The following is a 278,473-nucleotide window of genomic DNA, read 5'->3' on the forward strand; positions in this document are numbered from 1 at the left end:
AGAGTGTGTGTGTGAGTGGGAGAGGAGCAGAGAGAAAGTCCCAAGCAGGCTCTGCGTTCTCAGTGCAGAACCTGACGCAGGGCTCAATCTCACAAACATTGAGATCATGACCTGAGCCGAAATCAAGAGTCAGACACTCAACCAACTGAGCCACCCAGGTACCCCAAGCACTGACTTTTAGAATTAGATTCTGCAGCAAGTATAATAGGACCCTGAGCAACTTACAGCTTCACTGGGCTTCTGTTCCTTTATCTGAAATTTCAGTGGGTTTGCACCTATGAAACCTATTCCTCAAACACCCATTGTCTGCAAAATGTTGTACTTATGAGTGTGATGCTACAGTGATGACCATGGGGTGAATCCTCGTCTCGGGAAGTTTACAGACTAAAACAGAACACAGCCCAAGTTTGATGTGTTAGAGGAGGAGGCAGATAGCCAGCTACCAAGGAAAGCAGAGTATGGCTGAGTTCTGGCTCTGGCTCTGCCAGTTATGACCTGGTTTTCACCAGTCATTCAACTTCTCTGAGCCCCAGGTTCTTCATTTTGTTTGTTTGTTTGTTTTTGTTTTTTTGCTTTTGTTCTTTTTTACCTCCATTAGCTGAAGTCTTTTTTTTTTAATTTTATTTTTTATTTTTTAAAATTTACATCCAAATAAGTTAGCATAGAGTGAAACAATGATTTCAGGAGTAGATTTCTTAATGCCCCTTCCCCATTTAGCCCATCCCCCTTCCCACAACCCCTCCAGTAACCCTCAGTTTGCTCTCCATATTTATGAGTCTCTTCTGTTTTGTCGCCCTCCCTGTTTTTATATTATTTTTGTTTCCATTCCCTTATGTTCATCTGTTTTGTCTCTTAAAGGCCTCACATGAGTGAAGTCATATGGTTTTTGTCTTTCTCTGACTGACTAATTTCACTTAGCATAATATCCTCCAGTTCCATGCATGTAGTTGCAAATGGCAAGATTCATTCTTTTTGATTGCTGAGTAATACTCCATTTTATATATATATATACACACACACATACACATACACACACACACACACACACACACACACACACCACATTTTCTTTCTCCATTCATCCATTGATAGACATTTGGGCTCTTTCCATACTTTGGCTATTGTTGGTAGTGCTGCTATAAACATACGGGTGCATGTGTCCCTTCGAAACAGCACACCTGTATCTTGTGGATAAATGCCTAATAGTGCAATTGCTGGGCCATAGGGTAGTTCTATTTTTAGTTTTTTGAGGAACCTCCATCCTGTTTTCCAGAGTGGCTGCACCAGCTTGCATTCCCACCAACAATGCAAAAGAGATCCTCTTTCTCCACATCCTCGCCAACATCTGTTGTTGCCTGAGTTGTTAATGTTAGCCATTCTGACAGGTGTGAGGTGGTATCTCATTGTGGTTTTGATTTGTATTTCCCTGATGATGAGTGATGTTGAGCATTTTTTCATGTGTCGGTTGGCCATCTGGATGTCTTCCTTGGAGAAGTGTCTATTCATGTCTTTAGCCCATTTCTTCACTGGACCCAGGTTCTTCGTTTTTAAACCAATGGCCCTCCTACCCCTGCTCTGTCAGAGGTTTACTTTTCCCTGGGGAGGAGGAGCATCTTTCAGTAAAAGGTGTAGGTCTGGCTGCCCCAACCTGTTGGCTTGGAGGTCTCTGGACACCTCTGAAGCCGATCACCAAAGGTTGTCCCCAGAGCCATTGATGGACCCTGTAAATGCAGTATTCCAAACTGGAGCAGAAGGTACCTTTTCCTTTTGTCGAAATCCTTTAGTCCTTTAAAACAATGTGAATTTCTGGGACCTTGGAGAAGCATGCTTTCTCCTCTGTGTCCTATTCTGACTACTGGATCACTCCCTTGTGACATGTTATGCTGTATTACAACATATTGCATCGTGTGTGTGTGTGTGTGTGTGTGTGTGTGTGTGTGTGTAAAGCCTCACACTGGCCTATGAACTTCCAGAACCCAGGGACCAGGTCTGTACTCTTTCTGTCTCTCTAGCATATAACTCCGTATCTGTCACATAGTAGGCAATACCCAGCTCTTATGTGAATGTGTGCACATGTGTGCATGTGTGTGTGTGTGTGCATGTGCATGAATGTGTTGGTGGTAAAAAACAGTCATAAAATTTGGAAGATAGTTGAATAAAGAAGCTTTTTTAAATCAACTTTTTATAGAACAGCCTAAGGACAAGTACACAAAACCAAAATAACAACTCAATAAATGATCACAAAGTGAAGTCATGTAAATACCCCTCAGATCTAGAGCTAGAACATTGTGTGCTCTGCCGGCCTTCCTTTTCTCAATCTTGTCCAAGTGTAACTGCTTTCTTCACTCGTCTTTCTTCTAGTTTTTTTTTTCCTGTGAATTTTTATTTGGAAAAACTTCAAATCTACAGATGAGTTTCAAGAACAATGTAACAAACACGGACGCTTTTACCTTGAGAGGGTAATTAACACTTTGCCATCTTTGGCATATCTTTCTCCATATCTTTGTTTTTTGATTGTTGTTGTTTTTGCCTTTTTTCCCCTGGAAACATTTGGGAGTGAGTCATAGACATCATGATACATAACCATCAAGTATTTGATCATCATCATGTCCCAAGATCAAAGGTATTCTCTTAACTAACATACAACCACTACACTCAGGAAATTGATACAGTACTACTGATATTATGGCTATAATACTATTGTCCAACATGGTACCAGTTCAGATTTCTCCAGTTGTTCCAAAAGTGCCCTTTAAAACCCTTGAAAGCATTGGTTGGGGGACCCAGAATCCAGACAGGGAGTCTCACACATTGTACTTAGTCATGTTTCCAGGCTCCTTTAATATAGGGTGGTTTCCTGACCTTTTGGTTTTGTCTTATGAAATTGATGTTCCTAAAGACCCATTATTTTGCATACTTTTCTCAACTTATACGTGTTTGATTACTTCTTCATGATCAGATGCAGGCTGAACTTTCTTTTTTCAGAGGAGCAAACAGATAATGTGCCCTCACTGCATTACTAGGGAAGGCACGTGATATCCACTGACTCATTATTGTTGGTAAGTGCGATTATTTGGTTAAGTGGTGTCCACCAGATTCTTCCCAACAGCCTTTCATCCAATGGTTTTAGCTCCATGGAGATTCTTACCTAATTAATGATTGCTGTAGGGATTGCAAAACGGTGATTTACGATCTTTTTTTTCTATTATTACCTTTATGTGTAAAAAGAAATTTCTCACCTGCTTTTCTCTTGTAACCCCCTCCCCCTCTTTAGCATCAGTATGAGTTTAGGGGTTATTTATTTAATGAATCATAATCCATTCCTGTGTTATTTACTTTGATATTCAAATTGCCCCATATTTTGCCAGAGGGAGCCCCTTCACGTCGGCTCCTGTGTCCTTTTTACACGTCCCCATGAGCATTTGAGCACTTTCTTCCTTTCTGGCATAGTAATTTGTTCCAGGTTTATCATAAGAGAGAAACTGAGGGGCTCCTGGGTGGCTCAGTCGGTTGAGCGTCTGACTTCAGCTCAGGTCATGATCTCACTGTCCGTGGGTTTGAGCCCCGCATAGGGCTCTGTGCTGACAGCTCAGGGCCTGGAACCTGTTTCAGGTTCTGTGTCTCCCTCTCGCTCTGCCCCTCCCCCACTCATGCTCTGTCTCTCTCTCTCTCTCTCTCTCTCTGTAAAAAATAAATAAACATTAAAAAAATAATAAAATAATAAAAAGAGCAATTGAACTGCCTATTTAACCTCTTATGATTAAAATGTTAGAAAAAACAGGAAGGTGAAAATCAATGCCCAGCTTCCTCACTGGCGAATACAGCCCTGAGCTTTGACAAAACACAGCAGGTTCTAGAGTGGTCTTCCTAATCATTGAAGCCCCAGAAATGGGTTGTGGCAAAGTCACTTGTCTGTGAGAGGCTGCTGGGTACAGACCCTGCTGGTGATGGGCAGGCCCATGGGCTCAGCCGAATGTAATCTCATGAATGCCTGGTCAGCACTGCTCAAGTGTTTCCATGGTAATGGATGACCCAAAGCACATGGTAATTAAAACCACAAGTAGTTTTCAGTCTTACTTCATGAACAATATGAGAGCATGAAACCAGTTATGAAATTATGTTTGCTTTGCATCCATTTAAATTTCATCTGCCCTCTCATCCGTAGAGACGAGGATGCTCAGAAAAGGGGCCGATACAAGGAAAATGGAGAAGATGATGAGGTTAAAAATCTCCCAAACTGGTTGATGCAAGGAAAAAAAAAAGTCAAATGTGAAAATGATCCTCCAAAGCAGAGACACTTAGGGTCAGGGACTTCTAGATAGTTTGCATTTCACTTGGCAGATGTCTCTCAAACAACTGTGCAATGCCAGATGAGTATGTGAAAAGAAATAAATATACTTGTGATTTAGGAGGGGAAAGAAAGTAACCTCTTGGTCAGAGGTGGCCATTGGCCATGTCACCAGAAACCTGATATCGCAATAGGAAAAGTGCTATTATGGGATGTCCCCAATAAACTGTCCACATGCTTTAAAATTGCTCTGCACCTGCCCAGTTGTTGTAAGCACAGAACCCCAGAAAATAGCCCACACTTCTTACAGGGCAAGTTCAATGAGAAGGCCAGATCCTGGGGAAGATATGAAGAGCAGCTGATTTCTATCCCACAGTGCGTTGCCCTACTTTTTTACCAGAGATTTTCCAGGTCCTTCAGTATTATTTACTGAGTTAATTAAGATGTTTGCCCTCCCCGTTTGGAAAGTGCATTGATATTTTTATTTATTTATTTTTTTTTGATATTTTTAGATAAAAGATGGTTGCAGGCTGACCTTTTAAATAAACAGCAGTGAATTTTCTAAGGCAAAATAAGAGTACTGGGACCTCTCATTCACTTGGACCCAACCACCCAGCATTTTCTGGTCTTCTGTTTGTTAAGAGAAGAGGGTGACCATTAATAAAACAGATATGTAGAATTCAAGCTTTAAAAAGTCAACTTCCGGAGGATGTTCAGCAGTTGAGCCGTTAAACACACAACACTCTTCTCTACCTCCTTGCCTGTTACAGACATGGGTAATCTGCCACAGCTTTAAAACCTTCTGGACCACTTCTGCAGGGAGCCATTGACAACTGATGGGGGCTTATGTTTACTGCAACCCAGGTCAAGTTAGCTCCAACTCACTCTCTTACCTTTTCTTATATCTGCCTGTTGCTGGTTGAAATAATGGCCCCGATGCAAGATTCCTAACTACCAAAGAACATTCGATAATGTTCACTCTATCCTAATTGACTGAACCAAGAAATAATCTAGTCCAAATGTCATTTCAAAAAAAACCCCAAAAACAACACCACTATTTCATTCAAGAAGAAAGGCCACATGCTAAGGCAGAAGGAGTGCTAGATGATTGACAGGCAGAGATCTTGGGTTCCACTCCGAGTTTGACCCATGTTTGACCTGTGTGCCGGGGGTGCTGATCTGGCCCTCAGCTTTCCTGCAGAGGGAAGGTGTTGGGCTGAATCGTTAAGTTTTCTCCCGTGTACATTCTGCATTTAAAATTTTTGTGAGTGCATGTGCGCTGTATATTATTAATTGGATACACACACTGGACAGGATGCTGAGGGCAAGAAAAGTGAACTGTATCCTGTCTCCATCTCCAGGAGCTTTCTGTCACTTGGTCGTGATGATAATTGCTTGGGGGTCCTCCCTCAGTCTATCCACATGGAATCGAAATCACCCACTTCTTACTGTGTGCAGCAATAGTGGCATGAAGATGCCCTGTTTCTCCTGGATCTTTCAGAAGATGATAGTACTTTCCAGAAAGAAACCCTTCCCTTAGCCACTTTTGGTGATGATTCCCCTGTGCGTTTTGGTGTTAAGTATGATTTGGGCTCTTTGAGACTGCACAGAACAAAATAACATGCAGGTTACCCCCAGTAAGGGAAGCTTGTTCTACGGATACATTGAATATGGGCGAATAAAACAAGGAAGTGTAGAAGTTAAGGGCAAAGGCGTCAGAGGCACGTCTTGGCTCCACCACCCGTAGGGTGGGGGATTCTGGGCAAATCACTTGGCTTCTCTGTATCTGTTTCCTTGTCTGTAAAATAGGGATAATAGTAGCGACCTTACAGAGTTGTTCTGAGGATGAAATGAAACAAGAACATAAAAGTGCTACAGCTCCTGGCATACCATTCACGCTCAAGTATTAACTTGAGTATTAACATAATTGCCATTATGATTATGATTATTTATTGTTACAAGCAGAATGGATTCCAGCAGGCAGCCTCGTGGAGGAGCGGAAAGCTTGGTACAGGCCCCCTCTTAGGGATGGGAGCACCGCTCAGGAACCGGCAGGCCATTCAGGGCTCACATTGGCTGGGGAGGTCTGATTATCCCGAAGTCCCCCCCCCCCCCCCCCGCCGCCCCGCCCCCGGGCACCAGCCTTCCTTTGATTCTTTCTTGTGTGATCACATGTAGATTTCGAGACTCTGTCTCTGTTTTGACTGCTGCTATCACCACCAATTAATTTCTTTCTACCCCTTCCCTAAATTGTGACTTCTGTCGACTCATAGCTTTTGAAGCCCTGTTGCTCCTCCCTCCTAGTGGCCTCAGCAGGCTGTCTTTCCCTGTGTGAGTTTGGGCTTCTGCCTTCTGGCCCTGCTCCCAGCATCTCAGCTCTGTCTGACTTGAATTTAAATCTTTTCAGCCATCACTTTTATGACAGGTCACCTCCCAGACTGCTGAGTGACCAGTGATTGACGTCACATGGTTCCAGAATGGCCTGGCCCCTGAGATGGGGCCTATGCGGGTCACAGGCAAGCTCAGCCCAGTCTTTCCAATCCTGTGGACACAAGGGTGAACAGAGACCACCTAAGCTCACAGTGCCCTTCACACCCAAGTTGGGAAAAGGATAGGAAGGAGTTACAATCTAGTATAATAATTATAATATTACATATATAGTATTATGTACATATATATAACGTAGCTTTGTTAATGCCTTTCATTTTCCCTTCTAGAATATTAGCAACTTTAGGAAAGGAATTATTTCTGGTCTTTTGTGTATGCTTGTGGCCTAATACGGACAACTGGTCAGTAATACAAGGCTAATATATTTGCCCTTTATTTATTATTATTATTATTATTTTTTTTTTTTTTGAGAGAGAGGGCACAAGTGAGCAAGGGGCAGAGGGTGGGGGGAGAGAGAAGTGGGGCTAACCCAAAGCAGAGCTCATGTTTTGTTTTTTTTTTTTTTTTTTACCTGAAGCCAGGCATGGGCTCACCTGAAGGGAGGCTTGAGCTCACCTGAGGTGGGACTTGAACTCATGAACCGTGAGATCATGACCTGAGCTGAAGTTGGATGCTTAGTGACTGAGCCACCCAGGCGCCCTTATCTGCCCTTTCAACAAATGTTTAGTAAATTTGCTTCACTTTTCCTTTTTAGAAAATGTTTTTCTACTATCAAAGTAATTTAAGGGTCTCGTTGAAAAGTTGCAATACACAGAGAAGTACGGGAGAGAGGAAAAGAACCAAGAGATTACAGATGACAGAATCAGACATAATTCTAAGGGGTGTTAAGAAAGGTCACTTGCAATCTCTACCATCTTGTGCCAGTAGCTTTCCTTCTCGAATCCTCTGTTTCTTCATCTAAAAAGAAATGGGGCTCATGGTCCTACTTACCTCCTAGATTATGAGGGCTGACTGACACATTTGTAAGGTGCCTGCTATGGTATTTGCCTATTACCTAATGGGCAACAAAAAGAGCGATCGGTTCCCCCATTCCATCTTACCAAGAACGTCTTTTCATGACTGGGCTTCTCAAGGAAGGAGAAAAAGGAAAACCTGTGAAGTGTAAGAAGACTGAACCCCATATAGACTCATTTTTAGGCCTCTTGCCCCTGAAATGACCCTAGATTCCTCTTTCAGGTGCATCTCCCCTGTTTACACAAGGAACGCCTCCTTGGTACACAGAAAGGCATTTGATTTTCCCACCGAGCTTTGAACATGCTGAGCTTTTGCACGGCCAGGAATTTTACAGAAAAGCTGTAGAAGAATTTGTGTCACGGATTGTTTCCTTTTCATTCAAGTGTTGAATCATGAAGAGGAGTTGAGGTCCAATCACTGGTTTTTGACACTGAGTGGGGCCATTTTAATGTTAATTCGCTGAGAAATGCCTACAATAATAATAGGGTTCAATATTCAAACCTGCAGACAATTTAGAATTCATGGCTTATGGTTGAAAGCTTTTCGGTTTACCCATCTCTTGAAGATGAACCTGTTCTAAATCATCAAAATCAAACCATTTTCTAAAAATAGGAATAAAGCTTTAAGGTAAAGGATAATTAAGTTCCTGTTCTTCCAGGGAAGATTACATTGTTGGAGGGTTGCTTGGGTTACTTGCTTTTTCTGCCCATTTTTTCACCATAGTATGGCACATACATTTGAGCATAGCAAAAGAAGAAAATATCAAATCATCATTTTGAGGCTCTTTGAGCAATGCCAAGGAAAGAATAGGTGTTTCTTTGTTGGAGAGTGGGGCTTAACAGCATTTCCCAAATTGTGGTCTGTGAAAAACCAATGTTTCAGTCTCCAATTTGGAAGAACTGAATAAAAGTTGTTGTTGTCAAATCAATCTGGGAACTAGATTCTGTGGTACTTTTGTACTTTGGAGGAGTCAATTACACATTAGCATCTTGTTGAATCTAGGAAGTCCTATGAAACTGGGTTTACCCCAGAATTTTCCAAATGTATTTTGAAATGGAATCTCTTTATTGGTGGAATCCGTTTGTGAATGACAAGGTCTGGATTAGAGTTCTTTAGGGTGAGTCCTCCAGAAACCAGATTCCAAGATGGCATTGGCCTGCTCAAGATTTATTGGAGAAACAGCTGGGAAGGATCAAAAGGTAGGAGCAGGAGGAGGTGAGGAGAGTCTTTAGACCGTGATACAGGTCTGACATCTGTGACAGAGGGCAGAAAGGAAAGGGAACTTGGGAAGGGAGAATCTTCTAAGAAAGTGTCCTCCAGGTTGCTAGGGATTCTTGTGGCCCAAGTCACCCACTGGAGGAGTTCTAGTCTTGCAGGAAGGGCCTGAATTAGTTCACTCACTGTGCTTAGTCATTAGCTGGGAGTAGTCCACGGGCAGCATGGCCTCAGTGTGGCATAGTAGTGGATTAAAAGGTGTGGCAGCTGGGGCTGTCAGTTAACTGAGTTTCCTGCAGCTGGAGATCTGTGTGGCGCTTTTTCATGACTGCCACATTTTCCAGTTGTGCCCCTTGTTAGCCCTGCAACCTTGAGTAAGTCAGTCGAGGCTTCTGGAACCTAAACAGTCAATCTACTAAATGGGGGCGGGGGTGCGGGTCTGTCCTTCCTGTCTCACATAGCTGCTGTGACACACAGCCACATATGAAAGCTGTTTGTATTCTATGAAGCATTCTAGAAATGGAGAAGATTGTTATTATGGTATTATGGGGAGGTGATAGCCTTTTTCAAGTGCTTTAGTTGCTAGAATCCCCTTGTAATGCCATCACAGTGCTGAATCTCCCAAGCCTTCTACAGTGCTGGGCATCCAGTAGATACTGAGTAAATGTTTGTTGAATCATGATAATAAGTGTTGTGAGTTCTCCAAGGAAACAGTCCATGACTATGGCTGTACGTGGGATAATGATTGCAGACATTGCAATGTATGTGCCTGGCAGGAGACCACATGGTGAAGGCAAAGCATGCGGGAGGGTGGGGGGTGATGCCCGTCGATTCGATCTATACTTGTATCTGTAACCAATATAGCAGCTTCATGGGAAGGGCGCTATTCTTCCCAGAGCGGGGAGGGCTGGAGGAGCGTTGCTCAGCCTTCTTACTTGGCAACATATTCTCTCTTTTGCTTTTCTAAAATAATTCTGAAGCTAATTGAATTGCAAAGACAATTCCCAAACTTCATTCTAGATAATTGTATGGCATCGCTCCCCTGAAGTTCATTTTCCAGAGTTGTTTACCAGTTACATTATTGACTGCTTTGAGTTTTTTCAAGTCCTCCTTTGGGGATGAGTCAGAGCTAAATGGTTAAGAGGCAAGCACAGGAAAGAGGGTAAGTGAAGCAGCAGAGGTGATTTCTGACCCGGTCATTTCGTAGCTCATCTATTTGACTCTGCTGTCCTGAGGGGTGGTAGCTTTGTCTATTCCTTCAGCAGCTCAGCATTTTGTTCAATAAATATTTGTGGAATAAACCAATGAATGAATTACATGTGCGTACTATGTGCTGGGTGCTGGGGAGACAACGGTGAATCAGCTAGACAGAGTTCCTGCCCTAATGGAACTTTTTGTCTGATCGTGGTGAACACAAGTGAAAAGGAGTCATACAAAAATAAAACTTCGAATTAGGGTAAGCAATGAAAAGAAACAGCACCTGCTGGACCTGGGGAAAAGGCCTCTGACAAAGGACGTCGTGACCCCCGGAGGCTGGGACCGCGTGAAACTGGCAAAGAGGTGTGCGAAGCTGTGTGGCTTCCAGGCACAGTGAGGAGCATGCGCAGAGACCCGGAGGGCGGGGCAGATTCTTGTTACCTTGCCGAAGGAAGTGGGTGTGGCCGGGGAGGACCGCAGGCAGCAGGAGATGCAGCAGAGAAATGAGGCTTCGAGCGAGCCAGCAGGTTTGTTCATCCGGCATTTCCCTGCAGTGAGCAGTCAACAAACATTTGCTGTAGGGGGACTGCTGTACAGCCAGATGGTGTGTCCGCCGTTACGATGCGGGCTGGTATCTGAATCGGACGCAGCAGCCACGTCGGCCACGTCGGCGGGGCAGGTATCACTCCGCAGACAAAGCGCTAAGTCCAAATTTTAGCAGGAGGGAAGTGAACTTTAGCAGGAAGATGTTTTGGGCTCAGGGCTGCTGAGCTCTAAGGGTCGCCACGACACTCTTCCTTTGAGAAGAACAGATCCGATGGGGGGAGGAGGTTTGGTTCCTTTGCAAGAATTGGGGGTCTCGAGACAGGTTCCCTTCTGACCGTGCGTGATTCTGCTGTGCCACTTGAGCTTTGTGGTCATTGCTTTCCCTGTCTGGGACACGTGAGGCTGGGACTCCCTGACTTCCGACGACCTTTACTTCTGATTGGGATCAACTGTACCATGATTCAAAAACGGGAGGAGGGTTGCACAGGAGACCCGCTCTCTTGTGTGTGAACCCCTGGGCCAAGGCCGATTTCTTTGGGGACAATGAGCAGTCGGCTGGGGATTTTGAATGAGGCCTCCTTGTGGATTACTATTCAACCTGCTCGGTCCTCACCTGCAGAACCTGCTTCCCAGCCTCCTGGCCCACGCTGGGGACCGCCTTCCTCCCTTGGTGTCTGCACCTTGGAGGCTCTTATGTCACTGCCTGGCCCACAGGAGCTGACCTCGCAGCCTTCTGCATGAGGCGCTCAGTGCAGCGATGCCGACGTTCTCTCCTTTTCTGTGGTGCTGAGAAGTGCAAGACAGCAGGGTACCAGTTTCCTAGGGCTGCCATAACAAATTACCACAGACTTGGGGGCTGAAAACCCCAGAAATTTACCCTCTTATGGTTCTGGAGGCCAGAGGTCTAAAATCAAGCGGGGGGGGGGGGGAGGGGGCACCTGGGTGGCCCAGTCGGTTAAGCCTCGGACTTCAGCTCAGGTCATGACCTTGCGGTTCCTGAGTTCGAGCCCCTGCATCGGGCTCTATGCTGACAGCTCTGAGCCTGGAGCCTGCTTCAGATTCTCTCTCTCTCTCTTTCTCTCCCTCCCTTTCCCCCTCCCCTGCTCATGCTCTCTCTCCCTCTCTCAAAGAATAAACATTTTTAAAAATTTAAAAAAATAAATAAAATCAAGGTGCTGACTGGACCGTGCTCCGTCTGAAGGCTCTAGGGAAGGATCCTTCCTTGCTTCTCCCAGCTTCTGGTGGCTCCAGTGTTCCTTGACCTGTGTCCATATCGTTCCAATCTCTGCCTCTGTTTCCACATGGCCTCCTCCGGCTGTCTTCTCCTTTTCTGCTTCTCCTAAGGGCACTCATTGAATTTAGGGACCACTCAGATAATCCAAAATGATCTCCTCTTGAGATCTTTAACTTAATTTGCATCTGTAAAGGTTCTTTTTTTTTTTTTCCAAGTAAGGGCATATTCACATTTTCTAGAACATGGATATATCTTTTGGGGTGCCACCATTCAACACACTATAGGCAGAGTTTCTGCGGCGTTTGACATGAAAATTTCTTCTTTTTGTTTTCTTCATTTTTATAAACTTGCCCTCTTTGAAATAGGATCAGGACACAAGTCCCAATGAAATGCCACAGAGCAGAGACCGCAGGCCAGAGGGCCTGAGGACACAGGCTGTGAAGTCAGGTGGCTTCAGTTCAACCCCCAACTCTGTGGCTGAGTTTTGCCATCCACACATTGAGCACAATAACAGTTTCTACCTCTGAGAGCTGTCGTGGGACTTGAATAGGTGAAAGCCCTAAGTTAAGTGCTTAATAAATGTTAATTATTAAATGAACAATGGGATGTATTATAAGTGAGCAGGGGATGGTGTGAAGGATGGCTGGATGGTGGCTGGAAAGCATCCAGGGGTTTGATATCATCTGGAGCCAGGGTTCTTCTGAGCCCTGATCTACATGGGGCTACCTGACTTGGAATGAAACACATCGGTAGCCCCTCCTCTCCAGACCTGCTCTGAGCTGCTGTGTTTGCTGACCGAAATCTTGGGATCTGGCACTACGCCACGTGGAGAAGTTCAGAGATAGGGAACTGCCGGCAGCCACACACACAGGTGGAAAGGCATTTCCTGGGAGGCACCTGCCCCTTGCAATGGGGCAGCCTTGTGCCTGATACCCATTCCCCTGGGCTGCTGCGTTCCAGAGAGAAGCTTCTCTCTTCCCAAGACTGGCTGGACGCTGTACCTCCTGCCCTGCTGACCTGACGCGGGTCCAAGAAGTTAGTGAGCGCGAGTGCTTCTGGGCACTGTTAGGAGCCCTCGCTGGTCAAGGTGAGCTTCGGGTTCTAATTGCTGAGCCTCACCCGCACCCTGTGCTGCAGTCTGGGCCGCTGGAAGCCCACAGGGATCCGCTGCTGCTCCTCTGCTTGTTCCTAGAGAGCCGGGCCACCACGGTGAGGCTCCAGAGTGCAGAGCCTGGGCTTCGGTGACAGATGGCTGTGTGTCTGTAGGCAAGTTAGCAGACCTCTCTGAGCTGTGGTGTGCGGCATCTGGGAAGTGAGGATTGCACAATACTTGGCTCTAGTTAGGTGCTTGCAAAGCTGCCGTTTGGGAGGTAGCAAAGAGTGGAGTCTGCCAGGCCAGAGTGCGGTTGCAGTTTATGGCTGTGGCATCTTAGGCAGGTTCTTTGACCTTCCAGGCTTCGATTTCCATATCCGTAAGGGGGATTGAACACTTCTATCAGACGGTTGTTGGGATGCCTAAGTGAAAAAAACGTCTTCAGAACCTTAACCCAATGCCTGGCTTATCCTACATGCCTAAGGGACGGTAGCTATTATGACTGTTCCAGAACACTCGGAATAACGATAATAAAATGAATTGAATAAATTGTACATCGTACAACGGATACCTAAATATTGGCTCAATCCCAGTGTGGTCTGGGAAGAAAAGCATTCAGCTAGCTGTGAGGAAACAGTCTTGGAATGGCCTGAACTCCTTTCTTCCAGTATGATACATTTTTGAAGGCAGCCAAAGGACTTCCAATGAATTCTTGTGGAGCTTTCTGTATGTGTGCTCTATCTGTCCATCTGTCCATCCATGTGTCCAACAGCCATTGAGCCCTGCTCTGTGCCAAGCGTTGTGCCAGATCCTGAAGGTACAGACATAAACCAGACACGGTAGCTGGCTTCGAAAGCTCGGCATGTGGTAAAAGAGAAGGATCTTTTTCTAATTTTTTTTTTTCAACGTTTTTTATTTATTTTTGGGACAGAGAGAGACAGAGCATGAACGGGGGAGGGGCAGAGAGAGAGGGAGACACAGAATCGGAAACAGGCTCCAGGCTCCGAGCCATCAGCCCAGAGCCTGAGAGAAGGATCTTTTTCAAGTAATTATTATGAGCCATGTGATTAATGTTCTAATAAGGATAAAAGCAAAGTGCTAGGAATTCAGAAGACCGAGTGACTTGTTCCTCCTTGCCAAACTGGAGAGCCCATTGTATAAGAGGAGGTAGCTAGTCTGGGCCTGGAAAAATGGTGTTGGCAGGTAGACGTGGGAGAAGTAACCTTCAATGGGGGGCCTGGAGGGAGAAAAGTTTCATGGGCAGGAGTGTGATGAATTCAGGAAGAGCTGCCATTTGGGCTAATCACAGACTTTGGGGGTGTCAAGTGCTGAATTGGTGAGCTAAGGGACATTCACAGAATGTTGCATTAAATTAAATTTAATTAGCATGTGTAGGGTACAGCACATTAGTGTTTACCAACAGAGTGTTGCATCTTTTACCTCATTTGATCACGGCAGCTGTAAGACAGACATAACTTACTTTATTTATAAGAGACATTTTACAGATGAAGGAAATGAGGGCAGAAAGGTTAAGGATTTGCTCAAGATCACATAATTAGTAAGTGACTGAGTTGATATTCAAAGCCAGGGTTTGGGATCCCTGCATCAATGCTTTTTTTTTTTTTTTTTTAAGTTCATTTACTTATTTGGAGAGACAGAGAGAGAGAGAGAGAGAGCGAGCACAGGGGAGAGGCAGAGAGAGAGGGGGAGAGAGAGAGAATCCCAAGCAGGCTCCACGTTGTCAGCACGGAGCCTGATGCAGGGCTCAGTCTCACAAACTGTGAGATCACGACCAGAGCCAAAATCAAGAGTTGGACACTCAACCACTGAGCCACCCAGGCACCCCTCAATATTACTATTGATATGAACTCTAAGGGTTTTTGTAGATATCCTTTGTCATCTTAGGAAAGCTCTCTGCTCTTCTATTTTGTGAAGGTGGCTATGGAATGGAGACTAGTTTGCAGGAAGGAGAGAGAATGGAAGCAGGAAAACCAGTTAGGTGTTGCTCCAGAATAGGAGCAGTGTAGATGCAGAGAAGGGATGTCCTGGGCTATTTCCTCAGTGGTTGTCAGTTTTTCTAATTTTTATTTAAATTCTAGTTAACATACAGTGTAATATTGGTTTCAGGAGTAGAATTTAGTGACTCATCACTTACATACAACACACAGTGCTCATCCCAACATGTGCCCCCCTTAATGCTCATCACCCCTCTGTGGTTCATACTTAATCACTGCTCACCTCATAAAGGTTTCAAAAGAGAAAAGAGCACTAAAGATTGCCAGGGCTCTCTTTCTCTGGGCATTCCACGTAGTGTTCTTTAAGATATTATCAGATGTTTTATGATAAAGGTGTGGTCACGTTAATGTAGAAAAATCTGAATGCTGTGTTATCCCCTTGGAGAGTCACCACAAACATCAGCATTATTAAAGGGTTTGAGACCCTACAGCAAAGGTAGTTACTTAGTTAAGAAAAAAGTTTTTAATGTATATTTATTTTTGAGAGAAAGAGAGAGAGAGTGAGTACAAGAGAGAGAGTGAATGAGAAAGTACAAGTAGGGGAGGGGCAGAGAGAAAGGGAGACACCTAATCTGAAACAGGCTCCAGGCTCTGAGCTGTCAGCACAAAGCTCAACGTGGGGCTTGAACTTGGGAATGGTGAGATCATGACCTGAGCTGAAGTCGGACACTTAACTGACTGAGCCACCCAGGTGCCTCCTTTTAAAAAAAAAATGTTAAAGTAGTTATTTAATTTAATATAGCACCATCCTTCTGTCTTCAATGTCCATGGCACCAAAAAATGAGGTTCAGAAGGCATTTCCTGTGTCCTTTCCTTACCCATCATGGAGTTAATGACTCTCACTTGTACGTCAGTGTATTGGCATCCCCGAGGTTATAACCAAGCCCTTCTCTCTCACTGTTATGTTCAGAACCTATTGAGACATAGGCCTACACATCAAATAGGGATCAAAATATCATGTCTATTGATGGTAAAGCTAGATTGGAGATTGGAGGAAGGTGTATGGATTGGAGTCCAGGTTAGTTTTCAAATAGGTTACTGAGAATCAGATGAAGTGGTCCGCCCAGGTGCAGAGGGAAGAAGCCCTGCCTCAGCGACTTACTTCCACTTGACGTTAGGGGCAGAAAGTAGAATACAGATGCGACAAGGTGGACCCACAGAAGGGAAAACCACACGGGAATAGGAACCTTGGACCTTAACACAACCCAAGAGAGGAAAATCACATGATGGATGCCATCTTCTTGCCATTCTGCCAAGATGAAATCAAAGAATATATGATGAGAGGGGCGCCTGGGTGGCGCAGTCGGTTAAGCGTCCAACTTCAGCCAGGTCACGATCTCGCGGTCCATGAGTTCGAGCCCCGCGTCAGGCTCTGGGCTGATGGCTCAGAGCCTGGAGCCTGTTTCCGATTCTGTGTCTGCCTCTCTCTCTGCCCCTCCTCAGTTCATGCTCTGTCTCTCTCTGTCCCAAAAATAAGTAAAAACGTTGAAAAAAAAATTAAAAAAAAAAAGAATATATGATGAGAAGAGGAAGGTTCTGGAAGTAAAGGAAAGGAGAAAGCCTGGAAAGGGAGGGAGTTCGAAGACTCCTTTATGTGGAGACACAGGGAGAGAGAACTGCTTGTTTCAAGTGTTGGGAAGCTGCCTGTAGTCTATTTTTGAATTAGAGGTTGATTCTTTTGTCTTTAAGACAACAGAGATCAGGGCTCTAATTAGCCTGGATATAAAGAGGATGGAATAAGAAAAATGAATATTTTCATAGGGGCCTAAGCAAGAGAAAGTTTGGGGCTGGAAAGAATTCAGCAGCCCTATTTATACTGCCTGCCAATATTTATTTCTGTGGTTTCCTTGTGTTCTGACCAACCCGGTCATGTGCCAGTCTTAGCTATAGAGGAGAAGGAATAGGAATCAGCGGTCACAGGTTGAAAAAGGCTCCCCCAACCCTTGGAAGATGGCATCAATAGTGGGCCCTGTTGGCATCCTGTGGGATGGGCAAGATGCATGCGAGGGAAAAGTCCCCATTTCCCTGAGGCAGTCCTACAGCAGCACCCTTCTACCTTGCCCTTGAACATTTGGCAAAGCTCTCTGAAGGGCTGTCAGAGGCTGGCTTAACCAGGCTGGCTCTACACAAGGTGGCTCTGAATTATTCCTGAGTCATCCTTGGTTCAGAGAAGCCACAGGAGGAGGGATTCAGTAGCATCCTTGGAGGTGCATTTCCTAGACTCAGCTGACTCTTGCAGGTGACATATCAAGGTTCTCGGTGATTGTGGAGTTGGTGACATTTGAATCTCCTTATGATGGCCTCTGAGGCTGGAATGTACAAAATGGGGGCCTAACAGAGAAACATTCATTTACCGCAATGAGGTAGGAGATTGCGAATCACAGTAGAGAAAACTGGTTCCCATGAGATTGGGAGTCAGGGCCCAATCTCTTTAGGCCATTGTCTGGGACACTTTGGACCCAAATAGAGGACTGATCCTTCTCTGTCTTAAACTGAAGGACTCAGTTCCTCCAAGGATGGGTTGATCCTGTGCAGAGTAGAGAAGGCAACAAAATTGTGGACCAGTTGCCAGGATGGGGGTTGAGTGGAAGACGAGCTGGGGTAGGATGATAAAGTCCAGCCCACCAAACAGATCCACCAAGTGCTCTGAACTTCCTACATTTCACTGCCCCCCTTTGATTAAAAATTTGCCTTTGAACTTCCTTGAAAAAACGTGCACTTTCTCTTTGTGAGGAGAGTTCACTGGCACTAATTACTTAAGTACAGGGATTTGCAACCCTACTTCACATTAGAATGACCTTGGGAACCTAAAAACTACCAAGCCATTGGCCTCGCTGCTGACCAGGGAAATCAGATTCTCCGGGATGGGATCTGGCCGCAGTGTGGGAGACAGTTTTAGAAAGCACCCCATATGAGTCCGATATACAGCCAAAGTTAACCATCATTGCCTAAAGAAATAAGATATAGAGCAGGCAAGTTGCTATAGGAAGATTATGGGGAGAGAGGAAGAAACATTTCTGTCTTGGCAAGGCAGGAAGACACATGGATTTATATTTTAACAATCTTCAGTCAAAAGCCAACATAGTGGCTATTTCTATATTTGGTGATTTGCCTTTAATGAAGATATCCCAGGCTTAAAAGTAAGATGAGTACACAGATCAGATATTCCCAAGAAGGTATTTCTCCGTAGGCAACTGGGAATTTATCCAAGGCTCTCTGGATGACCTCAGAATGGTGGTAAGGCTTGATTTTGCTTTATTTTTAAGGTAGTCCTGATTCCATACAAAGCCATTCTTTTAATAAGGAATTTTAAAGTTTAGGGGCGCCTGGGTGGCACAGTCGGTTAAGCGTCCGACTTCAGCCAGGTCACAATCTCGCGGTCCGTGAGTTCGAGCCCCGCGTCAGGCTCTGGGCTGATGGCTCGGAGCCTGGAGCCTGTTTCCGATTCTGTGTCTCCCTCTCTCTCTGCCCCTCCCCCGTTCATGCTCTGTCTCTCTCTGTCCCAAAAATAAATAAACGTTGAAAAAAAAATTAAAGTTTATAAGAGTTTGCCATATAAATCAATTCATAAATCAAAGTTGTTTTTTCCACACTGGATGTTATGACTCTGTGTTTGGAGGGTGAGGTGCACAGATGACCTGTATCCTGTGACCTTAGGTGGGAGGAGAGCAGGAGGGGCTAGTAATGGACACATCGGTTGACTCAGCTTCGTGTTTGGTTGCTGGGCCTGAGCTGCTTCTGTTCCACACTGAAGGTAGAAAAGGTGACTCCGGAAGGGGAATTTTGTGATGCAAGTGGAAAACCACATGGAGACCCTCATTGTGAGCCATTTCCTAATCTGTGTCCAGTGAGCCACGGACATGAGATTAAATTAGTTATTTGTAGAGCTCCTAACCGTTCAGCATGAGCACTGAATGGGGTCATAATACATAACATCCTACAAGAAAAGCAGAGTTAATAACTTTATTGCCACTTCCTGCAGAAGAAGAGCCTGAAGCTCAGAGAAGTCCCGTGGCCGGCCCCACTGGCGTAGTTAGAAAATGGTAGACGTGAGACCCAAACTCTAGTTGTCCAGCCCCTCTTTCTGTGTGCCAGGCCGGCTGCCTCCCCGCGGTGCCGGCCCTGTGGTTCAACATGGAGTGATGCCCACCTGGAACAGATGTGCTGAAGCCAAAGCCTAACACGTGCACTGTTTAACGCTCTTATTGTTTGGATACAGATATCGGAGTCATGGTAGCTTTCACCCCGAGGAGACCAGGTTGGTACGGGGGTTTCTGTGTGTCTTGACTTACCTTGGGGTGGCCCCGGGAGGAGATTCAATAGTTCTGATACGAGAGCCCCATCGCTTTTGTAAAGTGGGAGAGTTCCCTTGCTAGAGTCCTCAGCAAGCCGAGAAGGAGAAGGGCGGTTTGATGGCCGTTGCCCTGGGGACTTATTTCCTCATTTACTGGCCGATCCCAACATACTGGCTAGAAACCCCTGACAACCTCTTGTTTGTAAAGATGGATAATAATAGCATCCGTCTCGCGGTCTGTTGTGAGAACCCTAGGAGATGGTGTGTGTAAACTGGTGCTCCTGGCACATAGTGTTAATACATGTTTAAAAAATATTGAACTCAGGGGAATAGTGCAGCACATTTCCATGTCATCAATGTTGTAATGCAGCATTTTGCAGTGAGTTTTACACTTTCCAAGCCTTGTTTCCTATTTTAACGCCACCCTATGAATTGGGTAAGAAATGTCCTTGGGTCATGTGGGAATGAACCATGCTCATCTGGGTTAAGTGGCTGGTCCTAAATTCAAGAGGTAACAGGCGATTCAAGCAGGCCCGTGGGCCGTCTTCTGTCGCCAGTTCACTCTCTGCTGCCCAATCTGCCCATGGCCGATTATTCTGGGCTGCTGAGCCATGCCTTCTCTCTACTGCAGATGTCACGGGGCTGAGGAGGAAAAATCAATTTTCATCAAGAAGCCTTCCATGCTGGGAGTCATGCTGGGAGTGCCCTTGATGACTGACTCAGGGTTTCAGGCAAACAACCTTGTGCGTTTGTGAAACAAACATCAAGCCATCCAGGGGAGCTGAGCTGATTGTAAATCCATTGGGCATTCCTGAAAGGCTCTGCGGCTTCCTTGGTGGCTGGGTCTGAGCTGTGCCTAGAAAAGAGCTTCTCAGCATTGGGTCTTCTACAAAGCAATTACAAATTTCTGAAAGTGGCTCCAGACATTGGTATGTTTTAAACTTCCTGAGGTGCCCCTAATGGTCAGCTGGGCCAAGAGATCTTGGTTTCAGAGGGGGCAGAGGTATCTGTCTTTCTCTCTTTTTCTGCCCTCGCTAGCAACCTCGGGCATGCTTCAGTGCCTCCGTCACAAGCTGCCTGATGGGAGATGCAGAATGCCAAGGCCATCTGTGATGAGGATGTCAGCTTCCTAAAGGAACATCAAGTCTCCCTGTGGTAGATACTGTCATTTATGAGTAGTGACTTCCTGTTTGCTGATGGAAGAAATTCAGCCTTTTCAAATATGCCTCCATGAAATGACCATGGCATTGAGCCGCTGGGGACCACAATGGCAAGTCAGGGTTTGGAAGGTGCTGGCCTGGGCCCTCCGTTTGGTAACTCTCTTTTGAAAACAGGAAAGTTAGGGGCGCCTGGGTGGCGCAGTCGGTTGAGCGTCCGACTTCAGCCAGGTCACGATCTCGCACTCCGGGAGTTCGAGCCCCGCGTCAGGCTCTGGGCTGATGGCTCAGAGCCTGGAGCCTGTTTCCGATTCTGTGTCTCCCTCTCTCTCTGCCCCTCCCCCGTTCATGCTCTGTCTCTCTCTGTCCCAAAAATAAATAAACGTTGAAAAAAAAATTAAAAAAAAAAAGAAAACAGGAAAGTTATTGGAAGTTGCCTTTAAGAAATTTCAGAAGAGGGAAATCCTCCTTGTGTATGTTCCTCTGAGATTCTTGGGATACTTAGAATGATTTGCATCACAGATGATGGCAAACCAAAGAGAGGGAAATGCTACCTGCAAAAAGGGCACATTCTAGCACTTTCTATATACCGGGCACTGCCTTCAGTGCTTTGATGACTTCACCTCATTTTTAGTCTCACAGGTCTGTGAAGCAGGTACGTTATTATTCCTTTCCATAAATTTGTACCCGTGGGGAAACTGAGGCAAAGAGAAGTATCGTGACTTGCCCAATCCATCGATGTCTTGCAGGGTTCCAGAGCCTGTTCTTTCCATTCTACTGTATCTCAGGGTCTTAAAGGACCCCCAAGATCCCATAGACCAGTCCCCCTCTTCTGATGTTTGTTCTCTCTACAACATCCTTTTCTGGTGGTCACCAGGCCTTTGCTTGCCCACCTCCAGGAACAGGGAACTCACAGCTACCCAATGCAGTCCATTTCACTGTTCAGACAACACCAATGTGGGGGGCTCCTTAATTTCTCAGTTGAATTAAGGCAGAACATAAAAAGAATAAATAAATAAGTAAATTAATAAATAAATAGAACGAACATCTGTCACCTAGTAGCTTCCATTCATTGGTCTTAATCCTATCCTTTATGAGAAGAACAAGAATACTAACATTTATTGAGCAACCTGTATGTTCCATGTACTGTGCTAAATGCTTTGCTTTTCTTTTTTTTCCAACGTTTTTTTATTTTTTTTTATTTTTGGGACAGAGAGAGACAGAGCATGAACGGGGGAGGGGCAGAGAGAGAGGGAGACACAGAATCAGAAACAGGCTCCAGGCTCCGAGCCATCAGCCCAGAGCCCGACGCGGGGCTCGAACTCACGGACCGCGAGATCGTGACCTGGCTGAAGTCGGACGCTTAACCGACTGCGCCACCCAGGCGCCCCAATGCTTTGCTTTTCTTATCTTGTCTCACACGTGAGGGCCCTAAAGTGCAGAGAGGGTCAGCCTGCACAGATAGCACCGGCACTAGAACCCAGACAGTCTGATGTGGAATCCCTGCTCTGAGCTCCTCGCGAGTCCTACCCACACAAGCAGCACACTGGACGTCATTGATGACCCTCCACTCTCTTCACATGCAGGACTGCAGGATGTTCCCTGGGAGGCTTTGCTGCTCTCCCCTCCCTTCTCCTTTCTGCCCTTTTTCTTCCTTCTCCGTCCTCTGGGGGGCCAGCTCACCAGCCTGCCTGACTCAGGGCCAGGACTTCCCTCTGAACTGGGTCCATCATTGTACTGTCCTGTGTTCGGTCCCCCTCAACTCCAGAAAGGGCTCTCTCAGGAGGAGTGTCCAGAATGCTTCTATTGTCTGTTAAGATGGAGAAGCAGGGCTCTTTCCTGGGATAGAGGGAGGCCCCAAGTAGCTTCCGCTCACAGCTAATAATGACAGTAATAATAGAAGCTAATATTCCAGGCACACACCATCAGTGTCAGCTGAGCTGTGCACTTGTGGTGGGACCTCACAGGGTCTCGACCTTGGAAATAGTATGGGAGCGTGTCTCTGGAGAATGTGTTCACTCTGCTCAGGGAAACCTGTTCAGGCTGCCCACTGGCTCTAGTCTGGGTTCTTTAATTTTTTTTTTTTTTCCAACGTTTATTTATTTTTGGGACAGAGAGAGACAGAGCATGAACGGGGGAGGGGCAGAGAGAGAGGGAGACACAGAATCTGAAACAGGCTCCAGGCTCCGAGCCATCAGCCCAGAGCCTGACGCGGGGCCCGAACTCACGGACCGCGAGATCGTGACCTGGCTGAAGTCGGACGCTTAACCGACTGCGCCACCCAGGCGCCCCATCTAGTCTGGGTTCTGAAATCAGACAGACCTGGGTTCTGGGTAGCTTTGATGCTCAGAGCTGTGTGACCTTAGAAATACTACCTACCCTCTCTGGGCCTTGGCTCTTCATCTGTAAGATGGGTGAGAGGGGGGTTGCTGTGTTGGCTAAGTGATGTCATTCATTTTGAGTGCCTGGTACAGGGAAGTGAGGAGAAATGGTGAAATACCAGCCGGTGGTGTTAGTATTCATATTCTGCGTCATTTAAGTTCTAGGTGGACCTCATGATTTCTGGTGAGGTTTCATGGTTTCTGCAAATGTAGAGCTGTCTGAAGAGCTTGTTGGTTCTTCCTGACTTGTCTTTTGATCCTCATCCACCAGGGTGAAAGAGGAGGCTGGTCAGCTTCCAGGAAAACCCTGTGTGTGTGTGTGTGTGTGTGTGTGTGTGTGTGTGTTTTCTCCTAATATGTCTGAATGACTTGAAGTTACTGTTACAATGTTGTTTAGTTTTTCTTCTTCTTTTCAGAAAGGGGATGTTTGGGCTCAAGCTGAAGAAGAAGAAGAAGAAAGCAGAGAAGGGGTTAACACTAGCCAATAAGGCTGCTCAAGGTGAGGCTTTTGGGGGTGGGGGGAAATGCACTACCCTGGCATTGGGAGCCTACAGGTCTCATAGAGTTGACACCTCCTTGGCTGTGAATGGAGCTGTCCCTCCGTGGAAGCGTGGAAGCCAGGTGGGGGGTGTGCTACCTGCTGGGTCTTCAGGCCCTGCTGGTCACAGGTGCAATCCACCCCAGTGCTGCTGGTCACCTGGTCATTGGGCCCAACAGGGGTGGGGCGGACACCTGCTGGGCCATGGAAGGGGACCCCAAGGAGAGGCAGTGACAAGGTCCAAGCTCCTGTTTCTCTTCTCATTTGCTCTGTAGCCCAGGATAAGCCACTGCACAGCTCTGATTCTGTTTCTTCCTTTGTCAAGCGGGCACGATGTGGGTTGCTGGGCTGACCTCACACACCATGGGGAGGATCCAGTGAGATTTTAAAAATAAGAGTGAGGACAGCAGCTGCTACGGGGGAGGCTCTGCATTTATTGTCTCATTTGACCCTGCCATCATCTTACCAGTGGGTGTTGTTATCCCAGGTTTACAAATGAGGTTGCAGAGATGCAGAGAGAGTAAGTAAAGTATGGGAAGGACAGCGGCAGAATTTGCAGGGCCTAGTGGAAAATAAGAACGCAAAGCCCTTGCTAAGAAATTATTAAGAGTTTGTGGATGGCAATAGCAGAGTGTTGAGCTCAGTGTGACAAGGTCCTTCGGATCACAGGACCCTGTGTGGAGGCACAGACCCCGCAAGCCTCTCAGGCTGGGAGCCCAGAACCAGGAAGCGGTGGCATTGGGATGCACGTCCTGGCTGTCGGACTTTTCGCCCTCAGAATGGGCGGCTTGCTTCTTCGAAAGAACAAATAAATCCCCAAGTTACAGTGTGAACCGTACGTACCGATGGGGCCAGGCCTGGCATCAGGTAGACACACGTTTGTTGAGTCAAATAGGATTAACTGCTTCCGATGGACAGGTCTGCGGTGGTCTTCCGGAGACTTCTGCTGAGTGGCCCTGACAACACCCAGCGTGAGGCTGGCTTTCTGGAACATTTACGAGCCCAAATGGTGCAGTGGGTCTGCTGTGTCTTCACCCCTCTCGTCTCCTTGGAGGGACCCATTGGGATGGGATGGGAGAGGCATTTTAAGTGGGGACAGGACTTAAAGCTTAAAGAAATACTTGTCTGTTCAGTCAAATTGAAGGTATCAGGGAGTAGGTAGAAAAGGCTTTTGGGTCTTTCCTGGTGTCTTTGAAATTGTGACCCTACAGTAGGTCCTGGGGCACAAGGTTGAATGAGACAGTCCCTTACTTTCACGATGTTACGAAAAATAATATTTGTGACACATTTAACAAGTCCCTGCTGCTTTTTATTTGACATGCATCATTCATGACTCTGAAATGTAGGTTCTTTTGCCCCTATTTTACAATAGAGGTTCAGAGAGGGTGAGTGCTTGCCCAAAGTCACACAGCCAATAAGTGGAGAAGCCAGCTCCTGAGCCTAGGTCAATCTTATACATGGGCCTGGGTTTTCCTATTCCATGGGTCAGCCTCCAGTTAGGAGCCTATAATGACCACATAGGGAAGGAAAGAACAAGGTGGTGGAGGTTTAGGGCAGTCAACCTCAGGCATTTCAGAGAAGCTGGCTCCTATGGCTCATTCTAATTAGAGTTGTCAGCCCAGAAAGCAAACAAGGCAGAGAGGAATCAGACCCTTCCTAGAAAGTAAATAGCATTCATCCTGCTGACTAGGGGCTTGCCCTGTGGGAGACTGACAAAACAAAGTCCATAGAAGTGAGTACACTTTGGTCTTTCCTTTTGGGCCTATCTTGGAAAGTTAGGCTCTTCTGGGTGTAGCATTTGGAGATTCTCAGAGTCAGTGGGTCTCACGTCTGTGTATTTGAGACATAGTGGCTATATCTTAATTTCATAAAATTCCAGTGATCCTTACCCATCCTTTAACTAGTTATCCGACAGAGTTTTTGAGTACCTCCCATGATCTTCCATTCATGCATTTACTCAAGAAAGACTAATGGAAGTTCCACTGAGTGTTGGGTCCTGTGCTAGATTCTATTCTATATGATGGTGAACATCGGATAGATTAGAGACGGGCTAGCCCTGTGTAGGACTCTTCCGTTTGTCTTTCCAAATCAATTCTCCACCTGTCCTCAGTCCCAGGAGGCTGACCTGTATTGATGCACAGCCCAGGTCCCTTTCCCGATGGGGCGCCCCAGCAGGAAGTTTGAAGGACGGAGGAGTGTGACCTCAGGATTCATGGTTGGATGTGCCCCTCAACGAAGGGGATGGTTACTGCTCTTTATAGGGAAGCCAGCTGGACCTGACTTCCTCTCCTTCCAGGTTCTGGTAACTGCTCTCCTCATTTTGGGGTCTTCCAAACAGATACAGTGTGGCTGCTCTGAGCCTCAGGTAGCTGCACAACCCTTTGTGATTTTCCTGTACCCACACCCGTGTAAATTACCAAGTCCTCAGATCATTCTGTTCTGGGGGCGCCCTCTGTTACCTATTGGGACCTGAGGAGGTACCTGAATTACAAGTTGAGAAAAGTGCTATAAAGAAAATAGAAAAAAAAGCATCTCTGTGGGGTGGGTAACATTGGCCTTGCCTCGCTTTATAGATGAGGACAGCAGGGCTGAGAAGATCCTCAAGTTAGGGTGTGGCAGGGCTGGGATTTCCACCCAACCTTTGGGGCCAGGGTTTTGAACTACACCATGCAGAGTCTCTTAGTGCATGAGAGTATTCCACACTGTTTTTTACCAAAAACCTGGCTGAGAGGTGGTTCCTCAGCTTTGCTACACCTTAGAATCACCTGGGGTCCGTGTGGGGCGGTGCACCTGGGTGGCTCAGCTCAGGTCATGATCTCGTTTGTGAGTTTGAGCCCTGCTGCAGGCTCCGAAGTGGCAGTGTGGAGCCTGCTTGGGATTCTCTCTCTCTCTCTCTCTCTCTCTCTCTCTCTCTCTCTCAAAATAAATAAACAAACTTTAAAAAGAAAAGGAATCACCTGGGGATTTAAAACATCTTGACATCCAGGTGATATCCCAGATAAATTAAATCAGAATCCCACAGTGGGGGAAGAGATCTCAAGAATATGTTTACTATCTATTCATTTAAATTTTCTAGACACTTGTGCATTCCTTTCCTGTGGCTGCTATAACAAATTACCACAAACTGGGTGGGTTAAAATAACCCACATTAATTTTCTCATAGTAATGGAGGCTGGAAATCAGTATCACTGGGTGGAAATAAAAATATTGGCAGGGCCCCATCCCCTGGGGAGTATCTGATTCCTTCCTCTAGTGTTCTTCTGATGGTTATGATGGGCATCTGTCCCACCTCTGCCTGTGATTACATCGCATTCTTCTGTTCCCTGCCTCCCTCTTATAAGGATCTATATTATTGCAATTAGGACCCACCTGTATAATCTAGGCTAATCTCCTCATCTCAAAATCCTTCATTTAATCACATCTGCAAAGACCCTTTTTCCAAGTAACATTTACAGGTTCTGGAGACTAGGACTCGATATCTTTGGGGACTATGATTCAACCTAGGGCACCTTTCTACTCAAAATTGGCCCTCAGACAGCAGGAACAGATCTACATGGGACATTGCTATTGGAAATGCAGAATCTTGGGCTCCATCCCAGACCTACTGAATCAGAATCTGCATTTTAACAGCTTCCCAGGTGATTCTTATGCACATTAAGTTTTACTGATGAGGTTCAGAGGGAATAAATTACTTGTCTGAAATTCCACTGTGGCAAGGTCATGACTTGAAAGCATGTCTTTGAATTCATACCAGTTTTCTTTCCATAATACCATGCATATAAATCTACTCTTTTTTGGCAATAGAAGACGAATTTACTGTTTAGAAAAGTTAAGGTATGTGCCTGTCTTTTCTGCCAATAAAATGTTAAGTTGCACGCTGGCAGGGACTGTCTGAATGTCTTCACGTACCCCTTATGGTGATTAGCATAGTGCTGGACGGTTGAGGCTCAGATCACCACTGTGGATCGTATTTGACAGAGTTTTCTTCCTTGTTTGCTTCTCTAGATGGCCAGGATGAAGCAGAAGCGTCACAGGAGGGGCCTTCACACCAGGAAGGACTGGGAGGAGATTTAATTTATGGTCATGCATCTGTGACCCCTGTCCCTGCAGCTCCTCCAAAGAGAAGGTACAGTGCTGGTGCAGGCAGTCAGCACACATTTACTGGGCACCTCCATGTGCAGGAACCCCTGCAGGCTCTGGGACACAGAGAATAATAACTGATCACTGGTCACAAGGCGCCAAAGGTCTAAGGCAGGAAGACAAGAGGTCTGTATGTATTCAGTTTCCTCCATGGCAGTGCTGGCATCCTGATACTGGTCAGCCTTCAGCAAGCCAGGGTCCCACCTTGACCAACTTCTGCCCTTAAATCCCCTGAGTTAAGGTCTCATAATTCAGCAATGACAGCAACAACAGGAGGCAGACTCAGGAGCTGTCCCTCACCTGCTCTTTAATTCATGAAGGTGCCAGGTGTCTTAGCTCTGTGTTTGTCCCAAATGTTTGTACTACCCAACAAAAAGTCAGGACAAACTGGCCTTCGTGCCTGTGATTTGCTCTATCAGTTAGCAATTGATGTGTAACACTCCCAAACTCAGAGGCTTAGTAAAAAATTTGTTGCTCCTTAGGAGTCTGTGGGCTTCTTGGTTAGTTTTACTGGTTCTAGACTGATACACATCCACACTCATGTGTGTGCGTGTGGTCATTTGGTAGCTCTGCTGATTTTAGTTTGAGTGTTGGCTGGTAATAAGCTGGTCTAAGATTGCTTCACCTGGGACCACCGAGCTCCCCTCGATATGGCATTAGATCCTCCAGCAGGCTAGTCTGATCTTGTTCTAATGGTGGTGATGGCAGAGTTCCGGGAGAAGGAGTATGAGTACATAAGGTCTTTTGAGCCCAGGCTTGGAATTAGCATGAGTCATTTCTGCTGCATTCTATTAGCCAGTGCAAGTCTCGAGTCCAGCCCATGTCAGAATGAGGGACAAGTCATAAGGCAAAGAGCATTGTTCCAAGGAAGCTAATACCTGGGGCTATCAATGCCTTCAGTCTACCATATTTGTTTATGTCTATTTCCTACTCATGGTAATTCCTCATGCCATCCCTTCTTTGTCCACTCAGAATTCTTATTGTCAATAAAGCAAATTAGTGCTTCCCTGTATGGCAGACTGAGTTGTTATTACTGGGCCCTACAGGATGGCACACAGTAGATATGTGGGTAGAGGGGGTTGGGAAACAGCTGGAAATCAGAGATGGTGATAGCTGAGAGGTTGACTCTTTAAAGGAGACATGAAGTTTGTATGCACATACTCACTGCGGTATCTCCTTCCCCCTTTACTACACCATGACGACCATGGCCCCCTAAGCTCCCTGACTCAGGATTTCAATTACTTTGAAATATCCTTGAAGGGATCCCTTGCCATTTATTTCACCAGAATAACAGCACCGCATGGAGGAGGGCAGGAGAAAAAGAAATAGGGAGTAGACTTTTTCTTTTTCCCTGGTCATTGCATTCTCCATCAGTTGAAATTCTACCCACCAGATAATGCTCATTGACATCCGACCTCTGCAGTGAATTCTTCGTTGCTTACCTGGGCTCTCGGGAACTTCTCTCTTCTCTGAACTCCTATCACTTTTTTTTTTTTTCTACAACACATTTTACACTTAAGAGTTTTTTCTTGCCATGCTTTGGTCCTCTCTCCCTTGGATAGATTGCTAGCTCTGTAACGGCCAGGATGACGGCTCATTCATCTGTTTTTTTCTCTGAGACCAGCACAGAGCTTTCGCACAGTAAATGATTAATGCGAATTTGCCATTTTATTAATGAACATATATACCTTTGGCTATGTACTCTTCCCTACATACATTATCTCCTTTCAGCCTCAGAACAACGCTACATGGTAGGAATTATTATGTCCATTTTCAGATGAGGAAATTAAGGGTAACGTCACAAAATTGGGAAAAATAAATATGTTAATTCAGATCAGTCTGAGTCTAAAGCTTTGGGATTTTTACTAGCCTTCTTTGTTCTCTACTGGACTCAGTTGTAATTGGCGGAAATGGAACGAAGTCAAATGCATGATGGTATTGTTGGAAAGCAGGAGAATAAAATCCAATAGGAACTCAAGCTCAGTTCATTTCCCACCCGTTGCTGCCTTGGTGACAACAGGGATCCGTCACCTCTTTCTACTGTTATCCGATTTCTAAATGCCCAGGTGTTGTGCATCTGTTTCTAATTCCTTACGACAGTCCAGATAAATGAAATCCCTTGGAATGTGAAATCTCACTGGCTTGGCATCTGGGTTGCTCCTTCCGATTTTCTCTTTTACCAATTCTTTCAAAAGCAATCACAAAACTCAGGATTGTTTTACCTACTATAAATGGCAAAGGGGTCCTGTGGTTAGGATCGGACAGGAGATAAGGGAGATCTTTATGCAGACCCAGCTGTGCTACTGACTTGCTGAGGCATCTGAGTTTCTCATTTTGTAAAACCAAAAATAAATGATACTGATGATCATACGCACAATAAGAGTTGACACTTATTCTCACCAAGCACTGGGTTAAACCTTTACATGCATTATATCATTTAATTGTAGCCATTATCTCATGCGGTAAGTGCTATTATTAGCTTCATTTTTAAGATGGAGTAACTGAGTCATAGAGAGGTTGAGTCACTTGTTCATTTACATTTTATCTCTTCCAGAGATGGAGAGAGAATATGTGATACAGTATAAATAAAAGCACTTAGAAGTACCTGGGAAAATATTATCAAGGCTTATGGATCCCAAGTATGTTCTTATTTAATGAAACAAATACGTTAAACTTTCTTTTAATAGATCAAAACTGTCGACTAAGATCCATGATGGGGAGATCAGATCCCAAAACTATCAAGTAAGTGACAGTCTGTCCTGTGTCTTCTTGTGTGAATGAACAGCAAGGTCCAGAGTGCATATCTGCTACTTTGTGTTGTAGATTGCCATCACCATCATTGAGGCCCGCCAGCTGGTGGGTGAGAACATTGATCCAGTTGTGATCATTGAGGTTGGGGATGAGAAGAAGCAGAGCACCGTGAAGGAAGGAACCAACAGCCCATTTTACAATGAAGTAAGTCACGGAGGTCACCAGTATCCTCTCCACCAACATTCCCTGCACTGCCATCTGGGGTATTCTTTAGCCAAATAGAAAAACTGTGTCCCTCCTCACTGCTTCCCACCACTCATCTAAGCCCTGGAAAATTCTCTGAGCTCCTTGCAGACAGCCCCATAGAGTTTCACAAAAAGATAATGGAAAGGAGAGATGAGGAATTCCCACTGATTTAAAATTCATTGCTGTGTTTTCGAAATACCCCATTTTCTTGTCTCTTTTTTTAAAATTTATTCTTATATCTTATATGATGATCTTCATTCACTATAAGGTCTGGTTTTACATTCAGTAAATGTATTGAGTGTTGGTTGTAAAGAAGATAAACATTCTTTTTCATGAAAGAGACCCTAGAAATTTAATTATTAATTTTGAAATAGACATGTTGCATCGGAAAGTAAAATAGTCATATTTTTCCAAGCAGTGCAGAAATTGTGGACATCAAAGAGCGGAAAGCATCAAAGAGAGACAGGAGGCTTCTAAGTATTATACACACTGAATTATTTTTTTTTAATAAAAAGATTACACAGTAAAAAAAGTGATAAAATATACAGAGTATAAAATGATATATGATGAAGAATATGCATCCCTCTGATCTTTTTTTTTTTTTTTATTAAAAAAAAATTTTTTTTTCAACGTTTATTTATTTTTGGGACAGAGAGAGACAGAGCATGAACGGGGGAGGGGCAGAGAGAGAGAGGGAGACACAGAATCGGAAACAGGCTCCAGGCTCCGAGCCATCAGCCCAGAGCCTGACGCGGGGCTCGAACTCACGGACCGCGAGATCGTGACCTGGCTGAAGTCGGACGCTTAACCGACTGCGCCACCCAGGCGCCCCTGATCTTTGATCCCTTAACCCCCTTCCTCTTGCCCTAGAGGCAACCATCCTCACCAGGCATTTGTGTACCCTTCCAGAGATATCCCAGGCATGTATGCGAGTACAAATAAATATCATAACCAAATGGTAGCATTCTGTCCACACTGTCCTGGACCTTGAACTTTTCACAAAACAATGTATTTTAGATGATATTAGAGGTAATATCAAGACATATAGTTCAGTCTCATTTTCCCCTCATTGGTGTAGTTTCCCATTGCATTGATACACCATAATTTTCTAAACCAGTCTATCTCTCATTGATGGATATTAATTTTTTTCATCTTTCAGCTACTACTTATACTCACATTAATATGGCATAACTGGGGCAAAGAATATGCGTATTAAGAATTTTGAGGGGCGCCTGGGTGGCTCAGTCGGTTAAGCGTCCGACTTCGGCTCAGGTCATGATCTCATGGTCTGTGAGTTCGAGCCCCGCGTCGGGCTCTGTGCTGACAGCTCAGAGCCTGGAGCCTGTTTCAGATTCTGTATCTCTCTCTCTCTCTGCCCCTCCCCTATTCATGCTCTGTCTCTCTCTGTCTCAAAAATAAATAAACGTTAAAAAAAATTAAAAAAAAAAGAATTTTGATATCACAAAATTGCCCTCAAAGAGGTAATAATTTATACTCCAACTAACAGTGCACAAGAGTGCCTATTTCCCCATAGTCACTTTGACACCACGAATTACGAAAAAAATGCAGCGAACTCTTAATTATTTCCCTAATGGGAATAGTAATTGAAAAGGGAGACCGTTGGTAATGAAATCAACAGAAAATGGGCAAATCGGATTTGAGCTGTTAACTGCTTTCCTTGTCATCCATCACTCCTGTCTCTAAGCCTTTTACCATGAATTGTTTCCTTCCTGTTCTACCCCCAACTCCATAACAACTTTTAGCATGGATGGGACATGAAATAATGTGTATGAAATGCTTTAAAACTGCAAAGCTCTACAGGTTTGTTAAATGCTGTAATTAGTATTTTCTTTATGCATACAAGTCCTGGATCTAAATTACATTAAGTTGGGACCAAGTGCAATCAGTAGACACTCAAGTAAAAATATAGAAGTTGAAGTAAAAACTTTTGGTACAGTTGAACTAAAAACCTTTGTTACAGCTTTTGCCTCTAATTTTCAAGCCAAAGGCCATCAGATATTGAAGGAACCAGTTAATAGTGGCTAGGGAATATTTTCCAGCTATAAAAATGTGTGTGGCTCAAAGGTCTAGGGAACCTGTGTGAGGCAATTGAGTTTGAAATGTGAAATGCAGCAGAAAGCAATAAACATTGGAACTAATTTATTGGTCCAAGGAACCCACAGCCTCTCATACATCAAAATAAGAAATTTCATCTGGGTTTTCCACATAAAAGAAATTCTGAACAATAAAACTCTTTAAAAGTTTGATACATATATCTATATATCTATATATATCTATATACATCTTTAAAAGTTTCATATATATATATATATATATATATATATATATATATATATATATGAAAAACTTCCTGAAATGTCATATGTATTTTCCCATTTTCTTAAACAGAAGACATGGAATGTAATGTGACCTGTCATTGATATCTAAGGACCGCCATTTTGAAGGTCTCTTATTATGGCATGTGATGGCATTTTTCACTTTCCACATTTTGGTTTTTCTGTTTTGCCCTGTAAAAGCAGGCTGTGAGCAGAGAGCTCTCCCATTCCTACTACTGTCCTGTTCATCTCTAAGGCCCTTGTGTTATTTCTCCACAGCGAAGCTCAAAAACATATAAAAAGCAACTTTCTGGCCCTGCCTCCCTCACCCCAACTAGTCCCCCAAAAGACACAACCCACAATGAGACACCATCCCAGTGTTCTAAATCTTAGGAGAATACAACTTCACATTTGGGAGGTGCTCAGTAAAGTTCAAACAGTGAAATATCTAGTACTTGAACCCCTTGTGTGATAACTTCTGGAGAAATAAGCCGAGCTCTCAGGTCCATCAATAACCAGCTGTCTGAATCTAGGCATGTCTTTTAAATCCTTTGGGCTTCAGTCTTCCTTTGTCTGTAGAATATAGAGACTGGTCTAATTTCTTCGACTCTGAAATTTAACCACTTTTTTGGGACGCCTGGGTGGCTCAGTCGGTTAAGCGTCTGACTCTCGATTTTGGCTCAGGTCATGGTCTCACAGTTCGTGAGTTCAAGCCCTGCGTCGAGCTCTGCACTGATATGTCTGTCTCCCTCTCTTTCTGCCCCTCTCCTGCTTTCTCCCTCTCTCTCAAATAAATAAACATTAGAAAAAATAAAATTCAAACACTTTCTTAAAATTAGAAGTCTTCCTTGTCCATAATTTCTTTTCATACTCTTCCTGGTCCATCTTGGGAATATCACAGCAATGTTTGAAACTGCAAAATCCTGAGGGTTTAGATTTTAATCAAGTTCACCCCAAATTAAAACCACATTGAGATATGATTTTTTATCCATCATTATTAATAGGCAAAAAATTTAAGAGAATTGATGATATAAAGGGTTTACAGGGTTCTGGAGAAATGGCATTTTTGTATGCTGGCAGTGAGAATATAAAATGGCTTGGCCCCTTTGGAAAGAAATTTCATACTATCTATTAGAAATTCACATGCACATAAGCTATGACCCAACAATTCCACTTTTCATGTCCATTTTAGAGGAAAAATCACCTATATCCTGGGCAAGTATGGGGTGAGAGCATTTTTTTTTTTTGCATTTGAAAACAAATTAAAAAGAATTTAGGTGACCTTAAATAGGAGATGACCAATCTACTGATGGTATATTCATACCACTGAGGACCATGCAGCAATTGGTTAGAATGATAGAAATCTACAACTACTCCAGTAATAAGGGTTTTAGATGCAAGTCTGGAATTTATGGTCAAAATGAATTTTATGTTTTATAGTACTTTGTCTTCGACTTCATTGGACCCCAAGTGCATCTTTTTGACAAGATCATCAAAATCTCAGTAAGTGTATCATTGGTGATGGAGGGGCGGGGTGATGGAAAAGATTGTAGGCATTGGGAACTCTCTAGAACAGCTCAGCCTGTGTAGGGGTGAATAGGTTTGGGAGGGGTGAGTGTGGGTTGGCGAGTTCAAAACCAACAGGATAGAACATGAAATAACTAGTGTGGAGGAATTTGGGAAGGAAAACCTCTTCAAGGAAATCTGTGCTTCCTGGAAACAAGCTATAAGCTACTCTCAAGCCATCATGAATTGAATTGTGGAGTTAACTAACGTGGGAATGTGAAATACATGCTTCAACGGCCATCTTTACGATTGCCATTTTGAGTTGATTTCTTTCTTTTTATGAAATGAAATGTGAGTGTCTCTCTCCTGGGATGATATCCACACTAATGATAATTAATCACAGCACTCCCCACTTGTAGTTGGTAATAAATAGGGAAGTAGGAAAAAGCATCAGGAAGGAACCACATATATCAGTGATGCTGGATCAGAAATGTGATTTGGAGCAAGTGGTTGCCATTAGGCTTCTTCATAGCTGCCTGAGAGTAGACTTTAGGACCTGCTCATGTGGGGTAGTGTCTGCTGCATAGACCCTTCCTCAGCCCTGCGGAGTGAAGCCCTGAGGCAGAATGACCTGCCTCCACGGATCATGTCTAACCAGCAGAGATAGAGAAGGTTCTTGGTCTAGCCAACGATGCCTTACGAAGGTGGTCCACCACACGGAGGGCATGAATGGGAAGGGAAGGTGCCCGTGCTGAAGCCGTACTCGCCCAAATGAGAGAGCATGGGGGCCAGACGGAACTCACGCCAACCTCATGCCACTCACTGAAGAGACAGAGAGACCAGCGGGTGACAGACTGCATCTATCTCCCCCCTCTGAGAAATCACTACTTCTCCCAAGAAGAGGGTAGCATGGTTATGCATCCCTGAGAGAGGCGGGGTGGGTGGGACAAAGGTTAGTGCTCTCCTCCTAGTGGTTCTAAAAGGACAGACCCCGTACTTTATGTGACAATGCAAGAAGCATGGAGAATGGGGAAATGTTTTCCTCCACAGTGACACCAACTCTAACCAGAATTTTAAGATGGCAAAAATTGTCTCAGAGACTTCCTTGCCTGTCCTTGTCACCCACATATTCTATTCTATTCTATTCTATTCTATTCTATTCTATTCTATTCTATTCGTATCACATCATATATTTGATATTATATATATGCACAGTATTATATGTATAACATATGTAAATACTGCATTAAGTCTTAGGTAATAGTGGAATTATTATATTCTCTTTCTCAGGGGCACTTGAAGAATGTGACTCTTGAAGAATGAAAAGTTGTCAAGAGCCAAACATTCTTAATGTGAATTTCAGGCATGAGGACAAGTGTTGCAGAAGATATTTCAGGACCTGGGGCACGGCCTAAGACTTTGTTACATTGCATAGCTCAGGCGACCATCTGTTTGTGAGATGGGCAGTGTAGGTGGGTCCTAAGGAACTGTCTACATTTCAGACAAACAGTGACTAGCTAGATTTTTATACCGTAGCATAGATAAGGGTCATGACTGTCTGTAGGACAGTGGATTTTTAGACCGAGGACCAAAGCTAGTATTGCCTATCTTTGTTCCTCTAGCTTGAAAGAAGAGAATACTTTGGGCTCCCTTAGGGACAGAAACCAAAGATTTTACAGGGAAAAGTCCCTTGGAGGGGAGTGTTTAATACAAGTTTTTGGCTAGTCCATGAACTAAAAGTCAATGTGCCCCAACAAAATTGAACACGGGGGACGAAGGAGGGAGTGCAGTAAGCAGGGGCTATTGGGATGGCCAGGCTGTGACAGACCTTGGTGGTGCTAAAGACCATCTTCCCTTGACAAGCGGCCCCTGGCATGCAAGGCCCCAGCAGTCTGTGTGTGCCACTCCCTGAAGTCCTGGTAATCCAATGCTTGACCACACCAGGCTTCCCTGGCCCTAAGCCTGGGTGGATGGATGATTTGAAGAGGCCTCCTGTGTTATTTAAAGACCCTTTAAACAGGCTCATCCCATCAAGCCCACAGGGACCCAGATGCTTGTGACCTGACAAGAGAGCCTGAGTCAGGCTTGTGTTCTTGCTTGGGCCTTTGGGAAGCCACATTAGCAACTGTAAGCATAGGAGGTTTGGAGTGAGCTTTGTATGCGTGGCCTTAAATAACTCCTCCCCTGGAGCCAAGCTGTCTTCGCTTCCCCTCAGTTATCTTAACTCGCTTGTAAAGTTTGGGCAAGGGAGCAAGGGTGGAAAGGGAGATGGGAAGGGCTGTCATTTCTTCATTTCCTGAAGTCCATTGAATTGATTTATTCTTATTGCCTCTGCCAAAGGGAGCTTAGAAAGCACAAAAGTCTCCTATTCATATACATCATTCAGTCAGTGAATCATTCATTAATTCACCGAATGTTTATTGAACATGTATGATGAACAAGGCCATGCATGTGGTGGGTAGGAGGAAGTAGGAAACTGTCTTTGATTCAAGGAACTCAGAATGTCATAGAAGGAAGCCCAGAGGCCATCTAGTCTAACTAGTAGGAATCCCTCTCACCACCTCCATGACATGGGGTTTTGGTGCACCTCGTGGTTATAGCCAGTGATGGGAGGTCACTATCTCCAGAAAAACCTATTCATTGCCAGAAAGTTCTGTTATAGAAGCCGTCCTTATAGTGAGCTGAGTCTCTCCTTCTGTGACTTGGAAACCACATGGGGAACTTACTCCCTATTATAGATGGCAGGATTTCCAAGATGGGAAAACGTTTAAGTTACTATTACCCCTTCTCCACACCCCCAGTTTTCCCTTTTCTGAGTTGAAGGTTCAATTGCTCCTGCTTCTTCAGTGGTTTCCCATTCAGTGTGCCTCCTGGACCCGGTACCAGCTCTGCTGCTTTCCTTTAGAACTTCTGCATCTTTTTTTTTTTTTTTTAACATTTATTTATTTTTGGGACAGAGAGAGACAGAGCATGAACGGGGGAGGGGCAGAGAGAGAGGGAGACACAGAATCGGAAACAGGCTCCAGGCTCCGAGCCATCAGCCCAGAGCCCGACGCGGGGCTCGAACTCCCGGACCGCGAGATCGTGACCTGGCTGAAGTCGGACGCTTAACCGACTGCGCCACCCAGGCGCCCCGTAGAACTTCTGCATCTTGATAGCACTGCATTACAGTGTGTTGCTGTAACCAGCCAGGTACCCTGCTGATTTCTGATCAGATAAAATATTGAGGATGACCACCTCCCTTGTTCTGACTATTGTACTTCTCAAAGCAATATGTGATGAGTTCTCCGAGCAAGCTGTGAGCAGAGTGTTATGGAAGTTTAGGGGAGAAAGAGGACTTTCAGCTGAGGGGGATCAGGGAGGGCTGCTTGGAGGAGGTAATATTTGCTCTAGACATTGAAGGATGAGTAGAGTTTCAATAGGCAGAGATGGGTTGTATTAGAGCTTACTTTGGCTTAAAAAATACTTTTCAAGACTGTGAGATTTGTTAGATGACCTTTGCTAGCTGAAAACCTGCCAGGAGGAACAGGTACAGGTGAGATAACTTCTGGCTGCCCTTTTCACTTGATGACCAAATGTCATTGTGCTCCAGATGAGTGAAGGCCAGACAAGCGTCAAGGTCTAGAATCCTCGCTGAGGTATCACGAACCCATTTCACAGATTTATCCTCAAAGAGAAATCTAGTGCGGCCGGACTCACTGCTCCATCTCTCCTCAGGTCTTTCACCACAAGCTGATAGGAAGCATACTGATCGGTTCCTTCAAAGTAGACCTGGGGACTGTGTACAACCAACCTGGTAAGAAAGCGTCGCTTCCCCATCTCTCCCTTACTCATCTCCAGTTTACCACACCTGGAGGTCAACTCATTCATTTGCCCGTCCACTGACCCATTCATTGAACAGTATGACACTGACCCATTCATTCAACAGTATCAACACCAATTACACAATCGGAGCAACACCTGGCCCTTTTCCTCAAAGTTCACAGTCTAATTGCAAAATTGTCTTTTATGTCCATATTTCTGAACAGTTCTCCCGCCAACAAATTCGATCTCATTTACTGCTGTGTGGCAGACACAGGAAAGGTGACACACAGAGGTTCCACATTTGGACTCTGGAGCCAGATGGCATAGCTTCAACTTTTTTTTTTAATGTTTATTCATTTTTGGGAGACAGAGAAGGAGCGTGAGCAGGGGAGGGACAGAGAGAGAGAAAGAGAGGGAGACACAGTATCTGAAGCAGGCTTCAGGCTCTGAGCTGTCAGCACAGAGCCTGATGCGGGGCTCAAACCCACGAACTGCGAGATCATGATCTGAGCCAAAGTCGGACGCTTAAATGACTGAGCCACGTAGGCACCCCTATGGAGCCAGATGGCTTGGCTTCAAATTCCACCCTGCTGTTTCTGGTTGTGCAACCTTGGGCAAATGACTTGACTTCTCTGCACCTCAGTTTTCTCAACTGAGGAAATGAAGATAAAAATAGTGCCTCCTTTCTGGGGTTGTTGCATGCCATATAAGGATTTGCTATGATAATCCTTATCCCTGATTTATAGAAAGTGAAACTCAGAGAAGGCAGGTAATTTGTCCAAGGTCGGGAGTGGGTAAGTAACTGGGCCATCAACAAATACAGATCTTTTCTTACCAGGCCCCTTCTCTTCAAAAGTAGTTGCAACTCACATGAGCCCAGGGGGCCAGGCCTTGGGAGAGCAGTGGGTTAATTGCTGCAGGCTGTGGGGAACAGGAGGGCTCACAACCCACAGTGGCTACTCAGTTTCCTTACCACCTGCTGACATGTGGAAATGTGCATTCTGTATTGGCAGATCTAACGGTTTTTTTCAGATAAGCCAGAAGTCTAGATTTTGTAAGAGATTTTAAAGTTTGGATTGACAGTGTAGGCCAAACAAAAAGATCCACGAGTCACATTTACAGCCTGTGAAATAGTACTGACTTCTCTACTCCATTCATGTCCTGTCATAGCTGTTCATAGCCTGTCAAAGCTAGGAACCTGTCCAGGCAATTAGCACTGGGTTAGAGGCTTTCCAAATACCTGTGGCAGGTTGGAGAGAAAGACAGAGAAGAAGGTGAGAACAAAAGGAGAGGAGGGAAGGAGGGGAGGAGCGGAAGGAGGCAGCACGAGGCTGGGGAATACCCTGATGAGCTGCCCCCACCAGGGAACAGAGCTTGGGAGGCCTTGCGTGTGGGATGGAACTGGCTGCACCTGCTGGGTCCAGCCGTGCAGGGTATCTGAGCTGTCAGGACGCTTTTGCAGGTCATCAGTTCTGTGACAAGTGGGCCCTGCTCACAGACCCTGGCGACATCAGGACGGGCATGAAGGGGTACCTGAAGTGTGACATCAGCGTGACTGGGAGAGGCGACATCTTAAAGACCAACCCCAAAACCTCCGATGCCGAGGAGCAAATAGAAAAGTGAGGCGGGTCCATCCAGGGCCACTCAAGACAAATGAATGATATGCCCGAAGTTGATCTGTCTTTCCCCTCCCTCCCTCCCTTTCCTGGTGGGTACATGAGAATTGCCAAATTCGTGCCTTGTCCACCTGGGATTCTACTCTCTCAGAGGCACCAAGATGTGTCTTATCAGCAGTGTCACTAGCCTTTGGGAGATCAGCTTCTAGGACAAGGACAGCCTGTCTCCCCATAGAGATAAACTGTTCTTGAGTTCATCCTATTTATCTGGATTTGGTTGATTTTTCTTTGAAGGAATTATACTTTCAACCACTGGTTTATGAAATGGGAAGACTTAATGCACTTCTTTTAAGGTGCGGTGTGGAAGATGGCGTTCACTCTATAATTCGAGGACTGGAATGAGTTTGCATTCACTGTTTTCATATCCTTTGCTGCCACTTACACCACAAAGAAAACTCATTTTAGCGATGAATCCTGATCTTTTCAGTATTTTCTCCTATATCAGGATCCTTCTTTCTACGTCCAGATTGCTTCCACTTTTTCTGTTCTTTCAAGGGAGAGAGCTTTTTCTTTTTTGTTTTTGTTCCCCCTCAAGGAACCTCTTGATCCCTCAAGGGTTTCCATCAGAGAGACCCTGGGCCAGATTCTATGTGAGACTCTACAAAGCAGAGGGGTTGCCTAAGATGAACTCCAGCATCATGGCGAACGTCACCAAAGCATTTGTGGGTGACAATAAGGACCTTGTGGACCCCTTCGTGGAGGTCTCCTTTGCTGGGCAGATGGTAAGGAAACCTCGTCACCAACAACGGCAAACCCAGGCCAGAACTCCACTCTTTCCCCAGGACATTTCTAGTCAAATGAAATTAAGTTAAAATAAAAATTAGGAAGTGCCCTGCGAGAGAAAGCTTGTCACAAAAGGCATTGAATCATGTGGCAGGTAAGTGGGAGGGTGACCCACTTACTCTCTATTTGAGATCATAGAGAGGAACTATGGGGTATTATGGTTTAGGGCCTAGGCAGACAGACCTCCTTCCTCACCTCTGGCTACTTCTTCGAGCTGTTACCCAGGCTCTGTAGCATTGCCATCTGCCTCCCAACCTGCTCCCCGGGCTTCCCGAGTAGTCCTTGTCCTCTGTAAGCCTGGACATCTCTGTTCTCTGTTGTTCCCTACTCAAGAGCCATTGGAAGTACCAGGGCCTAAGCACATGGTCACAGCTTAATCCTTGTTGGCTGGACGTTGAAGCTTCAGCTGGCACATATGGTGTCTCTGTCCTTACAATATATGCTACCCTAACCCTCCTCTTGGCAGGGTGAACACTGGAGTATTTTTTACCTGAACCCCTTGACAGTCCTATAGAACGTCACCTCCATTTTTATGACGAGGAAACTGAGGTCCAGATGGGGGAAGTGCACAAAGCCCTTATAAAAGCCTTTTTATAAGACTCAAACTCAGGGTCTAACTATATGTGCCGCATTCCTAGAGATGCATGGAACAAGTTATGTTCATAACATGCATGTTGGCTTGATCTTGTAATCTTGTGATTACAAGGACTTCCAGAGGGCAGGACCCACCATTACTCCCTTTGTCCCTGATGCCTGGCATGGTGTCTGGTGCGGGGTAGGATGTCAGCACAGTATTCCTCCCTTATCTGTGGTTTTGCTTTCTGTGGTTTCAGTTACCCATGGTCTACCATGGCCTGAAATTATTAAATGGAAAATTCCAGAAATAAATGATCAATGAGTTTTAAATTGCACACTGTTCCAAATAGCGTGTTGAAATTTCACGCTATCCTGCCTCATCCTACCCTGATGTCAATCATCCCTTTGTCCGGTATATCCACACTGTCTATTGTTGGTCACTTAGTAGCTGGCCACGTTATCAGGTCCACTGTGGTGTTATGGCAGTACTTGAGGTCAAATAGCCTTATATTACTTAATAAGGGCCCTTGGATGCAGGAACAGTGATCCTGGCAATTCGGATACACCAAAGAGAAGCTATAAAGTGTTTAAGCGAAAGTTGAAAGTTCTTGACTTAATACTAAAAGGAAAGAAATCGTACGCTGAAGTTGCTAAGATCTATGTTAACTTTTATTAGGGTATATTGTTTTAATTGTTCTATTTTATTACCAGTTATTGTTGGTAATCCCTTACCGTGCCTTATTTATAAATTAAACTTTATCATAGGTATGTACATAAAGGAAAAAGAGTGCATCTCAGGTTCTGTCTGTGGGTTCAGGCATCCACCGGTGTCTTGGAATCCATTCCCTTGTGGGTAAGGGGAGGCTACTATAATGTTCCTGGGTACAACATATTTCCATGGGTATTGGGTGGAAGCAGGTTCATTATGTCTGGCAACTTGGTTTGCCAGTTGGCTTAAAGTCAGGTCAGGTCAGTGACATCTATCATTTCCTTCAACAGCTCACATCCTGCTCGCTTTGTTTTTAGGGGCGAACTACAGTGCAGAAGAACTGTGCTGATCCTGTGTGGCATGAACAGGTGGTCTTCAAGGAAATGTTCCCTCCTTTGTGTCGGAGGGTAAAACTCCAGGTGTGGGATGAAGGCAGCGTGAATGATGTCGCACTGGCCACCCATTTCATCGACCTGAAGAAAATCTCCAGTGAACAGGACGGAGATAGAGGTAAAGCCTCATCTGTCTGACTTGGAAATGAGGCCACAAAATAATTGGTTTGAAGCCCTCGTCCTTAAAACAAGAGGATTGGAGCAGGCAGTGTGGTAGGCACTTGTAAGCTCTGTGTGGTTTGTGGTGTGGGTTTAGGGCAGTAGGTCGAGCCGGGCTGTGGGAGCCAGGAGGTTTGGTCCTGGTCCCAGGTCTTCCACGAACATTGCTGTGTGGCCTTGAGGAGTCACTCCCTCTCTTTGGGCCTTAGGTATCTTAAATGAAAAATGAAGGGTTTAGATTAGATCAGATGTTGACAGGCTATGGTCCACGGGCCACATCCAGCCTGCCAAATATCTTTGTATGGCTCACAAGCTAAGAATGGTTTTAACGTGTTTAAATGGTCCAAAAATACCGTCCCCCCAGCTCAGTGATAGGAGCGCATGGTCAGGAGTATTGCAGGAAGGTGCTGCTGACTGTGCATTGAGAAAGCCAGGGAGGGAATAGAGAGTCCCAGCTAATCCATCAGTCAGGAGAAGGGACTTCTACTCTTTATTTGCAAAACCTAAATGAGCCGGTGATAACTTTCTAAATATCTCCCCAAACCCCTCCATACTTAAAATCCCAAGGCAATCTTTCTCTGCATTACATATCTGTGTTAATTGATAAATATACTTATACACATATATGTCTGTGTATGTGTATATATGCACGTATATACGGAAGGCTTAACTTAAGCAGAAGACAAGGTTTACATGGTTTTTTTTTTTTGGCCAGTCACAGTGTGACACCATAGAAGAGCCTCAATAAATACCCATTGTTTAAGTCTCCATATCCTGGAAGGGTTTGCCACGGGATTGTTTTATGCAGAACACACACCCCGCCCACCTTCAGAATTTCTCAACTCGACGTTAACATGTTTTACTCCAACTTTCCAGGAACATCTTGATGGTATTCAAAGACAGGTATAAAAGTGTTTTCAAAATTAGACATCAGGGGCCATAAAATCTTTTTATCCCTTTTAACACAATATCTCTGCTTCTTAAAATTGACCCTCCTTTGGGATAAAATCTCTCTCTCTCTCTGCCTGATTCCTCTCCATGCCTCATCAGCCTGTTTTATTTGTTCTTGAAACGCAAGGTAAATCTCTTTCTTAGCACTTACAGATATTTACCGTTTAATACTCCTTTCTGCTCTGTTCTCCGCTGGGCTCTGTGTTTAGCACCCACACAGTGCCCGGCACATGTTAGGAGTCAATAAATATTAGATGAGTGAATGAACCGACAGCGATGCATGTGGGCATTCATAGCATCATTACAGCTGTGAACAGGTTTAAACATGTGCATGCAAGGACTAGAAAGAAATACAGCAAATATAGCAAAATGGCAATTGTGGCTCTTTGGGGGATGGGATATTCTATAAATATTTTCTCTTGCCTTTTCTGTATATTTTACATTCTACACAGGCATGCACGATGTTCATAAAGCAAGAAATAATCAACTTGCTTTACCGGGCAACTAAAGCTTGGTTTTTGTAGGCTTTCTACCGACCTTTGGACCTGCCTGGATTAACCTGTATGGCTCACCCAGGAACCACAGTCTGATGGATGACTACCAGGAACTGAATGAAGGCTTTGGAGAAGGTGTGTCGTTCAGGGGCAGAATCTTGGTGGAAATTGCTGTGGAGATCCTCTCAGGAGGGGCACAGGAATCTAAGTTTTCCAAGGCATTCAAGGAGCTCAAGTCGTCTTCTAAGGACAAAGACTCCAAGTCTTCCAAAGGCTCCAGTAAAGACAAGGATGATAAGACCGATGGTGGAAAATCCCAGCAGGCTTCAGACAAGACCAACTCAACAGAGGTCGAGGTGGAAACTTTCGATGCACCCCCTGAGGTAGGTCTGAGCACTGCCCTTGTGAGGTGGAGCCCAGAGTGGAAGCATCACCGGCCAACTGTTCCCATGGGCTCCCAAAGGCATGCGCAGGTCTCCCTCCGCAATCCGCTGCCTCTTCCTGACACGTCCCAGTCATCTGCTCGTGATAAGTTCCTCCAGTGTCCCCCCAACACACAGATTCCAATGGGAACCAAAGGAAAGGGAAATAAAAGTGTTCTAGGAGACCTGGTGGAAGTAGGTGGTGGGGGGATGGACTGAACTCCACACATGACCTCATTTTGTTTAGTTTGTTAGAATAGCATATGCTCTGGTTGTGAGGCATTGTGGGACAAGGAATGAAGAAGAGGAAGAGTGGGTGACAAGTTGGGATACAAGAACTTGAGAAACCTATTGCCCTGCCCAAGCCTGAGGGGGGGGGCGGGAATCACAATTCAAAGGAATGCCTATTTCTGTGTATTACTCAATATTAAGCATGTTAGTATTTTTTCCAGCCTGCTTCTGTATGATGCGAAAGAGATCTGGGTCACCAAGATGAATACTAACTGTGAATATCCCCTCAACTGTTTAGATTAGTAAGAGTAATTTTTGGTTAAGCAAATGAAGGAACTTATGTTTTGTTAGTAGCAGAAGTGAGTAGATTCCAGCTCTCAACTTGGATGATCTATCTCTGGGGGTGTATCTCTCAGGACAACCAGACACTCACTTTGGGTGGGGAAGCGAGGTGATGGCTGGTCTGGGTCGGCTTAGCCCTGGTAGAGCCGATTATTTTTACTGCTGGGATCCAATACATCTTAAGATACAGTGTGGGGGAGAGGTTGGAGCCCAGAGTTGGAAATCTTGGAGATTGGTTCTATTCATGGCTCTGATAGTAGCACCTCTCAATGTTTTCAGTTTTCTTATCACCACAATGCGGTAGTAATAGTCTCTCTGTGATAGTCATCTCCTGGGGGTAAATGAGGGAATGCCTGTAAAATGGTCAGCAGGGTTCTTTGCGCATACATGGTAGGCAGGCAATACATTTGCTGTTGCTGTGACCAGTGTTTCTATGGTTTGTTCCCACTACAAGCGGGCAGCTATTTAGAGCTCTCTACCCTGTTGTTTGGACTTACTTTGGGTATTTCGTGGACCTCTCCTGCTCTCCCTTATGAACTTGTATATTGGGAAATATTCTTTGTAAATGTGTACTGTCAGTTTGTTGTGTTTAAGATTGACATTGCCTTGATGTGATTGTATTATGTGTATTTTTTCAGAATATATGGCAACTTTGGAAATGACATTTTTTGGACTTGGCCAGAAACTGTGGGTACCTTAAGTAGCCACCCATGCCAATATCCCCTGTATCTGACTCCGTGGCAATCTTTCCTACTGTTGAGAGACTGGCCATTCTTTTCTAAACAGAAATTGCCAAGTAGGAAGGGCCTAATAGAAGATTTTCTCAACCCAAGTCAATATCTTGAAGATATTTTGCTAATACCATCTGAAAAAAAATTCTAGCTGAAAGCAAGGGCATCTGGGAATTCTCATAGAGTGTACATTTTCTACAAGGCCAAGGGCCCATCTTGGCTGTTGTGTAGAAGGAGGTAGGGAAGAGAAATTCAGGTCTCATTCAAATCCTTACTTTTCCTTCTCTTTTCATCTTTGCTTCTTGTTTGTGGTCAGTTTCTTGCTGGGTTTATTAGTTATCTTTCACTATCTAACAATCACCCCCAAATTTAGCAACTTAAAACAAACATTTATTTTCTCTGCGGATGAGGAATTTGGGAATACCTTAACTTGGTGGTTCTGGCTCCGAATTTTTCATGAGGTTTCAATCAAGATGTTGGCAGGGGCTGCAGTCATCTGACAGCTTGACTGGAGCTGCAGGACCTACTTCCAAGATGGCACACTCACGTGGCTGTTGGCAGGAGGCCTCAGTTCCTCACCGCATGGACCCTTCATTAAGTGCTTAGTGTCTTCATGGCAGCTGGCTTCCCCTTGAGTGGAGCAGGTGATCCAAGAGACAGCAAGGCAGAAACTTCGATGTCTTTTATGACAAAATCCATAGAAGCCACACACTGATATGTATGACACATTCTAATTGTTAGAAATGAGTCACTTAAGCCCCGCCCACAGGGGAATTAGGGAGGTGAATTGGGCTCCATCTTTTGAGGGGAGGATTTTCCAAGAATTTGTGGACATATTTTAAAACTACAATATTGGGTTTCTACCTTCCCCAGAGCCTCAATAGCCCAGAGCTCACCTTACCAACATGGTGAGGTCACCTTCTTATATCATCTTCTTGTTTAGCTCACCAGGGTCCTGAGCTCTTCTCTCCCTTGCTGCAGCCACGCTCTCATTGCATACCTGGACAAATGAGATCCCATGATTCTGGTTTTTCCAACTTACCCTCATCACTGTCATCAAAGCTTATCTCCCTATGCCAAGCTTTCACAGAGCATAGCTAATCTAACAGATGATGTGCTCATTTTTTTAAATTGTGTAAACACGTACTGAGTAGCTTCTTGTTTAAACATCATCCTCAATATTGGTAGGAATACATGTAGAGTCTGACTCCATGGAAATTATGATACAGAAGGGGAGGTAAGATATACAAAATAAATGTACAGGAAATAAAAAGTGATATGTGCAATAATGAGCTACAGGTAAAGTGCTGTTATTTCCTGGAGTGAGTGAAGTATAATAATTAAAATGCCGGGTTCCCAAGCAAGACAGCTGGATTTTAGATGTGGCCGAGTGGCGCAGCCTCTGGAGAAACATTGCCTCTGAATCTTCGGGCAAGTGACTTGAGCTCCTTCTGCTTATTTCCGATAATAACCTCTACTTCATAGGCTCATAGTGAGGATTTAATGATTTAACATATGCAAAGTTCTAAGAACACAGCTTGGCACGTAGTAAGTGCTCAATAAATATTAGGCATATTTGGTAACTTTGAGCAGGTATTTTAACCTTTCAGACTGCATTGTCCTCCTATTTACACAAGTAGAATAAAAGCATCTCCCTCTTAGGGTGGTTATGAGAATTACATGAGATAGTAGGTAAAAGTCTTAATACCACATTTGACACGTATTAAGAGCTTAGTAAACATGACCGTCATCATTTTTTCCAGCTCAGGAATCAAGGTATGCTTCCAAAAGAAAGGACCGTTTGAGTTAGACCTGGAAGGATGGTTGGATTAAGAGATGAATTCTGTCTGTCGACGTACCATGAGTACCATTTTTGTGGCGTTTGCGTGTATAGGCTTTATACAAGGTGCTCCATGTGGATGGTCTCATTTCTGCCTCTGTAGGTCCTATGACAAAGTTGGTTTCACAGACAGGGAAAATGACACCCAGGCAGTGGACATGACTTGCCTGAAGTCAACCAGCTAGGAAGTAGCAGGGTTGGGATTTGAAGAAGGGTTTATCTGGCTAAGGAGGCTGCCATCCCTTTTCCAGTCTACATGGCTTTCGTTCCCACCGGGTCTCCAAATCCTTTTTAACCTCCTCCCAGAGGGTAAACTTGGCCCCAGGAAGGTGAGATATGTGGCTCTATTATAACCAGTGGATACAATGGCAGCAGGTGGGAGGGGTGTGTGCTTTGTGACTAAGATCCAACATGGGGCCCCCACCCTGTCCAACATTTTCTGGTCAGTAGAAACATTTCCTCCTAAGCCCAACAGCAAGGAGGCTCCTGTGTGAAGGAAGGATCACCCTTTGAGACCTGTTGGCTCTCTGTGGGACAGGGTTCAGGGCTCTTGACTGAATGGGGCTCTTCAGCTCTAAAGCCACAACTGCTTCTTTTCCTTGGATGAACCTTATTGGTTTTTCCATGGAACGTAACAAATCCAGCTGCGAAACCAGGAAGCCCAGACTGTACGGCACTACATCCAGGCTCTTTACTCAGAAACGTGATGCTGTGTCTGAGCTACATCTGCTCCCTGAACCGTCAACTTGTTCCGCATCAACAGGGGTCCTCTCCAGACTGTGTGGTTACCTTGGCATGGCTCCTGGCTTGTGACCTGTCATGGTCCTCTCTTCCACAATGTAGGCTCCTTGAGGGCAGTCTTGGTGGAGACCAGACCTCAAATCTTGGCTGGCTTTAACTTGCTGTGTGACCTGGGGAAGCCCCTTAGTCTCTCTGAGCTTTAGTTTATTTGGATGGAAGGCAGTTGGATCAGATGAACTCTAAAGCCCTTTTCAGTGGAAAAGCAGCTGTGATCCCGGGACTGAGCACCCTCATGCCAGGAATTGCAGTGCTGATAGCTCGTTCTGGATGCACTGGATTGGCTGATGCTCACGCGAGTACCTGGCCCTCCCGTCTCTTTCGTTTGGGCTTGTGTTGTTTGGGGAGTAAGGTCTGTCTTTGAGCAGCACCAAGGCGTTGGGTTAGCACATGTCAGAGCCCCAAGCGCACTGGGTCTGTGATCGGAATACTTGGGAAAGTCACTAAACCTAACCTTAAGTTTAGTTTCCTCAGTTTCCTTACCTATAAAATGGGAATGATCCAGATTTTGACCTCTCGAGGTTCTGAAGAGGAAAAAACATAATGTATCTTGTCATCCTGTATAATCCATAAAAAGATGCTCCAACGTGAAGGTCTGATCCTGTGACTCTGTTTTCTAAACGGCTGTTCGCCTGAAGGCGATTTCAGACCTGTGTTTTAACAATAGCACCACAGAAAGATGCACATACCAACTTTTGCCTTTAAAATAAAAAAAAAAAAAAGACTTTAATCACAAGGTAGGAGCTCAGAAGGTTGACATTACATCATTCTAGATAAATGGCTGGATTTGGACGTGTGATTTGTAGGTCCTGGTTCCTGCCTGTCTGATTAGTAGGGAAATGATGTGCCATTTCAGGCTAACACTGACATTCAGAAAATGCCTGAAATGCCTACAAATCACCCTGGACCAGTTAACATCACTAATTCAGCTTATTGGTAATAAAAAAAATAGATCCAGGCCTGTATAATATTTTTTTCTTTCTATAGATTATACCAGAAAAATATGAGGAATTTTTACTCTTTGGAGCATTTTTTGAAGCTACCATGATTGACCGGAGGATTGGAGATAAACCCATTAGCTTTGAAGTTTCTATTGGTAAGTACAAATACATGCAGTGCTTGGCACATGGCATTGACTTTATACCTATTTCTTGAATAAATGAGCTAGTGTCTTACATGGAGATGATAGAATTCTGGTGGAAGTTTGCATCTCAGAAAGAAATGAATAATTCTTCATTTAGCGTCAATATGTAAGGGATAGATTTATTTTCATTCTTTAATAAAAAGGACTAAGAGTATAGTTTGGATTCAGACAGACTTGGATTACTAATCTTGGTTCCATTACGCCTAGGCCCACTTAATTTCTCTGAGTCTCAGTTTCTTCATCTATAGAATGGGAATAATAATTCCTCATAGAGCTATTGCAAGAGTATAGTGAGTTAATACATGCCAAGTCCTGTGCATATTGTAGTTGCTTTTTTTAAAAAAATTTTTTTTTCAACGTTTTTATTTATTTTGGGGACAGAGAGAGACAGAGCATGAACGGGGGAGGGGCAGAGAGAGAGGGAGACACAGAATCGGAAACAGGCTCCAGGCTCCGAGCCATCAGCCCAGAGCCTGACGTGGGGCTCGAACTCACGGACCGCGAGATCGTGACCTGGCTGAAGTCGGACGCTTAACCGACTGCGTCACCCAGGCGCCCCTGTAGTTGCTTTTATTGTAACTCTCAAAGATCTTCCTGGATTGATGCACATCTGGGAAAACCTTTCCAAGAAAGAGCATTCTATTAGAGAATGGCTTGATTCATATTGGGAGCATCTCCTTTACAGGAGCAGAAGGAAGTGGAGATGGAATCCAGGTAACTTGTGACTTGAGTAGTTTTTGCAAAAGAGAACATAAGATGGGTGAAGGTGATGGCTCGTCGTCATTGTCAATCTCATTTGTTTGGTCTGACTGTCATTCTTCCCACCTTCATACTGAGATCTTACTTCTCTGCCCTGCAAGGATATGACCGTGGACCCCCTAGGCCAAGTAGCCTGATTCTGCTTGTTGATACCTGGCCTCTCTCCCCTTGCTGCTGCCTCTATAGGTAATTTTGGGAACCTGCTTGATGGAGGGTCCCATCATGGGAGTAAGAAGAAGTCAGCAGAATCAGCTCAAGAAGACATCCTCCCATTGCTGCATGAAGGAGAAGGGGGCGCAACCCATAATGGTGCCATCCCTATGGTCTCCACCACTCACCCAGAGAAGCCACTTGTGACAGAAGGGAACAGGTAGGGGACACAGCAGGGCAGAGCATCCAGGGTTCTGACAGTGGGAGTCCGACCTGTTTCTGGGACTGTTTGATTCAGTTCTTCCCTAAGATCAGAAACATCATGATTATTTTTTTTAAATCTCAGTTATGGGAGCAAGGCACAGGCAAGGGCAACATGGTCAGTGTCACTGTACTGAATCTTTCGTGACATGTTGACAACTCTCCAAATGCCACATCCAGGTAATTCATCTAAGGGCAGGACGATGATGATGATTGTCATATCTATAACTGTGAAGCATAACCAGGTAGGAAGGTCAGAATTTAGCATTTCAATCCAAATCCTGTTAACAGTTACTATACTCATCTGAACTCTGTGCTATTACGTATATTTATTTTTGACAGAGAGAGAGAGAGAGAGAGAGAGAGAGAGAGAGAGACAGAGCATGAACAGGGGAGGGTCAGAGAGAGAGGGAGACACAGAATCTGAAACAGGCTCCAGGCTCTGAGCTGTCAGCACAGAGCCGGACACGGGGCTTGAACTCACAGACCGCGAGATCATGACCTGAGCCGAAGTGAGACGCTCAATCGACTGAGTCATCCAGGTGCCCCCATGAGCTCTGTGTTATTATGTAAACTCAACTCAGTGGGATTATTGGATACATCATTTCTTATCTTGTTTCTGCCACAGTCAGACTGAAGAACTCAAAAAACAACTGTCAGCCACCAAAAAAAAAAAAAAGACCATTTCAGAAAGCAGCTGGGGCATCTCCATGCACACTCACTGATCTTTAACCCACATAAACTTTCAGCATGCAAAGAGAAGTAAAATTCTAGAATTCTGTTGGAAGAAAGTGGTGTCGAGCACCCACCAAGTGATTTGTGAGAGGAAGGGGAAGTCACACACAGCGAGAGTCTTCTGTGTTCTGAGCCTTGGGCCATGAGGAAGAGCTTTAGGATCTCATCGGGTTCTCCTGAGAGAACATAGTACCCCCCCCCTTTGCCCGTGAGGAGATTGGAACATTGCTAGCGCTCGTCACTCTCTCTGCTCTTCCCGACCTAGACACGGCTTTCCGAGCACTGTCAGCATCACAAGGACTCCGTGTGCATTTCCCCAGACGGCCCTCTTCCCTGAGCAGCAGATCCAGACAGCCTCCACTTGGGTGTCCCAGAGTTGTTCACCAGGCTCATGGCCTTCAGAGACAACTTGGCTGCTCTTCCTATCTTTCCCATCTCATGGACTGGTCGTCCCGCTCTCTGAGTCCTCTGAACCACCAATCAGAGAGTTATCAGCTGTCCTCTTCCCCTTCCTTCCCGCATCTAGTCAGCAATGAAGTCTGGTAAAGTTTGGCTCTCAAGTATTTCTCGTATCGATTGTCATCTCTTTAATTTTGGCCATTGGCATCTTTGACCCGGATTATCCTATAAATCTCCAACCTGGCTTGGATCTTCAAGAAATTCACCAGACTCTCTGTCAGAGCCAGTTACTCCCTGAACTGACATCATTCATCGCTGCCTGTGGCTTTCAGGGTTATTTTCAGAGGCCACAGCTTGTTGCCTCAATCCCCATCGACTTCTCTACCACCGTCTCCAGTCACGTCCCAAACTCCGCCTTTCCTCCGGCCACACTATGTCTCTGGTGGTTCTCCAAATGTGTCCTGCTGTTTGCTGCTTCTGGGCCTGTGAGGATGGTCTTCCCTCTGCCAGGCAATAAGCCCTCTCCTCAGAACTGTTGGCTCCCGTTACCCTTCAAGGCGAAGCCCATATTCCCTTCCCTGAATCCCAAGTCTGATTTGGATTTCTAGACTCCCCTCCACCAAGCACCAATCACATTGCATTAAGATGTTTTTACTTGTCTGTCTCCCTATTAGACTGTGGGCACTCTGAGGGCAGGGACCATGTCTTATTTACCTGTGTATCTGCTCCTTTCTAAAGCCTAGAACACAGTAAATCTTCATAAATGTTTTGGAATGAGTTAAGGAATTACTATAGCTGGGTTTGCTACAAGGTACTATGGAGGCAGAGAGAGGAGGCAGGTAACTTACTTTCCCTTGGGAGGAGGTGAGGAGTTGAAAAAGGGCACAGAAAAGGTGACATCCTAAAAGGTGAGAAGGGGTTTAAGCAGTGAAAAGAGAGTATTTGGGACAAAAGTAAAAAAAAATCTTAATTATTCATCCCCTCATTTTTAAGTGTGCCCTATATTTTCTAAATCCTGTCCCTCCCATGGACCACCTTCTTTGGGATGTTTTTTTGCTCTCTGGCAGGCATAGTTAGTTGTAAACCCTCCTTTCCACACACCAACAAGGATCCCAAACTTGGGATGGCCTTTGATGGCTTCTCTGTCTATTCTCAGAACTGAGGAGATCAATGAGTGGGTCCTATAACTGGATCTGCAACCTAGGGAAACGTTTCTGGAATACTCAGAGGCACTCTGCATCCTTTCACTGGAACCAGGCAGTAAAAACCTCCCCACCTTGTTGAACTAGACCATTGGTGACTATGGGTGAGAATGTCAGGAGATCTACTGTGAGAATGGTTTGGGAGGAGATGAGAAGTCTCAAGGCACCCTTGGATGGACTTTATATTAGTGCTGGCCAGCGGGATCAAGGAGACCCAAATGAATCTGCTGATGTTTCCTGGGCTTTCTGTCTCTGAGAAATATTCCTCAGTCACTATATTGAGGCTCTGCCTACCTAGTGGCAAACCAGGGTGGCAGTAGCTAAACTGAAAGATCTTGTGTCTATACCACACCCATATGTGCGTGCACACACACATGCTTGCACATGCACACGGTCACGCAATTGATTTGTGTGTTGCCTTCATTAAAATAAATTAAACTCCTTGTGTTTGGTCTGGGCTTTCCAGTTTTAGAAAGCACATGCATTCACCTACAATTTATGTATTAGGCTGGAGTTCAGGAATGAGCCGAGAGCACAGGACATCCCGTGGCAGTTCGTCATCTCCTTCTCAGGGCTCTAGGGCTACCCTTGCCCAAAGTCACAAGCCTGGTCTGGTGTCAGAGCAGCCATTCAAACTGGCAGCCTTCTCTTTCCACTGGCAGCACGGTGCCCTCATGGTGCCCTCCCATCTGCTGTGCTCCATCTGTACTGTTTGCCAGAGACCACAGCATCACAGTCCCAGACCCAGTAAGACTAGGAGGACTCTGGGAATCAAAGAGGAGAAGGCCCTGAGCATCATTAGCACAAAATAATCTGAACCACAGAAACCTTGGAACAAAGGACAAAGTCTGGGTGAGAATGTATTTCGTAGGATTCTTGGTGCAGTAATTTTAAAGGAGATGAAAGCATTTTAATTTCTAACTTTTTAATTTATTTTTTTTTTGTTCTCCTGCTGTAATAACAACCCCAGTCTCAGCCGAGAACTAATTTGGCTTCTCTTCTAAATGGACACCTGCTGGTTTATCTTCTACAGAACAGACAACGGACACCTCTGCTACTTTTATGGTCTCCAGAAGAAATTTGGGTTGGAGAGCTAAAAAGAACAACCATCCATTCTTTCAGGCTGAAGTCCTCTTCAGCTTTTTGGAATGGAAACAGCTTTCTCTCCCTTGGTCTCTCCTCTGTCTGCCTCTATGGGTGTGTGACTCCAAACTCTGTCCATGTTTATCAAACTCTGTCCATGTTTATCACCCTGCCCATTTTGAGAACTTTGCCTTGGCCTTCCTGTCACATTTCTCTTTTTGCGGTCCCAGATGTTTCTGGGAAAATTAGAGGGGCTTGGGGAAAACCTAGTCAAGAATATAGCTGCCGTGGGGCGCCTGGGTGGCTCGGTCGTTTGAGGGTCTGACTTCGGCTCAGGTCATGATCTTGCAGACTCTGGGTTTGGGCTCTGCGTCAGGCTATGTGCTGACAGCTCGGAGCCTGGAGCCTGCTTCGGATTCTGTGTGTTCTTCTCTCTCTTCCCCTCCCCCACTAATGCTCTCTCTGTCTCAAAAGTAAATAAACATTAAAAAAAAAAAAAAAGAATATAGCTGCCCTTAGGGAATATCAACTTTTTGCCACACTTCTCCCACCTTACCTGCCTTACCCCATCCCTTTCCTCCCTGGGAGCCAAAACTGACAAATTAGTTCCTTCTTTTGTGTCTTCAATCTCTCACTGTTAGCTGTCTTATTCTCATCAGCATTTAAGCATATCCAACTGCCACCCTTAAATACTTCCTTTGGCTCCACATCTCCCCATCTGGCTACTTGCTATCCCTCTTATCCCTTCTTAGCCAAGTAGGTAACCTGCATTATCAGCACCATGGCCTGGAAATAGTACATATTTGATTCATGGATGGATGGATGGATGACGGGTGGATGGATGCATGAATGCATAGATGCATGCATGGGTGGATGGGTGGATGCATGGGTAGATGAATGCATGAATGCATGCATGCACGGATGGATGGACAGATGGATGCATGGATGGATGGATGGATGGCCATATGGTTGCTGCAGTTTAGATTCTTCATCCTAATTAATAATATATTATGCTCTTACAGTTTTATAGCAATTTCATTCACATCTGTTATCTCAATTTATTTTCACACAGTGGATAGCTTACAGACATTAAAATGAAAATGTTGGTTTTTCTCTCTCCTCTCCTCTCCTCTCCTCTCCTCTCCTCTCCTCTCCTCCCCTCCCCTCCCCTCCCCTCCCCTCTCCTCCCCTCCTCTCCTCTCCTCTAAACTGGAAAGAGAAGTTCCTCCTTGAAGAAGCCTTGCTTGATAAACCCTGCCCCCTGGTGCTCAGCTCTAGGCTTTGTCCTGCATCTGATGGCGGTAGCTGTTAGTACCTTTCCATTGTAGCCATATATCTGTTCATTGTTTATTATTCATGGGTCCCCAATTAGAACACAGTGAATAATTTGATTGGTTTGTCACCACCCTTCCCCACCCCACAAAGACCATACAAAACATGAACATGTGGCTGGAATTGCCTGAAAAATACCAATTGCCAACTAACTTCAAGACCTAACCTGTTTTCACAGGAATTACAACTATTTGCCTTTTGAGGCCAAGAAGCCCTGTGTCTACTTTATCAGCTCTTGGGGAGACCAGACGTTTAGGCTGCATTGGTCCAACATGCTGGAGAAAATGGCGGACCTGCTGGTAGGTGACTCTCACAGGTGATGGATTTGAACATTGGGCAGCTGGAGGCCAAAGGGACCTTTTCATTCACACAGCAGAGGGTCTTGACCTTAATTTAAATGCAAATAAATTGTGGCTGCTACATGAGGGCACATAGTTTCTACCTTCTGGACCTAAGGGAATGAGAATATGTTTTGACTTTAAGTAAAACTGTCCGGATTAGAATCTCTGTTCTGCTTCTTAACATTATAGGACCTAAGGATAGACTGTTTTCCTAATCAGGATATTAGGGCAGGAGATAGACAACTTTCTCACAGAACTGCTGGAGCCCGGCTTCAACTGATAGAAAATCCTACACCCTTCCCATGGCAGAGAATTGCCTATACGGTGAAGTCCTGCCACTTCTCCAGTCCGGCCTCTCACATACTTTCTCCCTTGTTCCAAGCGCACTGGACTTTTTGTTTCTCGAAGAAACCAAATTCCTTTATGCCTCATAGCCACCTCCATGATGTTCTGTCTGCCTGAGCTACTTTTCCCTCCACGCTTTGCCTATGTAACCCCTTAACCTCCACAGCACAGTTTCAACTACTTCCTCAGAGAGGCCTTCTGACTTCTCCCCCTTACTCTCTCCTGTAATACCCTGTGCTGTACTTTCAGGCCTCTCCGGATTTTACAATTGATTGGTGTGTTTATTTGGTCAATACCATTTCCTACTGTTCTGTGGCATCTGGCATAGTACCCGGCACCTGAAAGGGGCCAATAGTTATTTGAGGGATTGAAGGGAAGTATTTATAACAGGGCCAACATACAACGGCTGCCAGATTGTTCCACCCAACCCCAGGGAGGAAGGCACCCCTGGGAACTCTGCTTCTCTGGGCTCTTGAGCCTGCCCTTTGTGGTTTCTTTGTGCCTGCTCTCATTATTTCTCTTCTCACACCACACAGCTCATTGGGGCGCCCTCTACTTTCTGTCCTGCCATGCCTCACCAGGTGACCCTCTCATTCCATGAAAGCCTATGCTAAGGAAAGAACAAATTTCTCTCTCTCTTTTGCTTTATAATTCTGTCTCTAGTTGTGTGAAACAAAGCATTGCCTCTGGTCTTGGGGATTCCAGGCATCATGGAGATAAGAATCTGAGGGCGATTTGGTGTCACATTATGTGGAGGCCATAGACTTGCTTTGGAAGGCTGGTTTTGCTTCTCCTTCAGGCAAAATATCTTAGACAGTTTATTTATAGAATTAATCCAAGCAATGCAGCAGCGCTGGCCTGGAGGAGGGGTCCCTCTGGTTCTACAGGGTCTATCCCACTCCAGTAGGTAAACGCAGTTACCCGGCGCGGAGGGGCGTGGTTTGCTGTAGGCTGGTCCCGCCTCCACCGTGGGCCCAGCGGACCAATCCTCGAGGCCCCACCTTGGTGGTGGTGGGGAGAAAAATGGCATCCCACCCCAGTCTCTTCTCCACCACCCGGTGTCCCAAAGCACTCCTTTGGAGCCATCCTCATTGTGTCACGGTCGCAGACGAGACTCCTGTGTCCCGCCGCTTGACAAACCAAAGCAGAATGCCTCCCTAGAGGCCATAGCTGCCTTTACCATTCATTTCCAATTCCTTTCTCAGTGCCAGGATCCCTGCCATGGTTGGTGTATCATGCCTAACGTGACTGAATGTTTGTTTACTAAGCACTAGGCACCGTCTGAAGAAGTCCACACCTCTCTCCGGTGGTGCTATAGGTGGGCACTCTTATCACCTGACTTTGCAGAAAAATGGGCATGCGGGGGTTAGTTCAGTCATAAGGATAGAGTCTGGATTTGAACAGACGTTGCTTGACCCTACACCTATATTTTTAACCACTCCACAATTTGCCTGTTCTTATAGTGAGGGGGAAAGAGGGAAACATATGTCCCCAGACATCAGACTTTGATGTGTAATACAATTTTTATAGATTCTGGCAAAGCAGTGATAACATGCCTTTTGAGTGCCGTATCCCTCCATTGAGTGCCACTGAATGGAATACTAGAATTTAGGCCTAAAAAGAAAAGTATGATTATTAAATACGCAAGCATAAAGCCACTGTCATATGCAACCTGTCCTCTTCTCCTATACCACCTCACCCGCTGCCCCAAACTCCTATAATCAGAAGAATTGATCCCCTTTATATCAGGATTATTCAGTATTACTATATTCCCATATAATCAATTGACTTGAACGTTGCTTTTGAAGTGTTTTATGTCATATCTAGTTTGATCTCCTTTGTTAGGTATTTCCTGACATGAGTTTCCCCCCACGGTAGACGCCAAATAAAGGATTCCCTGTTAGGAAATGATCCGGAATAGGAATGATGAGTTTGAGCAAGGCAGGAGAAGTCTTGTATTTGGACAGATTCCAATGAAGAAAAGGAAGTTTCAAAGTTAGAATGCAGCAGCATTTCCCAGTTTAGACACGAGAAAATGAGGGAAATCTTCCTTCATTTCTAAAACACAAAATCAGCAAAATATGTCTGAGATACTTCAATCAGGGTCTCCACTACAGTGTCTCCTTCTGCCCCTCAGCCCTCTACCCCTATGGTTTGTTTCCAGGAAGAAAGTATAGAAGAAGTGAGAGAATTGATCAAGATTTCAGAGAAAGCATCAGAAGATAAAATGAAGATGGTGCTCAGTGACTTCATCAGTCAAAGCAGGTACCGGGAGAACAGCTGGCATGTGGGTTGCTGAGCTTATATGAAATCAGCTTTTAATTACCTTAGAAAATAGTTGATTTCACATGCATTCAGATAGGCATTTGATAGTGTTCTATCCATCTTTATTTCGTTCAGTAATTTAGCCGGCACTTGTGGGCTCACGGTTGCTTCCTGACACTTAACTAAAGCATAAAACAAAGGAAAAAAAAAAAAAAAGAAGAAGAGGGATAAAAGAAAGACTCGCTGCAGAGACTTTTTAATGAAGCAAGAAAAATGCTAGTAATGTTATGCCAAGCATGCGTCTACATCTGGTAGATACTCAGCAACTATTTGACAATTAGATTGGATAATAAATCAAATACTGTTTAGTAGAATTTTTTCAGATAACATAGCAAACACCAATTAAGGACTCTGATTCCAGGTGGCAATCAATAATAATAAAAGATTTAAAAATAGAGTGTTTAGTTACCTATTATGGAGTAACAACTCCCAAATTTAGTGACTAAACAGTATGTATGATCTCTGTTTCTGTGGAGTCCAGCTGTGGCTTAGCCACAGTTTAGAGCCTCTCAGAGACGCCAATCAAGGCATGGGCTGGGGCTGCAGTTACTGAAGGCCCGGTGGGCGGGCTTCACCGCCAAGCACACTCACATGGTTATTTGCGAATTCGGTTCTTCACGGGCTGGTGGATCGAGGACTTCAGTTCCCTGACTGCTTGTTGGCAGTCAGCCTCAGTTCCTCACCACGTGGGCTACTCCAGGCTCCTCACGACATGGCGGCTGACTTCATCAGAATGAACAAGCAAGAAGAGTCAGAGCATGCCAGCAAGATGGAAGTCATGGTCTTTTGTAACCTAATCTTGGAAGTGACCCCCATCACTCTTGACATACTCTACTATGAGCAAGTCACTAGGTCCAGTGCACGTTCAAAGGGAGGGAATTACACAACGGCAAGAAAAGCAGGAGAAGGTCACTGGGGGGGCCATTGTAGAGGCTTGTCTACTATAGAAGGAAACAACCTGGATTAACTCTTGAAATTAATTAGGTGAAGAGTTGGGCAAAAATGAGAATTTATCATAATGACGGGCACCTGGGTGGCTCAGTCATTTAAGCATTGCTTGATTTCGGCTCAGGTCATGATCTCAGTGTGGTGAGATTGAGCCCTGTGTTGGGCCCCACACTGGGCATGGAGTCTGCTTAAGATTCTCTCTCCCTTTTTCCCTCTCTCTCTCTCTCTCCCCCTCCTCCCTTGCTCATGCTGTCTCTAAATAAAAAAATGAAAGAAAGAAAAGAAAAGAAAAAAAGAGTTAGTCGTAATGGAAGCAATGCGAAGGGGTGGAGATTCATTTGATGGAAGGCAAAATCTAATGGATAGGGGGTAGCTAAATAGCTAAATTCTGGTGTTTTGCTTTATAAGTTCTGTCTTTGCTAATCTCTCAGTTACCCATCATTTTTGCTTTATAAAAGGAAAGCAAACAAATATATAGATTTCTTTCTATCTTTATTTCTTTCTCATTTCTCATTATAGAAGCAATATCTATCAGTGTTGCTCCTGCTGTGAGCTAAGTGTGACCTGCAATTCTCTTTGAGCATCTTTAAAAAGCTTCATGATCTCATATTTCTAGAAACTGTGTGTGGGCAAATTATAGCTCAATAATTTTCTATATTAGGGGGCTACTTGGGGTGATGATCATTCCCCTTTCCCTTCAAGTTTACAAGCAGCTGAAAACATATTTATGAGGGTCAGAGATCAAAATGTTAGTTTTGTACTTGGTAAACTTGGATTTGAGAAAGCGGCTTGGACCTGAGGTCAAAGTGGGCTTCCTGTTTCCTCCCCGCTGCGACCCCTTCATGGTGAGGCAGCTGGACTTCTGGGGCTTCTCCCCAGGAAGGGACAGATCACTTGCCACAAGAAGGTGAGGAGGCCGTCCACAGGTCACAGCAGGCTGGGTATGAAAGATGAAGCATGAACACAAACAGGTGCGGTGGTCATTTACTCCAATTTGATTGAGGGAATCAATGATTTTTCCCCCTGTGAGAAAGGGAGAGAGAGATCAGAAGTCAGAAGTGTCCACCATGTCTCATTAAGCTGGTCCGTTCGGGAGTAGAATGGAGTTTCTTGTGTGTCTCAGAAGGTAGACGTGTGGCAACAAGATGCCTTCTTCAAAATATAATTTTTTATATTCTTTTTAAAAATTAAGAGAAAATGGGGCACCTGGGTGGCTCAGTCAGTTAACCATCCAACTTCGGCTCACGTCATGATGTGGTTCGTGGGCTGGGGCCCCCTGTCGCGTTCTGTGCTAACATCTCAGAGCCAGGAGCCTGCTTCGGATTCTGTGTCTGCCTCTCTCTCTGCCCCTCCCCTGCTTGCACTCTCTCTCTCTCTCTCTCTCTCAAAAATAAACATTAAAATTTTTTTTGTTTTAATTAAAAAATAAATAAATAAAAATTAAGAGAAAATGTCACTTGACTAGTATGTCCAAAGAGAATTGCTAGTGAGGTTTCCGACGGTGACGTAGGACCGGGGAGTGTGGTGTTTTCCCCTTTTGTTTCCTTTGTCGTTAATTTTTTTTCTTCACAGTATTACATGCTCATCTTACCAAAAGAAAAAAAAAAAGGTAGGAATGTATGAAGAAACAGTGTTCTCAATTCTCTCTCCAATCCCATTTTGCAGAGAAAAGTTGATTTGTCCTCCTGGATTTTTTTTCCTGTGCATTTGCAGACCCACACATTCATGAAAACACTATATTTTTCCACAAATGTCACACATTTTGTTCAGCAGGTTGCTTTTTCACTCCACAAACTAGCACTGGAATCTTTCTACAGTTGTATGTGATGGTCCTCAGTATTTAATTGTGTGATATGTGTCACTTACTTAACTGGTCTCTGATATATTAGTTGCTTCTAATTATTTTCCTACTATAAACGATGCTACAATAAGCATTACTGTGTAAACATATTCTTGCAAAATTTTTCAGTTGTTTTTGAAGGACAGAATTCTAACCTAATTTTTGGATCAAATTATATAGACGTTTAATTTTTGGCAAGTGCTGTCAAATCGTCTCTTAAACAATTGGTGGAGGAGAGTGACTATTTCCCCACCAACCTTAACTATTATCCAATAGGTGAAAATGGTATTGATTTTAATTTGCATTTAACTTTTCACTAATGAGGGCAGTATCTTATTTCCCCATGTTTTAAAGCCACTTATATTTCTTCTTCAATTACATGCATAACCTCTACCATTTTCTTATTGACCACATTTTTAACATCACCCCTCCAAGTGTTACTACTCGTCATTGGTAGAGTTTTTAACATGGGAGGACGTACTGCAGTATGGAGTCTAAAATATTTTTTACATACAACTTTTCAGGAAACTCTTGGTGTGTGTTAAATGTGTAAGATGATGGAAAACTGCATTATTTTACGTTTGGTGTTATGACCTTGGGTAGCAATCACAATAGATATGTATAGGAAACGAAGTAGGAAAACAAACCTCTATTCCCCAAAATTAATGTGGGGTCTGGGGATCATTTCCAATCCTCACTTTGTCTCTTAGAAAAGTTAGTGCACCATTGCTTAATTCTTTGTTGTTGTTTTTTTTAATGTTTATTTGATTTGGAGCTAGAAAGAGAGCGAGTAGGGGAGGGGCAGAGAGAGAGAGAGAGAGATCTGAAGCACTGACAGCAGAGAGCCAGGCCTGATGCGGGGCTCACACTCACCAACAGTGAGATCATGACCTGAACCAAAGTCCCACACTTAACTGACTGAGCCACCCAGGTGCCCCCACCACTGCTTAATTCTAAATGAGAAATCTTGGTTCCGTGGCTCCATCAACTTTCCCATTGTATTGCAGGAAGTGTATGTGCAAATCTCTGGAAGTACATAAATGGATTTTCACTAAGCAGGTTTCCAAATTGTTATTCTTCTCTTATAGTGCCTTTATCTCTGAAGCAGAAAAGAAGCCCAAGATGTTGAACCAAACCACTTTAGATAAGAAACGACTTACGCTCTGTTGGCAGGAGCTGGTATGTGAAAATCTATTTATACTTTGAACAGAATTAAAACATGTGCTTTAAAAATAAACCTCATGGATGAGGCGTAGGTCATAGACCAGATGAGGATAATGTTCTAAAGGTTCTACATCTGCGTGATGTAGAAGCATGAGTGAGAAGGGAATATATGGGTAAGTTGGAAAGGAATGAGCATTTATTGAATGTTTATAAAATGATCTAGAAGCCCACCAGTCCTATATCCTCTTCTGATGGATTTCCTCTTTGACCATTTTCTCGACATTTATATTTTGTCAAAGGCATAGACTTCTTTGCCTCACAAATGGAGAGACCAAAAAATAACTCTTGTTCCCCTGCTCAGTTTTCTTCCATTAAAAATTGTGAAGAGGTGTAAGCTTTCTTGACATCGGGGCAGGAGCTGATACCTCTCTGTGCCCTGGAGAACCCGCACAGCTCTGCATGCCTCACAGATCCTCAGTCCCTGTCGAATGAGTGATGGTTGAGAAATGCCAGACCAGGTTAGACCCTGGCTTATCTCACCTCGAAAATTCAGCTCCAACAGTGGCACCAAGGGACATTTTGTAGGAGGCCGTGATAATTCTGCAAAGAAAAATGACTCGGTGTTTGACTGGTCAGGGGCATTTTGAAGATGCAAGCGGGGCTCAGCGAGATTAAAGGATTTTTTTAAAGGTCACAGTTAATTAATCATCGTCTAGACACTAAGACCCAACTGTCGAAACTGGTTCACCTTTCTTTCCAGGATAATAAACAAGGGTTTATGTACTCCTCCTCTGTACTCCAAGGGAGGCCAGATTTTCACTGTATAGATCTTCCTCCTACCCCATTTCTTCTTTAGCCCCTCCGGCTGCCTTTCCCTGTCTCTGCAACATCCATCCACTACATATTGCCCACAGAGCTCTGTATTGAGAAATACAGGGTTTTCTCGACATCCAACGGTCCTTGACCCACACGAGTCCACGCATTCAATATCTTGTAGTGGCCCAGCAGTCCCTCCTCATCTCTGGACCTGTATTTCCACCCTCCCAGTGGACACAGCACTGCTTGTCTCACAGCGCCTCCAACTCAACCCATCCTATTAAACCCATCGGCTTCCAATCTGACTTTGTTCCACGTCCTCTGTTAGCACGACCAGCTGCATTTGTTGCTCCAACCAGAAGCCTAGACTCAACTTTAAATCTTTACTCCTAACCCTCCATAGTCGATCTGACCACAGGCCCTGTTGCTTCCTCCCCTTAAAGACTCTGGAACTTGTTCCACTTCATCCTCAGCGTTGCTGCCTGAACTGAGTTCCTTAGCACCCACTAGGCCCAGACCGTGGCTTCCTCCAACCCAGACCACAACCAGAATGGTCTTCCTAAAACACAAACCTGATTAGATCGCCATTGCTTCAAAAATCACTGGCATTTGTCAGTCCTACATACCTTCTGTCTGTAATTGGTTCCTCTGTCTGGACTTTCCTTTCTCTTCTTATCACCTGATGAATTCCATTCCTTTTTAAAGACCCAGTGTAAATGTCATGGCATCTATAAAACTGAGCTCTGCCTTTCCCTGGTCCCCTGATGTTTCGCACATATATTGCTTTTAGCTCACCAAACTGTCACGTCTCAGGGAAGGAAGCCAGTGTCTTCCCCTGTCCTAGGCCTTGGCTCCTAGGACAGTACCTGATACAAAGCAAGTATTTAGTCCTCCTGGCCAGCATGTACCTAAGGCTTCCTATGTGCCAGGCCCTGTGCTAGGTGCTGGGAACACAGCGCTGTAAGTACTTGGCACTCGCCCCTGAAGAATTGATTGATTGATTGACTTAGTCATTCTGCAAACATGTATTTAACACCTGCTATGTGTCAGGAACTCTGCCAGACACTGAGAATAAGTAAGAACAAGGTAAGAACAAACCAGAGGAGGTCCCTGCCCTAGTGAAGTTTACATTTTAGGGGAGTAGACGGAAGATAGAAAGGTAAGCAACAACTAAACAAAATGATTACAGGTTATGGTTATGAAGGAAATTTTGTAAGGCCATGGTGATCAGGAAAATGTGGGGGACGGGACGCAGTGGTGACATTGAGGCTGAGGCTTGGGAAGGAACGAGCCGTGCAGAGTCCAGGAGGAGCATCTGAACAAGAGGAAAGCCCACGCACACCGGTCTTGAGGTCGGACTGAGCTTGATGTGTTCTGAGCCTTCTTGAGGACCAGTGTGCCTGGGGCCCAGTGTATGAAGCGATACAAGATGAAGCAAAGAGTAGGCAAGGCCCACTCACGCAGGGTCTCAGAAATCACTATGAATGTTTGGGATTTCCTCTGTACAAAAACACGGCTGATGGGGCGCCTGGGTGGCGCAGTCGGTTAAGCGTCCGACTTCAGCCAGGTCACGATCTCGTGGTCCGTGAGTTCGAGCCCCGCGTCGGGCTCTGGGCTGATGGCTCAGAGCCTGGAGCCTGTTTCCGATTCTGTGTCTCCCTCTCTCTGCCCCTCCCCCGTTCATGCTCTGTCTCTCTCTGTCCCCAAAATAAATAAACGTTGAAAAAAAAAATTAAAAAAAAAAACACGGCTGAATGGATGTTCCAAACTCTCAGACGGCTGTGAGGAGCAATGAGGATTAATTCAGCAGGTAGGGCTTTGTCTGGCACAGGGTAAGAACTCAATACGTTTTAGTTACTGGATTTGGGTCCTGGCTAACAGAGCCATGGGACCTTGACAAACCTTTGACTTTTCCAGGCCCTGGCTTCTCATCTATCAAACAAAGGTGAGATGATATTCACTGCCTCCGTATGTCTATGACATTTCTATTAAATGGGCGGTGTGCACACTGGCAAGACCCTGAAACAGCCCCATGAATGGCTTGGTGTGGAACTTGACAAGCGCCTTCAGGATTCTCCAGCGACAGGACAGTACTTATGTCCAGATATCTAGAAAAACCCACATGGACTCCTGTCTTGTTTCAGGAAACAATGGCCAAGGAAGCCAAGGCAATCATTCAGCAGCAGAAGAAAAAATTATCTCTTGATGAAATGATCCATGAAGCCGAAATCTTTGTGGAAAAAATCCGCTTCCTTGTTGATGAGGTAATCAACTCTAAAGGCAAACTTCCTTTGGGAGATTAGAACAAATATATTCCTAGTGAAGTTTGAATGTTTGATAAGGATAAAAGGTGGAGAGCAATGCTTTCTTCCAAGCCCTGCAGAGCTGAGCAGTCACTATTAGTTTAGGCGTGAGAATGGAGATTTTTAAATTAAGCCAAACGTGTACAGCTTTATTGATTTTTTAATGAAGCCTGAGTATTCAGCAGAAATAAAAAGCTTGTTCCTTAATGGAATCAAGAAAAGTCAAAATAAGTATGGGACCTTTGATTAGTTTTCAACTGTAAGTGGACTTAAACTCTATCCAGTAAAAGAACAGCTTCTCCTTTAAAGTTAGTTGTAAACAGTATCTTTTGTGACTTCTAGAATGTTCTAAAAAGGTCCACATATTTGCTTCTGTCAGATGCTGGGTTTTTTATGGGAAGGTTTCAAGGAGAGGTACAGAACATTACTGCTTCTGTCAATCTCAAAAGTTGTATATCTTGTTGCAAATCCATCATTCCCTGGGGACGTAATAAACAGTGAGACAGGAAGTCATTTTAACAGATTCAGGAATTTTAATAAGCACCCAGAAGGTTCAAACCAAGCATCAGGACTTCAGGTCTGTGACTGACCAACCCTCTGGCTAGGGAAACCTCCTCACTGATGTTTCTGTTTCCATATAAGGAGAGAAGGGATGCCTCTTGGAGAACAAATTGTGCCAGACGATTATGGGGTTAGAGAGGCAGAGCACCCAGTTCGAGCCCAGGAAAATAAAAGCGTACTTTGTGACAACGTACCTCCCTTTTGATTGGGTAGCTATGTTGGCTCAGAAATATGCATTTCAAACACAACATAATGGGCCTCTTGGCAGGGAATTCTGTAATTCCTATCTTGATTAGCTCGATTTTAAAGTAGAATTTAATGTGCAAGTTAGTCAAATTTCTCCTGAATAACAACCTAAAATAGAGCTAAAATACTTGGCAACCATATTTTAGGTCTAAAGTCCCTTGTAGAATTGTTTTTCCTTCCTTAAGAGCAAATAGAGGGGTGCCTAGATAGCTCAGTCAGTGAAGCATCCGACTTTGGCTCAGATCATGGTCTCGCGGTCCGTGAGTTTGAGCCCCGCGTCAGGCTCTGTACTGACAGCTCAGAGCCTGGAGCCTGCTTCAGATTCTGTCTCCCTCTCTCTCTGTCCTTCCCCCACTCTCACTGTCTCTCTCTCTCTCTCAAAAGTAAATAAACATTAAAAAAAAAAAAGAGCAAATAGAAAGACATTCATGGATTTTTGTTTTTGCTTTTTTTTTTTTTTTTTGAATATTCTGGAAAGCTACCTGGCTCTTAGGAGGACCAATGTTTGAGGCTAAATCATTACATGATTACAAAAAAACAACAACAAAGGGGAAGATGTTTGTTCCATAGATGGAGAAAAGTAGGTCACCAAAGATGCCAAATCATGGGTCCAACTTGCGTATCCTCAAAGCACAATAGCCAAGTTGGACATACGGGGTTTGTATGTACTTACAAGTCATGACATAAGGCTTTCTCAAAGAAGCTACACTTAACTTGCTTGACTGCATAGAGGTCTAAGTGCCTTGATGGTTTAAGTCCCAGAATGTATTTTTCAGACAGGGACTATTTCCGGGCGGAGAGTTCCGGAAGGGTACTTGTTAAGCACCAACCCATCAAATCCATTCCCCTCTGTTGCCACAGCCACAGCACACCATCCCCGATGTCTTCATCTGGCTGCTCAGCAACAACAAGAAGGTGGCATATGCCCGCATCGCCTCCAAAGATGTGCTCTATTCCCCTGTCGGTGAGCAGATGGGCAGACACTGTGGGAAGATCAAAACTCATTTCCTCAAAGTAAGTCTGCACTATTTTTGACTCAACGATAGGAAATCTCTGCTTTTCCTGAGTCTCTCAGCATTCTTCATGTGTGTCCATGTCCCTGACTTTTCCCCCAAACTTTCAAAGGTCTGAGGACAGACAGCTGAAACACCTTGTCTCCTCTTGATTCAAATTGTGATTTAGTAGACCGTCTTGAGGCTGAGTATTCCCCAGTTTTCCAATTACCATGTCAACAGACATAAAGTTGTTGTTGTTGTTTTTTTTTTAATGTAGCAGATGTACCTCAAGGTTGCTTTAATTTTTATTTCTTTGGTCACTCGGAAAACCAACCATTTTTCTATTAGTTTTCTCTCTACCTTTTCTCTTGTGTGATTTGTCCATGGCATCTCTTCACGTGAGTTCATCTATGTTTAAAAAAAGAAAAATTTCAAGGAAAATGACAAGAGAAAAGGTTTGTATTTCACAGAACTGGCAGTTCAGGATTCCTGGTGGCTTCCAATTGTGAAATTTCATCTAGGTTCCCTGTACCCTTCGTGAAGACCGGGTCACCTGATGCCTCCCCTGAGGCCTCACAAGTGGACAATCATAGGTAGAATCTCTGGATGGATCCTACTGTTTCTTAGTCAAAATTGGAACCTTTCTTGGAGACCCTGGGTATTCTACCTATACTATAAATTTCTATCCCAGAAACAGACTTGAGAAAATATGGAGAAAGAGTGGTCCAGGGGCTTGACACACACCAGTGACTGACAAGAATGTATAATTTGACTCACTAACTCTTCCCAACTTAGAGTAGATTTTCCTGGAAATTGTAGTTCTGATTTCTTCCTACAACATAATTATCTTCCACTGCCTGAGGGGGAGGGTGAGAAGGCTTATTAACCATGCCGTACGAAGAACGGTGAAGAGATAACAGTGTTTAACTGAGAAGAGAAGATTTGATGTCTTGATAGAGATTTTTAGTGTTTGTAGGGCTACCACATGGATGATGAATTGAGTGTGTGTGCGCGCGTGTGTGTGTGTATGTGTTTCCAGAGGACATAACCGGGCCACATGATAGCTGTTACAGGGAAATAGTTTCCTATATGGAGGTCCATATTTGGTCTTAGTCCCTTTGATATAAATATGGCAATGGGAAGCTAGACTGGGTAGCCTCTAAGTGCCATCCAAATGTTAGAGTCTCCCTTAGATGTGATTATCAAATGTTGCAGACAGAAGAGGCAGCAGGGGATAATGGCTTAATGCTTGGGCTCTGAAATGAGGTGAATCCGGGTTGGAGTTTGTACCAGTTTATCAGGGCGGCTGTAACGAAGTACCACTAAGCGGCTTAAACAACAGAGACGTATTATCTCACAATTCTGAGGGTTGGAAATCTTAGATAAAGGTATTGGCGGAGCCATGCTCCCTCTGAAAACACTGTTCTAACTCCTGGCAGTTCTTGGCTCGTAGGAGCATAACTCCAGTCTCTACACTGTGCTCTCCCTGTGGGTGTCTCTCTTCACGCGATGTCCTTTTTGTAAGAATCACACTCCAGTTTAGGTTCGTGTTAACTGTATCTTCCATGACCCTATTTCCAAATAAGGTCTTATTCTAAGCTACTGGGTGTGAGGACTTCAACGTCTGAAGTTTAGGGGAATACAGTTTTTAACCCACTACAGAATTCTGGGGCTAATATTTACGAGCTGCATGACCTTGGGCAAGTTACTTAACATCTCTGTGTCTCCTATTCCTCATCCGTCAAATGGAGGTGATGCTGAGGGTTAAGTGGATAATTGCCCATGAAGAACACAGAGTGTGTATCATTCAGAGTAATCGCTCAATCAGTGTTGGTGTTCAAACAAATGGGCATCCAACATCTAGAGGATGTTTCTGGAATTGTATGCCCCTTCATATCTGGTGAAGTATTTGTGGCTCGTCATGTGTGTTACTTTCTGTCATGTGGATAACATGACTTTTAAACCGATCCCTGTGGGGCGCCTGGGTGGCGCAGTCGGTTAAGCGTCCGACTTCAGCCAGGTCACGATCTCGCGGTCCGTGAATTCGAGCCCCGCGTCGGGCTCTGGGCTGATGGCTCGGAGCCTGGAGCCTGTTTCCGATTCTGTGTCTCCCTCTCTCTCTGCCCCTCGCCCGTTCATGCTCTGTCTCTCTCTGTCCCAAAAATAAATAAACGTTGAAAAAAAAATTTTTTTTAAAAATAAATAAACCGATCCCTGTGAAACTGTAACCGAAAAAAAATGTTCACTCTAGTTATTTACCGCAAATGTCAGGGCTTCTCTTCAACTTTCTCCATCTAAGGGATTCTGGGGTCACGAGAAACATTTGTCCTAAAAAAAGCAAATTGTTTCAGAAAATGCTAGAAAATCAGTGTAAAGTTATTTCCTCCCAAATATTTTGATATATGCCGGATTTATTTAAAATTAGAACAAAGAACAACTGTCAAATAAAACCAGAGGATGGACACAACTGAGAGTTCAGAACCTTCACCCTGTGGCCCTGGCTGACGTCTTTGTCTGTTATTTTCTTTCTGCCGTTGGGATTACTTTGGGGGATAGCTTTTTAAATGTCGTTGAATTCACTTGCACCGACTTGATGAAACATCTTGATAAGATGATTCAGCAAAACTGTTTCCATTCCTGATTTGATTGTCACCGTTGCTATTCATTCCCTTTCTCCACCTCTCTTTATGCCCTTTTCTCTTCACCCAAATGGTAAATCTGAAGAAAGAAAGAGCAGCATCAGGGAGGCAAAGTGTTTACCCTCCTGCCACTCACTCTGGTTTCTTAGCTGAGAATTAAAAGTGCAGGAAGACAGAGCATAGAATGCAAACATCCAAAATCTCTAGGCCAGAGTTTCCTCAGAGTTTATGCTGTGGAACAGCCCTCAGCTCCGTGAACTTCCATGTTCAGACCCATTTGGGGGGTTGCAGGTGCACCCTCTCGTGGGGTCTCACGGTGCCCATTAGCTGGTAGAAGGCTTCCAGAAGTTCTGCAGTCAGGAAACATCTTTATCTTTTACAGCCCACGCTTGCCAACCTTATTCATCTAGAATAGTTATTTACAAATGTTGGGAAACTACTTTTACTAGGGGTCCAGTTCAGAGAATGTTAATCTAGAGGAAACTAAAATGCGTTATCTTAAGTCACGTAGCCAAATAAATAGTAAATAGTAATAGTAAATCATAGTTCCTGGTTCCATGATCTTTCTCTTTAAAAAAAATTTTTTTTAAATGTTTATTAATTTTGAGAGAGAGAGACAGAGACAGAGCACGAGCAGCGGAGGGGCAGAGAGAGAGAGAGGGAAACACAGAATCTGAAGCAGGCTCCAGGCTCTGAACTGTCAGCACGGAGCCTGACACGGGGCTCGAACCCACCACGAGATCATGACCTGAGCGAAAGTCAGAGGCTTAACTGAGCCACCCAGGCGCCCTATCTTTCTTTTTTTCTAACTTAAATATATTCATAATGCTATAGTGGACAGGGTGGAGTCACTGGAACAAAATTTGCTAAGCTCAGCTCAATCCACCATCCAAAAGAGCAGAGCTCTCCCACTTCGGTCTCATCCGCACCTTACCCGTAGTGGCCATCGGGTGGAAAAGCACATCCGTGTCCAAAAGCAAACTCCCTGTGGGAGGAGCTGGGTGTGCTCAGAGTCCAACAAGAGGGTGACGTTCCACTTTCCTTTTCTCTTTGCCTGGAATCATGGCTCCATGTGAGTCCTGCCAGCTGGACTCCAGAGAGCCCCTCCTTGGTCTTGCCTCCACCTTTATCCTGTCTCTCCTGAGTCCAGTCACTTCTCAGGACTCCCGCTTTCAATCCACCTTTCCCTAGGATGCAGCACAAAGTGATGACTGGGTCCTGCCACACACAAACGTCAACAAAGCAAGCAAACCCTCTCTTTCTGATACTGGTTGACCAACTTCAGTACAATGTGTGTGAATTCCCATCTCTTGCTCCATTTTCTGACTTGCCAAGACTTCCCGTTTTTAAAAGCCAGCCGGCATTCACCAGGACCTCTGGAGGAGGTGGGTGGGGCTTGGGAGGGGCTAAGACTGTAGCATTCTGTCTCATGCGGTTTGTATACATTGGTGATCATGGTTTTTCAACGCACGTTTGCTTTCTTTAATTATTTTGTTTTCTCTCCCCGCCTCCCCCCCCCACCCCCAACCTTACCATGCTATTCTCAAAAGGAAAGACACTGCAGTGGTTGGTCAGGCTTTGGGAGCACACAAGAGAGAAAAGCAACTGGGGAAGTGAGGGAGCCAGGGGAAGACACCCCAGGCTAAACAGGCACATGCAGTTAAACAGGAGATACTCTTTCTGAAAGCACTTAGGAGCATGCTCAGTCATGTTACGGAGGTTCCAGCTGGGATTCCCACGTGAGACATCCTGCAACGTCTTGCAAGCAATTTCAGTTTGTGTATTTTTTAAACGACGGGTAAACTGCAAACTCTAGGAGTCCATTAGTGGTCCTTACGTAACATTTCCCAAGATGTTAGCTGAGTTATCGGTCCTAATCGCGAATTCACACACCCGTGTTGTTTTCACAGCAGCAGGAATGAATGATGCTTTTGCTGTTGTTTTACTTTAAGAGTAAAGCAAAGGATATCAGACCTGCTTGGGGCCACGCAGATAGGAAGTTAAGTCTTGTTCAAGTATTACCACTGTGGTCATTGACCAGCAGGATCAGCACCATCAGGGAGAAATGCAGAATCACAAGACCTACTGAATCGGAATTTACATTTTAGCCAGATGCCCAGGCAGTTCACGCAGATAGATCAGTGTGTGAGGAGCCCTGGCTAAGAGTATGGGCTCTGGAGCCGGGTAGAGCAGGGTTGAGTCTTGGGTCATTCTTGCCTCGCTCTGTGATGGTAGACACTCATCTTAACCTCTCTGAACCTCCATTTCTACATCTTCAAAGTACACATAATAAAGATATTTACTCTTCATTCACCATGAAGATGAATGATAACCTGTGGCTTGTTAACAGTACGTAAGTACTAAGACACGGTGCGTGCAGGGAGAAACATGAGAGAGACCTAGGACTGTGTAAGCGCTCAACATGCGTGAAGCAGGATTGTTATTAGGAAAATAAATTAATGAGTTGACAAATATTTATTGAGTACTTCATGAATGCCAAGCAGTCTTTTGGGGACGTCGCTGCGAACTGACAGATAAAAATCCCTGCCTTTGTGAATCGATATCCTAGTGATATCTACAAATGGCAAAGGGATTACTTTTTATTACAATAGAATAACCGTAGGCTCTCATAAATGGTTGTTTTATTGAACAAATGCTCAATGCATTTTAGCTATTATTATTGTTATGGTTATTACAGAAGTGATGAGTTGAGGATTATTTCTTATAATTTTTAAAATTATGAGTTGCAGAGCAGTTATCTTTACCAACAACAAAATGACCTTTTTTTTTTTTTTTAAGCTGAGTAAATAATGGCATCCCACTCCCTAAAGAATAAAATCTGAACTCATCCACATAACGAGCAGGATTCCTCATCCTCGTCTGTGTCATTCTTTGCCCCAAGTCTTTCTTTTCTAAAAACTTTTAGCAAATCCCCTCCTGGCACAGAGTGAGCACTCACTAAACATTAGCCTGTATCACCACTGTTAGTTCCCACCCCTGTGTCTTTGTTCTTGCCTTCCCTCTTCCCGGGATGCTTTCTCTACTGGTCCAGCTCCTGAAGTACCCACTAAAGCCCAGTAAAATGTTTGACTCCTAAAGAAAAATAGAAACACCTGCTCCTACTTTTCTGTTCCCTTTGTTTCTCTCTTACCCTTGACCTTCCATTTGAATAAAGGAATGCAAGTCGGTTTCCTTGTGAGCCAATGAAGGGAGGCCCGGGGTGGGGGGAGTGTCTTGATCATTCTGATGCCTTCCTGACCCCACTGCTTTAGTGAGGCCTAATGGCCCTTCAGGTAGTTGCTGAATTGAGTTGCTGAAAATCCATTTAAGGGACCTGCAGAGCGAGAGAGAGAAAGGTAAACAGCCATGCTCAATTTTGGATTCAGATGCTCTCCACGGGTGCCTTGGAAATTGTCAGAGCACGCTGTGGCCTCTCATGTAGGATTTTGTGATTCCTTCTGGAGAAAAAGTGGTGCCGAAGAAAGTGGACAATATTGATAGGAAATCCTAAGAAACGCTAAGTGACACTTGGAAGAGTCAACAAAATCTGGAGAGGTAGCTACTCTAAGAATGAAGATCTAGGCAGCAGTTCTGAACACAGCCAAGTCTGGGGTTGGGAACCCCTTCAGTGGGGAAGGAACCCCCTAATCCTGGTGACTGAGGAATAAAGAAGCCACGCTACACTGAGTTGTATCCTCCACATGTTGAGAACACATTCACCCACACACATTCATCTGTATGTGCACAGACTCAAACCGCCTACACGAATACACGCGTGAACACACAGATGCAAACAAACATAAACATAAATCCAGATCTGAGTACAGTCAAAGGGGAGCATGCAGGGTGGAAAAGGAATTTGAAACCACGCTGCATGAGGTGGGGGGATGAAGGGACTAGAGATGGTTAGCCAGGAAGAAGGATATGGTAGGACGGGTAGGTCCCTTCAAGCACATGGGGGCCTGGCCTATGGAAGAAGCAGCACATGAGTCCCTCTGAACGAAGCAAAGACGTAGATGCTGTGGTTGGGATTCGAGGTCCTTGGAAGTTCTGGGAAGGGATATTTCTTTCCTTTTTTTTGGGGGGGGGGAAAGGATATTTCAGCTCAGTGTGGGAAGAGGCAAGCTTTGGGGGTAGAGTCCGGCATCTAGATATGGAATTATCTCCTCTGGGTTTTGGTTCTGGTTCTGTCACTTGAAAGCTGAGTGATCTAAGGGAACTTCTTTAACCTCCCTGAGCCCGAGTTTCCTCATATATACAAACAGGAGCAATAATCATACCTTCCTGGTAGATTTAAATGATCCAAGGCTCAGAAGTGCCTGTTTTAGCTTCAGGCCCACTAGACCTGGATCCTCCTCTGAGACTGTGCATGGTGGCAACTGGGGTCATCAGTCTCATTTTGATATGAGATTACGGGGTGCCTGGGTGGCTCAGTCGGTTAAGCGTCTGACTTCAACTCAGGTCATGATCTCGCAATTTGTGAGTTCGAGCCCCGCATCCAACTGTCTGCTGTCATTGTAGAGTCTGCTTGGGATCCTCTGTCCCCTTCTCTCTGCCCTCCCCAGCTGTGCCCTTTTTTCACAAATAAATAAACATTGAAAGAAAAAAAAAAAAGATTATGTCCTGAGAACTGCTCTCTGAATACCTGCCCTGGGTGTGTCCCCAGATCCACAGGACCTCTTTTCTCAAAGAGTGAGCCTCCTCCTAACAAAGTGGTCTTCCTCGTAACCTTTCCCCAGCTTCCTGGAAAACGGCCGGCTGGTTGGTCAGTGCAAGCAAAGGTCGACCTGTACCTGTGGCTGGGCTCCACCAGACATTCCGGTGCCATTTTGGACAACTTGCCAGCAGGCTATGAAGCAGAGATGTCCTCCAAAGTGGCTGGCACCCATCAACCCCCGGCCAGCCTGCTCTACCCAGGTATGATGCCCACCTGACAAAGAGGGTCATTAGGTGTCTCCAGTGGGCTTCTCAGAAAACAATGAGAAGGACGGCATGCATGGGCTGTTTGCACATTATTTTAGGATCAACTCATTTCCCTTTTAAAATATAGTTTCTAAATTTTCTTCCTTACCTTCCAATTGTCCCATCTCAAAAGAATAAAGTGAAATCGTTAAATACATCTGGAGTAAAAGTTATAGTTTTCTGCTAATGGAGGGCATTGCAATTTGAGTTTCTTGGTAGGCAGATCATGTGGACTGAGTTTGCATTTGAAGCAGAAGATGCCTTTTAAAACACATCAGTAAGTTCTTAGGCTGATATGACCTGTGCAATTCCTTTTACATGGCACTAGGGTTTTGACCTGTAAACAGCGGGCATTTGCGTTTGCCAGTAATGACCCAATGGGAACTGGTATCACTGGGGTCCCTTGTGTTTCTTCAGCTTGGTTCCTGATGTGGTCACTTTGAGAAATTCAGCGTGCTTTATATAATCCTTTCTTCTATGCAGATAGTTTCTATGAATGCCATTATGTTTACATTTTCATATCATTTTGGATTTTGTTATAAGTATTAATGTCTTACAGTAGCAATTTGCTTTCTCTTTCCAAATTGCTTCAATTTACAGGATCTTTGCTGCTGAATTCAGACAGAATAGATGACAGTTTTGCCTTAACTTCAACTGAAGTTAAGTTTTGAACTGAGCCATTGTTGGAAGCACCGGAGAATTGTCCACAAATCCAGGCTTTCTTTGTTACCCAAGACTCGTTTGATGTCGGTTGACCTTAACTGCCAATGGAATCCAAGTGGTTCCGTAGTTAGAAGGCTCTGGAGATATTTATCCAGAGGTTCAGCTCATGATTTCTGTGCCCGGTGTCAATGTACAAGAATGAGGAAAGCTCAGCCCTATTTGGAAAATGCATGGCCCATACAATGTACCAAGCATTGTTCCATCTACTTTATGAATTATATTGAATTTACTTGTCACATAAACCCTGGGCAGTTTCTTCATTTTACAGAGGGAGAAAGGATGTATCAGAAATGCTTGGAATTGTCCAAGATCCCACAGCTAGTAAATGACGAAGTCAGCTTCTCCAAACTCTGCTTTATTTCCATTGCTTTCCATCCTGTCTTTAAAGAGGTCTCATCTTGGGGCATCTGGGTGGCTTAGCTGGTTAAGCATCTGACTTCAGCTCAGATCATGATCTCGCAGTTCACGAGTTCAAGCCCCATGTTGGGCTCTGTGCTGACAGCTCAGAGCCTGGAGCCTGCTTTGGATTCTGTGTCTTCCTCTCTACCCCTCCCCACCTCTCTCTCTCTCTCTCTCTCTCTCAAAAATAAATAAACCTTTAAAAAAATAAAAAAAAAGAGGTTTTATCTTTGGGTGAAAGACACTCATATCAAATTACCTTCTTATTTCTATAGATTCTATCTCTGGAGATCGAAAGTACCCAGACATATTGCTGTCCCAGCTGCTAACAATTCAAAGGAGAAGAAAGACTTTTTCAAGAGCTTTCTGATCCTCTGCAGTGTGTTATTTTCATGGAGTGACCTAATAAACTTTCTCCGCTGTGCACTGACATTGATGGCTTTGGCTGCCTTCCAAACCCACTGGAGAATTTTGTTTCTTCACTCACTTGGTGCTTCAGAAAATATCCATCCAGCCAATAATTAGCTTGTACCTACATATGGCAGGCATGGTGGGAAAATTAGTGGGGGATGTAGAGATGAGAGAGGGGTCATCTGGCCCTCGAGTGGGGGCAATCAGACACATCTCTCCCAACCGCAAGTAGAAAATGAACTACCACACAAACGACGGATCACCAAATTGTGAGAGCGAAGAGGAAACTGACTTTATCAGTCTGAGGGACAGAGCTGATAAGAGGTTTCAGAAAAACAAAAACTTTGACCAAATAAATGGTTCCCCCTAGCGTTGTGCAGCATACTGCCTACGTGGCTGCAGCTGGGGGCTCTGAGGGACACCCAGGTGGCCCCAGCTGCCACCATCACAGGTCACATTACAATAGTAACAGCCACACCAGCATCTTTATACAGTTTTAAAGTTCTTCCCATGTGTCAGGCACCTAGTCCTTTGATGTCCTACATTAACCCTCTGAAGAACTATTATTACCCCCATTTTATAGGTGGGAAACAAAGGCACAGAGAGGGTTAGTAACTTCGTGTGAGTCCATGTACAGACTTGTGTGACATAAGCCTAGGAGTGGCATGGGAGGGAAGAAGAGGGGGCATCTGCACCCTTAATTTAACAAAGTAATGCTAGTCAAACTGGTATGGAAGAGTTCCTGCATCCCAGTCCCACATCAATGCAAAACACTGATATCCTGAACACAGTATAGTATTGCCTTTGGGGGAGACAGGGAACAGGAGTGGGTAAGGGGGTAAAAAGGAGCAAGTGAACATAAAATACAAGAGGGGCTTTACAAAGCCCCATGAACCCAGGAATATGACAGGTTCACTCTTACTTGGGACGCCCCCACTGAACCCTCATCTGCCCTCACCTGCAGCCCCCTCTTTGCTCCCATCCTCTCATCAGATGCGCTCACTCCTGCCTTTAATTAACCTCCATGCCCTCTGCCTGTATCTCTCACAGGACGCTAGTTCCTGGCCTCCTGTCACTGGGATGTAGATGCTGGTCTTATATTCTGCCCTCTTCCTGGAGCTCCCCGAGGGCAGAGAGCAAGGGCTGTCTTAGCCACCTCACAATCCTTAGACCAGACTGTACCTGGTACACAGTAGGCGCTCAAGATGACATTGGCTGGCTGAATGGAAGAATGGATGAGTGGTTGACTCAAGAGTTTATGGAAGCGCAAGCTATTAGTGGAGCAGCCCCTTTCTCACACACACGTGCACATGCGGGCCAGTGGAAGCAGGGGAATTACTAAAACACAAAACGTGGTCTTTTAGAGGGGCGCCCGGGTGGCTCAGTTGGTTAAGCGTCCAACTTTGGCTCAAGTCATGAACTCACCATCCGTGAGTTCGAACCCTGCGTTGGGCTCTGTGCCAACAGCTCAGAGCCTGGAACCTGCTTTGGATTCTGTGTGTGTGTGTCTGTGTGTCTGTGTGTGTGTCTGTGTCTCTCGCCGCCCCTTCCCTGCTTGCACTCTGTCTCTCTCTCAAAAATAAATAATAAACAGAAGAAAAAAATGTGGTCTTTTAGAAAGAGAAGGTGAATTTGGAATCTGACAGAAATGAAATCCAGGCTCTGGCATTTGATAGCTCTGCAAACCTGGAAAACGTGTGTCGCGTATTTTGTGAGCCATTTCCCTTATACATGTACGGGGATGATTATGATGATTATCTATGTAATCACAGGGCTCTTATGAAGATCAAAACCCATGATGTGGTGAGGGGGCCAAGGAGAATGCCTGGCTCCAAAGTTCCCCATAGATACCCCCTCTCCCCCTTTCTTCACTGCTTCTGTTTCAGTCTAGAGGCGGGTGGTGCTCCCGGTCTTGGCCTCTGGACACACTCACAGACGCACACGGCGCACAGACACCTGTTCGTACTCGCTGTTGGGGAGCGCCCACTGATGCCTGCCCGTTTCCATTTGTCCACAGCCCGGCATGTCTTTCAGCTGAGAGCGCACATGTATCAAGCCCGGGGCCTCATCGCAGCGGACAGCAGTGGACTCTCGGACCCCTTTGCCAAGGTCACATTCCTTTCCCACTGCCAGACCACAAAGGTAACCAGGGAAGCCCGCCTGCCTTCTCGTGGCCCACAGCTGATCCGCAGCAGAGCCCAGCAAAGAAAACAGCAGGGGCATGTTGCAAATACCCGTGTCTCTGGGTATGTTGATTTCAGACGCCAAAGCACACGTGCAAGGAAGGATTGCCGTGCAGAAGGTCTCTTGTTCCAGTGTGACCCATTGTCCTGCAGCCGAGATAGCATGCACCCGTAGTGAAGGAAGGGGGCTGGGGAAGAGGGATGAGGAGGAGAAGGGCACATCTAGCCCACCTGCCCAAGTGCTGGGCACAAGGCCAAGTTCAGTGGGGGAACAAACACGTGAGAAAACAGCACACAGACATGGCTGCATGAGGCTTATGAACCAACGTTTATTGAGGGTTCTTGGTGGGGAGGAGCGTTTTCCAGTTTTGTAGTCAGGAATCCCTAGACTTTGCACTGTTTTCTTTCTACTCACCAGCTGGGGGATTTGGGACACTTTCAAATTGTGCAATGTGGTGTCTCCCTCTGGAAAACACTACTTCCTAATGGATGGTGTGAGAATTAAAGGAAGTGGGTCTACACTGCTTTGCTCTGGGCTCTCTCCCTTTCCTATACACTGAGTGCTGAAAAGTGAAAGTGTTCCTAATCAGTGGACATCCAATTGGACGCTTTTCCCATTAGATCGTATTCTCCAAGGACTGACTCTGTTCTTTGAGGATTCCGTGTTCTGAGAGAGGAGAGTTCACAAAGGATTTGCTCATCTCTGGGAGTTAAGACAAACACCAAGGGCCCAAAGAGACCTGAGGTTATGTTCTAGGTCATCTACTCTCTGGCCACATTTACTCACTAAACCTCCATCTGTCGTCTTAAAATATGACTGTTGTCAAGAAACCCAAAGTTAAGTGTATAAAGTGATTGATGAATGGAGGCCGTTATATTGGCTAATGTTACACGGGCTGACATTTCTCTCCAAAGTGAGGCCTGTAACCTGAGAGATTGCATTTGATTTGTGACCTGCAGACTGAGAGCATCTTGTCCATTTCTCCATCAGCTGCGGAGTTTTTGCTCTGTGACAGGTCCTTGCTGGGCTCGGGGGCTGCACCATGAAATATGCCATAACGTGGGGCCATAGAAAGACTTCCAAGAGCCACGGGAGAGGGATTAGTTCTGTGGGGGTGGGAATCGAGAGAGACCCCAGAAGGAAGGTGACCCCATCCTCACTTAGTGAAGGAGCATGAGAACACATGAAGCATGAGGGCTCCAGACTGCTTTCTCTTCTCTGTGTTTTCAGGGGTAGTGCATAGCTCAGTGATGACAGTATAGACTCTGGAGCCACATTGTTTGGGTTCAGGTCTAAGCTCTTTCATTTGCTTGTTGTGTGACCTTAAGCAAAGCTCTCACGATGATGACATTGTATCTATTTCCCAGAGGGTAAACCACCCAGGACAATGCCTTGCTTGTAATCTTTATGTGACTCCTTGTTATTGTCACTGAGGCTTCCCACCAGAAGCAAGGAGGATTCTCAAAGGGTGGACCCCTGGGGCCTTCCTCCATCTGCCACAAAACTGTGGGGTTCCAGGCCCTGGTGATCTCGGGGCCCTGGACGGGGAGGGGGTTTGAGTGAGCTCATTGGGCTGCTATGTGATTAATTTCCTATTTTGCCTCTCTATACAGTAGCTTTATTTGATTCAGACTTATATCTCAAAGGAACAAATGGCATTTATCAAATGATCGTGTGAAAGGGAAAACAGCTTCTGTTGAGGCCTGGACTTTGCCTCTATACTTTTGAACCAAGTACCTAATTTTTGTCGGTAATAATAGCTGCCATTTATCAAGAGCTCCCTACATGCCAGGCATAATGCCAAGCATCTTATATGCATAGTTTGCTACATCTCATGGCAGCCTAAAGGTGGGTGTTCTTAGTGTCCCCATTCTGCAGGTGAGAAGGGAAGGCTTAGGGACTATATAGGTGGAAGGTGGTAAAGCCAAGATAGAAACCCACGTTGGTCCAGTTCCAAAGCCACTTTGCTTTCCATTTGGGTAAGTAAGGGCTCTGGATTCCCTCTGCTGTTTCAGTGCCATGCTGCCTCGGAGCCTGTGTGTGACATGCCCCACTCTCCTACCCTTCATGATGGAGAAAGCTGACCCTGTGGTCCTAGCTGTGCTCCACCGTTCACCTGGTAGCCCGTGCCTGAACTGACCACACAGAGCTCAGGGGGAGCAGTCTCGGCAGGCCTGGTCCCACAACCAGTCCTCTCTAAAATGACGTAACGATCTGAAATGTTTCAGAAGGGACACCCAGTTATTCCAGAGGTCACTGAGGATGTGGGATTTAGAAATCTCGTGGCAACCAAAGTATAAAGGGAAAAGGAGACAGCTCCCCAAAGAGAAAGGCTTCGGAGCCAGAAGGGGAGAGGGACTAAGTGGCTTGAGAGGAGCCTCAGAGGACAGGAGAGGACATGGCAGAGGGTGGGGAGTGTGGAGCCTGAGATTTCAAGCGATCAGAGTCCTGAGGACACAGACAGTCTCTTGTTAGACATGAGTACCCAGTGCACCAAGACCGGCATGTGGCAGGTGTTCAGTAACTGCTTACTCATTCATAAATACTGTGGTGGGGTCGAGTCGGGTGGGGAACAAGCACTTAGTGAGCACCTACTGTGTGCCAGGCATTTAATACACTTTACCTCAGACAGTGGTCATAACAACTCTACAAGGTAGGCGCTAACCATTTACATGAGGGAAACTATGGTTCACGGGGGTGAAATCGCCTGCCCAGTTGGACAGAGGCAGATGATGAAACTAGGGTTCCATTCCAAAGGTATCTGATTCTAGAGCCATGCTACATCTGTAGTTTCTCACTCCTTCTTCAAAGTGTTAGCTAATTGCTACCAAAGTCTCCCAAACGTCATCAAATATGGTCACAATGCAGAGCTCCTTAAGGAAGATCTGAAGAGGTGGAGCTTAGTCACGGGCACCTTGGCAGAGAAGTGGGACAATGTACTTTTGTTTGGGTGAGCTTTTGGGGGACCTTTGGAAGGTGGCCACATTGTCCTTGTACTCATGGGAACAACTCTGAGGATAGGCCAATATCCATGCATTTATTCATGCGAAGAGCTCTTGAGCACCTGTTATACGCAGGATGCCATATTGGTGCCCAGTACTGTGCCTAGCACATTGTATGTTGAATGTATTAATAGATACATGTTGAATGAATGAATGCTGGCCTCTGTAATCTTATCAGGTGGTATTTATAGCCCCAAGTGCCAAGGAAGCCGTCAAAATATTTCTACAGGAAAGATGCTGTGAGGATCATAAATTGCTTTGGTATTACATTTTTGTATGCGTACTGCGGAAGAGTTTGCATTTCTATTTTTAAAAGCAACATAAAAACCCAGGTTTCTTTGTGATGTCAGATAGCCATACAGGATAACCTTGCATCGCAACTATGTAACTCCTGTTCATAGGTTAGACGAAGCCGTTTTTCTCCTGTCCAAAAAAGTTAAGGTTTTCTCTGAGATGTTATGTCAAAAACATCACTGTGTCTGAGGCATAGACGCAAAAAGCGAGCAAGGAAGGAAATTGTGGAATGCATATTTTTATGACTCACGTAAAGAAGACGAATAAACAATTCTCTCCTGACCACAGTGCCAATGGTTTAATGTCTTGGCTAGAGATGACTCCTGATGTAAAAGTCTGAGATGACAGATTTATTCTTTGGAGTCCAGGAAGTTAGCTGGGGCTAGATCTCTCTCTCTCTGGCCCGCCTGGCATGCGCAGTGAGAAGTAAGGGTGTAGTTCAGAGGGAGTGTGGAAATTCCCCAGGACCCAGCAGCCATTGTGCTGTGTTCACCTGTGAAATGACCCGTTTGTCTGCACATCCTGGGAAAGGGGGAAATGTTCCAAGACTAGCCTCACACATTAACAGCCTAGTTTCTGCCCAGATGCAGAATCTACCCATACTGCAGACAGCCCTGGTCTTCGGCTTTGTGATACTGGCAGGTGTACAAGTATCCACGTAACTGGAGTAGAGGATACAAGACCAATGACACCCCTCTGAGGGTAGCAGTTGAATGGCCTGGCATGGGGGGCTGTGAACCACCTTTGGGTGAGGCACTCACAGTTCCCAGCCAATAATTCAGACTGTTGTCCTCTGTCCTTTGGTATCTCCATCCGTATGATGGACACAGCCAATTACCAATGTCACAGTTTGCCATCTTAGAAAAAAAGATGCCATGCAAAATGGTGAAGGTTATTTTGAAGACGCTGGTTCGTTCAATGCAAATGTCCACAAAACAGTACAATTCCATGCAAGGAATGTTAGAGTTAACCCCCACTTTGAGTATTTGATGACAAAATTTTATTTGCTCGTAAGTGAAGCATCACTAGATCTCCTTCATCCTCAATTTGCCCTCCCATAAAACGGAGATAATATTAGCATCTACTTGGTGAGGGTGGATGAGGCTAGCAGCCTGGGCTTTGGTACCAGATGAGTCGGGTCGAATCCCAGTTCTGCCACTTCCTGGCTCCAGACAAGTGAGCCTTGGTTTCCTGATCTGTAAAATGTGAGTAGGTAACTGTTTCCACCTCCCAGGACAGTTGTGAAGTTTGAACGAGGCTGTGCATGTGAAGTGCAACAGTTGGTACCCAGTACTCAACACAGGGGAGCTGGTGTCGCCAGCACAGCGCTACTGGGAAGATTGAGTTGAAGTTATGTATGCAAATAAGGTGTTAATCATTGCAGGGGCTGTACTCATGAACTTCTGTAAGCTCTCTGGGGCAGGGAATCTGCATTCCCTAGCATCTAGTACCCAGTGGTAGTACGTCGGTTTGTGTCATCACTTGGATGTTAAAGGACTGAGCGAGGATGACAAGGTTCTCTTTGCCCTCCACAAGTAACTGTTGAAGGAATGCACCTCGCCCCCTACAACCCTATCGAGTGAGCTTTTGCTTTTCTTTCGGCCCCACCTTCCAGGTCATTTCCCAAACCCTCTCCCCAACCTGGAACCAGATGCTGCTGTTCAATGACTTGGTGCTGCACGGAGACCAGAAGGAGCTGGCGGAATCGCCGCCTTTGGTGGTGGTGGAGCTGTATGACAGCGACGCGGTGGTGAGTGTCCCGGGCAGTGCCGACTGGGCACTTTATCTAACCAGCCTGCGACTGCTCAGGGCTCTAGAGGTGCCCGGAGGCCATTCTGGGAAAATGATGATTTATAGAACCAGGAATGTTGGTGATGATCATTTGCCGTGTTAAAGGGCTTTTCACTTAGGTTTCCCATTAGTTTGCAAGCAGAATAGGATCCGGGTCACAAAACTTTAGTGGACACACGCTTCTTCAGGAATAAGATACTTGTATAGACTTACCTGCACGTGTACCCAGCCCCCAGGTGTCCTATTGCTACTCAATAGAAACGCTGAGTAAAAACGTCCAGGCATCTTGAAAACCAGAGGTGCTTACTGACCTTGCTTGGCTGGGGGGACCTGGGTGGGTATTGTCACCAAGTCAGCTTTTGTAGCTGGGTCATCTTTCTCTTGGTTTTGCTTCCAAGCCCTGCAACAACACATTCATCCCTATCCCATTTCCGTTACGATGTTAACCAGACTTCTTCCTCTCCAAAGATGTCTGTGTTCCCCACTGAGTAGATTCAAAAGCTTACTGGAGGATTTTTTTTTAATTACTATGACAAAACTTCTTTATTTTATCATTTTTTCTTCTTTTTTAAATTAAAAAGTCTAAAGGCTAAGGCTTATTTATTTTTTTCGATGTCTTTACCTCCTTGGGAAGTTGCAGAAGCACAATATATTAAGTACAACAGTCGTTCCAAGAAGCCTTCCTAAAGCCCCCTCACGTCCTCAAGCATGCTGGCAGCTCTGACCTTGATTCAAGGTCAGAAGAGATTAGGATGGGAGAATTATAGAAGGTGAGCGGGGATTTCGGAGAGCACGAACCCCCTCTTAATTCCTGGAGAAGGAAACAGAGACCCAGGAAGGTCAAAGGCCTTGTTCAAGGTCACAGGTAGCTGGAGGTAGAGTCAGAACTTGAACCTAGCCTCCTGTGTCCAAACTTTCTTGCATATGTGGGAGTATCTGTAGCTGTATCCCTTCAAGACACACATATTCTGCTTTTCCAGAATCACTCTCTCTGTACCCGATTCCTCCAGCTATAAATTGGAGCTGTCAATTGTATATATTTAGGGAGTATGAGTTCCACTGTTGTGCATATAGTATAAATTTTCTGTGGAGATAGTCACAAGATAAATACCTTTTAAATTTTGTTGCTAACGACATGGTTCCATTCCTAACTACTTTTTATTTGAAAACCAGGAACAATAATCAAGCATCTTTGCAAACTCTTAAACCAACCCGTGTGGCTACATGGATTTCCCTTTGCTTTTCAGACCTCTTCCAGAGCCCCGTTCTACAATTACCTTCCTGAGCCCCACCCAAGCCAGTCCCTTCGTAGAAACACAAGCCTACATTCTCACATTGAAATGAAAAGGAAAAGTAGGAGAGAAAAAAGATATGAAAACTTTGCCTCTTCTTCCTGGAGAGATACATGTAGGTGCCCAGAAGGTTCTGTTTACACCTGCAGCTATGCCGAGCCCCCGGCCCTATGGTGATGATCAGATGATTACATTCTGACTCTGCCAATCTGGAGCTTTCTCTCACTCTCCAGTGGCTTGTGCCCTCATTAGGGCCTGCTGCCTCTCTAAGCAATGCGTTTATATTTGGCAAATTAGTTACTTGGGTTTAGCTTTGCTGCTTTGTTTCCAGGGCAGTTGTACTTAATTATTCCCAGCTAGGATCATGACAAAACAGTTCGACAGCAGACGGCTTGTGTCTTGACCTGTGTCATGCCATAGCTCCACCATGAACTGTCCACGAGGGACAGTTCTGACCCCACCTGTGAACACCAGCAGGCAGCTTTGTTTGTTTTAAAGTCAAAAATAATCACAAAATCATCAAATAATCATTAGTTTAAACTAAACACCATTTCCGCCTCAGCCAAGGCTCTCTCTACAGCCGGGAATGCAGGTGCTGGTTTATGAGTCCAAAGGCAGCAGAGCAGGGCAGCTGCTAAACCCAGCCTCAGCCAGAAGAGAATGTGGGCGCTGGCCTTGTACTTTGGAAGTCATTAATCCGACAGCTTTCACTCAATAAATAGGTAACGAGTGCCTGCCCTGTGCTGGGGGTCACAGCAGTATGTAAAACGGGCAATGCCGCCACATGGAGTTTACATTCCAGCCATTCCTGAGATAAATGGGGAAGCAGCCCCAACCTCCAGCCCCATGCTGCTCCTGGGGGAAGGCCAGCCCCAGGTTCTTGGGAGCAGGTATGGGAAGAGACAGGAGATGGTGCTATCTCATAGTGTTTTTTCGTTTTGTTTTGTTCTTTGTTTTTTGTGGTTTTTTTGGTGCTCGTAGTTCTTAAAGAAACTTGCGGTCCGTATATATACATACATACAAAACTATCTTAGTGGCCTCTTTTATTACCAAGAAAAATAGAGCAGAACTGCTCTATCACCTGAATATACTGACCTTCATCATTATCATCATCATCATCATCATGGCCATAGTCATCATATTACCATGTATTGAGCGCTTGATGTATACCAGTCACTGTGCAAAGCACCTACATCATTAAGTCAAACCTCATGGCCCCATTAACAAGTAGCATTTTTAATTCCTTTTAAGGCATGAGGCTCAAAATTGACTAAATGGCCCAAGGCCATAGAGCTGGAAAGTAGCAGATTTGGGAACACAGACTCAGGTGTGCCTGGACTTCAAAGCTCACGTTCCTGACCACAATGGTGTCCTGCCCTGGAGAGCTTTGGGAATGCTTGCTGCCACCTTATTTCTTCTTTTCCCTTTCAAGTCTACCCTAGATGATCATTTTAACTTTCTTCCACTGAGCTCTATATGCTGAGAAGAGAGAACCCATAACAGCCCTGGGCCCAGAAGTTTTCCCTGGGAGCCCACATGGAATTTCCTGACCCCCAAGCCTTGGTAAGGGGTAAGAGGCATTTGGCAGAAGAAGAGAGTGAGTTAGTAGCAAGAGGGAGACACTGAGGCTAATGGCTTTGTCAAGATTATTTTTTAAAGTGCACTGATGCAGGTCAGATCCAGGTAGGTAACCATCGGGGACAAATTCCTTTCTTTTCTTTCTGCCTTAGGGGAAGCCAGAATATTTGGGGGCCACAGTGGCTGCTCCTGTTGTGAAGCTAGCTGACGAGGACTATGAGCCACCCAGGCTGTGCTATCACCCTATCTTTTGTGGGAGCCTCTCTGGAGGGGACCTCCTTGCTGTATTTGAACTGCTGCAGGTAAGTGAACCAGAGGTCATTGGCCCCAGACATCTACCTCATCTTCCCGGCCAGAGCATTTCCATGAAGCTGTGCTTGGCCACTCTCTGCTGTCCTGTGTCTAGAGGGGTCTCCTTCTCAGGATCTGGGAGCCGCCACTCAAGAATTCAGGTGACACGGGCTATTTCTAGAGCCCTTGTGCTGTATGGGTCAGAGTCCCAGGATGAAAACTCCTTCTGGGTTTGGCCAGCAATGCTTGAGCAGCCCTATATGCAAATCATGGAGTTCATGCAGACTGTGGGAGGATATGAGGCAGGAAGGGAGCAAACTCGTGGGCACTTACCACGTGGGATGTTCAGTGCCTCATGTAACTTTCATCACATAGACCTCCCTCAAGCCTTTTGAGATAGGTGTTAGGATTCCCATTTTCCACATTGTAAACCGAGAATTAGTGCAATTGTTTGCCCTACTTCATCATTCAGCTAAGACCTGAAATGAGACCTTTTTTTTAAGAGAGAGAGAGAGAGAGGCAGGCAGAGAGAGAGGGAAAGAGAATCCCAAGCAGGCTCCACGCTCAGTGCAGAGTCTGACATGGGGCTCAATCTCACAACCCTGAGATCATGACCTGAGCTGAAATCAAGAGTCAGATGCTTCACTGACTGAGCCACCCAGCAGCGCCTGAGCTGAGACCTTTCAAACCTTTTGCTCCTTACACTGCATCACATAGTTTCCTGAAGACAGGGAGCTCTTAATCAGTCCCACTAAGGCATAGGGGAATTTATGAATATGTGCCTCAGAAGCCTTTTCCAGAAAGTAGAGGCAGGATACTGGGGCGGGAAGCTGAGACTCTCAGGTCTGACTGTCCAGTGGAAAACCAAATGGGACATGGAGAAGACCTGGAGAAGAAGTGATGGGGCCCGGGGGCTGTTTTAGAGACCACTGCATTCACCGAGGCAGGTGGCACTATCCCTTTGGGTCAGACCAGTTCCTCTATAGGTAAGCCTATTTTTCAGAAATCCCATTTTAAAAAGTTCACCTGGTAGAGAACCTAGAAGGCCAGCACTCCTAACACAGAGAGATAAGGGAGAAGGAAGGGTAAGAGAGTCGGATCCCATGGGTGTGGATCTCATTTCCACCACTTAGGTAGTACGTGACCTTGGGTAAGCTACTTCATCTCTCTGTTTCGCTTGCAAAATGAGGATGATGATCAGTGTCCTGAAAGTGCCTGGCATGGAATAAACACTCAACTAAAACCACGTATTTTATTAGTAGTAGTAATATGTCATGTAATATTGAAGCAAAATGTCTAGTCCCACCTGCTTATTTCAGGGGAAGAAATTGAGCTGGGTAGAGAGGTAACAACTTGCTCAACACGGCAGGTCAGGGCCTAGAATCTAGGTATACTGATTGATCCCCCTGATTGCTGGGGAGCCTGGAAAGCATGATGGAGCAGGGACAGCCGAGAGGCTAGGCACCCTTGCATTCAAATCCAAAGTGCCCGCACCTGCAGCTGGGGCTTGAGTATGGCTACAGGGGTGAGTTCAAAGAATCACCCCACTTTGTGGTCTGGTTTTTGCTTCAGTTAAGGCAGAATTTTTTATTTTTTTCCATTATTTTTTTTAGGGAGAGAGGGAGAGAGAGAAGGAGAGAGAATCCTAAGCAGGCTCCATGCTCAGCACTGAGCCCAATGTGGGGCTCAATCCCATGACCCTGGGATCCTGACCTGAGCAGAAATCAAGAGTCAGATGCTCAACCAACTGAGCCCCTCACGTACCCCAGAGAAGCACTTTTTAAGGATAGAATGGTTGCCTTAGAGAAAGAGTGAGCTCTCTGTCGGGGGAACTGAAGCTAAGTGAACCCTAGGAGGACAGAGTGGTAGGAATTCAGGCATTGGCTCCAGCCCTACAATGACTGCAGCCTCGGAAGGTAGGAGTGAGGACTAGAAACATGTTTGTCTTACAAGTCGTAGGTTCTAGGATTCCAGGATGACAAACCAAGAGAGATTCTAATAAAACCAGCTCCCACCAGATGGATGCGTGTTACACAGAAACATTTGCTGTTAGAACTGAAAATGACCTTCGAAACCAGCTGGTCCCATCTTTCCTCAAGTGAAAGTCCTGGCAATTGTAGGCTTTCAACGACTGATTTTAGGTTGAAAGCAGGTAGAGCATGATAAATAATACTGTCAAATCAGTATGGAGGGAGTTTTGCCCTCCTCCTCACCCCCAGGTTTACTGAGATATAGTTGACATGTAACGTTGTATACGTGTAAGGTGTACAACATGATTATGTCATATAGCACATATTATGAAATGATGACCACGATGGAAGTTAGTTATCAAATCCATCTCACATAGCTATCGAACCTCATGTAATTACCTTTTCGTGTGTGTCTTAGCAACTTTCAAGTATCCAAGTTAACTGTAATCACCATGCTGTGCACTGGATCCCCAGAACTTACTCATCTTATAATTGGAAGTCTGTACCCTCCGACCAGCAGCTCCCAATTTCCCCCACCCCATCTCCCACCCCCTGTCCGTGACAACCACCAGCCTACATGCTGTTTCTGGGATTTCAGCTTTGTTAGATCCCACATGAAAGTGAAATCATACAGCATTTGTCTTTCTCTGTTGACTTATCTCAACCTGATGCCCTCAAGGTCCATCCATATCGTGGCAAATGGAGTTTTGATCCTTGTATCTACTTCCAGCAGAAATTCCAGTTTGATGCCTGTCCATCTAGAAGATCTCTCTTCACTTGCAACCTTCCTTTTTAAGAAAGAGCACAGGCTTCAGGCTCAGAGCCTTTAAAAAAGATCGATGTTACCAATAGGAACATTTCCCACAGTCTGCTTCTTGGGACACCAGTCCAAATATAGAGAAAGGAAAGTGTACGAGATGTTTCACGGGACATATTCCAATAACCTGTTTGGTTTTCATTGGTTTTATCTTTAAAGTTGCTTTTCATTTACAGCAAGTGGTACTTTTTTACTTAGCATCAGAAAGTTCCCTTTTTAAGAACAAAATATGCCTAACAAAAATGTTCACTGGATGAAAGTACAGGCGATAAAAGCGGTAGAGGAATGGCCGGCTTGGGAAAACCAGGTCTAGCGCAAGACTCCCGTTTTATACGTCAGGAGGCCGAGGCTCAGGGTTAACGGACTGGGATTCAGTCAGCTGCTCTTTTCAGGACAGGAAGCTGCCTGACAGGCTCTGAGACTGAGTCCCCTAGTCCCTCAGTGAAGGGCTGGGTGACTGATCCCTACAGGCCCCCTGAGGGCTTAGCACCCTGGGTTTCATGGTCCTCCCTCCCTCCCTCCCTCCCTCCATGCTGAGGGCCCCCCTCGCCCTTCCTCCCTCCCTCCCTCCCTTCATGCTGAGGGCCCACTCCCCACCTTCCTCCCCCCTTCCCTTCATGCTGAAGGTCCCCCCTCAAAGATGAGGGCCCCCCTTCCCCCTCCTTCCTTCCCTCCCTTCATGCTGAGGGTCCCACTTCCCCCTTCCTCCCTCCCTCCCTTCATGCTGAGGGCCCAACTTCCCACCTTCCTCCCCCCTTCCCTTCATGCTGAAGGTCCCCCCTCAAAGATGAGGGCCCCCCTTCCCCCTCCTTCCTTCCCTCCCTTCATGCTGAGGGTCCTCCTTCCCCCTTCCTCCCTCTCTTCCTTCATGCTGAGGGCCCAACTTCCCACCTTCCTCCCCCCTTCCCTTCATGCTGAAGGTCCCCCCTCAAAGATGAGGGCCCCCTTTCCCCCTCCCTCCTTTCCTCCCTTCATGCTGAGAGCGCAACTTCCCACCTTCCTCCCCCCTTCCCTTCATGCTGAGGGCCCCCCTTCCTCCCTCCCTCCCTTTATACTGAGGGCCCACTCCCCACCTTCCTCCCCCCTCCCCTTCATGATGAAGGTCCCCCCTCAAAGATGAGGGCCCCCCTCTCCCTTCATCCCTTCCTACCGCCCTTCATGCTGAGGGTCCCCATTCAAAGATGGGGGTCTCCCCCCTACCCCCTTCCTTCCCTTCATGCTGAGGGCCCCCTTCCCCTCCCTCCCTCCCTCTCTTCATGTTGAGGGTCCCCACTCAAAGATGAGGGTCTACCCCCTTCCCCTTCCCTCCCTCCACTGCTGAGGGTGCCAGGGAAGATCCTGCTGCTTCCTGACAGCTGCATTAATTGTCAGAGGTGAGCAGCCTGGGAGATACAATTCATTAAGGTTTCATTAGGACTTCTCATTTCATTGCTCGTTCAAAAAGTAATTTGATCAGCGCGACTGTCTTAGTACGTGGGTCCGGTACGTGCTGAGAAGGAAGAGCTGGAAATGCCTTCATTTGTCACCAGCTGCTCTCAGTTTTCATCTGTGGGTGGTTTGCTTCAGCCTCTCCACCTCCATTACCGAAACACTTCCCTGTCTCAGAAGGATTTGGTAACCTGGCTCTTCCATGTCCAGACTGAATTAAGTGTTTCCATTTCCTTCCCCTACCCAAGCCCGCAGCCCCCTGTCCGTCCGTCCAGTGCTGGCTCATTGACCCCACTGTTCGCCACTGTTCTCTGCCTGGAAAACTCAGACTCCGCTTTCATTCTTCCCTTTGTGTGTGCACCCTTAGCCAGGCCAAGCCCGTCCTCGAATGGTTTCCATCTTCCCTGCTGCCATATTCCTCATCAGGAACGTTGCATTGGCCTCTTTCCTGGTCTTCTAGCTTCTTACCCCTTTCTTGTTCATTTCATCCTCCACATTCCTTCCAGAAGACAAGTTAACCCATTTCACTGTTGTCTTCAGAAATCGTCAGTGGCTCCCTGCTTCTTACCTCCAGAAACATTTCTTAAAGTCTATTTTGTGGAATACCAAATACAGTCCCTCTACACACAGTGAGGAGACACTTAGGGAAATGCTTCATGTTATATCCCTCTTGGGGATTTGGAATATTTGGAATACCTATTACCATGGTAAACACTCAGAAGATCCAAACGTTTCTAAATTTTGTGACTATGAAACTCTGTGTGTGTGTGTGTGTGTGTGTGTGATAAGTCTTCATATCTCATGGAAAGGAAGGAGAATAGGAGAATGTCAGATCTCTGTAGCTTGGCATTCAAGCTCTCCCAAAACTTGTCTTCAAACTGCTTCTTCAGCCTCACACTTCCTCATATTACTCTGCATACCTATGGCCTCTTGACGCCAGGCCACTCCGAGTTCCCTGGCCTCACCTCACAGGTGCGTTCCTCTGTTTGTGGCCCTGCTGTTAGCCCATCCAGAAAGGTCTTCCCTCCGCCCACACCGGCTTCTGCACTGCGCTCTTCCATTTAAGGTAATGGTCATCACCAAAGTTCAGAACAAGAGACGCCTCCTCCGGGAAGCTCTCCCCATCCTCACCTCAGTCAAATCAAATGTTTTCTACCATCCTACAGCACATTGCCTCTTTTTAAAATTCAGGCCATGGTAAGGCCAATTGTTTACAGGCTTATGTCCGCTAATCTGTAAGTGTTTTGAAGGCAGGACTATTTCAATCATTCATTCATGCAAACACATGTTATTGAGTGTTCGTTATGTGTCAGGCATGTTCTTAAGAATAGGGGTACCTGGGTGGCTCAGTCAGTTTAGTGTCCGGCTCTTTATTTCGGCTCAGGTCATGATCTCACGGTTCGTGAGGTGGAGCCTGTGTTGGGCTCTGTGCGGACAGCGTGAAGCCTGCTTGGGATTCCCTCTCTCCCTCACTCTCTGCCCGCCCCCCACTCATGCTCACGCACGCCCTCTCTCTCTCTCAAAAATAAACATTAAAAAAAAATGCATCAGTGAATAAAACAGAAAACTCCCGCCCTCATGGGACATATATTCTAGTGAGGGGAAGATAATAGAGGATACTATGTAAATTGTAAGGTAACAACAGTGTGATAAATGCTAAGAAGAGAAGGTAATGCACTGTGAGATGTGGAAGGGAATGTGTGTTGGGGGAGAGGGCAGGGTCAACGTTTTAGGCATCCAGGGAAGCCTCACTGAGAAAGTGGTATTTAAGTCAAGACCTGGAAGGTCCTGGTGAGTAGGCCATGCAGGTGTATGGGCAAAGAGCGTTAGATGCAGAGGGAACAGCAAATGCCAGCCCCTGAAGCCTGAGTACACCTGGCATCTTCAAGGCCCAGCAAGAACATCAGTGTGGCTGCAGTGGAGTGTAGACGAAATCAGAGGAGGAAGATCACATGGAGTGCTGTAAGGAGTTTGGCTTTTATTCCATAAAAGATGGGAAAATCCCAAGAGAGGATTTTGAGCATCTGACTTATGCTGAAAACTATGGATGCTGGATTGAGTATATGTTGAAGGGGCCCAGGGGAAACAAGGAGGGCGACTGGGAGGCTCTTCAGGTAATCCATACTGGAGGACTGAAGAACTTGGATCAAGAGTGTAGCCACGAGGGGCACCTGGGTGGCTCAGTCGGTTAGCGTCCAGCTTTGGCCCAGGTCATGATCTCGTGGTCTGTGAGTTCGAGCCCCGCATCGGGCTCTGTGCTGACAGCTCAGAGCCTGGAGCCTGCTTCACGTTCTGTGTCTCCCTCTCTCTACCTCTCCCCCACTCATGCTCTGTCTCTTTCTCTCTCTCGAGAAATGAATAAGCATTAAAAAAAATTAAAAATCGTTTTTAAAAAGTGTAGCCCTGAGAAAAGAGGATTCTGTGCGGTCCACAGGATTGACTGATGAATTGGCAGTAGAATGGATGAGAGTCATCTCCACATCACACATGGAAGCCAACACTAATGTTTCTCTCATAGGAGACTCTCGATACAATATTTTCAGACATGTTTCACTTGCCCACAAAAATATGTAGAGAAAATTGGAGCCTAGGACGATAATTGTTTTCCTTGCACAAGGATTGAAATTCACCTTTGAGGTCGTTTGGGGCACTAGGAATCCGAAATCGCCTGAATCCAGCTGAAGCGTAAGATGGTGTGCATTTGAGCTTCCGCCTTTGCCGTTTCCGGTTGATGCTTGCTTCTAGGGAACTTGCATGTGCCTGAGTGTGCTAAGTGCCCTGCGTGCTGTCCCCGACGTTCTTCACAGCAACCCACGAATTAGATATCATGATCTTCGCTTCACAAAGATGACGGAACTCAGAGACACTGAGCAACTTTGCCAAGTTCACACAGCTAGCAAGCAATGGAGGTCTAGACCGTACTGCCCACGGCACCAAAGGAGAGGGCTAATGCAAGTATAAATGATGGGCTGAGGGACCCGGAGGATGCAGAAGGGCTTCTGAGCAGCAGTGACTTTTCAGTCACTGATGAGCAGGGCTGGGACTAGGGCCCTGAGAGTGGCACCTCCCTAAATTTTGCTACCCTAGGTCTTTGTCCTGGCCCTGCATCTGGGCCTCCTTTGAGGTCCTGAGATTTTTGTCTCCACTGGGAAATTAGAGCTGGGATATCAGCTTTTGGACCAGCCTATTCAACCCACCTCCAATGCTTACATCTTGCCTTCGTAAGGGTTCTTTTCCTTTTTTTAAGTTTATTTATTTATTTTGAGAGTGTGTGTGTGTGAACAGGGGACGAGCAAAGAGAGAGTCCCAATCCCAATCCCAGTGCAGGGCTCGAACTCACAAACTGCTAGATCATGACCTCAGCTGAAACCGAGCGTCAGACGCTTGACCTACTGAGCCACCCAAGTGCCCCGTAACGATTCTTTCTCTCCCTCTGGGCCCAATTATAAGCCAGCAGCTGACCCATTTCCCTGTGAAAATGTCTAATCTTGGCTGGGAGCAGAGTCATTCAGTCTACACCACAGCGTGGAGCCCTTCAAGGTCCGTGTTGAGCTCAAGGGCATCTGTCAGGCACCGTGGGACAGACCTTCTTCAGGACATTTTCCAGGGGCCCCGGATGAGGAAACATGTGGTACTTTGACAAAAGCCCAGCCAGGGGCCCCATCGATGCCACCACCACAGCTGTTTTGGGGCTTTCCCCCCACAGCTAGAGGAGCAGTTAGCTCTCTCGGGGAGGCCAGGTTTTGCAGGCTGAGTCGCTCACGGCCGGGCAGTACCGGGCGCGCGTCCTCGTGGCTTCCAGCACCTGTATGTCGTCTGGTTTCACAGCTTCATTGTCCTCGGCCTGTGTGGCCTCCACGGTGTCTTCTGTCATCTTTGTCAGAGCTTTCTTGTAATTACCTCAACCACATCTGCCGTTGCCAACTACACTATGTCTGTGAAGAAATGGTGATACATTGTGCTTTGCAGGTTTTGATGAGCAGTTAAGCTTTTCCAAGCATATGGAGCCAATAAACATTTATCAGGAACCCACTGGATGTGGAGCTCTGCTCCAGGGGCTTAGAGATGAAATGAAGTAAACAGAGGCTTCCTTTTGACCAGGTCAGATAAGCATGCCCCATGCGTCTGACTGTCAGGGGGCCTGAAGGGTCATCTGGCCTGATATCTGAGGCCCAGAGAAGGGAAGGGACTCACACAGGGTCACACAGCAGGGCCCGGTGTCCAGGCTCAGTCCACTGCTTTCGGCACTAAGCTTCCACCGAAGACACACTGTATTCCAGGGACTGAAGGGTAGGTAGGAGAATGGCCACAGAGACCGGGGTCAAATCAGGGACGGATTTGGGGAAGATGTAGACGTTAGGCCAGGTCTTAAGGGCAGTGTGGCATGCTCACAGGAGACTTTCCAAACCCTTTGTGTGAGATTTCAGTGAGACACAGCAATGATCCTTCCTGTAGTTTCCTTTTTTTAAAGTTTATGTATTTATTTTGAGGGAGACACAGAGTGCGCGTGGGGAGGAGCAGAGAGAGAGAGGGAGTCAGAGAATCCCAAGTAGGCTCCACACTATCAGCGCAGAGCCTGACGCGGGGTTTGAACTCACGAACTGTGAGATCGTGACCTGAGCAGAAACCAAGAGTTGGACACTCAGTCCAGCTCAGCCAGTCAGGGGACCCCCTCCTGTGGTTTCTGTATGGCCAAGTGCATACCAAATAGCACCTTTCCCTCCTGGAGGTCTGTCTTCAGAAGACTTTGTTTCTGTTTCACTGATGAAGACGTAGTCTCTCCTTGACTAACTGTGAATCTCTTTTGTAGTAGTGCGTTGTGGGGGTGTGCTTAAGTCTCAGAGCTCAGAACCGGATCAGAGTCCTTTTCGGCCCCCAACCCCTGTCATTCGGTGACATGCCATCCTCTTGTGAGGACCTCCTCTATATTGTGGGCTTATCGAACGCTAAGCCTGTTAACTTTGTGGCACGTCATAAGTGCTCACTAAGTGTTGGTCACCCTGGTGAAGGTATCGATGAATAAATACTGGTTAATGAATAAATAATCAAGTGTGGTAAAATGCCCTGTCTTGTCTCTACTTGACCCTGGAATCACTACTTTTGCCAAGTGAGTGTCGTGTGGGTGAGGCGGTGGTGTAGCGGCTGGTGTTCCTTGCCTCTCCCCGACCTTCTGACCAGCCCTTTGCTCTGTGTGATAGGTCCCGTCATCCGGGCTGCAAGGACTTCCTCCCGTGGACCCGCCAGATGTCACCCACATCTACCCAGTTCCTGCCAGCATTCGGCCAGTGCTGAGTAAATACCGAGTGGAGGTATGGTGCAGGGGGAGACTGACTCGTTCTTTGGGGCTAAGGAGGGCAGTGGTGCAGTCTACACGCCTGCGTTGTCTGAGGGGAGTGCGGGGTGGAAATGAGGCGTGGGTGATGGGACAGGGCCTTCAGGGAGCTGCCCAGCCCGTCCCAGAACATACCGTAGTTCCCGGGGCAGCGGGTCTGACTTCCCACAGGCCGGTGCCGCGAGCTGGCTCCTCCCTGGGTCCCCGAGTGACAGCTCTGTGGGTCCTCCCGCCAGGTTCTCTTCTGGGGAGTCCGAGAAATGAAGAAGGTGCAGCTGCTCTCGGTGGATCGCCCTCAGGTCCTCATCGAATGTGGGGGCCGGGGAGTCAAGTCCTGTGTGATCCAGAGCTACAAGAACAACCCGAACTTCAGCATCCAGGCAGACGCTTTCGAAGTGGTACAGCCTCCCCTTCTCCTGCCCGCTCGTTTCCTTCATTTCCACGGAGGGAACCCCCGCTCCTTCACTTGCTTGGCTTGGGGAGATGCTTTGCAGTTTGGGGGTGTCCACTACCTACGAGGCACAATGGTCTAATTTAGTGAAAAGCGGGACTCTCGGGGTGGGATGAGACACACTTTTATTACTGCTGCTGTGTTGTTTTGTTTTTAAAGGTTCGGTAGATCAAGGCAGGTGACGGTGGTTCCCGGAGTGTGGCCCCCAATTCCTCAGTATCAGCATCCCCTGGGAACTTTTTAGAAATGCAGATTCCCAGGCCCCACCCCAAAACTGCTGAATCAAAACTGCGGGGGGCTGCGGCCCAGAGCCCCCTGGCTTAACGAGTTCTCCGGGTGATTCTGATGCGTGCTAAAGTTGGCGAACCACTGGCCTAGAAGCTTCCTTAATGAGACTTATTTTAGTGGTTGGATTTTTAAAAAATCATTTGTACGTAGCGTATCAGTGGCTTACATGCAAACTTCTGTTTCTAAAGTGACGTTTTCTGACCCCTGCGCTTCTGTTTATGTCAATATTTCAACACACATTTTTGGGCTCTGATCTGGAACTAACTGTGAAGGTTTGCTTTGTGCGACCCAGTCAGCTCCAACGGATGCATCTTCTAAATTAGTGGAGACTGGATTTGGGGAATGTGCACGGTGTTCACAAACCTTTCACTGTCAGGCCTCTGGGACCCCCGGGGGGGACACAAGAGGGAGGGTGCTGGCCCGTCACCCTCAGCTCCATTTGTCATGCATCCACTTCTGTCTGTTTTCTTGGGCCTGGGTCAGTGTTCATTTGAGTTGAGAGTTCTGCTGGTAAATAATGACCAAACAGGCTTGAAAACTATTGCCATAAAGAGTTTGGCAGCCTGTGAATTTTGTAATTTACATCTGGAATGACTTGTTAGTGCCACATGCCTCTTATTATGGGTAATGATTCCCTGGCTTGGAAGGCAATGCTCTAGACTTCTGACTAGCTGCAGGGGTGACCTAGGGGGACAGAATGACAAGGCAGGGACAGAGGGAAGATGGGTGCCTGGCTTGCTTTGGTTCCGTCCCTAAACAGGTCAGCAGGGTACCAGCCGCTGGGCTCAGCCCAAGCAGTGTTCCCACTTCACCCTGGCCTCTCCTCCCAGGAGCTGCCTGAGAATGAACTTCTGCACCCGCCCCTCAGCATCTGCGTGGTGGACTGGAGGGCTTTCGGGAGGAGCACCCTGGTGGGCACCTACACCATCAACTGCTTGAAGCAGTTTTTGTGTAAATCCAAGGAGCCCCTGGCCCTCACCTCACAGGTGGACGGAACCCAAGCTGAGCAAGGTAGGAAGTGCCTTCTAGATTTTCTGGAGCTTCACACTCCAAAGCCGTAGTGCCTGCAGGGTTCTGCTATGGGACCCCGCACGAAGAGGATGCCCCACGGTCAAGTCAAGCGGAGCTTTCTGAAGACTTTGCTCCCACAGTGCCCTCAGCTCCTTTAGCTGCCAGATTCCGACTCTAAGAATGACACCAGGGTCAGCTCCTCTAAGAGGGCTTCCACGAATATTACTCCAGCTCCCTCCCGCCTCTGCTCCCTGACATTTTTCTTTGCTTGCTGTTACTTTGATTTGTTCCATTTTGGATCTCAGGGGCAGAGTTGAGTTAACTGCACTTCTCTGTTCATGCTGTGCAGTCATCATTGGTCTGGTCCAAGCTTCTGTTTCTCTGTTTCATACCACTGCCCCCCTGTGCCTTATTCCACATCCCTTCTCCCAACCCCCTGCCCACCACAGGCCCCACACTGCCCCTCTTTGTAAAATTCCAGTCCATTTAATCGACGTATATAATATGATGCTATAATCTTCATTTGGTTTCGTACTCTTTTTGCTCAAAGCTGTGCTTTAAAACCTATTCATGTTGCTGCGTGTACGTTAGCTTGTTACCCCCACCTGCTGGTCTCCCCCACACTGCTTTTCCTTTCCCCTGAGATTGGACCCCTAGGCTACCTCCACCTCCCAAATTCCACAAATGATGCTGTTGTGAATAGTGAGTGCTGCCCAAGGGAGGATCCTACGGGGGATTTTCTTTGGAATATACATCCAGGAGTGAGATTACAGACTCACAGGGAATGTGCCGATGTAATTCCACCAAGTACTGCTAGAGGGCGCTCTAGAGAGCTGTGCTGGTCTACACCAGTCTACACCAGTCTGCATAGCTACCATTCTGCATCTGGAGTACCATTTTCTTCTTCCCCAATACCACCTGCCGTTATCCAAATTTCTGAGTTTTTGTTCTGGTTTGGTTTGGTTTTTGCCCCTCTGCTGGGTATAAAGTAGTATCTCATTTTTATTTTAGCCCGATTGCCTCTGATTACTACTGAATTTTACTCGTCTCTCCACATGCTTTTGCCGTCTTGATCTCCCTCCTGTGACTTGCGTGCTCACATCCCTGGCTCATGTTTTATGTGTTTTAAAAAACATTTGATTTTTTTGTATATTCTAGATGTTAATATCCTGTCGATTATATCTTCTCCTAGTCTGATAACTGCTAACCTGCCTGTGGTCTCCATCTTTGAACAGAAATTCTTAATTTTAATGTAATCCTATCCGTCTGAATTTTTAACTTTATGTCTGGCTCTTTCAGAATTTTGTTAGAAAATGCTTTCTTAATTCTTGGTCACAAAAATGTTGTTTTGTATTCTCTTCTATTAGTGTTATGTTTTTAACTTTCACATTAGATCTTCAGTTATTTGTGTTTGTATATGGTTTAAGATAGGGATCCTGCTACATTTCCCTCCATAGGAACATCATCCCCCCACCCCACCCCCAAGAGTATCCTGACTTTCCCCATTGTTTTGTGCTGTCAGCTTTTTCACGAATCAAGTAGCCATACATCCCTAGTCTATTTTTGAGCTCTCTGTTCTGTCCCACTGATCTTTCCAACTCTGTGCCCAGCACAGAGTAGATGCCCATTAAGTGTTTGTGGACTTGCATCTGCATTGAAAAGTTAGCAACCGGGGAAGAGAAACTCTGAAGGCCACGCGGCCATGGAGGATCCCAGCTGGGAAATATTTCTAAGTACTGGATTCTGCGGCACAAAATGGAGACAAGAGGACCCTTGGCAAGAAAGGACAGTGTTACGACCTTTGTATTGGATTGACAGTCCAGTTAAAAATCTCACAAAGTCCAGGAACCTACCCCTATGTCTTGACAAGCACATGTTCTCATGTGCCCAGAGTCAAGCTTGCAGTTAGGAGTTCACAGACCTCTGGAGCATCCAAAGTTTCTTGGAGTTAACTGGCACTGGGAAAAAACAATCCGTACAGAGGGTCTGTGTCCTAAACCTTGATATGTATTTTCCTTATGACCACAGTTATTTAAAATTAGTCTAAAGGATCAATAGTAAGTACAGCCATAATTGATTCCTGATGCCTTACATCATGATCTCACTTATCCCCCAGTGAGATGGGTTGGGTTTTTTTTCATCTTTTCTTTTTCATTTTTATTTATTTTTGAGAGAGAGAGAGAGAGAGAGAGAGAGAGAGAGTAGGGGAGGGGCAGAGAGAGAGGGAAGCACAGAATCGGAAGCAGGCTCCAGGCTCTGCGTTGTTAGCACAGAGCCTGATGTGGGACTTGAACTCACAAACCCGTGAGATCATGACCTGAGCCGAAGTCAGATGCTTAACTGACTGAGCCACCTAGGTGCCCTGGGTTGTTTTTTTTTTTTTTTTTTGTCTTTTGTTTTTTGTTTTACTGTCATTCTATAAATAAGGAAAATGAGATTCAGAGATGTTACGAACTTGCCATATTTGAATCTAGATCTGTTTGATTCCCAGGAATGGGTCTCTGAAATGGCCACCCTGTTTAGCAGCCCAGTTTCCTGACCTGATGTATTTCCATTTCAGCTGCTTCAGATTCGCTAGTAGCCGCTGAGCCCTCTGGATCCCTCAGCTCCTCCCAGGAGCCGCCAGCAGATCAGATCTATGTGGATGTTGAGCCTCCTCCCACCGTGGTACCTGACTCTGCCCAGATTCAACCAACCAGCCTGGTTGACATCCCTGACTCATCTCCTATGCTTGAGCCTGAACCCAAACCTGCAGACGAGGAGCCACCAAAAGATGGCAAAGCTAAGGTCAGAATATAACCCCTCTTCGTATTTACAAGGCTTTGCACCGGAGGCTTGATACGAATCCTCCCACCTGCCAGCTGTGTGACCAGGAGCAAGTAACTTCGTGTTTCTGAGCCTCAGTTTCCTCGTCCGCAAAATGAGTATACTGATACCTACTTCCCAGCATTGCTGTAGAGTCAGAGAAGTCAGTGTATATGAAATTCAAGTGCTAGTCAACTGTGGCAGTCACATTTAATTGAACAGAAACTGCTCTCAATTCATTAGCATGGAAAGACCATAGTTTCCTTCCTTATCTAGGCCTATTCCGCAAATATTTAGAACCTACTTTGTACAAGGACAAGTAAGACCAGAAAAAAAAAAAGCTAAAGTCTCTGGAATCTAAAGAGAAATGAGACTCCTCATCCTCAGCTGAGTTTCTGGAAAGCAAGATTAAGAAATACACAAAGAGCCATAAAACAAGAATGTGATGAATCTTTCTAAGTCCTAAGTTTGAGTGCAAAATCCAGTTGCATCAACCAAATGAAGAAGGCAATGGTTTTTTTTTTTTTAAGTTTTTAGCATTTATTTAATTTTTGAGAGAGAGAGACAGACAGAGTGTGAGTAGGGGAGGGACTCAGAGAGAGAGGGAGACACAGAATCCAAAGCAGGCTCCAGGCTCTGAGCTGTCAGCACAGAGCCTGATGCGGGGCTCAAACCCATGAACCTTGAGATCATGACCTGAGCTAACGTCAGACACTTAACTGACTAAGTCACCCAGGATCCCCAAGAAGGAGGCAGTTTTAAGAAAGCTGAGGGATTGCCTGCCCAGCAAATGGTAAAGGCTGAAATGAAAAGCAGAGTAAGACAGATTCATGGATATTTGCTCAGGCTGTTCCTATCTTACCTATGTTCGTTGTGACCCTCCAGGGCACCTCAAGGGGTTCTCTGTACCCCACCAGCATTGCACCTGCCACTTTATGTTGGAATCCCCAGTTTAAGTGTGCATTGCCACCATAAAAGTGTGGGCCCTGCCAGGTCACAGATAATTTTTTAAGAAATCCTTGTGCCTCCTGTACTCGATAAAGTGCCTGGCACATTGAAGGTACTCAAGAGATGTCTGAGAGCAAACAGATGATGAGTATGTGATGAGTCTGTCGTAGGACCGCTGTCTTCTCCCCAAATGCCTCCTTTCTGCTGTTTACGTAGCGTTGTCTCTCCTACACTGCCTTACTTATGTTGTTGGTATCACTGATTTGCACCCATTCGAATTAGAAATCATGCTAAAGGGAAATTGTCTACATGATGTCACTTAATCCTCACAACAGTGAAGGAAGCAGGTATGAATGTCCCCTCGTTGAGGACACTGAGAATCTGAAAATTTATATTAACTGCTTGGCAGCTAATGCCTTTTCTGCCATAGCACACTATTAAGATCCCCAAATGTGGGGATAGTTTCTCACTCCCCTTGTGTCCCCAGAGCCAAGCACAATATCTCACATTTCTGTGTTTAAGTAATAATAAATGTTTGCCGAATAAATGAGTGAATGGAGGGGTGGGTGATGAAAGGGTCATTTACTGAAGTGGTACAGAGAGCTTCAGCCACAAAATCCGCCCATGCCTCCATCTGTTCTGTTCTTCAGGAAACCAGCCAGCCAGCCACCAGGCCTAACTAATAATCCATCCCTCATTCCTTGCCAGAATGTCAGGAAACCTACCCGAAGGTCAACCAAAAGGAGAAGGAGGACCATAGCGGATGAATCTGCTGAAAACGTCATTGACTGGTGGTCCAAATATTATGCCTCCCTGAAGAAAGCACAGAAGGTAGGGTCTCCCCTGGCTGTGACAGTCAAGGGATTTGATAAGAAAACACAGCACCCTCCACCCCCCTCAATTCCACATTATCCCCTTTTAGATTCCGCTATAGGTAGGGCCTTCTCAGGTGTGATTCTGTTCATTGAGGAAAGCTTCAAAGCCTGGAAGGACCAGGGATCCCGAATTGCAAAGTCTTCACCCTCTGGCCGGGGCTGACCTTCGGATGCAGGCTCTGTTGTCAATGCTGGAAGGATGTTCAGTCTGGCATAGCATCTGGAGATCTTCCCCCACGTGAGACTCATAAAGATCCAGCCACAAGCAAGGGGGTCTCTAGATAGATGGGCATAGCGATGGGGGCTTCAGGTGCATCTGGAGATACCCAGATCAGAGGGCCCCCCAGTCTCCAGCAGGATTCTAACGTCATATGGGAAGCTATCAAGAAGAGGCAGAGGACCTGGCCTTAGCGAATGGGAATAATCCGCAGGTGGCCAAAGCAGGGCCTCGTGCACATGGAACAAGAAAGGGATCGAGTTATAAAGCAGGAGAACCACTGGAAAGTGGGTCAAGAGATTCAAGGGAAAGCCCAGTGGCCGAATTTGGTAAAACTTCTCATCCTCGAGTCAACAAGGAAAGGAAAATTAGTCATATGTATCATCACACTCAATTGAATAGAAACTCTTCTGATTCTTGCATTTGGAAAGCCCGTAGTGCCTTCACCTAGGACCTCCCATGAATACTGATGTATAGTTAAATAAACAAACCAAATGGTGGTCCCTGCCTCCCAAATCCCTCCTGCTGCTGCAGGGCACGCGACCACCTCTAGGGAGGGCTCAGCCCTCTCCCCTTGCTCTGCTAACCTCCCCGACCCCTGGGACAACCCCACGGCCTGGCGTGACAGCAGGTAAGATCCATGGTGCAGACTGGGTGATATTCCAGAGAGGTAGAAAAATAGGGGGAGAGAGGTAGTAGCTGAGAAGGGGCTGGGCACAGAAGACAAGGAAGTGTGCAGCCTGCTGGCTGTTTTCTTGGACCCGGGGGCACCTCTTCCGTAGGGCCGGCCATCTCGCTGCAGTCAGGTTCCAGGTCTGTCAGCGAGACTTCACTTGGGGACAGTTCGCATAGTCTTTTAGGATGGCGTCTCTGAGAATGCAGAGGGGCTGTTGGCAGTCAGGATCCACACATGAGGCATGGCAGTGTCATAATCTTATCTCCTTCTTCTCTCTAAGGAGAAGGAGAGCAATCCCACGGAGAAAAGAGGCAATGCAGGTAAGGTGCTGTCCTACAGGTATGTGAGTGTGGAATCTCCCACTGGGGAGAGAAAATTTCTAAAAGGAAGCAGTGAGAAGCATGGTAGGTCTCTGCTCCCTCGTTTCCCAAGTGAGTAACAATCTCTGTATAAAGAACAATACCGTATAAAGGTCACGTAGCTAATTTGAGCTGGACTGGGACCAGGTCCCAGGGCTCCTGAACTCAGTTCAGTGCTGGAACCGCCCCTCTGGCTCCTGTCTTGATGTAGAAACAGCAGGGCAAAAGCAGGAGGAAGCTGGCGTGACGGGCCAGCACCGGTGTGGTGAGCTTTCATAGAGGCGACCTGGATTTTAGGTTCCCAACCCAGTTTATGAGGATCGGTAGATCTGGCTTGGTAGAAGTTCGGATGAAAGAGGCCGGGATTTGAAATGGCCTACAAGGGTAGGCCTTGGCCTAAAATCAGTAGTGACAGCAAGTGGCCGGTGCTGTTTCAGGTGAGCTTGAGAGAAATAGGAAAACCAGAACCAGGCTCACTCGGTTCCTTGGGCCACTCCTAATTGGCAGATTTAATCCCAAGACCAGCCTCATGACATTAGCAATAGTATCTTCACTTTGCAGATGATGAACCAGAGGTTCAAAGAGGTTGAGGAGCCCGCTCAAGTTTACATGGCTGGAAAATAGCAGAGCCAGGGGTCTGCTTCAGGCAGTCTTTTCCTTAGAGACTGCTCCTGGAAGATTCCTGAGTAATCTCTCTAACTGCATTTGTGACTAGCTGCAAGACCCTTAGCATATCGAGCCTCAGGTTGCTGAACTAGTTGAATCTCAAGTCCCTAAGCAGATCTAAGAGCAAATACAACTAAAAGCTTTGGAGTCTGTCCAACTTGGGTCTGTTCTTAGCTAGTTGGATGACTGGGCAGCTTACTTACTTCCCTCTCTGTGCCTAGTTTAATGAATTCCTACATATACCAGGACAGGCCAGCACATTGCCTGGCCCCGGGGGGGATCTGATGTCATTGCATTGCTATGTGAGTGACATCTCCTCCCAATCCTGCAGCGAAATGTTGCTATTTCTTTTTGGAAACAAAAGTCATGACATACATGCCAGAACAAAGGGAAAGAGGGAGTTTGACTTTGTTCCTTCTCGACAGCCCTGAGAAGCCTAACAATTTCCATTAAATACCCACAGGGGTGAAACCAGACGAGGTGGTGGTAAATATAGAAGATGGGCCAAAGAAGAAGAAAGACAAAATGCTCAAGAAGAAACTCAAAGAAGAAATCCCCAACCTGGCAGTCTTGCAAGTGTGTGGACACAGCCCTCTTGGCCATGGATGGGGTGGGAGGCTCTGGAGGCGGGTTCTGTTATTGCGTCAGTCAACCCTAGTAATGCCTTTGTCTGAACTAACTTCCTTTGTCTTCATTACAATCACGGATGCAGAGAAATGAACCTTAACAAGCATGCAAGCCCAAACAATGGAGCTTGCTGATTTTCTGTTTTCTATGTCCTCATATTAAGAAGGGGCATAACTTATATTGGTTAACTTGGATCCAGCAAGGTAATTTGCAGTGGATGAGTTCCCCTCGGCTCAGCTCTCAGAGATGGACATTATCATGCTCAAAATATGATCAAAATAGCAGGACTTTTAACTCTCCCTACAGTCAGCTCTGTCAGACCAATCTTAACATTAGTCAGAGGCTATTAGCTAGAGGCATATTTATGGATATGAAAATTGGGAGTATTGAGGCTCCTGGTTGGCTCAGTCAGTTAAGCATCCAACTCTTGATTTTGGCTCAGGTCATGATCTCATGGTTCTTGGGGTCGAGCCCTGAATTGGACTCTGCACTGACAGCATGGAGCCTGCTTGGGATTTTCTGTCTCTCCCTCTTTCTCTGCTTTTCCCCTACTCATGTGCGTGTACACTCTCTCCCTCTTTATCTCAAAATACATAAGTAAACTTTAAAAAAAAAAAAAGAAAAAAATTGGGAGTATGAAAATTACATGTAACAAATTTGGATAAGTAATTTTGATAGGAAATTTGACTATGTGATTCAATTATATTACCAAACCTAAAACTCAACTTGATTTTGCATTTCTAAAGTGTATATACATAACTTCACACTTGAAAAATCCATGACTGTATGTATGGTAACAAAAACAAATATTCTGTCACCTTATGTGTAAAGAATTAGGTGCTTAATGAACGTTTGCTGATTTGAATGTCTTCAGAATATTAGTCTATGTCCAACAACCAAATGACATCAATTCACTATAAAAAAGTTCCTCATATTTATAGCCATATAAATTTTTTTTAATTTTGGTGTAGCCACACTTGTTGGAACTTCAAAGTTTATCCAAAAGGTTTTATAAATTTCAGAGTGGTAGCTAGTTCTAAGAGTGCTGACTCAATCATAATCCTTATCTTGCTAACAATAAATTAACAGTGGCTTCTTAGATTTTTCCAGTGGGTGTATATCAAGGCTGGTTTTGGAGAATCTTGGCATTTCTCATTTAATCAGTCCTGGGCCTTGCTTCCTCTGATCTCACTCTTCTCCCTTCTCCCTAAAGATATATGATGGTGACCTTGAGAGTGAATTCAACCATTTTGAAGACTGGGTGAAAACCTTTGAACTCTTCAGAGGCAAATCTACAGAGGATGACCATGGCCTCGATGGGGACCGGGTCATAGGGAAGTTTAAGGCAAGTTCCAAAGTGAACTCTTTTATTTGGGTCTCCTGTCTGTAAAATGTCAGATACGACTCAGTTCTGTTAATGAGACTGCGGTGTGGGAAGTGTGTAAGATCCCTTAGTCTGTACACAAGACCCTTTCTAGAACTCAATAAGGCTTAGCCCTGTCTTTTGAGATATTTGGTTTGTGGCCAGGGAAGTGAGTTGGAACTCAGTCTGATGGGATATAAGGAGATAGAGTTGTTACCTAAAAGGATCACTGAATTTTATTTTGCTTCTTCCACCCCTGGCCTACCCAATATATGATCTATACAGATCTACCAATTGGGTAATTAAACCATCAAACAACACTAGCCCTTCATTCTGGCAGACTCCTGGTGGCAGTACCACAAAACAGGGGTCGGCACTTACTCTGAACCGCGGTGTGCTGGGCCATGTGACACAGGGCAGCACGTTGGAAATAGTGTAGGTACCGCAGTTCACCACTTCTCAATCTCATAATCCTAGCTAGTTTCATGATCTTGTACTTGACCTCCCTGAGCCTCAGTGGCGGCATCTGGAAATAGGAAATACTGCAGTCAGGCTTGAAGGAGGTGGTGGGAGAAAGTACCAGCTCAGCGCCCCTTTGTATAAGGTACTCAGCATCCTATCTGATGCTCCTGTTCATGTTCCTCACCTGATAATGTGAGGGGGGTGTCACTGCACCAATACCGATTCCCTGATGTCCCGTGAAGAAGCTCAGATACCAGCAGGTTACGTGAGCTGCCTGAGGACACCCAGAGGCAAGGGTAATGCCAGCCCAGGTCAGGCTGGGTCCCAGGCGATGCTCATTTCCCCAGCACTATGCCCTCGATGGCTTTTGATGGCCACATGACCGTCTTGTTTCACTGAGTCATGCTTTGCGGTTCCAGGGCTCCTTCTGCATCTACAAGAGCCCCACGGATTCCAGCATTGAGGACTGTGGGCAGCTGAGAATCCAGCAAGGGGTTCCTCCCAACCACCCGGTCAAAGTCCTGATCAGGGTGTACATTGTCGCGGTAAGCCACCCTTGTTTACTCTGAGGGACTGTCTTAATCTGCTCCACCTCCCGTAACAAAATAGCACAGACTGGGTAACTTAAACAACAGACATTTATTTCCTCATCTGGAGGCTGGAAGTCCATGATCAAGGTTGTCCATGATCAAGCCATAAGAGTTGGTTTCTGGTAAGGTGTCCCTTCCTGGCTCGTAAATGGCCACCTCCTTACTGTGTCCTCACATGGCCTTTCTTCTATGCATGTGTACACACACACACACACACACACGTGCACACACAGCGAGGGTGAGTGAGTGAGCAAGAGAGTGAGAGAGAGACAGACAGACAGGGAAGGGGAGACCTGGTATCTCTTCCTCTTCTTATAAGGGCACTAGTCCTGTTGGATTTGGGCACCACCCTTATGACCTCATAGATCCTTAATTAGCTCCCTAAAGGCCCCCTATCTCCAAATACAGTCACGTTAAGGGTTAGGGCTTCAACACAGCATTTTGAGAACACACACTGCAAACCATAACAGGGGTATGAAGTTTGGTTGGTAACATGCACATTTGCTGGCTTTTCACTTACGGAAGATACTTCCCGGGCAGGTAAGACAGCTCTGGGTGGCTTCATTTGCTCTCTGTGGTTGCCTGATAGCTGGAGAGAAAACCAAATTAAGGCTGGAACAGGAAGCTCACAGGCAAGAGAGCAGAACCAGGGCTGACCAGGGCAGCCGTCACTGCGAAGTCCTCCCCTGTGGCGATGCCTCTCCACTGTTGCAGTGAGAAATTTCATTTCAAGTGTACTTCCAAGAAAAATATTACTTCTGCTCTAGGCTTCTTGCTTTCTGATAATGAGAGCACTACACTTTTTTTTCCTTTTTGTAAGTTTTTGTTTAAAGTCCAGTTAGTTAACATACAGTGTAATACTGTTTCAGGTGTACAATTTGGTGATTCAACACTTCCATACATCACGCGGTGCTCATCAGGACAAGTGCCCTCCTTAATCCCCATCCCCTGTTTCCCCCGTCCCCCCACCCGCCTCCCCTCTGGCAACCAGCAGTTTCGTCTCTGCAGTTAAGAGTCTGTTTCTTGGTGGAGAGCACTACACTTTGATTATGAAACTTTTTGACCTGATTGCCTGGAAGCTTGGGGCCAGATCTAATGTTCAATCAAAGCAAATCTCTGCTGAGCCTTTGTGGCTCATGTATTTGTTTTCATCTCCTGCCCTTGGAGTTGATTTTCATAATCTTATTTGATTGCAGTAGTCTTACTTTATACCAAGTCCTTGCTTAAATTGCCTACACCCTTTTTTAGAAACATAAATGAAGCATAAAACAAAGATAAATTATTTGCTAATACTCAGGGAAAATGAAAATGTTGCCTTTCCATGATGCGGTCTCCATGTGTCCTCTGCAGCACCCTGTGTCTGGCATGTTCTAATCATCAAGGATGTGGTGATCAAAACAAAACAAAACAAAACAGGGTCTCTGCCCTCAAGGAAGTGACAATCTAGTTGGAAAGATTAGAAGTACTTACAAAGAATCATTGGCAGTTCTGGGTCATCTATATTAAACACCCACCCATAGGATAGTTTAGACTACCTTTTCAACATTTTGTTCAGGAGGTCACTCATGGCATGGGAGAGATCATTAATATGCATTCCTCAGGAAACAGACCCTGTGTTCAAATAACTTTGAGAAATAGTGCACATAATAATTTTTCCCTTTCCCAACCCCTGAGATGCACAAAGCCCATTAGCACATTCAAGGTATGAGAGAATTCCAGAAGGAAAGAAGCCTATTTATGGAATATTTAGCAGCATTTCCTAAACTTCTTGCCCCACACCTTTATTCCCCCCTCTGCAGAAAATCCCACAGAACTATGGTTCTTTGGAACGTATTTTGGGGAATCCAGAAAAGGAGGGTAGGAACAGTAGGAAGGAGAGGGAGAAATATCTTGGACCACAGAGATTGGAGAGGATTATTATTTATTTGCTCATTCGGCAAATATCCACAGCACGCATTTCATGTGTCTGGTATCCTATAGACAAAGGCCGGGAGTACGGATGAGGCTCCTCCTCAGGAAGCAGCATGGGGGTAGGAGGGTGTGGGCTGGAACTGGAGGATGGGCGGGGCTTGGACAAATGGAGAGTAAGTCGGTGGTGGCCCTGGTTGCAGAAAAGATAGATTCCCTGCAATTAGGGACAGTCAGTGAGTTTCACTGGCAGTGCTAGTAACAGTGATTGTGTGATTTGCTCTCTCACGCTAAGATTTAATCAACGAACTAAATAAGTTAATTTCGTTTAATAAAACATCCAAAAATGTAAAAAATAATACGACTTAAAAGTTACATCGAAAAAGAAATCAAATCTCCTCACCTCTGCAATTCTATGCCCAGAAATAACTTACTTTTCTTATGAATATGTAAACACATCCAGATCCATAGTTGACCCTTGAACAACATAGTGGTGAGGGGTGTCAAGCCCTCTTAGTGGAAAATCTATGTATAACTTTTGAGCCCCCCCAAACTTACCTCCTAATAGCCCACTGTTGACCGGAAGCCTTCCTGATTACATAGACAGTCAATTAAATGTGTATATCATTTGTATTATTGTATTGTGTATATCATTTGTATTATATACTGTATTTTTACAGTAAAGTAGGTTAAGTGTCTCACTCTTGATTTCAGCTCAGGTCGTGGTCTCACAGTTCGTGAGTTCGAGCCCCGCGTCAGGCTCTGTGCTGACAGTGTGGAGCCTGCTTGGGATTCTCTCACTCCCTCTCTCTCTGCCCTCCCCCACTCGTGCTGTCTCTCTCTCTCTCTCAAATAAATAAACATTTAAAAAAATCATAAGGAATAGAAAATACATTTACAGTATTATGCTCTATTTATTGAAAGAAAACCTATGTGTAAGTGGACCTGCACAGTTTAAACCCATGTTTTTAAGAATCAACTGTATTTATACTAGTCTATAGCTACATCCAAGTATTTACTTAACAGAGTCTTGCTTCATGCATTACATAGTAATCTCTCTCTTTTTTTTTAAGTATCACCTGGATATTTTCCAGATCAGTACATACAGGTGTTCCTCTTTTTTGTAGTAGCCGCGTAGTGTTTTCTTGAATTAATGTAGTATCCATTTATTCATCCTTTCAACAAATCCTAAGACCCTGTTCTAGGTCCTGGAGATAATATAATGAATGTGATAGACCGTGCTCTTGCTCTGATGGAGATTACATACCAGCCAGGGGTGGTGTGGGGATGAAGACAGCATAAAAAATCAACAGAGGAACAGATAAATGAGATGCATGTTGGAGATAACTGCTACGTAAAGAATTAAAATTCGGTGATGTGACGAGAGCAAATGAGGAAAGGGGTGTTTTGGATTGAGTTTCTCCCTAAGTAATTGACACACAGGTTGTTTACAAATGTGGCTCTTAAACAGTGTCCAAATGAACATCCTGGAAAATAGAGCTTTGTGTGCTTATACATTCCATCTGTAGGCCAGAGTCCTAAAAATAGGATCGTTTCTCAGTCAGCTCTCATCTCTGCAGAATTTCTCCATTTTATCACTCCTCTCCAGCCCCCTCGCCGGGTCTTCCCTTACAAAGCATTTCCCTGTGGTGAATTTAGGCCCAGCTTGTCTGGAAGCAGACCTCACTCTGAGAAACAGACCATTACTCACCTGGCCAGTGCTAAATGCAGGCCTGATGGAGTCATGGATTCAGAGCCCATCAGTTGTGGGGTGAGCCTTTAGGTGCCCCCTTCCCCATGATTTTACGGATAGATGCCCAAGATCACGTAAGACATGGGATCAGAACTCAAAGTCATGCCTTCTGGCTCCTGTCCAGCATGGTGCTCGTTACTCTGTCAAGTGCTACTTTCCACTGGGGAGATGACTCTAGGGAAAGTTCGACTTGAGAAAACCTGATAAGTTTTCTTTCAGTGGCAGAATGGAGAGGCTAAAGCGTGGTTCTTAACCTTGGCTGCACACTAGAATCATCTAGAGAGCTTCTATTTTTAATTTTTTTTTCAATGTTTATTTATTTTTGGGACAGAGAGAGACAGAGCATGAACAGGGGAGGGGCAGAGAGAGAGGGAGATACAGAATCGGAAGCAGGCTCCAGGCTCTGAGCCATCAGCCCAGAGCCTGACGCGGGGCTCAAACTCACGGACCGCGAGATCGTGACCTGGCTGAAGTCGGACGCTTAACCGACTGCGCCACCCAGGCGCCCCTAGAGAGCTTCTAAAAGTCCCAAAGCTCAAGGCCGATTAAATTAGAATCTGCGGATGGAACGCGGGCATCCATATTTTTTAAAACTCCCAGGTGATCTGAGTGTGTAGGCAATGTTGAGAACCACTGAGCCACAAGGGTTCTCTTTCTCCTCTCCAGGCATTTAATCTCAGCCCAGCTGATCCGGACGGCAAAGCAGATCCCTACATTGTGATCAAGCTTGGCCAAACAGAAATCAAAGACCGGGACAAATACATCCCCAAACAACTGAACCCAGTATTTGGAAGGTCAGTGGCTATCTGGGTTGTGATGTGCCGTCCTGTGTGCATATGCTCCTGCTGTGTTTCTGTGGGGGGACTGGTGTGTATCTTGTGTGTCTGAGTGAATGTGGCAAGAGGTTGAGAGCTGACCTCTACCTTTGGTAACAGCCAATCAAACCTAACCGTAGTGGAGAAGGGCCAGATTCTTTCCTTGGTCCCTTTAGGAATTTGGTTATGCCCATAGTTTTCCAAGAATGGTTTTCCTAGATCTCAAATTTAAGAGGCACCTTGAATGGTCATCAGATTCAGCCTCCTTCCTTTGGACAGAGAGATTTCCTTTTTACAAAAGGCAAGTGCAGCCCAGAAAGGTTTAGAAACTTATTCAAGTTCACACAGCTCATGAGTAGGGGAGAAGGGGCCACACCTTTGGTCTTTTGTCTCCTATCAAAGGGATTTTCCATCCTATAATTTTGCAGCTCGTTTGAGGTGACCCCTGAAGTAAACCAACTGAACTGTGTCCTCTGCTTGTGTTTTGCTTTCCTGCGAAGTGTTACAACAGGCGTTGCATTTGTGCACGTTCAGGTGGATGAGGTGTTCTCCGGTTCACACAACCCTACTGCCCCTGTTTGTCTTCTAACAGGAGGCGGCACATGTTTGTGTTCTCTCCTTGGGTTTGTGGACCTGCTACCTATGGAGTCAGGTAGATGTGGGTTACGTTCTGCCACGTATAGGCTGTGTAACTTTATGCAGGAGACTTAACCTCTCTGATCCCACTTTTTCGATCAAACACTAATAATGACACTTGACTCCCAGTGACCTTTAAATGATTAAACATACAGCACGTTGTCCCCACTAGCACATAGTTGATACTCAGAACACATTTGCTTCCTTCCTCTCCCCCGTGATAATCATTTTAGCAATGGATTCGTCCTAACTTTATTCAATTTCTCTTTTTCTTGCATAACAAGGAGCGTGAGATGAACTCTTCATCAGCCTCATTTAGGTTCATTTACACTTTGGTGATCACAGTGGGCCCTCTGACATTTGATCAGAACCAACCTCTTAACACTTTATTGCTCTGGAGGAAATGAAGCAATAAATGATCTTGCCTGTTCCCATTAATGAGAATGAGTAAACCAGTGGTGCCAGGGAAACTTGCCCTTGCTTCCCTGATGCAGAGATGACCTTTATTATTGCCTTCCTTTTCTGTAACTAGCACTTCATTTCCCAGGTCCTTTGTAGTCACTTTTTATTAGCTACCTCAGTGCCGTGAATTAGACTGGTTTCATGACCCTCATTTATGGCTGTGGTAAACAAAAGAAGAGGATGATGGAATATTCCCTCCAGCCTCTGGCACGGTGGTACCTCTTCTGGAAGCCCTCCATGCATAGATGTTTTGTTGGACGCGTTTCTCATTGTTACTCAGGGACAGAATTTGCTGGCTCAGTCCTGCGTGTTCCAGCAGGCAAAGTAGAGGGCCCCTGTGCCTCACCTGGGGTCTGGGGGATCCGTCTTTGCGACCTCACTGAATGAGGATGTCACAGGCTCCACCCCGTGATGCCCCCGGCACCTTGCCTGCTTTCCTTTCCTTCATAGTCTCTGACATACCTTGATATGCTTCTGTGTTTTTTGGCTGTCGCTCATCTCCCCCCAAGAGGGTAAGCTCCATGTGAGCAGGGACTTGGTCTAGTCTGTTCAGTGCTGCATCCCTAGGACCTACAATAGAGCAGATAAATGCTCAGCAAGTATTTGTAGGAAGAATGCATGAATGAACAGACGGATGGACGAACCTTCAGTTTCCAGCCAGATTTAATGGGCCCTGCCACTCTGCATCATCCTGAGGTGGTGCATGTCCAGACTTTGGCATTTCCTCATTTTCTTAACTCACAGTGCCTGGCACACAGTGAGTGCATAATAAACATCAAGTGAACAAATGAATACATAAAAGAATGGATGAATGGGACATCTTTCCTCTGAAGCTTAGAGGTACTGAAATGTTTCAATAAGGCCCCATTTTTACCCATTTCATGATGCTTTCCCTCTCTCTTTCTTTTTTTTTTAAGTCATTTCTATACCCAACGTGGGTCTCAAACTCACAACCCTGAGATCAAGAGTCGCATGCTCCTCTGACTGAGCCAGCCAGGTGTCCCAAGGCCTCCTCATTTCTCAACCACCGTTATATTTAGAGGTAGTATCTCATTGGCACACAAGTTGATATCAGCCTAGCTTTTCCCCCAGTGACTGGAAGTCCAACCATGGTGAGCTATTTTGGGTAGCTCTTTTAATGACACTCCAGTGAAAGTCAGGAGAGGTTAATCTATGAACACTCCACTTGGGAAGACGGACCAAAGCAACTGGGTCTTCTGTCATGGTTGCCAGGGTAGTTAAGCACTTAACAAGTCTTCCTTGCTGGTAGCAGCTGTGTGACAGCCAGCCCCAGAGATAGTGGCTGGAGACTTCCTTGTGAGACACATCCAGAATATCAAGTATAGTTGGGAATCGGCATCTTGGAGCCCCAGGCAGTGCTGCGCCTTCCAGTGGAAGACACGTGGGTTTCTTCCCAGCACAGCCCTATCTCTAGACCTGCCGAGTCTGTGCCAGTCAGTGGAGCTGTGGTGTTTTTGCTTCTTTCTCTCGGGAGAGGGTTAACTGGCTCAGGGCTGTGCTGGGATTGCAGTGGCTGCCACAGTGGAGGGTGAAAGCCAGGGCTAAGTGGGTCTGACCACAAGGCAGCAGCCCAGACAGGCCTGCGGACGTGGAAGGAAGTAACGGGGCCTTCCGTTCTCCCTTCCTCCCCTTCTCCTCTTGGCCCCTCGCTCACAGACCAGCCCACCCCACCTGTCCCAGGGCAGCCAGAGTTAGAAACAGCTGGAGAACACTGGTGCGTCCTTGACTGTGCTTTCGAGAAGACACTTCGCCAAATCCACTCAAAACATATTTCTTTTTTAAAATTTTTTTTTCTTTCCACGTTTTTATTTATTTTTGGGACAGAGAGAGACAGAGCATGAACGGGGGAGGGGCAGAGAGAGAGGGAGACACAGAATCGGAAACAGGCTCCGGGCTCTGAGCCATCAGCCCAGAGCCCGACGCGGGGCTCGAACTCCCGGACCGCGAGATCGTGACCTGGCTGAAGTCGGACGCTTAACCGACTGCGCCACCCAGGCGCCCCAAAACGTATTTCTTAATTATCTCCTCTAATGCTCAGCAGCATGGATAACACATTGTCCCAGGAAACCCCACAGCACTGTTTTTCCTTTCAGCACCTTGCATTGGTGTGGCATCAGGGAATGAGCTCAGAGCTAGGGGGTCAGGGAGCTGGCACTGCTCCTAGTTTGACCTGATTAATGGTCAGGTGCAGGCAAGTCACTTATGTTCTCTGGGTTTCGATTTCCTTATCTGTAAAGTGAAGAGGTTGGATATGCTGATCCCTGAGATCCCTTCCAGTTCAGAAGAACATTCAATTGTGTGCTCTCTGCAGGAAAATCAAGGGCTTCAGCAGTGCAGCTGAAGGAGGCAGGTCTCTGTTGTCGAGGGGCTCAGAATTTTCCAGAGATGGCTTTGTAGTCCTGCAATTCTGTTTTTGGGATTTTCCATCTTCCAAGGGGTTTTCATTTAAAACAAACTCAGCTGACATTCCCTGACAAAGGAACAATGAAGGGGAAAGGGAATGGCAATGATTGGGGACCAGTTGAATACCTGGACGCTAAATGTGTGGTTTGTGTGAACAATATCACATGTAACGACCATGCTATATTGCAAAGAAGACATATTGATCCCCACTTACACATAAGGAGGCTGAGAGGGATGAAATAACTTTCCCAAAGTTTTAAACCTGGGAAGTTACAGATTCAAATCCAGAATTAGAAGTTAGGGGACACCTGGGTGACTCAGTCGTTTGAACTTCTAATTCTTGATCTCCATTCGGGTCTTGATCTCAGGTTTGTGAGTTCAAGCCCCACGATGGGCTCCCCGCTGGGCATGGAGCCTACTTTAAAAAAAAGAAAAAGAAAAAGAAAACATTGGAAGCCAGTTCTGTTCAAGAGCAAACCCTCCAGATTTTTCACACCCATCTTGCCGTCACCCTGGATGATTGCAGGGTACAGCCCATGGAAGGGGAGACTATGGGCTACTGGAAACTGACCACAGAATTGGAAATTGATCGAATCTCAATGAAACGCTAAACCAAATAAATACCTGCTAAGTATTCGTTGAGTTGCTGAGTGTTGAGCGAGTTCGTGAGAACCACAGGCTAGCTAAAAGCAGAGCTGGCAGACGCTCCCTGTGTTGCCAGATGCTGTTGACTCCTAATGCCTTTACTTGGACCACAGGTCATTTGAGATCCAGGCCACGTTCCCGAAGGAGTCCCTGCTCTCCATCCTCATCTACGACCATGACATGATCGGGACAGACGACCTCATTGGCGAGACCCGGATCGACCTGGAGAACCGCTTCTACAGCAGACACCGAGCCATCTGTGGCTTGCAGAGCCAGTACGAGATGTAGGTTCTTCCTGCGGGGAGCTGGGAGGTGGGGGCATGGGGGGGGGCACTGCTGGTGTTCAGCAGCCGTGCCTCACACCGGCCTGCTCTGGGAAGGCCAGCTGGAATGTGCCAGAGGGGTTCCATGTCAGCAGGGCTGGTTGGGGAAATCGTTCACTGAACTCCAGGGTTGGGGCTGGGGAGGCAGTGCTGATTCAGAACCCAGGGCAGGGTCTTCAAGAGTCAAGAGCTGAATGATACACGTTCACTCAATTGGCCGGGCCCAGTGGGCAGACTTCCCTGGCGAAGACTGACGTTAGGAGAATTATTAGCAGAATACAAATACCCAATCCCAGTTAATTATAATGAACTCTCCTGAGTGCTTGGGACATGGCAGACACTACACCTCATTCAGTTCTCTCAAGCCCATGAGGTGCTATCCCTGCCTTACAAAGAGGGAGGAGTGGACCCAGCTCTCACTCTTTACAATGATTTTGAATTCTGCTTCATTTCAAAGTATAGACTATCAGCTCTATATTTCTTTAAGTGTGTTTATCTGATATCTCCAGAAAAAATAAAAATCTTACGAATGTCAGCCAGGAAAATATAAAAACATTCATTGGATGTCCGTGGTGTAATTTTAGAAATAGTTTTCTTGAATGTAAAATAACATGTACTCATTGCAGAAAATCGAGGAAATACAGAAAAGTACAAAGTTATGCTCAGACTATTCCGCCCAGACATAACTTATATAAAAAAAAGGCTGCAATATTTCCTTTCAGGATTTTTCCTATGCCATTTTCCCCCAAAGTTGGCCTCATACTATCTATCCATGTCATTTTGTAAGCTGCTTGTTGTCACCTACTCTTGTGAGCATTAGTGACACTAATTTAGTGTCATTAAGTATTTTTTGAAATCATTATTTCGATAGCCTAGAAATCCAGGTCAGTTTTGGGGACTCTGGTGAATGTATAACACACACACCCCCGCCCCCGCCCCCGCCCCGGGGTGTTTACACATCCAAAGTACCTGAGAAGGTGCCGTTCAGAGAATGGTTGGCTCTTCTCGCTCTGAAGTCAGGGGAGGAAGCCACAGGCCAGTGTGGTGTCTCTTCTGTTCAGAAGAATTTCCTGATGGCAGAACTAACAGAGAGCAGGGTAGTTTAGTCAAGGGAGTTACAACCTTCGTTCGGTACATTTTTAAAAATAGGGGCGCCTGGGTGGCTCAGTCAGTTGAGCATCTGACTCTTGATTTCGGCTCAGGTCGTGAGCTCACGATTTGTGGGTTGGAGCTCCACATGGGGCTCTGTGCTAGCAGCATGGAGCCTGCTTAGGATTCTTTCTCTCCCTCTCTCTGCCCCTTTCCCACTCATGCCTGTGCTCTCTTTCTCGGAAGAAATAAACTTAACACAAATAGATGAGAGCCCCCCCCCTAAGAGCACCCCCAAACAAAACCAAACAAGAGCATCTGTTTCTGGGGAGGCCTGTGTATGTATGGCTCTGGGCATGGCTTGGATGAAGTTTTCAGGATCCTCATGCCTCTGGCACAATGTAGGAAAACCGCTTTATAGTTAAGTTTTGATTGATTTAAATACTTAAGTTTCATTCTGATGGATCCTGTGTCCCAATGAGCAGAGAAGTCAAGCTCGTCTTGGTCGTGGCTCATAGGGAGCATTTCATTGCGAGTTAATATTTTTTAACCAAACAGCTGGTGTTTAAGGGAAGAAGGGGTTGGGAAGATTGAGAAACTAACCACCAGGAAAATCCCTGATTAGAGAAACAGCACATCTAGACTCGCTACCTGTGACATGAGCCTCCACTAGGATTTTGGTGGGGGAAGAGGGGGAGAAAGGAGCAAAGAAATTGAAGGGATGAGCTAGGCTTTCCTCTTAGAAGAAGTAGTCAAATGGCACTTCCGCAAGGGACAGGACAAAAGCAGAACTGCATGCCAAGAAACCCATAGGGACAGAGAGCAGATGGCTGGCTGCCAATGGCTGAGGAGAGGCAGGGATTAAGGAACGACCACTTAGTGGGTACAGGTGTTCTTTTGGGGTGATGAAAAGTTTTTGAAACTGGACAGTGGTTGCACAACATTATGAACGTACTGATGCCACTGAGTTGCTCAATTTTATGTTATGTGAATTTCCCCTCAATTTTTTTAAGGTACATTGCTAAAACAAAAACAAAACCAAAACCAAAACCAAGAACTACCTTAGTGGACTTTTATGTCAGACTACTCAGAAGTCCTGCCTTTCATACGAGCATGCAGATGCTGAGGTATTGACCACCAAAGAGAGAAAACAAAACAAAACACATTAGCCCCAAGTGTATGGAGCGGCAAGAAATCGGAAGGAAACCACGGATCCCACTTCGGTGGTCCTTTTACTGGATACCTTGAGGGTATCCTCCCAGGGGAAGGCAGGCCTCACCCTATCCATCCTTCCTCCTCTTTTCAGAGAAGGATACAATGCCTGGAGAGACACCTCCAAACCCACCGAGATCCTCACGAAGCTCTGCAAAGACAATAAACTGGATGGACCCTACTTTCGCCCTGGGAAAATACAGATAGGAAACCAGGTCTTTTCTGGAAAAACAGTCTTCACGGAGGAGGACACTGGTAACTCCCACAGTGTAGCCTGCTGATGTTGCTTTTCTTTTAAAAAGCATGCTCCGGTGGTATTTCTGGCTGGGGACTGCAGTCACCTATTGTAAAGTAATTCATGCTCGTGGTAGAAAATCACTCCTAATCCTCAGATTCAGAAATAAGCATGCTGCATGCTGGTGTTATGACAATTCTCCTTTGTTCCTTGAACTATTATTTATAATATTCCCTTTTAAGGTTGTGTCCTTTATTTACATTGTGTCCATTTTTTTTTTTTTGGACAATGCTACCATGAACTTCCTCATACATATTTTTGCACACTTCTGATATTTTTATAGCACGTATCACCTAAATAGGAGTGTTGTGTTGGAAGGTTAGGCAGTAACCTCAAAATAAATATTATAGGGGCGCCTGGGTGGCGCAGTCGGTTAAGCGTCCGACTTCAGCCAGGTCACGATCTCGTGGTCCGTGAGTTCGAGCCCTGCGTCGGGCTCTGGGCTGATGGCTCAGAGCCTGGAGCCTGTTTCCCATTCTGTGTCTCCCTCTCTCTCTGGCCCTCCCCCGTTCATGCTCTGTCTCTCTCTCTGTCCCAAAAATAAATAAACGTTGAAAAAAAAAATTAAAAAAAAAAAAAAATAAATAAATATTATATAAGGTAAGTCATTGGACACGATCCAAATTGCTCTCACACATATTATACCAGCAACTCTCTTATTTCACTACCAAGAAGCAGATTTTCTGTATAACATAGTGGGACATACCAGGAAGATCCCAGGGAGGCTTTCTTAAATTTTGGATGAGAAAAGAAAAGCCACCTTTACTTTAACGACGCAGAACAATTCTTGTAATGCCGTTCCAGTCCATTTGATGCAAATCCATAGGTGCCAGGCTACATACCTGCAAAACCTAGGTTCAGAGCGTCCGATGCAGAGAACCCAATTAAGGACGTATTTCCGGATCTTTTCACACTGTTATGTTGATCCCACCACTTTGATGCCAACATTTTTTTTCACCTTGTTATTTTGACTTCAGAAACCTCTTGAAGGTTTTTGCAGGCAGAGTACTTGACATTTGAATAGTGTGTTAATAACATATTAATGAATTTTTGTTGAGAAAAATATTTTTTCACAATATACTCTATTAAAGCCAATTTCGTTCCTTGGTCCATATTCTACATTTCACGATGAAACCATGTTTTTGCCTGCCAGAAATCTGAAAGGATGTTCATCAAATCTGTACTCGGCTGATTAAACTTTATGACAAAAGATTTAGTTCATTGATTTTGTGTTCATTCCCATCAACTTTTACTGATTGTAATTATTGCTGTTATGAGATCTGCCTGTGTGTGTGGCCTTTTTCTAAAACCAAGCTCAACTTCCAGATGTCAAGTTAGGCCATTCTGAACTTTATCAAAACAATTTGATTTTTTTCCAACAATTTTTGTGTTATTTTTGTAAGTACTTTTTCTACCAGTAGTTTTTATTACATATTGCCTTCTTTGATAAGATGACAGATCAGAGAACCTTTCCTATGAGCAGGTGTGTTGCTAGAAAGGAGCAACAATGAGGAAAGACAAGACCTCCATGAACACATATTGTGTGATTTCACCACCTTGTACAGGGTCACCCTGATTCACCAGGCCCTCTCACACTATGGCATTAGCAAACAATCTTAAATCTCCAGGAAATATACCCTTTCCAGTGTCTTGAAGCCAAGCTTGTAGTTCATAGACTCTAGAGAAATCTGATTCAAGGGGCAAATGGAGCCCCGGACTCTGAGACCTTGACTGCTCTCTGGTCTTCTTCTCAACCCATCTCACTTCCCATTCTCTAAACCTCCTGTCTCTTTCCCTTCCCTTCCCTTCACTCCACCCCTACCTCTTTCCGTTCTCTTTTTGTCCTTGTTCTCTTTTGCTCTTTTGCTCTCTCCCTGTGCCTCAATATATTTATTTAACCTTTAAGGAAGAGTTTAAAAGTGCACCCGACAGCCCATCACTGTTCCATTACAAGCACTTATAGCTGACAACTGTCTTTATTTCTTTTTCTTCCATGCAGATGAGACGGTGGAGTCTTACGAGCACCTGGCCCTCAGGGTTTTACATTCTTGGGAGGATATACCAGAGGTTGGGTGTAGGCTGGTTCCTGAGCACATAGAAACTCGGCCGCTGTACCACAAGGATAAGCCAGGAATGGAGCAGGTAGTGGCCAAGGCAGTTCTGGCCCCAACTGGAGTGTTCACCCCCAAGGAATAGGGCTTCATCCCTAAAAGTTAATCTTATGTGCCCTAGAATAATGGTTCTCAACCAGGGACAGTTTTGCCTCCCTGTCCTAAACATTTAGCAATGTCTGGAAATATTTTTGGTTGTCTCATGTGGGTGGGGGTACTATTGGCATCTAGTGGGTAGAGGTCAGAGATGCAACTAGACATCCCATGCTGCACGGACGGCCTTCTGCAACAAAGAATTATTCAGCCCAAAATGTCAATAATGTTGGGGGTGAGAAGTTCTGCCCTAAAGCCAGAGTTGGATTTAGTGCTTTTTGCTTTTTTAATGGATTTGAGTTATCAAACTCTGGAAAGAATGCTGATATTTGAGAGGCCAAAAGACCTTGTCCAGAATCTATCAGTAACTTCACAGTTCACTAGTTTTCCCAGAGAAGCAATAGCTGGTGACTTATTTTGAAGAACTGGCAAGAGGAAGTGTGTGGAAAAAATAACCAGAGATCTGGGTTATGAGCGAGAAGGGAAGAGAAGATCAACTTTATTAAGAGCCTTCTTAATATGTACTTATTAATCATAGGTACATAATTAATATGTACTTATGTACTAAGCCCTTTACATAAAATCTCACCTAATTAGGGTGACCATAGAATTGTTTGTCCAAATGATGACCATTTTCAGACTGAAAGAGGCCACCAGGGACACCACCAGGATTTTCCTAGACAAGTAGGGGCATGTGGACCACCTTACTCTTACTCCTTAATGCAGCCTCATGATGTACTTATTATGATCCTTACTTTTAAGATGAAGACGTTGAGGTTCAGAGAGTTTAAGTAACTTGCTCAAAGTTAATCGGCAGCTAAGTAGTAGAGCTGGGGTTTTACCCAGGCAGTTTGAGTTATAGTCCTGTCCCAGCCCTGGACTCACTCACCGTGTCACTTGGTCAAAACATACAAGCTTGACTCTAATGGAGCAGGAACACCCACACTGCTATTTCAGTGGTGTTGGGGTGTAGCACTAGTGACAGCACGTGTGGGAGAGTGCCTTGAAAAGATAAGCTCTTATCACATGTAGAAGCCTATGATTGTTTCCTGAAATTTACTACCAGATATTTAAAATCTTTTGGTTACTGGTATCTTTCATTTTACTATGTGGCTTTTTGGTTACAAGTGAACGTTGATATCTCTTTAGGATTGTAATCCTTCGTTAATTGGTCCTTCTCTTCCCAAATGCTCTTTGCTGACATTGTCCCTTCCCCAGGAAAGCTCTTGTCTTTTCTAGCCAAAGCCTCTCCTTCACCTAAATCCTACAAATCCTCCCTGCTCTGTTGGAAGCCAGCCTGCCTGCCTGCCTTCCTTCCTTCCTTCCTTCCTTCCTTCCTTCCTTCCTTCTTCTTTCCTTTCCTTCCTTCCTTCCTTCCTTCCTTCCTTCCTTCCTTCCTTCCTTTCCTTCCTTCCTTCCTTCCTTCCTTCCTTCCTTCCTTCCTTCCTTCCTTCCTAACTTCCCTTCCTTCCTTCCCTTCTTTCCCTTCCCTTTTTCTTATAAAATCTCCCCTGACCATCCCAGTCCTTATTGGTCACTCACCTTCTTGCCTGAGCTGATGGGGTACTTAGAATGTATACAACAGAGCTGAGCATTGAATCCACTGCACCTTCTCACCTTCTCCTGTGGAGAGCCACCTCCACATGGGCTCTCGATCCCTTACAACAGGGTAAATTCTGATGCATGGAGTCCAAAGCAAGGGATGGGAGGCCTTATTCTGCCACTAGTTAGCCACAGGATTCATATCATTTGACTTCCCTGAGTCTTAGTTGTTTTGTTTTAATGTGTAACACAGGCATGTGGCAGGGTAAGCAGTAATGGAGATAATGATGTTAAGGCACATTGGAAACAATGAAGCGTGATCCTTCTGACAGATAGTATTATCTTTTTAGTCCTTAGGAGTTTATAGAAAAAGCAGGGTCTCTGGAGTCAACAGACAAAGGTTGAATCCAGACTCTGCTACATATTGTCTGTGTACATATGGGCAAGATGTTTTCTCATCTGCCAAGTAGGGATAATAACATCTACCCACTGAGGATATTGGGAGAATTGATGTAATGTTTATCAAGTACACAATGTTTATCAAGTACACTGTGTCTACCACATTGTAGGTGCTCAATAAGGGTTAGCTTATTCTTTACCTTCTTCTTAACATATGCTCTAATTCTTAATAGAAATTTAAGTCCTGTCTTTGTCAACAAATATTCTAAACGTGTATAATATGAATAATATCCATATGACATGAAAAGATATGATATGATATATAGCTAATATCCATTTCTAGTAAAGGGATATGTTAAAACCATGAAGTCAGTTGCCCATGCAATACCCCCACCAGAGTTAAAGGAGATCTTTTCTTAAAAAGGGCCACCTGCAGATGTGGGTGGACATGTTTCCCAAAGATATGCCTCAACCTGGACCTCCAGTTGACATTTCGCCAAGGCAACCGAAAGGGTAAGTCATCTGCAGCCCTACATTTAGGGGAAGAGACCATGGTAGCAGACCAAAAGACCATGACATTTGATCAATTACATTGATTCTTGCATTGTAACATCAGTTACATTGATCAGTTGGCACCTGATAATCACATCTCATTCCCATCTGGCCATTTACAGCAGGGGCAAGTGATAGTAATGGTAACAGTGGTGATGATTGAAATGGTGGCCCCTGTTTTATGTAGGGGCTACGGAGCTTCAATATTCTGCAACATTCTGAAAAACATCAGCTAATGGAAGGAATTTCTGCTCAGAGAACTTCATGTCCTTGGTGATTCAAGCTGGGACACTTGGTTTTGATGGAACCAAGACCTTAAGTGTTGATATTTTTGAACTTGGTAATGTTGAGGAAGCCTATAGACTCACAGGAATTCCAGAATCCCATAGACACCAGCTGGTTCAGCTTTCAAGGTCTTCAGCCTAATGCTGCCTTCCCTTATCCCAGGTATGAATTGAGGGTAATCATCTGGAACACTGAAGATGTCATTTTAGAGGATGAGAATATCTTCACAGGACAAAAGTCAAGTGATATTTATGTTAAAGGGTAAGGTCATCAACAAACTCCATGCCCCCTTTTCTTCCCCTCCTTCCTCCTTTAACCCCTAACTGAACCTATGCCTCCTGGAAGATACTCCTCCCACCTCCCATAGAAGGAGTTCATCTTACTCACCTTCTTAGATAAGGTCACTTCCTTTGTCAAATATTCTTTGGTCACTTTGCTAAGAATTATTATCTTATAAAAATATTTTTGTGAGGAAATATTATATAAACATCTCTTTTCAGTGAAATGTTGGATACCTAAGCTTTTTGAGTGACATTCAAAATACCTTTACACCTGAAACAAGTAGAGAGATGTGGCACAAATGATGAGCGATTCAGTGTTAAGGACATTGTAAGACTAATACAGAAGCTAAAAGTCACACCTTACTCTTCACTAGTTCTACCAAAAGGAAAGATGCCAACCTAGAACTCAGGAAACCACATTTTCCCCCTCTCCCTCCCTCCCTCCCTCTCTCTCACTCTCTCTCATATTGGCTATGACACAAACACCTTGGTAGGCTTCCTTTGAGCCCTTAATCATGGAGGGAAATGAGATGGTAAAGTGATTCAAACATGTCCCCTTAGATAAAACCCATCTCAGAAGTAGTGAACTCATCTCACCTCGTTTTGGTATCTCTTTGCCTTCTCCAAACAAGAAACGTTTTTCTTTGTTGACTCCATTTCTAGTATGCCATTGAATCTTGTCCATTTTGCTTTCCAAATAGTCACCAGCACTGTCCATTCTCCCCATCTTCACCACACCACAACCATTTCCCTCCATCATTTCTTGCTGGGGCCACCGAAGTACCAATACCATGTGGCTTGGTCTCTCCGTATTCACTCTTGACTCTGATAATGTGTTCTCTATGTTGAACCATGGGTTATCTTTTCAAAGCATAATCTGATCAAGTCAACCCTATACTTGAGGCTCTTTAATGATGTTCTATTTTCTCTGGATAAAGATTTAGATCCCTAATATGTCCTAAAGTATCCTGTATGACTAGCCCCTCCTATCTCTACAGCCCCATCTTGTTTTCTGCTCTTTAGTGATGCTGAGCTCCTTTCCCTTGTTATATGCACATCTCTCAGTGGTGACTTCTGCCACCCCCTCCATCCCTCCGTCCCCTTCCCTCTATGGCTACAGCTCTATGAAGGCAAAGGCCATCTCTGTGTGCTCCCATCACTCCTCTAACAGCTAGCGCACTCCTTGGCTCATAATGGACACCACATGTAGATTGGCTGAGGGAGCACAATCTTTACCTAAATAATTGCATCCATACTCTGAGTGGTACCACTCCTCTGGGATGTGGAAGTTCTTTATCTTTCCCTGACTTGTGGGGAAGGGATGTCTGCTTTCAGAAAGCAAATGGTTTGGAATTATCAATTAGTTTGAATTAAAAGCACCTATTTGCCCAGTAATTCACCATGGATAAAGCACTAGGGGAAAATGTATTAATCGCAGCTTACTCTAAACTGAGGAGGGAGAGCAGATGACACTAAGAGGAAATAACATTATATATAATTTGGAGGACACAAAGCACTTTACGGCTATTACCTCATATAATTCTTCAGAGCAACCCTATGAACTAGGTGCTGTCATTGCTTCTACTTTCCAAATGAAATAGAGGCACAGAAGGGTTAGATAACTTATCCATGGCTTTCCGGGTAATAATGGCAGAGCCAGGATTAGAATTCAGGTGGGTGCAGACAGGCTTCTACCCTCTGTGCCACAATGATCCAGACCTCTGGGTTTTTGAGGCCCAGAACCAGAGAGGAGGGGGCCAATCATAGGCCTGATACCAGGGGTCTAAACCAGACCAATTAGAGAGGCCCCAGGGCAATGCGTGCAGAGGTGGTACCCTCACTAAGAGTGCCCAGAGGGAGAGGAAACTCAGATTACACTTTCCCTTCACATTTCCTGAGTTTTCCCTCTTTTTTTAAAAAAAATTTTTTTAACGTTTATTTATTTTTGAGACAGAGAGACAGAGCATGAACGGGGGAGGGTCTGAGAGAGAGGGAGACACAGAGTCTGAAACAGGCTCCAGGCTCTGAGCTGTCAGCACAGAGCCCGACACGGGGCTCGAACTCACGGACTGTGAGATCATGACCTGAGCCGAAGTCGGACGCTTAACCGACTGAGCCACCCAGGTGCCCCTTCACTCTTTTTTTTAAATGTTTATTTATTTGTTTTGAGAGAGAGAGAGAGGGAGGGGCAGAGAGAGAGAGAGAGAGAGAGAGAGAGAGAGAGAATCTCAAGCAGACTCCACCCTGTCAGCACAGAGCCCAATGTGGGGCTTGAACTCATGAACCATGAGATCATGACCTGAGCTGAAACCAAGAGTCAGCTTAACTGGCTGAGCCACCCAGGTGCCCCTGAGTTTTCCTTCTTTATTGCATGGGGCTTCAGGGCTATTCCAGAGCAATTGAAGACATTTCCCAAATCTAGCTTAGAATGAGAATCTTGTTTCTGTTTCAGACCCTTTGACTCCTATTTGTCTCTTTCACATTCGATGGAAACTTCCATCTGAATCTAACTGTATCATAATTTGAAAACTATGAGCTGTGGCCACATTAAACTAGCTAAATCACTCTTGATTATACTGATGCCTGAATAATGGACTCAGAGTGTGTAATTCTTTTTCTGTGTTCGCTCAGGTGGATAAAGGGTTTGGAAGATGACAAGCAGGAGACAGACGTGCATTACAACTCCTTGACTGGCGAGGGAAACTTCAACTGGCGCTTCCTGTTTCCATTTCAGTACCTCCCAGCTGAGAAGCAAATGGTCATTACGAAGAGGGAGAACATCTTTTCCTTAGAGAAGATGGAGTGTAAGACACCAGCCGTGTTGGTGCTTCAGGTTTGGGATTTTGAAACACTGTCCTCAGATGACTTTCTGGGTAAGCCGGTGACTTCGTAAAGCTCGGATTAATGTTAAGGGTTTTGTCCCAGTTTGGGGAGAGTTCGGTCTGATTTAGCTACAAGGATAATTTCGGTGCAATTTATGATAGCAAAAAATTTAGAAACACTCCAAATAGCCATTCGTAGGGGATTGGCTGAATAAGTTACAGGACATCCTTATGGTGGAAGATTATTTATTTATTTATTTATTTAGTGCAAGTGGAGGAGGGGGAGCGAGAGAGGGAGACACAGCATCTGAGGCAGGTTCCAGGCTCTGAGCTGTCAGCACAGAGCCCGATGTGGGGCTTGAACTCACAAACCGTGAGATCATGACCTGAGCCGAAGTCGGACGTTTAACTGCCTGAGCCACCCAGGTGTCCCAGAAGATACATTTCAATCAGACTTAAAATCATCTTTGCTCTACCACTAAGAAGCCTGTTAAATTTTGAGCTAGTTACTAGTCCCCTCTGTACCTCAGTTTTCTCCAGTTGTAAAATGGAGATAGTAATATTACATACCTCAGAGTGTGTTTGGAGCTGTACATGTGATAATATAATTTAAAAACTCATACATAATAAGCACCCAAAAAGTGATAATCCTGCAGCCATTAAAAATATTCATTTAGTGAGTTGGAAGTTATACAGGATGCACTAAGTGAACAAAGAGTGTAGAAAAAAATTCCCTTTCTGTAAAATATATGTTTATATGTATCAGAGACAGAGGTAATCAGGGACAGGCAAAGAAACAATGACTGTCATAGGATAAGAACTAACGAGAGCAGTGGTCAGCTTTGGGGGGATGGCATTTTATGGAAAATTTTTCTATTAATTTTTTGCTTACGTGTATGCTCTAAATGCTTATAATTAACAAATATTATTTCTGTACTAGGGAAAGGTTATTTAAGAGAGAGAGGGAAAATACTCTCATGTCATTATCTTCCCCTCTGTAATATTCACTCATCGCAAATACTTTGCGGGAGCCCACTAAGTCTTGGAGAGTAGCTACAGAGATGATAAGACTTGGTCCCCCACCTGGAGGGGGTTAGTGGACTCAGAGGAAAGTGAGCTGGGGGAGGAGGTTCTTATAGGTGGATCCACATTAAGGCAGAGGAGAGCTCAGAGGATAGGCACGTAATCCCCACACACTCGGAGTAGATAAGACGCCCAGCAGCGATGACACCTGAAACTGAGGCTTGAAAGTTACATATTGTAGCTCTGCCCCTGTCTACTACCTGCTACATTTGGTACATGTCTTGGTCATATTTGTATCCCCAAAACCTAGCACATGCTAGTGACCCCATGTGTACTGGTTGAATGACCAGTGAGTGAAGGGATGGATGAATGAATGAATGAACGAACGGGTGGGTGAATAATTGGTGGTGATGGATTCTAAAGCCCTTCCGTAACTGTTAAGGGCATCTCTTCACAGGCTCCCTGGAAATGAACCTCAATAGCTTCCCCCGAGCCGCCAAGACTGCCAAAGCCTGCGATCTCGCCAAGTTTGAAAATGCAAGCGAGGAGAGCAAGATCTCCATATTCCAGCAAAAGCGTGTGCGGGGCTGGTGGCCTTTTGCTAAAAGCAAAGAACTCACAGTAAGTGGCAGCTGTAGGAGAGGGGGTTGGGAGGCAGACAGGGGACACCATGCCCTTTAAGTGAGTCATTTTGTAAACTTCAATTGGAGTGCCTTGAAGTGGCACAGAGTGCTTTAGGGCAAAGGTTCCGCTGAGAAGCAAGAATTTTGAAGTTTTTATAAATGCATTAAGCTTCTGTGTTTCAGCATACTTGATTTAATAGCCATGTCAGGGTGGTTTTCTAACTTCTTGGCTTGAATGTATGCCCCTGGCATTATTTTTTTTCCCCAACGTTTCTTGAAATTATGCATGAAGTCTTGACTAATGTACAATTTTAATGGAATGACCTCATCCCTTCACCCTTAAATGCAGAGACTCCATTTTAAGAGTGATCCAGACTTTTAAAATTACCTTGAGAGGGTAGCAGCAGGGAGAGCCATTTCCCCTTTCCCTGCGTTGCCAGCCCAGTCTGGACTGTACATGGTGCAGGGGCTCAGCCCATTCACAAATATTGTGAAGGAAGTTCTTGCAGCCTTCTTGGTCTTCCGAAAGGGAGAGTGGATGACCCACTTGAGAAAAGGGACTGCATTGGTGGCCCCTTTCTGTGCTGCCTTCTCCTCCTGGAGACAACACGTTCTCCCCTCCTCTCCTGTACCTAGTGGCAAAAGCACACCTGGGTTGTATCCCTTGTGGCCACACTTGTTTTTCTCTCACTGCTCTAGGGGCCCAGTGAGGATGAGGCAAGGATTCCCTTTGCACCTGACTCAGTAAATGGCTGGTGCTGGCCTTACTCTGTGGCATCTAGTCTTATTGTGTTTTGGAGGAGGTTTTCTCTTCCTGCCATTCTCAGTTGAACCGCCTCTGATTGGTGAGGTTGGGTCAAGAGAATGAGGCTGTAGGCAGGCTCATTCTTCCCCCTCTGGCCAAGTACACATTGAGGGTTTATTGCATGGCCGCTTCTGTACTCTGTTCCAGGCCTCATGGCTTAGCGCATTACAGATGTTCAGTCAATGAATTGATTAATGAATGGGTGAATTCAGAAATAGAGGAAGCATGGCCACTATGTTCAACCAGCTCAGAGTCTAGCGAGAGGGACGGATGCGTTAACAACCCCATCGTGCATGAAGTAGTCAGAGTGTGTATGACCCAGGGAAGGAAAAGAGAGGAGGAAGGGAACCTGATTCTCTTTGAGGATGTCGAGGGTCAAGCAGAGCATCAGTTTTTCAAGAACAAAGGATGACGACAAGGTACTTTCTTGATGAAGAAGAGGGTAGATAACTACTTCAAGTAGAGGAACCATGAGGGGTGCAGCATGGAGGCACCAAGTCTCCCCACATGGAAGGCTACCTGCCCACCAGTTAGAGTTGCCAGAGTGCGGTATGAGTTTGGGAAATGCCAAGTCCCCAAATATAAATTCGTGTGTTTTGACATAATTGCTGCTTCTATAAAATAATTGACAGTAATTATGTATGCATGATTACATAATGGCAGTCATTTATTCCATTTTTATAGCCCTTTAGAGTTTGCCAAGTACGTTCAGATCCCTTCTGTTATTTCATTTGACCCTAGTTGACTCTCTTTTAGTTTCTGTGTCACTTACTTCTTTCATTTCATGCAACACATATTTATTGAGCATCTATTAAGTGATAGGCCCTGGGAATAAAATATGAGTAATAACAGACACAGTCTCTGCCAGCATGGAGCTTACAGTCCAGCATCAAAGACTGACACACACAAATGCAATCACTCACAGGCACACCAAGAAATCAGATACTTAACAAGGACCGGGGAGGAAACAACATGCTGAATTAAAGCATATCCACTGCAGGTATTCGCACTCTGTATGGTGGTTGGAGGCCTTTCTGTGACTGTGAAACTTTTAGGTTGAAGTCTGAAGAAGGAAAAGTAGTAGTTTTCCGTCAGAAAAAACACAGAAGGAAATGTGTTACCAAGTAGACACCACAGGCAGAGGCCCTGAGGTGAGAATAAGTTTGGTGAGAGGGAGAAGCTCAAATAAAACCAACCAACCCTCCTCCCTCCCCTGACCCCGCCATGAGCAGAGCATGGGGAGGAGTGAGGGTGCAGCAGAGGGGAGACCAGAGCCGGATCATGCAGACCACGACGCCATATTGAAAAGTTTGGGTTTTATTCTCAGAGCAATGGGAAGCCACTGAATGGTCAGGGAGGTGAGAGGATCTGAATGGCACAGGAAACACAAGTCCTCGCTGTTTATATGGACAGTGAGTGGGAGAAGGTCACAATTGGAGAAGGAGAAGAAGTAGGCAGAAATGTAGGAAGACAATGATAAAAATGTACCTGAAACATAAACCCGGAGAAGAGACTCTTTGGAGAAGGACAGTTGGGTTACTGTGTCAGATGCCCTTGAGTGGTCATATAAAAAGCAGAGAGTTGTCCATTGGATTTAGCAACCTGGAGGTCATGGCGACCTTTTGAAAGGGAGTGTTGTAAAGGCTCATAGCAGCACTATTCACAATAGCCCAAGAGTGGAAATGTCCAAAGGTCCCTCAACTCATAAATGGATAAACAAAAGGTGATACAGCCATACAATGGAACATAATTCAGCCATAAAAAGAAAGAAAGTGCTGATACAGCCTCCAACATGGATGGACCTGGAAAACATGCTCAGTGAAAGAAGGCAGTCCCGAAAAACCACATACAACATGATTCTATTTATGGGAAATGTCCAGAATAGGTAACCCATAGAAAGTAGATTGGTGGTTGCCAGGGGCTGAAGGGAAGGGGAATGCAGAGTGGCTGCTAACTGGCACAGATTTCTTTTGGGGGGTGATAAAAATGTTCTGGAATTAGTGCTGATGGCTGTACAGCTTTGTGATTATACTAAGATCTACTTTATTGTGCACTGCAAAAGGGTGAACTGTATGGTATGGGAATCATATCTCAATATTTAAAAAGCAAGACCCGGGTCGCCTGGGTGGCTTAGTTGGTTGAGTGTCTGACTTTGGCTCAGGTCATGATCTCAGGGTTCATGAGTTTGAGCCCCGCATTGGGCTTGCTGCTGTCCTTGCAGAGCCTGCTTCAGATCCTCTGTCCCCCCCCCTCCCCCCCGTCCCACCTTTCCCTTGCTTGCTCTCTCTCTCTCAAATAAATAAACAAAAGGTGGTGTTGGCAGAATGGTGAGGACTGACACAGGTTAGCACGCAGTGTGGAGCGAGTGGGGATAAGCTAGTGGAGACAGCATGTGTAGACTCTGGAAGCCTTCATAATTCCACCTTCACTCCTACCCTCAAACTGCGCCAGCCACCCTCAGCGACTCTCGTTCCCCAGCCGCTCCCTGTTCGGTCCCATACCCTTGCTCTTGTGTCAGCTGGTGCTTCTGCCTCCAATGCCTTGGCTCCCTTCTTCTCGGGGAAAACTCCTCCTCCTTACATATTTTGAGACTCCATTGAGCAGTCACCTCCCTCTGGGAAGCCTCCCCGATACCCTGGCTGGGAACAGGCTTGCCCGCCTTCATGCTTCCAGAGCTCTGGTCACACAGATTTGCAATTGTCTGTATGTGTCACGGTTCCTCTGCTGGGAGCAACCTGAGCCCAGAGACTGTGCTTTCTCTTTTTGTTCCTTTTCAGAAGTTTTAGGGTCTAACGTGGTTTCTGGCGCATAGTACATGCTCAGTAAATTTTTGCTGAACGAATCAATCAATTCAGAAACAATTACAACACTGACCCAACAATCAAAGAGATTATATGACTTCCTTCTCTTTTTATTCAGCGTACTGAGCACATAGAAAGTGTTCAACAAATCCTCTTTGAGAATAAATACATCAGCACACATTACTTGTAAGGCTAAGTGTCACTGTAGAGACCAGAGGATAATGTGCCAAAGAAGAGAAAAGAGAGGAAGGCTTTAATGGTGGGAGGTTCAGAGGATACAGATAGGTTGTTTGAGGACATATGGAGAATGGATGTAGGGGTGTTGAGGTTGTGCGAGTCTGTTTTTCTAGACTGCATTAAGTATTATGCAGTGGTTAAGACCAAAGATTGTAAAAACAGCTTAGGTTTGAATCCTGTCCTCTCCTAACTAGCTGTGTGACATGAGGCAACTTACTTAATCTCTCTGTGCCTCAGCTTCCATATCTCCAAAGTGGGGATTCATAATATATACGTATCTCATGGGGTTTTAGCAGATAAATGAGTCCATATACATCAAGTGTTTAGAACCGTGAAAAGAAACGAAGACCTACTGAATGAGAACAGGCTCTTTATTTAGAGCTTTGCTATGACAAGAGTCAGCTACCATCATCCAGGTTTGATGGAGATTCTGAGACAGGGGAGTAGGGAAGCTTTCTGATGGAAAAAAGAGAAGGGTTCAGGTTTGCTCTGTTTGGAGGTGGTTGGCAGGCGGAGTAGCTAGAAGTGGGGCATCCTGTGTGACCAGATAAGGGAGAATATTGAGGGGGGGCCCAAAACTAGGGAATCAGCCTCAAACAGGCAACTTGGAGACGGGCACCCACAGAAACTGGGTGGGAGGGGTGCTGTCCCCCTTGATGTGTAATTTTCAAAGAGATGGCTCCCAGGTCTTCGGGAAAGGCAGTTCCTGGGTGTTAAAGACAAAGAGCCTATCTAGTATTTAAGAGGATTTATACCCACCTCAAAGAGAGGTGAAAGGGCTTACAATTACAGTTTCTACAGTGATGCTCTTAGAAAAAGGAGAGGGAAATCTTTTCCTTTACTTTCCACAGGGAATGGTAAGCCTCTTATTTTTAATTTTTAATTTGGTTTTGTCCTTACACATCCTAAAAGGAAAATGAGAATTGACTTCAACCCCACCCACCCGGAAGCCCACAATCCCGGGTATAACCCAGCTGCCCCTCGTCCTCTCTCTCCCTAAAGGAACCAGTAACTTCCTAAAGGAACCAGTAACCACACCGAGGAAGCTAAACCAGTAGCCCCCTCCCTGTGTGGCAGGGAGCTGGACCAGCTGGGAGTAAAGTGGCGAAATGGAAAACCTCTGTTGGGGTCCACCACGTCCTGAGGTCCTTCCGTCTCTGAGTCTCAGTTCCCACGTCTGTAAAAGGAGTGGGTTGAACTGGGTGCCTGCAAGGTGCCTTTCTAGCATGGACACCCTCTGCTTCTGAACTTCCCCACCCCCCCCTCCTGAAGGCAGCAGTCAGGAGGTCACCGTTCCATTCCAGTCACCAGCTGCCCAGCAGGGATTTGCTTACAGCCCCTGCCACCTGCCAGGCTTATTTTTAAAGCTGCTTATCTGTACACTCAGGCAGTGTAATTTAGACATTTGGATCACAAAGCTCCTAGTGTGGAATTTGGCTGTCCTTATAGTAAGAAGAACATCTCCAGGTGGGATTTCCAAAGAAGGGGTGCCCTTGGGACGAGGGGAATGTGTATTGAACAGGTGCTTCATGAGACACATTGTACTGTTGCATTGTATGTGTTATCCTACTAAAAGCAACCTTTGAAGAAATCACTTCTTTAGAAGATGAAGATCAAGAAGTTTCTTTTACAGGTTAATCCTGTAAATTGACTGCTAAATAGCCCAGCTAAGTCTCAAGAACACGAACAACTAAAGCTAAAAGGATCCACATAAAGACAGATACCATATGTTTTCACTCTTATGTGGATCCTGAGAAACTTAACAGAAACCCATGGGGGAGGGGAAGGAAAAAAAGAAAAAAGAGGTTAGAGAGGGAGGGAGCCAAAACATAAGAGACTCTTAAAAACTGAGAACAAACTGAGGGTTGATGGGGGGTGGGAGGCAGGGGAGGGTGGGTGATGGGCGTTGAGGAGGGCACCTGTTGGGATGAGCACTGGGTGTTGTATGGAAACCAATTTGACAATAGATTTCATATTTAAAAAAAATTAAAAGGGAGGTTTCTGTGTTTCTAGTTTAGCGTGAAAACAATTGTCAGTAGCTACGATAGCCACATGCTCATTCACTAGACGGTAAAGGTTCAACAATGAATAAGACAAATTCCTGGCATCCAGAAGTTCACAGCTTAGCCGAGGAGGTGGTAGACACACAGATCATCTAAATAGTATGTAACCAATTCAGATTCTCTAGGAGCAGAGTGGGTATTTTCATGTGAAGATTATTTTAAGACAGAGTAGGTAATATGCATTTATAGGAAATTTAAAAGACACAAGAATGTAGAAGGGAAGAAATAGTACCCACATGCACACAACCCAAAGAAAGCTATTGCCAATGTCTTGGTTATTCCCAATTTGTGTGGATTTTGGTCAATTTTACATAGTAGTGATCATTCCATATGAAAAATAGTGTCTTTGTGGGGGGGCTTGATGTCCTATTGAGCATTCCCCTACATTGTATTATCAGTGTTATTATCAACTGTGTATTCTCAAAAGAGAAGTGCTCAATATAGTTTAATCTTTGTGTTTTTCTTCAACATTTATTCATTTAAAAAAGTGAAGCATGTGGAAACGTTGAAAGAATAGGACAGTGATCGACCACATATCCACCACCTAGATTCAACACTTGTTAATACTTCGCTGTACCGATTTTGTCTATATATGTGAGTATATAGTCTCACCTTCTCTCCTCTCCACACACGCATGTACTTATTGGCTGAACCATTTGAGAGTAAATTGTAGACATTCCAACACTATACCTTGTTAAAAAAGATATTCAAACAGATACATATAACGATCTAATTGGCTTTATTAAACAATTCATGAATAGGTTCGTGTCCATCTAACAAGTAGGGGAACTCCCCCAACTTAAACAAAAGGAAGGTTTTTAAAGGCAAAGAGAGGGCATAAAGAAAGGAATTTGTTAGCAGGAAATGCATTATTTGGGCAAGGTGCCCTCCTAAGAGGAACCAAAGGGGGTCTATCAATAAATTTCCAGATTGAAATTCCATATTAGCTGATTGAAGGTTAAATTCCTGGGTTGGGGAGGGGACTATAGTGAGGGACATATTAAGTCTTGACTTGTTGACATGGGTCTTAACCTATGGGCCTGTGGTTTTCTTTTTAACAATTCCTGAATACTTCAGCATGCATCGCCTAAGGATATGGTCATTCTTGTCCATAACCACAGTGCCATCATCACATATAAGAAATTAATAATTATTACCTAATCTGAAATCTATACCGTATTCATTTTTCCAGCTATAAGGAGGATACCCTATTACCCTCAAAATGTATTTTATAGTTCTTTCTTTTTTCAAAACAGATCCAGTCATAATTCATGTGTTGCTTTGGTCTATTTTGTCTTAGAACAGTCTCCCACCATTTTTGTCCCCGTGACATTACCTATTTGATGAAAATAGGCCTGTCTTGCCCCATTGTTTTCTCATGATGAAGCTTATCTTATTCTCTGACCCTACATTTCTTATGAACTAGAAGTTAGGTATAATGGCATTATCAGGTTCAGGTTAAACATTTTTGGTAATACTTAAGACCTGATACTGTTTATTTCATATTGAATCATGCCAGGAGGCACATGCCCTCAGATGGCCTCACTAGTGGTGATGCTGCGTTTGCTCACTTGGTCACGTTGGTAACCATGAGATCTCTTCATTGTAAAGGTACATTTTCCTCTTTGCAATTAGCAAGTAACCAATGGGTGACACTTTAGTACTGTGGGAAATTACTGTCCTGCCACCACCTTTCACCCAATGGTGATCTTGATTATTTCATTAGTGTTGCAAAATGATTTTTCTAATCCTTTCTTCCTTCTTTACCCATTCCTTCTTTCTTTCCTTCCTTCCTTTCATCCATCCATCCATCCATCTCTATTTACCTGTCTGTCTATCATCTAGCTATCTAGGTATCCACCCACCCAGCCAGCCATCTATCAATATATCCCTATCATCTTTCTATGTGTCTAATTCTATCATTCTTTTTCCATTTATTAGTAAGAATTCTGAGGAGAGCACTTGTTGGGATGAGCGCTGGGCGTTGTATGTAAGCCAATTTGACAATAAATTATATTCATAAAAAAGAATTCATCTGTTAAGAAGAGCTTTCTCTCAACAAATGGAAATAAATTATAGTCACCACCTCTTCGAGAAAAAAAAAAAGACAGGATAAATGTTTAATTCTCTTCATCAATTACCACATTTTAGAATCAAGGATCGGTTCAAGAGAAACCAAAAAATGAGATTATTTTTCCCCCTTGCATCTTTTTCCCCTGGTATCACTATGGACTTACGTATTTAAAAATATTTTTTCTAGTTCTGCAAAGGACCTAGAAATGAAATCACCGAGTAGTAAGAAGACTTCTAGCAATTGGATCCTGGTTTCTAAATACCCGTCTCTACTGACAGAACCAGGTATCTTTGGCTGACTCCAGGTCTAGGACAGATAGAACACAAGATGAGCCTGGGACGTATCCTTGTGACAAATAGGACAGTTTGAACATCCAACAGAATAATGACTGTGCTTTGCATGTTAAGCTTTTTCTGAGTTTTGAATTATTTTCTTAATTTACCTGCCCACAAATGGCATTTCTAGAGTATGATTATTTGAGGTAATATACACACACTTACATGGACATTACATGTATGCATGCATATATGTGTGCATATACATGTATGTATACATGTGTGTGTTCCTCTCCCTAAAGGACTTTGCCACACACATCCCCACCATTAACGTATGAAAATGCTTTAGCTCATACCAGTGAAAGTCGTGGTTTTAAAAAAATGTTTATTTATTTTGAGAAAAAGAGTGCAAGTGGGGTGGGGGAGGGACAGAGAAAGTGGGAGGGAGGGAATCCCAAACAAGCTCCAGGCTCGGCACAGAGCCTGACGTGGGGCTCGATCTCACGACCATGAGATCATGACCTGAACTGAAATCAAGAGTCTGACCATTAACCCACTGAGCCACCCAGGTGCCCCAAGAGCTGTGCTTTAATAAGCAATCATTATTGGTGAAGAAGGCATGTCTGACCTAAAGGACCCCACCCCTCCCAGGGCATCCACTCTCTGAGCTCAGTGAAGTTTGAAGTCCATAAATAACACACTCAGTACAACCAATCCAGTCTTTTCAGGACCTTTCCTTATCATTTTCTTCCATCCATAGATGTCATTAGGTTAACAGATAGTCTCTCAAGCTGTCCATTTTTTTTTCTAGCTCTGATTGAAAATTACATTTGGAGGCTATTATTAGCTTAAGACCTCTCCTTGGTGCTTGGTTGAATGTCAATAATTAAAATAAAACTGGGAACCCTGTGTGTGGAGAGATATGGAATGAGGAGTGGCATTTAGCAGAATATGTCAGTAAACACTTTCTTCCTGCTGCCTGTGTGATATCAGAAAAAATGCTCTGTGACCACTCGAGCAGGGTGGGTAAGTGGGGGCAAGGCTCTTCGTGATAATAACCAATGACTTCTGTGCCTAGGGCAGAATTAATTTCATATTCTCTGCTTCAATTTTCTTTGCATCTTTCCCTCTGTGGGAATCTGGATTTTCTCTGGGTGTTTTCTATGGGGGAGAAGATGTTTCCTATCAAATTATGTGTTTCCATCCATGAAATAGTGTTGAAGGTAGCAACTATAATTTTTTAAGAGTTTACTATTTACCAGACACCAGGTTGAACACTCTATATGTGTTATTTCATTCATTTTTCAAAGCAAGTCTGTGGGTAACATCTCAGGACAGTGAGTTGGAAGCCCGTAACTCACCCAAGGGAGCACAGCTAGCAAATGACAGAGCCGAGCGTCAAATGCCGATCTGTCTGTCCCAAATCCTATTTCACTCAGCTTTTACACTATGCTATGCTATGCTACACTGTAATAATCCTTATGCTACCCAAGGTCATCCCTTAGATGGAAGCCAAAAACATGTTATAATGCCTGGGCCACGGCAGTGACGATGGAGCTTCTCTTGAACATTTCAAAAAAAAGACACATTTATTCAGTGTTATAAATAGCTTGTTTCTTTTCTTCCACAAAAAAAGGGACTCTTGGACACATTAAATAGCAGAGGATACGATTTGGTGTCATAGCACCTTGGTGCACATCCTGGCTTTGTAACACAAGTTAGCAAACATCATCTTGGTTTCCTCAGGTATAGAATGGGAATAAAAATGTTGTCTACTTTGCCAGTTGTCAGAAGGTTTAAATGGAATAATGTACTTGTGAAGCACCATGCAAGTTATACAGCACAGTGGCTGGCCTGATTATTAAACAGTGCACAACGAAGAGGCAGCTGTGACCCTCTTACCCTCTTACTCTGGTCCTAACTTATCCACGGTTGACTTTTGTCCTCTCTACCAAAATTCTGGAGCCCAGCAATTGGCTAGCAACTCTTAAGCTGACTCTCAAATACAGAGGATTTGGATGAGGTTCCTAGCATATAAATATACTGCTCAGTAGAGCTTATTAGGTCACCTCTGAAAGACCTCTGGAAATAAGCCCTTTCTGCATATTGGAAACCTCTCTGCCATGAGCGGTAGGCTGGCCTCTTGGGTTTCTTCCAGCCGTCAAGCCTTGCAGGGGCTCCTGTCTTTCATGAAAACTAGAATTTGCATTAAAGCACATCTGGCCATTTGACAGGTATGGAATCTGAGGCCCAAGAAGACAAATGCCTTTAAGTGACAATTATGAAGCCATGAGCCAATCATCTTATGTTAGAGTTAGGAAAGTCCTTGTAAAACTTTGAGTCCAATTATCGGGCAAATCCATGAAGAAGTTGGGAGGCAGCCTGCTCTCATGGAAAGAGCATGAGGTTTGGCATCATACAGACCTCGGTTCAAGTTCCAGTTGGTTGGCTTATTGCCTGTGTGACTTTGGGAAAGTCATTTGATCTCCATTGCTTCATTTCTCCATCGATAAAAAGGAGACCTACTTTGCTTGTTGCTGAGATGGGTTGATGGATCAATTGAAAGGACGTAGGCCAAGTGGGCATCCAATAAAGCATTGCAATCACAGTTCGAGTTATAGTATTATCACTCTACTGTTGATACAGGCAGAGTGGTGTGGGGTGACTAGAATGGACAGAAGCTTTATATTCCTTCTTCCCTGGTTTTCAAGTGTTTCCTGAGTAGCTATGTGTGCAAGTCATTACCTATGGGGGGTCAAGGTATGTCAACAGAAATGAGAGACTACATATACACATACTTTTACGGAAAATTTCCGGATCATAGGACATGTAATGTGGTCTGAGTTGGGCCAGGGTTGTAGTCTAAAGAATGGATGAGACCACCTAGATTTGAACTCATGACTTCACTTGTAATAAGCCCATTGCATTTCTTGACTAATTCAGACATCCGTGCCACTGCCTGTTCTCTGGGTTATCGTCTCTGGCTTCAACCCCACTCCAGATACAGTACTCCTCTCTAATTTATCCCATGATTACATTTTTGTGGGTGCCAGCAACCATCCTGCTTGTTAAGGAGTCCTGATATTTTGGGGGTGAATAGGTAAGTTAACACAGGCCCATTGGTTCATCAGAACCTTAAATATTTTTACTGGGATAGGAAATCAGGTTATGCCCCATCCATATGTAATTCCAAAAGACAAACTTTAATGACAAGCGTGGGTCTAAAATTCTTCTATGATGTTCCAGTCCCCTACCAATTCTGTGTCCCTCCTATTACCTTGAATTTCAATCCACAAAACCGAAGGAGAAGAGGTAAGGTCTCCTTCACCACGAACAGGAGCTCCAGGAGATCAAGGATCCTATTTTTCTTTAAAAAAATTTTTTTAGCTTATTTATTTTTTGACAGAGAGAGAGAGAGCAAGGGAGGGTAGAGAGAGAGGGAGAGAGAGAATTTCAAGCAGGTTCTGCACTGTCAGCACAGAGCCCAACACAGGGCTCAAACTCACGAATCATGAGATCATGACCTAAGCCAAAATCAAGAGTCGGATGCTTAGCTGACTGAGCCACCCAGGGGCCCCAAGGATCCTGTTTTTCTTAATCATTAAGTTCCCATTGTCTAGAACAGTGCCTGACATTCAGGGGGTTCCCAAAAGTAGTGAATGACTGAATGAACAAGAAAGAATGACCCTTCCCTTTTGCAGTGGTCCTGTCTCACCCTTTGATAACCCAAGACTTAGATCAGTGCCAGTAACTGGCACAGCACTCTGAAGAAGCACGTGACAATTTTCAAACCAGAAGGGCTGATTCTTACTGAAGGAGAAGGAAAGAGGAAGTGCAAGAATAGAAGGATAATTCTGGAACAATTTGTGGAGACAACAGAAACAATGAAGGATGACAGAAAGCCATTTGGCAAATGTAGGGCCACACCCACCAATTTCCTCTGGAGAGCTGAGAAGAAGGATTGTAGCAGATTCAAAAGGGTTCTGTCACTTAAGTAATTAGTCCCCTTTCTAATTGCGACTGGGTTTTTCCTAAGTTTATTTTTTGAGAGAGACAGAAACAGCGTGAGTGGGTGAGGGGCAGAGAGAGAGGGAGAGAGAGAGAGAATCTCAAGCAAGCTCCATGCTGTCAGCGCTGAGCCCGACACGGGGCTTGAACTCACGAAACTGAGATCATGACCTGAGCTGAAACCAAGCGTCAGATGCTTAACCAGTGGAGCCACCCAGGCATCCCTAATTGCTACTGGGTTTCTATAATCAGATACAGATTGAACGATTACAAATGAAATAGCACATTCAACCAAGTATATATGTGTCTTATGTGTACAGGTGGGACCTCTCCCTTCACAAAACTCAACAGCATCATCATTTCAGAGCTTTCACTGTTCATCGTAAAAATAGCTTCTCCCAGAACCAGAAAGGTAACGATTTTTCTCAAACTAAGGCAGCAGGATAGTCAAAATACTCCCTGGCATTCTCCCACACTGTACACTTCTAGAAGGTTGGCGTTGCTCCCAGCAGCTCTTTGTGACTAGAAACTGAAACTTTTGTCTTTGTGCAGGGCAAGGTTGAAGCCGAGTTCCACCTAGTTACGGCAGAAGAAGCTGAGAAAAATCCTGTCGGAAAAGCCCGGAAGGAGCCAGAGCCCCTGGCCAAACCCAAGTGAGTGGGGTCGTGTGTAAGAGCATCAGAAATGGGAAAGGCCCTTTGCAGTCCCCATAGCCGAGGGTGGGGCATTTCTCTAGAGGGTCCCTCCGGCAGGACTGAGCCGCAAGAAGGCAGCTAATCCAGGTAGCTTTTTGTTGCGATAATTGAGAAATACTCTAACAGCAATACAGGCTGTTCGGAAAATGGAGAGGGTGCCTTTCTGTAATAATGGCACGTAAGCGTTTCTAGAATAATTTCGTATATTTTTTCTACTCTTTTTTATGTGAATATGAATTCTACATGTGTTTTTTTCTACTTGTTCTCAAGTTACACATACACAATTGTCCTAATGTTTCATTTATCCTTGCTGCAAAGTTTTGCTTTGTTGCCATAGTGGTCATGATTAGGATTTTTTAATACCTGTGGAATACTCTATAGATTTGATGCCCATAACTGACGTGGTTACCACCCCATAATTGGATAAATTTTCTTCTTTCTTTTTCCATGATTGTAATATGATGAAAATATTTCCCTTTTATAAGTTACTACTTTAAAATGAATTCCCAAAAGTAGGATTACTAGAAGAAAGGGTTACTCTATTCAGTTTAATCCGTGGTTACATATCAATTAAAAAGTAAATACACACACACACACACACACACACACACACACACACAGTAAATATAGGGGCATCTGGGTAGCTCAGTCGGTTGAGCATCCAGCTTCAGCTCAGGTTATTATCTCATGGTTTGTGAGTTCAAGCCCTGCATTGGGCTCGTTGTTGTCAGCACAGAGCCTGCTTCGGATCCTCTGTCCCCCTTTCTCACTGCCCCTCCCCTGCTCAAGTGCTCTCTCTCAAAAATAAAATTAAACAAAAAAACATTAAAAAATTTTCGTATTTAAAAAAAGTTTTTTTTTAGCGTTTACTGTTGAGAGACAGAGAGACACAGAGCATGAGCAGGGGAGGGGTAGAGACAGGGGGAGACATAGAATCTGAAGTAGGCTCCAGGCTTTGAGCTGTCAGCACAGAGCCCGACGCGGGGCTTGAACTCACAAACTGTGAGATCATGACCTGAGCCGAAGTCGGTCTCTTAACCAACTGAGTCACCCAGGTGCCCCTAAATTTTTTTTTAAAGTAAATATATGGGGTGCCTGGGTGACTCAGTCAGTTAAACATCCAACTCTTGATTTTGGCTCAGGTCATGATCCCAGGATTGTGGGATGGAGCCCCATATTGGGTTCCATGCTGAGTATGGAGCCTCCTTAAGATTCTCTCTCTCTCTCTCTCTCTCTCTCTCTCTCTCTCTCTCTCTCCCCCCCCCAACTCTTCTCCCCCACTCGCACATGCTCTCTCTCTCTGTGTCTAAAAAATTTTTAAAAACACTGAATACATGTTGGGGCACCTGGCTGGCTCAATCAGTACAGCATCTGACCCTTGATCTCAGGGTCATGAGTTCAAGCCCCACGTCGGGTGTGGAGCCCACTTTAAAAAGTAAACATATGTAGATATGAAATATGTATACAAAATACTCTCTCAAATCGTATTTTCCCTCCCCTTCCTGAGACCCCAAGCATCTGAAGACAAGTGGTCCCTTCTCTGTACCTACTTTTGATCTATCATAGTGTTAGAAACATAATGAGTACTTATTCATTAATTCAAAATTATTTGTTGAGCTCCTACAATGTATACCTACTAAAAAAACACTTTGAAGAATACTGAAGAAATGTAAGACCTAAGCTCTGTCTTCTCAGAGCTTCCAATCTGTTTAGGGAGAACACATAGACTCATAATTAACAGAGTATAGAAGACCGGTATGCTAGGTTCAAAAAGGAGCTACGTCAAGTGATAGATGAGACAGGAATTTGGAAGGAGGGGGATCTTTAGGGACCAAAGTGGTCAAGGAGGGCCTCTTGGGAGAGGTGGGGCTCGAGCTGGTCAGGGTTGGACAGACGGAGGGTAGTCAGACTCTTCCCTCCTCCAGACCAAGCTTTGAAGTGATGCAGGAATCATTATCACCCAGAATGTTGGATTGCTCCTGCTTCGAGGCAACATGGACTTCTCCCATTCCCAGGCATCTCCTTGTGGGCCTCTAGAAAGTGAGAGTCAGAAATACTTCCCGAGGTCTGGAGAATCCTCTGTGTTGACATCATGGCCTCTTTCCTGATTTTCTCTTGCTTCCCTTGCAGCCGCCCAAACACCTCCTTCTCCTGGCTTGTGAGCCCCTTCAAGTGCCTGTACCACCTCATCTGGAAGAATTACAAAAAGTACATCATCGTCGGTTTCATTCTGATTGTCCTCATCATCTTCCTGGTCCTCTTCATCTATACCTTGCCCGGAGCCATCAGCCGAAGGATCGTCGTGGGCTCCTAGAGAATCTTGGAGGACCCAGACCCTCCCATTCTACTTACTCTCTCTTCTTCCTCATTTCTAAATGTGTGAGAGCATGTGCTCTGTGCAGGCACCCATGCTGGGTGCTAAAGGAATGAACCCAAAGGCCCAAGAACCAGTCCCTCTTTCTAAGCACAGATCAGCCCTTCTTGGAGAACATGGGAAAGGAGCCCTTCCTCCCTGCCTCAACCCCTGCCACCACCTTTTAAACTCACGAGCCTTAAGCCATGTTTCCACCCACGGGCAGCCTGAAATTATGACTCCTTTGCCTCAGAGTAATCAATGGTGACCTCAAATTGACTTAGGTGAATGTTTTCTTTACGCAATTGGTTTTATTCTGAGAGATCTGATTCTGGGTCTGAGATTTATTGAAAGTACTTTTTTTTTTTTTAAATAGAATTTTTACAGCAAATAAACTGAAAACATTTTAGCAAATTACTAGACATTTAACCTGTCCCATATATCTTAACCTCGTTTAATCCTTATAGTTTATAGAACACATTCACTTACTCAGGCCATGAAACTGGCTTGGAGAAAACTTTGTATCACCTAAAATACTTTGTTACTGAAGTTCCCATCTAGAGATGAGGTGTTGCTGGTTTTCCATCAAAGTCAACACTGAAAAGAATATTTTCCATAGTAATGCCTTCTCGAGAAACCCATTTGGATTTATGCTCTATGGCGATTTCCAAGTGGGAATTTTATGAATATGAAATATAATTTTGTGTGAGTATGCATTGGGGGAGGGGAGTGGCCCTCCATGATACCAGTAGAAATTCTCTTCAGCCAGATATCTAAGTGCCACCAAATATGATATTCCCAAAGACCATGATATGAATGACCATCCTGGGCACAATTTAGCACTTAGTCTAACCACCATATGTAGTAGGTACCATTATGACACTCAAGCACAAATTAATTTCAAAAGCAGTCCCAGAAATTAATATCCTACACGCTCGTCAGATGGAGCCAAGTTTTTTGAAAGGAAACCTCTGATTTTCGAAGTACACCATGTAGATCTGCTACCCCATGTAAAGCAGTGGAAGTGAGGGGCTGGTGTTCTCAGTTAAAATAAGGAAACAAAGGGATGGGAGTGTTTGGCCTCATACACAAATAAATATGGCAGCCATTTCTTCTTGTGAACCCGAGGGGCCATTTGGCAGTATTGAGGAGGCTGGATTGGGGTTCCTGCTCCACACCAGAAGCACCAGGGCTACTGTTTTCTTTAGATAGTCTTGCACCTGTATCACTCTTATAAAATGTAGGATATTAACTGCCACTTGGAAAGTCGTTCTAGAATGTTCCTGGTTGGTCAAAATAAGATTGAAGCATATTCTGCATGATTTTAGACTTAGTGTCGTTCATTAAATTCTGGCCCTAGGTGCTCACTGCCTAGTAACTAAAATGCCCTATTTTCCTGAAGGGATGAAAAATAGAGCATTTATGGCACTGGCAGCATTTCCTAGAACATGCTTATTCTTACTATGGAATAACACAGGCACCAGCAACAGTGTAGTCAAAAATACTTGATGGCATGGAATGTATACACTGAGTACATTGTAAGTAAAAAAAAAATATAAGTTACAAACCCACATACGGCATGATATAAAAAGAAAATATGAAAACAGGCATAGATAAAGCCTGGGGGAATATGCCAAAATGTTAACAGTGATTAGGCAGCGGTATCTTCCTAAAACTTCTAAAATAAGTATGCATTATTTTTAATATAAAAATTTTAATAAATATAGATTTAAATGTGGTGATTTAAAAATAGTTGTTGAGTGTCTTTTGTGTGCTGGGCAGTGGGGATGTGGTAGAAATCAGACAGACCTAGCCCCTTCTCCAAGGATCTTACATTCCAATAGCTCCTCAAGATACGGTTTTATCTTCAAATTATGGGGCATCCAATAAGAACACTGAGTAAGGAATGTGCTTCACGGATGAGGTTCAAGAAGAAGGACAACATACATCTGCGGTGTTGTTTAAAAGGAAAAGAACACCATTATTTTAGGACAGAACTAGAAATAACGTATTATACTTTCTGCTGGATTCTGGGCAGTAAAATGATAAGTCAGCTTTTGACAAAGTAATGCACATCGTTCAAACACACACACACACACACACACACACACACAAGCTAAAAATTGAAAATCCTTCAAAGTTAAATGGAGTTCATCAACTTTGCTTTGATGCCCAAAGATGTCTGAATGCTGAAAAGCCTTTAGCAGAAGTATTTGAAACACTTGCAGATCAGATGGCATCATAAGAAATGCGTGAGAAGTGGCAGGCAAGGATAATTTTGGAGTCGGCTGTGTCTGGTGCTCTATACATAGGTTATCACTTATAGCCCGTCCTGTCCTGGGTGTAAAAAAACAAATAAAATATAATGTTCTAGGCCTAATTTTGCGGCCCTGGACCTAAAGATATTACCGTTTAAAAATAAAAATTAACAAGGACAAAAACCCATTTCCCAAGAAATTGCCCTGAGTCCCTATTTACGTTCTCAAAAAAGATGAAATGTATTCATTTGACAGATTAGAGTTTTTCAGCTTAAGTCCATTTCAGAGCAGTTTTATTTATGTGTTTGTTTTTTCTTTTTTACAACATGTGAATCCTTTCCCCCAACCAAGCAAAACGAGATCGATACCAGCAACACCACCACCAAACAACGCACAGGATAAGATCTCCAATTCTGTGTCCCCAGTAGTTGAAACGTGTGGTACTTTCCTTGCTCTTTCCCTTAAAACACACGGAAGTGGGAAATTACAGGACTGACTTCACAGCTGGGGCCGGTTGGTGTTTATTCATGCAAAAGACAACTATTGAGCTCCGTCCTCGCTCCTGATGCTATGATCTAAACTGGGCAGGGGCGCCTGGGTGGCGCAGTCGGTTAAGCGTCCGACTTCAGCCAGGTCACGATCTCGCGGTCCGTGAGTTCGAGCCCCGCGTCAGGCTCTGGGCTGATGGCTCAGAGCCTGGAGCCTGTTTCCGATTCTGTGTCTCCCTCTCTCTCTGCCCCTCCCCCGTTCATGCTCTGTCTCTCTCTGTCCCAAAAATAAAAATAAACGCTGAAAAAAAAAAACTGGGCATGCAAAAGTACACAATCATATAAAGTAAGTCTCTGCTCTTAAGGACCACAGAATTTGATGGAGAGAAGACATTGATCAAATAGTCGCACGCATGGATAATCACAGACTGAAGGACTGACCGGGGCAAAATATTGGGAAAGACGCAGATCTCACTGAACTAAAATCCAGGTGACGGCAGACCTACCTTCCATCCTGGAGGCTCTAGGGGACCATCTGTCTCCTTGCCTTTTCCAGCTTCTAGAGGCTGCCTGCATTCCTTGGCTCGTGGCTGCTTCCTGCACCTTCAAATCAGTGATGTAACACCTCTCTGTGCCTTTCTTCCGTACTCACGTCCCCCTCTGACTATAGCTGGACAAGTTGTTGCTTTTAAGGATGCATGCGATTACATTCGACTCACCCAAGTAATCAGGAAAATCTCCCCATCTCAAGGCTTAAGGTCCTTAGTCACATCTGCAAAGACCCTTTCACCTTGGAAAGTAACATATTCACAGATTCTGGGGAGGAGGACTTGGACTGTGTTTTGGGAGGAGTTCTTATTTTGTTTACCACATGGAGCATCACACAGGCATTGTGATGCATTCGAACTTGGAAGTTATTTCAGCAGAGCCTGGAGAGTCAGAATGATCATGGTGCATGAAAGAAGGAGGCTCCGGAGACGCTTTTCTCTCTTGATAAGATGTTTCCATTTGTTGTTCAGCCTCTCAAGTGACAATTGTCTCAGGAAAAAGGAAGAACTGCTTCCCGACTCATTAAAATCCTCTCAAGCACAGTGGATGAGGCACCTTCGGAGGAGCTGGGAGGGGAAGGACTCGAATTTCCGCCCCCACCCCTGCCCCAGGAGTTTCCAGACCAGCCTGGAAAGTTCAGCTTTTCTTTTTTTTTTTTTTTTTTTTATAAATTTTTTTTCAACATTTATTTATTTTTGGGACAGAGAGAGACAGAGCATGAACGGGGGAGGGGCAGAGAGAGAGGGAGACACAGAATTGGAAACAGGCTCCAGGCTCTGAGCCGTCAGCCCAGAGCCCGACGCGGGGCTCGAACTCCCGGACCGCGAGATCGTGACCTGGCTGAAGTCGGACGCTTAACCGGCTGTGCCACCCAGGCGCCCCAGTTCAGCTTTTCTTTAATGCAGCAGCAGCTCCTCACATGTCAAGAGCTAACTCGTGTCTCTACCCTCCCTCATTTACGAAGGGCCATTTGAGAAAAGAGCACTCTCGTTTCTTCTGAGTCTTACCGGGAGAAAGAAAATGGGCTTTGGAGGCTGAGATGATTGTGTGGAAACCAGAGCACAGGCTGTGTGACCTTGGGCAAGTTACCCAGCACTCCGAATCTGATACATAAAATGCAGACAATGTCTATCTTGTAGGATTGTGGGAGTTTGGGCATGTGGGGTGGGGGGTGGGGTGGTTCTCTACTGTGGATGGAAGTGGAGAAACACTTTTTACCTGTTGTCTTCCATATCATAGTATCCAAACGAATGATCGAATGATCGCTATTTAAGTAACAGACAACTAATGTTTGCTGAGTGCTATTACAGTTTACAAAGTGATGCATATATTTTCTCACTCATTCTCCCAAAGGTCCCATTGCATAGACAAGGAGACAGCTCCTGGGGTTTCCAAGATTACCAAGCTCATGTGTAACAAATCTAAACTCCAAGCCCACACCTCTCCCTCCTGCCCCCCTGCTCTGTGCTCTCCAAGAGGCTGCGTAATGATTGGTGTAAGTGGGTGAGGCTGCCTCCAGTCAGAACACTCCTCAATGACTTTTTACGGTTCATCCATGCCTGGGGGGTTCAGCCACAATCCCTGAAATATTTCATGTATGTTCAATGCAGCATTACGGATGCATGTTGGAGTCTCGTTTTTTTACTTGAACCGCTGCGTTTGATGGTAAGGGAATGTAAACGCATCTTTCATTCATGCTACCGCAGATCTTTTCCACATTCTTTTCTCATTTTGCTACTTTTGATGGTGAGAAACCCCAATGCAGAAAACAATGCAGACACTTAACTGAGCTCTTTACAGGCATAGAACTTAGATTTGGAAGTTAAGGATGTGAAGAAACAGACATGGTAGAAGGAACTTAATCATACCAGAAACTAGCTGTATACCAAATATCCATTTTCTCCTTCTTTCTTGGTAACAGAAGGCCAGCTGTACTAGGGCAGCTATGTGCTAAGCTCAAGCAGGACGTCTGTCTGTCTGTGTCTTGCTGTTGGGGGTAGCTGAGGCTGCGTGAGCATAGCTCCGTGGGTGGGGTGACAGGAAACCTCACTAAAGGGGGTTGACTCAGCTGGCAGACCCTTTGTGCCTCTTCTTCCTCCTTCATCACACCTGCACTGTGGGCGTGGCGTGATGGCTGGGGCTCTATCAGGTATCTTGGATCATGAGGCAACCTTGACTATGGAAGCTACCATGAATAGTGGGGCAGAAAGGTAGAAAAGGTGCAAATCCCTGCTGATTGTGGGCTCACCAAACCATTCCTATATGGACTATGTCCGGACTTTTATACATGAAAGCAAAACCAAGCCTCTATCTTCCTAAAGCCACATTTGGGGGTAGTAGTTTTTATTGTTACATGCAGCTGAACCAAATCCTAACTGATACAGAGAAGCTTTTCTTGACCTTACAGAATTGGCAACAGTTTATTCCAGGACCTTGTCTGAATCACTTCACCACTGAGCAGTGAAGGACCAGGCACCCACTGTCCCTTGTGAAGACATATTATCTTCTTTCCAAGTTGGAGCTGAGCCCCAGGGAGAGTTTCATGCCATGAAACTCTGCATTTTAGAACCAAATTGAGCAGTTAGAATCTCCAAGTGAAAGTTCCTTCCTTTCCTTCCTGAGCTTCTCTTAAATCTCACCTTTAAAAAAAATTTACTTATTTTTCATTTTAGTAAAATATATGTAACATAAAATTTACCATATTAACCATTACTTTTTTTTTTTATATTTGTTTATTTTGAGAGAGAGAGCACATGCACGTGCATGAGCAGGGAAGGGGCAGAGAGAAAGAGGGAGACAGAGAATCCCAAGCAGGCTCTGTGCTCTCAGTGCAGAGTCCCAGGCGGGGCTGAGTCTCACCAACCATGAGATCATGACCTGTGCTGAAATCAAGAGTTGGATGCTTAACCACCTGAGCCACCCATGCGCCCTACATTTTAACCATTAAAAAAACTTTTTCCTTTTACATTTATTTTTGAGAGGGACAGAGAGAGACAGAGTGCGAGTGGGGGAGGGGCAGAGAGCGAGGGAGACACAGAATCCGAAGCAGGCTCCAGGCTCTGAGCTGTCAGCACAGAGCCCGAGGCGGGGCTCGAACTCACGAACTGTAAGATCATGAACTGAGCCGAAGTCGGATGCTTAACCCACTGAGCCACCCAGGTGCCCTGTAACCATTTTTAAGTATACAGTTCTGTGGCATTGAATACATTCACATTGTACTACAGCCATCACCATCACCTACCTTCAGAACATTCTTCATCTTGCAAAATTAAAACTCTGTTCCCATTACACAGTGACTTCCCGTGCTCCCCCCCCCCCCCCCAGCCCCTGGCAATCACCGTTCTACTTTCTGTCTCTATGAGTTTGAGGAGTCTAACTACTTCATGTAAGTGAAATCATACAGAATTGGCCTTTTTTGACGGGTGTATTTCACTTCATATAAAGCCTACGAGGTCCATCCATGTTGTACTATGTGTCAGGATTCCCTTTCTCTGTAAGGCTGAATAACATTCCACTGTATGTGGAGACCACTTTTGTTTATCCATTCATGGACACTCAGCTTGCGTTCGCCTTTTGGCCATTATGAACAATTGCTACTATAAAACGAGTATACAAATATCTCTTTGAGACCCTGCTTTCAGTTTTTTTTTTTTTTTTTTTTTGGAAGGGGAGCAGGATATGCCCAGTAGTGGAATTGCTGGATCATATAATAATACTCTGTTTAATTTTTTGAGGAATTACATTTCTGTTTTCCATAAGGACAGCCCCCTTTTATATTCCCACCAGCTATGTACAAAAGCTCTAATTTCTTTACATCCTCAACAATACTTGTTATTTTTCTGAGTTTCTTTTTTTTCATAATAGCCATCCTAGCAGGTGCGAAGTGATATCTCACAGTTTTGATTTGCAATTCCTCGATGAGTGGTGATATTCAGTATCTTTTTGATGCTGGCAGGCCAGGTCCAAGGACCCAGAGTGGGATCCTGCAGGACCAGCCAAGAGGGTCCTCGGTCGCACGCAGCATAGAAACCAAACACGAGCCAGAGAAAGTGAAAACAGAGTTTATCGAAAAGTGTGACGGAAAATACCAGACAGAATGGGAGACTCGGAAAGGAAAGGAGAATGAGTCCTGTCGTCACTTGGGGCTGGGGGGTTATTTGGAAGAGGGTCCAGGGAACGTGTTCCTCCAGGAATCTTGGCTGAGGTTTGTTTGAAGCTAATGTCCTAGAACATGTTTGGGATCTGGTTCTTCTTAGATGTTATCGGGTGTTTGGGGGCCTAGGAGAAACTCAGAGAATGACGAACGCTCTTCCTTCCCCCTTGGAGCGGGAACGTAGATTCTTTGGCTTTTAGCTGGATGAAAAATATAGGACAGGGGTACATGGAACCTAGCGGAAAAACAGCAGAGACAGAGCCTTTCTAAAATGGAATCCCTCCAGCTTCCCTACCTTGTTTTCATGTGGTTATTGGTCGTTTGTGTATCTCCTTCGGAGAAATGTCTGTTCACATCCTGTGCTCATTTTTAAGCTGGGTTGATTTCTGTTGTTGAGTTTTAGAAGCTCTCTCTACATTCTGGGACGCCTGGGTGGCTGAATCAAACTGCCAACTCTCGGCTTCAGCTCAGGTCATGATCTCACAGTTCATGAGTTTGAGTCCCGTGTCGGGCTCTACGCTGACCGCAAGGACAGCAAGGACAGCGCGGACAGTGTGGAGCCTGCTTGGGATTCTCGCTCTCGCTCTCTTTGCCCCTCCCCCACTCCTGCTCGCGCTCTCTCTCTCTCTGTCTCTCTCGGTGTCTCAAAATAAATAAGTAAATGAACCTTTAAAAAAACTAAAAGAAAAAAGAGGTTCTTTCGACATTCCGGGTATTAATCCTTTATCAGATGTGTGATTTGCAAATATTTTCTCTCGTTCTATGACTTGCCTTGTCACTCTGTCCATGGTGTCCTTTGACATACATTTCTAAAAATTCTGATGGAGCCCAAGTTGCCTTGTGTTTCTTTTGTTGCCTATGCCTTTGGTGTCCTATCCAAGAAATCACGATCAAATCCAGTGTTCTGCAGCTCTCCCTCTGTGTTTTCTTCTAAGAGGTCTAGAGTTACAGCTCTTATATTTAGGGCTGTGATACATGCGGTGTTAATTTTTGTATGCGGTGTTAAGTAAGCATCCAATGTCATTCTTTTGCACGTGGATATCCAGTTTTCCCAGCACCATGTGTTGGGAACCTCACCTATGGAGTATTTTCTGTGCTTCATTCATATGTAGCACCCCTGGTAGCTGATCTTTATTGCAGCAAGTGCACTAGATATTTTCATAATCTTCTTGAATCCTGGTGATGACTCCGTGAAGAGTCTATGGTCAGGATAGGCCGGAATGTATTGTGGTAACACACACTCTCAAATCTCAGAGTTTTACCTGAATAGTTTTTGTCACTCACAGATGTGGCTTTGGGTCTGAGCAACAACCCACACGTTGGCCCAGGATTCCATAGGGACCCTCCATGTCAACACTGATTCCACGATTTCTGGGTCAGGGAAAACAGTGTGATGAGACCCCAACATTGACTAGTCAATGCTTCCACTCGGAAATAACACAGGAGACTTTCACCCAGGGCTCATTGGCCAAAACAATCACGTGGGCAAACCCGACTTCAAGAGAGCAGAGAACTACAGCCCCCTCCCGTGTTCAGAAGTAGAGAACCAGATATTGGGGAATAATAGTAACGCTTTCTACATGCAGGTATGACTATTCCCAATTCACCGATCAGAAATTAGGGAGTCATAGCTAATTACGAGGCAGTTCTGTTCGGTTTTAAAACCATATTCTCTCTTCCTGTTCCCAACACAATAGCTATTACATTAGAATATACTGGATTATAGATTATTTTCTCCCTAGAGAATGATGAATTTTCCGCCTGCACCAGCCTTTGTGATGTCTATGATGATTTAATGAAGCTGCTTGCTGACTGTATGCAACATACTTTCAATAAAACAACAAAATTCAGGGGCGCCTGGGTGGCTCAGTCGGTTAAGCGTCCGACTTTGGCTCAGGTCATGATCTCTCGGTCTGTGAGTTCGACCCCGCGTCGGGCTCTGTGCTGACAGCTCGGAGCCTGGAGCCTGTTTCAGATTCTGTGTTTCCCTCTGTCTCTGCCCCTCCCCCGTTCATGCTCTGTCTCTCTCTGTCTCAAAAATAAATAAATATTGAAAAAAAAATTTAAAAAAAAACCAACAAAATTCAGATAGTGGTGAGTCATTTCTGTGGTTTTCCTGAGCTCCTTCACCAGAACCATTTACAACTCCTAAGAGTCCACCCACGGCTCTTAGGAGATAGCCAAGGGCCCCTTCCTCCCTCTGGCATATTCCGGAAGTTCAGCTGGATCAGTTTAGGATTCGGGCACATATAGGCACAGTGGTGGCCACTAAATGGAAGTATATTTGCGTTGATGCCAAAGTTCAATATGCACTGATGTCAGTTTTAAAAATACGCATCAGGGGGCGCCTGGGTGGCGCAGTCGGTTAAGCGTCCGACTTCAGCCAGGTCACGATCTCGCGGTCCGTGAGTTCGAGCCCCGCGTCAGGCTCTGGGCTGATGGCTCAGAGCCTGGAGCATGTTTCTGATTCTGTGTCTCCCTCTCTCTCTGCCCCTCCCCCGTTCATGCTCTGTCTCTCTCTGTCCCAAAAATAAATAAACGTTGAAAAAAAATTTTTTTAAATAAAAAATAAAAATACGCATCAGGAGGACGCGACCCTCAGCCCCTCCACCCTCCCCTCCCCTCCTGCAATCACGAGGTTCCTCTCTGTATTTACGAGGTTGTTTCGGTCTTTGTTCTTTTTTTCTTTTGTTCTGTTTTTCAGATTCCACAAATATGTGAACTCAAATGGTATTTGTCTGAACTGATTTCCCTTAGTATAATACCCTCTAGGCCCATCCACATTGTCATGAAATAGGTGAAGGGGATTAAGAGGTACAGATCTCCAGTTATAAAATAAATAAGTCACAGAAATGAAAAGGAAAGCATAGAGAACGGAGGTAATATTGTGTTTTTTTTTTAAATTTTTTTTTCAACGTTTATTTATTTTTGGGACAGAGAGAGACAGAGCATGAACGGGGGAGGGGCAGAGAGAGAGGGAGACACAGAATCGGAAACAGGCTCCAGGCTCTGAGCCATCAGCCCAGAGCCTGACGCGGGGCTCGAACTCCCGGAGCGCGAGATCGTGAGCTGGCTGAAGTCAGACGCTTAACCGACTGCACCACCCAGGCGCCCCTGGAGTTAATATTGTTTTAATAAAGTATGGTGACAGTGACTATACTTTTTGTCGTGAGCACTGAGAAATGTGCAGAATTGTCACATCACTATGCTGTACATCCGAAACTCATATATGTTTTGTGTCAACTATACTTACGAGAACAAAAACAAAAACAAAAACAAGAGGTACATGTGCTTTGTTCACACCTCTCCCATGACTCAGATGCATTTTCTCTGGCTCTAGAATCAATATGTACTTGTCACCATGCCTTATTTATCCCTGAATACTGAATTTCCTCAGGTCCTATCGACCGGATGGGTAGAAATGGATTCCAGTAACGGTAATAAGGCCGAAGTCACGACTCTCCTGATCCACTTGATCTATAGAAACTCGGCCTCCTCAAAAGTCTTATTCCCTCACTCAGCCCCAGAAACTTAAAAAAAAAAAAAAAAACTTAAACAAGGTCTGGGACAGGTCACCCACCATCATTTCTAGCTACAGGGGTAGGAACAGATAAGAAGGCAGAGACAGAAACGGGTGACCACGTGACAAATGTTGGCGAATGACAGATAGTAAGAAGTCTACTGGCTGGCACTTTTGAAATGCTCTGGTTTACCCACCAGAAAGAGTGGCACAGCTTTTTTCCTTTATCCTATCCCCTGATTCCTTCTTGGATTGTAAATGTGATCACTGGAGCTACAGCAGCCTTCTCTCCACATGAGGACAGAAGCCAAGGCCAATCCGATGACGGCCGCAAGAAGCCCTCACTCTGCTCTGCTCCCCTTCAGGATTCCTGCCACATGGGAGAAAACAAACCCCAGATCTGTTAGGTTTTCTGTAGCTTGCAGTCAACAGCAATCCTAACTGGTACAGAGTGGCAAGGCACGTGTCTCCAAAACTACGGATGACATTAAATTGCCTTTAAGAGAGGGGTGCCTGGGTGGCTCAGTCAGTTAAGCGTCCAACTTCGGCTCAGGTCATGATCTTGCAGTCCGTGAGTTCGAGCCCCGCATCGGGCTCTGGGCTGACAGCTCAGAGCCTGGAGCCTGCTTCAGATTCTGTGTCCCCCTCTCTCTCTGGCCCTCCCCTGCTCACACTCTGTCTCTCTCTCTCTTAAAAATGAATAAACATTAAAAAAAATTTTTTTAATTGCTTTTAAGGGAAAACACACCCCTTTGAGTGAAGATGGGGGAGGAAGGGGCAGGGCAAGAGGCAGGGACTGGCCAGATTCGGGAGCAGAGTCAGCGCAAAAATATAGACCACGGTGGCCCATGTTCTTGAATCTCCCCATCCCTGCCACTGGCACCACTCACGTATAAACAGAGGCCAGGGCAGGGGCAGGAGCAAGGGAGAAGCTAAAACCATAAAAACTCAGGAATTCAGTGACTTGGTCATTTGGTGAATTGGCTTTTAGTAAATTAGCTTTCAGAGATTTGACTGTCAGCAAAGCGACTTAAAGCCTGTGTTTTTGGTTGGAACTACTCCCATTCCCAGAACTGCCCCGCCTCCCACACTAGCCAGAGCGGGGCTGCGGCCCCGGGCTGAGAGGGATGAACCCTCCCCGGCTCACTGTATGCTCGGGAAGGGCCTGGCGGGGGGCTGCGCTATCCCAGAGCCCTCTGGGGGATCTCAGCCCAGTGGCTCCTTTACCTCCCCACTCTCTCTGGAGCATTCAGGCATCAGCCCCGGAGTGGGGCACAGAGGCAAACCCATGGGGAGGCCTGGGATTCCCGCACACCGGCCTCCCCTCAGGGGGCTGGGGTTTTGATGTTGGCCGAGCTCTTCGGTGCTTGCCCCTCCCCGTCCAGGCTTTATTCTCTTTCAGGAGGCTCCTAAGTTCTCGTAGGAAGAACCCTGGGCAGGTGTGTGAACCACAATTTTCCAGACAGGCCTTGTACGGCTGACCCCCAGCCGAGGCTCGAGCTGAGAATGCACATCCCAAGTTCCCAGGGCTGGTCTGGCATATGACAGGAGGTCAGTAGACACTTGTTCAATAACTGATCATAATAATCACTGTCCTCTGTGGAGGGCCTACTGTGTGTCTTGCGCTGAGCCAGATTCTTCATTTTCCTATACCTCAGTTCCCTGAGGCTACCGTGAGCCCCTCTTCTAGAATAAAGAGGAACGAGGGAAATAAAATTGATCTTCCAGAACTGGGAGACCATCCACTGGAGGAAACTGGTCCGCCTAAGAGGCAGGTCAGCCTCAGCTAAAACTTAAAAATAGGTAGGATCTCTGGGCTGAAACAAAATAAAGTCACTCTTTATCCAAAGCATGGGGTAACGTGGTCATAATCGCCTGGCAGCGTTTCATGTTTCCGAATCGCTTGCTTTTGGGGAAGCATCTCTTTCCCACCTTCAGTCCATCTGGTTTTAGGTGAAAGTAACTTTACCTCCCTGCCCTCAGACCTTGGACATGTATCCTGGACTTAGCCTGTGAGTGTTAAAGCCCAAGGGCGCAGTGATTCAGTGAGTCATTCAGGGTTGTCCATGTGACCCAAAAGCAAGTGATTTAGAGTCATTCCTGGGACTATCACTGACCCTCACTTTTGTGTGGAGAGTGGGGAGGGAAATTTATGCTAAGTGCTTGCCGGAGGATAAAATCAGCCCAGAGGAAAGCATCTCAGAGGAGAGAGAGCAAGAGGGAGAGAAAAAAACCAAACTGGATCCAGCCATGCCTGAAGCACATACCTACCCCTGAGCTTCCCAGCTACTTCAGCCAAGATATTTTGTGTTAAGCTGGTTTGAGTTGGGTGGGTCTAAGACCTGGTCTGAGTACCCCGAGAGCTCTTCAGGGGGAAGACTTGCTCATGCTTTCACATACTCTGGTCCTGCTGGCAAAGTCATCTCTGCGCTTAATGGACATCAGATAGCACCTCCAGTTTTCTCGTTCTCCAACCCCAGATCTATCCATCTCCTAGGATCCTCAGCTAGATAAATGACACTTCCATGCACGTATCTGCCCAAATCCCGAGAGGTGTCATTGGTTTTACTCTTACGCATACCCTCCAACTTCCATTTATCAGAGCCTGTCAATAGGGGGCAGACCCCAAACATATCCATATCCTTCCGCGGTTCCTCGGTTCTTCTGCCACCATCATGGCTGGCCTGACGGTTGCAAAGACCTCTCAACAGGTATCCCTGGGGCAGCCAAGGTGATCTCCAAACGTGTAGATCAGGTCTGGTTGCTGCCCGGCTTCCAACAATTCATTGCTCCCAGGAAGAAGGTTAAGTCTGTCCACTGGCCCGTGAGCTCTGTGCACTCTGGCCCTGCAGCCTCGGTGACTTTCCCAGGCCCCTTGCCCCCCTGCTCATTTGCCCCAGCTTGCCTGCGTCGTTCCTGTTCCCTGGCCTTGCCTGGGGCCTTACAGCCCCTTGTGACTCTGTCCTCCTGGAGCATTTGTCTCCAGGGCTCCCCATGCATGGTTCATCCTTATTTCTCTGGTCTCACCTCATGAGTCATGTCTCTCCTCGGAGAGAGACTCTTTGGCTTATTGCTTTAGGCTCATGTCTCCCTGGTGGGGATGGCAACTCGGGGAGGTAAATGTTACCCCACCCCCACAGCAGAGACTGTGAGACCAGCGTCCAGCATTGTTGTTAGTCAACTTCAGCTCCAGGACAGATCGTGCAGATTGGGGGGCTGAACACCGGGAGTTAATTTCTCACAGTTCTAGAGGCTGGATGTCTGAGAGCGAGATGTCAGCAGGCTGGCAGGGCTGGCTTCTTCTGAGCCTCTCTCCTCGGCTTGCAGATGGCCGTCTTTTCCCCGTGTCCTCACACGGCCTTCCGTCCACGTCCATCTGTGTCCAAATCTCCTCATGGGGACACAAGCCACGCTGGATGAGGCCCACCCTAATGGCCCCATATGAACTTAATTACCTCTGTAAGGGGTCTGCCTCCAAATACAGTCCCACTCTTGGGTCCTGGGGGTTAGGACTTCAACATAGGAATTTGGGGGGGAAACAATTCAGCCCATAACAGGCATAAAGTAGGCCCTCAACCACATTCGTGAAATTAGCGCAGCGATCTTCTCCCCACATCAGCCAAGGTTTGCCTTCTCCGCCCTGCACCGGCCCCAGTAACCTCCTGTCGGAGATCTGGCCTCCTGGGTGACTAGTCGCTCCGGCTAGTGCTAGACGTGACACACGTACTTTTCGTTGTAAGCGAATACGGCAGAATTCTGCTGTTTGTCACCATCTGCGGTGCTCTCTAATCAGCATGGACAGTTTCTGAGGCCTTCTTACCCCTGCACAGACTGCTCCAGCCCCAACCTTCAAAAGCGACGGTCAGGTCCTGGGATGCAGTAGATGAGGGTGGGTGGGGGCGGGGGGCGGGTGCCACTGGTGTGGTCTTCCCTGGCTTCAGCACCCCCTCTCCTGATCATTCCTATTTTACAGCTGATCAGAGAGGTTAGGCCGATTGTACAAAGTCACCCAGCCAGTAAATGATGGGAGAACCAGAATTCACATCTGGTTTTCTCTGGCAGCAAACCGCCTGCGTTGTCATTGTTCTACAGTTCTTGCTTCTGCAGATGGATATGGAAAAACAAGGGGCAAATGACCCCCCCCCCCCCCCGCCAATTCCCCGGGGGCGCTGATGTCATTCCTCAACGGGGAAACGCTGCTTTGAAAAAACGTGAGGATGGCAACAGTGAAACCTGAGCAGCCTGACAGAAGCAAGAAGCAGATGGAAGTATCTGGTGAGGCTTCAACTCGGACGCCCCCTCCTCACATCTGGAGCCTGAGCCGCAGGGCCCGAGCCTTGGCAGCCACATTTCGGCACTTTCCCCGGGGCCTGGATGTTGTCAACCAGGATTCCAGAAAAGACTGAATAAAGAACGAGTAAACGTCAGGAGTGCGTCCTCCCCAGGGTCAACTCCTTCCAAAGCGGCGCTTCCCGTTGACCCTGGCCTCCGGCGCCACCGCTGGACTAGGTTTCTTTTTGCATCATAAACCCCGCCAGGTCTAGAGGCGGGGCCCGTGAGGAGACGCCACGCACGCAGCCCGGTGATTAAGAACAAACGTGGGCGTTGCCGTAACAGAAATCTGATCTCAATCCAGGTTCAAACACTTCACCTTCCTTGTGAGGTGTCAATGGGGATAATAGTCCCAATCGTGTTGTTCAGCTATGAAGAAAAATGTGATAAGAAAGTCAAATTCTTAGCACAGTGTGAGTCTCGACAAAGAATATTAGAACCTTGGGGTGCCTGGCTGGCTCGGTTGGGTGAGTGTCTAACTCTTGATTTTGGCTTGGGTCATGATGCTAGGGTCATGAGATCGAGCCCCGCATTGGGCTTCTCACTGGGCGTCCAGCCTGCTTGGGATGCTCTCTCTCTCTTTCTTTCTCTCTCCCTCTCCCCCGACCTCAAGAAAAAAAATAAAAAATAAACATAAAAGAATCTTAGAACCCAGACTTGTGGCTTGGGTCTTGCATAGTGATCTTCTGGATATTGAAGTTATTTTCAGGAGTTTAACACCCATGTCTTCACTACTTCTTCCTTCCTTCCTTCCTTCTTTCCCTTCTTTCTTTTTTAAGAATGTAAGACACTCATAGACAACGGTTTGAATTCCAGCTTAGCTGCCAGTCGGCTGTGTGACCTTGGACAATTGACTTCACCACTTAAAGAGGCAATTTCTTTTTTCCGAAAAATAATAGTAACGGCTATTATTTAATGGGCCACACACTCTGCTACAGGGCGTTAATACATTATGTAATTTAATCTTCTTAACCCAGTGAGGAAGGCATTTTCCCTAATTTAGACATGAGAGGCTTAGTAACTGGTCAAGGTTACTCAGCTAATGCAGAACTCAGTCAGGATTTGAATCCTGAACTTCTAGGCTTTAAGACCAATGCTCTTTTGGGGTGCCTGGTTGGTTAAACATCTGACTTTGGCTTAGGTCATGATCTCACGATTTGTGAGTTCGAGCCCTGTGCTGATAGTGGGGAGCCTGCCTGGGATTCTCTCTCTCTTCCTCCCTCTCTGCCCCTTTTGTGAGCATATGTGTGCGTGCGTTCTCTCTCTCTCTCAAAATAAAAAAAGAAATATTTAAAACTGATGCTCTTTCACCTGCCCCCCCCTTCCCCATGAGGATGACCGTACTCTCCCTCCCACACGGCTTGGTGTGAACACAGAGATAGGGGAGGCGAAACTGCTTTCTGCATTGTAGAAAGGCAAAGAAAATGTCAGTTGTTATTTGATCTCACATGCTGGCTCCACATCTGTCCTCCCTTTGGGACCTGTCTCTCAACCCACAACATCTCCGGGGGGAGGAAGTGTCAGCCAACCTACAGCTCTGTCCCTCAACAACCTCCTCCTCTGGACCTGGGGATGGTTGCCTTGGGAACCGAGTGATTTTTCTTGCCGGCTGCCCTGAAGACAGGCACACTGGGAAAGCTGCCAGAGACGGGCTCCTGGTGGATTATCTGGTGCCCAGGCCGTTGGCTTTGGTGGTCTAAGACACCTGCTGCTTGGGAAGAAACCAGGAGGTATGGGGTGGAAGAAAGAACTCCTAGAAATCTGAGTAGAGACCAAAACTGAAGTCAGGAAGACCATCCAACCGAACCCTGAATCTGAAGGGTCCCAGACAGAAAAGAAGAGGATGGAATACAGAAAGAAGACGGGCCAAAGTGTAGGGTAGAATCCAGAGAAACTCCCACTACTCAGTAAATGTCAGGGCCAAGCCTCTTCGAGGAGGGTGGGAACCCTGGCTACAGCCAGGAGCTGCGGCCAAGACGCTGAACCTACCCAAACGAGCAGGTTCAATCCACCCTTGCCTTTTGTCTCACAGCCCTGGGGGAAAGAACTTCAGGATGGGTCAGTTTTGTTCTTCATAGACTTTATTTTTTTATGGCAGTTTTATTTCATGGCACAGTCAAGTGGGAAATACAGGATTCCCATGTACCTCTGACTCCACACATGTACAGCCTCCCCCTACTATCAACATCCCCCACCACAATTATTACAACCAATGAACCTTTGCTGACACATCGTTATCGCTCAGAGTCCATAGTTAACATTAGGGTTCATTCTTGGTGTTGCACACTCTATGCATTTGGACAAATATATAGTGACATATACGTCATATATGTCAAATATATGCCTCCACCCATCATTACAGTATCAGATGGAATAATTTCACTCTCCTCAAAATGCTCTGTGTCCCCACTTGGTCATCCCATAGAACCGCAGCTCTTTTTACTGTCCCCATGGTTTTGCCTTCGCTTGAGTATCATAGGGCTGGAATTATATAGCATGTAGCCTTTTCAGCCTTTCCCCTCACTTAGTAACATGTTTTTAAGGCTCCTCCACATCTCTTCATGGCTTAATAGTTTGCTTCTCTTTAGCACCGAATAATATTCCATTATCTGGATGTATCATAACTTATCTATTCACCTACCGAAGGACATCTTGGTTCCTTCCAAGCTTTGGCCATTACAAATAGAGCTGCTATAAACATCTGTGTGTAGGTTCTTGTGTGGACAGTAGGAAATACCAAGTAACGCGATCGCTGAATCACATGGTAAGGGTATGTTTAGTTTGGCTAAAAAAGAAAACGGCCAGAAATGAGTCAATTTTGATGGTGAGGGTTGTTCAGACACGAGAGAGCTCCTCAAAAGACGGTGTCTAGATAAAGAGCAGGGTACCACGATGGTGCAACCAGAGATGCAGACGAAGGGCAAGTAGAAGGCAAAAATGGTGAAGACTGACCCACCTCCTTCACGACCGCCAAGGCCAGGGCTAGAGACCTCATCTTTGCTTGACCTTCATTCAGCCTTCGCTGAGCCAGAGCTGCCAGCTCGACTCACACTTGCCCTTAGGAATCACCAACTGGTTGTAAGAATCACGAGTCATTAATCCAATTCACTAATTATCCAATTGGCCCCTGGACTTTTCAGTACTTTAAAGGGGTCCTCCTGCCAAGGCACTGGTGTGTTGGAGACTGGAACTATAAATTACTCGTTTGTCTTCCTTCCGGACTATAACCAGTTGACAGTAGACACAAGGAGCCAAACAGGGACCAGAGACTCAGTTTTATCAATAGCAGCAATGTCCCCTTGCGTTAAGTCATGGGTTTCGACTGCACAATCCCCTGCCCGTGCCCTGCATGGAAGGTAATGGGCCAGCAGAGCAGGACAAATTTACAATCTACCACTTTGGTTTTTTTGTTTTAGGTTCTGCTAAGGAAGATGGCGAACGATGAGATCACGAGGCTCACTGTGCCTGGGCACAGATCCCACAGGAAGCAAGAGCTCTGCCATGAATGAGCAGTGACTGGAACACACTCTCCTTGCCCAAAAGAGTGATGCGCTGCTGAGAGTCAGTCTCTCGCTGGCTCTCCAGTGGGTGAGTCGGTGCTCTTACTTTCTGCTACTGGGGTGGGAGAGAGAAACCTACCATCCCTGTCTGCCTGGCACTGAAGTGTTGCTGTGATATGGGATTTTTAATGCTAAAACCAGGAAGTCTCTGGCAAATCGGGGCAAGTGGGTCACCTGACATCCTCCTCGAGCCTTAGCACATGTGTTCTTTCTAATGAGGGACAACAATGTGGAGAGACGAAGAGAAGGGTTTCTCCCTACAGTGATTCCAGCAGCACCCAAAGGCTGATGAGGACTGGGGTAATTAGGGGATTGGCATGGGGGTGGGGATAATATTTGTGATGTGATACCAGTTACATCCAGCGTTGCTCTCTGTGTGGTGAGACGACGTGTGATTTTCATGTTCTTTATACTTTTCTATTTTTTCCCCCAAACTTTCTGCAATAAACATGGGTAGCATGGTTATCAAAAAAAAAAAAACCCTCAATTATAATTAAGCAATAGGAATAAAAAGAGAAAACCAGTAATTTAAAAAATAAACCCATTTTTAAAATGTGATCTTTTGGTCATTGTCTCCTGTACCCAGATGGGGTGTGTTCTGACAGGCAAAGTTACATTGATCAAATGGTCCAGAACAATGAGTAAGGAAAATGAGAAATGTGCTCCAAATTTTCCCTGGATGACCTTAGATTATCCAGTGGTCATACTGCAATTTTTAAGAAGTATCTGTTCCCCTTCTCTTCCCTTCCCAATCATAATCTACTCTAAGTACTTATCTGGATTCTCCCAAAACACAAACTATATTATCCTATTCTTCCCCAAATACCTCCTCTGAATTGACGTTGTAATTTAATGGTATGCCCTCCATTTAAGTAGCATTTCCCATCTTTTGAGCAAGGATGGCCAAAGATATAAGTTTGTTCTATTACCTGCTTAACTGAGAGGAAAATCTGAAGAGATGGATTTTTGGTCTCAATTCAGCTACTTTCTAAATGTATGGCCTTCCATGTTACCCAGACTCAGTCTCTTCATCCAAAGAGTGGAGCTGGGAGGCACTTTTCTCCCAAGCTTGAGTGGCCCTGGGGGACTCCATCAAAATCAGTGAGCATGGAACTCTCTACACACGGCAGAATTTTGTCCAAAGATTCACAACTCCATATCAAGGGACTGGCCTTTTTGCCTTAGGGGCCAGGAAACATAGAAACAAATTCAAATGGAAAATAAAGCCATTCATTCATTCATTCATTCATCCATTTATTTACCCAAAAACCTTTCCTAATCACCTCTGTGCTTAGAGCTGGAGACCCGAAGATGAATAAGGTCATCTCTAACCCGGGACCGAATCTGTGAGGTATAGTTTTCGGTGGTATTGCCAGCTCCCAGACCACTTTCCACCCACTCCTCTTAGTTCTGGGATCTGGGACCATAAGGAGACAAATCTCATTGAAAAGCAAAGCTTCCAAACACTTTTCCCCTGGTGACTGATAGAAATTCGCATTTTCTTTCCTTTTGTCCACAGAGAAAAATAAGCACTGTAAAAATGATGAAAGCCCTTCAGTCAGGAAACTGGACTCAGACCTAGAAAAACCAGACCGTAAACACTTGAAATAGTAGAGAGAAAAGATCTTCTCTAAAGAGCTTCCGTGGGCCATCCAGTGGAGAGGCTGAAAATAAACCTTTTGAAAAACAGAACAGGTGGGTCTCAGCCCCTTCATAACAGTTTATTGCAAACTCTATTTCAAGCTCTATCTTGGAGCAAAGAAGTAATTAAACACACAAAGGCAGACATGCTCAGACAGAGGAACACCCACTCCCAGAGGACTGAGGCAAAGGGAAGACAGAGATGGCTTGCTTTCCCCAGGACCAGATCTTCTGCAGAGGTAGGCAACACTCCATGTAATATGCTGGCTGCTGGAAGCCACCCAGCTCCCTAAATACCACGTCCCACTCCAACCTGCCTTATGGGTGTCTGAAACTCAACCCCACTGTAATTGCATTCTTTTAGGTTTAGATAGTATCCCTGTTACATAAACCACACCAGGTGTTGGTAAGAGTGGGCAAAATCGGGCAAATCAAGTTCCATGTATTTGCAGGAAGTAAGGAGGTTAGCAGTGGACAAGCTTTCTCCAGGATGTCTATTAGGAAAATGCTCAAGCCTGGGGCTTCTCAAACTTCAGTGTGCCTCAGAACCACCTGGAAAGACTGTTAAAACAGATTGACCCCCCACCCCCACCCCTATGTATCCTTGGCTAGATAAAGAATTCCAAGTTCAAAGGCACATATCCCTAACACTTTGAGGCTGACCCTCTCTTGTCTGCTGGCATCTGATGTGGCTAAGATTTCTCCATCTTATTGTAGCGTGCTGTTACATAACTTAACTTTTTTATTTTTATTAATTCTATGTGACTGTGACTATTTTTAAAGTATTTTTTATTATTTCTATGTCTTGAAATGAGGGCATTTTTTTCCCCCCATGCTCAATCTATTATCTTGAGTGAGAAGTCTGAGCACACACTCTCAATGCTTTTCAATTCTAGGAAACCAGCCTCAGGACGTCTCCAAAAGCCCAGAGATCAATTTATAAAACTCACATTGTTAATTTTCAGAGAAATCCCACAGTTACCATTTCTGTTATGTCTCTGTATTCAGGAAGCATCGTGTATATATGGCTTGTCTAGATGCTTCTTTATTCCCTTAATTCAATTTAATATTTAAAGAAGAAAAGAAGGGGAAACAAAGCCATGTGTTCAGGCTCTGATCTGAGGTGAATGATAGCATATATTTCCTACTTCTCAACGTTACTGTGGCATATTTATCCCAGGAAAATCAAATCCATAGCTTACCAACTGGTCTGTTGTCCCATGGGAGCAGGGTGTCAGGGTCATTCACAACCATAACCCTTGTACCTAGCACAGTGCCTAATATGTAGGGCTATGTACGATCTGCTTATTAACTGAATGAATAACTGTAAAGAGTAAGTAGGATGTATTTGACTAAAACTATATCTCACTTGAGGAAACCAGGGGCCAAAGTCACATCCAGTCACCAGAGTTAGGACTAGAACCCTGAATTTCTGGCATGAGCCCAATTCAAAACACCCCAGAAGAAACAACACAACTATGCTGATGATTTGCTGACTAAACATTTCTCCAAAATGTGTCTTATTCATCTATGTGCTCATATGAACACATAAAAGATACTCAATAAGATGTTTGTTGATTATTACGGTGAAATGAAAGTTTAAATAAACTATTCATTTGTTCCTTAATATTTTTGCAGTCATGGAACATCCTAGAATTGAATAATAGTGGGAAGAACCTTCTCCCTGGAAAAATACACATCTGTATACATGCACACAAACACATGAAATTTTGCATCAATTTCAAAAGGTTTCCAGAGCTCCTAAAGCTGAATTAAGCCTTAAAAATCCCTTTCAAAGTCATGAAATATTAGGGCTTAGAAGGAGCCTCACCAGTGATTGATTTCAATGTCCTCACTTCTCAAATACAGAACTGAAGACTAGAGACGGGGAGCTACCAGTAGATTGACTTTAGAGTGCCCTCAAAGAAGGCATGGGGTGTCTGCTTTGTGGACGTCCCCCACCCCCCCCCCCCTCCACCCCGGGAGTCAGCTGGGGAAAGAGACGCCACCTGGAGGCAGAAGTGAGCCCAGCTTCATAGCTCCTTAGGAGAAGCCCTCGGACCAGAATTTCCAGCCCATTGCCCTTTCCATGACCAGTGTGGTCCCACAGAGTCTCTTGTTTTTTCCTCTTCTTTTCCTTTTAATTGAGGTATAATTGCCAACATTATATTAGTTTCAGGGGCGTAAAAGAATGATTCAGTATTTGTACATACTGCGGAGTGATCACCATGAAATCTAGCTAACATTTGTCACCATACGTCAGATGAGAACCTTTATGAAGTATTATCTTAGCAACAGCAAAGTCCCTTCAAACCTCCCCCCTCCACCTTCCCAGCCAGTTGTTCTCTCATCCTTCCCTCTGGGCCTATTTTCATGGACTGCTTTCTCATATTACATTTTTTTTTTTAATTAAAAAGGAATCACAATTTCAGCCTATAAAAGTGATAAATAGTTAGATTAGGGTGATTGAAACCAAAAATTACTTGTCTATGTCCAGTGTGAGTCTCCCCAACCAAACTCTTTAAAACTCAATTAACTAATCAATCAGTCATGACGGTGATTCCTTCCAACACTGGGAAAACAACAACGTAAATATAACAAGCTAATGGGACAAGATAAAAGGTGACATTTAAAATCATGCCCTGAAATGTCATGAGAGGTTTGAGTAAATCTTTGTTATGCTAAAATAAATAAAAATAAATGAAAAAAAATAACGTATCTGTGGAAAGAGATGGGCACCGAGCAGAATTGAATTCTGCTGTTACCACACTGTGATTAAACCAAATGAATTGACCCTTTCAGATAATAAAAATTGTTAACTGCTTCAGAAATTTAATTACATAATGACTGATGAAACAGATTCATCTCACAGAATCGGAAAAAAATCAGACAAATGACAACAAAAACTCTTGTGGTTAACCCTGCAAAGCTGCTTGCCCCCCCCCAATATATATATATATATATATATATATATATATACAGGTATTTTTGAGAGTTGGGCTAGTGGCAGAACCCTGATCTCAGGGCAGGGCAATAACTAATCAAATTATACACCACTAAGTTACACAGGCTAGGTTTCCAGATAAGGTACCATGTCTCTGTTTTGGCTTTTCTGTAAACATTATTGGCGAGTTTTGTTTTCAGCAATGACTGACTGGGTTGTGTTGGACCAACCATCCTGCTGAGAGCCATAAGAGAAGCCAGACAAAATATGAAGAACACCTGTTCAAAGGCATCAGGAAACCACCAAGGCACAGAGAATTTAGGGCCAAGGTCTGGCCAAACCAAAGGGAGTGAGGTCAGGAAATAGAGCTCCTTCACTACTCAATTCAACTGTTGATTCAAAAAAAAAGGCTGAGCCGAAGAGCCTGAATAGAATTTTGGGGATTTTCATAGGACTAGAGGGAAATAAAATGGCGTTCACAGTGCTTCAAAAAGGTGGGGCTTTGAAAAACATGCAAGGTTTTTCATTGGACAATAGGAAGGGCTGTGTCCTAGGAGTAATGGTAAATGGGAATTAGAATATCCCAAGGACTGAGGCTTCTCATAATCTCAATCCCTGATTTGATGAGGTGATCTGCCCTTAGTTTAGCTCAGTTTAGGAAAGTTCTGAGGAACAAAACACAAATGTGACAAGAAGAAAACAAAGAGCAAAATGTCCGACTTAAACCCAGTCATATAAATAATTATATTCAATAAAAATGGATTGAACTCTGCAATTAAAAGGCAGATATAGTCAAATTGGATTAAAAAGCAAGCTCCAACTTATGCTGTCTGTAAGAGATGTATCTTAAATACAAAGGCACGGACAAGTTAAAGCAAAACAATAGAAAAAATACATCATAAAATAACTAAGAGGGCTTGTATGGTTATACTAACATCGAAGTAGATGTCAAGATAAGGAACCTTGCCAGACATAAAAGAGGACACTTCTAAATAATGAAAGTGTTAATTCATTAAGACATAACAATCCTAAATGAATATGTACCTAATCATAAAGGTTTAAGATACCTGAAGGAAAAATTGATCAAAACTAAAAGAAAAAAAAAAAAACTGATCCAGAGTTACACCAAGATTGTCCATATTCTTTTCTATAATGTCTTAATACATATTAAAAGATTAAGATCTTATATAGTATATTTTTGGCCAAATTGAAATCAAAATTGAAATTGATAACAATGTCTTCTAGAAAATCTAGAAATATTTTAGAAAATCACCCAAGTACTTCACAACAAGAACACACTTTTTAATTAAAAAATTGTTTTAATGTTTATTTTTGAGAGAGAGAGAGAGAGAGAGAGAAAGAGAGAGACAAGAGTATGAGCAGGGGAGGGGCAGAGAGAGGGAGACACAGAATCTGAAGCAGGCTCCAGGCTCTGAGCTGTCAGCACAGAGCCCGATGCGGGGCTCGAACCCACGAACCGTGAGATGACCTGAGCGGAAGTCAGACGGACGCTTAACCAACTAAGCCACCCAGGCACCCAAGAACACACTTTTTTAAAAACAAAGTTGGCTACATTGTTGAAAAATGTGAATGTGTGATGTAATCACAAGTTTACAAACACTTCTAGAAGTCAGTAATTATTGACACTTCAATTGACCAGTTTATATCTTTCTCAAAAGTAAAGTTAACATTCATTCTTTCAAAGTGTAACAATAGACAGACTTCTCAGAAGGGAGGAATCATTACAGGAGCCCTAGCATTGACATTTCAGCTTAGGATTATCTATAGGGCATATTGTATATATGCACATATATGATATAGATATTTATGATATAGATATATATGATATCTATGATACAGATAATATATATCAGATATGTCAAATTAGTATCTTTTTTTACTCTTAAAATATATACGTCAAAGTTGAAATTTTATACATATAAATTATATATGTATAAAACATATTTAGGGGTGCCTGGGTGGCTCAGTCGGTTAAGCGTCCGACTTCGGCTCAGGTCATGATCTCGCGGTTCGTGAGTTCAAGCCCCGTGTCGGGCTCTGTGCTGACAGCTCAGAGCCTGGAGCCTGTTTCCGATTCTGTGTCTCCCTCTCTCTCTGACCCTCCCCCGTTCATGCTCTGTCTCTCTCTGTCTCAAAAATAAATAAACGTTAAAAAAATTAAAAAAAAATATTTATATATACATACATTATACATGTATATGTATGTATAAAATTTCAACTTTGACATGCAATTTTTTTCTGTTTTATTTTATTTTTTAATTCATGTATGATTAACATACAGTGTTATATTGGTTTCAGGTGTATATTATAAGGATTCAACAATTCTATACATTATTCAGTATAATAAGAACACACTTTTAAATGATAAAAAATACAACATATCAAAATGTGTGAAATGCAGCTAAAACGGTATCTAGGAGGAAATGTACAGATTTAAACACTTATATTAGGAAAAAGAAGGAAATTAACTCAAAATGGATTACAGATGTAAGCCTAAGACCTGATACATAAAAATCCTAGAAAAACACAGGGAAGAAGCTCCTTGACATCAGTCTTGGCAATGATTTTTTGGGATGTGACACCAAAAACACAAATAATAGAAGCAAAAATCAACAAGGGGGACTACATCAATCTAAAAACCTTCTGCACAACAAAAGAAAAGATGCACAAAATGAAAAAGCAATCTACGAAATGGAAGAAAATATTTGAAAACATAAAATGGGTAAGGGGCTAATATCTAAACATATAAGGACCTCATGCAACTCCATAACAACAACAAAAACACACAACTGTAAGTAAATCTACAAGCATCTCAAAATAAATTTAAGATTTTTTTTAATGTTTATGTATTTTTGAGAGAGAGAGAGAGAGAGAGAGAGAAGGCGCAGAGAGAGAGAGGGAGACACAGAATCCGAAGCGGGCTCCAGGCTCTGAGCTGTCAGCACAGAGCCTGATGCGGAGCTCGAACCCACAAACCGTGAGATCATAACGTGAGCTGATGTCGGCCGCTTAACCTACTGAGCCACCCAGGCACCACAAAATAAATTTTAATTTAAAAAATAAAAAAATCTGATTAAAAAATGGGCAGAGGAACAAATAGACACTTTTCCGAAAACGACATTCAAATAGCCAACAGGTATGTGAAAAGATGTTCAACATCACACAGCATCAGGGAAATGCAAACCAAAACTGCAAAGAGGTATCACCTTGCACCTGTTAGAATGGCTATCGTTAAGTAGACAAGAGACAAGGGTTGGTAAGGATGTGGAAAAGAGGGACCCCGGTGCATTGATGGTGGAAATGTACCTTGGTTCTGCCACTATGGGAAACCGTATGGAAGGTATCTGCATTCTTGTGTTTATTGCAGCATTATTAGCAATAGCCGAGATATCAGCACTACCTAAGTGCCCATCAACAGAAAGATAGGTGGAGGCGATAGAGAGACAGAGACAGAGATAGAGATAGAGATAGAGATAGAGAGATAGAATGAGATAGAGATAGAGGCATGCCACAGGATATTATTTAACCATGAAAAAAAAAAAAAGGAAATCCTGCAGTTTGTGACAACATGGATGGCCGTTGAGGGCTTTATTCTAAGTGAACTAAGCCAGGCAACGACAAATACTGTATGGTATCACTTATAGGTGGAATGTAAAAAATCCGAAGTTGTGAAAACAACCACAATGGTGATTGCCAGGGGCTGGAGCAATGAAAGAATTGGAGAGATATTGTTTAAGAGTACGAACTTGTAACTAGTGGATAAATAAGTCTTAGAGATCTTATTCACAATAACTGTATTATAATAACTTCAAAGTTTCTGAGAGTCTAGAACTTAATCATTCACATAAAAATAACAATTATGTACTGTGATTGAAGTGTTAGCTAATGCTGTAGTGGTAATTATATTGCAATACATACATGTATCAAATCGAAATGTTGTATACCTTAAACTTACAACATGTTATGTATCCATTATATCTCAATTTTAAAAAGAAGCGTTTAAAATAAGTCATCCCATTTCCACCTCAAAAAGTAAAAGAAAAAAAAAGCAGTTAAACCCAATGTACAAGAAAAAAAATAAAGACCCGAAGTCAATGAAATAGTTAACAAGGAAAACAAATCGAAAAGTTCACAAAGCCAAAAATAGTAAAGAAAAAACAGGGAGAACAAAATTGTTAATATTAGGAACAAAGGAGGGGATATAACTATATATCCTACAGATATTAGGAGGATTATAAGGAAATATCATAAACAACTTTGCCAATAACTTTGGCAACTGGACAAATTCTTTGGGCAACACAGCTGATGGAAACTAACAAGAAGAAATGAAGGACTCAAATACTGCTACATCTATTTAAAAAATTGAATTCATAATAAACATTGTCTCCGCAGAGCCAGATGGAGCCACTGGTAAATTCCATCAGACACTTACGTAAGAAACAGCAGCAGAGTGTGTCAACGGTTTAAGAGTCTCAGTAGTAGATCGCTGGTCTTCCTCGCTGGTGCTACCATGCACGTGAATCCCAGTCTCCATCCCCTTCTTCCAAATTCCAGATTCCGGGGAAGAAATTTAATCACCTCGGCGTGGGTCAGGTAGACACCTCTAGAAAGCTCGAATCATCCATGGCCATTAGGGTGGGGAGCATGGGCACTTACGTACTGACCAGGGCACTGGGACCGACTCTACGATCTGACATGCTCCTGGAGAAGAGGGGGTCACCCCAGGCAATCACCCCAGAACACCTACACACTGCATCTACTGGAGCCTAGCCTGAGAAACACTGCCTGCATCTGACCTCGGAGAGAACAACTAGCATCCAAACTGTATACATCGGTGCAGTCTTGTCATCTGAAAACCGGTCCCAGGCACCATGAGGTTTCAGGCACAGTGAAAAAGCCAGAGTTGATCTAGTAACACATGAGAAGATCAACCAACGCACAAGCCCATGGAGTACAACCCATAAGAGAACCCATCAGGTTTTCTTAACCAGTCCCCAAGCTTACAGGACCCTAAAGGAAGCAAACGCTCCCCCCTCCCCACTCCCATCCCACCAAAAACAAAAACAAAAACCACACACACACACACACACACACACACACACACGCAATGATCCTTTGAGATCACTACAGCAGGTTCTGTATTATAATCCCCATTTTCCAGATGGGAAAGGTCACAGTTAGAAAGGGGCAAAGGAGGGGCGCCTGGGTGGCGCAGTCGGTTAAGCGTCCGACTTCAGCCAGGTCACGATCTCGCGGTCTGTGAGTTCGAGCCCCGCGTCAGGCTCTGGGCTGATGGCTCGGAGCCTGGAGCCTGTTTCCGACTCTGTGTCTCCTTCTCTCTCTGCCCCTCCCCCGTTCATGCTCTGTCTCTCTCTGTCCCAAAAATAAATAAACGTTGAAAAAAAAAATTAAAAAAAAAAAAAAAAAAGAAAGGGGCAAAGGAGGCTGACTCATGTCACTCTGGGATCCTCATATCTTTATGATTCCTGCCTCCATAGTTTTACTTCTTAAAAGAGAATTTGGGGCCCTCTTTGATTTCTGTTGGTCTAACCTGGGTGCCACCTGGATGAGGAAGCAGCGGGGGTGCAGCCAGTGACAGGAAGGGTTCCTGCTTTTTTTCTGTGCCCTTGCATTTCCAGATCCCTCAAACCTTCCTGCTTTGCCTACCTCCCCATCTTGTTGAGATTTGCTGTGTCTACTAAGGTGGAAACGAGAACAGAGATCGTAAACTAGAACTGCCATTTGGTTTGCCGAAGGTGACAGAAAAGGGCAAAAATACATATTTAAAGAGGCTCACTTTTTAAAAAGCTGAGTGATTATTTCCTCTCAGAATAAAATTATGTAAAATCATTCTCTGCAAGGAGGGGGAAAGATGGCCTTTGGAGGATGAAGCTAAACTAATTTTAGCTCAATTTGCATTTCTAGTACATTAACAACTTCAATCTGGAGTGTGGAGGGGAGGAGAGAGGCTGACCCAATTACGCGTCTTAAGAGGGGGCAGGACAGAGACAGAGCGATGCCGGCAAATGCTTACTCGGGCCAGACAGGTATGCTTTGCTCACACAGCTTGTAGGCAAGTGACATTCCTCCCTCCTCTTCACCCCTCAACTCTGGAGCCCGCCAACCTTCCACCTGAATGCTGTGTAGACTCCCGGGGGGCAGCATGATTCAGTGGACAGAGGGAGGGTGGATTCCTTGGGCAAGTCACATAGCCTCTTTGCTTCCTGTTCTTATCTGTGAAATGGGAACTATTTGTGCTTCCCACGAGGATTCCAGGTAATCATGTATGTAAAGCACCTGGCACAAGAAAGGTAGTATGAGATCATAGAAAATACGTATTGATCTCTGCCCCCCGTTTCACAGAGCTCCTCAAACTCGTCATTTCCTAAGTGTTAGGAGCACTGGGAAAATCTATTGTTCTCGTATTTGATCTTTGACTCGGGTTGCTGACACAGGGCTCCTGAAACCCTTACCCTTCGTTGGGTAATAGGAGTGTCTTTTATTCTATGGGGTAACCCTAGGTGGGCTCCTGGATGGGAGGAGGAAGACAAAGCCATGATAAGAAGCTTGGAATTTTCAGCCCTGCCCCCCATTCTCTTGAGAAGGGAGAGGGGCTGAAGATGGAATTCATGATCTATCATGCCAATGTGATGAAACCTCCATAAAAATCTTGAAAGCATGGGGGTTCAGAGAGCTTCCAGGTTGGTGAAAACATCCACGTACTGGGAGGTGACGCACCCCAACTGCACAGAGACAAAAGCGCCCGTGTTCAGGACCTTCCCGGGTCTTGCCCTGTGTATCCTCTTATCTGGCTGTTCATGCAGAAGTTGTAGGAAACCTGGGGACCTACTACTTGCTATTGGCATCTGAAGTGAGGTGGGAGCAGTCTTGTGGGACTGAGCCCTTAACCTGTTGGATTCGATGCTACTTCCAGGTAAATAGTATCTGAAGTGTGTTAAATTGTAGGACACCAAGTTAGCATCGTGGAGTATTGCTTGGTGGGGAGAAAAGACCCACACAGTTGGTGACCAATAGTATCAGACATTAAGTGTTCAGTGTGAGTAAAGAAAAACTCACAGGAGGAAACAACTGTAGGGTTTCCCTACATAGGTAGTTATTAATTAGCTGAGCCCCAACCGTCATCCCTATTATCCATCTATCCATCCATCCATCCATCCAGAGATGCCATCAATGGGAAATTGTGTGAAACAGATTACAGGGACACCCTGAAGTTCTGGAAGTTGATGGGTTCCTGAGTCTTTTTTACTGCCAAGTTGTGTAAATCAAACAAAATCCAAAATGCACCTCGTACTCCTGCCATTTGTAAGTAATTACATAAAGAAAACCGTAAAGCAAAGACTGGGCTCTTCACGTCTCTGATTTATACGTAGGTTTTCACATAGAATAATAGACCCTCAAGATGGAAAGGGACCCAGGGCTCTATGTTCTACTGGGAGGCTGTGGCTGCAGAGGAAAACATATACCCGTGATGCGGTTTCATGCGGATTGAAATGAAACATAAATATCCTCCGCTTTCTAAAAAATCACTTCTGCCTTTTTTTTTTTTTTTAATTTTTTTTTTTCAACGTTTATTTATTTTTGGGACAGAGAGAGACAGAGCATGAACGGGGGAGGGGCAGAGAGAGAGGGAGACACAGAATCGGAAACAGGCTCCAGGCTCCGAGCCATCAGCCCAGAGCCCGACGCGGGGCTCGAACTCACGGACCGCGAGATCGTGACCTGGCTGAAGTCGGACGCTTAACCGACTGCGCCACCCAGGCGCCCCCACTTCTGCCTTTTTAATAGTAAACTTGATCAAAGTAACTGAAAAGTATAGACAATATCAAAAATCAGTTATTAGGGGAAACTTTCCTTCTTAAAAGTCTATTTCTTCCTTATTTTTCCTCTCTGAGTATAATAACCAAAAGTATGGTCTAATGCAGACTAAAAGATGGGGAAATTGGAATCTGATTTTCAGATCCACTATTTAACCTCTGGATATTTTCCTATCTATATAGACTCCTATCGGGGGACTTAATCCCACATAGTTGGTGGTGCTGTTGGTGTAACTGGTGTTGCTAGCAAGCGAGATGGTGCACTCTGATCAAGACGCACCTGGTTACTCTTACGCCCTTTGAACGTGATTCCCAAAGGCAAGGGTGGGAAGAGGGGGGAGGGGGTGGCTTCCCTTGCCTGTGAGTGACGAATCCCACAGGCCCAGGCCTACTCAATTCACACTTAGCTGACAGTCTACAGGCTACAAATAAAGCTGCAATCCAGCAACGACACCGTCCAGTTCTTTTTAATGATCCAGAACTCTCAATGGGACTTAGCTTCTTATCTTCCCTTTCCAAGCTCAGGTCTGCTTCTGTGAACAGTGGGGAGACAGAGGCTATCTTTCTGCTCTTTGTTCTCTCCCAGTTCACCTTCCGCTCAGGAGCTGCTCTTTTGGATCTGCTTGCCAGGTTTAGAGAAGGGGAGGTAAGACTGAGGGAAAGAGTAGAGGACCGTTTCTCACTTAGCAAGTGACTTTGCACTCTGGCCCTGGAGGTGGGGAAGACACCAGGGAAAATGTTCTGAAGGTCTGAGAGTCTTTCCAAGGTCTTCACTAGGCCTGAGGCTAGAAGGTGACACTCCGCTCCCTTTATGAATCTTCTCTCAATCTTTCATAATTTCAAATCAGATAAGTGTAGACATAGAACAAGTTCTCCTTCATTCCCATGGTATATCCTGCATGTGGGAAGGCCTCTCTCACACTGGCTCGTAACCAATATATTGATACCTTTGAAAACTGGATCAAAAGAGTCTCCTTTTAACGTCCTGTCATGTAAATACAAGAAATAATATATCTCACATATAGTAGGTGCTCAATGAATTATTGACAAGTTATAATTCTTACTAATTAATTGTTTCTTCCATCTGGCCGATGAGAGGGGACTTTATGGGAAAATCCCAACAGGTGCCTGTTTGAATACACCAGAATGCTTTTCTAAAAATGTTCTGTAGTCAACCAATTTAGATTTCCCAAAGCCAATTCTTGTTAATTATTCAACATTTTAATATATGCCACAAGAAAAACCACATGCTTTAGAATTAAAAACTCTGTTCAAAAACATCCTGGGGTTGGCATATCCAATGGTTGTTGGTGATCTTCCAGAATCAGGATTAAAACAAAAGATTGCACTGTGGGTTTGAGGTTCCTTTTAAAAAAAGTGTCGCTTTCTCAAGCATGAAAACTATTTATTCTGCAGATCCTGATGAACGTCTAAAATACAAATTTAAATAATGGTTCAGAAATCTCACTGAACATCTGCCTCCATCAGCTCTTTGGAAAATACAGATTTAATTCTGGTTCTATCACCTCTGAGCTTGGCAGAGAATGAGCTGGACTGTTTTCCAGGCAAGCAAATCAATCAAAAAGCGTGAACCTTCCAGGAAACCTGAGACTTCTCATTACACAGACCCCGTGTTTGTGCATACACCACGTGCTTGTGGTCTGTGTCCTGCCCTCTGTGAGCTGTGGGCACTGAGGTTCCCCTGCTGAGAAAGCGGAATGTTTTGTTTTTCTCCTGGCAACGTCATGGAATCACAACTGCTCAGAACCCACTGTAATCTGGCTGACTCCCATGGAAAACCAGCACCTCTTCCAAAGCTGAAGGCGCCTTTGGTAGCCAGAGGGAACTGAGATACAAAGGCCTTCTTCTCATCTGAGCAGGACCCTCTTGTACAGTCACCGAGGACTTGGGTAATGCCCTTCAGTTATTTGGCTCTGAAACCCACCTTCCTTTGTCAGTCCAACTTCAATCTCCCGTGCCCCCTCCTATGCCCCCACCTCCAGTGGTGCTCACTGCTTCTCGTCTGACGGTTGGCAGCCTTCTTGGCCTCTGCCTGTCCTCAGTGCTCTCTCTGGCACTGTCCCACTGCGCCACCTATACCCCTCTTTACTAAATTACTGAAGCCCCCATTCCCCACCCCCACCAACTGCCCACCACTGCAGCATTCGAGTAGAGACTGGGTAACCAACCACTTAAAGGGAATGTCACCCAGACAGGATGTTACCTAAAGCATCACGGAGAATCTGTGCATTGGGTGATGAATGCCTGCTCCCTGAGACTCGGAGAGGTGAATTAATTTGCCCCACACGCATTGCCAGGACAAAGCCCTCAGACCCAGCTTTCCTGCCTTGGGCACAATGCTCTTCGGTCTGTGCCTCACCAAATCTGGGAGTCAGGAGAGTCGCCTTCGCACTGGTTGTTTCTCCGTCAAGCAGTTTTTCTCTGGCCACATGCATCCATCACTACTGATCTCAAGAGGACCTTCCAGACTAGACGGTCTAGGTTTGGGGTGCCCCCAAATCCTTCCATCGGAACCACTCCGAAGTAGACCTGCATGGAAGGATATTTAGTAATGTTGGGTGAAATAATATAAGGAGGGTACAGAAAAATACGTGTGGAGTTATCCTACTCCAGTGCATCCCAGAGAATGCACACTGGATCATTACTATTACTCTTCAGGAGTAGTGCTATGAAATGTAGAGGAGTGAGTTTAACTCTTACTTTGTGCAGTTCCATTAATTTTTTTAAATTTAGGGGTTACCCTAGAATTGCAATATACATTTATAATTTTTTTAAACATTTACTTATTTTTGAGAGACAGAGAGAGGCATAGTATGAGCAGGGGAGGGGCAGAGAGAGAGGGAGACACAGAATTCGAAGCAGGCTGCAGGCTCCCAGCTGTTAGCACAGAGCCCTACGCGGGGCCCGAACTCACAAACCACGAGATCATGACCTGAGCTGAAGTCGGATGCTCAACCGACTTCAACCAACCAGGCGCCCCTGCAATATACATTTAAAACTAATCTAAGTCCATCTTCCAATAACACAATACTGCTATCGATACTCTATTACAAAGTATTGCCAATACCTTCCACCGATCCCTCATAATATTGAGGTCATTCATTTCACTTATCCATATGCTATAATCATCCAATATATCGTTGCTATCATTACATTAAACAAGCAGTTATCTCTAGCTCAGTTAAAAAGAAGGATAATAAAATATTTTATTTTAATCTTCATTTATTCCTTCTCTGATACTCTTCCTTTCTTACGTAGGTCCAAATTTCTGAGCTCCATGATTTGCCTTCTCCCTGAAGGATTTCTTTCAACATTTCTTACAGGGCCATTCTGTTAGTGATTAATTCCCCCAGCTTTTTGTTTGTCTGAGAAAGTCTTTATTTTTCTTTCACTTTTGAAGGATAATCTTGCTGAGCGTAGAAGTCTAGGTTGGTGGAGTTTTTCTTTCAAGACTTTAGATATTTCAGTCCATTCTCTTTTTTGCTTGCATGGTTTCTGATGGGAAGTCTGCTGTAATTTTCATCCTTGTCCCTTTATAGGTAAGCCCCTCTCCTGGCTTGTTTCAAGAATTTCTCTTTGTCTTCGGTTTTTTGAAGTTTGACTATGATAACATAAATAATGTAGATTTTTTTTGGTATTATTCTGCCTGGTCTTCTCTCAGGTTCCTGGATCTGTGTTTGGGCGGTGTTATTAATTTTGGAAAGTTCTTGGCCATTGTTCAATTATTTCTTCTGGTATATTATTTATTTCTTCTCCTGGTATTCCGATGATGTGTTATCTGGCATATGCAAATAGATTATATCTTTTGATATCCCACAGTTTTTAGGTGCTCTGTTCTGGTTTTTTTCCTCCTTCTATTATTTTTCTCTTTGCATTTCAGTTTGAGAGGTTTCGTTGACCTATTTTTGAGTTCACAGATTCTTCTCTCAGCTATGTCTAGTTAGCTAATGAAGTCACCAGAGGCATTCTTCGTTTTACCATTACACAGTTGGGTTTTTTTCCTTATATTTGATTTGACTATTTCTTAGCATTTCCACCTCTCTGTTTACATTACCCGTCTGTTCTTTTATGTTATCTACTTTTTCCACTACAGCCTTTAACATACAAATCATCGTTATTTTAATTTTTTTTTTCAACGTTTATTTATTTTGGGGACAGAGAGAGACAGAGCATGAACGGGGGAGGGGCAGAGAGAGAGGGAGACACAGAATCGGAAACAGGCTCCAGGCTCCGAGCCATCAGCCCAGAGCCCGACGCGGGGCTCGAACTCACGGAGCGCTAGATCGTGACCCGGCTGAAGTCGGACGCTTAACCGACTGCGCCACCCAGGCGCCCCAGAATCATCGTTATTTTAAATCATAGTTATTTTAAATTGCTGCGCTGATAATTCCAACATCCGTAACATATTTGAGCCTGGTTCTGATGCTTGCTTTGTCTCTTCAGACTGTGTTTGCGTCTTGACTTTTGTCATACCTTGTAATTTTTTTTTCTCAAAGGCTGGACATGAGGTATTGAGTAATACAGGAACGAGGTCTTCAGTGTGATGTTTTATGTCGAAGAATTGGCCTCTGTTTAATATTTGCGGTCGCGGTAGATGTCAGAACTTCAAACTCCTCTAGGGTCTCTGTCTTTAGGTTTCCCTAAGAACTCTTCCTTCAATAGAGTCTGCACCTGGCAGCTCGTTCAGCTCTCTATCACCGTCATTATTCTGGTGTTCCGTTGATAAGGCAGCAAGATGTGGTAAGATGTAGTAGTACGGAGGGAAAGCATTCTAATCTTATTATTCAACTGCAGTCACTTAGTGAGCCTGTGTCCCTGGACGGTGACCTTCACCAGTGCTTCTTCATCTCCTCCCATTCCCCCTCCCCACCTTGAGTGACATAGGAAGGCTGCAGCAAGGTGAAGTCCAATAAAGGCCCCACGTGGAATAAGGGTCTGATATAGTCTTTTCCTTTACTGGGTAGACCTGCACTGTATTCCAATGCAGAGTGCCTTGGAATATTTCCCAATGGTTCCTTTTCTCCTCCCCCTGCCAGAACCACAAGGGGATAATTCTTGGATTTTCACTGCAAGAAGCTGGTGGGGTTACTAGAGGTGAAACCCATGAAAATGTGACACTCCACCAGAACTGTAGCCACCAGGAGTTTCTCACTCTCAAATTATTCTACACTCGGTCTTCAGACATTCATCAAAATCACTATTTAAGCGTTCTCATTAGTTTTTAGCTCCAGGGTGTTTCTGTTTCAGGTAAGCAGATCTTGGCTCTGACTCTGAATTCACCTGTCTCTCTGCATTTCAGAGTGGCCGTTTGCCTCGTGACCTCAGTTTTCTGGTGGGTCCAAGAAAAGTCACTGATTTTCAGGTTGTTCAGCTTTTATCTTATTATAGGGATGGGATTTCTTTACATGTTGGAGCTGAAACTGGAAATCTATAATTTTTAACAATGAGTTTCACTGTTTTAATTAAAGAAAAACTTTTGAAGAATAAGACATCCTTTATAGGGGTCTATCTTTGGCCTTTAGCTGCCCATAGAGTAATTCTCTTCTTACTTTAGCAAGGAGTAATAGAAATTACCTAATAGAAATTACCAACAGAATCATTGTCTCCCATAAGGAGTAATGATTATCCTCCTTGCTGAGCCCTGAAGCAGCCATATCTTGCCTTAGACAACAGCTTCCTGTACCTAGCTGGCGGCTTGTTTTCTGGACCCAGGACAACAGAAGTGCAAGAGATTGTAGAAATTCTAGAAATTCAATCTCCCCTTCTCCCAATAAATCCCAATGCCTGTAATGGGGGACATGATCCTTCTTTGTAGAAGGATAGCTATGGTTTCATTTCCAGAGACCCATGGAAGAAAGAACTCAGTGATGAGTCTGCACTGATGTGTATTTGATTGATAGTGATATCTTCCTAAAAGCAGTCTCTTCCAAGGCAGAAGAAGAGCTCTGTGAGCATGCAGGGCCATAAAGAAAGGTGATACATTCACATAGGGGAGGGGAGAGGGAGAAAGTTGCAGGGCCTTCCCTTACCTGCACCCTGCTGCTAGCTCTGAGGATTTCACTCCTCATTCTCCCTGGCTAAACCTGGCCAAAGCCAGCAAAATAGTACAGGCTTTACTATAGTATGCTGAGATGGGTCACAGAGCAGCACAGGACTATAAAAGCTGCCATATAGATATATAGAGAGAGATATAAAGATACACACACACACACACACACTCATATACATATATATGTAACTTGGGAAACTCCTTGATGCTTCTGGGTATGGGCATCCTGGTGGGAGTACTGGGTGCCTCAATACAACTGGGTAAGTGAGGAAGTGTAGGCATCTCACTTGACCTTGCTAATGGAGATGGGTCTGCAGTTTTCTCTGTGGTGTTTAGCCAGAGTAGAAAAGTTACCATCTGAAAGCTTTCTGAATTGCTAAGCTTCCATGTTCTGGTGACTAGAGAATATAAGTCTTCTTGGGGCTTTTGATGTCTATGCCCAGTGACGTTTCCAGGTTGCTGATTTCATCAGCTCAAGTCTGAGATACATGGGGCAAACAAAGCAAAACGCCAAGGGACTCACCACCAGGTCATTCCTTGGGTCCTGAGGTCCCTAGCCAGTCTGCCGTCTTCTCTCCCCTTTCAGAGTCTTCCTAGGCTTGTCTCATATATCATAGCCAAGGCTTTTAACTGCATATGGTGGGAGGAATAAGAAAAGTGTGTCTATTCCATCCTCCCAGAAGCAGAACTCTGCCCTCTTTGTTTTATGATCTACTTTCAGAGCAACACCTTTCATGCAAATAAATCTATTTCATATTATCATTCTAATGGCTGTGTATTATTCCACTACACTTGTATACATTGCTCCAATTAAGTCAATTATCTGTGGCTGGACGTGCCCGGGTTCTTCTCCTCCAACACGTTTCTTCTATTATGAATAACACTGAAGTGAATATCCAAGGAGCTAAACATTTGTCATATTCTTGATTATTCCCTTAGGCTAAATTTCTGAGTACTGGCACTGTTAACCTAAAGGGTATGTACATGCTAACACTTCTAAAAAGTGCGGCTGGTTGCTCTCCAGAGAGATTGTAGCAAATTAGGCAACTGCTTCTACCCTATTGGTATATGCAGCCCTCTGTACCTCCAATATCACTGCGTATTTGTTTTTTAATTAGCAATCCAGTAAGTTAAAAATGGTAGGTCACATTTCTAAAATTATCTGTATTTAGTTACTCGTGAGACTCGAGAGCAATACAGGTGCCTGTTAGTATCACATCTCCAGGCAATAGGAGGAGAGATGAGAAAAACTGAGTTTGAAACTTGAGAGGGTCTGCCAGGAAGATTAGAGTCCTGGCAGCTTGTGTTACACTGTGTAGTGTAGCAGCCAGTGGGCAGGACTTGGTCACCAGGCTGGACTGAGACAGGCAAAGGATAGGGAATTAATTAGGAAGGCAGCTCTCATCTGATGGGACAACAGATTTCCTCGTCATTCAAGAGGTCATTTAATTTCTCTGGAATTCTTGGGTCTGTTTCTAAGGAAGAATCTGTCAACCATCAGAAATGGGTAGTTGTCATCACAGAGAGTGGATTGAAAGCCCGATTTAATTGTTCTATAACTACTGGCTTATTATGTATAAATGAATACAAACACGCACACACACACACACGCGCGCGCGCGCGCACACACACGCACACACACAAAGCCCTGGCCTGTTTTGATCCTGGTCTTCTGATCCATGTCACACTTAGTCACTATCAGACTATAATTAGCGTGTGTTACTGTCCGGCTGTCATGATAGTCACGTAGGACGAGTGCAAGATGATAGGGGTTGAGCCTGATGGAAAGAGAGAGAGCTTTCCTCTTAGCAGTCCTCAGCAACCGCTTAGATTTCACCGCTGACCATCCTGCTGCTCATTAAGGGAACACGAACAATAGTGATTCGCATTTGTTTGCAAGGGATTTTTTTTAACGGCAGGTCCTTAAAGGCAGGAACTCCCCAGGCGCACCCCCCCAACCCCCCAAATCTGAACTAATGGCCACCTCATATAGGTTTGCTGAATCGGAACACAGTGAATCGTATTTCATTAAGTTGATGTGTCTAGACTCTGGCATGAAGGGGATGCCCCTGCCCCGATACTGGTGATGGTGGGCATCCCAGGATAACTGGTACCCAATGCCTTAAAAGTACACTTGCCTCTTCAGGCTGTTTCATCTGGAGCCATTAGATTTCATTAGAACGGGATATGTCAGATGTGCTCAAGGGCAATCTGATACTTTGGAATGCATGAGACGTCACATAAAGATACACTTAGCGCCCCAAATTACTGTTACAGAATTGGATCCCACCAACACAGAAATTTTCATAAATTCCATTTTGTTCAATTCCTATCAATAAAAGGGGAAAAAAGGTGCATTTATAAGTGTATAAATAAGTGTATGCGCGTTTTGGCTGCGCATTCATGAAAACAGAGTATGCCAGGTACAATTACCCCTTTGATGGCTGGAATAATTGTATACAGAGTAGCTTCTGGTGGCTTCTGGCTCTGTTTCAAACTTTGCCGCTCCTTTATCGCTCGCACATCACCAGTGCCGAGCACAGAAAGGCATGTTCCTCTAATGATACAAACTCTTACCGCTGCCTCTCCGTGTCACTGCAGCTGAGCTGGGACAGTGGCCGGCTCAAGGATTCCTGAAGGCATGATGCCCTGCTGTTCAAAGCTGGCACCTAGGTGCAAGGGGAGCTCACGTTTCCTGATTCCTGCCCCAACAAGGTCAGCCGTGGTCTGGCTGTTCCAACTGTGACTGGTGCATCCTGAGGCTGCCGAGCCCCGGGACCCAGCACATCCGTTCTGCAAGCGAGGTGTGCGTTACACTGAGGTATGCGTACTCCGTATGCAGCCCCACCGCGTTCTTCATTCTAGAAGTTACCAGGGAGAGCTTCGCCCTTGGGAGTATTGATCACTGCTCGGCTGCCATTTCCAAGGCTGGCCCTGGAGCCCTAATCTGGCTCCTTGGACTGCATTTCAATGGTTAGAACCCAGAAGGAGGGAAACGGGTTCTTTGTCCTATGTCCTCTGTCCTCACCAGGTGTTGATCGTCTTACGGATGTGGACACATAGCGCAGCGGGGCCTGTCTCACAGTGGCGGGGCCGGTGAACGTACGGGGAGGGGACTACGAATAGGCGTTGGTCACTGTGAATCCCCAACTCCTTTGTCTGCCCTTTGGTCATTTTTCACTGTGTGAGCCCTGCCATTCCCAAACTTCTCACATTCCAACTTGCTTTGTAGCTTGTTGCACGCGTGGGACCCAGGCCCCACCAGCTGGAGGCGTAAGCCTGGCTTCAGCAGTACATGCCCTAAGAAGTCCTCGTGCTGGGAAGCCAGTGCGTGGGCAGAGATGTGCACTCTCAAGAGCACTGGAATGGTGGGCGTTCTGGGGTCTCGTCCCGAGCGAGGGTGGCCGGGGTGGTGGTGCTGTCACCGAGACAGCTCCCGTGGCGCTGATCCGGGCCGTGTAGCTTCAAAGCTTTCGGAGTCTTCCCAGATCCTGGGACCCACTTAAGACCTTCAAGTAAATCCTTTCCTTGCTTGAAATAGCAAGAGCTTATTTTGTTGTTTGCAACAAAAAACCTGACCAACATGGACCGAATCCCAAAATCTCTGATTCCCGAAGTCAGAGCTTTTTTTCTCGGTCCACAGTCAGGTCTTAGCTTTAAACTCACATCTTATCAACCCTCTCCCTTTCTCCAGATAAACAACAGAAAAGAAGGGACTGAGGGCACCTGGAAAGAGCAGCTTGGACCCTGGGATTGTCAGAAGGAACAGCTGTGGGTGGGTGACAGGAAAATTGAGAGGGAAGCAGGAGAGGTGGAAAGCAAAACAGAGTCGGGGGGGGGGGCAATGCAGACAAGATGATGCAATCAGACAAGAAAACACATTTACTGAGCAACGACTTTGTGCCAGGACACATTATAAACCACAGCAAAACCAAACATAAGTGTCTAAGACAGGCATTCACAGCACTTCTTGTCTTCCGCTTTCAAAAGAGGGTTCTTTGCTAAAGTTCTTCAGCTCCTAAGTTCTTTTTGTGGGACTTGCTGTTCCCACAGGTCTAATGAACCAGCACAAGAAATGCCTTGGAATTATGCACAGAAGAAAGAAGAGGTAGAGAAAGGGGGAGGAGGGGATGACAGGCTGGCAGTAAGAGGGAGGGTGACAGAAATAAGAAATTAAAGAGACAGATACCACCATGAGGGAGACTCTGGGGAAGGCAATGTTTGGGAGGGTGAGGGAAGATTTGCTGGCATTGCCTGGAGTAATACCCTTTTCCTTGTCTCCTCTTTCAAGAGCCTTCATAAAGGCTCACATTCCTCTTCGAGAGTTTTAACATGCATTTGTTATTCTTTTGAAAGTATCACCATCCTGGGACCAATCTGAAGAGGGAACAAATGCATTACCTCCTTTGACGTTTATTATAAGCTTGTGAGATGAGCACTATTATGATTTCATTTCTCAGCTTAAGCACCCGAGGATCAGAGAGGTTTTATGGCTTACCCAAAGTCACACAGCTGTCTAAGTGGTGAGACTGGGATTTGAGCCCAGACGGAAGAGATTCCAACCGCCTGGCATAGAAGAAGGTGGAGGTGACATATGTTGACCTCCTTCACATCACCATCTGCCCATTTGCTTCCCCGGGCTGGTCACATGGATCTGGGAATTCCTGAGCTGATGTAGGAATTTGCCAATTACTTAGATCCATAACTTTAAAAAAAAGAAACGAAAAGAAAAGAAAAAAAAAAACCACAAAAACCTCTGAAGTCCCACCAACTATTCCCACAGCCGAAGGACAGAACCTCCAAAGCTATAATCAAGAGCTAAGCTGGGTTAAGTTATTCAGAAAATAAAAATTAATTAGACTACAAGGATAAAATAGGGGTGTAATATCCCCTTGGTCTGCTGGTAACACAACTCATTTCTCAAAGCAATTAAGTCAATATGCACTTTTTAAAAGGGTAAATCCAATGACCTCACGGTTGTTTATATCCATACAGACCAGAGAGTGATGACCCAGGAGGAAAGTCACCTTTGTGCCATAATCTTAGTCTAAGGTGCTAGTACCAGGCCTGGAAGAAACAATCACTCTGTACCATGTAATCGCATCACAGAGGTTGTCTTTTATCCCCGCCACACCCCTAAGAGGTTAATACCATTAGTCCACAGCTTATAAATGATTCACCGGGGCTGCAAAAGCTTAAGTGATCTGCTCAGTCACTCGGTTTCTGGTTTTAATGACGACACCATAGGGTCTGGCATAAAGACGGTCCCGGGTTCATACCTGTTATCTCAGGGTAATTAGAGTCCTCTTTTTTTATTATTTTTTAAAATTTTATTGATTTTTTTAACGTTTTAAATTTTTTTTTATTTTTTGAGAGACAGAGACTGAGCGCTAGTTGGGGAGGGGCAATTTGAGAGACACAGAATCCGAAGCAGGCTCCAGGCTCTGAGCTGTCCGCACAGAGCTCGACGTGGGCCTCGAACCCATGAACTGTGAGATCATGACCTGAGCTGGAGTCGGACACTCAACTGACTGAGCCACGCAGGCACCCTATCTTAGGGTAATTAAAGAGCCCCCCTTTGTTCACATTATTTTCTCCTTTTAGATGACAATTTGTCATCAGTGACAACACTGAGGTGAATGCAGGTCAGACTGACTTGATAGCTTGTGGTCACCGGGGTCTACAGGTCTGCACAGGGTACATTGTCATGAAGCAGGGCCTAACCGTAGAGGCCCTTATTCAGTGAGTCTGGATTGGGCCCAGAAGTCCGTTTTATTTTTTTATTTTTTTTATCAACGTTTATTTATTTTTGGGACAGAGAGAGACAGAGCATGAACGGGGGAGGGGCAGAGAGAGAGGGAGACACAGCATCGGAAACAGGCTCCAGGCTCTGAGCCATCAGCCCAGAGCCCGACGCGGGGCTCGAACCCACGGACCGCGAGATCGTGACCTGGCTGAAGTCGGACGCTTAACCGACTGCGCCACCCAGGCGCCCCAGAGAAGTCCGTTTTAACAAAGACCTCCCGGGTGATGGTGTTGCTGACGGCTGGAGGGTCATGTTTTGTGAGACGCTCTCCTGCTACCTCACGCTTTAGTTTGCGAGGGCCTCCACGACAAGATATCACAGACTGGTTGGCCCGAACAGCAGAGGTTTATTTTCTCACAGATTTGGAGGCTGCAAGTCCAAGATCAAGGTGTTGGCGTGGTTGGTTTCTTCTGAGGCCTCTCTCCTCGGCTTGCAGATGGCGGCCTCCTCACCCTGTCCTCACCGTGGCCTTTTCTCTGTGCACACGCTTCGCTGGTGTCCCTCCGTGTGTCCAAATTTCCTCTTGTTGTGAGGATACCAGACCAATTGGATTAGGGCCCCAGCCCAAAGGCCTCTTTTTAACTTCATGACTTCTTTAAAGTCCCAGTCTCCATCTCAGTCACCTTCTGAGGTATCGGGAATTAGGACTTCAGTATACAAATTTGGAAAGGGGGGGGTGGAGACACAATTCAGCCCACAACGCCTTACTAGGTACAGAAAGTGGTAATGGAGGGAAATTGCGAAATCTTTTTGGAGGGTCTTTAGAAGTAAAACAAAGGCACACCATGAGACACAGGTGTGAGCCAGGTACAAGAGACCTTGTGAGACCTGGTTAATTCCATCTTTGGAACTGCATCTGAGACTGTGCTTTGGCCCACTAGTGCGAGTTCCAGAGGCTGCTGGGAAGAGATGCTTTTTCGGCCACCGCCACCATCACCCAGCCCTCCCCCATCCCCAACTGGGTACAACAGAGCAGTGAAATCAACTTCTGCTACTAGAAGGTGTGGATGGGGGGCGAGTCAGATGCAATTTGGATTAACCTGCAGGGCAGACAATGTTATTTTTGTACCCTAATGACGTTCCTACTCTTCCTTCCTGACGGAGGTTACCGGAACTACAAAGGCAGGAGACCTCTTGAGCAGCTGGAACATGAGCATGTGGCTCAACTTCGGTCAAGAGGATCCAAGGGGAAACCTGTTAGCTGGCTTCTGGAAAAGAATCTTCCTCTGGTTAAGATAGAGTATTCAATAGAAACCCCATGCCTCCTGCCTGGGGCATGGTTGTCTGTAGATACAGATAATGCCATCTGTGACCTCAGGGAGAAAAAGTGCCCTCAAGGGGCGCCTGGGTGGCGCAGTCGGTTAAGCATCCGACTTCAGCCAGGTCACGATCTCGCGGTCCGTGAGTTCGAGCCCCGCGTCAGGCTCTGGGCTGATGGCTCAGAGCCTGGAGCACGTTTCTGATTCTGTGTCTCCCTCTCTCTCTGCCCTTCCCCCGTTCATGCTCTGTCTCTCTCTGTCCCAAAAATAAAAAAAAATTAAAAAAAAAATGTTGAAAAAAGAAAAAGTGCCCTCAAGAGGGTGACCTGGACCCCTCACCTGTGAACCAACTCTGGAACCACCCACCTCCAGACTTACCAAGTGAAGCAATGAACATCCTAGTTGTTGAGCATCTTTTAGTAGGGTTTCCATTACTTTTAAGTAAAACCCTCCTACCTGATATTAGGAAAAGGGCTCTAGGCTTTATGTGTAAAGTGTTACAATTGTTTGAAAATTAGCATATGTTGCATGTTTGTTACAAAAACCACAAGCAAGGATAAAAATGTATATAGAAATCAATCTTAAAAGTGTACTCCATATAATGATTTTGAATAATCCAGTTATGTCTTCGTTTATAACTTTTTTCCAGGCATATATACATGTATTTATTTTACGAAAATGGCATCATACTCTGCCCCTAGTTTTATAATTGGTTTTGTGTCTGTGCCTAATGTTATATCGTGATGTTCTTTTCACAATTTTGATAGTGGAAGCATTCCAGTGTGTATATATTCCAAAATTTAAATGATCATATATTGATGGCATTTATAGTTTTTAACCAATATAACTGCTATTATAAATATTATGATAAGCATCTTGTATGTAGAAATTTGCTCATTTGACTGAATACTTCCATAGGATAAATTCAGCAAAAGGTACCTGAGTCAAAAGATACCAGATAATGCCTTTAAGGATTGGGTCTGAATTGCAAAACTGCTCCCCAGGAAGGCCGTGGCACTCTATTCTCCCACAAGCAGTGTATAAGACACCCTGTTTCTCTGTTCCTGCCCCCAATGGAGGATATTATTCTTTAAAAAAAAATTTTTTTTTAATGTTTATTTACTTTTGAGAGATGGAGAGAGACAGAACATGAGCCAGGGAGCGGTAGAAGAGAGAGAGGGAGACACAGAATTCGAAGCAGGCTCCAGGCTCTCAGCTGTCAGCACAGAGCCCGACGCAGGGCTCGAACCCACAAGCTGTGAGATCATGACCTGAGCTGAAGTCGGACACTCAACAGACTGAACCACCCAGGTGCCCCTGGATACTATTCTTTTAAGCGTTGCCAATCTGATAGACCAAAAAAAAAAAAAATTTATCTGAATTTTTTGCAAGCTTTTGATTACCAAATAAGGCTGGACATTTTGGCTTCCTGTTGAATGCTTGGCTATCTCAGAGCACAGGAAATTTCTTTCCTATTTTACTCAAACACAGGCTTGCGAGGCCGCTGAGCACCTGGCAGGGCCAGCAGCCCTTGCTCAGTCTCCCCAGGTGCTTACAGGACTGCGTCTGGCGGAGTGAATTCTCCTAGCTGGACTGGTGACAGCCCATTACTCAAGCAGCACACACAGCCCCCGGGGCTGCCCCACCCCCACCTCTTTTTAAAGGTAGCAACATGTCCTCAGTCCGCTAGTTTCAACCCTGGCTGCGCATCAGAATTATCTAGGCAGGTTTTTTTCTTTAATATAATTTGTATTGTCCTTTCTGAGTAGGCAATATACGACTCACAACAACAACAACAAATTCAAACGAGTATTCAGTTTAAAAATCTCCCTCCGTGGCCCGGAACCACTCAGTTATCTCCCCCAGAAGCAATGGCTGTCACAAACTTCTTGTGGATCCTTCCAGAGGTATGAGTAGATTTAAAGAAACGCCCCTTCTGGGATCCCATGCCAGACCCTGTATCAGCATTTCCAGGATGGAGAATCTGAAAACTTAAATTTTTCTTTTTAATTTTTTAAAAAACTTTTTAAATGTTTATTTATTTTTGAGAGACAGAGACAGACAGAGCATGAGCAGGGGAGGGGCAGAGAGAAGGGGAGACACAGAATCTGAAGCAGGCTCCAGGCTCCCAGCTGTTAGCACAGAGCCTGACGTAGGGCTCAAACCCATGACCCATGAGATCATGACCTGAGCCAAAATCGGACGCCCAAGTGACTGAGCCACCCAGGCACCCCAGATTTTTCTTTTTAAAGTCCACAGTGTTGTTGAGTTATGGTCAGTGTTTAAAACAACTACTCTAGTATGTCATTCGTTCATTCATTCAACACATATTTATGGACCATGTGCTTTTATTGCCAGACGCTATGCTTGGTGCCCTGGGGGACAGCCGTGAACCAAAGTCGTTACTCTCATGGGGCCTAGATAATAATGTGAGGGAAAAATAGAAAATAAACTGTAATTATCAGAAAGTGAGACATTCCATGGGGTGCCTGGGTGGCTCAGTCGGTTGAGCAACTGACTTGATTTCAGCTCGGGTCATGATCTTGTGGTTCGTGAGATCAAGCCCGCTGTGGGGCTCCGAGGCTTGTGATTCTTTCTTTCCCTCTCTCTCTGCCCTCCCCCTACTTGCACTCTCTCTTTCTCTCTCAAAATAAATAAATAAACTTAAAAAATATATAAAAAGAAGGTGAGACATTCAGTGATGAAAACTGGTCTTCTAATTGCATCTCAGCTTAAACCTCCTTCCTCTCCTTGGGGATTTTCTTAGTCTCTGCACTGGAAGGCAGGGGGAAGACAGGAAGAAAAGGAAACAAAACGTGTCAGGCAAGTAGATTGCTCCCAGAGCCCAGATTCAGGATGAGCTCGAAACCTGTGCCCAAAGTCATTCCCGTGTGATGTTCATTTCTCTTTATTAGCACAGGGCATTGAATTCTTCATAAAGGCTTAGAAATAATTCTGAGAAATGTCAATTAGCTCATTGCTCCAAAATAAAAAGTCTGATCCCTTCTTTTTTCCTGCAATCCACTAAGGCCCACACTAAAGCATGCAAGGCCGCTGAACAGCCAGCCGACATCTGAGAACTAACAGCCTCTCTCGAAGCTGAAGTAACACCACGGGTCTCTCAAAGAGAAAGGTGGTTGGGAGTCTCCCTGACACAAACACTCACAACATTCAGTTCAGTTCAAGAAAATACTGTTGTTGACATGTGCCGTGCCCTGTTGTACCATTATTATCCTCCTTAAAAAATGAGGAAGAAACTCAGGCTCAGAGAGGTTAGGTAATTCTCCAAGTCACCCTGAAATTCGATCTAGGTGTGCTGATGTCAGGGCTTAGTATATCCCCCAAAAGTTTACTTCAAATTTGAATGAGGTGATCCAAGGGCACCTGGCTGGCTCAGTCAAGAGAGCATGCGACTCTTGATCTTGGGGTCATGAGTTTGAGCCCCAGGTTGGGAAAAGAGTTTACTTAAAAAAAAAAAACAAAAAACCACCCTCATTCCAAATCTCTGTACTCAGCACCACCCCACAGTGCCTACACCCAAAAGGGAATAAATCTTAAAAAAAAAAAAAAAAAATTGAATAAGATGATCCATGCATTGTGTTTGATGTAACATCTGGTAAATAGTTAAGATTTCATGCTATGAAAGCAACCTTCTTCTCCTTCTCCTCCTTCTCCTTCCTCTTCTTCTCCCTCACCCTCCTACCTTCTTCCTCCTCCTTCTTCTTGTTAATTGACAAGGTTTTTCAAGATGGCAGCTATGGGCTCACGTCCACCATTTTTTTTTTTGAGCCAAACTAATGACAAGAGATGAGGCCAGGAGGAATGAAACCACATGGTGGGGGCTGGAATTTACCCACCTGCTGCAGCCTGGGGATTCAGAGACCCTTCCTCGTACCCGTGGGCCAAACCATGAGATGTTCCTGATTCAGCCTGCGTTGTTGGTGTCTCCAAAACCTGCCTCATTTTCTCCTCCATTTGACCATGAACCACTGGAGGACTTACTCCTATTTGTATCCCCAGTGCCTAGAGTAGTGCTTGGCACATAGCCGGCACTAAATGTTGAATGAATGAAGACATGATTGGATGAGCTGTATGACTATCCAACTTCCTCTTCTCCCAGGTTGGACCCAACCCTCGTGTCTTCAGTACTATTCGTTTTGTATTTTTCCTCCACCAGATGCTGTACTGGACCCCTTAGGCATATTTTTGTCTTCAATTCCCACACCAGCCATTGGGGTAGGAAACAGCTCCACTTTTACACCTGTGGAAAGTGAGGCTCACGGGATGTAAGTGGTGGTCACACTGTTCTGAAGCAGTGAGGGTAGCTCTGGTATTGCCACTTCTTATCCCACACTGTCCATTCAGCATAAAACAAGCACAGACTGAGCAGAGCCATTCAAGGCTCGGCACACAGGAAGGTCATGATCGGTGGGGCCCTTGTCCTCATGGGGTTTATAGTGCTGTGGGGAATGGACAGCAGTGAGCGGGTAAAATGCAGGGTGCTGAGTGATCAGTGCAAGAAGAAACACGCAGGGACTGTGGAAGACAGAGGATGGGTGCCCACCTCACTGGCGGATCATAAGGTTTCTGGAGGAAGTGGCATCCAGGCAGAGCCCTGAAGGAAGCTCCATGAATTACCAAGATGGAAAAAGGAAATGATGTTCCCAGCAGAGAGAACAGTATATGCAAAAGGCCAGGGAGAAGGAACAGGTGTCAGGAATTGCATGGGGCTTTGCTGGAGGGAAGGGTGTAAGCAACACAGCTTCCAAATAATCGGGGCCAGATTGTGAAGGGCCCTGCAGACCAGGATATTTAAAGGTTGGGGGTCCAGTTTGTAGAGAAGCCCTACTTAAAATGGGAGCGGGGTGATGTGATTTGATTTGCATTTTCAAAAGATCACTCTGGATACTGTGGAGACAATGAATCAGAGGGGAGCAAGGCGGGGGGGGGGGGGGGGGGGGGGGGGGTACTTTAGAGGGCTTTGTACATGCACAGCAGGGAACAGGGTGGAAGGCATTCAGGTAACCGCAGAACAGCATGGGGTGAAGAATGAATGGATTTCAGAGGCCTGTGCAAGATCCAGCCAACAGGAGTTAATCATTGAGTGGGATGTGGGTGGGTGGTGGGAGTTGGGTGGGGCAGTGCTAGGGGAAAGGGCAGGAAGCCTGTGTTCAGAAAGGGAGTACGTGGGGTCAACGTAGTGCTGGGAAGGCCTTTTCTTCTGCTGGTTTTCGTGCTGCACCCCCACCTGTGCCTTGTAACCACCCCCTCTGCTGTTTCTTTCTCCCTGGACCACTGATGCCTGAATTTCCTATGACATATCCCTCTTTCTAGCAGTTACAATGGTCTGTGCTAATAATTGGTTGTGTATCTGTTTCCTCCGATTGGGATGTGGGGCTCTTGAGGCAGGGACTGGGCCTGGGGGAAGTTGAGGGCGGGGCAGGAATCACTAGCCCCGGTCTTCAGACCATTGGAGTTAGAGTCACTTGGGACTTACCATCGAACGTGCAAATTCTGGGGCCCAACTCCAGGCGTCCAGAATCAGAATCTCTTGGAGGAAGGGCCCAGGAATCTGCTTTTTAACCAACTCCTCAAATGCATCCGACGTCTACTGAAGTTTAAGAGCCCTTGGACTGGACGGGTGCCTGGGTGGCTCAGTAGGTTCAATCTGACTCTTGTTTTCAGCTCAGGTCATGATCCTCGGGTCATGGGATGGAGTCGTGCGTTGGGCTCTGTGCTGAGCATGGACCCTGCCTGAGATTCTCTCTCTCTTTCTGCCCCTCTCTCCGGCTTGCACACACGCACCCACTCTCTCTCTCTCAAAACAAAAACAAAAACAAAAACAAAAGCAAGCAAAAATAAATAAACCCTTGGACTGTAAAGTTAGGATGAGATCTAGTCAAGAGGACAATCTCTGGAATCAGAAGTCAGAAACCTGATTCAGGTCTTCATTGAAACTCAGCGTTATTATCTCTGCAATGGATACTCTGCTCACTCCTCAGGGATGAGAAGGATAATGTCTATAACACACAAAATGTAGGGTGTGACAAAGGTACCCACTCCATGAACACTGGTTGAAAAAAACTTGCAAAACATGCACGAGACATGCAAGCACCTCAGAATTCTTCTTTTTGTCGCCACTGACCGGCCCCTTTGACCTTAACAGCAGTTACATACTAATGGCGAAAAGCAATGGAGTGTTTGTTCTCAGGAACTTAGGACCCCACTGGCCCTGTTGAAGTGAAACTGTGCTAAATCGGTGACCACAAGGACATTTCCCTGTCCCTGTAGGAAGACTCATCTAAGTCAAGGAACAGGTTGTTCTCTTCCAAATGTGGCCTGGACTGAAGAGTAACTTCCACGTTATTTCTTGGTCAATACTCTTCTTCCCATTTGGCCCCTTTGAAAAACCATCACTCCATTTTCCCAGAATTAAAATGACCCCTTCTTAGAATCCTGCATGCTATTTCTCAGTGGCAGTGGTCTTGGGAGGCAGTGGGAGGCCTGGGTGGGAAGGCCAGCTCCAGCCCTTACCAGCTGAGCAAACTGAACTCCTCAGAACCTCAGTGGTGGTCTCTGTAAGGAAGGTATAATAGTAGTTCCCACATCATGGGGCTATTATGAGGATTAAGTAATTCCTGCAAATCCCTTAGAACAATGATCTGCCCTGAGTAAACATTTGGGTGGGCTGTTCTTAGATGTTTCCAGCAGCAGATACCTGGCTGGCAGTTGATCCTCTGCTTTTTAGTCTTAACTCCTTCTAACTCCACTCCGTGAGGTCTGTCTCTGTCTCCTGTTTCCTTATTCAATTTATAAATAAACCTATTGCACAAAGAGAAGAGAAAACGTATCCCTTGTCTGGTTGACAGAAAGCAGCTTTTTCTCTGACCTCTTCCAGAAGGATTTGTAGTTTCATAAACCCTGAGCCTAAAACTTACCTAAATCCTGCCTGACATACCCCCATCGGTCAACCAAATCAACACCTCAGGAAGAAGCCTTTAAACATGAGATACTGGACCTACTGCCTGGGTGTAGGGGACAACGGCAGAAGTAGGAGGTCCCAACACTCCTTCTCTCCAAATCTCTGCCTGTGCTTCATGGCGAGGTGGCTCTGGTCCATTGCATTCTGCAAAATGGCGGCAGCTAGCGGCACAGGCACTTTGGTGCTCCTGCTGGACTAGTGCAAGACTGTGTGAGCATCTCCAATGAAAACCAGAGCACCCTGGATGTCTGAAGTTCCCAAGAGAGTAACAGTATGCTGATGATAACAGTCGCTATGCCAACAGTATGCTGTGCCTCTTCTCCTGGGTTTGTCTCCTTAGAATCGCCTGGGGAGCTTTGAAAACTCCTAATGTTAGGCTACATGCCAGACCAATTGCTTTAAACCTTCAGGAGTAGGACCCAGGCACCAGTATTAGGACAATGCCTCTCAAACTTTAAAGTGCATCTGAATTACCAGGGAAACTTGTTAAGATGCAAATTTGGATTCACTAGGTCTAGGGCGAAGCTGAGATTCTGCATTGCTAACACACTTCCAGATCCTGCCCACACTTCTGGTCTAAGGACCAGAATTTGGGTAGCACAGCTTTAGGCTGTTCCTCCTCCCATCCCTCTTGCCCATCAAAATCAGTGCCTGATTCTCATTGGTCTATTTTCCTCAAGGACGTAACATCAGAAATGCAGGCTTTCTTCCAGTTAGTGTCTTTACTTCTGGAAGCTGGTCTGAGGAAAGGGAACTAATTATTATTGATCCACCTACAGTACCTTGTTTAGGGAGAAGATACTTAGAAAAATGGGAATTTAAAACGTTCTTGCAGTCAGGTCTTTCTGGCCAATGCAATATGGTCTTCTTCATTCTTCCTGCCATGAAACTTCCAGTTTTAAACAGGCTCACATCGTTCCTCTTTCCCTCCACCTCCCAGCTGTAACAATATCCTTTAAGAGCATGCACCTCGGAGTGAGGCAAATGGCCCAGCTGTTCACTTAGGACCGACAGGCCTGGGTTTATATTCTGGTCCCACCTCCTAGTGGCTGTGTGACCTTGGACAATTTGTTTAGCTACTCTGTGCCTCAGTTCTCCCACCTGTAAGTTGGGAATTGTCCTACCTAAATTAAAATCTGTATAAATAAAGGCTTAATCCTGTCGTTGGAACCTTATATAAATTTACCTTTAGTCCCTACAATTGGACCAGACCGTTGTGTCATCCCACTCTGTGGATGGGCTGAGTACCTGGTGTGAGGTCACACAGCTAGAAGTTAGTGTCAGGGGCAGGATGAGAGCCCAGGTAGACTGGATCCAATGGCCATTCTCTCAACCACACAGTGCACTGCCTCTTGCCTGCATGTGCTAGAACTCTGACAGAGGACGGAGGTCTGTTGACCCCAGTCATGGCTCTCAGTAGGGCCATGCCGCCAATGTTTGCCACAGCCAGCCGCAAGCTCTCGGTCCCACAATCCCTCTGCAGCCTCCCATGCTACAGGCGCCCTGATGCCTGTGCACAGCCGGGCCAAAACCACGCGCCTCCTTATCGACCTTGAGGCCGGCGACTGGAATACTGCAGGCAAGCCCTTCGCATTGATCAACAAATCACGCACATAGTCCTTCACTTCTGGAGCACCTTCTGAGCTCTGAGTCGGCCTCCTGTGTTAAGCTCTAGGGATGTCCAGATCAATAAGCCATCCCTGCTCTAAGAGAGCTCATGTGGGGCCTCACGGAGGGGGCAGACTTGTGAGAGTTGATTTGTGATAACTCACAGGAAGTGCTCAAAAGAGCGGAATAAGCAAAAAGGAAAGCTCTGTCTGGGGACATCAGGGAAGGCTTCTAAGAGGAGGTGGCATTTCAGCTCAGAAATGAATCGGGAAAATGAACGAATTAATGGATTCACTGGCAACGCTGTGCTTAGTACTGAAGATGTGAGGGTGTAGTGGGTAATTTCCGTTTCCTCCCGCAGATTTCCTGGCCACTTCTCCTGCCTGCTCTGTGCCCCAGGAGGTTGACCCAGGGACTGCATCAACAGGCTGCTTTGCCCTTTGGCCTCTGGTTGGGTTTAGCAAGTAAGAAGTACCAACAGGAGATTAGCAGGTGGAAGAAGAATGAGGTCAGGCATGTATTTGCTAGAGCGCGGCTGTTTCAGTCAGTTTTGGCTTCTATAACAAAATCCTGTAGACTGGGTGGCTTATGAACTGTAGATATTTATTACTCACAGCTCTGGAGGCTGGAAGTCTGGGATCAGGGTGCCAGCCTGGGGGGCTTCTGGTGAAGTCCCCCTTCTAGGTCGCAAGTTGCCACATTCTCATTGTCCTCACATGGCAGAATGACAGAATGGAAGCAAGTTCTCTCCTGACTCTTACAAGGGCACTAACCCCATTGTGAGGCCCCACCTTCATGACCCCATCTAACCCTAATCGCCTCCCAAAGGCCCACCTCCTAACACCTTAGGGGTCAGGACTTCAATATATGAATTTGGGGGAGGGGGGTACACAAACATCAGCCCATACAATGTCCCTAAGGGGTTGCCTATGATTGGTTGGATCCCTCCACCAAAGGCCATGGTTCCTGCCAGGTGGCCCCCTCCACATGGCTCTCTCTTTGAGTTCCAGATGCCTTCACCTGTCCTTTCAGACCCGATGGGGTAGATCCTGCCCATGCCTCGTAAATAGTCCTTTCATTAAACTCACCTCAAACTATTTGATTTGAATGTGGCATCTGTTCCTGCCAGAACACTGACAAATACACAGGATAAACAAGAAAGACTTGGTCCCTGCTTTCAGGGAGCTTAGGTATGTTGAAGAAGGTGGGGGGTATTTTGGGTAGGGAAAATGCATCTTAGCACAGAGTAAGGGTCTCGGGGGTTTTGAGAATGGTAGGACCTTCAGTGTGGACAGAGCGCAGGGTGTGGGGATGAGAATAGCAGCAGAAGAGGCAAAGAAGGTTCTCAACAAGGTACTTACTGGGCACCTACTTCGTGAGAAGCACAATGCTACCTGCTGGGTGAACCCATAAATAAGCAAGGCCTGGTCCCTGTCTGCAAGGACTGACTGTAGAAGTAACAGAATGTCTCGCATAAAATAAAAATTTCCTCAGGTCGAATAAGAAAGAAAACCTTCACTTATATTTCAGTCAATGCATATGTAGTGAACATCAGCTACCAAGCATTGACCCCACAGCATGTCAGAGATCAGATCCGTTGGAATGAAACCCTGGACTTGGAAGCTTTGCTGGTGGAAAACCAGGGCAGGAATAAGTCAGGGACAGAATATCATCAAAATAAAAAACCAAAACAAAGTAAAACAAAAAAGCAATAGGTGCATGAATATCTGTTGTTTATCCACCATTCATCCCTCTTCCTTCTTCTGGCTATATCTTCCTTTGCTGTTTGAATAAATTCTGTGTACCCTGTATCCCACCCCCATGCCATCCCAAAGGGATGGACAAGTGACCTGGGCTCATCTAATCAGAACACAGAACTCTCCAGACCACTGGGATTGGTTCAGGGAGGGCTGTGTCTCATGCAAGACCAAATAGTATCCTCCCATAAGATTTGATAAAGGGGTACTGGGAGAGAGAGGACCTGTTTCTCTAAGATCACTCAGAGCGGTAATAACCAATTAAACCCTGACTTGCTGGAGTCTGTTTTCACCATGAGGGGAGAGTTTGAGAATGAAACAAAGCTGGGATCAGAAAAGGAGTGATGATGGAAAGAGAGAGATGGAACTGTGGAACACCTGGATCCAGCCATACCTGAAGCCACAGAATCCCTTGGACTATCTAATTATGAGCCAATTAATTCTCCCTTTGCTTGAACTAGGGTTTCTAACCTCTATAACACTACGAGTTTTACACAGAGGCCACCAGAGAAACCCTGGATAGCAGTGGGGAATGGTCTCTGAAATAAGAAAGGACCTAAACAACAAGAAAGGAGGGAAGGCAGACTCCCTACCCTTGCTAGGGTTGCCTTGGCAACCAAAGGAAAAGAGTATCTTCTTTACTCCATCACACAAGGCGGAGCCCAATGGGCCCAAGCTCTACCCTCTACTTTGTCACTTACTCTGTGACCTCAGGCAAGTCACTGTCCCATTTTGAGCCTCAATGTCCTCATTTACAAAATAAACAGACAAAAGCCAAACTCTTTTGGATCAAACTCCAACCCAGGTGTTTTCCAACCTTATTATTGTTAGGGCTTCATGTTCTCCCATCAGTTCTTAATTCCCTTCCTGCCTTCCCACAGACTGCTAGTTTCCTGTGGGACGTTTCCGAGCCTAAGCTGCCCAGCTCAGCTGGAACATTCTACTAGTTTCCTGTTGCCACTGTAACAAATTACCACAAACTCGATGGTCTAGGACAACAGAAATTTATCCTCTTAAAGTTCGGAAGACCAGAATTCCAAAGTGAGTCTTCCGAGGGTAAAATGAAGATGTTGGTAGGGTTGCTTCTTTCTTGAGATTCCAGGCGAGAACCTGCTCTTCACTCATTTTAGCTCCTGGCAGCTGCCTGCATCCTGTGGCTTGTGGTGGCACCTTCCGGACCTCTGCCTCCGTCACATTGCCTTCTCCTCTTCTGTAGTCAAATCTCTCTCTGCTTCCTGGTGATAGGCACCCATGTCATTGCAGTTAGGGCCCATCCAGGTATTCAGGGTCATCTCCCCAGCTCAAGATCCTTCATCACATCTGCAAAGCCCTTTTCTGCCATATAAGGTAACATACATGGATTCCAGGAATTAGGACATGGATATGTTTGCATTAAAATGTAATGCATCCTCACGGTAGAAATAAGTGAAAACAGAGAAAAGCAGAAAGAAGAAAGATTATCCATAGAGCTAATGATAATCACTATTAACCTTTCATTTTTAAAAATTGCAGTTGTGACCATATCACTGGCATGTTATTTTTCAAACTAATACATGCATATTATTTAAAACATATTTTTTTAAATGTTTTTATTTATTTTTGAAAGAGAGACAGAGCATGGGTGGGGGAGGGGCAGAGAGAGAGGGAGACACAGAATCAGAAACAGGCTCCAGGCTCCGAGCTGTCAGCACAGAGCCCGACGCGGGGCTCAAACTTACGGACCGTGAGATCATGACCTGAGCCAAAGTCGGATGCTTAACCCGTGGAGCCACCCAGGTGCCCCTAAAACATATTTTTTTTTTGAGAGAGAGAGAGACAGAGGAGAGAGTGACAGAGACTTTGTCTCAAAGCCTTTGAAAATCCAGGCAGCAGGGGCAGGATGGGCGTGTGTGGCATGTCATAATGTCCCAACAATGACCTCATCCTGGACTGAGGGGCCCTTGGATGACACAGAGGGCTGGTTGATAGATCTCTGGCCAAAGAGTCAGAAACCTGGAGCCCCATTTTACGAACTTTGTTCAGTTTCCCAGAACATCCCGCCGTGGGGCAGGGAGGGAGGGGAAAGGGAGAGACTCAGGAACAAGAAGTTTGGGGAAAGCTACCACTGTCCTGATGCTCCTATTGTGCTGTGGCTGTTGTCAACCTACAACATCTCAATGGGCCAGAGAGTAAACAAGTTTTTGAGGAACAATGGGAATCTATCAAAATGACACAGAAGGCAGCTTGAAGGGGCCACTTCTGGCCAAACCTGGGAGAGTTGGAATATTACCATAAATAGTGGTAGTAATGTATTATTAAGCCGTAGAATAAAATAAGAATCCACAGGTCCATCCCGATATAAATTTAAAAAATTGGGAAAGAAGGGGAATATGCTTCTTAAATTAGAAAGCCAGCTAGTGAGTGTGGAAGGAATGCTGGAAATAGAAACCCACCATTGGGCAACTATCGTCATAATGGATTTGGGCAGCTATTGACATGGACGTTGAAACTGGCCGGGGGAGGCTTTAAGAAGAACCTCCCCCAAAGATAATTATTCATCACAAAGGCGAAAAAGAGTAACTTTATAGTAGCAAAACGACAGCACCTTCACCAAATTAATGTCACCACTAGTGGGAGAAATAGACGTCATGGGCCTCCTGAGACCATTCGCTAAACAGAACACAATGTACTTCTGTATATTCCCGCCAAAAGTCTAGAACCTGAATCTAAGCTCCAGAAAACATTGGATAAACCCACCCAACAATGAGAGGTTTAGACTAAATGACCCATACTATTCAAAAATGTCAATGTCACGAATGACATAAGAAAGAACTAAATGTTTGAGATTACAGGAGGTTAAGGAGACATGACCACTGAATGCGACACATGACCCACGATGTACTTTCTCTATAAAGGAAATGATTGGGACAGCTGGTGAAAATAAGCTAGCTAGATAGCTAAATGAATAAGAACTATACACTGGATGATAATATTGTATCAATTTTAATTTTCAGATAGTGATTATTTTTACTGTGATTCTGCAAGAGAATAATTCTTATTTTTAGGAAATACGTGCTGAAATATGTAGGAGTAAGGGGGCATCGTGACTTCAGCTTACTCTCGAACAACTTAAAAATGAAATTGTGTGTGTGCACACCTGTGCACAGCTCGTGCAGGGAAAGAGAGAGAGAGAAAGAGAGAGAGAGAGCCAAGTCCCTTCCCTCCCTCCTGTGGTCAGCTCCTTCCCATCTGTTAGGCTTTGGTGTAAGTCAATAATTTTCTCTACCATTTTTCCTTCATTTTTCAAAATCCTACCATAAGGTACAAACATATGTGTTTGCTGCTTAATCCTGTGAACCACTTGAACGCAAGGAAAGCATTCACCTTGATTGCCTCCACACCCCAGAGCTCATACCCCCTGCTGCGTAGAGGTCACTTATTAGCTCTGTGACCCTCAGCAACTTATTTAACCTCTGCCTCTTTTTAACCATAAAAATGGGTTTACCTCATAGGTCATTTTGGGAATTAAGCGAGATCATTTGCCCAACTCTCATATTTACTGTCATTGCCTTCCCTTTCTTCCTGAGAGAGCCCATATGTTAGTCAGGTGCCCCTATTTTAAGTGACAGACACTGAATTGGAGCTGGTTGCAACAAAAAAAGGGAGGCTCTTTGCTGGTATTTCTAAACCACTGGAGAAGTAGGGCAGAAGGTAAAACCAGGGACTCAAATGCCCTCGTCTGCCCACCTCTCCTCCTTCTCAACCTCTTTCTGTGTGTGTATATATGCGTGTACAAGTGCGTGCCTATGTGTGTATGCGTGTGTGCATGTGTGTGTATATGTGTGTGCACGTGTCCTATCTCTGCTTCTCCCTGTGTCACTTTTACTCTCTCAACTGCCTACCTTTCCTGGGTGGGAAACTTGTCTCTGCAGCTGTGGCTCCCATTGTAACTTCCTTCCGGAGAGAAAGGGCGCTTCTGTTCTCCTAGCTCCAGTTAGAGCCATCCCAGGGAAGAGCTCTGACTTCCCTGACTTGAATCGGTGACATTCCCCTGACTCCTAGGGTCGGGGAGGTTGAGACATACAGCTCTCATTCAGATTAGGATAGGCTGGAGACAGTACTTCCAAAAGAAGGGGATGCGTTTCCAAGGAGGAGCGGAGGGGTTCTGGGCAGAAAAAATGATGTTCACCATGAGAAACACAATATAATACAAAGTGGGGCATGCGTGGCATAGGGATAATTACAACTGCCTCTCTAAGCGATTTATGTGTCTTTGTCTCTGCAATCTAGAAACAGAGACAATGCCTTAATAATGATTCTTTCCCCTGTATCTAGCACTGTCACATGTACACGGAAAAGGAGTAAGTGTTGCCTAAATAAAGGAAGGAACAGCGTAAGCACCATAGCTTTCTTCCATCCCTCTTGGTGCTTGTGATCCTAGTCTGGGCAAACAGTTGCATAATGGCCTTCAAAAAGTCTCCAAGAACTCTGGCTTCTCTCTCGTTAGTTATTTACGTCTTAGAGTGGTCTCCCTGAGACTTGCCCAGTCTCCTCTGCCTCGCCTGGCTTCTTCCGTGAGTTTCCATGTTCCTATTTATAAATCTCACTTGAGCCCAGCTCTCTGGGTCTCATTCTCTCCTCACTCCCTGCCTTCCTCCTACGGGCAGAATGCTTTGGTTAACCTGGAATGGCTCTCAGAGGAGGTACAGCTGTTCATACCAATGTCTTGTGGCTCCATCCAGTTCCCTGCCAAAGAGGCAGCAGCCTTTCCAGATTGCCTGTTTGGCTCCTGCCTCAAGGACAGAGGGTCACTTAGCAGCTTCCCTGTTTCATGTATGGAAAAGTCAAGAGGCTGCGAGAGCAAGTAATGGGGCTAGAGTCCCAGAGGTCCAGACTAACTTAGTTCCGGGCTTTGCAAGTTCCAGTCCTTAGGCATGGCTAAGCCTTGGACACCTCTCCTCAACCCCTAGGAAATAAACTATATGAGACTCTTAAAAATAGAGAACAAACTGAGGATTGATGGAGGGAGGTGGGGGGGGAGGGTGGGCTAGATGGGTGATGGGGATTCAGGAGGGCATTTATTATGATAAGCACCGCGTGTTGTATGTAAGTGATGAATCACTACATTCTACACCTGAAACCATTATCGCACTGGATGTTAACTAACTAGAATTTAAGTAAAAAATTGAAAAGAAAAAAAAACACTAGAGATAAAGTCAGCCACCTTAGGCTGACCACCCAGGCTATGTGGGGTGCTGGGACACTGCAGTGATCAGACCAGTTCCCGTCCTTGCAAGGCTCATGTCCCCGGCAGGCAGCTGGGAAGGAAAATCATTAGTACGATGGAGTGTGATGTACCCAGGTTTCAGGCCACGAGCTGCACAACAAAGAAGAGATTAGAATGCTCTGCACCTGCACAGACCTTGGTTTGACTCCAGAAAATCCTCCAGGGCTCATTTACCGAGTACCCACTCATAGAAATAACTAAAGAAAATCCTTTAAAGTTATTATTTATAGTCATAGCAATTTTTAAGCTGGAGGAATCTTGAAGATAATCTGATCCCAAACCCTGAGTTCACAAGGGAACAAACCAGACCTATAATTACACAATTAAATGACTGCTGTGGTGTGCAAACTGCCCCCAAAGATGTCATCCTAATAATGCATATCAGTTTCTGTTGGAAAAAGGAAAGAAATTAAACATTTATGCATAAGACCTTGAACTACACATTCAAGTTACCGTTGTAAATGCGTACTGTTGTCACATTTAACTCTCCCAATAAGGACGTGGGTGTTTTTATTCCATTTCCAAAGGAGGAAACCGAAGCACAGAGACATTAAGTGACAGCCCAGGGTCACACAGCTGATAAATGACGGGTTGGGGATTTGAACTCGGGCTTACTTATTTCCAAAGTCTCTCTTCCTATGAGAATGGACATGTATTTGAACTACTGTCAAAAACCTGGCTCCTCTTTTTGAATCTACCGCTAACAAGTTAGGTGAACTGGGAAAGTTCCTTTCATTTTATTGGGACCGAGTTTCCTGTTCCATAAACAGAACTGAGCGGGGTCAGTGATGGCAATATATGAGCCACCAGTGGCCACCCTCCCATCCTCTGCCCAAGGCAGATATGACTATATGATCAAGGCTCCATTTCTCCCAGAGCTCGAATTGAGTCACGCAATCAGTAGCAATTTATACAAAATAAAACTTATTTGCCACCCTCTGGCTCTATGAGCTCTCAGATCTTTGCCAGTTCTATTTAGTCTGTGCACTCTGGCCCTGGATTTTTGTCATTTCTCCGCAGTGCCGGAAGAAAAATGGGAACAGCTTATCTGCGATTCTGCAGAAACCGCCAGAGGCAGAGCCCTACTGTGCTGGCTGATGGCAGAGCTGCGTGCAGAGCTCCAGAGCCGAGGGTCTGCTATAAGTGTGAAGGGTTACAATTCTGCTCCACATGATGGAAATCTTCCCTTGTGCCTGACGTTTACTTGGACGTCACATCGCGCTCTCATGAAATGAATCTCTATTGCTGAAATGGCTCAGTACCTACAATAAGGCAGCCGGAGAGGTATATGGAAAAACACCGCCGTCCTCTCACGCTGACTGGCACACCAGCCAGAGGGATGGGGCGGGGAGGTGATGCGGGACAGTCAGAGTTATCTCTACTGAAGATATCCAGAAGTGCCCAGCTATGTCAGGTGGTTGAGCCTGGGACAGGAGGTGACAGGAATGGAACATCAGAACAACACTGACATCTGACGCTAAGCTGACAAGTGACATCGCATGCCATGTGCTGGGGACAACAGGCAGTGTGCAGATCTGAGGGAGCAGTGCACCTGGCCAAGTCACCAGGTTGTCCAGACCTCAGCATCAGGTCATCCCAACCTGCCAACAGCCACCATGAAACCAGAAGTGGTCCATTCTTCAAAGTGTGTATTTGAGCGCAGTGTCAGATCCCATTCCCAATCTTGGCTACTCGACGGTGGTAGTTACTAGAAGAACCCACGGAGACCCTTTAGGTGACTCAGAGAAAACAAACCACTGTCTCCAAGAAAGAGAAATCCAGATCTGCCCCCACCTCAACTGCTCTAACTCAGCAATTCTCCAAGTGCAACCCTCCAATCAGTAGCATGGACATTTTTTGCCATCCCACCACATCGATAGTGTTAATTTAATATGCTTCCATTCTTACAAGGGTCCACATTGCGTAGTGAGAAGCCCCAGCCCAGGAGCTTGGTAGAAATGCATTCTCTGCCTCCACCCCAGACCTCCTGAATCTGCGATGCCAGAGTAGGGCCCAGCGGGCTGTGTTTGACCCAGCCTTCCAGGTGGCTCTGATGCCTGCTGAAGTTTGAGAATCACTTCCCCCGCTGAACAAGCTGACCTTCCAGAGCACGGGGAATTCCCCCTTCCCTCCCTCCACCCAACTCCACTCCAAGGGGGAAACCTCCCCTCTGGTCCCAGGGCCCCTGAGGCAGGTGTGAAACTGTCTGGCCTCAGGACTGGGCCATCCCTGATACTGGAAGATAGGTCACTGTGGCCCGGGGCGTACTTGTGGGCTTAAAATGATAACATAAAACCTGTACATGGGAGGGACTGAGGTGAAAGGAAGAATAAGCCTCCTCTTAATCTCCTTAATGTTCAGCCATTATAATCCTATAATTACAACCAATAAGCCAATAACAGCTACCATTTACCTGGAGGTGGTCACGAGCCACGCACTGTGGGGAGCACTTTACACGTATCATCTTTCAGCAAATTTTGAGGGATATGGCCTTATTTTACAAAAGAAGAAACTGAGGCACAGTGAGTTAGACATCTCATTGGAGGGCATTCAGCCCTTCCTAAGTGTCAGAGTTGGGACCTAGCCCCACATCTGTCTGACTCTGAGTCTTGGCCACGTTGCCTTAATCCGATCGCCAGTGTCCCTTACCACCACCAGCCCCACAACACTCTTCATCACGGTTGATGTGGGGCCAGAGGAAGACCAGGAGTGTGAACTTCCTTGCACTTCCACGGTAGTGCTTTCCACTAGCCTTTTTAAATACTCATCCTCTGCGGCCCGGTCCTCGCGAGGGCACCCCTGTATCACACTGATTCCCTTTGTGGTTTCAGGAGCCCACTCCTATCTGTGCACGGTCCAAGGAGAAACCAGGGTTTAGCCCCAAACTGGCTCCGTTGCGAGTCACATTATGACGACATCCCAGGGGGATGTTCCTGCTAACAGAGACAGTCGGACCCCGAGGCACACCCCTTCTCCAGCTTCCCGTTATCACAGGAACATCTCTGCACCCTTGCCTCGTTCTCCTAAAGGAAACTAAGGCCCTGTGTGGTTGCCCGACCTGCCCACGGAGGCCAGGGAAACAACAGAGCGAGAACCAGACTCCAGGTTTCTGAATTCCCAGCCATTCTCTCGCACAGCATTGTTGCTCTGGGAAGAGAGCTGGGAATCCTGCGTCTGGCTGCCTGGGGGGCACCGCTAAAGGTCAGCATTGTCTCTTTGCCAGCCAGGGATGCTCGCAAGCTACTACGCATTGCTCTGGGTGCTGCCTAGAGAAAAGCAGCTAATGGTTATGGTGGTTGGACACAGTGAATCTAGAACCGGGCAGCCTTGGCTCAAATCCCAGATAGCAGTGTACCTGTGGCTGAGTTACTTAACCTCTATTGAAGCCTCAGTTTCCTTACCTGTAAAATGGGGGTAACACCTTCACGAGGTTGTTATGAGCATGATCTGTGTTATAGTTAGCCCTCCTCGTGTGTTTTCTCCTTGGGTCTTACAAAAACACTTTGAAGTAGGCATTATTATCCCTATTCACACGAGAAGAGACAGACACAGAGCTGAGAAATACCCTGCCCCAGGTCACACATGGCAGTGATTTAATAACTCTTACTTTGGGCCAGGCATAGCAAAACGGGGTAGCTATATTTGTCTCTAATTTAACAAAAAGTAAGGGCTGAGGCACAGAGAGACTGAGCTGCCAAGATCATAAAGCTAGTAAACGGCAAAGCCACAGTATAGACCAGGCAGCTTCAGAACCAGCGCTCCTGACGGCCATTGTCACCCCATTTCTCTGTCCCCCCCATGCTACCCAGTAACGAGCTGTGGAATCAGTCATTACATTTTAATGGGAAAAGAGGCTCTTCTTAACTTTAACAGCTTTGGTCACCCGAGGAAGAGTTCTAAATCACATCATCATCAAATAAGGGAGTTCTAACAGTCCAAACAAGAGCTGAGTGTCCAATTTAGAGCTGGGTGGCTCAGGAGGGCACTGTTGGCATTGTTTGAGATGGTTCTTTGCTGTCATGTGGTGATCGAACTGCAGGCGCCTTGCAGGACAATCAGCAACCCCCCCCCCCCCCACACACACAGAATGCCAGAGACCCCCTCAAGCCAATGTAATACCCCAAACCCACCCCCCACGACTTTCACAGGGTTTCTGGGAACAGGGGAGGATCCTGCCCCAGGTGAGAACCAATGAAACGGAGGGGTGCCTACTTCTTTGTCCTCTTTGCAAGAATTCAGTTCTCCAAGGAATTAGGAGAGAGCAGAATCGAACCGGGGACAGCCACCGGTAAGAGAGTAAGTACTAAGTACCAAATGGAGTGCGGGCAAGCGCCAGGCTAGGGAGGAAGGGATGCTACCCAGGTTCACGGTCAGGGCCGCTCTGTGGCAACGACCTCCTCTGCTTGGAGGTCAGGACAGAGGAGGAGGCAAAGTGGAGAAGGGGTGTCATGTAAGTGACATCCTTAGCTGTTCAGTGGCTGGGGGAAGGCTACATATGGTAAGGCTGGGCACAGGGGGAGAGGCCCCAGGGGTGGAAGTCAGAATGCCAGACCCGGGTAAGCTGTGGCACCGTGGTCAAGTCACCTACCCTCAGTCCTCAATTTCCCCAGCCGCCTACTGAGAGTGGCCTCCCTCCGCATGTCCCAGCTCAAGGGACATCAGGAATGTGAGGGCACCCGGAACAATAAATATCTCTCTCTGGTAGTTTTCTTTGTGTCCAAGGCAAGTTGCTGGGCACTGAACGCCATTTCCTTTTGAATATCTGTCACCATTCATAGAAGAATGAACTGTTTGCCAGGCCCACACTCAATGATTCATCTGTCCCCCCGGGGACACCGAGAGAGTACTTCCTTCCCTGGTCAATCACTGCCAAGCGCCAAAAACCTCGAGGGCGGTGTGCCTGGGGTGCCCAGAGAGCAGGGAAGGAGCATGTGACCAGGCACCAGGCAGGCTCTAGGCCTTTGCTGCCCCTCCGTTGTGAATGCCCGGTCGGGGGTGCCTGGCCGGCTCAGTCGGTAGAACACGCAACTCTTGATCTAGGGGTTGTGAGTTCAAGCCCCACATTGGGGGTAGAGCCCACTTAAAAAAAAAAAAAAAAGGCAGGCCAGAATGTAGCCATAAGAAGCATTTTAGGGCACTGTTGTTCAGGATACGATACAGGCTCCGGAGTTCTACAGAACTCCAGGGTGTATGTGTTTCTTTTTGACAAAGGAAAGAGAACACTACAGGCTGAGCACTTATATGTGCTAGACGCTGTGTTAAGGGCCCAAGGCGCGTTTGTCTCATTTAATCCTTGCAGCAGGACGGGTGGGAGAACTGAGAATTAAAGAGTTAAGAGATTTGCCTAAAGCAGTGCACCTCGTCGGTGCGCACGGCAAACAAAATAATGCCCCCTCACCACATCCACCCCCCCGACCCCCAGAATCTATGACAATGTTAGGTTCCCCGGAAAAAGGGAATTCAGATTGCTGCTGGTGGGGTGAACGTAAAATCTCATGGCTTTAAAAGCAGGAGATTATCCAAGTAATCTGGGTGGGCCCAATGTACTCACAAGGATCCTTAAAAGTGGAAAGGGAGGCAGAGGAGAGGAGGAGAGAGGGGATGGGAGGGACTGAAGGGGAAGCAAAAATAAGCCTCCCCTTATCTCCTAACTTACTGTTAGGAGAGAGAACCCCTAGAATCCCTTAATGACGGCTAATAATAGCTACCATTTATCTAGAAGTTGTTATGAGCCAAGTGCCATGGTGAGTACTTTACATATATCATCTCCCAGCAAAATTTGAGAGATGTGGCTTTGTTTTACAAAAGAAGAAACTGAGGCACAGCCAGGTTAGACACCCTGTGCATCAAAGGTCAGACCACTAGGGCAGCACCCCGCCAAGCTGCTGATGGCCCAGCCGCTGCCTGTGGGGGCTGAAGGCAGCTATGTGACCGCTCCTCCCAAATCCTCAACGCACACAGGGCCACCAGCTACAGTGCCTTCTGCATCATCCCCGGTCTTCACAAATCCCAACTGGACCACTTTTCAGCGATACTGATTCTTTCTGCACTACACGAGCTTTGGCGAGAGGAGTTTCTTTTTGATTCTCTCGGAAAATACGTTTAGGGAATAATTTTTATGTGATAATTGTACTCCAACATTTTTCTATGTCTGTGATTCTCATTTCTTTCTCCAAATTATACCAAGAGATTTCTGGCATCTGAACCTCATTTCATAAGAGCCACCTTTGAGAGAGAGTTCCGTCAACCAACTAACCAGCCAATTAGAATCCATCATTGAAGCTCGCACGTTGAACCACGGATTGAGGACCATGCTTCCTGCTTTCCCCCTCAGGTCCCAAAGTGGGACCTACAGAATCGTTTTCAAGTGGAATATGAGTGGTGGTTTCCCACAGTTAGGCAGAGGAGTTGAGCTCAGAAACTCAGTTCTTCTCCGACTTTGTAAGCTCAGTGTTTCGGAATCATTCACTGCCATCTGCCTTCACAGCCTCCAGAAAACAAGGAACAGGAAAGGAGAGAACAATGGAATCCATGGACCGGTGGGTTGCCCCCTCAGCTCTGCCTCTTAAGAGTCTCAGAACAGTTACTAAACCTCTTTGGTTTCAGTCTCCTCTACTTTGCTATTAGGCTGAATTCGATGGTTTCTAAGGTCCCCTACAAGGCAGACCTACCCTAATTCTCCAGGGTACCATGCCCTGATACCTAATCTGATTTGGTCCCATTTATTTAGAATATAGTGATTCACTCCCAGGCCCAGTAGCTCAGCTAATTAGCTACCACCCATCACATTGCATGGGTATAGGAGTAGTTGTCTAGTATATTTACAGATACATCCAAGCCTTGTTTTTGCCTGAAGAGTCAGAGATACCCCCCAATATAGTGACTTTTCATCAGAAAGAGAAAAGAAATTCTAGTAGAGCAAAATAATCACTAAGAATCTATGCCCTAGTCTCCTTTATCTGTGTATTGTTATCATTGTTCTATTTTAGTATTAATGTTAATCTCTTACTGTGTCTAATTTATAAATTAAACTGCATCATAGGTATATATCTATGTATAGGAAAAAACAGGGTATATAGAGGGTTCAACACTATCCATGGTTTCGGGCATCCACTGGGGGTCTTGAAACACATCCCCTGTGGATAAGGGGAGATACTATATTATCATTTTCTACCATGTGCTGAGCACCAACTATGTGCTAGGTCTATAGACACTGAGTATACATCATCTCATTTATTTCTCACTAAGACTGTGGAGATAATGATTTCCCCCATTTCAAGGATGGGCAAACTGAGGCTTGGAGAGTTTAGGCTGACTTGCCCAAGGTGCAAACATTGGTGGGCGGGATAGGTGGGATTCCTAACATAGTCTATTTGGCCCCAAAGTGAGTGTTGTTTATGGACGTAGATCAGACATAGTGTTGGCTTCCTTCTCCATTTCCTTTGTTTACAACAATTATCGAAGGTTTGACCTCACCTACCATTTTCTCCAGATTGACCTCACCCAGTGGTCCATCAGTCCAACAACTGACCTTTTCCAGGCACTTCCCGCATCCTACTTATCTCTCCATTCCCTACCCCACCCCCAGACCTAGCTCCCAGCAGGTGTAAAATATATGCTCGCCGGCATGCATCAGTATTCCAAAAACGTCCTCTGCAGTGAATACCACGCTGATGAATTTTGATGAAAGAAGTCTTTTTTAAACATCATTTTAAGATAGAAAAATGGGCATTTGTCATACTGTCCATTATAGACATCATCAGCTAAGCCTCTTTTTTTTTTTTTTTTTTTTCTGCCCCAATTTTAAAAGTTAAGTTTGATCCGTTGGGATGGCCCATACATTTTGAAGCGATTACTATTGCTGTGATCAGATTACTCCCTGGGCATATACTCAAGCACAGGAGAGTGAAATGTGATTAGTACCCACATTCGCCTGCCACCCACCTGCTTATCAGTGTCTGGATCCATCATGTTAATGAGCACAATCACGACTGATTTGGTCCCTGAGGTTTATTGCATAGACTCTGGAGTCCTGCTGACTCAAATCTTGATTCCCCCAGATTCCTAGGGAGCTCTGGAATACTGAGAAAAACAAAGGACTGAACAGCAAAGCGAATCCTTGGCTGTCACACACTTCCTTGCCCAGAGACCTGTCACTCTGTCTTCTGGACACCTTTCCTTGGTTAATATTAGGATAGAATTATGGGGCTCAAACAAAGCATCTGATTCATTCATTGTCAGCCAAGAGGACAGTCTCTGGGGTGAGGCTCAGGGCTGCTTCTTGGACTTAAAACTTGGACACTTATCTGCTAATGTTTTGTTTTGTTTCTCTGATATAACGGCAATGTTGGATCAGAAAATGCCTGTAGACTCACATGCCAACACCTACGTTCCAGCTAGCACATAATCACATTTGCATTGTTTTCCCAGTGGACATTTTTTTTTTAATTTTTTTTTCAACGTTTATATATTTTTGGGACAGAGACAGAGCATGAACGGGGGAGGGGCAGAGAGAGAGGGAGACACAGAATCTGAAACAGGCTCCGGGCTCCGAGCCATCAGCCCAGAGCCCGACGCGGGGCTCAAACTCCCGGAGCGCGAGATCGTGACCTGGCTGAAGTCGGACGCTTAACCGACTGCGCCACCCAGGCGCCCCTCCCAGTGGACATTTTTGCAGTTAGGATGTTTTCTGTTTAAGGCTTTTAGTAAAGCCCAGACTCAGAGCTGAAGAGAACTCCAATATTCCTACAATTACATTTTGTAGTAGTTTTTTTTAAGTTTATTTATTTATTTTTGAAAGAGAGAGAGAGAGAGCACGCAGGAGAGGGGCAGACAGAGAGAGAGGGAGAGAGTCCCAAGCAGGCTCCATGCTGTCAGTGCAGAGCCCAGTGTGGAGCTCCAACTCATGAACCATGACCTGAGCTGAAATCAAGAGTCGGACGCTCAACCCACTGAGCCATCCAGGTGTCCCAAGCTTTGCAGTATTACACCCAGTAGAACTCCCAAAACATCACTCATTTCAGCAGTCAGCCCAGCTTCCAGAACATAACCTGAATCCTCCCTCCTGTCCTCATTGCCAGCACTGCTATCCCAGCCCAGGCCACCGTCATCTCTCACCCGGACCACGGTCGCTGCCTCCTAAGTGGTGCTTCAGCATTGCCCCCTGACACACCAGCCAGAATGTTCTTTGAAAGAGATAAACCCGATTGCATCTCTCCTTTGTTTAAACCTTCTAGTGGATTCCCACCGCATTTAATTTCTTTTGTGTTTTAATTTTTTTAGAGACCTTCGTTTTCCATCAACCTAATTTCCATTTCGTTTGCCCTTGTGAAAGAGCAGCTTAGGACCACTCGGTGGTTGTTCCTACCCATTCGGTGGCCTGAACAGTGGAAGCTGCGGACCAGTCTTTAGGAGGGAACTGCTGGGTGGGCACAAAGGGCACCTGCACGCCTTCAGACCAGCCTGACTTCAGGCTGAGTAGCAGTGAACTCAGCAGCGGAAGCAGTCCATTCACCCTGAGATCCCTCCATGATCACAGCCTTTTTGGCAGTGGCCTGCTCTTCCTTTTCAACCCCTTCAGGATCTCTTCAGAGAGGGGGCACGACCTTCCTTATGGGTTCACCGGAAATGGTGCTACGCATGCGCGGAGCTCCCCAGGACAGCACCCACCCCACCAGACCCACCGAGTGAGCTCCCTGGTTGCAAGGGATGGCGATGCCCACGTAGCACAGAGGAGAGTCTGTGTCACACAGAGCAGTGTGTAGGTAGGTTAACATAAGACACCTCTGTGAGAGGCTGGTGGTCAGCCCTGGGCTGAACGACCACACAGAAGTCTCGGCTCCCAGGAGGCTGCCCGGGTCTGGTTAGTGAAGTTTCCAGGAGCAAAGCGGCCGGGAATAGGAGTGGCTCCAGCAGCAGCAGGAGACTTCAGCCCAGCTCGCTGGCCAGTATTCCCAGATGACCCGATACTGACATCAGCTGGGTTTTCAATGGCAACAATGGCAGGAGCTGCGAGCAGCAGCTTCTCCCAAGCTTCACTTTTCCTTCTGTAGGCGTACCGTTCCATTTGAAAGCCAAGGCCCGTGCCACCCAAGTGGGTTCCTGCTGCAAGAGATTTGAGAGCATCCTCCTTTATTTTCAGGACATCAAGAGCTCCGGAGATGGTGAAAGTTTCCCGGAAGTTACAACGTGAATGCAGAACAACGCCGAATGGACTCCTCCCTGGGTAGCGTGGAAAGGGATTCCCACTGCATTTAAACTAAACTCTAATCTTGCCGTGGCCGAGAGAGCCCTAGAGGTCCGGCCCCTGCCTCCCTCTCTGACTTCACCTCCTCCTACTCCCCTCCTTGCTCTCTGCCCCAGACTCACAGCCTCTGGCTGTCCCTGCAACACAGCGAATGTGTTCCCCACCAACAGCCTTCGCCCTTGCTCTTCCCTCTGTCTGCAACACACTTGTCCCTGTCCTTACAACAGCTGGCTTCTTCTCACCCTTCAGGCCCACGCGTCCAACTCCCTGTGACTTCTCCCTGAGCAGTCCTCCTCACCCCCATCAACGCTCCATCATGGCACCCTGCTTTTCTTCCTTCACAGAACATCCCACTACCTGCCATGATTGTATTTATTGTTTGCTTCATTTTCTAATATCTCTTGCCTCTAGAATGTGGGGTCTTTGTCCTGTCGGGTGACGGACCTTTCTCCAGAATCTAACACAAGATCTTGCGCATACCAGGTGCTCAACACATTTGTGTTGAATGAATGAATGAAAGAACCTGTTAATTTGCGGTGTGGAAAGGTTTCCTGGAGGAGATGACCTTTGGTCTGATTCGCGAAGCAGGAAGGGGTCTCAGGCCAGGTGCACAGGGCGGCAGAGGATGTGGAACAGGGAAGAGATATGTAATCCACGCCAGGGGGCACCGTGAGCCAGGCCTGTGCAGTGTGCGCTGGGAGCATCCAAGGTGAAATGACCCAAGCTGGGCAGAGGGTTGGAGGGAGGCTCCAAGGAGATGTCGCTTGAGTCGAGCCTCGAAGACTGAAGATAGAGCTCACAGACAAAGACAAGGAAGAGGCATTTCGGGCAGCGTAAGCGTCCTGGACCAGGCAGAGTATGGAAGAGAATGGTGAGAAGGTGCCTTGCCTGCTAAGGAATCGGGATTTTCCCCCGAGACTATAGCAAATAGAATGCTGATTTCACCAACCCGTGGAAAGTTAAACAAATAAACACTATCGCCGAACAATAAGCAACGGGACTCTGGCAAGAACCACAAGGATGAGTTAGGAAGGCTTGAATAGATCTGATTTAAGCACACATTCAAATGATTATATATGCACATCCAAAACATATTGTTTTTATAACATTCGTTTGTTCGAATGGCTTCATGCATGACTAGATGTGCACGCTCTGACAGGCTTCTCTGACTGCGGTGAAGGATCAGATATTTAAATTTCTAATCTATCGTACTCAATACTTTTGTAAAATACAGCAAAAATGGCGTGAATGTCAAATTGCAGTGAACGTTCCTGAACGCTTCTGCTCAGTTTCTGTATTTCCTCCTGGCCTGGTCGGAAGCACGTGGTGAGCCAGCTCTGATCCATGGGCCACACGGCCCAGCTCTGATCCATGGGCCACATTCCATAGACTGAGGAATGTCACGTTGGGCACATTTTGGCTTAGAATTCAGCACACACCCTCTGACCCACCAAAAATAACAAAAAGAATGTCTTGAATTTATAGATCCAATTTTATGAGTGTTTGTATTTCATTCAGACATGTTCATGTTCAAGTGCCCCCGATCGGTCTCCGTTGTACATACAAGGGTCACGTTATTCAATCTTAGTGTTTATTTTGCACGGGATGGTGAAAGTGGCCCAGGCTGTGGATACATGTGATAATTCAGGTCTTACTAGATCAGATTTTACTAGACAGATATTCTATGAGCTTCGGTATCGTCCTCTGGAAAAAAAAAATGTGAGAAATAACACTTTCATTTCAGAGTTGTTTCGCAGATTAACTAACGTACGCAAAGCACCGGGCACATAGTAGGTGCTCAGTAAATGTTGGGCCCTTTACCTGATTCATTTCATTCCTTGTCGTACCTTTAGCCACGGGCCGGAGGAAAAGAGTGGTGCTGTCTCATCCGATAGCCTTTAGTTATAAGAATTGTTGAAGTCTGTCCTCAGACTGTTTGTGCTACACCCACCGCAACAAATCCTTCATCCTAAGCAATTACAAGCAAACGCTCGTTTTGCAGCAGAGCCAACCCTGTCTGCTCCCAATGCAGTTGGGGTGATGATAGCTCTGGAACCTCATAAAGCTATCCTGCTCAGGTTGTCCTCGAGCACTTTGAACTGAGCTGGCTGTAGAAGACAGCTCCCTTCGGCTTTTTCCCTTCCTTTGAGCTTGCATTAATTACTCCTTGAGTTGAGTTTAGAGACCAGAGCCAGATGTGTCAGATCAAAGAGAAACTGGGCCTCAGGGAAGGAAATGGAAATTGCCCCAAATGCCTTCAGGCGACATGAATGGCAATGACTTGACAAGCAGGGCCTCACGGGGGCTTTGGCAGCATCTGGGCAGACTCTCTTCGGATTGCCCGAGAGGACAGAGGGCTTGCCAGACCAACACTGGCTGACAACATCCACCCTGCATGAAATATGTGCTTCCTGGCTGCCTTACCAGTCTAGGCGGAAGGTATGGGAATTACGGAACCACCATGAAAACAGTCTTTGGCTCTGAACAGCGACCAAGAGCATCTCTGAACCCCAGCCCTCCTCCCCTTCTCCATACCCTGCCAAGCCCTGCCCTGGCAGGTTTGAGGGGGGCCCTGGCAGCTGCTAAAGGGCACCCTGGGATTGTTCGGCTTCTCTCTGCTCCATGCTGGTCCCCGCCTGCTCTGTTCTCTTTTCCCTGACTCCCCCTCACGATGAAATGGGCCGTCCTTGCAGTACTTCCCAAGGTACTGATAAAAGCCAACAAGATTCCAACACACCCTGGGTCTAATCTCAGCTCCTCCTCTTACTAGCCCTGTAACCCCAAGTCTCATCTTTCTCACTTCCAAATGATGCCTGTGACAATGATGCCTATCTCATGAAGTTGTGCAATTGATCGATAATGTGTTATAGCGCTTAGCGCCGTGCTTGGCACAGAGTGGATATTCAGTAGATACTCTTATTATTGTTGTTGTTATTGTTATTACTAACAAGCAGTTGGCATGCCTGTTCCCAGACCATCAAAGGTATATTAGTTTCCCAGGGCTGCTAGAACAAACCGCCATAAACTGGATGGCTTAGTACCATAAACTGGATGCCTTAGTACTATAAAAATGTATTCTAGAGACCAGAAATCTGAAATCAAGGTGTCAGCAGGGCCCTGCTCCCTCTGAAGGCTCCAGGGAAGAATCTCTTCCTTGCCTCCTCTGGTTTCTCATGGCTGTTGGCATTCCTTGGTGTTCCCCGGCTTCTGGCCACATCATTCCAATCTCCAATCTCCATCTTCTTTTCTCTGTCTTATTTTCCTTTGCCACTTTCTTCTGAGGACACTTGTGAAGGCACTTAGAACCCACCCAGATAATTCCATCTTATCTGTTACTATATAAGGTAATATGCACTCTTTTGCCATACAGGTAATATTCACAGGTTCTGGGGACTGGGACCTTATTGGAGGTCCTATACCTTATTGAAGACCACCATTAAACCCACTACAGAAGACATTCCCTAGGCAAATGGGCTTGGGAAGGAAGGCTTCTACTTGTTTCATGCTCAAGAGTCTCAAATCCTCACGGCATTTAGTTATCATCTGCAAAACTCTCTTTGCTGTCTTTCTGGGAACCCGTGCATGACCATACCATATCCTAACACAGCCACTAGGTCCCTGGAACTATGATATATACACTGCCTGGTGGTGAGTTTATAGGATGGTGGAATAAGACAGAATAGGCTATAGTGACTAGAAATATGTAACTGGAACAAAGGAACTCTTAAGAGGGAAAGAACATCAAATTTTGGCTCACATTATACTTAACAGTGGGGTTGCTGTAGATGGGCCAAGCCTGGGGTCATTTGAAAACTTTTTACTACATGGGTGATACTTACTGATATTTATCATCTCAGAGATTAAAAATTAAAACATTAAAAATGTTTATTAATTCATTTAAACAAGCCATGACATATTAATGCAAGTCATATTTTTATGTAAAAAATATATGTTCCCCCAAACCAAATAACTTAGTGAGAAGGGTGGGACTGTTTGGCATTTTTGTAAATTTCTTTAGTGTCTGGGTTAGAGAGTACCTCTGGATTCTCATCTGTGCCTCTGCATTCAGTCCTGTGTGATATACTGGTTTCACTGGAGTTTGGGAAGAAAATTCTGCCTCACTGAGATACACAGTTTGAAAAGGGGGAGCAGGGGAGAGGCAGAATTTAATAGCCTTTCCAGGTAACTATGGGTGGGTATTCTTCTCTGATACCTCACCCACAACTTGGCTAGTGATAAATTCTTCAAGATTAATGACAATTTGGAACCTGAGATGTCAATGGGCTTTTTGAACTCGGTTCCGCTAACATCCGTTAAGCTATCTCACACTTTAAATGAGTGTTTTACCCATGTATGGATTTTGTGCCATCGTGCATTGATCTTTTGGAAAATGTTGGTTCACTGAGCTGGGCAAGTGTTCTCAATGTTAATCTGGCTCATGGTGCCAGAGAAAAGAGTTTCAAAATTCTGATTTTCACTTAAAAATGTGAATATTGCCACTGCCACAAATTCTGCCAGTAAGGTTTTTTTGAAGTGCCAGATTTGTTTCATTCATTTTTGAGAAACAATCTGTTAAATACCCAAGGCTGAATAACCGTCGTTTGTCAGTCAGTTATTACTATTTTTTTTTTTTTAAGCAAAAATGGCGTTCCTTGAAAACAGTGGCGAAGTTCAGGTCCTATCTCAAACAACAGCCTGATTGCTTTCCCCCTGGATAACCAGGCAGTTTGGTGTGCAGGAGAAGCATTTTAGGTGCTCTATACTTTCCATTTCACTGCATGGAATATTCCAAAGAGATGTACTCAAAGTCAAGGTTTAATACAATTAATACTTTTTTACTGACTCATCACGGCCATTCTTAAGTGAAACAGACGATTTTTTGCAGCTAGTACATGAGGTAAAGGACAACGGCACCGACCCCCAGAGCAGTTTGTACCCAAGACCTTGGTTTGCACCAAGGTGCCACATTTTCACCCACATTGCTTTTACCTCACCAGTGCAAATGTCAACACCATAAAAATAAATAAAACTGGCGGAAAGGCAAATAACATCTTAGTGTTTTTGGGCAAGCAGGTTTGACATCATGCATTCCCTGAAAGGGTTTCAGATTCCACAGGGATGCATGCACCACACTTTCAGAAGCTCCCTTCTAAGACACCTTCTAGTTCTGGGAATCCATCACCCTTACCCAACACCAAATTTCTTAGACGACTTTATCTAAACCCGTCATCACAGTTGGTGCCACAAGAGAGAAGAGTAGCCCCCACATTCCTGTTACCCTTCATTCCACTTAGATTCTGAATCAAGGGATGTGAGGTATGGTTGGAGGTGGGCAGGAGGGTATAACTCACATGCGAGCGTCCAGTTGAGTCCACTGGACAGCATCCTGTGTCCCCCCTGGGTGATAGAATATGAAGGAAGTGGCCTATTTCAGGGTTCCCATAGAGTGTCTAAGACCCTTTAAGTCCTTCCTGGGCACAGTGTTCAGGAAACCTTTTCCTTTCTGCAAAGCTGTTTATCTCTTTCCCCAATTAATTCTCCCTGACATCTAACACTAGACATTAAACAGTGATTTCTGGTCTAGGTCAGCCACTCTACAACTATTTATAATCCTGCAGGAAATCATTACTCTTTGCATTTCAAGATGAATGATTGAAAAAAAAATTATGGCAGGTCATGGAAACAGAATTTCAGAGGGTGGTTTGGGGACAGAGTGGCCTGGTAAATAATTATTTTCTCTTGTCCCTAGCTCTCTAACCGCACGGAAGCCTTTATCACTGTCTTCCTGTTGAGTGGCTTTTAGGAATTAGCTGGGATTCGGAGAATTGGGGAGGCGGGACGGCAATGAGATTTGCATCAAGGCACAAGGTTTTCAGGGTATTAATAAATCTAAATGTGTCCTGTGAGGACAGGCAATGTGGCTGCGGAACACAGGGGGATATTTAGAAGTCTGCAAAGAATCTCTGAAATAAATGTCAGTGTAGAGACCGTTTGGGGTTTGGTAGCAGGGTGAAATTGACAAGATTTCAGCATAGTAAATACAATTGATCTCAGCCCTCCTCCTCTGGAGCCGTCAGGGGGCATTCTCTGTGACCTCGAGGATTTTGTCAAATCGCTGCAAAAGAGGTAAAAAGGTCTCTCAAAGAAAACTGTGTAACAAGTCACTGTGCTGGCTGGGAATTTCTACGTCCCCATTCTCCCTGTCACTTAGTCTCTTCTCTAGTTAACAAATATCATGGTTTTCACATCTACCCTCTGCCTAACTCTGAGCAGGGCACTGGGGAGAATATGAAAATTATTAACATCAAACCCTTTACTTCAAGGTTTCTAATTTTTTGAAGGAAATAAGAATTATGCACAAAAAAATGATAAAAACAATACGTGAAGTAATGAAAAGCGTGGCTCTTCTACTTCCTAAATGTGTGACATTAGATAAGCTTTCTGAACTTCAGTTTTCTAGTCGGTAATGTGGAGATGATCCTAGCACATCCTGCACTGGGCTGTTTTGGACATTAAACGAAACGACATGTGTAAACAGCCCCGTACAGAGCCCATACTTAGCATTACAAATATTGGAGTCAATTATAAGAACTATCATTTTGGAGTGACTTTCCCTCCAAACAATAACCGGGGAGCCTTATTCCCTTTACAAATTATGGAACCTAAAGCTCAAGAAAATAAAATAACTCATTATACCATGATACCCTTCAGATGAGAATTATTTCAAAAGAGTCGAAGGGACAGACATTGAAAAGATATGGGTCATTGATAGTTGTGGTAGCTGTTCTCCAAAATGGCCCCCTAGGGAACCATTGTATTTGTGTCCTTGTATAGGCCCCTCACTCAGTGAATGGTTCCTGTTCCACAATAAATGTGGCATAAGGGACGTTACATGACGTCAGAGGTGGGTTAAAGGAGGCCACTAGCTTCCACTTGGCTCTTTTGGGATGTTTGCTTGCTCTGTAGATGCTCCATTTTGGAGCTCAGCCTCCATGTTGCCAGGTGCCTAAGCCCACGCTGCTGCCCCAGCCAAACTTACAGCCAACAACCCACACCAGCTGATAGTCTTGCGAATGCACCACTCTGAACTCTATCCAAAGTCAAGCCTTAAGAAGACTACAACCCAGATGATATTTGACTACAACTGCCTTTGAGAAATCCAAGTGAGAACTGCCCAGCCAACGGGGGTGGGGCAGGGGACATTTCACCTAGTATGTGGAATGATACAGGGAATCTTTCCCTCAACCTAACAATAAGAAATAACTAGATGATCCGAACAATCATAAGTTTTCTGGAGCATGTCAAAGAGCTAAAGTTACAAGGCAACTAGGTTAACTCAACTCCAAAGGTCGACAAGCCACTCCAAGAAGAGATATCAGCTATAAAGGATCTACTACACACCAGGAACTTGGAATATTTTTTATATTATTTATCTCCAATTCATACAAAACTAAAAGTTAGATATTACTGTCCCATTTTGCACATGGGAAAGCCAAGGTCAAGTACAGAGTAGTGGTTACATCATAGGCTCTGCTGTCAGACTACTTCGGTTTGATTCCCAGGTCTGTGACTTACACACTCTGTGACTGTGGGCAAATCTTCTCTGTGCCTCGGTCATCCCTTTTATAAGATGGGGATAATAATGGTACTTTCAATAAATGAGAGAGTGAAAGCATGACATTTGGCAATGTAAGCCCTTAATGAATATGACCAGTCATCGTTAAGTTACTTGACCCAAACCACACAGTGAGAATGTCTGACTCCAAAGCTGCATTCTCCCCAAAGAAATATTGTTCGTGGTTGTGAAAATTACTTTTGTGAAATGTTAATCAATGTAAATAACATAAGTTCAACAGAACTAATATGAACTCAATCAGACTTTCCTCACTTGCCATGATCCTCTTGAGGCGGCATAGCCAGGGATGACCAGATGTTTGCTGAATGTCTTTCTTAGGTTCCCACCCCCCTCCCCTTTTTTGTAGTCCCAGTTCATTGAGACTTCCGCTTTGATGAATCTCATTCCATTATGTTCCATTTAGGTAACTAAGGATCTTCAAAGTATAATATATATTGTATTTGCTGTGTAAATGTAAGAATATCAAAGCGAAACAAGTCTCCTGGATAAGTTTATAAATCAATCTCTCTGGGCTCATTGTGTAATATAGGTTATCAAAGAGATACAAAGACATCAATGGATGAATGGATAAGTAAAATGTGGGTGTATACACAATAGAACATTATTCAATCTTAAAAAGGAAGGAAATTCTGGCACGTGTTACAACATGGATGAACCTTGAAGATATTATGGACACTTTGCTAAGTGAAATAAACCAGTCACTAAAGGACAAATGTTGTATGATTCCCCTTAATGAGGTACTTAGAGTTGTCAGACAATAGAGTGGTGAGTGCCAGGGGCGGGGGGAGGAGAACAAGGGAAGTTAGTGTTTAATAGGTACACACTTTCAGTTGTGCAGGATAAAAAGAGTTATGGGAATAGACAGTTGTGAACGCACCAACCCCTAAGATACATTCCCGAGCTAGTTTCGGGTTAACTAGTTTCAGTGCCACTGAACTGTGCACTTTCAACATAGTTTAAATGGTAAATTTTATGTTCGTCATATTTTATCACAGTGAAAAGGGTTTTCAAAGAAGGAGAATATACGAAAATTTGGAGGAGACTAAAGACATGATAACAATAATGTAACATAAAATATTTGTGAATTTCTTGTTCTGAGTCATGCTTGGAATGGATCACGTGTGAGTCCAACATCCTGGTGGACAGTAAGAGAAAATAAAATCTAAATTCGGGGCACCTGGGTGGCTCAACCGATTGAGCGTACGACTCTTGATTTCAGCTCAGGTCAAGATCTCACAGTTCGTGAGTTCAAATTCCACATCAAGCTCTGTGCTGACAGCTCGGAGTCTGCTTGGGATTCTCTCTCTCTCTCTCTCTCTCTCTCTCTGCCTCCCCCTGCTCACACTCTGTCTCTCGTCAAAATAAATAAACTTAAAATAAAATAAAATAAAATCTAAATTCCTCAAGCTTCATTTCTGTCAATGCTACGAGGCCATACCTATTGAAGGATGGACTCCAGGAATTGTAACACCTGTCACTGAGGGCTAGAAAAGAAACAAGATAATCAGTTGTCAAGGATATTATAGATGGCGTCATTTCTAAGGGACAAAATCTAAGCTTCCTAAATAGAGGAGGCAAACGGGGAGTGGTCAGCTGCAACTGAAGCTCATTGAAGGTCTCTGTGTGGCCAGCACTGAACCGGGCATTGCTGGGAAACACAAACTATAAAGTATTATTCTTTACTGAAGGAGCCAAGATCAAGTCGGAAGACAAACCAGTATCGTGTAATCAGAACCCGTTCAATGCTAAGTTGTGTGGATTCGCCATATACATTCCACGAGAGGTCAGGATGTGTGGAGGTCTTGTATTATACCAAGTTGGCTACACTGGAACTGTGTTTCCCAGAATTCCCTTCCCTGCATGGTTCTGAGTTAGCATTGGTCACAGAAAGAATCTGCAATATTTGAAAGCAGTCATTATGCTCTGAAGGTCCTAGTGGACCAGCACTGCATGCTGGTGCCTCTAATGAACGCGGCTGGTCTGTGGGCTCTCGTTGTTGGTGGGGGAGGCAGTCGGCCTGCAGCTCTTCAGGCCCCACCGGATGGCCTCCTCTGGCATCCCTGAGTCCGGAACAGGAGCATGTGTGACTCTGTAACAAAGAGCACCAGCTTCTGGAGGGGTTGCCCTCATCATCCAAATTAGAGGCAGCAAGAGAAAGATGGGGGTTTCAACCCCTCCTTGTGGGTTCCACTTTGCCTTTATGGGTTCTGGTTTGTCACTGGGTGCTCCAGATGGTCCTCACTCTTCTCCACTTCACATTCATCTTTTCTCCCTAACTGCTGGCCTTGCTGACCTACAGAAACTCCAAGCCCAGCACCAGGAGTAGAAGCAAGTCTTACATAGTTTTCTTCATCACCTCCCACAACTGCCCAAGGTCTAATGTCTTGGGGGCATCCCTGACTCCATATGACCCGTGGTGGCTCTGCTGGCCTAGTAGAACCGTCACTGCTAAGAGCATGGAACAGAATAATCGGGCAAGAGAAGGTATATGTGAGCTCAGCCTTAAAAGCTTAGAGTTTTAAATCATTAACATGCCAGCCACTTTCTAATGCTACTTTCCAAACATCACTCGTTCATGCCTCAAGTGTTCGGTCACAGGCCTGTGTGATTTCCAGCTCAGTACATACCAACCTCTAAGATACATTCCTGAGCTAGTCTCGGGTTAACTTCTTTTTCGGTGTGCCTGATGCCCACAGCTTTATGATGGATACACACTAGCAAAGGCTATAAAACCCGAGAGATAAGCAGGGGAAGGTTTAAAGCAATTACATTCATAGAGTTTAATACAATCATCAGGATGATATCTGGGCTTTGGAGTGGAGAACTGAGAATGCATTCTGGCTCCACACTTTCTAATCACTGGGCTTTAGCCAAGTTGCTTAACTTTACCGAGCCTCAGTTTCCTCATCTGTAAAATAGGAGGATAACCCCTTCCTTATCAGTTTTCTGTGACGATAAAATAAAAACATGTGTATAAAATGCTTGCTATAGTGTTTTTAAGTGCTTTGTAGTATACCAAATAATTGTATGTGTACACATGTGTGTGCATGCATGTGGGTGCCGCCCCTCCCCCCCCCCCCCCCCCGCCCACACACACACAAACTCACTATCAGGATCAAAGGGCTCCATTATTTTGGTCGTTGTGCCTTATCTCCAGTAACTGGGATGCTTGTCTATAACAAATAAGTGGATGGGTGGATGGATGGATGGATGGACGGATTGATGAATGGACAGTGATGTTTGCTTTGCTAAGGAACTCCAGAATAGAAGGGCCACTGGGAAAGAAATGGACCTGAACATCATGACTTTGAAACAGATGTTAAGTCAAGGACATGCCTACAAGAGAAATCACTCAAGATTGCCACAGCATCAGGCTGTGCCAGGTTTTGTCCTTGCTTCCCCAGGGTCTGTTCTTCAAGCACCATGCTGTTCTGGGTTTCTCTCACAGACTCTTAGAGCCCTTAAGTCCCTTTTATGACCGTAATGTCATTAGATCTTTGCAATAGCCCACTAAGGCAGGAAACGTGAAAATTAGTGTCTCCATCTTACCATCAACAAAAGGAGTTGTAGAGAGGCTTGAGCTGCCTGTTCTGATATCTAACCAAGGGCTGGTTCCATCACGAGCCATGGCTGGACCAATGTCACTGAGCAGAGATGCAAAGCAGAACCACAACTGCCACGAGAAGTTTAAATTCGAGCCCTGCCATCTATTGGCTGTGTGACCTTGGGAAAATTACTTAACCTCTCTGTGCCTCCGTTTGCTCTTCCACACAATGAAGATAGTAATAGTACCTACCTCTTAGGGTTGTTATGAAGGTTAAGATAGTTAATATTTGTAAAGTGCTTACAATACATGCTGGCATACATAGGTGCTACATATGTTTTCTTTTTTAAATAAAAAATAATCATCTTTGTGGGACTTTTATCGAAAGAACAGCTGTGAAAATATCTTTTTTAATTCAGGAGACTCAGACAAAGGGAGCGAAATGCGAAAACATCTCCCTGAAGCATCGCAATGCATTGAGCCCTTACAATCTCACAGGCACTAGATAAGGCACAAAATGATGACATCTGAGTCATCCAGTCAGGAAACACGTGTCGCATGCTGACTGTGTGCCCGGCACTTTGCTACGCACTCTAGATGCGACAGTGGACAACACAACCAGGCCCGCCGTCTTTGCGGAGTTACCATCGTGGGGAGGGGAAGTGGAGATTTTAGGGAAAAAAAAACCCCAATAAGTTAATTACAGCTTGTATTTAAGGGCTTGAAGGAAAGACAGGCCGTGTACTGTGATCAAGGACAATGGCAGGAAGGGGATGCTTAGAGGGAGGAAGTCAAGGAAGGCTTCTCCAAGGAGGCGTCAGGTGAGCTGAGACGGAAGGGCTGCGAAGGTTCTGCTCACAGGGCTCAAATCAAGTCATTCTAGTGGGGCACCTGGCAGGAGCATAACCACAGAGATCCTCACGGCGCTACCTCCCAGGATTGTTCTGAGGAATAAATATAATGAGGTGTGAGAAACACCTGGCACAGGGCCTGGTACACGGTCAGTGCTGAGCATCCTTGCTGTCCCCCGGTAAGTGCGTCACTTTGGAGGAGCAGGGCTTCTGCGTAGTCAGATGGGGCGCTCTTCTGGGCCATCTCTGCCTCCCAGAGCAGCCTCCATTCAGGAGTTAATTCCCTCAGATCAACACACCTTTATTAAGTGAATTTACTTATGAGGCACGTTAAAGGTACGGTTATGATAAAAGATACAAGTAGAATCCTAACCCTGCTCTCCAGGGACTTAGGGACTAAAAGAGGAAGTGAATACCTACAAACGCACAAGCAGGGAGCCCAGTGCTAGAGGGGGTAACACGGGTCCACCGCAGAGCACGTGATGGGGTGGCCCACAGATCCTCCCCAGAGAAGAAATGGAACACAGGGTCAGGGAAAGTCTGGCTACCTGGGGAGGGGGGCTCTAGGCATCCAATGAGCTTTCGGTTTGCCAGCGTGCTGAATCGGTGAACGGTGAACCTAACACCAGCCTGGCTCGTAACACAAGGTCCACGGGCAAGCCCCAGGGCAGGGGTGTGAGCTGAAGGAAGAGGGGTCCGGACACTCAAGATGGGCAGCAGCCATGCCACAGGCTCTGGGAGAGGAGGGGTAACAAAGGCACCACCACTCGTGCTCTGCCCAGGAGGCAACCTCAGTCCCAAGGCACCAAATGCATTCCAGCCTCCATTCCTCTGCTGACCAGTCCCGGCCCCGAGTCCCCATCTTGCTCACCACTTCCGGATTCAGTGCCCCGCTCCAGAGTTTGGTTCTGTTTCCCTGCATATTACAGCCCATGGCCGTCACCACCACCCGCTCCACAAACGGTTACAACGTGTGTGTGCAGGACTCAGCTCCTTCTTCAATCAGACCATAATGTATTAAGCTCTTGTTGCATACAGAACTCGGTGCTAAGTGCTGGAGGCAGAACTTTCACAGTATACAAGGTGCCAGGAGATCCAGGCGGACATATCCCCTCAACACAAGGTAGGTTTGAGCCGGCGCTGAGAGAGACCCACATACAGGGAACAGGGCCCTGGCGAAAGACGAGATTTCACACTTATCAGGCCTCCTATCTTCCCACACTACGTGGCAAAGTTCTTCACTCATTCACTTGTTTGTTGAAACAAATACGTACCAAGGACACTATTCCAGGTGATTAAGACACTTGAATGAACAAGACAGACAAAAATCCATCGGTGGGGGGATATTTTCACAAGGGCAGGACAGAGGTAAGGAAACAACTGTGTAGATGAATGCAGCTCATAGCACGTGCTTGGAGGAACAATTCAGTGCAAAGGCCCTGAGGTGAGTGCGTACCTGGGCCCCTGCGGAAGCCAGGGTGGCTGGAGCCAAGTGAGCCTGGGAGACCCGGAGAGGAGGAGGACTGAGGGCTAATAAGGGGCCATGAGAGAACATGAGCTTTGTTCTGGGATAATTCGGGAGCCATATAATTCACATCTAGGAGGCTGTTGTGATACCACAGGAGAGAGAGATGGTGATGACTTTACCCAGGTGAGAAGCACAGAAATACCTTTAAATTCCATTTCCCTCCCTGGTGCTTAGGACTACCAGCTGGTGGGTATGGGATTAAAAAAAAACAAAAAAAAAAAAACCCAAAAACTGATTGAATTGAAATAAAACAAAAAAACAAAACAAAAAACTAATGGGTCCTTTGGATCTGAGCTCCAGCCAAGTGCCACGTCTCACTGCACCACAGAGGACAGACATATTAAGTGAGGCCCTGCGACCTGCCCTTATCAGGCATGCTCGGGACGGTGCTGACCCAGCTGCAGTTTTCTCATGGAGAGTTCAAGGGCAATCCTGCCAGCACTGAGTGCGAGCCCGAGGGCTCCTTGGCCAGAGCTGAGAGCTGCAAGAAAGAAACCTGCGTGCTGGGTAAAGCAGTGAGAATGGAAATGTCCCTGTACTTCCATTATGTCACGGACTTTTAGTGTATCAAAGTGACCTCAGAATTGAAAGAGCCTTCTGAAGGCCCATCCGCCACCTTCCCAGTTTGCCATCCTCGGAAGGCCTGCCCTGGATTTCAGTCCGGAAGCCTGGTGAAGAGAGGCTCACAGAATTTAAAAAGGTAAAAAGTAATGATTCAGGGGCCAGGCCCAGCTTGCGAGATCTGGTGTGCACTGGGATACAAAAGGGGGTGATATGAGTGCATAGTGAGAGAGAGATCAATCTCCCACGGACTGACCCCCCTCGCTCTGCCTGACCTCCACTCCCCCACGCTCCCACAGGCTAGAGGCATCCAAACAAAGTATCATGTAATCTTTATGATCATTCCAACTCTTCCCCGTGAGACACCGGCGTGGTGAAGAGTCCCTTCTGCAGAATGCTGCAGGACGCAGTCTAGGTGAGAAACTGCAGGAAGACGCAGAAAAAACCAGGATCTTAGTGAGTTTCAGTGCCCTGACCCCTCTGTTGATAGGAGTGCCCCACCCCTGCACTCACTGTAACTCACACTGTTACATCAGCCTGTGTCTAAATCCATTCCGGCTGTGATAACAAAACATCACAGGCTGGGTGGCTTAGGAAGAATGGAAATTTATTTCTGAGTGAGTGAATAAATTTCATCAGCTTGGGCCAGGCTGTGCATGGGAATAGCCCCGGAACCCCATCCGGAATCCATCACTAGTCAGAGAAAAACCTTAACTTTACCCTTTCCTTAACCTTGCCTTAACTTTAAACTTTCTAGTTTTCAGAGCTCTAAGGATGCATTCCCTGATCTGACCCTCACAGCAACTCTGCGAGATAACTATTTTCGTTTCAGTTTTACAGGTGAGAAAACGGAACCTCATAAACATCCAGTGGTATCCTCAAGATCATACAACTGATACGTAGCAGGACTGGCCCTCAGATGGCCAAGTTCAAGTTCAGGGTTTATTCTGTGCTTGAGGAACACTTTAAAAGAAAGGCTATCACTGCTACCCAGATCCTTTCCTAATTTATGTATCTGTATCTCCTAAGATAGGGTCCGACGTAATCTCTTTGCTCTGGAAAAAGAAGTGTGGCCCAGTAAAAAGGGATTGGGCTGGAGTCCAGACCGGAGCTACAGGAACCAGTTATGTAACCTTGGACAGGTCCTGGCATCTCTCTGCTGGCCTCCGTTTCTACTTCTTTCAAGTGGACGGAATAACACCTGACTGGTCTGCCTTACAGTGTGCCATGAGGCTGTAATAGAAAAAGAGAAGAAAAGTGTCCCATACATAGAAGCTCAACATTACAAAGGGTGCCAGGGCTCCCGTGTCCTTGCGTCCCGCCCACCCCCCAGCATGCTGCTAGGAGAGCTGATCGTGGAAGGGCCCTAACTACCCCCACCCCACCCCGCCTTATTTCCATCCTACCCCATTTCCAAGCTCTGGCCCTCCTGTCAGAGCCCAGATCTAGGATTAGCTAATGGGGGCAGAAACTTTGTACAGCTACTGAAAACCACTGAATTTTAATCCTTAAATATGGTGTGTGGCTTATAGCTCAATGTTTTTTTAATGCAATTGCTAGCCCTAGTAAGAGGCACAAAGACCTACCTGAGACTGCGGCTGTGGTGTCATGGAGAAGACAAATTCACTGTAGGAGAATTTGAGGAAAAGGAAGAAGCCGAATGTGATTACAATTTTAGGACTGAAAATGAGGGAGGATGGTGGTGCCTTTAACAAAACGAAGGGCAAGCAAGTCTGGGAGGCACCATAACCAACTCAGCGTAGAGTGTATTGAATTTGGGAGTTCAGCGGGACTCACAGACGTCTGCGTGTATCGGGAAGCCAGGAAATCGGGGCTGGATTTCTGGGAATGATGAGGACGTGGGAACCACATAATGCCACGGTTAAAGACAAGATCGGATGACGTTCATCAAGATTTAAGAAAAGAAAAAAGAATCATCAGAGTTTTGCTACCTCCAATATCCTGAGTCTTCTCTAAATTGGTGGGCTCCAATCCTTGTCAATCTATGAATTCCTTGAGTTCAGTTGAATTGGTTAACATTGACTTTCTCCAAGCAGGGTTAAGGTTTTCTCTTCTTCAAGCACGTCACCTGGAGCCCATCCAGGTTTGGTTTTAGGCTTTGTTTCTTCTGAGCTGTTGTGATCTTTCCCTCACTCCATGACTCTAAGGGAAATGCTTTAGGGTGTAGTCCTTATTCCTATGATTCGGGTCTCCTGAGGTCTTAACTGAGATCCTAGGCTGGTTTACCAAGGCCCTTGGCTTTGGCAACACTTGAACTCCATCGTCTATCTCCCCAGCACTGTTCTGTTGGCAAAATCTCTGCCCAGCACTTGAGCCTCCCTGCTGCTGTTCTTTTGGGTATCCTGGAATCGCACTCCTCACTGGTGCAACTCAGGAGTCATCCAATGACTTCAGGGAATTTGTTTGCATATTTGGGGGCTCCCTTACCTGAGGCTCCCTCCTCTCCGGCAGCCCGAATGCTGTGTCCACTCCACACAATGAAGTGATACTCTCTTCTCGGGCTCCATCCTCCATGCTGAGAATGACAAGTAGCCTCAGGCAATAATCTGAGGGGAATGGGGAGCTCAGCTCATTTTCTCTCCAGGATCCTAGCACCTCCACTCCCTGGGCTGCCCTCAGAGCTTTCAAATGTATTTTAAATATTTTGCCCAGATTGCCCGTTTTAGGGAGCCTGTTAATGTAACACGTGACTCCACAAAACTATTTTCTTTATTAAGAAAATAAAAAGTTAAATAAGGGTTGGCCCTTGGAAGCCTATTTTGGGGATCCAGAAAGGGAGTGTCAGACAGAAGGAAATGAGAGAGAAGAGGAAAGCCAGAGTATACAATCTTACCGACGCGGTAAGACAAAAGTGCTACAGAGTCGGCATTATCAAAAAGAAGAAAAAAAAAACAACCAAAAAAAACCAAAAAAAAAACCAGCCATGGAAAGAAGTCTAAAATAAGAATGTTGTCCTTGATAAGGAGCAGAAGGTCATGGGTGTAGAATTTACCGATTGTTTATAGTTATCAAACGGTAAGATTTTGAGGGTGGGCGACAGGTTTACAATTGTGTGTCTTTTCACTGAACAGTTCTGAACATTCAGCACGTGGCTGTTCATAAATTATACGATAAGGGAAAGTCCCAAATGTTTGAACGGTATGCGTTTGAGAGACGCTGGTGTCAAGCTGATAGAGAGGTCTGGTTCCGAGTGTCCTTTGCTAAAGGGCTGGGAGATACTAATTTAGCAGAGGCCCCCCTGCCAGACTATTTATACCCACCAGCAAATGTGCCAGTGCACAGCATTCAGCTCATGACTCGGAAAGACAGGAAATAAATTTCATTTCAAGTCGCAGCTCACATGTGGAAAAAAGAAGCCTGGCTTGCGCTTTATCTCTCACCCAACTGATAACCACACATCCAGCCATACAGTGAGCACACAGCCCAAGCGAACCGGGCTTTGGGTCTGTAAGAAATGTTGTTTCCTCGGCTTCACCCATCAGGCATTTTTTCCTCTGCACTAAGTGAAAAGACTATCAGTGAGCTCCCCTGGACCAGTCTGACAACTGGAAATTCCGTGTTGCAGGCTCACATCCTGGTAGTTTCTCCACCAGGGGGGAAAGAGCTTGGCCCTACCCTACCTCATTCCCCCACTCCACATTCTCACCAGGCCTGTTCCCTTCTTGTAAGTATCCAGTCAGTTTCTAGCCTGCAGACAAGTACACACAATAGTCTAGCCCAACAGCATTTCACAGACCAAAACAGTCACAGAGGAGTGGGCTGGAAGGGTCCACATGGGACCCCCCCTCCCCCCCGACACAACAGAGGAGCAGTGGTTTACTAGTTAAGCGTCTTGGCCACTGGAGCTGGACGCTGACGTTCAAATCCCAGCTTTGCCACTTTTTACCCTTGTGACCTTGAGTAAACCGTGCAGTCTTTCTGTGTTTCAGTTCCCTCTCAGGAACACCAGGGATGATAAGAACACTTTCCTTGCAGAGCTGGTGTGAGGGTAACGCAGTACTTGGCTACCGCTATGAAGGCATAAACCATAAGACGAAAAGTACGCAGTGTGATGTGATTACCTTTATTACTCTTACTGCTACCTCTGTTTTTAGTTAACCCTTCCTTGTGTGGATTTTAGGAGACTGAACTGTTGGACTGCTCAGCTCTGCACCAGCCAGCATCTGCACTGTGCTGGGTCAGAGGGTTAGATGTGCCCCTGGGTGGGGGTGGAGGGGGGGATGCTCACCTGCCTGGGGACGAGGAGCTGAAGCCCTCCAGTCACAGTGCTGCTTGGAGGCAGGCTGTCCCCTGGAAGCAGCCAGGATTAGAGAAGGGCTCCGGGTGGAGGGCCAGGCATTCAGAAACAGTGGAGGGACAGAGACAGACTCTCTGAGAAAGTCATCGCCACCCCATACAGCAGGAGAGGAGCAATTTCCCACCTCCACCTTCCAGCCCCGGGCACAGTCTTTGCAAAGGGAACGTTTCTTTATGAGGATGCAATACATCTGCATTAGGCTGATTAAAAATTGTTCCTTGTCAGCTTCACAAATGTGATACGAGGGAGTCTGGAAGGCAAATGCGCAAAGGACTTCGGAGTCTGACATACCTGCGTCCCAACCCCCGCTTGGCCAATTACCAGCTCTGTGACCTTGGGAAAGTGGCTTTGCTTCTCTGGTTCTGTTACCTTGCCTATAAAATGGGGATGATAGATTTAACTCCACAGGGTGACTGCCGAGAGTCACAAGAGATGTGGCATATGTGACATGCTATGTGCATACTGTGCCAAGCTCAGAGGAAGCCAGCAAGACAATGACCATGTCTCCCTCTTCCTTCCTAAGTGAATCATTATGTCCATTCAATTGCCTGTCAACCTATTTATCCCATTGCATCTCAGGTGTATCCAGAATTCCTCGTATGGAACGATAGTTGCTCGGAACATAAAACAAAAGTCTGGGGTGTCTTGCTCTATAAGGTTTCCAGTTCTATTGCTTTCATTGCCATAACTCCATCGTTTTGAATTTACCGATTTAGCCATAAAAAGGATATTCATTACTTAAAAAAAAAATACAGACCTAGGTATGCTATCACAAGGTAGCAATAGGTACTTTACCTAGGGCTATGTCAATAATTTCCTAAACTTAGAAATCTGCACAAACTTCTTTTACCAAAGTCATCACATTTGTGTTTATTTTCACGTCAATGTTCCCTACTCAGCTGGGACTATGGACGACCACTGATCTTTGTACAGTTACTGCTTAAATTAGTATTTAGCACATAGGCAGTGCTAAGGAAATCTTTTTAAAAAAAATTGTTTTCATGTTTATTTATTTTTGAGAGAGAATGAGAGAGTGTGAGCAGGAGAGGGACAGAGAGAGGGGGAGACACAGAATCGAAGCAGGCTCCAGGTTCTGAGCCTCATGCAGGGCTTGAACTCACAAACCGGTCATGACCTGAGCAGAAGTCAGACACTTAACCTACTGAGCCACCCAGGTAGGTGCCCCAGGAAATCTTTAAGGGAGCTCTGAATTGAGCTGTTCTTCCTACTTAAATTTTTGTTTGTTTTGGTTAAATTCAATACTACTCTCAATAAACAAGGTTTATTATGACTCAGGATAAACAATGTTATGCCCTTTATACACCAAAAATAATGTATCTGTTCACATGAACAACTCATTAATAAAAGATGCTCACCAGAGAGGTCAAAAGATCTCAGATATTTCTAAAGTATTTCCCTCCATCTCTCTTATATGTTTCAATATAACCTTTCATGGAATCTCACTGTCTAATTAAAAGCAAAAATAACAACCAAATAGCCGTTACCATGTATTGAATGCTTACCACGTGTCTGTGTGACGTGCTTCACGTTGATTATCTGAATGCCCGTTGTAGCTTCATTACATGGTCAAGGAGAAGGCAAATTGGATACACTGGCCAGTGGGGCAGTCACCCAAGGTCACCCAGCCAGCAAGCCAAATTTCCAGCCCAGAAGGTTGGACTCCAAATCCAGGACTTTTTGCCACTACAACCTACACGCCTCCCAGCCTGGCATTTGGGCTTCCTGGGATGTATTCCACAGACTTCGCTTCCCACCTCAGCTTTTCCCTTCTGTGCACCTTCTGCTTCAGCTGGGGGAGCTACTGTTAACATCTCCACTCTGCTCTACCCCGACTCGGCCTCGGCTTAGGAAAGTCTGCTTCCTGGAAGGCTTTCCCGCCTTCCCTGCACAGCCTATCTCATCACCGTTTAAGCCCAGGCCAAACCTTGCCCCTTCCAGGAAACTCTCCCTGATACCCTCTGCCCACCATTAACACACACACACACACACACACACACACACACACACACAGCAACAGGGGTCTTCTCTCCCTTCTCCAAAAGGCCAGAGCATTTTCTCAGCACTTCCTGTAGGCGCTTCATACCTTATCCCTGCGATTTGTGTGCAGAGGTCCCAGCTCTCCCTACTGGACACCGCTCACCTTGGAGGCACATCCAGGTCTGGATCCACACAGCACCCGACACAGGAGATGGTGGATGGGAGCCCCTCCCATGGCGGCCCCATGACTGGATGGCTTTGTGTGACAAGCTAAGTCACACAGATTCCCCCCACCTCCTGGTTTCTCTCTCTCACACACACCTACACCCAACTTAATTGATTTAATGGGACTTTTGTGGGACTCATCAATGAGGCTTGAAATGGACCCACATGCTGCCAGAGCCACCCAATTAATCAAAGGGCTAGCGAGAAATGAAAATGCTGGATAAGATCAAAACAAATAATTGCCCAAATTAGCCACCATCTGCGTCTTGTTGTCAACAAACAGAGCCTCGTCCTCCTCTCACTCCCTGCCTGCTCAGATTGCACAATGAGGTCTCAGCTGAAAGGCATGAGTAAGGAACTGTGAGCCTTCTGGAGACAGGATGTGCCCCTGAACTTACTTGGGGAAATTCCATCGGCCCAACTGGTGTTTATTAGGCACCTACCACATACGTGACACTCTGCTGAGCACTGGAGATAGAGTGGTGACAAAGGCTTTTCTGTCCATGTGCTGAGCAGGTGAACAGGCTCATAAACAGATGGGAAGAGCAAAGACTGGCAGCTTCTTGGTCATGTGGCCCGGGGAGATCCTATCCCTGCTCTCAGCCTTGGTGTCTTCACCTGTGAGATGGGCTCTTGCCAGGTCGGGGAGGAGGAAGTGAGATGACATTGACGTAAAGGCCTGGTTCGTGCTATGTGCTTCATGATTGGTCCCAGGAGCTGAGCCAAGGTGTAATCCCTCCCTCCACACAAATGCTGTCAGTGAATGGAGGTTAAGTACACAGGTCAGGCAAATAAGTCCCTCCCAGAGACCTCACGTAACTGCCTTCCACAAGAAAAACGGAGCTAAATAAATGTTCTTTTCTTCATATTTTCCTGGTGACATGCATCATTTCCCATGAGCCTCAGAGGGTACACCCCCCAAATTAAGATGTCTTCAAAAGTAGCTAAGATCCATGTCTTAATTTCCGCATCTCTGAAGTGGAAAGGATAATATCCACCTCCCAGGGTCCTTATGAGAAAAAATGAGATAACTCTTCTATCTATTCAATAAATGTTTACTGAATGCCTGTGATGTGCCAGTACTGTTCTAGCTTCTGGGGTCACAGCAGTGAACAAAACAGATTAAAAAAAAAACAAAAACAAAAAACCCTGTCCCTCTAGTGGGCAAGGCAAGGTAACAAATATCAACATAAATTACACAGTATGTCAGATGGTGAAATGCATGCAAAGCATTTGGTACAAAGCATGACTTATAATGAATGCTTGGGTTTATTGTGATGGAAAGAGCGATCAGTACCATGAGTAATTTACGCAGAAAAGTCAGCTTCTTCAAGGTCAGGCCCAAAGACATGCTGCAGGTGAGAAGCAGAGGAGGATCTTAGTCCCCACAATCACTTAACACGATGTCATCCATTAGAAGAAAACGTCCCGGGGGATATCAGCGCTTGTAAGAGTCAACAGTGTGTTTTTCTATAGACTTGAGAACAGCAATGGAAACGACTTTCATGCTCAGTCATCCCTGTTTTCAATTTACTCCCTTATTTGACTCAGTGGTCCAAATATCTCCAAGACTTGCTTGTATGAAAAATGAAATTATGTTGCCAAAAATGTATATATTCTGTGGCCTTCTGCTTCCTGGTGCAGAAATAAATGATTGCACTTAGGTGTTGGTCTTGTCCTTGGGACAAGATTCAGTGTAAATGCTCAGAGGCAGCTGACCAAAACCAGGACATCTACCCATGGAACAAAGTAACAGACTTTAATTCTATACCTGAAAAAGCCAAGAGTTAGCATAAACATTTCCGATGAACAAGCCTCACTGAGGGAAATAAGGCTCCTTGACCATGAGCTCCAATCATCAGATGAAAAGCCTAAAGAAGTGGACATACTTTCCACCTCTACTCCCGATCACCAACAGCCCAGAAACCATGGTGGGTGGTGCTTTGGGCAGTAATGCAGCAAAGCTCTGACTTCCCTAGGGCTGAGACCATTGCTTAATACTCTTTGGCACCCTATCACCCAGCAGAGTGTCAGGTGCATTGTAGAAGTGCTGGTGACCATTCATTTGCCTGTCCTGATCGGTCCTACACCCTGCTCCACTCAGCTCTGCACCCTGCGAGGCTAACCTTTGTGTTCTTAATCAAAGTGCTCTCTTGCTTTCATTCAGGCTACTGGTTGAGTTTGATCAATAGCGATGTTAGGGTGTTTGTTCCATCTTTCCTTGTGGGGTGGCTGTGGGTTGATGGTGTCCCAGGAGAGGACATTTCTCCTGTCAGGGCACCTTATCCACATCTCTCTCCTCTCTCTCTCTCTCTCTCTGGGCTCCAGTAACAGCTGGGCTGTTTCCCTTTGCACTTCAGGCATAGAAGCAGTAACAGCTCCCCTTGGATACTTAGCCCGAGCCGCTTGCACGATCCCTTCATCAGTTTTCTTAAACACTGAATTTAAAAACCAACTCATTTATTAAATGCTCCTCAAAATACCCTGTGGGAACTTGCCATTAGTTCCCTTCCAGGATCTCAACTGACAGAGAATGGGAATAATAAATGTTTGCAAAATGCATTAATTGAGTAACGGACTCAAATAGTATTATCCTATTCATGTATCGATACACCATTTATAATCCAGACCAGAGAACCCAAACCTGTCTGATGATTAAAATTATCTGGAGAGCTTTTAAAATAAATATTCTCAGGTATGTCTCAGAGAAATCTAGAGACTGAGTCTTGTAAATGTCTCTGTATAGCTTTTGGGATCTCCAGGGGAATCTGGCGATCAGGATGGCATAAGAACCTCTGATCTAGAAGTCTCCCCTTAAATCCCTGACCATCCTAGAACTGGACTCTGTTAGAGATTCTCACCACCTACACCTACACTTCTCATGGTTGGTTCCCAGAATAACTGGGTCCAGGAGAAAAAGGAACTTGTCATCCATTATGATACTTCTCTCTTCAGTTGGGAAAGGGGATGGGTGGAGAAGAGACAGGGAAGAACTTTCTCCCATCATGAGTAGCAACTGGCTATTGAATTCAATGCTGAAAGGGAAGGATTACTTTAGCTATTAGTTAAACAATACTTCTACCTAGAGAGCATCTATTTCAAAGAATAATCTATCATAATCACTAAGAACGTGATCTTGGGAATCTGCTCATTTGAGTCCTAGCTCTACTGCACAACAACTGTTTGACTGTGGGCCAGGCACACAGCCTTTCTGAGCCCCACTTTCTTCATCTATAATACTCATCTACTCATTCATTCATTTTCCAACCCTTCAACCCACCCACCTACTTACTCATTCATCTATCTACCCAACCATCCACCTACCCACCCATCCATCCATTCATCCATTTACCTACCTTTCCAACAAACTATCCACCCATCTATCCATTCATCCATCCATTCAAATCATCCAGCCATGGTCTATGATGTTTAATGGCACCACAAGAATGCATTAGCTTCGTGGTCCTTTACAGCCTGGAAGTCTGTGATTCCATAAAAATCAATAGACAAAAGGATGATTATATACAAAATGAACTATAGTCTCAGCAAGCTCTCAAAGAGCTCACATCCAGTGGAGAAGATCAAAAGGTAAATACACAACTAGAGCAGAAGGCAGCAAATGAAAAGAGCCTAAGGGTGGTGTGAGCAACAGCATAAAGGGTGGAGCTGATTGAATGTAAAATGGCCTGATTGACACAGAGAGAGGCAGCCTTAACCGTTTCTGAAATATGTTGCAATCAGCATTGTGGATTGAGAGGCACCAAAAGCCAGAATCTACCTCCTGCAGTAGCCAGTACTATGGCTCAAATTGCTACCCTCTTTTGCCTAAGGGCATCTGCTTCCAAGTGGTCCCTATGAAAGGCACAAATTGCCTGGGAGATACATCAATCAGTACCTATCTACAAGACTAGCAATGGCACCATCTGTGATTCCAGGGTCCTATTTCATGAACCTGAAATCAGGGCATGTGACAAGCACACATGGAGGCAAATAAAATGTCTATTTTGGAATCTGACCTGCCTTGGAAAATCTACCTCGTATAGATTCTGTAGCCATAGAATGGCTGAGCCTGAGAGATCAGGAATTTGGTTTGGGGGAGCATGAGGAATCTGGTTTTCACCTCCATCCTGAGGGACTGTTGGGCAAAGAGCATCCAGTAGAGAACAAGGGGCACCCAAATGGTAGTGAGGAACCAAAAGTCAAATGAGAGCAGGAAGAGAGAAGAGGGAACTTGGGGAATTGTAGGCAATCTCCATCCACAATAAGCTTGACTTCCTTCATAATTATTTTCTCACCTGGCTTTCAGTGGGGGCATCTGCCAGACAAGCCTGCACCAGAGGCAGGAGTCTGGGGCCCTGGGAGAGGCCTGGGGCCCCTCAGTTTCTCCCCTTCCTACTCCCCACTCTCCTTCTTCAAAGGGTCAGAACTACTGGCCCCAGGAAGTGGAGACTCCATACTCCTGGGAAGTGGGTTCCCATGGGGGTAGATGTGGCCATCAGAGAGCATTTCCTGAGATGCAGCTATGCAAGGAAGGAATCTCTTTGTTTCTGTGAGTTTGACTATTTTAGATACTTCTCATTCCTAAATGTCCATCTCTTTTTTTTTAATATTTTAAAAATGTTTTATTCTTATTTTTTTTTAAGACAGAGAGAGACAGAGCATGAGTGGGGATGGGGCAGAGAAAGAGGGAGACACAGAATCTGAAGCAGGCTCCAGGCTCTGAGCTGTCCGCACAGAGCCCGACACGGGGCTTGAACTCACAAACTGTGAGATCATGACCTGAGCTGAAGCTGGATGCTCAACCAACTGAGCCACCCAGGCGCCCCTTAATGTCCATCTCTTGAGTCATTCTTTATTCTTACAAATCAAATGCTGCCATTCAGCCCTCTAGGGCTCCTATTACACTTGAGTTTTACCTCTTACTTGGCATTTAAGAAACTTTCCATATGGTGTTTTCTTATGTATATGAATCTCTCCCTCCCCCCTCCAACCTTAGTGCAAGCAGGAAAAGGTAGGACTTCATCCATACAGTGTAGTTTTCATCGTTAAAACATCAGGCGTTACCTGGATCTGTATTAGATTATCATTAACAAGTAGGTAACACAGGTGCTGTTTAAAGTTCTTCAAGATTTGTAGGTCTATCTTATGATTATAAGACATAAGACCCAGTGGAGTAGTAAAATGTAAATTTCTTGTTCTACTCTTAAAGTTAAACAACCAAACTAAACTAAATCAAACTAAAAGGACCTCAGAGCCATCCAGTTTAGTGCCCCCCTTTTACAGACAAGATTATATATTTTCAACTTAGTCACCCCTCCAGTTACCAAGCTGCAAATATAGTGATAGTTTGGGACACTTCTCTCCTAACCTCTGCTCCAACAAGGTCCAGGCAGTGGAGCCCAGGGCACATTTGGGGCATGACAGAACACAAGATTCTCATCAAACCCAGGAGATGGTGGTAACCCCTCCTCTTCCCTTTTTTGCCCCTCCAGGAAGAAGATTCTCAACTCTTACAGACTTGCATTTTTTCCTTCTTTGTCCAAATTAGTCATTTTAAGAAAAGGGGAAAGGAAACTACTTGTCACTTCTGGGATTAGTTACACACACAAGTTCAGTGTCAAACCAAATCACAGACACCCAGCTTAAGACTTCCTTCTTTGCAAGATCGATGGGAGGGGAGAGTTGATGAGTGTCCACCCTCGGACTCAGCAGGAAGGTCATCAGGGGGAGAGGAGAGTTACCTGCCCAGCATGTCACCACCTTGAAGCACTGGGTCACTGTTTGAAAGGTTAAAACCAATGACAGACAATTGGTTGGGGATGGTACAGGGGAGGCATGGGGAGAGCAGGATTAATATTGCAGCAAATATAGCCACAGTCCCATGGGAAAGTCCAGTACAGCCATGGATGCTCAGATCCACTAGCCTCAATTCTGAGGGCAAATATTTTCAATTATGGCACTGTCACTGACAATGTTGTTTGTTCACAGACTGAAATCCAGGATGTCTAAGGAGAAAGACTTGACATGCACAGTCTTTGCTCATCCGCCATAGTTTTATTGGGTTCTCATGACTGGGACATAGGACAGGGATGCTGATGCCCATTTAAGAGCTAGAACATTGAAGTCCAGACTTTCCTACTTTAGGCAGGTGGTTAGGGCAGATCACGGACTCAAATCCAAACCTTCTGCCTCACTGGTTTAGGAATCTTTCTCTACAGTGGGAAACAAGGCATCACAAAGCCAGCAGGTCCTTCAGAGGGGACAGTACAGTACCCCCTAGCACAGCAACGGTAGCCATGCAAACACACCCACAAACACAATATCAGCTGGGAAGAGGGGCAGCGGGGCTCTCTCCTGGTGGATGTCTCCCGTCGATGCCCCCTGAGTGTCACCTTTCTCCCACTCGGCTTCTTGTGGCCACCCCAAAATTATCCTCCTTTCCCTTGAAACTTAGGCCCAAGTGGGCCAACACGCCTTTTCTTCTGCCTCTCAAAGCAGAGCTGAGACAGCCAGACATTTCTGAATAGGATGGTTATAAATAGTAGCCATAGAATTGTGACCCACAATGAAAACATTATCACAACCGCCACATTTCCAAAAGAGAAGTTTCAGACACTGAGAGAACCACAGACTCGCCCTAGAAGTCCAGAGCCTCTTCCTAGGCACTTGGTTAGCTTGTCTTCAGGTCGGTCATCGGTGCCCAACTGCTGATAACGATCAGTACCTGCACCTGTGAAGTGAGACCACCACCCCCGGCACCTCTCCTGGTGAAAATCCGAGAAAAGACACCAGATAAGACGCAGCTGAGACATCTTCAAACCTGATCAACTCTAGGGCTGTTTCTTTTGTTGGTTTGTGTTTGCTTTTATCCTTAATCATCACTCTTGGCCACAATTTATCACACGGATCAGGAGAAACATGTCGGAACCTCAGCAGAGACCTTCCAGAAGAGAGAGAACTTGATGATTTCAAGGAGACGCTGGCATGGAACAAGCCTTCCTTCTCCTGCACTTGTCATCCTCCCACCAAGGCAAACCATTTGATGCACTCCAAATCTTGGTCTAGAAAAGAAAAGGCCCACATCTACCTGTTGGGTTTACCTGCCAACAACAGGTGGCAGCCTCAAGCCCCCTTCCCCCTCACTTAGGGGTGTGAGGTGAGTGGATCACGATTTCTGAAATTGCAGGGGGTGGCCTGGTCTGTCAAAGACCTCCAGAAAGTCTGCCTTTCAATGGGTTTACCTAAAAGGGTCTTGTCCAGGTACATGTCTGCTGGAACCATATGCCCTCTCTCCCTCCTGCCCCTATTGGCCTTCGTCAACTCCAGATCCCAGTGTGTGAGTCTCTGCAATGGAGTTTCCTCCTGTGAATGCTTCTAGCACTTGGACCTCAAGGGGACCCAGATTAGAAAGAGTAGGAGAGCTCAATAAACCTTTATTTGCTGGCTCTTTGAATGAATGAATTTGAGTCTAAAATCTTGCCAGGTCCAGATTCTACTGCTGTGAATTTAACAGGTACCCAGGAAAGAGTGTAATCAGGTAACCTTTTCATTAAATCATAATTGCTACCACTTAAAAATATCTATTGTGTACCAAGTGCTTTACAGACATTACTTCTGGAGACAACTAGGAAAGGTAGATGTTCGTATCCCTACTTCACAGATGATGAAACTGGAACACAGGAGTATTTCTCCAGTAACTAAGCTACTGACTGACGGGGTTGCAACTTTACCTCTAGCTGCATCCTGAAGACCAGCCCCCTTCCATCTTGCGAACTGCCTGTGCACCAATGCGGCCAGCAGTCCTTCTACTTATGTATCCCACCCCACCGGTCATCACCATTCCAGAAAAAACATTTGAGGCAACTCGGTGAGCAATAGGTCCTACATCTCCTTCTCTACCTAGGATCCTCTGTTTAGAAAGATCATCTGCATATGGGGGTGAAAACCCATGACCACTGTTTAATCAACCGACAAGTAGCAATTAAACTTCACAACACACGAAGCACAGGTCCCACGTGGAGATATTTTAAGACACTTTGGGCAAAGGGCTCTAGTTGAAGAGGCAAAAATAACACACTTAAGAACAAACTGATAGAATAAAAAGATGGCATTTAGTCGTTTGCCACATCACCAATTCTGTGGTGCCTTCAGGGCCTCGGCCACATCCTGGCATGTTCTCATTGCTGGCAAAACATTTATTGACTGTAGATTTGGGTATCAGAAATTGCTAGATGCTATCCACAGCCAAATCGGGGAAAGAAAGACATCAAAGAAATGGAGTAAGTCCAATTTTGATCAAAGAGCAAGGCAATGATTAAAACAATCTTTGGATTTTTTTTTAAATTAATGTAGTTCTGAGGCAATTCTGAAAGAAGTCTTCCCACTAAGAGTCTTGAGCACTGACGCTCACTAAAACAGGGCTTCCATTCTCAGATTTATTTGAAGAGGGAAATATTACTTGGATTTATAAACTCAAGGGTGCTTGTTTAAAAGGATAAAATCATGCTATTTTATTACTGAATCGGGGCAATTTTAAACCTGAAGATGTAAGAAGCTGTGTAGGAAACAGGCTAAATGTGCTCAGAATGTATTATTTCTGAGGCAGCTGGAGGATTCATGATCTTGAGGTTGTGAGTTCAAGCCCCATGTTGGGCGTGGAGCCTACTTAAAAAAAAAATGTTTTAAACGAATGATTGAATAAATACAATGAATCAATCAATCAATGCATAAAAGAATGTGTCATCTCTGTATCTGGAGTGAAATAAGACTGTTGATACCCAGGAAGACAGATGTGTGTAAGACCCTCGTCAAATTGAGCTCCTCAAAGTTCAGAGATTGTTTTCTGAATGCGGCAAGGATGTTCTCTCCCTTCTGGCTTGTAGAAATGCCTGCTTCCACGTTGGCGGACAGCTTTGGGGATTGGATAAGGCTTATTTTTGTGTTTGTTTGTTTGCTTAATGAAGCCTACATTTTGAAGGGCCCCAAAACCCAGGCCAACTCTGCACATGCCCAGACGCCTAATGGCTTCTGGAGCCTCACTCAAGTCCCCAGCAGAGCTCCCCGACCTCGGCTGCTACTGGCATCCTCTAAAGAGCTTTCAGAGCTCCCAGTGCCCAACCAACACCCTGGTGCAATTACCTCCGAATCTCTAGGGAGGGACTCAGGCACAGGTGTTTAAATTTTTTTTCCATGTTTATTTATTTTGAGAGAGGGAGAGAGAGAGCGTGAGTGGGGAGGGACAGGGAGAGAGGGAGACAGAGAATCCCAAGCAGGCTCCGCACTGTCATCGCAGAGCCCGATGTGGGACTTGATCCCATGAACTGTGAGATCATGCCCTGAGCCGAAATCAAGAGTGGGTGCTGAATGGACTGAGCCACGCAGGTGCCCCGACAGGTATTTTTTAAGGCTTCCCAGGCAGTTCCCATGTGCGTCCCAGGCTGAGACTACTGCTGTATCAGTGTCCCCCTGATACCCAGGTTGTAGCAGGGTGCTGGGCCGTCAAGATTCAACAGCAGCCAGCGACACACGATCGCCTGGGGGGTGGCATCCCGGCCTCTGCAGACAGCCCCCGCATGTGACTCTGACCTCGGCTACAATTGCAGTTGTGGAACCAAAGGCATGGGCAGAATGATGCATATTTCTGCATCCTCATTTCCTCACCTGTAAAATGGGAATTAAACCTTCTTTGGGGGTCATCGGGAGAATGGAACAAGGTGGCGTGTACAAGGCACACAGCCAGCGCTCAGGATCATGACTCCTGAAATCTCCGTGTTCCATCCCGAGTTAGGAGGGGAAGAGGCCATGGGATGGGCAATGACTGCCGATCAGGGAGGGATTCGCTATTATTTTTGTCTCCTCTCTCTTCTCTCCAATAGCCTTCACCCCAGCATTTGGGGTGGGGCACTAAAAAGCTTGTCTACCTCATTCTAGCTGCAAATTGGCCTTTAAAGAACGTCTCAGGGAGCAGAGGGTGAGCACGGTGTCTCTGGGGGGTGGAGCAGGAGCAGCGCCCCTGGAAGATGTGCCCTGGGTCCTTGACTTCTTAGGAGCTTTGGTCAGTGTCCAGAGGAGCGGGGTGCATCTGACGCTGGACCTGAGAGGCTGTGAGGCAGGGAGAGCCTGACTTCCCACCCTTTAATGTGTAGAAAGCCACCGCGAACAGAGTTCAGAAGACAGGAAGGACAGATTCTCATGACTCCAGCTTCCTTATTTCTGAGAACCATAGAGTCTGAATCATGGTAAAAGCTCTGTGATTCAGATTTTATACTGAGATAAGAAAGGTCACACTAACACAGCAATCTTTCAGTTTTAAGAGAAGTCCCTTATATTTGGACACACTCTAATTCCAGCTATGAGCTGACAAGTCATAGGCACTCTTGACTGGAGGAGCATCAGTTCGGTATACCAGATGCCTGGTGCGCCTGATCTCATTGTGTTAGACAAAGCTCATGGGAGAGAAATAACCTGCCAGGGTCACTCAGCTGGCAAAGGCTGGATTGCAAAGACTAGGGTTGCCCAGGGGCTCCCAAGCCTGAACACACAACAAGATTGCCCAGGGGGACTTGTTAAACAGACTGCTGGGACCCACCTGCAGACTTTCTGATGCAGGAAGTCTGGGATAGGGCCCAAGAATGTGCATTTGTAGCAAGTTCCTAGGGGATGCTGATGCTACTGGTCCTGAGAACTATAGTTTTAGAACATCTGCTTTATGGCAACCTCGTCAATTACTTAAACCTCAGTTATGAAGAAAATGGAAGAGTTCTTAGGAATGACTCTAAAAGGTTGTTGGGTTTCCCTATTCACCCATATACACCCTTGCCAACACCATTGCTTATCAAGCAGATGTATTCTTCAGACACAAGTTTCTGCTCGCTCCAAATCTAATCACACCCTCCAGAGCAGCTGAGGGTGGAAGACCAAGGCCTCCCTAGCTTCCTGGCATGGGTGACTTGGTTCCCTGAGGCCTTTCCTTGGGCAGGTAAGGAAAAGTCCAGGAAAAGGAAAATAAACCAGCCTGCAATGCAACCAGAGCACTCCCAGCCTCTGCGAGGCAGCTTAGCAACCACTGAAGCTTGATTGCAATTTGTGGCTATTAACACAAGCTGGGGCCCAGGTGAACTCAGAAAGCCCTTTCCCTGATGTTTGTCTGGTGTCTTAGCAACCCAAACATTAAGGGACCGAGGTAAAAACAAAAGGTTCTGGAAGATCATCCCCTGCTGGCTGCCCCCACCAAGTATTGGAAGAGGTTTCTGCCGAATTAGAATTAGAAGAGTTTTGTCTGCCAGCATGAATAAGGTCTGTGATCCCAATCCACAGGCTGAACATAAAACCACAGACTGATTACCGCAGTGCCCATCACAATTAAAACCAGGCAAGAGCACAACTCTCATTGTTGCAGCATAACTGTGAGATGCTGGTGGAAAGACCAGCTCAGTGTGCAATGACCTGAAATAAAACCAGTATTTGAAAGTTCAAGGCTTTGAGGAATGTATGCCATGGCATTTTTTAGAAGACATTATTATGAAGTGATTGCCACCGACCCAATAGCATGAACTGACCCAAATGGCAAGACATGCTATTCCAATGAGCTTTCTAGTCCATCAGATGATGTTGGAAGGTGTGATGTTTGGAGAGAAGGCGAGTGTGGGCCTTGGAGTCAGCCTTGAGTTCCAGTCCCTTATCTGCCATTTATAAGCAGAATGACCTTGGGCCTATCACCTCATTCCCACGTGCAAACCATCCGCAAGCCCCTATGGCTCTACCACCCAAAAACGTCCCTAATCTGTTTCTCTCATCATCACTGCTGCCCACCACAGCAAGCCATTAACTCTAGCCTGGATTACCACAATAACCTGCTAACCAGTCTCCCTGCTTCCATAGTTGCCATCCCACAGTTCATTCTCCACTCAACGGCTGAAATAATTTGTTAATTTCATTGTACTAAAACATGCAAAACATAAGATTTTTCCATCTTAACCATTTTTAGGTTGTGTTAAGAATATTACAAATATCATATGATTTCACTCACAGGTGAAAGTTAAGAAACAAAACAGGTGGTGGGGCGCCTGGGTGGCGCAGTCGGTTAAGCGTCCGACTTCAGCCAGGTCACGATCTCGCGGTCCGTGAGTTCGAGCCCCGCGTCGGGCTCTGGGCTGATGGCTTGGAGCCCGGAGCCTGTTTCAGATTCTGTGTCTCCCTCTCTCTCTGCCCCTCCCCCGTTCATGCTCTGTCTCTCTCTGTCCCAAAAATAAATAAACGTTGAAAAAAAAAAAAAAGAAACAAAACAGGTGGATATAGGAGAAGGGAAGAAAAAATAAAATAAGATAAAAACAGAGAGAGAGGCAAAGCATAAGAGACTCTTAACTATAGAGAACAAGCTAAGGGTTGCTGGAGGGGAGGTAGGTGGGGGATGGGCTAAGTGGGTGGTGGGCATTCAGGAGGGCACTTGTGATGAGCACTGGGTGTTGTACGTAAGTGATGAATCACTAAATTCTACAACTGAAACCAATACTACGCTATATGTTAACTAACTTGAATTTAAATGAAACATTGGGAGAAAAAATATTTACATCATCGTGCAACTAATCTCTAGAACTTTTTCATCTTGCAAAACTACAACCCTCTGTCCATTAAATAATTCCCCATTTTCCACTCCTCCCAGCCCCTGGCAACCACCATTCAACTTTCCTTTTCTGTGTTTGACTGCTCTACGTACCCCATCTGAGTGGTATCATATAGTGTTTCTCATTTTGTGATTGGCTTCTTTCACTTAGTGTAATGCAATCAAGGTCCATCCGTGTATAGCATGTGTCAGAATATCTTTCCTTTTAAAGGCTGGATAATATTCCGTTGTCTGCATATACCACATTTTGTTCATTCGTACATCTTTCAATGGAAGTTTGGGTTTCTTCCTCTTCGCTATTGTGAATAATGCTGCTACGAACAGGGTAAACAGATATCTCTTTAAGATCTTGCTTTCAGTTCTGTTGGGTAAGTACCTAGAAGTGGTGTCATATGTTAGTTCTATTTTTAATTTTTTGAGAAACTACGGTACTGTTTACGATAGTGGCTGCAGCATTTTACATTCCCACCATCAGTGCAGGGTGACCTTTTAAGACCTCATCACTATTGACAGTTGGGTCTAGATATCTACTTGTTGTGTGTATATGTGGGGAGAGGGCCACTTTGTGTGACGTAGAAGGCTTAGCAGCATCTCTGGCCTCTACCCGCTAGATCCCAGTTGCACCTGCTCCCCCAGTTGTGACAACAAAACACGTCTCCAGATATTGCCAAATATTCCCTAAAGGACAAAATCACCCCTGGTTGGGGACCACTGAATTAGATCATGGCTCTCCCCAACTTAAACCCCTGTAAAGTCTTCCCATCACATATAGGATAAAATCCAAATCTTCCCATGGCCAACAAAGCCCTCAAGACCTGCCTTCCCCACTTCTTAGATCTTATCTTCTCCCACCTCCCAGGTGCTCAATGAGCCTCACCACAGTGACTATACTTGGTCCCTTGAACCCAACAGATTTATTCCTGCCTCAGGGCCTTTGAACTTACTCTTCCCATTGCCTGTTGTTCCTAGGTCTCTGTTATTCACACCTGAGCTCATGTATCACCTCCTCAGGGAAGTGTTTCTTGACTACCCAGTCTAAGCAGCCACTCTCTGGAATAACTCAACCACAGCATTTTGAAGCTTAAGACTTTGAGAAATATGTGTCTAAGTCATGGCATTTTTTTTTTTTACAAGACAATGTTGTGGTTGTTTTCTTCATTGCCTTTATCACCATCTGAAACCATTTTGTTCATTATCTGTTTATTATCTGTAGAATAAAAAGATAATTTATCAACCAAATCAGGACAATTTTGAGAGTAAAAGGGCATACTAAAAATAATGAACAGGTGTTAATGATCCCAGACAAACTAGGGGGTTATGACAGCCCCCATTATCCATCTCCTAGACTCGGACTTGATCTCCATGAGAACAGCTCCATGAGAATTTCTGCTTCATTCATCATCCATCCCCAGCAGTACCTGACACACAGTAGGTGCTTGGTAAATATTGCTGAGTGAATGTCAGAACTTTCTGACCTCAGTTACTTCAACTATGAAAACGACAACTATGACAGCCTCGAGAATGTGGTGAGGAACAGATATCACAAATGTACCATCAGATCCTTAATACAATGCTCACTGCCTTCTGTGCTATTTTCATAGAAAAATAGAGCTTTAGAACTGAAGGGACCTTAGTCCCTGGAAGTGAAATTCCAGAACTGGATATGTTGGTCTCATCCAGTGTTTCTCAATCCTGGCTGAACACAAGAATCACCTGGACCATGTTTCTAAACACCAGTGCCCAGGCCCCACCTCAAGCCAAGTGAAATGAAAGCTTTGGAGGTGAGTCTCAGGCAAATGGTGGTTTTTTAATTTTCTTGGGAGATTCTGATGCACAGAGAGGGCTGAGGTCCCTGGATCAGGTCAAACCCACTAATTGCACAGATGAGGAATCAGGCTCAGAATGGAGACTTGCCCAAGGTTACATACTGTGTGGCAGGTCTCCTGGCTCCTAGGTGGACCTCTGTCCATCCTGTCAAATGACTTCCTGCTGGCAGGTGTAGTTTACCAGACCTGGAAAGATCCTGAAGATGTTCTGTGGGAAGACCTAGGCTTGCTAATGAGCCCCAGTCATCTGCAGAATCACAGAGTGGAGTTCAAGGCCAGTTAAGTTCCTCATCAGATCATCATGCCTACCTCAGAGCAATCAGCATGGGCACCATGGTGGTCAGTCTCAATTTGCCTCTCCAGATTCACTGTCTACCCTCCACACATTCCCAGTGTCCACAGATGCTGAACTTCAAGCACTGAGTCACCCAGGCTCCTCTGGCTTCTAATTCAACTCATCCAATGGATGGCATCAACAGGAGATCAGATGAACAGAAGAGAGGCTGAAAATGAAGCTAACCTCACTGGATTCCACGAGGAAGACCTGAGCAGATGAATCCAGTGCTCCTAGCTGACTACACTATGGTCACATGGTCAGTACATAATAAATATCCTTCCTTTCTGACTCATAGCAAGACATGGGTACAAATCTGTCCAGTACTCGGGGGGAAGAAACAGAGATTAGTCTATATTTATAGCAAAGGACTGACTCAAAAGATTCATTTAGCTAAGCAGAACGGCAAAAATAAAACTAAGAAGTCAGCATTGTTCTCCTTTCCCTGTGTTTGTTGTTCTTGTTAATTATACCTTGCTTCTCCAATGCAGGGCCAACTTCGTTTTCCTTTCCCTAATCTGATTACTTTGTAAACAACATCCAGAGCTTTTTACAATCTCTTGTGAGGTTTCAAAAGGGCTCCTGCACTTAGAGGAACACTCTTTCCTCTGTTGACAGTGTGATTTTCCCAGGTCTGAACTGCAGCCAGACTCCAAGGAAAAGCAAGTGATGTGTTCTCAGCTTCCCAAGTTGACCAGCAGCCTGGGTTAGCCGCCAGAAGTGTAGTGGCCTCTTCTCAGAAGCGTTTGGGGCCATCTCAGACAATCCCGCTGGGATTTTCTGACCTGCATTCTGTTATGTGAGTTGGATACCCACATGCTCGCAGTTTGGTCTGAGCGGACCAATGTAACAAGGCCATAGCAGCTAGTGAGGTAGGAAGTGAACAGGTTGACCCTGCTCTGGGGTCGACTCATTACTGCTGCATGCTGTTGCCTGTCACTAAATCTCCTCATGCCTCAGTTTACCTGTGTATAAAATTGGAATAGCAATCATGTTTCTGCAGGGACCAGTGGTAAACACTGAACTCTGATTTGGGTTTCTGATTTGAGAAAGGAAGGGGATTTGAGAGGATCGGAAATAATGAACGTCAAGCTCTTGGCACACAGTAGGTGATCAATAAATAATTGTTATTGCTTCATAGGGTTCTATGAGTGTTCAGTGTCTTAATGTGTAAAAATAACCAGTTGATGGTAGACACATAGTAGAGGCTTAGCAAACACACACACACACACACACACACATATGTATGTGTATATGTATATATATATATACATGTGTATATGTGTATATATATATACATATACACATACATATAATGTATGTGTATATACACAATGTATGTGTATATACTTACATATATATGTATATATATATATATATACACACACACATATACACATACATATAATGTATTTGAAAGCAGGTCTAAGAATATCCATAAAGAAAGCTCAAAAGTAACTCACTCTGCCTTGAGCTTCACTGGGATTATTCTAACACCTCTTTTACTCTTGGACAGTATCCTCTGGGGCCATCTTCTCCTCATCAAAAAGATCAGATGAGCTCCTGACAGATACAGTTAAGAGTGATGGCAATAAGCCCCGTCATGAAAGTTAAATTGATTACTAGCTATAGACACGGTTCAAGCATCATTTTAAGTTCCATTAGTTGAAGGTTGGAGTGCAAAGTTGAAAGCAAAGTCCCGTAGCCTTGATTTGTATATCATTGCAGTGTTTGTATTTTCCCTTGTAGGAGGTGTTACTTTCTGGAGTGCTGAACTAAGAGGCAAGAGGTGGGGCTTAGGGCCCTATCATTAGCCAGTTAGATGACCTTGGGGCCCTGGTTCATCACCTGCCAAGCAGGGGAGTTGGGCTAGATTGTAAGTGTGTGGCTTCCATTTTCCCCAAATGTTGATGTGGTTGGATGGATAATAATGATGTCCTTGAGTGAGTGAGGTGGAAGGGATGGAGGCTAAGTACCCCCACAGAACCAGGGAAGGGACTCTGAGGTGGGGCCAGTGGTGTGTAGGATATAGGGGAGGTACGGGGCTGTGGTGGCAGCAAATGGCTTTGAGGGACGGATTATCTGGGGCAAATGCTGAAGAGAGAGGTCAAATAAGACAGGAGCACAGACTGGTGATGGATTTAGTGATGTGGCGTCACTGACGACTTTGACAAGAAGCCCTCTGGCGAAGGGGTGGGGGTAAAAGCCTGAGGGGAGACTGAAACGAAAGGAATTAAAGACAGACACACTTTGGAGGAATTCTGCTGTCAATCTAGAAGATGACTGTTAGTGATAAAAGAGATGAGCTACGGAAACACTTTGAAGAGTGCCTGTCTTGATGGAATTCTGACACATGTTAGCCAGGATTATGGTTCTCCGTTCTCTCATCGGACCCTCACCACATGCCTGAGAGGTTCAGAGGTCAAGCTTTATCTAAGTTTGACAGGAGAAAACTGAAGCAGATAAATATGAGGACTTACTCAAGGTCGCACATCCAGTTCATTGGTTTATCCATTTGTGCCACACATGTCAGGTAAGTGCCTGCCGTATACGGAGAGGACAAACAGGTCACTAAAGAGTGGACCTAGGAACCAGGTCCCTGGGTTCACAGAGCCATACTCTTTCTACTATATTAGGAAAAGTTCTTAAAATGTTTAAACTTATTCTCGCTGCTAAATGTGTGAGTTACAAATCATCAAGGCAACTCAACTCCTTGACCCCTCAGAGAACCACCACACAATCCAACAATTCCAGCTCTAGGTATTTTCCCAAAGAAAATGAAAACAATAATTTGAAAAGACATATGCACCCTTTTATTCATTGCAGCATTATTTATGATAGCCAAGATACGGAAGCAACCTAAGTGTCCTTGGATTAATGGATGGGTAAAGAAGATATGGTATATAAACTTACAATGGAAAATTATTCAGGCATAAAAATGGATGACAGACATCTTGCCATTTATGACAAAATAGATGGACCTGGATGGTATTAGGCTAAGCGAAATAAGACAGAGGAAATTATTTCACTTCATAAGTGGAATCTGAAAAAAAAAAAAAAAAGAAAGACAAAACAAAACAAAACCGAAATAAACTCATTGATACAGAGGACAAACTGATGGCTGCCAGAGGAAAGGGAGACAGAGGGATGGATGAAATAGTGAGGAGGATTAAGAGGTACAGTCCTCTAGTTAGAAAATAAATAAGACACAGGGATGTAATGTACAGCATAGGGCATACAGTCAATAATATCGTCAACAACTTTTTAATGGTGACAGATAGTAACTAGGCATCATGGTGACCATTTCATAACGCACAGAAATATTGAATCACTACGTTGTATACCTGAAACTAATACAACATTGTATGTCAACTACTCTTTAATGAGAAAGTAATACAATGAAAACAAAGACTGACCATCTTTCTCATGGGCAACCACCAAAAGCATGTCCATACTATGCTTTCTGGAACTAGACACCCATCAAAATTGGTCTCTTGGCAGAGACTCCAAAGAAAGAAGTTTAATTCGTGATCATTTTGGGGTTTGTTTAGATGCAAGAAAAGTTATCCCTCGGAAACAGGGCTAAAATTTTTTAGGTCCTCAGCCATCCATCGCTGTCAAACAGGCAGGATTTAATTATTGCTTAGCACGGAAAAGGTTAAAGATCTGAGTGTAATACATCTCTTTGAGCTTTATTACCAACGTTCCTTTTCTCAGCCTCTTGAGTAATCAAATTCCTCCGACCAAGGAAATTGAATGTAGAATAAGAGAAGAGACACCAATTATCCACCCACCATCACTGTCGCCATGACACTGTCTGCAAGCAGAGACCCACACACTGTTTCGCATGCCATCCTTGCTTACTGAGTCCGGGGAACTTTATAGCTTTCCTTACCACCCATCTCCACCGAGGTTCCTTCTCTGACATGGATGGGAACAGCCAGAGACAAGGATGGCCTGCCCGGCTACTGACAAAACTGAGGCTCTGGCCCCCAAGCCCTGCCTTCCAGAACCTTCTGCACTAGCCCAGAGCCCAGTGGTTCACTCTGTGGCTATGGAGCGGACCAAGCTACAGGCTAAACCCCAGAGCTGACATCTATTTTTGGTTGGACTTTGGGTCCTGGGTCTCAATTAAAACCCACCTCAAAGGGCTGTGCGGATTCAGGGTAATATGTGGTACATAACCCCTTAGCATATTCCAGCATTCAATAATTTGTGTCATAATTATTTAGTATTTTCATTGTTTTTACACAGATCATAAAAAAGGAGGATTCATTCAACAGAGTTTAAACTTATGTCACTGGTTAAACATATGTCACCTTAATTTAACTCTCCACACCAGACACGGAGGGTCCTTGCATTCAGATATTGCCATATGTGTGTGTCTTCTGTGACGGTGCTATCTTAGGTGGGTAGCCTTCTGGGGCCAGCGGGTCTGTAAGTTCAATATGGAGTCTCTTATTCAGCGATACAGTCTGCCCCCCTGCCCTCTTCCATTTGTTTACCTTGCTCTGATGGTCACAAGATGCAGACGCCTTGCTACGATATCTCCAAAGTCCTCAGACTCTGTCCCATCACATTCCTCCCAACAGGTTTGCCTTAGATCCAAGGACCCGGAAAGGAGGACCGGGTGTTATATTTCTTGGCGAGCCGTTGCCGCGATTTGCAGTCCACCTTCTGTCAATCATTCGCTCCTCCCTACAATGCTTCAGGTGCTCCACGGCCCAAATTGTGCTCCCCCCCTCCCCCTCCCGCCAAAAAAAAAATTTGTATCTTGAAACCCTAAGCCCCAGTGGCTCAAAACGTGACTATATTTGGAGACGGCCTTTAAAGAGGTGATTAAGTTAAAATGAAGCTATTAGGGTGGGCCCTCATCCATTCTGACTGGCGTCCACATGGGAAGAGGAAGTTTGGACAGAGAGAGACACAGATGCACGCACACAGAGAAAAAGCCATGTGAGGACGTGTGAGAAGGTGGTCATCGGCAAGCCAAGGAGAGAGGCTTCGGAAGAAATCAACCCTACAGACACCTTGATTTCAGACTTCCACCCTCTAGAACCGTGAGACCATTAATTCCTGTTGCTTAGGCCCCCCAGTCTGTGGTGCTTTGTTACGGCAGCCAGAGCTGACTAATACAGACTACTTGTATTTCTCAATAGGCAGATGCTTCCACATTAACTCACAAGTTCAAATAAACCACGCTGACTCATTCTCACAGTGGCTTTGGGAAATTGTTTCCAGCCAATTACATTTAAGGTGTCACTAGACAATGGTGATATAGGATGAGGCACAGCACTTGAAAGCACATTTCTTACAGTCGGTCGTTCTTCCTGAAGAGACACCGTGGCTCCCAAAGGTGGGGCTGGAGCAGACAGTTACTTCTTATTCACATTTCGGCTTCTTCCCATGCTAGGATTCTCCTATACATTCATTTCTAGTCACTTCACTGGAATGTTCCTCTCATGAATATGCACCAAACCACTAACAAAAGGAATTCACAGTTTCCAATCCCCGTTCCTACACTGAGCAAACTGTGTCGCATCTGAGGCACTGCGGGGAGCTCCACAACGTAGCTGCAACCTTCAAATGCAAACTGTATTTTAAGCTCTCTAGATGTGACAGAGCCCCCCATACACCGCATATTGCACTGAACAACCTGGGGAGGGGGGCAGTTGCACAGACTATAGGTGCCAATAGCACACTCTAGGGTTGTGCAGTGTACAGCCTGCACAGCTGTACAAAGAGGCTCTGGAAGAAACTAGGTCTCATATAATTCATCTCCCTTCCAGCTTCACACTGTGTGACTAAAATGCCCTTTATAAATATTATCAATTGGCTGACATTTCTAACTGAAGTATTCTCCTCCAAAAAAGAAAAGTCACCAAGGCAAGAAAAAGGCTCTGGTGAATATTACGTAACTACCACACAGCTCCCTGGATCACATTGTGTCCTCTCTGGACAATGGGAATTACCCAGTAGAGATAAAATGACCTGATACACATACTTATCTCCGGGAAGAGAAGAGACTCGGTTCTGATGCTCCTCCTTCAGTCCACATGTTTGAGCATCACCTTACAATCACCTTCAGCCTTTCATTTTTTACACTTAATACCGACTCTGTTGTCCTCCAATTTCTATTTCCATAAGAAACCTCTAAGCACATCCACATTGATTTATTGGTTGAATAATGGTTGTCTTGTTCATTAGAGTGTGTGCAGATGTGCTGGTAAGAACATGTTGCAAGGGCTACGAGCAGGTGAGGTCTCAGAGGGAAGAAGCACATGCCTCGGGCTTACAGGGCATGCAGCATTTAGAGACTGAGACACGAGTCAGAGTGCCTGCTTGTTGGTTTAAGACAGGAAGTGCACCTGCCATGCAAGCACAGTTGCCCACCTCGGCACCTCTCACCTGCCTTTCCCGATACACCAGATGCCACTGAAGTTCAATCAGGGGCTTGCGAGATGAGTGGGGATGCCGAGTTGTGTAGACTGATACGTCACAGATTCCATCTATTCAGAAATAAGAATGGCGAGGCCCACGGGGCAGCAGACACTCCCTACGGGACAGTGTTGAAAGGCTTGGCCACTTCTGGGTCTTTGAGGATTTTCTTCGTTCTATTCTTCAGTCTTCTTCTCCCCCTTGGTCCCCACAGTCTTTCACCAAACCATAAAGTACAAGTGAGTAGGTATCTGCCAAGTGGGTTCCAAAGACTCCTGCTTGGTCTCCTTAGAATCGGGTCACCTGATTGCAACTTCCTATAGTTCCAGATTCTTTGGTTTCTTCTCAACAGATACTTGCTCGGTTTACTCCTGGCCTCCATGCGTGGGTTTTCCTGACCCAACTCCCAAACAGAAACTTGCCCTCTGAGTTTGCAGGCACACATCAGACTCACTGCCCCTTTTCAGCCTCTCTTTTCTGCTTTCGAAGGACTGTGGACAAACAGAATGAGATGGTGCATGTGACATTCTGTAACTGGTGCTCAGCACAAGGAGCACTCAGTAAGCTTGGTTTCTTTTCCCAGGGATAATGAAGCGTGTTTCGGAGCTCTGCATACCCAATCCCACCATCGTGCCCTCCCAGAGAGCTTCTGTTGAGTGATTGTGGGGATCCAAATTCTAACCTAATCCCAAACCTCAAAGGGGGCCGAAGTGTGGGAATACCCCAAGGGAGACTATGGAAGTGGATGTGGGTCCCCAGAGGGGGGCCGTGCTGGAACACTGTGGCCTGACCAGTGCCCAACCAGATAGGGGCAGCGACTGACTCTCCCAGCTAACTACGAAGCTCTGACCAGGTTCATCAATACGAAAACCTCTAACTCAGCGTTCAGGGATAGTCAGGGGCCCAAGAGAAATTCAGCTTTGATGTGAAACATGTTCCAGGATGGTGAACAAGGTTGCATATCGTTGCCTCCCTACCTCGTCAGGAGCAACGATAAGGCCTGATGTTCACTACCTTGAGATGGAGGAGAGAATGTGGAAGAGAAATAGAACAGTTGGCTTTGACTTTTCAGTGAGAAAGGAGAATTACAAGGTACTCCTCTCAGGGGACGTTTTATCCATATTTGTGTCTCAGGTCCTATGAGGAGGGCACCAGCCCCATCCTGCATCCTCAAAAACTGTGGTCACTTACCACAGACGAATGGGGCAGCTGGAGAGGCTGGTTGATGCCCATGGTTGTACGTATTCCACCTGCAGCCTGTAAGGTTGAAAAGTGGCCTTCATGGAGCCTCTTCATGGAGGTTTTCATGACCCTCATCTTTAGGAATGAAGAAAATAGAGAGCTGGGGTCCAAGGACCTTCCCAGTGACTCTTTCAGCAAACACAGTTCTGGGTGGAGCACGTGTTCCATCCTGGGCGCTAAGTGTGGTGCTGTGTATGTATGTGTAATTTCCTCCACGTCTACACCAAGAGGCAGGTGCTATTTTCCCCATTTTCAAGAGGGAAAACTGAGGTTCAGTGGAGGTAAGTATCTGATTGACTGAAGGACAGCAGTTGGTAAGTGGCTAGACCGGGATTTGGACCCAGATCGGATGGCCACTTTCCACTTGGCCAAACTGCCAGCACCTGTAGGAAAAGTCTGAAGCAGCATAAATTATGTAACGTTCCCTAAACTTTGTGACCTGGGCTTGTTATTTTGCTCTCTCTGCTGTGTCCCCATGGTGATTAGTTAAGAATAAAAAGACCTTCAAACAAGAGAAATCCAACTGCTTGTCTTTAGAGGCAATGAGAAGAGAAATCTCTCATGATCAGTGGGGCCAGAGTGGGAAAAAGCAACATCTAAGGGGTGAGATTCTGGAGGCTTTGGAAAACAGGATGGGACAGTCTGGGAAGCAGGCTGGAAGAAGCTGCATTCCAGGGGCTCAATGGTGGAAAGACTCAGGTTGGCACACACTATGCTCCCAAAGACATACAGAAATCTTGATGTGGACAAGAGAGGGTCAAAGGTACACTGAGAATTGAGGGCCCTGCCCATTTCATGGACTATAGCATGATATATATACAGAGTCATCGTCCTTTTTCAGAAAAAGTAACACTCGTTGAATTTTGACAATATCGTTTATTTTTTTTTTTAAGTCTCTTTGGTTATTTTCATCCTGGAAACACCTGGTCTGAAGCTGGGCCAAGGGAAAGCACACTCAGGTTACCCCTGGCCCTTTGGGTGCTCTTCTGTCCTCTTCACTCAGTGACTTTAACTCGTATAAGCCCAGAGGGTTTGGGAAGGCAGGTCTGGCTCCAAATAATATGTCTATTCCACAGGATATTTAGCTGTAACTGCCCGCCCCCCTCAGGTTAATCTTGGTGCTATTGGTGTATGAAGGACACGATGCTACCAATGGGTCTTCTTTAATGGGATGTGTTCACAGCAGGGAAGAGCCGCGCTCCATGCTGCCCCCAAACATGGCCCGTTAGTCAGGGACAGCCAGCGCCCAGACTCCAGGAAGGCACCACTTTCAAGACGCAGGGTCAGTCTTGCAAGTGCATGGAACCTTCCCTGCCCATCACCATCCATAATGGCCCCACCTCTTCCAGTGTCCCGTTCTCTCTAAGTCAGTATCTAACAGTTAAGTTTGCAATGGTGTCTGACTCTTCCAGAGGCATATGCTTCATTTCCATGGCAAATTCCTTGAGTTTCGTGAGGTGGGTGGGAGTAGGGGGCTGGCTTGTAGATGGTTTTATCCCCCACAGGCCAACCCCAGGATCCAGCTCGCATTCACCAAATCTTAGCCAACTCTGTGGAATTTCTCTGTGTCCTCAAAACTGATTTATGAACAGTCCTAGATGCAGTGGGGCTCACCCCTTGAATTCTTTTTCATGACTTGTTTTCACTTACAGTATATGGACTCAGAAAAATGAAGAGAGAGAGAGACAAAGACAAAGGAACAGTAAGTTAGGAGAATTAATCCTGGAATTAAAACTGGTTCCTTGGGAGTGCTCCTCTCCTGCACGCAATAATCTCATTTTGATTAACCCTGCCCCATCAGGGAACAGGTACAGTTTGAATGCAGTAATGGAGAGATCAGATTTGGAACAGCCACTAAGCTGTCAAGGTTCTTTAAAATATGTTTCCAACTTTCATTTCTGTCTGAGCCTCCACCATTCTTCCAGCTCCCTCTGTGCTCTGGGCCAAGACTGTATCTCTCCATTGGAGAGACAGCTTGTGGGATGGGGAGACAATGGGCTTTGGGGTCTGGCGGGAATGTGTCTGAATCCCACCTCCATGGGCTAAGAGTTATGACTTTCCTTTCAGGGCTTTTGCCATGATTAAGAGAGCCAATGTGCTCATGTGCCAGTGCACACAATAGGGGCCCAATACATGGAAATGGTTTGTTTTGATTCATATCATTGTGAACCCTGAACACACCTTGCTGTCACAGCTGCTGCTGCCCTGGGTGAACACCTCTGCTGGTTGACATCCTACTCATCCTTTCAGTGATAGGTTGATAGATACCTCCTCCAGGAAGCAGTCTCTGATTTCCAAGTCAAATAAGATATGGCTCATGGAAAGGTGACCGTGTTGTTCCTCTATTCAAAACCACTGGGCGATTCTCCATTGCCTAGAGCATAAAATCTAATCATCTCTAGTGAGAACAAGGCCCTTTGTAATATAACCTTTGTCCCCAGTCCTTCCCCAAACTCCACCCTCATTTTACATTCCAATCATGTGCATCTACGGTTTCCTGAATACAGCAAATTCCCTCTTACTCCCCTACTGTTGGGGGCTGCACCATCAAACTCAGGTGGCTGAATCAGCTTGCACTGGATTTCTGGGACACAAGGCATGCAAAATGTGGGATCCAGTTGTAAAAGGGCTCTTGTGAAAGGTTTCTTCTTGGAGAACACCAAGAATCACGCCCAAGGTCCCCGAGGGTCTCCACATCTGCATCTTGCAAAGAGAGCACTCTTGAGTTCATCTGAAGTCATCCTCGTGATGGCCATGGAAGATGAGTTGGGTCCCCACCTCCCAAGCCAATCCATCTTGCCTGTCTGTCTGTCAGCAGCCTGGGGTCGGAGGAAAAGGCATCCCTCCCACGGGTGGCTCAGAAATCCAGGATCTGTCATTGCTAGAGTACTGGGGGCAAGAGTGCGCCCCCAGGCAGAACCACATCTGGCCCAGACCTGACTTGTCACTTACCAGCTTTGGGACATTGGTTATGTCTCTGTACACCCATTTGTTCATCTGGAGGAGGAGAGTGGTAATAATACTCCAAAATGTTATAGGGAGGAGTGCATGGCATACAGCAGGTATTCAATAAATATTTACTATTAGCAGAATTTCTGGAGATGTGGGCAATATTTCGTCTAAAATGCCCCTGGACCGTAATCAGCATTTGGGGGCTGGGTTTTATGCAATGCCTGAGGAAAGTGATCCATTCACTTTGGATATATCTTTCGTTCAACATGGAAAGGTCAAGGTTAAAAGAAATAATAATAAAATAAAAGGTCAAGTTTATATCTGTCCTCCACTCTCATCCTTTCCCCCCAGAAGCCTCTCTGTGCTCCAGCAAACATGTTCAAGAAGTCAACCTTTGCAGTTTTGATTCTTCAGAACTTATTATATGATATGTAGGTTATGGCATGGGATGATCCAAGGGCCTGGAGACAGAGGACCCGGGTTCTGTTCTAGTTCTGGCCCACCTGGTTACCAGCTGAGCTGTGTGATTTTGGCTAAGTCACCTAGCCTCTCTGAGCTTCAGATCCCTCATCTATAATATGAAAATGTATACCTCACAAGATAATGAGAGGGACCGTGTTTTATAAACTACAAAGTACGGTGGTTCAGGTCTGAAGTTCTTGGATTTGCCTCTTTTTCCTCTTGGGCTATTTTACTATGGGTAAAAAAAAAATCTCTTACCTAGAATTCCAAAATGCAAAAACAGCTGAAAAACGTACCTTTTGTAACTCATTCGGCCACAACACTTGACCTCAACTGATGTGATTCTACTTATAGACTTTATTTATCTGAGTTATGGTGAATATGTTTTACCGCAGAAATAATGTGTTTGAAAGTCCTGTTCCAGTTACTTCTTGGTGTGACAAGAATGCATGAGATATTCTGAAATACATCTGGCCCCAAGCATTTTGCTTAAGGAGTTATAGATTTATATCCTAGGAATAGATCCTAAGCTGTAGTCATTCAGGTACCATTTTCATGACTTTTGTCATATTATTATACTACTTGTATTATTATTCGCTATATGTATTTTAACTGACTCATTTTTTACTTATTTTTTCAAATGAATCTTTTTAAAACATTCAGTAAAATAGATACCTAAATACACACTAAAAATATTTGTCTATGCGATACCCCAAATCACCTTGCACGTTACAGTAAACACACCCGACGCCTCAGGCAACAGTGATCTCCAACCAGGACAACACGTTAGCTCCTAAATAGAACACGAGTGTGATAAGGGCAACATCACCAAGCTCAGACTCATCTTTAAGGTTCTCAATTATCATGAATATTCAGCAGTTCAATTCCACCAAGTGCTGGCTGCATTCCTGCTGTGAGCCATGATCTCAGTCACATCAGCCGTGAAGGTCTGTTAAGAAAAACCAAGAAACAGCCAGCAGAGACAGACAGCAGGTGAGTCTCCTAAGAGCTTAGGGGTGGGAAGTTCTTTCATTGATATCCTTATGGATTCTCACCTACACCAATTGCACAGGTAGCATTGGCATCATTTAAGAAAATTTTTTAACGTTCATTTATTTTTGAGAGAGAGAGACAGACAGACAGAGTGCAAGCAGAGTACGGGCAGAGAGAGAGAGGGAGACACAGAATCCGAAGCAGGCTCCAGGCTCTGAGCTGTCAGCACACAGCCTGACATGGGGCTTGAACTCACGAACCGTGAGATCATGACCTGAGCTGAAGTCGGACGCTTAACCGACTGAGCCACCCAGGCGCCGCGCACAGACATCATTTAAAACAAAAACTGGGTCCACATGGGTTGAGAGCTTCCTCTGAGATTTCAGAGCAACAGGACGAGCTGAGAGTAAATTCGGGGGCCCGCTGACCACGTAGGGTTTTCTGTGCCACGTCGTAGGGTCTCTCGCCCACATCCAGCCAGTCCTAGCTGCTCGTGGTGCTGCTGCACTTTCTGCCTCTGGTTAATATTCACAAAAGCTGCTGGATGTTCATAAAACCAGCCTGCTCTCAGCCTAAAATATTCCCTCAGCGCTTAGCTATTTATTATTCGGTTCGTGAAAAGGCTCTGCAGTGGTTGAACGGGTCTAACAAGGCTTTTAGGGGTTTTGAGAATCTTCAGAATGGACTGAGAAGAATTATGTGACTGTCTTGGTGTTTTCTACAAAACCAGGGAATAGAAGTTTGTGGAAACAGGACAGAGCCCAGACATTCCAAGGCCATACATAACAGCATAATTTAGCTTTGTGGTAAATATTTTCTAGGAATCACAATTTCTAGAAGAATCAAGAATTTCTCAAATTATCTAAACAAGTAGAAGAAAGTCAAAGGTCTCTTTCTCTCTTTTTAAAAAATGTTTCACCAGAAGGAACCACTAACGGTCCCAGCTTTCCTCTTTTTTCCCCATGTGTAAGGTCATGAAAGGGAAATGACGCTGGAGGTCAGGAGGCCTGCCTGTGTCCCAGGACCAGTCTACTATCCATAGACCACAGAAGCATGTCTGAAGGAGTTGGCCTGAGTGTAATATGGAAATCTAGGTGCTGCGGCCAAATAAACATATGTTTTTTTCCCTAGCTCTGCCCCTTGGTCAAGTTATTTAACTTTCTCTGAGTCCCTTCTTTCCTCATCTGTAAAACTGATCTCAAAGGTGTTAAGGAGGATTAAAAAGCAAAATGGATGTAAAACACAGCGCAGCCCTGCTACAGAGCAAAAGGTAAATAAAAGACAGCTGTTGTTGATAGTGTCAATTTGCATAATCTGGGCCTTTTTAAAAAATGTTTATTAATTTTAGAGAGAGAGAGAGTGAGTGTGTGTGTGTGAGTAGGGCAGAGGCAGAGAGAGAGGGAGACACAGAATCCAAAGCAGGCTCCAGGCTCCGAGCTGTCAGCAAAGAGCCCGACATGGGGCTTGAACTCACAAACCATGAGATCATGACCTGAGCCAAAGTTGGACGCATAACCAACGGAACCACCCAGGCATCCCGATAAATGCCACTTATTATTCATGTGCCATCTCAGGAGGATTTCTGTCTCCAGCAGAAATTCATGGTCTAGAAGGAGCCAAAAACAAACCATGCCAGGAATTGTATAGCCGAATAATAGAGGTGAAAACAAAGTATAATGGTGTCCCAAGACATGTGGGGTCAGCCTGCTTGGTGACACGGAGGGGCAAGGTCTTCCCTAGGGGCGCCTGGGTGGCTCAGTCAGTTGAACATCAGACTCAGGTCACGATCCCATAGTCATTGGATTGAGTTCTACATTGGGCTCCGTGCTGAGCATAAAGCCTGCTTAAGATTCTCTCTCTTTCCCTCTCTCTGCCCCTCTCCTCTGCTCACGCTCTCTTTCTCTCTAAAAAAAAAAAAAAAAAAATTAAAGAAGGTCTTCCTCCACTTGCACATTTTGCAGGTAGAAAAAGTGGGTGGAGTGTAGAGGTTAATGGATTGACAGGGACAGGTCACATGAGCAGAACGAGTAACATGGCAAAGCAGGGAGAGGTAAGAGAGCCCCCGGCACATGTGTGGAGGCACAGTGATTCTTTATGTGTCTGGAAGGCAGAGAGCGAGATTTCGAGGGATAGCGGAAACATGTCTTCTCAACTGTGCAAGATTACAGGCATGCTTGCCTTCCGCACGGAAGAAAAGCCATTTGAAGTGTCTGGCATTAAAAAGCACAAACAAATCTCTAGGCTCTACTCTGACTTGATTTTTTTTTCCTTTTCCTAATCTGAAAATACACTGGCATCCTCCACCAAATCCCAAGTGGATGCTAAATACAGTCGGCTTCACCATAAGGTGTTTTGCTTGTCTTCAACTCTCTCCTGTAGGTGGTTTGGCTTCATTGTGTGCGGCACTGGGCTGTAAGCTCCTCAAGAGAAGATGTCCCGTCTTACCCTCCTTGGGGTCCCCACTGCAACAGCCCTCCATCTCCACTGCCCTTTGGGGCTCCAAGTCCCTCTCCTAATTTAGCCCCAAACCCACCGGATTTCTCTCCTTATTTGATCTCATGTCCACTCCAAACCTAAAATCTTTCATTTCCTTCGTCTTCAGAAAAAGGGGATCCTTTCTTTCCTGGGCCCCGAATTCACCCACACCCCACTTTAGTTTCAGGTCCAAACATGTGCATTCGGTTTGCACCCTGGTCAACTCAGGTCACTAAGCATCTGGCAGTAGGCACTTTGCTCAACCTGTCATCACATCTTGATTGTCATCTCCATTGCTGGTTCTCCCTGGTTTGGAGAGTCACTGAATTCTGGGGCTGGAAGGAATTTTTGAGTCATTCAGGATAACTTTCCTCGATTCACTTTTTTTTTAATTCAGTATATTTCTCGAACACATACATTGCTATATCCTTCATCTGGATTCTCTTTATTGCCAACCTTATAAGGCAGGGATTATTATTCCTGCTCTACAGATTAGAAAACCAAAGCTCAGAGAAGCTAAGTAATTTGCTCAATGTTACCTAAGTGATAGAGCCATGACTCAAGCTCAAGCCTGTTGTTCCCAAACTGAATGCTCTCTCCATTCTTCTATTCTACCAGCTCTAGAACATCTACCTTGTATGGATTCTGCAGCCCCTTCCACTGGATCCATTTACCTATCCTCTCTCTCATCCTAGTATCTCCCACAGGCCCACAGCTTTCACTCTTTACAGCTCTACTCTCTACCATCATTTACCTCTGATTTGATTCAATCCTGAAGTTTCCTTTCCTCTCGAAGTTTTGCTCAACAATATTAGCATGAACAATGCAACCATAATCTTACTCTGGAAGGTCCTATGTGTTGTCTTTATTAAAACAGAAAAAATTTTCAAGATGCCACACTCACAGTTTATATTGTATACCTAGGCCCACATCCCTAACGAAACTATTTTGAATCACCCGTGAAATGGAAGAGGAGAATTTTAAGAGGAGAATTTTTTTTTTATGCGTGGACCTAGGTGTCATTATTTTATTCCCTTATTTGTACAAATAGGGCAGCTTCTGGTCAATGACCTTCAGTGGGTAGTTGTGAAACTAAAACTAACTCCTTTGAGTAGAGGTGCTTTGTGAACTGCATCGGACTGGATACTCATTGGGCACTACCAGGGTCATAATTCTGCCTGGTCCCCGATGGTCCTGGGAGTGCTGAAAGGACCAGACCACCCTGCACACCCAGAACTTTCCCTGGGACTGAGCAGCAGAAGCTGCTTTCAGGATTTCACTTCTACTTGTAATCTACCAGTGGGCGGAGCCACGATATTAAAGCAGTGCGTGTACCCTTCTCTTTCTTCGAACACCTCCTCTTTCCGACGTTTCCACCTTTCCTTTCTATCATCCAATCTTCCCTTTGGGCTCTAAATACAAAATTCCCATTTTTCCACATCCATCCCAACCTAGTATTCTTTCATCTTTCACCGGCAGTACCACTCCTGCAGTATCGGGATGCTACCAATTTCAATATCTATTCTTTTTTTTTCTTCAGCTGTGGTGTAATTTTGAGAAATAGACTCTTGAGAGCAGAGAGAGATGGGCTATTTTTATTTGAAGCAAAATCCATCACTGGAACTGCTATCTGAGGTAAAGAAAAAGACTCGGAGAACAAGGCATTCAACTATCCCCATAGCAACAAGGGAATTAGGCATTGCTTCATGGCCCAATAGATGTTTATGGAAACGCCAACACCTACAAAAGGATTACAAGGCAAAGAGTATAGGATTTAGAAGCCTGGATAACAGAGAACCACCTCTGCTATTCATTGTGTATGGCCTTGAAGTTCCCAGAATTCAAGTTCCTAGAATTCAAGTTCCTTGCCTATGAAAAGGGGGAAGGAATACCTGTGACTTCAAGGCTGTTATATTGGCCAAATGAGATAACCCCTATGAAGTTTCTCTGTCAACTAGAGAGCTCTAGATAAATTATGATCACTCTTTTTGGGTAGATAATGCTGAGGTTTAGAGGCGACAGCAACCAAAGATGAACGATCAAGTAAGGCGCACGCACACACACACTAGGCTTTCTGGAACATGTACAGGGTGGGGGAAATTCAGAGACAAAAGCCACAGCAAATGGGTGAACCTGTTTCCGATTGCATTTGAACAGCATACAAGGATCTAGCAGGGCCAAACTTCAGGCACTGGAAGAGAAACCTCAGTCTTCAGGCTGTAGTTTTTTGTTTGTTTGTTTGTTTGTTTGTTTGTTTTGAGAGAGGAGATGAAGGGGCAGAGAGAGAGAGAGAAAGACAGAGAGAGAATCCCAAGCAGGCTCTGTGCTGTCAGCGCAGAACCAGATGCAGGGCTATAAGTCAAGGACCCATGAGATCGTGACCTGAACCAAAACAAATGTTGGACGCTTAACCGGCTGAGCCACCCAGGCGTCCCAACTGTGGGGCTTTTAAGTGTAAGACTGAGAGAATACAAGCTCCTCACGTGGTGTAATCAACAGCTAGGGTCCCAACTTGCGGTCCCAGCTACCGTGTGGCAGAACCTTGGCTCTGTCCTTATGTCTCTGCCTCAGCATTCACCAACTGTCCCAGCTAAACTGCCATATCAGGTTTCTAACGTAAGTTGGTTTGCATGTCTTAAACTTTCAGCTGTGGCTGGTTTCTATGGGGTTTTTTAGAGGCCAGCTTAGGAGGAATCAGTCTTGGATAAGTCAACCCTGCCTTTTCCATAGATTAATAAAGAATACTTTTTTTTTTTTCAATTTTAGTTCTAAACATTTTGAGAAACAACGAAGATGGACAGTTGAAGACAAAAATAGGCTTACCGGTGACAAAGGGTAGGGTGGAAATATGGATTAGGTGAATAGCAACAGTGAGCTTGCTAATTCTGCAGCCCAGACTTAGGCAGACCTATTGTCAAGTCACAGGCATCTTTTGTAAACCATGGGCCTTTCCTGGCAGGAGCAAAATGTTTTCTAGTAAAATTATCAAGTGGCCAATTTCTCTGCAGGGCGTCAGATCCCAAAGGAAACCCAGTAAGTGACAAATTTCCCCCAATCCAACCATCATAAGCAAAATATGGTAGATACACGAAACCTAGGGGAGGGGAAGAGTCCAGTTAGTAATTGAGAGAGGCTAAAACTGGTAAAATAGAGAGCTCATGAAGAAATAAATGCCATGAGATGAAATATCTCCCTTAGCCGATTTTGAAGAATCCAGTGAACTGCAGTCAGTCCTATTTCACACGAGAAAGGAGGTGTGTCTGAAGTTTTCCATTAACCGGAAGTCCCATTTCACCCTGCCGGATGTTTAGTGTAACGTAAGATAATGGCTATCCGAGTGACAAAGTCATTTCCCATGCAAACTCTTATACAACCTTACAATAACCCTGCGAGATGATGATAACAGTGTCCAATATTCAATTTGCAGAAGAGCTGTATGACCTGCCTAGGATCAAACAGCTAGTACACAGAAGACTTCGGACTCCGATTTAAATATTATTTCAGTAAAGCCACAGTAGTTTCCTAGGACCTCACCAGTTTTAAACAACATGCAAGAAAAATATTGGGAGGCTCCAAATCACCGCACTTTGGTGCAGTGATTCAGGAGTCATAGTGCCACAAACAACTTCAAAGCCATGTGTTTGATCTGAGTTATCTTTTGGTTGCTTCACTTCATCGAAGGTGTGTCTGATGGACTGAGATTCCAACACTTAAAGTCACACTATAGATGCCCAGAGAGAGAGAAAGTGGAATGTTTTCACTTTCCCATTATTCCTTGGTTCAAATATATTCAACAGATTCCTTTTTTTTTTTTTTAATATATAACCATCAAATTAAAGACCAGGGAGAGTCCTAAAAACCACTATCTGAGCAACAACCATTTACTGAGCACCTTCTATATGCCGAGCATTTCATCAGGTATTATAAATATATAATTTCAATCCTTATAACCCTAAAGAGAGATATTATTGTCTCAATTTTATAAATGGGAACCCTCTGAGACTTCGGAGAGGCTAATCCTCATGTGTCAGCTCCCATAGCTAGGAGGTGATTGGCTTAGAACTGCTGGTTTCCAAATGACAAAATTCACATGCCTTCGGAAAAGTAAAGGACTTCCGCTATGAAAGCAGATCTTCCCCTATGACAATGGCCAGGTCTACCTGCAGCAACCACTTCCCTCACAGGCTCAGAGGCTCAGAGGTTCAGAGGCTCAGAGGCTGGAGGCTTAAAAAGTGCACTGAAAATGGGTGAGTAGGTTAAATCTAACCCATATCTTCTTAGTAAGTTTACAACGCTCTTACCAAGCCTGCAGACATCCAAAATTGATACACAGCTAAACAAACAAACAAACAAACAAAACAAAAAACAAAACAAAACAAAAAACCCAGGTAGAAGGAGGGATAACCTATAAATGGTATCGTGGTAAATACCAAGGACACAATAACACATTAGACAGTCTTTGCCTCAGATGTGAAACAACGTGTTGATGGTGTCCACAGGGAGTCATGGAATCATGAAAGATTTAAGTCTCTAATTTAAACGGAATTTTTGTCTCGCCCTTTCAGATTGCTATACTTCATTTATATTTTTCCTGAATTGGAATGATGCCATATTTTTATTTAAAAGGTTACTGACAGTAAGTCACTGCAGAGTGAAGATTAAGCAATATGAATAGTGTCAAAGTGACTTACTTTATTGCCCAATATGTTGAATTATACAAAAGCAAAAAATTGTAATATAATGCATTACAAGAACTTAACAGCAACATTGTGACCCACGTGGGTCACGCACTTAGATTCACAGAACTCTAGAGCTTGCAGAGTACCTCCTAAAGGTTCTCCATCTCCCTGATAGCAGACGATTCTCAAGGGAAGAACTTGGATTTCATGATTCTCTTGACCCACTTCCTTCATAATCTGGTTCATTACTGGACACCAAATACATAATGTAAGAGCGAGTGCAGAAAATATTTTTCTTCTGAACTGCATTTTGAATTTCTGAATTTTGCAGAGACAAAGAGAAAAGCTGAATCTTAAATTAGTAAGTGAAACTATTTATTAGCCGTCTGAGGGGGAAGAATATTGCAGGAAGATATAATTATAAAACCTGAATGTAGCTGGGATCCAGCTTAGAGTTTTCAGCCTGTTTATAAAACATGCCAAATATCAGATGGCATGCAAAGGGTAATGTGTTAATAGCAGATAGACAAAACACTGGCTACAATTTCCAGGAAAGACTAAAGATTTGGACTAAGTTTTTGGCAGAACTGCTTGACAACATACTTTTTCTCTCAAAATCCAACTGCTTAGAAATAGAAAGGACTTGAAATAAATGAGGAAAGTTTATTTTTAAGCACCTTAAGCATTGTTCTTCTTAAATGTTTCATTTTCTACACAGAGAAATATAAATATGAAAAGGAGAATACCAACCAGAGAATGTTTACTGTGTAAATTTAAAACCTCTAAGTTATCTACCCCTCTATCCAATTGCCTAACATAATGCAATCCTATAAAATTTGAAGAAAAAGAGAAGCCTACAATACGGAATCAGAAGAGTTGCATTTAAATAAAGGTCTAGCTTCTTAAAGAACTTTGCAACTTGTTCTCCTATATAAAATTGGGGATTGTATTACCCTTCCTGCTTTGCCAAAGGAAAAAAAAATGCTATGATTATTAAGAAATTCTATTGACTCATCGATGGCTGCTATTTGCTTTTGCCAGCTCTGGAGATTATGATTTTTTATTTATTTTATTTGAGAGAGAGAGAGAGAGTATGAGTGAGCTGGGGAGAGGGGCAGAGGGTGAGAGGGACAGAAAGAGAGAGACACAGAGAGACAGAGAGAGAGAGAGAGAGACAGAGAGGGAGAGGGAGAGAGAGAGAGAGAGAGAGAGAGAAAGAGAGAGAGAGAGAGAGAGAGAGAGAATCGTAAGCAGGCTTCATGCTCAGCGCAGAGCCCAATGGGCTCAATCCCACAACCCTGGGATCACGACCTGAGCTAAAATCAAGAGTCAGATGCTGAGCATCCAATTGAACCACCCAGGTGCCCCTGGAGATTATGATTTCAAGTGCTTTGCAAGATATCTTTTCTACTCTACTACTGCAATGATGTGTTTTCCACTTAAGCTTTTTTCCACTTACCTTTTATTTCTCTTAGCATCCAGGAAAAAGCCAACACATATTACACAGTGTGCAAAGGTCTGTGATAGTTGCAAAGAAAAACACAAAGATAAATCAGATCTGATTCCTACCTTCAAGAAACTTAGGATGTAATAGAAAGGCTATCGGCATGAAAAAATGCCTGCAACAATAAGGCACCATGATTACAACAATGGTCTCTAATGAATAACGCCTTCCTGTGTCCATGCCCCTTTGCAGTGTGACATAGCCAGTTCTCACATTAAAAGGATACAGTCAGCCTCTTCATCCCTTTGAATTTGGGCTGGTTTTGTAACTGGTCTTGACCAAGGGAAGGTGGCAAGAGTTGCATGGCATGAAGTCAGGAGTGTAGACATTAGGAGACCTCTGGGCTTCTACTTTTACTCTCTTGGGACCCAACTGTCATGTAAAGATTTGGCTAGACTCAGAAAGGGTGAGAAACCATGTGATGAGAGAGATGGCAGCCTTCTACCCATCTCTGCCTGAGCCATCTCAGATCCTCTAGCTTCTGCCAACTCACCAGTTGACTGCAGCCACACGACGGAACCCAGGCAAGACCAGCAGAGACACTGCCCAGCCCATACACAGAAATGTGAGAAAGAGTAAATTACTGTCTTCAGCCACTAAGTTGTGGAATAATGGTTAACTGGGATGCCTGATAAGTACTACCATGGGCATAAAAAGTGACCTCGGAACAAGGAAGAGTCAGAAATTATTTTCTGTTCAGAGGATGTGGGGTGAAAGTTAAAGACAACTTTAAGCAGAAATGACTCTTAATGTTTTTCGTTTTTTGTGGGGGGCATTTTTAATACAGTTTTATTGCAAATATTTCAAGTGTAAAGTTTGGTGAGCCTGGGCATATGTCATCCAATAAGCAAGGTAAAGAATGCATCCATCACCCACAAGTTTCCTTGTGACCCCTTTATAATCCTGGCCATTCTCCCTCCCTGTCCTCCCTCCATCCTCAGACAACCAGATGTTTTCTAACACTACGGACTAGTTTGCATCTTCTAGAATTTACATGCAGTAAATGGAATCATACAATGTGGACACTTTTCTGTCAGCAGAATTTTCTGTACAATGTCTGGCTTTTCTGTCAGCAGAATTATTTTGAGACACAACCAAGTCGTTGCACGAATCAATAATACCTTTTCATTGCTAATGTGTATCACGTTATATGGGTACACACGATTTATCCATTTTCCTGTTGATGAACATTTACATGGCTTCTATTTGGGGGCTATTGCAAATAAAATTGCTATATACTTTAGTGCTAGGTCTTTGCGTGGGCATATGCATTCATTTCTCTTGCATAAATACCTTGGGTAAAATGGCTAAACCACACAACAGGTGTGTGTTTAACTTTTTAAGAAACTGCTAAGTTGATTTCTAAAGTGGTTGTACCATTTTACGTCCCTACCAGCAGTATGGGTAGAGTGAGTGTGTGTGTGTGTGTGTTTTTCCATTTTAGCCATTCTAGTGCGTGTGGTTTCAATTTGTATTTTCATGACTAATGACCTTGAGCATCTTTTCATGTGCTAATATGCCATCTATATATCATGTATGGATGTTTGTTTCACTGGATTTTGTCTTTTTTTTTTTTTTTTGCATCTATTGAGATGATCACAGAGAGAAATTGGGTCCTTAAATACCTATAGTTTCCTTTCTTCCTCCCATTCTCTAGTTCCTCTCTGAGACTCCAACTACGCATTTTTAAAGGCTTCTCATTGTGCCCACATGCCACCAAAGGTTGTCTGTTCCATTACTTTCTTCTTCCTGTGCCTCAGTGTGTATTGTTTTCTATTGACCTGCCTTGCAGGTCATTAATTCTGTCTTTTGCTGTGTGAATCCGTTACAACTGTCTAATGGGTTCTTAATTTCAGATATCATATGCAGTTATAGAATGTCCATTGGATTAATTTTTATAGAATAACTTTCTGATGAAACTCTCTCTAGGCCTTCTCATTTTTTCCCCCATAACGTGTCTCAAACAAAAATAACATAGTTATCACTATATTGTATACCTGAAACTAATATAAACACTGTACATTAACTGTACTCAAATTGAAATTTAAAAAAGAAAGAAAAATAACAGGTATTTTGGAGTTCTTGTCAGCTAACTCCATTATTATCTGGATTATCTGTGGGTATGTATTTTTGTATCTCTTTTTTCCTCTTAGTTTTTGGCCATATGGTCCTATCTTTTGGCATGTCTAATAATTTTCAATTAATTTCCAGGTGTTATATATAAAAATTTTACAGGCTTCTGATGATTATCTTCCTCCTGAGAGGTTCATCCTTCCTTTTGCTAGGACAATACAGAGTGGTCCCCTTAATCTAATTAGGAATCATGATAAATCGAGGGAGAGTTGCAAACCTCTGTATAAGGCTCATCCCACATTTGATCTGCCCTGCCCTTCAGAATTTTCTAATAACTTAGGCTGTTCCCCAGATCCTCTTCTTCTAGCGGGTCCTGAATTTAATCTTTGTTTCATAAGGCTCTCTGCTTAATTTTGTCTTCTGTCCTAAATAGCTCTACAATTTTGCAACTTTTCTGAGAGGAAATTTTACATGCTTGAGGCTTCTGTATATCTCTACCAAAAGCTCTCCTGGTTTCTGTCCCCCAGAAGCAAGCCTTAAAATATATAAAACCAAAATTATCAGCTTCCTGACGGCAACCAGAATTGACAAATGCTCCCAAGCTAAAAGCAACGTTAGAAGTCAGCTCATTTCTAAAATGTTCGCTCCTCTTTGGAGTCCTGCCTAGGCAGGTTTCCACTGCCTTCAAAGAGATGAGCAGAGATACGGTAGTGGGGGATTTAGTAATTTCTAGCAACTAGTGACAGTGGTGTTGTTTATTCTTTCCCTTTCTGAGTAGAAGTGATTATTGCATACTGGGTCTATAGGGGCAGATACTTTTTTCATTTGTACGATATCCGATACCAATGAGCCAGTTTAAAACCTTATAAAGAGAACAGTACATTCCCAGAGTTGAATGCAGTCACTGCAGGGAAACTTGAGCCTACTTCCTTATGGATGGGTGTCTCCCATATAGAGAAAAAGGTGAGGCATGAATACTTGATAGCCAAAATGGTAGATTGTGATACACAGCTAGTTTTTCCCCGAAACGTCCTTCCCTTCTTCCAATTTCTGGCTATACATTTGGCCATACAGATGGGGAGATTTACAAGTGTCTCTTTCAGCTCAGTGTTCTTTTGATGGTTTGATAGATAAGTAGATGTGTCACGTGGCAACTTAAAAGTTGGTTCAAGCCCTTTTCTTTTTACTTTCTTCCTCAGGATAGACTGCAGATGTAATAGCCGGAGCTGAAGCAGCCATTTTAGATTATGAAGTGACTTTGAGAACAAACACTAATTACGTGATGAAGCGGAAGGATGGGAATCTAGGCTTAGCTACTTTGTGAAGCAATGTAACCTGAGACTAGCCCTGGACCACACACCACAATCATTTCATAGGGGAGAGAATCAATCTCCATTTTGTTTCAGCTTACTATTATTTTGGGGTTTTGTTACTTACAGCTAAACCTAATCTAAATCAATTAGGAAAGTTCAGGATGGCAGTTCTCCAAGTGTGAACGTGTGGTCTGCAGATTCCTAGGGAGTCTGTGAGGTCAAAACTATTTTCATAACACACGAGGACTTTATTTACCTTTTTCACTGTGGTGACATGTTCACTGATGTGTGAAAGCCGTGGCGGGTAAAAGCACCAGCATTAGAATAAAGGCACTAGCAGTCACTGTCGTCTTCACTGCCATGCACTTGCAGCTGGGGCCGGGCCGGGGGTGGGGGTGGGGGTGGGGGCGGTGGGAGGGGTCGGGCAGAAAAGCTTCACTCAATGCCCTTCAGAAAGCAGTAAAAATTATTTAAATCTTGACTGTTGAGTAAATGTCTTTTGAATATTCTGTATCAAATGGCAGAGGTACACAAAGTACTTCTGGGGATACCAAAATACGATGGTTGTCTTGAAGAAAAGCAATTACGAGATTGTTCTGAGTTGTGAGATAAACTTGGTTGTCCAGATGTGCGTATTTGGCAGGTGTTTTCTCAAACATGAAAAAGCGAACTGTGACTTCAAGGAAAACTAATGGTATGTGTTCCCAATGACAAAATTTAAGAAATCAGAATTTGGGGAAACCTGTATCTGCCATTGGAGAGAGGCTTTTTAAAAATGAGATCACTGACCATATTAAACATGATTTTTAAAATTTTATGTGGTATATGTATTAACATTTGAAAGATCTGCGTAATTCAGTGAACCAGTAATTTCCAAATGCCGAATGCATGGTGTTATAAAATCATGCATGGGAAAAATGTTCAAAGTGCAAGGTAGACCGACAGGTTTTAAATGTAACCTGATGCAAAATTTCATGGATATGGTTTTGAGTTCTATAGTGTAATGAACTGTTTAGAAACTACCCCTTGTAAGTTTTGGTAGCACCCAAGAATAAATCTACAGTCATATAAAAAGGTTATTAAAATATTCCTCCTTTTTCCAACTATGTCTGTGTGAGGCAAAATTTTCTTCATGTATTTCAAACACGACAAATATCAAACAGATTGAATGCAGAAACAAACATGAAAATCCAGCTGTCTTCTATTAAGCCAGACATTGAAGAGATTTTTAAAAAATGTAAAACAATGCTAATCTTCTCACTAAATTATACTTTTACAAAATAATCTTCATAAAATGTGTATCATTTATGTTAACATAAAGCTTGTTTATTATTTTAAAATAAATTAGTAATTATTTTTGTAATTTGTCGGCTTTAATGTTAATGCAGTAAATATTTTTATAACCTTCATAAACAAAAACTCTGTGAGGACCTCAATAGCTTTTTTCAGAATGTGAAAGAGTCTTGAGGCCAAAAGTTTAAAAATCTTTGGTTTGTGACACTGAAAGAATTTGAGATCGAATTATAAAGCTATTCTCTGTGAGGAACGCCTGAGTGGCTCCATAAGCTAAGCGTCTGACTCTTGATTTCGGCTCAAGTCATGCTCTCACAGTTCACAAGTTCGAGCCCCACATCAGGCTCTGAGCTGGCAGTGTGGAGACTGATTGGGATTCTCTCTCTCCCTCCCTCTCTGCCCCTCCCCTATGCGTGCTCTCCCTCTAAATAAACTTGAAAAAAAATAAAAAAGCTACTCTCTGTGAAATAACGAGAAGATCAGGAAAAGTACCATTAAGCTCAAAGTTGTGTAAATAATGCCCTATTCAGAAAAAAGAAGGGTGCAGACAAGTCCTAGAAGTTGTAGACTACTATACTTGATATTAATCCTCAGGGGAAAGAATAGAACAGACTAAACAGAAAGAAAAGTGGTAACCATTGGCTCCCAACACAAGTTCACTAAGAGCAGATCCTATCAAGCCAAAGAATATTTGCTTCCTTGATAACCAGTAGAATAGGATAGATAGATAGATAGATAGATAGATAGATAGATAGATAGATAGATAAACTATGTCCCATTCAACGTTTTACTGTCTATTACAAAACAACAGACTAGAGAACAGCCAGCAGAAGATGAACCATGGACCAATCTGCCTGAAGGAAAACGTGGTAAGTTCAAAAATGAATTCGGATGTGACCTACAAAGTGAGACAGTTGTTTAGCACTGATACAGAATGGGCTGGGAGTCAAGCCAGAATTCAAGTTGCTAGAGAGAAGCACACCACGTAGCGGGTGGCAAGGACTGACTCCTTAAACACTTATGTACTGTACACCCACCATGTTCCAGGCACTGTACAAGCTTTACAGATAGAGAAGTGAGCAAGTTAGATGAGATCCCATCCTTCGTGGCACTGACATTTAAAGCACAATCAGACCTTCTTCTTCTTATGAAATGTGGGTACGAATCAGAATGGAAGAAAGATCAGTAAGAACGGTTAACCATATAACGAAACTAAAAATTAATTTGGATTTGTTCTCCTCCCAAATTGAGGGCAAGAGAAAAAAGAAACTGACTTATGGTTTTAAAATAACAGCATGGACCATAGCATACATTCTAAAAACTTCATTTCCATCAGTCTGAGGTTGGAGACAAGAAGAGAACATGAGGAAGACAACGAATGCACTTGAGACAGGAGGTGAAGAGATACAGAATTACCACTGTTGCGCGGGCACGGTGATGGTAGGGTTGACATGCAAGAAGGAAAATTGTTCATTCTAATTAAAGTACTCACAGTTTTTTTTTTTCCAACTGCCCCTCTTAAACCCCATGTACGTCTAGCGTCTGCATCACTATTTTGCAAATGGTAGGCACTACACAAATGAACAGCTTTCATATTATTAGCAAATGCCAAGTCTTTACTGAATTTTACAAGTCTCACAGTTTTTGAGGGCTCACGCCATCTCTCCCCAAAACTAGTTCCTTTGAGTTTAATTCTTTAGTCATCATTCTCACATCTCACATTTATCATTTGAGACAAAAAATTTGACTTGAAATTGTGGGGAAATTATGCGATCTCTCAGGTGACTACTCTTTTTAATTGGTGTCAAAAAAATTTGCTCAAATTTTTTTCATTCATAAACTTATCAATGGCATTAACATGTTTGATGTCACAAGATTTAATATAAAAACCTACACAAAACACCATGTGCTGTCACAAGATCAGAAGACCCTAAAAGCCCCGGGCTTCAAAATTAAAAACGTTGTATGTCCTCACTTTAAGTAGTACTCCATTTCTAAAAGTTAGAGAATAAAAACCAATTTCAGTGTTACAACTCATATACCAATAGCATTTATTGCTTTGGTAAAAACAAGTGATCTGTTAGTGAGGTTTCATTAGGAGCACATGATAAACCCTAAATAATTTGCAGATGGGTTATCCACAGACTTTTGGAACTCCCAGGTAGCTTCCTCAGGCTTCTGGGCCATTTCCCTCTATGGCTGTCAGTAAGTATGCAGGGAGTATTAATCCTAATATTTAAATATTAATATTTAAACTTATCCAGAAAGCATTAACCTGACCACTTGATAAAAATACCCCCTAGATATGATCACCAATACTTTCCAGGCTCCTTGCTTTGTTTCATTTATCTCTAGAACTTACCACTGTCTGACGTAAAACATACTTCAGTGTGTATTTGCCCCACCGATGTCCTCCCCCTCCCACCCCCCAGAATAAACTTCATGAGGATGATGATGTTCCGGCTGTTTGCTCAGTTCCTTGAATAGTTCTGAGCACACAGTATGCACCCCAAAAGACAGAATTTCTTCAATGAACCTTGAGATTATAGGTAAGAAAATGACTCCATGAATCTGGAGGTAAAAAAGGAACCTAAGCAGAGAAGAGACGTTACAAAGTCCATACAACTGATGCCCTATTGCACAGTAACTAAGAACACAGGCTCTGAACTTGGACAAAGTTGGATTCTAGTCCACTTATTAGTAGTGACCTCGTGGGCAAATAAACCTCTCCACATAAAATTTACCCAATATAACATAAGGATCATAATAGCACCAACTTAACATCATTATTAAAGTGATTAAACATGATAAAGTGTGTTAAAATCCTTACACGGCAGCAAGTAAGTGCTTAATAAAAGGGAGCTAACATTATTATCACCATCTTACTCAGGTTTCATAGCCTAATATTCCCCCCCCCCCAAATTCCTGGTAAGACTGTCTATCTAGGTGCCAAATCCACACAGATGAGAAGTGGCAGCTTAGAGAGACAAGGCAGTTGCCAAAAATGAGAGCAAGAAAAGGATAGGAAGAAAATGGAAGTCTTCCTGAGGCACTGCATTA

At 45.1% G+C, this 278,473-nt stretch overlaps 1 protein-coding gene and 1 pseudogene across 1 annotated transcript; one reads left to right on the forward strand and one right to left on the reverse strand.

Moving 5' to 3' along the window:
* The first annotated feature begins 20,655 nt into the window (after positions 1–20,655).
* Positions 20,656–145,933, forward strand: FER1L6 (fer-1 like family member 6). Its single transcript, XM_047073811.1, has 41 exons — positions 20,656–20,672; positions 23,239–23,321; positions 27,366–27,486; positions 30,188–30,242; positions 30,324–30,455; positions 34,274–34,336; positions 38,057–38,135; positions 39,606–39,762; positions 40,355–40,541; positions 42,205–42,397; positions 43,914–44,266; positions 49,235–49,343; positions 50,337–50,520; positions 55,491–55,611; positions 58,163–58,263; positions 62,200–62,290; positions 65,236–65,355; positions 67,063–67,215; positions 74,575–74,752; positions 78,348–78,472; positions 83,426–83,560; positions 86,624–86,773; positions 96,176–96,286; positions 96,546–96,707; positions 97,879–98,059; positions 100,620–100,846; positions 102,521–102,643; positions 103,861–103,900; positions 105,069–105,181; positions 106,446–106,577; positions 107,477–107,602; positions 111,975–112,102; positions 116,404–116,574; positions 119,009–119,169; positions 121,209–121,351; positions 123,779–123,867; positions 124,354–124,452; positions 127,104–127,345; positions 128,775–128,938; positions 141,756–141,856; positions 144,029–145,933. Exons 2-41 carry the CDS (start codon positions 23,246–23,248, stop codon positions 144,210–144,212), a joined length of 5,580 nt encoding a protein of 1,859 aa, XP_046929767.1. The 5' UTR covers positions 20,656–20,672; positions 23,239–23,245; the 3' UTR covers positions 144,213–145,933.
* A 67,707-nt stretch (positions 145,934–213,640) lies between these two features.
* On the reverse strand, positions 213,641–214,910 carry LOC124507563 (40S ribosomal protein SA-like; annotated as a pseudogene).
* Between the last annotated feature and the right edge of the window lie 63,563 nt (positions 214,911–278,473).

The sequence above is a fragment of the Lynx rufus genome, unplaced genomic scaffold (genome assembly GCF_022079265.1).
Source record: "Lynx rufus isolate CCGP_SWC_20201006 ecotype Redwood Valley unplaced genomic scaffold, mLynRuf1.p SCAF_12, whole genome shotgun sequence".
Taxonomy (NCBI): Eukaryota; Metazoa; Chordata; class Mammalia; order Carnivora; family Felidae; genus Lynx; species Lynx rufus.

Excerpts from the sequence above, each read along its gene's own strand:
- FER1L6 (XM_047073811.1), top strand. The coding sequence starts at position 23,246 with ATGTTTGGGCTCAAGCTGAAGAAGAAGAAGAAGAAAGCAGAGAAGGGG. Across the intron at positions 50,521-55,490 it reads CTTGTGACAGAAGGGAACAG|GAATTACAACTATTTGCCTT; the intron begins GTAGGGGACACA and ends CTGTTTTCACAG. Across the intron at positions 62,291-65,235 it reads CGCTCTGTTGGCAGGAGCTG|GAAACAATGGCCAAGGAAGC; the intron begins GTATGTGAAAAT and ends GTCTTGTTTCAG.